The 270,001-nt window shown below is 49.5% G+C and overlaps 2 protein-coding genes across 4 annotated transcripts; both read right to left on the bottom strand.

Annotated features, from left to right (window-relative positions):
• Positions 1-29,561: 29,561 nt before the first annotated feature.
• Positions 29,562-247,858, bottom strand: EXOC6B (exocyst complex component 6B). Of its 3 annotated transcripts, none has more exons than XM_035103719.2 (22): positions 247,653-247,858; positions 218,883-219,048; positions 217,397-217,444; positions 216,581-216,671; positions 216,432-216,477; positions 212,220-212,424; positions 146,543-146,740; positions 143,085-143,153; positions 129,031-129,114; positions 128,836-128,882; positions 126,719-126,839; positions 126,304-126,375; positions 125,542-125,639; positions 124,920-125,025; positions 123,354-123,463; positions 120,085-120,196; positions 118,129-118,263; positions 116,683-116,862; positions 92,644-92,785; positions 79,352-79,425; positions 38,695-38,807; positions 29,562-34,089 (listed from the first exon to the last, which is right to left on the bottom strand). In XM_035103719.2, the coding sequence occupies exons 1-22, from the start codon at positions 247,748-247,750 to the stop codon at positions 33,963-33,965; spliced, it is 2,442 nt and encodes an 813-aa protein (XP_034959610.1). In that variant the 5' UTR covers positions 247,751-247,858; the 3' UTR covers positions 29,562-33,962. The 3 variants fall into 3 exon arrangements, with proteins under 3 accessions (XP_034959610.1, XP_034959613.1, XP_060134273.1); XM_035103722.2 differs by having other exon boundaries at positions 146,564-146,740; XM_060278290.1 differs by having other exon boundaries at positions 143,085-143,155; positions 146,569-146,740.
• Positions 247,859-250,297: 2,439 nt separating this feature from the next.
• SPR (sepiapterin reductase) lies at positions 250,298-256,688 on the bottom strand. Its single transcript, XM_035103738.2, has 3 exons — positions 256,069-256,688; positions 254,211-254,501; positions 250,298-254,034 (listed from the first exon to the last, which is right to left on the bottom strand). The coding sequence occupies exons 1-3, from the start codon at positions 256,391-256,393 to the stop codon at positions 253,844-253,846; spliced, it is 807 nt and encodes a 268-aa protein (XP_034959629.1). The 5' UTR covers positions 256,394-256,688; the 3' UTR covers positions 250,298-253,843.
• Between the last annotated feature and the right edge of the window lie 13,313 nt (positions 256,689-270,001).

Here is a 270,001-nt window from a genome sequence, read left to right as displayed (position 1 = left end):
TGCTGAATATGATTCCCCTCCCAGCATCTCATGGAGTGGGTTAACACAAAAACCACCACCACCACGAGCAGCAGCAGCAGCAATTTATTACAGCAGAACCACCTGGTTCTGAAACGTGTTGGCCGAGTTAAAAGCACCATCCATGCATATCTAGTCACCATCAATTCATCGATGTGAATGACACAGGTCCTTAATAACTGATACTTAGAAAGGTGATGAGAGTTCTGTTTTGTTATTTTATTGTTGTTTTAACTTTCTGAAAGTCTTAAATTATTATTAATTTTTCTTATTAATGATTTTACAGTTTTATCTTTTTTGTAAACCACTTTGAGGTTGGTTGGTTTTTTAAAAAAACAACAACAACCAAGTGGCTTTTCTGGAATAGATACGATATGAAATAAGCCTCCTTACAGCTGGGCATTCCATGCACTCGGCTTTAGCTATAGTTTTCTTTTTAAGAAGGGTTTTCTCCTCCGTTCTGACCTACTAAAATGGCCCATCAGGACAAATTCAAGCGCACCAGTCTGGATCTGGTCATTGCACAAAAATGAGGCGTCTCCTCATGACTCCTTGTGGCAGAATGTGCCGTCTTCTGACCCGTGTCCAAATGCAGTAAAGAGATGCAGTAAAGCAGACCCTTACGGGGACAGAGGTGTGATAGGTTTCATACGGATAAAACAAAGGTTAGTAACCAACAGCGACTACTCGCGTGTTCTCATCAGAGGATGGAGTATAATTGGGTTAAAATGCTAGCAGTAGTTTCTGCAAAGAAGGCATTACATATGCCAAGTTATAAATTAATGTGCTATACCACCATAATTGCAACTGAATATCCAATAGGAATTTTAAAGGTTTTTTAAAACTAATTTTAAAGCCCAGGGGACCTTTTTACAAAAAACAAAAGAAAACCTATTTTCAATTGCCACCATTGCATTTTGAAAACTTTAGATTACAGAGCCTGAAGAATGTTGGGATCTGACTGCAGCATGTCGCTGCTGTTCTGGTGTCTTAAGATGGCAACTCTACCCCACTGCCTTGCAAATTTCTTAATATAAAGAATAACAAAATGAATCCAAAGCCCTCGGTCAAAAGAAAAAGGCATGGGGGCAGAGGGAGAGAGAAAGAAAATATATGGAACCGAAACTGCTGATTCCAGATCGAAAAGTCCTAGACCAGGCTGGCATCTCCCAGCGGGAGAGCGATTTCTAAGAGAGGAAAACTTTCAGCTTACCCAAACCCAGCTCTAAGACAGTTGCAAGCTGCCTTGTCCAACAGATTTCTCTGACTCCTCTTCTACATGCTCAGCCTCCAGCGGAGATAACTCAAGGAGGACCTTTTATAGGATAAATGGAGGTTCGATGTCAAGTCCAAAGAGAATTCAGAGGCCTTTAAGAGTCATGACAATGGACGGCAAGCCTTGCCTGCGCTCACCCCCACCGGCTGTGGCTCCCAATGAATTTACACATTGCGGATTACAGACATTACTTTTTCCACTGCTCCCCCCACCCCACCCCAACACACCACTTTTTTTTTTTAGATGTTCAATTGAGCATCTCAAATATCTCACCCCCTTTTCTCCTTCCCCCATCCATAACAGTTTTTGAAAAGAATCGGAAACCGGTGTGTTTTTGCAAAGAGTTTATCAAATTACATTTGGTGACAAAGAGCTAGAGTGCATTTTCTTGAAGGCTCGACAATTGGGGATCCATCAAGGAAAGGAAAAGAATGGCAGAAAACCAGGGGCTTTTGTCAAGCGCAGAGAGAGCAAACTCACTCCCCCACCCCACTCCACCCGCCCCGTGCACCGAAAAGCTCTTTTAGGAGCGCTCAGTTTATTTCTTGCTTTGGAGAAGGCCTGTTTTTATTTACCTCTCTCTCTCTGCCTTTTGAAGTTTGAGCAGCAGATGAGGCCAGGTTGGTGATGGGGATGTCGAGAGAGAGGGTGCGGGCGGGTTTTAGTGGGTTTTTTTTTTAATTAAAAAGAGAAAGAGAGCAAAATCTGACAATCTCACTCGGAACAAGATGTCAGTGTCTAAAGAAGCTCTTTAGAAACGAGAGGCTTTTGGGGATAATGACCCCGATCTTTCCAAGATTGCATGGGAACAGGTGAGCCTCTTCCCTTTTCCTTCCCCCCTCTTTGTTTCAGAGGGATACTAAAGAGAGAAAGGAGTCAGATCATCCTGATATTCTCCTTTGTGCCGGCATTGTGGTTTTGCTTGAGAAAATTGCTTCTTGGTCAGCGTCCAGACTTTATTAGAGGCAATGGCTGGGGGAACACAAAGAACCTCCGCGTCGCCTCCCGGTTTGCCTTCGGCCCCTGCCTAAAAAGTAGGCCTCCTCCCCTTTTCTTTCTCAAGGCTTAAATGCAGCAACTTCAGGGGCGCTTGGGAGAGGTGGCAGAGGGCAGAGGCTCCTTCCGGGACCGGGGAGCCAGTTCCACGGCAGCATGGACTGCGCACCGTTGTTCTGGTCGCCTCAGCTCAAAAAGGATATGGAAAAGGTTGGGGGAAGTGCAGCCAAATGATCGACTCCCTCTATGAAGACAGGTTGTGACGATTGGGGAGGTGACATGATAGCGGTTTATAAAATTAAGCCTGGCATGGAGGAAGTGGACAGAGCAAACCTTTTCTCCGTCTCTCATGACAGTGGAACTCATTGAATGAAGCCGAATGTTGGAAGGTTCAAGGCAGAAAAAAGGAAAGTCCTCCTTCACACAGCGCAGAGTTCAGGCTCTTCCTGTGTTCTTGCATGGGAGCATCTTGACATGCAAAGGAAGGCTGTCCATGGCTGACTGCCATTGAGACCACAGAGGTTCACTAGCACTGGGGGAGACCTCCTGGCTGCCCCATAGCAATTGCTCACACGGCTTATGCAGCTGGGCAAAACCCTATCAAAACTGGACCCAACAGCCCGTTTACCTGACCGCCCTCTTGATCAACAGGGCCTGGACTGATGTTCCCAAGGTCTTGGGCCAGCAATGGTGACCCGAGGCCATCTGCCTCAGCCACTGTGGCTCGGGGGTCACGATTCCTATGAATTAGCTCATTCTGGCCTTTTCCACTCCTGCACAATGTTAATGGAAAGTTAATCAGTAATATGCCTGTTGTCTTTGTCCATGGAGTTTTCTTGGCAGGGATACTGGAGTGGCTTGCCAGTTCCTTCTCCAGGTGGATCACATTTAGTCAAAACTCTCCACTATGACCTGTCCATCTTGGGTGGCCCTGCGATAGCTCATAGCTTCTCTGAGTTATTCAAGCCCCTTCGCCATGACAAGGCATTGATCCATGAAGGGGATCACTGGAAGGACAGATCCTGAAGCTGAGGCTCCAATACTTTGGCCACCTCATGAGAAGAGAAGAATCCTTGGAAAAGACCCTGATGTTGGGAAAGATTGAGGGCACTAGGAGAAGGGGACGACAGAGGACGAATGGTTGGACAGTGTTCTTGAAGCTACGAACATGAGATTGACCAAACTGCGGGAGGCAGTGGAAGACAGGAGTGCCTGGTGTGCTATGGTCCATGGGGTCACGAAGAGTCGGACACGACTAAACGACTAAACAACAACAACAATCAGTAATATTAAAACATACACAGTAAACATGAATTTCCATGCCCATTTAAGCAGCAGCAGCAGCAGTAGATATCCAGCCCCATGTGTTCTTCACTCTTCTTCAAAATCCTGTGCAAAGTGGCGATGAAAACTCCCAATGCCTCAGAGCAGAGGTCATGCCAAAAGTGTTGTGGGGTCAGCACCAAGGGTCCCGCTGCCACAGATCTCACAGAGCATTTTTGCCACTAACAGGGCACCCCTCTCCCCAGGTCTTGGCCCTTGGGTAGATCAATAGGGGACCTCCCCCCACCAACTCCTGGCCCTTTTTAAAATTGCCAAGCCATGTATCCCCTATTTACAACCCTCCCTCTCAAAAGCACTGCTCACAAAGGCATCAATAATTCTGCTAATTATTACTGCGCGTAAGGAATGTGTTTTTGTTGGGAAACGAATTGTTTGCATGACTAGGTTCAAATATTAAAGCTTTGCGCCGTGTGAATAAGCCAGCCAATCTCCCCCAGCCCGGGGAAGGTATGCGTGTGCATATCGAGGGAATTCTCTTATTGTAGAAAGCGGAATGCCAGGGGCGGGTAAGGGGTTTGTGAGAGGGAGAAAGTCCTTCCCGGAACAGAGAGGAGCAGAGAGGCTCAGGGGCACAGAGGCAGCGGAGAAGAGACAGGAGGAGAGCTGGAGAGAAAGAGGAGGCAGGTCGTGAAGGGGGAGGTAAGTCAACAGAGGGTCAAGAAATGAACCCGTTGGCATGGGTGCTTGAGCAGGAGAGGGTGCTGCTACCCCATCTCAAGCAATGCCACCCCACATCTTTGTCAAAGCTGCCCACCACCCTGATACACGACACCCCAGTATTTTCAGAAGGAGCACAGTTTAGGATGGGGCCACCACAATAGGGGCCTCCCCCATTTGCAGAATGGGGGCGTGGGCTGTTCCCCATAGCTCAGCCTGAACCGACTACGGTTGTTTCGTGTCCCCTTGCACTGAGGCAAGCGAGGGGCACAAAACATCACTTGCTCCAGGGCCAGTGACAGACAGGCCAACCTGGGCTAAGGGAACCAGAGCAAATGTTGCTTAAACTCAGCACCAATTTCTGGCATTTCCCGGAAGAAATCGATTTGGCAGAAAACAACATTTTGCTCAGGATTTTCCTCGCCGGCTGTAAAGTGCAGACGTTCTGCGCATTGCAGTCGCCTTCTTGGTTAACTGAGAACCTTCTGTGGGGACAGAAGTGGAAAATGCAGAGAGCAACTTGATTTTCTCACTGGGATAACGGAGGATAAAACAGCAAGAACCATGTGCTGTTATTAATAGTATGCTGTTCTTTTTTCTGACTTCAGAATATGTGCGCTGTTTTCAGCTTTTCAGCTTTGCTGTGGCATTTCTGGCTTCAAATTTATTTCTTCGTTAAAAGAAAGAAAAACCCATTTAAGCACCCCCCCCAATAAAACATAAAGGCAATTGTACGATTACCTTCATGCAAAAAAAAAAAAAGGATTCTCTTTCTTGTCCTTTCTGATTAGGCCATGTGGATGTTCGTAGCATCAAAGCAAAACTCCTTTCTGTTTGACTCCCTTTTACCTAAATACTGAGCTGCTTAGGTCATTTAATCACCCGGTTTTCCTCTTCTACAAATACAATTACATGCAATTCTTAACTATTTACATATAAGCAAATTCAAATTAAAGTTGCCGGGAAATATCTCCAGCTTCTTCAGATCCGATGTGTATCTTTTAATTCACTTCTGAAGTTTCATTGTTTCGGATCTTCATCACTTATTTTTTTTTAGAGAGAGTTCTTTAACAATTAAAACTTTCTGGTTGTTATTATTATTTATAAACAAAGTAAAATAAATTTGTGAAAGTGATGCGCTTTTGACAAAAGAAAAAAGCGGTTTCTCTGCAGGGAGAGAGGAATTTTCATTCAACTGATTTCGTTGGAACCTTCTCCCCCCCCCCCCAATTAATACAAAGTCATTGGGATACCTCAAATAACAGGATCCCACATAGAGGAGACCCAGACCCAACTACTTTGCAGATTTCAGAGGGCTGTTTGGAATTTTCTGTCCCCCCCCCCCCACTTCTCCTCTCCCTCTTTTAAGGATTTTTGCATCGCTGCAAGAATACAGCCTCTATTATTCTGCACAAGAGGCGGTCTTTGATGAAATTAAAAAGGCATAACGAGAAACATCTTATGCAGCTAATGAGGGAAAATAACTCAGCTGAATTTCCCTGTGCGTTCCACATGCCAGCGTAACCCGAGACAAGAACAGCCAGTGAGTTAGGGGAAAACATATCCTCATTACATATATATTTTAGATCGATGGAGGTTCACTAATGCTGCTCTTAGGGGGGGGGGAGAAAGAAATCCAGATTGATTAGCATTTCTTTTGCTTTCGCAGACGTTGGGTGACTGAGCAATCTGAGGAGTTTTAAAATTTGCTCCTCGAATAGCTCCCAAGTTCTGCTAAGTGGAAATGAATATTGCAGGGCAATTCAGTTAACAGATCCTGAGGTCAAGGAGGGGGCCGGACTCTTTAGACTGCCCACCTGAAAGGGGGAAAAGCCAGACCCATAGAGCTTCCTTTGTTAATTCTTTTGACACTTGAACCATATCCTGGAGGAAAAAGCACCTTGTCTGATTACAAAACAATGAAGGCAAGTCAGCCATTGATCAGTCCCTGCTCCGGCCCACAGACTTTTCTGGTGGGAAACTGAGGCAAGTTTGAAATATCTGGGCCAAATCCTGCTAAGTCTGCAAGACAAGCCATACCAACTGATTTAACGCAAATCCCATTTTTTATTTGGTTTCTTTCTCTTTTTTTTTGAGTTCACACACCATCTTTAAAAAAAACAATTTTGGGGGAAGAAGCAGCGTTAGACCAAAAGATCTGTGGTCTTCCATCTGTGCTTTGCAAATGATGAAGGCTCGATATTCAGCATGTCCCTTTTCGTCCCTGCTGTACGTCTCCCCCAACTTGCTGTTGACTGTCAAAAAGAAAGAAAAGCCTCAATATAGAGAGAACTCTGCAGCCATATTTTTAAAATCCATTGCTCAAAACAGCTTCAGCATCTTCTCCTGACCCTCTTTCTTAATCTACACTCAGATATTCATTCTAGTTTAATTCATTCACTATCCTTTGTTTGCAAAGAATCGTGGAAGATTCACTGCCGGGGACGGAGTTGAGCAGCATTCAACCCTAGAATGCACAGTAAGGCCAGGTCGCATCCAGAAGGGGACTTGGCCTCAAGGAATAATCCGCTGTGCAGATATGAAAGGCTGCAGCTCTGCTGATATTTCTCCCACATACAGCTCACACCAGCACCCAGCCAGAGGGTTTGCCTGCACAAAATGGTCTCTCAAGGGTCTCTGGAGTCCCCTTGCCTTAAAAAATAAATAAATCTGTTTTTTCTAGACAAAAGGAAGATGGCAAGAGTAAGTCAGTGCAGAGAGAGAGGGTCTTGAGATGGAATTATTCAGCATTTCAGATGGTGAATCTGTGCTTCTTGAATGTGGCACAGGGCGGGTAGAGACTGCAAATAGTTGCCCTACTATTTACCAACACCATCAATTCCCTTATCTCATCCATCCAAAATACTACGGCTAGAGGTTTTCCCCCCACTAAATGTGTACAGGTTATCAAATTTTGACCTCTCCTGTGCAACCATCTCTCTCTCTCTCCCTCTCCCTCTCTCTTCTCCCCCCCCCTCCGATTCCCACAATTAATGCAGTTCCAACCCACAGCACAGAGATTATTTCCACGGCTGCTGAGACTAAAAGGAGTCAGGCCAGGAACAGAAATAAACCCTACAAATAGAAACAGAAGCAGGGAAAGAAAGAAAGAAAGAAAGAAAGAAAGAAAGAAAGAAAGAAAGAAAGAAAGAAAGAAAGAAAGAAAGAAAGAAAGAAAGGATTTCCTGACTACCTCCCCTAAAAAAACCTTTAAAAAAAACCCAGAGGTCCTAATGGTCTTTTAAAAAGAAAGAACGGACTATTTAAAGCTTTTGCAAATTATTAAAACCCTTAAACACTTTAAAACACTTAGTGAACTATTCCTATCAACGACTTAATAATGAAGTTATTGCTTTCTGAAGAAGTGTGCATGCACACGAAAGTTTATATCCAGAACAAACTTAGTTGGTCTCTAAGGTGCTACTGGACAATTTAATTTTTTTTAAATAATGAAGTGCAATCAGTTTGATGGAGACAAATAAATGGAGCCATTATAAGTGTTTAAATGGAAGTTAAACAATTTGGAAGGGGTGTTTTGTGTTGCACAGCAGCCACATACTGGACTCACGCAGTTCACGTATCCTAATTCCATCATTCAGAATTAAGTCTTCTCTTGGCTGCAAATCTGCAACAACCCAGCCCTGCAAATTTTCTCCACTCCTACCGATGGGGTGCAGCGATAAAAAACTCAAGGTAAGCGTGCACATCCAAAGCTTTATATTATTTCAAAATTATGCATTGCTAAAATAGGCCCCCAGAGCACACTCACTCTCACATGTCAGGATCATTTTTTTTTATTGCCGAAGTTCTCTTTTTATGAACACCTCCAAACAATTAGTTTTGAGACATGCCAGGGCTATAATCAACTGCCATTCAAGTACCTTTCCCTGCCAGCAACCAAACATTCCACGGCAAGTAGTTGTTACTTAAAACTTTTATTTCAAAACAAAAACAGCTGCAATGAAAAGTCCAGCCTTTCTTGAACCAGCAGTTTTGCTGGTCAGTGGTCATTTTGTAAAAAACAAAACAAAACAAAAACAACTCCTTTAAACCAAAAAGCTAATTTCATTCTGGCACCTAAATTAACAAATGAACAACAGGCTTTGTATTCCAAATGTTGGTGAGGCCCTTTAAATTTCCTGCAGGGAAGACTTCTAAAAATATCCACATTGATCTAAAAATTTCCAGATTTTGTGAACATCAAATTCAACATTTTATGTCAAAAAAGGGCAAGCATTTTATGTTTTCCTTTCCTTCTTCTGAAGGCTTTTATTATATAAAAGATAGAGATTGTGTCATTCTACGCCATGCATGCAACAAAGTTTTTATGTTTTTTGTTGGCATTTTCAGCAATGGGGCAATTCTTTTAATTGATTGTTAACTGCAGAAGGCTTTCGGGATGCGTGGGGTTGCAAATCCTTTTTAAAAGAAAAGCCAAATGTGACCAAATATTATCAGGAAAAGGAGCATCAATTGCTCCACTGCAGACACACACACACACATAACAATAAAATCATGAATTGCCCTGAAGTTCAAGCGGGAAGTTCAAGAGAAGAGAAGCAATGTGTGCAAATTGCTGGCTTTAATCATTTGTGAGTTTACAGATATTTTAATGTTTAGGGGTTTTTTTTAAAAAAAAATATACTGGGATATTTGGAGGAGTGCTGCTGGCCACTCCAAGCCCTCTGAATGCCTTAATTCAAAATTTTCTGCCTTCCTGTTGGAGTTACTGCCTTGGGGGGCTGAATTGATTGCCTCTGATTAAATGCTTCCTATCCGATGAGGTCCCTTTTGCAAGCCATAAATGCTTTAGGGGTGGGGAAGAGCAGCAGATCCCGAGGAAATCTTCCATTGCTGTTGATTTAACTTTAAACTTTTTTGGGGGGGGGAGTGTTCAATGCTGTCCCTTTCTAGATAATTTAAACCTTTTTGATATTATGGTGGTTGATTCCATTTATTAAACAATATTCTCTGGCCAACACACAACGATAATGTAATCACAAGATGAGGATTCAACACAACGATTCAGCAATTCAAATTCAAAGCAAAACATTGTTGAGTTTGTACAAACTAAAATAAATGATGTTAAATAATGATTTTAAAAAGTCTTAAAGACATTAAAAGGCCTTAATGTAAAAAAAAAAGCCTGGTGCCAAGGAGACAGTAAAGTACGTGCCCAGGGAGCAGAGTGGAAACTGGGGAGCAGGATCACTCCATCGCCTCAGCTGAGATTTCCATTCCAAGTCCTGTGTAACTCTAAGAATTGACAAGGTTTGTTTTCCTCTCCCCTCCACATCTTTTTCCTTTTCTGCCTTATCTTTTTGACTGCAAGCATGTAGGCAGAGGCTGTCTTGTTGTTAATTGATCTTATGTAATCCGCTCTGGGAATCTGTTCGGCTGAAAAGTGGGGAGGCAGCAGAGCGGAGTGTTCTTAAATAAATCAAAAAATTGCTGCTTCTTAGGGCATGGCCAGTTATATTCCACCCAAAAGGAGGAGGAGGCATATTTTCGCAAAGACATTTGCATGCATGGGCCGATCTATATGTATAGGTGCAAAATTAGACAGGGCAACTGTAAATTAAATGGAAACCCAAATATATCTCACAATAGCTTGGAAGAGGATGCTGCATGTTCCTGCTCAACACACCTGCGGACCAGGTGAGAACAGTGGGTCCCATTCCAAAACTTCTCCCTTTCCTGGGGCCATTTTACTCTCGGACTGGACTGTAGAGGAGGACACACACTGTCACCCTTCTGGAAATTTTGGCAGAGAGGTAGTGGGGCTTCATCTGCCCCCCCCCCCGGAGTACAGGTGGCTGGCCCTTCGTGGCTCACCTGTGGAGCTCTTGGTGCTTCTGCCCAGAGAGCAACAGCATCTCCCCCTGCACCCCACCCCCCGCAAGTCTGAATCCCAGCCAGTGCTCTGCTGTTTTTTTTTGGGGGGGGGGAGCCTCAGGCAAGCCCAGGCAGGTGGGTGAGTGGGTGGGCCTGGAAGCTGTTGCAAAGGAATGCGCTGCACCCAGTGGGGGTCCCTGGTTTGCACTGGTTTAGGGGTTCTTTCCCAGTGCTCATTTTCCACCTCCCTTGGCTAGAAGCTTCTCATTAAGCACTTCCTGAGGCCCCCCCCGCCCTTCCACCACACAAATGCACAAAGGCCCATCACCCACCCAAGGGAATCAATCTGGATTTGATTTCTTGGCCTTTTGCTGCTTTTATTTTTATTTAAATCGCTTTCATGGGCATCCTCCCTTTCCTAGGACAGGGTGAAATTCCTGCCTTTGTTCTCCATCATTCCAACCCCCTGAATTATTGAACAATTGTCTCCCTTTAATTTTCCTTTCAGCTCTTTTGCAACATCGAGAGGTTTTGCTAATTTGTTCCAATTCGCCCCGTCTCTGCAAAGGGTCAGAGAGTGACCCAATTTGATCCAGGGCGCAGGCCTGGAATGTGCAAACTGACAGGAAAGTGTTGCCTCGGGTCATGTGCAGAGTGCCTTTCCTTCGCAAAGGAGGGGGCACCGCCCCATATTGAGATAAAATGGGCAGCCTCTACGGCAGGAGTATGGCATCTGAGCACAAGTCGCCACCATTCTTTGCTTTTCCTAAATTCAGTCTCAGAGGTTCTCCTGCTTGGCCCCCCCCCTCTTTTTTTTTTTTTTGCAATTTAACTCTGGTTTAACTCAGTTTCTGTCCCAAGGCTCAGCTCCAGAATGTGGGATGCTCAAATAAGGAAAAGTCCCTCACTGCAAGTCACTTCCCAGGTAGATAATGAGTTTAGGGACTGCAGAGAGACTTGCAAGAGATTTGGAGCATGAAGACCAGAAGCAGGGTGCCCTTGTTAGTTGTGCCAGATCTCCCCAGGTGCGTAGCAAGGGAGGGGCGGGGGCGGGCCGCCCCTGGCTCCAGTCTGGTGGGGGCAGCACGCGGGGCAGCGCCGCCAGCCCCTGGCCCGCCCCTCACCTTCTCTGACAGAGCGTGCCACCACCCTCGCCGCAGCCGCCCTCGCGGAGCGTGCCCGCTGTCCCCGCCCTCGTGGAGCATGCCGGCCGCCGCCACCTGAGCAGAGCACGGCCACTGCCGCCCAACCGGAGCTGCCGCAGATGGACTGCACATGTGTGGACATGCACAGTCCGCCCTGGCGTGTGCGTCATGAAATCACGTCACCACGCACGTGCCAGGGCGGACTGCGTATGTACCGCCCTGGGCGGCCAAGCAGCACTGTTCGCCACTGGATCTCCCAGTGACTTTCTCGACTATAAACCATGCTGATCTGGGTTGCCAGGCAGGTATGGGTCTTAGATGAATTGTGCCATAGCGGGTCTGGTCCTTCCTGGCACTGAGGAACTCCTGATACATTGAACTGTAGAGTCCCATACGCTACAGTGAGACCCCCAAGGGTCATCTAGCCCAACCCCCTGCAGTGCAGGAATCTCAGCTAAAGGATCCAAGGCAGAGGGCCATCCAACCTCTGCTTATAAACCACCAAGAAAGGAGAGGCCACAACCTCCCGAGGGAGTCCATTTCACTGTCAAACAGCATTTGCTGTCAGAAAGTTATTCCTAATGTTTAATAATAATAATAATAATAATAATAATAATAATAATTTATTTATACCCCGCCCATCAGGCCGGGTTCCCCCAGCCACTCTGGGCGGCTTCCAACAAAACACTAAAATACAGAAATCCATCAAACATTAAAAGCTTCCCTAAACAGGGCTGCCTTGAGATGCCTTCTAAAGGTCTGGTAATTGTTGTTCTCTTTGACCTCTGGTGGGAGGGCATTCCACAGGGTGGGTGCCACTACTGAGAAGGCCCTCTGCCTGGTTCCCTGTAACTTGGCTTCTCGTAGCGAGGGAACCGCCAGAAGGCCCTCGGAGCTGGACCTCAGTGTCCGGGCAGAACGATGGGGGTGGAGACGCTCCTTCAGGTATACCAGACCAAGGACGTTTAGGGCTTTAAAGGTCAACACCAACACTTTGAATTGTGCTCGGAAACATACTTTCCTTCCTTGTAACTTGAATCAATTGGTTTGGGTCCTGTCCTCCAGAGCAGGAAAAACCAAGCTTGCTCCATCTTCTGCGTGACAGCCCTTTAGATATTTGAAGATGACGATCCTCTCTTCTCTCTGCCTCCTCCTCTTCAGGCTAAACACACCCAGCTCCTTCAACCGTTCCTCAGCAGGCTTGTTTTTCCAGACCCTTGGCCATCTTGGTCGCCCTCCTGTGCTCTGTAGAAGAAGAAGAAGAGTTTGGATTTGATATCCCGCTTTATCACTACCCGAAGGAGTCTCAAAGCGGCTAACATTCTCCTTTCCCTTCCTCCCCCACAACAAACACTCTGTGAGGTGGGTGGGGCTGAGAGACTTCAGAGAAGAGCAGCAGCTGCATGTGGAGGAGCAGAGATGCGAACCCGGTTCCCCAGATTACAAGTCTACCGCTCTTAACCACTACACCACACTGGCTGTACTGTTTCGTTGCTGCTGCCGCTGCTGGTGGTTGAGCCTGGGTTTGGAGAGGGGCCCCCCTTGATGGCTTTTTGATACACAGGCGTCAAGGAGGCAGACAGGAGCCCCTTTCCTATGGGAATGTTAGGGATGTGGATTAGGATATATTATTAGATAGATCCTATCCAAGCTTGTGTTAGCAAGCTTCCAATATTAGCAGAGTGACATTCCCCTTTTGTGCGCAGCAAAGCATGTGCGTTAGATTCGCTAGAATCTCTATAACAATATTACACTTTATAGTTCAATATTACACTTCCTGGCAAAGGTCCCCTTTGTCCCTCTTAAAAGAAATACACAACACAGTGTTTATAAAATAAGATAGAGTTTACTTACAGTTTCATCCTGAGTTACAGCATAATCTCAGAAAGGCAGGCTTGCTTAGAAAAGTTACAAGTATATATACATCTAGAGACTACTTAGTAAAGTAAGACTCCATTTGGTCTCACTCTTGGCTGCAGGCCTAGAGTGAGAACCATGCTAACTAGAGATTCTCTGGAGATGTGTCCTCATCGAGGGAGGAAGTAGCTAAGAGAGAGAGTGATTGCAGGCTAGGGCTTTTGTCTAATCCAACTCATTTGCATGTCTGAGGGAACAGGAACTGACCTGTAGTCAGGTGTCCCTCCAGGTGAGTTCCTGTTAGTGGACACTCTAGGAACTGTTGTGACTTGTCTGCCCCAGTGTTCCATCCCACAAACCCCTTCTCAGGCAATTCACAACATTCATTACATACAAAACAAAACATAAGCAACTTTATTCAACCACCCAAGAGTCCCAGCTTGACACGCAGGTTCTGGAAACTCTGTCTTGGCAGGGGTTTTGTTAGGATGTCTGCTGTCATCTCCGATGTGCAGCAGTACGACAGTTCGACAAGTCCATCTTGTATCATCTGGCGAACGTAGTGGTACCTGACCCCAATGTGTTTTGAGCGTGCTAGGAACTTCTCATTCTGCGCCAGCTTTAGACAGCTTTGGTTGTCCTCCAGCAGGCTTATAGGTTCCTTTCTCTCCACGCCAAAGTCTGTTAGGAGTTGGTCCAGCCAGGAAATCTCTCTGCACGCTTCTGTAGCCGCAACATATTCCGATTCTGTAGACGATAAAGCTATACATTTCTGTTTATAACTGCCCCATGTAATAGCTCCGCCCCCATACATAAAGACATGCCCGCTTGTGGATTTATAATCAGAATTATCACCCGCCCAGTCAGCATCAGTGTACCCAATGAGTTTAGGGTCACTGACAGCTGGTAACTTTAATTTACAATCCATTGTACCCTTAAGATATCGAACCACCCTCTTCACACCAACCCAATCATGCTCAGTGGGACTACTCACTTTCCTGCTGAGAATCCCTACTGCATTGGCTAAATCAGGTCTGCATGTGGTAACTAAATACAAAAGTTTACCAATCGCTGAACGATACTCGGTGTTGTTTGGCAGCAGCTTCGAATCCCCTTGGTTCTTTAAGAAGTCTGTAGCCATCGGGGTGTCGACGGGTTTTGCATCCTGCAATTGCATACTCTCCAACAGTTCAATTATCTTTTGCTTCTGATTAAGTAGAAATGAACCATCCTGTTCTCTTTCCACTTGAATCCCGAGGTAATACTCAACTGGTCCTAATTCCTTCACTTGCACTTCCTTGTTGAGGTGCTGGACTACATTTTTATAATCCCTGTCATTTGACGTTGCGATTAAAAGGTCGTCAACGAAGGCAAGAATATAAGAAAATTGTCCATTACTCTGCTTAGTGTACAAACACTTGTCAGCTTCACCTTGCTTGTACCCAAGTTTCACCAGCATTCCATGCAATTTCAAGTTCCAGGCTCTGGCTGCTTGTTTTAAACCATACAGTCCCTTTTGAAGCTTGCAAACCAAATGTGCCTCATTTGGCTTTATAAAACCTTTAGGCTGCTTCATGTAAATTTCTTCAGAAATTTCCCCATGCAAAAACGCAGTAGCTATATCGATGTGTTTCACCTCCATCCCTTTAGATGCTGCGATGCTTAAAAGTAATCTTACGCTACTGTATCTCACTGTCGGTGCAAAGACTTGGTCATAGTCGTGGCCATATTGCTGTGAAAAACCTTGTGCCACTAGTCTTGCTTTGTAACGTTGCACCTCCCCTTCTGAACCCCTTTTAACCTTGAACACCCATTTGCTCCCAATTGCTTTCTTACCAGCAGGTAATTCTGTGAGTGTCCAGGTCTTGTTCTTGTGCAGTGCGTCAATCTCCTCCTGCGCGGCTTTCCTCCAGAGACTGGCTTCGGTGGCTGGCATCTGCTCTACCTCTTCCCAAGTGGAAGGTTCTGGTGGAGACGCCGACCCTGCAAAGTAGGACAGTCGTAGTGGCGGAACGCCCTTGTTGGTTCTGGATGAGCATCTGACCTCTGGTTGTGCAACCGCATCAGCATCCTCATCCTCCTCCAACGCTGGCATGTCCACGTACAGCTCCTCCTCTTCGTCTCTGGTGCCGCCAGGGGTCTGGACCTCTGCGTCTTCTGGGGTGTCGCCTGTAGGGGGTGTTGTGACACTAGAAGGTATATTAGTTCCTTGTGCTAAAGGAAAACTTATAAACTCTTCATCTGGTGACTCTCTAGAACAGTCAATAACAGTGTTCTTTGTATCAAACTTTCCTAGTTCATCAAAATGAACCACATGGTATGGGTCTACTCTGCCACTCTTTGGATCTAGAACTCTATATCCCTTTCCTCCAGGAGCATATCCAACCAGGATACCTGCTTTTGCTCTGGAGTCAAGCTTGTGTCTGCGCTCTTTGGGCACGTGGTAATAACAGACACTTCCAAACACACGTATGTGCTGCAGACTTGGGACTCTCCCGTGCCAAAGTTCAAATGGTGTGCGTTCTGCACCCTTTGTAGGCAATCTGTTTTGCAAATAAATCGCCGTATTCGCCGCTTCACCCCATAGCTTCTGTGACAAGTTGGCCTCTTTTAACATGCACCTTGTCATCTCCATAATAGACCTAAACTTTCTCTCAGCAATGGAGTTCTGTTGAGGCGTGTAAGCAACTGTAGTTACATGTGCTATGCCTTCTTGTGCCATGATGGCCTTCATCTGCCGTGAGCAAAACTCTCCACCATTATCCGAAATTAAGGTGGAAGGAGCTCTCTGGAATTTGTTCTTCATCATGTTTAAGTACAGTTTGAACAATTCCGGTGTCTGACTCTTTTCTTCTAGAAAATATCCAACACAATATCTTGAGAAGTCATCTATAAATATCAGAATGTACTTATTGTTTCCTAGGGAAGGTACATTCAGCGGACCACATAGGTCAGTATGAACAGTGTCCATGACTTTTGTGCTTCTCTTCTCTGTACAACGTGGGAAGGAAGGCTTGACTGCCTTTTCAGTTATGCAAGTTGTACAGTTTGGCATTGGTGTACTGCAATTCTTTACCTGTAGACCTTTTACCAGATTTTCTTTCTGCATTTTCAGGATAAGGTTGGTATCCCTGTGTCCAAGCCTTTTGTGCCAGAGTTCCAGATCTGGTTGATCCTTTCTGCTGGGTTGTGCAACCCTTGCAGACTCATTCTCTGAAATATCAATCTCATACACATCATTGATTAGTTTGGCTTGAATAAACACTTCACCATCTTTTATCACATTGCATTGTCCATTTTTAAATATAATTTCAAAACCTTTCTTGTCCAAGCTAGACACACTTATTAGATTACAGTTCAGCTTTGGTGCATACTTAACATTACTCACTGTAGTATCAAAAGACTCATTGTTCACTTTGAAATTCAAGTTCAAAGATCCTGCACCTATTGACTTTATAACATTTCCATCAGCAATTTCAATCTCAGACTGTTTATTATTGTCTATTTCATTGAAATATTCCCTTTTATAACAGAAATGGCTGCTTGCTGCACTGTCCAGAAGCCACTTATTGCGCTTTCCTTCACAGCTCTGGAAAGCTACATTTCTTTCTTGCAATATCGTTGCACGCCCACGACCCCCCTTCTTTTCGCCTTTTGGTGGAAAGGGGCGGGATTTATTCCTAGGTGCCCGGCATTCCTTCGCCATGTGCCCTTTTAAATTGCAGTTAAAGCAAATTATTTCCTTTGGCGTTTGTCTGGACCTTTGGAAATGCTTGGAAGCATAATTAGTGTCCTTTCTCCCTGTATTCCTTTCTGAAGAATCAAGGTAATCTCTGCATTCCTCTCTCAAATGATCAATCAGTTCTTCAAAAGTCAGGTCCCTTTTGTGATCCATGCAACTCTTGAATGAACTGAAGCTTGGTCCTAGAGATGCTATCAAAAATGAAACCTTTGTTTCTTCATCAAGGGCTTTAGGAGTAAGATCAATCCTCTGAACAATTTCACTAAATTTGCTGATATGGTCAGTGAATTCTTCTCTTGAATTCATCCTCAGCGCAGTTAATTTGCTCATCAAATTCCTGTAGGAGTTCTTAGTAGATGCTCCATACCTGCGCTCAATATCTTTTAAGATTTTAGCTGCATCATCTTTGCTATTAACTGATGTTAGATGCCTGTTGCGAAGTCCACTCAAAATTATGTATCTGGCCTCGCTGTTCATGCGTTTCCAAGTTGCTATCTTGGCTAAATCCTCTTCTGTTTCACCAGTAGGCATAGGATTTTCAATGGCATCCAAAACATTCCTTGCATCTAAAAATGCTATCAGGCGTTGTTTCCAAAATACGTAATTGTGGTCATCTAAAGCCATTAATCCTAGGTTAACTCCACTATCAAAATCTGCAAAAGCCATCTTGGAATCTCAAAATTCTAAAAATTTCTCAAAATTCAAAAATTTGCCAAAAATTCCAAAATCAAAATCTCTAAAAATATCTCAAAATGCAAAATAATCTTCACTGCCTCTGAGTTCTCAGTGCTGTAAACTCTGAGGGAGGGGAGGGGTAGCTAATCCCCTAGGCACACTGGAGAACAATAGACCATGTGCTCACCAGGAAGTTCTAACTGAAAAAATCCTACTCAGTTCAAAATCACAATCCAAAGCAATCCTTCAAAAATACACAAAAATACGCAGTCCTGGGCCGTAATAACCCTTTATGGGAATGTTAGGGATGTGGATTAGGATATATTATTAGATAGATCCTATCCAAGCTTGTGTTAGCAAGCTTCCAATATTAGCAGAGTGACATTCCCCTTTTGTGCGCAGCAAAGCATGTGCGTTAGATTCGCTAGAATCTCTATAACAATATTACACTTTATAGTTCAATATTACACTTCCTGGCAAAGGTCCCCTTTGTCCCTCTTAAAAGAAATACACAACACAGTGTTTATAAAATAAGATAGAGTTTACTTACAGTTTCATCCTGAGTTACAGCATAATCTCAGAAAGGCAGGCTTGCTTAGAAAAGTTACAAGTATATATACATCTAGAGACTACTTAGTAAAGTAAGACTCCATTTGGTCTCACTCTTGGCTGCAGGCCTAGAGTGAGAACCATGCTAACTAGAGATTCTCTGGAGATGTGTCCTCATCGAGGGAGGAAGTAGCTAAGAGAGAGAGTGATTGCAGGCTAGGGCTTTTGTCTAATCCAACTCATTTGCATGTCTGAGGGAACAGGAACTGACCTGTAGTCAGGTGTCCCTCCAGGTGAGTTCCTGTTAGTGGACACTCTAGGAACTGTTGTGACTTGTCTGCCCCAGTGTTCCATCCCACATTTCCGAGACGGATGGTGCTCAAACAGCCCCTTCTCCATTACAGCCCGAGTCTTAACAGGAGCCCCCAGCATTCATCTGCATTTGCAAAGGCCTCTTGGGAGTGATGGATGGCGAAAGGCAGGCTGGCAGTCCATCTCCACAACAAGCCGGGCTCTCTTACATCTCCCCCTCCTGGCGGCATCCTCCTCCGCAGGCATTGTGCTCCCGGCCTTTCACCCCTCAGCCCATCAATAAGAACGGGGAGGATCTGAGGAAGGAGAGGGACACGGGCCATCCGTCTTCATTAGGGGCTTTTCAGCTGCTCCCGTGTCCAAGTTTGGCTGGGAATGGGGAGGGCAAGGAGGGCGGCTGGGCGGCTCTTTCGGCTCTGCCAAGCGGGCTGTCGAAATGCACCGGAAGAGCCGGTCCCCTGCTTTGCATGATGTGCTGCACACCTTGCACGCAGCAGGAAGAAGTCTTCTCTTCCCATGGCCACCTGCCAGGATGTCGATAGGCTCTGCCTCCACAGCAGCAGTGCTCCCAAACAGCAATTGCTGGAAACCACAGGAAGGGAGAGCATTGGTCTTGAGTTCAAATCCTGATTGCGGGTTTCCCACAATGGGCATCTGGGTGGCCGCTGAGAGAACAGGGTGCTGGACTAGGTGGGCCCCTGGTCTGATCCAGCAGACTTTCCTTATGTTCTTACATTCTCGAAGCTAAACATACTCAGTTCCCTGCCTTATGAGGAGCAGTCGCATCCACAAAAGACAGTTTCGTACCTGTTTGGTCTGACTTCATTTCATTTGCAAGCAAGGAGGAACATGGCTGAGGACCCACACCCAACCCCCAAAATCGACTCACAAGTGAATATGGCCAATACAGTGACTCAGAGCATTGGAATACTTTATTTACGTTCCCCCTTGGTATAAAAATAGGGTCCATGTTTTGTAACCTCGTCTTGTTTAACCATTACATCTGTGCTATAAATAGTGACAGTTGCTACCTTCCATGGATTCACATACCTGTGGTTTATTTATTTGGGGTTCATTTTATGCCTGTATGTGTTCCACAGTGATTTACAGTATAATTGCATATGGACTATTGCAAATTGCTATCAGAGCCTACTTGTCTTTTGCATAATCTTGCATAACCCTTTCTTACAAAATTAATGTTGACAAGCTGGAAAGTGTGTAGAGGAGGCGGACAAAGATTATCAAGGGTCTGGAAACCAAGCCTGATGAGGAACGGTCGAAGGAGCTGGGTTTGTTTAGCCTGGAAAAGAGGAGACTAAAGGGTTGTCATATGGAATCATAGAATCATAGAGTTGGAAGAGACCACAAGGGCCATCCAGTCCAACCCCCTGCCGACCAGGAAACACCATCAAAGGATTCCTGACAGATGGCTGTCAAGCCTCTGCTTAAAGACCTCCAAAGAAGGAGACTCCACCACACTCCTTGGCAGCAAATTCCACTGCCAAACAGCTCTTACTGTCAGAAAGTTCTTCCTAATGTTTAGGTGGAATCTTCTTTCTTGTAGCTTGAATCCATTGCTCCGTGTCCGCTTCTCTGGAGCAGAAGATGGAGCAAGTTTGTTTTCTGCTTTTCCGGAAGGTCAGGACCCAAACCAACAGAAGATAAGAACATAAGAACCTGCTGGATGAGGCCAAAGAGGGCCTATCTAGTCCAGCAGCCTGTTCTCACACTAGCCAGCCAGAGGTTTGTGAGAAACCACCAGCAAGCAGGATCTGAGCACCAGAGCAACACTCTCCTCTCCTGCAGTTCTCAGTAGCTGGCATTCAGGAGCATTTCTGCCTCTTGACTGGGCATGGCAGAGACATCTTTCCCAGGGCCTTGCAAGGAGGATGAACCACTTTGCAGGAATGAGTAGCCTTGGGAGATTTCCCAGCAATCCCCCCTCCCCCTGAGCTAATAAGTGTTTCCTGGCACCCAGGAGATCAATCCTTTGTTACTTTCCTTCCTTGTTTGCCAGAAAGCCTTATCTGTGAGCGCCCAGCCTTTGGTCTTAAACATGACTTTAAGAAATCAGAGCATGGAGGGTGGGAAAGCCAGAAGTTGATTGAGCTAAGGTGCAAAGGTCCATCGATGTCACTCAGGGTTTTTTTCCTAAGTGGGTCACTAGCCAATCCAGGCATCTGACTGAGCAGGGTTGCCCTATAGCAGGCGTGGGGATCGTTTGGCAAAAGTTCCCTCCACCTGCCTTGTTCTGTTTGCAAGCCCTGACAATCAGCTGCTCAGGGTAACTTCCCAAGGGCGATGCTTAGCCCTTTGCAAAGCCTGGCGGTCAGCTGACGCACAGGACTTCTGTGCACAAAAGGGGTCACCTGTTCCCCAGGCCATCAAACCATCCAGCAACACTTCAACACAGTAGCCAATAAATCCTGAGTTCTAGGATATGGTAGGAGTATATTTATTTATTTGTTTCGTTTATTTCATAAAACATACACTGTTTGTTTGTAAGAAAAACCTCAAAGTGGTTTACAAAAAGATTGTTGTTTAGTCGTTTAGCCGTGTCCGACTCTTCGTGACCCCATGGACCAGAGCACGCCAGGCACTCCTGTCTTGCACTGCCGCCCGCAGTTTGTTCAAACTCAACTTCGTAGCTTCGAGAACAATGTCCAGCCATCTCGTCCTCTGTCGTCCCCTTCTCCTTGTGCCCTCCATCTTTCCCAACATCAGGGTCTTTTCCAAGGATTCTTCTCTTCTCATGAGGTGGCCAAAAGTATTGGAGTCTCAGCTTCATGATCTTTCCTTCCAGTGAGCACTCAGGGCTGATTTTGTCCATGGAGTTTTCTTGGCAGGGATACTGGAGTGGCTTGCCAGTTCCTTCTCCAGGTGGATCACGTTTAGTCAAAACTCTCCCCTATGACCTGTCCATCTTGGGTGGCCCTGCATGGCATAGCTCATAGCTTCTCTGAGTTATTCAAGCCCCTTCGCCACGACAAGGCATTGATCCATGAAGGGGTTACAAAAAGATAAAGCAATTAAATAATAAGCAAAAATTTACAACAATAGATGAAAACATACCAAAAAAAGTTAAAACATTAAAGAAAAGGTTAAATTCACACCACCTTTCCAAGCCTCTGGTCTAAACAAAGAACTTTTTTAGCAGGCACCAAAAAGAGGACAACGAAGGCGCTTGCTTGATATCGAAGAGGCAGGGAGTTCGAAAGTGCAGGTGCTGCCACACAGAACAACCAAGTTTATACAAATGCAGAACAAATATTATGAGGCACCTGATGGGCGGGGTATAAATAAATAAATAATAATAATAATAATAATAATTATTATTATTATTATTATTATAATTCTGCCGATGGAAGAGGTCAGTTGGGCGAATGTGAGGCAAAGCGATCTTGTAGGTAAAGTGGTCCCAAGTTGTCAAGGACTTTCTATAGAACAGAAATAGAAATATTTCATTGTCACTGTACCACTTGTTTACAGTGAGATTAAACGAGCCCCCCCCTTCCCCCCACAATCTCTCAGTCCTTGTTACACTCTGTGTGCTGTCATACGACCCCCAACCCCGAACATCAGCTGCAATGTTGCTGTGCAGGGCCATCTCAGTGCGTAGTGCCCTCCTGCCAGCCCGGCCCCCTGGAGCCCTGCGCTACCGAGACTACCCCTAGAGCCGGGCCTGTTGTTGTCTTCCATTCAGCAGCCTCACAGCCCATGGGTGAAAACTGCTCTTTAACCCAGGGGTTCCCAACAAAATTTTCTCGAGGACCCCTCATCGAGCCGCTATTGTGACAAGGACCCCCATTAATTCCTAATCCTAAAATTAAAAAGTGGGAGCCAAATTAAGAGTCTTTTTATATTTTATATTTATACGTTTTTTACAGTTCTTCCTCTTCATCTGTAGGCCTTTGTCGTTTTAACGAACCACTTTTTAACCAACGGTCCATTTTTAACTACGCGAACTGTAGCTTCCGCGAAAAACAACGCTTTGTTTACAAACACTACTGTTTTGCAAAGAGGCAGCGCGCGCCAGGGAGGAGGGAGGGGAATGGAGAAGACAGGGTACCTGCGCAGTAGCACACAAATGAAGCCGACGCGCGCAAAGCATCTTGGGGAGGTGAGCGTTAGTAGAATGCGCGCGCTGCCTCTTTGCAAAACAGTAGTGTTTGTAAAGCGCCACCTAACGGCATACAGCAGAACTACTGCCTCTATCTAATTCTAGTTTTGCGCTAGACTCTGCTCATGCAGGAAGCGGCCAAAACAAAAAATCTGTTATCATACGAAATATATTTAATATATTTTTTATTCTAATAGCATCTTGCGGACCCCTCTGGCATAGCTCGCGGACCCCTGGGGGTCCCCGGACCACCTGTTGGGAACCACTGCTTTAACCTGTTGGTGCGACTTATCATGCTTCAAAAAGATGCTGGCCAGGGTGTGAGTCATCCCTGAGAATGTTCCTCGCTCTTCTGAGGCAACGGTCTCCCGCGATAACATCTAGCAGACTCAGGGGACAGCCCACGATATCCTGTGCTGTCTTCACCACCCTCCGTAGGGACTCTCTGTCCGTGGCTGTCAAACCAGCATACCACACCGTAATGCAGTATGAGAGAACACTTTTGATCCCAGAACTCGGGTGACGCATGAAAAGGAGCAGGAAGAGGTTCAGGTGTTAGGACCAGGCTCTCAATTTAATCGCCTGATAATGTTTAAGGATTTGGGAAACTGGAACGCTGTGAAGATATCAGGATGGCAGACTGATGATTATAAACCAAGGTGGTTTTATTTCATCCCCAAAGGGCTTGTTCTGCTCCCCGACCCATAAGGTTTAACATCTGTGAAACTGTGGGCAGAGGTTGTCTGAGAATAATTCTGGGGTATGTTGTCCTCTGTCGGCCGGCAATAGACAACTCTCCTTCCTTGCCAGGTAAGGATACCAGACCATTATTGAATGTATTCATTCGTGGGTTGCAATTTTTGCCCTGGAATCAGTAACTGTGAATAACGCATCCTAAATAAGTGCAAGCCATGTAGATGTGTTACAGTGGTACCTCTGGTTCAGTACTTAATTCATTCCGGAGGTCCATTCTTAACCTGAAACTGTTCTTAACTTGAAGTACCACTTTAGCTAATGGGGCCTCCTGCTGCCGCTGTGCCGCCGGAGCACAATTTCTGTTCTCATCCTGAAGCAAACCCAAGGTACTATTTCTGGGTTAGCAGAGTCTGTAACCTGAAGCGTTTGTAACCCGAGGTACCACTGTATATATATTGCTTGGCAATAGTGTCAAAGTGGGCTAAGATAATTCCCTTAAATAGCTTTTTGAGATTTAAATACAGTACATCAAACTCGAGGTTAATTTCGAAGGCAGAGAGCTTTCTCCGTAGTGGCACCCTCCCTGTGGAACGCTCTCCCTTCAGATGTCAAGGAGATAAAGAACTATACAATTTTGAGAAGACATTTGAAAGCAGGCCTGTATTGGGAGGTTTTCAATGTTTGATGTTTTATTATTCTTTGATATATGCTGTAAGCTGCCAGAGTGGCTGGGGAAACCCAGCCAGATGGGCAGGGTATAAATAATAAAATTAGTAGTAGTAGTAGCAGCAGCAGCAGCAGTTTTTATTACTGGTATTATTATTAACAACAACAAGCAAAATATTAATAGGGCTGATGTTTGGAGCATTAAAAATGTATTAAGCAGTGTAATATTTAAATGATAATAAATAAACATGAAATTAAAAAAAAATGTATTTCATGTGCACAGAAAGTCGACAAATGTAAACTCTTTATTTTGCAATGTGAAAATTACTGTTTGTTGCATATGAAAAGGGATATTTCATACAGTTGTAAGCTTACACTCTTTTAACAGAGTCAACGGAGAAGCTCAGGCCAGTCTGGATTCCCTGCATTACAGGGGGTTGGACTAGATGACCCTTGGGGGACCTTCCAACTCTGCAATTCTATGATTCGACGAGTCTGGCTTAGATGTCCCCCTTCAAGACCCCCCAACTGCTCTTCAACCTTCTGCTCTACAGAAGAGCAGGATTCTGACTATCTCTGCAGCCTCCAGCGACAAGATATATATGAGCCCCAGAAATCACATCAAGGTGTGCGGCTCAGAGCTCCATCGCTCTCTTCTCAGGTCTGTGGAGCTTTGGAAGCACAGGTGAATAATTGGTTCGGGGGCTTCATGAGCAGCCGAGGCTGCAAGGGAGAAAGGCATATTGCTAACTCCTCCTTTATTTCTCATGGGGAAGCCGTCATCCTTGCAGCAAAGGCCACCAAAAGTTTTGCAAGCCCCACACGGGAAAGTTAAGACAGGGTTCCCATATTTCAGCGAACTTTTCCAGACGTACGGCAACGCTGACTTGAGATTCCCCCTGGAAGTGGAAGCGCAGCCCAAACATTCCGGGAAAAGCAGCGGCAGCCCTAATGGAAACAAATGGGGCTGAGTTGTCCCTCTGTGGGGCCATTAACACTTCCCTTTGTCACGGCGACGTTGAGCAATAACGCCGCCCGGTCCCATCCATGGGAAGATCCAATAACCTTGTCCCGTCGGTAGAGAGACAGATGAGCCCCTAAGAGGGGATGGCGGGACGACAATTTGTCATCCCTGGTGCGGCTTCACCTTGGGCGGGGGAAATGTGATCAGAGCCTGGCGGCCCCTGCCACCGTCCGCTGCGGCCCCCGTGGCACAACGGGGAGAGTGGCGGTGATTTACAGCCCCGTCGCCCTAATTGCCTCCTGCCCGGCAGGGTAATGGATGGCCTTGGCGTGCTGATGGATGGCTCTGGCAGAGCTTCATTCAGTTAGGGGGCCTAATAAGTGTGGCTCCTTGAGGAGGGGAGGGAAGATGGAGAGCGTGTCAAAAAGGAGGGGACCTGTCTAGACCAGGCGGGGGCAGGGTGAGAAGTTAGGAGGAGGTCCAGAGGTTGGCCACAGGACGTGACGGGGAAGCTGCTGGGGGCTAGGAGATGGGCAACTCTGAAAGCAGGTGCTCAAGAGGGTTTGATGGTTTGGACCCTCAAGTCAAACGGCATGGGGCTCTTCACTTGGCAGGGCTCCCCAGAGCTCACCTGGAGGTCTTGCCACTGGAGACTGAAACCAGAGCAAGTTTCTGCATGAAAAGCAGGTGATCTGCCCATAAGCCAGGGTCCCAGATCTTCCATTCCTGGGGGGGGGAGGGGGTGAAGGTGGAGGTACACATCTTCTTGACTAGACCTCTTCTTCATGAAAGCCCATCACTCTTTGGAGAAGCTCAAGACACCCCTTGACGCACAATTAAAACCATGCTCAAGGCAGAGGGCAACGTATCAAAGATTGCCTAACTACAAACATAAAAATAGTGGTCACAAACAATAAACAAAGTATCAAAAAGGACACGGCTGAATTAAACTTTGACGTTCGTGTTAAATGGTGTGAGGCAGGCAAGCCAACACCAGGAAGAAGGGCCTTGTCTGCAGTGGCCCCTGCTCCATGGAGGGAACATCTGTCAACTAGGTGGCCATTTCGGTATCAAGTGATGCCCTTTTTCTCCCCCCCCCAGGCCTTCCAAATAACCCAGATGCTCTGGGCCTTGGCTTCTTACACAGAGGAAGCCACAGGTTCTGGTTTGTTGCATTTCTGTAGGCTTGTCATTCCCCTGCATTCTAATGGTTTTGTTTCACTTCCTACTCGTATTCGGTTTTTTATTGCAATAAGTAAATGACAGCTACGGTACTAGCTATGACGGTCATGTTCCCCCTCTTACTCTGAATACCTGCTGCTGGGAATCACAGGGGGGCAGAGGGCTGCTTGGCTCACCCCGCCCCCCCCCTCGAAGCAGCTGGCTGGCTACCAGGAGATCAGGAGGCTGGCGTCTTAACCCCTCTGCAGCGCCACAAATCCAACTCAGTAGTGTAACGTTGGAAAATGTCGATCACTTCTCCTACCTGGGCAGTTATCTTTCCACAAGGGCCAACATTGATGCTGAAATCCAGCATCGCCTGAGCTCTGCAAGTAAGTCTTTCTCCCGGTTGAAGTGCAGAGTGCTTGAGGACCGGGACATTCGCAGGGAAACCAAAATGCTCGTTTACAAAGCAATTGTACTACCAACCTTACTGTATGCTTGTGAAACAGGGATCACTTATAAAGGCCATCTCCAACTCCTCGAAGGATTCCATCAACAGTGTCTCCGAAAATTTTTGCACATCCCTTGGGAAGACAAGTGAACTAATGCCAGTGTACTGGAAGAAGCAAAGATCACCAGTGTTGAAGCAATGATTCTTCAACATCAACTTCGTTGGACTGGTCATGTTGTGCGGATGCCTAATGATCGTCTTCCAAAGCACCTACTATATTCCAAACTTAAAAATGCAAAGCGTAATGCTGGTGGTCAACAAAAGAGGTTTAAAGACTGTCTCAAGGCAAATCTTTAAAATGTAGCATAAACACCAACAACTGGGAAACACTGGCCTGTGAGCGCAAACCAGTTGGAGAACAGCCTTGACCAAAGGTGTCCTGGGTGTAGAAGTAACAGGAGTTGGGAGGCAAGTGAGCTGTGCAGGACCAAGCTGATTGCTAGCTTAGCAGAGACTCTTTTTATTCGCAAGATATGCAAAACCAGCAAGATACATTCAGGGCTTTGCCCTGTACACTTCTCCAATCCCGAGCCCCCTGGGTGTTGCCTAGTTATCTACGCAACTTGCTCCCCCACGTCATGTTCCCATTACAGGGGGAAATGAGCAATACCTTTGCAAAGGTGGTAAAGGTCAGGACACGGAACACTGCTGAGGAGACAAAAGGTCAAGGAGTGGGCATGGCGGCTAGACAGCTGTGGCTTGTCTTATGCTGCGGGGGAGGGTGTGCCCTCACCCAGCGACGCCATCCCTACAATGGGCTTTGAAGATACTCGAACTCAGGACGCAAGGGAGAAACGTGCTAAGAGGAAGGCACGCTTGGCAAACCCTCACCGGGATCAACTCCCACCCGGGAGCCAATGTCCCCACTGTAGAAGGACGTGTGGTTCCAGAATTGGCCTCCACAGTCACTTACGGAGTCATTTTTAAAACCGTGTTTATGGAAGACAATCTTATGTGGCTATGAGGGATTGCCATAGAAAGACTGTTGTAGATACTATATATTTTTGGCATCTTTATTTTTAGACCTTATGATTTATGTGAAAATTGTTCGACTTTGCTGTGTACCTCTGGATGTGCTTTATTTATTGTTTACGACTACTTTTGTAATTATGCAAATCTTTCCACGCTGTGAGCTGCCCTGAGCAAGGTCTTAACTATGGAAAGGCAGCATAAAAATAAAATGATGATGAAGACAACTTGGATGGGCCTCCTTTGGCCTGATCCAGCAGAGCTTGTCCTATGTTCTTCTATTTCCCAGAGAACTTCGTGGCATGGGGTAGCAGAGGAATAGAAAGAAACATTTCAGATCTCTTTTGAAATCCATGAAATCCGTAAGTGGCTTATTCATTTAGTTAAGTACTGTCCTATAATACAAATCCCCTTGGTCACTTTACAGCAAGCAAACTCAACCCTTTCCCATCTTGTTAGATTTTGGTGGAAAGTCTCTGTATGAACTGATCTGCTATCTCACCCCATTTAAAACCAAGCTCTCTTTCCCTGTGGATCATTGTTCTCCGGCCATCACCTGCTTTCTGGTCAGTGTGGCTTCCAAAGCCCTACTGGTGAATTTCCTTAGAGCTCAGCTGAACCGAGTTTCCTACAGCAACGTGAAAAAAGAGTTTAGCAGCGCCCCCACCAAGTGTGTGAACCTCGGTTCGCTCGCACGACACAGAAGAGAGCAGATAGCTCAGATCTAAGGTCTTGCAAGCAGGTCTGGTTGCTGAGTCTCCTCTTTTGCGAAAAAGGAGAGTAAGAAAACAAAATGCACAGAGAAGAATCACATTTCATTCTGCACCTAGTTTTAAAGGGTGGCAACCATTTTGTCATTGCATCAACTGTTTAGAAATATGATTGAAAATACATTTTATGTTGTAGTCTTCTTTGCTTCCAGTTATGGGTGAAGTGGTGAGGACATGAGAGGGAAGCCCTGAACCCAGGACTCTACTCAGCTCGGATCTAGAGAGGCTGGCAAGGATGTGCAAGGGAGAGGGTCTCCCCATCACCTCTTGTTGTTAAGATGTTTGCTCACAACTCAGCAAAGGACAGGCAATGTGCTGGAATACTGTCTCCTACCGGAATGACTGTGATGCATTTTGTACAGGGAACGTTGATGATCTGCAAGTAATTGATTACTGTATATGTGGGTTGTTCTTTTGTATCTGCAGCATCTCTTATTTTCGCCTCTGAATGACAGGTATTCAAAATATGTGCTATCAGTTCGATTGATTCAGAATTCATATACCAGAGGCGTTTGCTGGGATTATCAAACTACTCTCTGCCTGGATCTTCACCCATTTTAAGTGAGCTGTTTTTGTTGGTGCCCATCGGTTCCACTGGCAGACGCTTGGCCAGGTGGGGTATCTGGAAAGGGGAAGATGGTGAGGCGAACTTTTTGCCTTCATGTTCTTACCTTTTAAAACACCAACTAATTTGGTTTTCACACGAAGGTACAAATTATTATTCAATAAAACAAGTGGAGGGGGTGGGAATAGTTTTTTTAAGAAAGCCACAAGATTTCTCCTTACTGTAAAGGCCAGATCCAAGTTGTTATGTACGTACTGAGCTGAATCCTAGAACAATAGGATTCAGAATCAGCAGTCTGATTGGTCCGCAGGAGCTACCCAATCCAACTCCAGGTGGAAGTGAATCCGCAGCCTAATTGGCCTGCAGTAGCAGCCAATCAGGCGGTTGGCAGAAGTGAATCTGCAACCTGATTGGCCTGTAGGAGCAGCCAATCAGGCTGCAGGCAGAAGTCAATCCACAACCTGATTGGCCCACAGGTGTAGCCCTGAAGTAGCCAATCACACAAGGCCCATTGTGTAAATAATGTATATAAGCAGATGGTTTTGGGAAAAGAGCCATTCCTCTCTTCTTCTCCTTGATGACTATGAGCTGAATAAAGAGCATGAAATTCACTCTCGACTCCGAGTATATTTCACAAGTGCAGGGAGAGAGCGAGGTGGATTTTGTGAGTGAGAGAGACTTGCAGGCAACCCAGTGAGAGGTGCTCAGACAAAAGCACACACTCACACTCTTGGATGACATGGTTTTTAATAAAAATTACGACAGAATAATAAATGTACAGTTCAAATCAACATGCTAAAATATCTAATGCCATTCAGACAGCAGTCCCATGCAGCCCCCGTTTCCCCTCTTCTTAAGATCAGTAGCTGTTCTAGCCCTCTCCGATAGAAATCCCTTTAAAGTTAAAACTTAAAATGTACTAAACATTTCACCCTTTTTGTGCAATGACTTGTGCAAAAAAGCTGTTTTCACCACATTAGTTTACAAAATACTCCCCTCAAAATAAAAAAACAGAAGACACCCAGAAAATAAAAAAGCACACAGATAAATGAGCAATTAATAAACGTACTACAGAGAAGCTTGTGTGTTGGGTGTGGTTGTGGTAGTTTAGGGGCCCCGAAGTGGTCTTCTGACTGCTTCTAAGATGTGCTATGTGGTTGAGACCCAACACTTGGTTCAAGCCTCTTTTCAAAGGATTTCCGGGTTTGTGGTGAATTATGCCGTCGCGGTTGCAGCGCTCAGAAGACGGCTCCACCAAAAATGGGCCCGTCCACCCAAAAAATGAGAGCTGGCTCTTGCAATGGTCTGTGTGTCAAGCCAAAAGGACGGGCACTATTTGCTTCCAGAGGCCCCATCAAAACCAGAAGGCCCCAGGAGAAAAGAGGCCAAACCATTTGCCTACTCTTGACCGCCTGCCCTGGACGGCCAGTGGCACTAAAGCATTTGCTTCGAGATCCACCAGCAGGCTTCCTTACAACCACCCCAGTACGATCACATTTGCAAGCCCTTAATGGAAACGGTTTCTGCAGGAACAAAGAGCCTGGCTTTGAAAAAAATAGTAACAATTAAAAAATACCTACATACAAAATGAATATTTAAAAACAAAAACAAAAACACGAACAGCAACAATACAATGGAGAGGGGTTTTCTTTTTTCCCTTGTGAGTTTGAAAAGTGGGGTCAGATTTAACCCAAGTGCAAAAACAGCAAAGAACTTTTGCTTTGATCTCCAGCAAAGTGTCGACAGGAAGGATGTGGGCAGGAGAGGTCCCTGCGAAGGAGGGGGCTGCGGAGGAAAGCCCCCCCCTCTAGAGCAGCTACAAACCCCTGCAGGCGGGCCAGGGCGCTTGCATACGGGGGCCCAAGAGCATTTAGCCAGTCCTGCCGCTCTCAAGTCTTAAAGGGAGGAGGAAGGAGCAGCCTGGACCAAGCCGGCTTTGCCACCCGGAGGGGCTGCCCCAAGACCCCGCCTGCAATTCTGCAGGGAATGCTTGGGTACCACCCTCTAAGCCCCCTCTGGCAGGTTTCTGCTCCGATTGCCTGGGTGGCCAAAGGCTGGTGGCTGTTCTTCACACACACACACACACACTTATTCTCCTATTAATAATGATACTTCTCACCCGCCCCGTCTCTCGGTATCAAACAATGAACTGTGGAGGAGGCAATTCATTCATGGGGATTTCTTTCTTTAAAAAAAAAAACCAGAAAACGTCCTCCCGTTTTGCTTTTCTAAAGGAAGCCAACCACTCTCTCTCACTCACTCTGCCGCAATGATTAATTCCCTTTTGAAGGGATGGGACTGTACTGCTTGGCACAAAACGCTAACTGGGAGCAGAGCACCAAAATTCCATTTCTCATCCCCATTATGTGATGGGCGGCTTGGAGCTGGACCCTCCTGAAATCGGACACTCAGAACAAATATCTCCTTTAGCTCCCCCCCCCCCTTCATGCCAACCAGCCCTTTCTCCAGATCAGGGCCAGGAGGGGTTCAGTTTGGGCTGCTGTGCGGATAAGTCGGTCCCAGCCAGATCCAGCAACCCTCTTTCCACCGAGTACCGTAGAGGCTGGAAGGAGGTCCTGATCGGAGGTTGCGGGATGTTCGAGGCTGGCTGGGGTCCCCAGCGGGGTCTCCCTTCTGGCTTTTGCTCAGGAAAGCCAAAGGAATGGGTTGGCCTCACCTGGAAGTAGCCACCTTGGGAACTGCAAAGCCTTCGAAGTACAGGCCTGCCTGCTGTCCGGCTTCCCCCCTTTTCAGTGCTGTAACTACTCCCAGCACAGGAGCCCCCCCCCAGGTGACCTAGTGTCACCCCCCTTGCTCCTCTCATCCCCTGTGACCGGCTTCACACACACACACACACACACACACACACACACACACACACACACACACACCATGCCAAAGAATTTCACAATGGAACGGAACAAAGAGTCCCCAGTGGAGGGACAAATCCAGCTGCACCAGCTTCTCGCCGAGATGACCCCCTTTTTCCCTTTCGTGCCCCCAAATGTAAGAGGGCGTGGAACACCTGCGGCGGCTGCTGCTTCCAAAAGGAACTTGAGCCGGAAATGGCCATCCAATTCTCCCCCGCAGGTGATGTGGCTGGAGGAGGGGGGAGATTCTGGGGGACGCGGGAGGAACACCCAAATCAAAAACATTGGACGGACCCAAAGCCACCCCCCCTCCAATCTCTTCTGCCTTTGGCAGTGGGAAGAGCACCCCCGCTGGACGGGCCGCCTCATAGGGACAGTGGCGGACAAGGCAAAATGGTGAGGGGAATTCATGTGGTTGGTCCTCTAGCCAGGGAGTCGCCAACCACCTCCACACCGTCTACAGACATCGTCTCGTGGCACACGCACAAATGCCTGCTTCTGTTGGCCTTTTGTCTTCCATTGGAGTCCTGACTGACTCCGAAGCCTGCAAGGATCGTGCAGAAATTTGGGACCACCAGATCTTTCACTTCAGGAGGCCCAGTAAGAAGCCCCCCCACCCCTTTGAGGGCTCAAGGGAGCTCAGGGCAGGAAGCAACCCTCCCCCCCAAGCCACTAGGAACATTTCCTGCACAGGCGTAACTGGATAGGACAGAAATGGTGCCCTGTAATGGGGAGCAGCCCCCCTTCCATTTTTTTCCAACGGCCGATGCCCACCTGTGCCACCCAGGGCTGGACAAGCTGCCCATTGGCACTCGGCTGGCAACCCGCCTTTCCTAGCCTGATGTAAGCAGAGCTGCCCAGTGGCTCACGCCCCCAAATTTCCCACCGTGGCCACAAGCTTGGCACAAGTGAGCCACCCCCTTTCCCGAGCAGGCAAAGAGGGGGCTCAGGGGACTGGGAAGGGCCCCTCCTTCTGGCTGTGAGATTCTGCTAAGGTAAGGTTTTATTTTAAAGGAAGATTCTTCCACCTCATTCCCACAAGCCTCATGGCTGCCCCACCGTAGCTGCAGGCAGCATGGAAGGAAAATGTAGTTTCAAGGCAGACCTGCTTACAAAGTGGGGGTCAGGCCCCCCTAATGCAGACAGACCCTTAAAAATGCACCCCTGAGGGACGCTGCTGAACTCACAGGCAAATAAACATTGAAAAATAGTGTCAGGAGAGCAAAGCGGAAAGGGCCAGGAAAAGCCATTGCCCCAGGTAGGGTGGGCAAGGCAGTGGAAGGGAAAAAAAACACACACACCCCAATCTGTAGGCCAGTCTGACCCACAAAAGCTTCCTCTCCCGGGGCAGCCATATGGGGCTGATCTCAGCAGATCCCCTTTCCTGCCCTAGTGGATAAACAGAAGCTGCACCGAAATTACACTGCTCAAATATCTCCGTTCCCCATTCTTAATGAACTGACTGTAGGCCTGCGATGAGAAGAGAATTGATTTCGATTTGCAAACAGCCAGAGTTGAAAGGGTGTGTGTGTTTGTGTGTGTGTGTGTGTGTGTGTGTGCGCGCAAAGGTGTGCGTCTCTCTGCTCTCCCCGGAAAGGTAAGGGCCAATTTGCTCAGCTGTTTCCCCCTGGAGAAGTAACCGCCCCCCTCAGCTGTCGGTTGCGATGTCACAAAGGGATGCTCTCAACATCACAATGCGCTGCTTTTTGGAAAATACAAAGCAAGGTGTTGGGGGCACAGGTGATGCCCAGCTGCCTTGCCAAGATGCCCAGCAATGGAGGCTTCGCGCTGCAAACATACCCTATCACCACCAACCAGCCATGGGAAAGGACCCATAGCCAATCCTCCTGCTACAGCCACGCCCCGAACAACCAATTCCACATTGCAGGCAAATAAAATGTCTCTTTGCTGAACCACGTTTGGAACCCCAACCCTTTTTAAAAAATAATAACAAACCCCGACGCTGTCAGCAAACACCAGGCCGATGGACCCACTGACATTTGGCTTCTGGAAGGAGTTGACGGGGCTTTGGGCTCCTGGATCATGTCCCAGTCTTGACGAAGAGGCCTCAAATCCTGGAAAGAGGACGGAGGAGGAGGAACAGTTGGTGCCTCCCCTTGCTTCTCCTTCCCCTCCAGCAGCCACGTTTGTCCACGAGGAAGGGCTCCATGAGGAGGGTGGGCCGGTGCCAGGACAAGCCTCCTCTCCTCTGTGTGCCGCTGGACCCCCAGGCATCCATGTGGCCCTGCCCGACCCCCACCTCACGAGTGGTGGGTGTTGATGAGGCCTCGCAGCTGCTTGGCCACCGCGTCAATCAGCTTCTGCTTGTCCCGTTCGTTCTTCCGAAACTGCGCAAAGACGTTGTTCTTGCGGCTCGTGTCCTTCATCCTGCGCAGGGAGGGAAAGCAAGAGCATCAATGCCTCGCAGGCAGAAAGGCTGGGGAAGGGGCAGGTGAGAGAGAGAGACAGAGCCCCCTTCACACAGGAAGAGAACGTCCAGGTGCCAAAGGGGCCCTTTTCGTCTCCCTCCCTCCAAACGTGGAGCCCTTGCCACCCATAAAGCTACAGGATTGCCTTTCGCAAAACTGGCTCTGTCCAGGTGCCACAAATACCCGTTCTGCATTTGTAAGAACTCTGTGTTTTAGTGGAACTTTGGAACTCCCTACCTGTGGACACCAGGCAGGTACCTTCACTGTGGGATGTGATACATAAGTAGCAGTCAAAGACAACATTCCTTGTTTTCCTAGAGTGGACATGCAAGGGGATGTTTGGTCTAGTCAGTCGAAAACTTCCTGTTTCCTCCTGGACTGGGACATAGTTCCTCTTGCATGTGACTAGAGGTGGGCGTGACCTTACCTGTGCAGGTAACAAAAGCACAAGGTACACAGCCCCTTCCCTCTTTTCCATCTTCCTTTCGTCATGTGAATAGCAGTGACTGCCAGTCTGCAGTCTCTGGGATTAACCCCTCCCATATGGGGTAGATCCACATGTATATACTTTGTAACTAAGTCTGCCTTCTGGGATCCAACTGTGAACAGAATGTGAGTAAACTACTTTTATATACTTTACACAAGATTGTGGTGTGTTTATTCTTTTAAGAGGGATATAAGGGAATTTATTTCTTCTTGTTCTGCTGTCTTCATAAGTTCATCAGGTTGAGTTGAATAAGACTAAAGCTTTGCAGATGAGATGAGCTTTTGGAAGGTAAAGGTAAAGGGACTCCTGACCATTAGGTCCAGTCGTGACCGACTCTGGGGTTGTGGCGCTCATCTTGCTTTACTGGCCGAGGGAGCCGACGTACAGCTTCCAGGTCATGTGGCCAGCATGACAAAGCTGCTTCTGGCGAACCAGAACAGCACACGAAAACAGCACATGGAAACGCCGGAGCAGTACCTGTTTATCTACTTGCACTTTTGGGCATGCTTTCGAACTGCTAGGTTGGCAGGAGCTGGGACTGAGCTTGCCCTGTCGCGGGAATTCAAACCGCCGACCTTCTGATTGGCAAGCCCTAGGCTCTGTGGTTTAACCCACAGCGCCACCCGCGTCCCACATAAGGGAACTTACCAAGTCACTAATATTGAGAGACTTAAACAAGCCTGCAACCAGCTATCCGCTGTGCCTTTAAAGGGGAATGTAAAACTCTGCTAAGTTATGGAACTTGCTAGCGCAAGTTAGGAAGGATATTAATAAATAATATATCCTCTCCTGCCTCCCTGAACATTCCCACATTCACTGTACTCTTTCTGGCACCTGCTAAAAGCCTTCCCATTTGAAAAAAGCCTCCCCAGATGTTTAGAAAGCTGGTGCGAATATTAATCTGTTTTTAGTGAATCGTTATTCTAAATTCCTGAAAGTTTTAAATTATTGTTGATTTTCCTTAGGGATAATGCTACTGCTTTACATCTTCTGTAAACTGCGGTGAGTTTTTTGCTTTTTTAATCAAATGCTGTATAAGTTTTATGAAATAATCATGATAGCACTTCTAATGGGCAAAGCAAATTGGGGTCTGCCCCTGCTTCCAGAGGGGGCTACCCCTGCCCCTGAGGATCCAGCCCTCAGCTCTCTGCATTGCCCAGGGTGGGCGGGTGATTTGTGAGGACCTGAGGGTGCAACACACGACAGAGCTTTGGCAACTGGGTTGTGATGACTCTCTGGGCTATTAGAGGGAATTGATACCACATACCAGACCCGCTGCCCTCCAGATCCCATGAATTCAGGAGGACACCCAAATGACGAAAGGTGCACAAGACAGATTTCTGAAGGCATGAAGTGGGCTTCCTTAGAGAAGGGAGAGGCCCCAGGAAAACCTCTTAGGCCAGTGGTTTTCAGCCAGTGTGCTGTGGCACCCTGGGGTGCCTTGAACGCTGGTCAGGGGTGCCCCGGGCAACACTAGCCTCTGTCCCTCTTTCCTTCCCTCCCTCCTCTGGTGCCCTCTCGCAGCTCTGCCTCCCAAAGGCTTGCATGGCTGTTTGCTGTGGCAGCCCTGGCTACAAGTGAATGGTGCCTCTGGGGCTGGCCAGGGGGTGCTTCTCGGGACCCTGTGGGGCAGTGTGAGGAGGCACCTCTCTGTGGGGGCAGCTCAGAAACCAGGGCAGCAGCAGCAGCAGCTGCCCAGATGGTTCACAAGGAGAGGAGGCTGAGGGAATGCTCCACAAGGGAGGGTATTCAAAGAGATGAGAGGCTGCTAGCTCTGCAGGCAAGGGGTGACATAACAGCTCCTGAGCCTCACAGGGGTGCCACAGAAAGAATATAGTTGGTCAAGGGAGTCATGGACCCCAAAAAGGTTGAAAACTTCTTCCCTTACTTTTGGTCTCCAGTTACTCAGCAGCTACAGTCCCCAGAAAAAGGGACCGACCTTCTCTTGAACATATCCATCTCTTATATTTGGGTGTGGATTTTCTGACATTAAGTAGTGTGGTCCTGGCTGCCTACTGACTCTCATTTTAAACTTCTGAGTAGGGAAACTGCCTTCACACATGGGGCGGGAAAGGCCAAGGGGTGGGGGGCTACGGCAGCCTAGCCCAGCCCAGCACCTTCCAGGCGTTTTGGTCAAGCTGACTGGGAGTCATGGGAGTGACTGGGCTAGGCTGCTCCACGCCAGGCAACCCACCACCAGCACATCAGGAATAAATTATGGGATTTGTGGGGGACACCCGAGTGTATGCTTGAAGCCTGACGAAAGGGTCTTGGGGCCCGGATGGGTCTCCCTGTGGGGCTATTGGGCTACAAAGAACAGCACAGGTAGGAGGAAATTAATGGCCAGGCGTCTTTGCCAAACCCTCATCAAAACGCCCTGTGTTTTGTTGGAAGCTCATCTCTAAATACACAGCAGCCCTGGTTGAAATTGCCATCCCGCTTGAAACAGCAATTAGCGGATTGGAGATGACAAAGTTACCAGGAGGGGCTGTTTCCAGAAGGACTAGGTGCCTTTCAGCCACTGAGTGCTCCACTTAAATTGCACAATAAAAGGACTCACAGGGAAGGAAACTAAAGGAGCCCCCACATACTTACTCTCGTGATATCCTGTGGAAGTGAAGAAGGAGAAAGAGAGAGAGAGGGAGAGAAACCGAGAGAGGAGTTAAGAAGTGGCTTCTCTGGCCATTGGCCCCCTGGGCAAATCTACTCCAGTGACCCTGCAAGCCATTCTGGTCCGGAGGGAGGGAGGGAGGATGACCGAGCAGCAAGGATCCGCCACCAGCAGCCAAGCCAGGACTTCGACACACAGAGCAGCTAAGCAAGAGGGGAATGCGGCAAAGGGTCCCTGGGGAGAAGCATGGCGCCATTTTGCCCAGGGCGGCTCCTCTGCCCAAGCCAGGAAGCATCACCCAGGTGGGCTGGCAAAAGGATGAGCAGCACAAAGGAAGGAAGTCGGAGCAGGCTGTCAGGCTCTTGGGAAATGCTGCGCTTTGGCAGGCGTCCATGTGATGACTTCTGGGGACTGACCCAGGTCTTGCCCACCTGCCAAAGTTGACCGGTGGGAGGTGGGGGGGGGAGATAAAGACGTGGTCCACTGGGCCAAAAGGATCCCCACCCCTGTTGTACTGGCGCCACTGCAAAGTACCCAACATCCTCCCCAAAATTGATTGGCTGCTGCCCAATCGAAGAGAGAAGGGCAGGGATACCGGTCCTCAACATCCAGCTGTGTGGAATTGAGAACCACTTTCCAAATGCAGCGTGCCAAGCCACCAGGGAAGGTAAAGAAGCACCTCCTGGTGGCACCGGCAGGGGCGAGTGCGAATTCAGCAGGGAACCTGCATCAGCATTGACAATTGCCTTCATTCCCGGGGGGGGGGGGAGGGAGACATTAAATGGTGCCATGAAGAGGGACTTTGTATGCTTGGTCAATCTGCACCCTCTCCAAGAAGAACTGGGCATCTCACAGACAAGGACAATGTCAGTCAGGTTGCCTAGCCAATGAAGTGTATCAGTTCTATATACCTGTTTCTAAATTTCCTGATTTCATTTGTATGTTGGATTCTTCAATCAGTCAATTCAAGCATTCTTATAATTAAATGAATATGAACTGGAAGCAAAAGCTATGAAGTTTTAATGGGGCGATGTGGGAGAGGTCTGCATTCGATTCTCACTGTCCAACATGCTCTAGCAATGCTCCAATGTCCAGAGCGGTCTCTTTGCGCACACCTCTGTGTGGAGCCCTGGTGATTTCTGCACACTTCTGCCAGCCAGCTCACTCTGACCGCCCCATGCGCACACACAAAGTGAAGACGACCGGGGGCGGCAGGGAAATCGCCCCTGCGCAAGACACACAGAACAGCACAAACATGTCGTGGCAAGAGGCTCCGGGGCAGATGGCAAGGGGCGCAGCAGCCTCAGAGCAAGCAGGAGCAGCAGCAGCCACCCTCCTCCCTCCTAGAAGCACAGGCCAGGCAGCAGAGGCGATGGAAGGAGCCACCAGAGGGAACGCGGCTGCTTGTCAAAGCAAGCGCAGGAGCCAGGAAACCATCGGAAGAATGTCTCGGTTGAGGCACTCACTTTTCCAGCAAGATCAGCGCCGTTGTGGGATTCACGCGAAGGTATTTGCAGGTCGGCTGCCCGTAGTCGGCCAGGTATGTAGACCAATCCCACTGGAGAAAGAGATCTAAGAGCTGAAACACACAGAGAGAAACAGGTCACAACTAAGAGCAACATGGGAGGGGACACGTTCGGAGATGAAACACGGCCTCCGGGGGGGGGGCTGCTGATGCCCTTGGCTCTGGGCTTAACGCCCTGCTTTGCCTTACCTGTAAAATGGGAATGCCAGCATCCCACCACACAGGGCTGTTAGGAGGGCCACTGGCAAGGATGCTTTGAGAACTGGGATATTCTTTTCAGGGAAGGGGGCTGAGCAGGGTCAGCAAGGGTGAGTGTGTTCCCCACCCCCAAATCTTTAATTCCCCCCCCCCGACCCAAGGCAGTCTGCACTCACAAAGCAGCAGGGAGGCAAAAGGAAAGGAGGATCTGGATCTGGTTCAGAGTGCAAGCAGCTGGTCAGGCCTGGGCTGTGGGGTTGGGGCAGTGGTAGGGAAAGGTGACTGGCACAGGAAATCAGGGCAGGGCAGAGTTGGGCTGAGCAGGAGGAAGAAAGGACCAAGAATCCAGGGGAGCCAAGGGGCAGAGAAGGCTGTGCCAACCGTGCCCTGGCTCCCTGAAAAGCCAAGCGGCACAGAGGGGGTGTTCCCCTATCCAGAGGCAGCCTTGTACCGGGAGAGGAACAGAAACTCTGCATCCTAAAGGAAATACACGTCCCTTGGTCTGATGACTTTGGGGGTAACGGCATAGATGAGCAAAGGTGTGCCTAATTCTCACTTAGATTCTCACTTTATTTGTGTTTTCAAAGGTTAACTGTTACACCACAAACTGGAAATCTCTACACATGAGCCTTGGGCTCCTCAGGAAAACACCTTTCCCTCTGGGCTAGGACCCCAAAGAAGATAAATCAAGCTGACAATGGCCAGAGCTGTGCCAATGCCATTTGAGGCAGTGCCCTGCCCTTCCTTGTTGCGGTAAAACAGCTTCTGCCAACCTGGTGCCTGCCAGGTTGTTTCGTACTACAACTCGGTAAGGGCCGATGGGACCTGTAGTTTAACAGGGGGCACCAGGCTTAGGAATGTGGCATTGGAGTTTCTTATGGCACAGTGCGCAGGAGGAGGGTGGCAGAAAGGGGCGGTGGCACTGCCGTGGGCGAAGCCACCTGCGACTGTGCAGGGCTGGCACAAAGCGTGCAGAAGCCCAAAGGATGGGGCGACATCCTCCAGCCTCCAGCCTCCGGGTAAGAACTAAGCAGAGTCTAGACATTGCAAGCCGTGCATTTTGGACACCCTCAGATCCGGCTGCAGCCTTGGACCCGCGGGCAGAGGAGCCAGGGTCAGGCCAATTTGTCCTCTGGTGATTGTGGTGTCCCCCGCTCTGCATCCCCCTCAGGACAGGAGCAGAGAGCGGCTTCCTCCTGGGGCACGAAGGGGAGAGGGAAGCATTGACGGATGGCCTGTGTGTTTTACAGCCCTTGAGCCCTATCCATCTTGTGGACACGCGGCCTCTGGCTTGCGATGCCTCCGAGGGCTCCCTCCTTCCTCCTTCCCTCGCAGAGCAACCAGAGGGGCGGGAAGTTCTTTCGGCAGGAACTCTGACAATGCAAGACGATTTATCTGTCACATAAATGTGGTTTTATTGGTTTTACTGTTTAAACTTTTCACCTCCGCAACTAAATCGGGGGCAGCGGAGGGGGCGGGGGGGGGGCGTAGAGGAGAGAAGAGCCTTTTGCACAAGGGCATCCCTGAAGCCCAGGCTCCTCCACGCATCCTGGCAGCCGCCTTCTGGGGCAGATTCCAAAATAAAAATATGCAAATACCATTAATTCTTCAAACCAGAGAGTCGGCGGTGCGGCTCCATAAATCAAACTTGACAGCCCAGAGCGCACCGGGGGTGGGGGAGCCGCAGTTTGCAAGTTCAGGGGGGGGGGGCTGTGTGGCTCAAGCGCTGCGGCTGCCGGTGTTTCTGCATGCCGTGAGCGCCGCCAGAGAGACGTGCAGGAGGGACGGCAGTGACCGCAAACCTGGTGCATGTCAGGGAGACAAGGCGGCTGGCTTGGGGCGGGGGGGGGGGGAGACCTGAGATGGGGGGGGAGAGGGAGGGAGAGGTCCCGGAGAGTTCAAGGTGTTTTCATTGCCAGATCGTCCTTCAGAAGCTCTTCCAAGACCTGGGATTGCACTCTCAGGATCAGGGGGGGGGGGGAAGGCCTTCAATCACGACCTTCCATTTCACCCCAAGATGCTGCGTGCAGCAGACCCCGTCCCTCAAACTGCCTGACACCCCCAACTTTATCCTCCAACTGGGATGTCTTTAATAGAGGATTGGGTCCATTCATGAAGGAGACGGCCACCACTGATGGTGGTGCTTTGCCTCCACAGTCTCCAGCTGGTTTTTAAAGCACAGGAGGGAAGAGGGCTCCTGTGCTCAGATCCTGGCTTGCATCTGGCTAGCCACTGCGAGAACAGGATGCTGGACTCCACGGGCCACTGGCCTGATCCCGCAAGGCTCTTCTTCATTGTGCTACAGTCAGAAAACCAGAGCCATCTCTCAGGGGCCAGGCAGCGCAAGTCCTTGGGAAGGGAGACCCAAGTCTCCTTATGAGGAGGGGCAAGGGTGTGCCTGGGCCCAATCCCTTGAAAAGCAGCCTCGGCACTCGTGGCCCTGAAACACTCCTTCCTCCTGGTCACAGCACACCAACCTCCCTTCCAAAGCCCCCAGCCTTTGCCATCACTGGAAGCAAGAGCTGATGGCAGCAGCCGGCGCAGAAGCCAAAGGGCGGCTTCCCAGAGTCACACGAACATTTGAAAAAGGGGGGAGGGAAGGAGGTTTGCACGCAAGCCTGTCCCAACGAGTAACAAAGTGCAAGAATCCCATTGAGCACAATGCCAATTAGCTTGCATCGAATACATCCATCTCTCTGCCAGCTCAACACTGGCACATCTTAAAACAGTACCAGCCACAATTAAAAGCTCTCCAGCCCAGAGACATCCCAGGTGGATCTAGAAGGCTGCTGCTTCTGACACATGACCTTCCCATCACAGAGCTACTCCCTGCCACGCCATCCCCATCCAGGAGACCACCCACAGCCACGGAGACACGTTCTTGCCAAATCCAGGACTCTAAATCAAGCGTTGTTTCAGCCAGAACTGTAACAAGAAACTGACCTGATCCCAGACAGGCAGTCCTTGGAGGGTGAGCCAGCTACCCCACAGCTTGGGGAGCAGACAGGGCTCCTCAGAACCAGTGCTGAGGACCCTTGGGAGGTCCTGTCCAGAGAACGTGGTGGAGTCACACTCCAAGCATGAACACCGGCACCAAAAGTTCTGGCCCCAACCAAAGAACAAAGCCACAGCATGTGTCCACAGGCCCAGGGTTGATGTGCGAGGCTCCCAAATTAAGGGCCTCATCATGAGTAAGTGACGCCCTTAAACACCTTCCCCACCACCAGTTGTGGATTGGGGCACAGTCTAAGAAGCCAGAGGATAGGAGGCCTTGCTCTTGAACCTTCTCAGGAAGCAACGTGAGTCCTGAGCTCCTTGCTCCCGAGGCCACTTTCATCTCCTTCGACCCCAGGCTGTGGCCTGACCTTGACCCTGGCTGATGAGTTGGACTGAGGCCAGTTCTCAGTGCTTGACCTCAGCTTGCCTGGACCGCAGAGCACACCCTGCCCTTGTTGGTGATGATTTTGGGAAGAGGCTTAATCTTCTGGGAACTGGGATCCAGTGGGGGGCCCCCCATGACAGCACCCGACTAGCTACGGACACCCTAAAACTCTGGCAATGCCTCCCCACCCCCACCCACCGGTTGTACACTTAATCCGTAGTCAGTCCCAAGGTCTTTACAATTAAAGGCCAGTTTGCACATCACACATTTTAGGTGTGCACACTTAAGACAAATGCAATGTGTGAATGAAACAAGCAAATGCCTGGGAGCACATGAATTGCACAGGGATGCTCATCAGAGGCTGGAACAGTGGACCAAGCTCCAGAAACGCCCTCCTTGGCTATTATGTGATGAACATAGCATGCCATCTTGGCCTTGGTAGAGTTCATTCCAGCCAGGGGGCCAACCTCAATAAAATATGGGAGGGGGAGTAAGCCCCACCCCACACAATTGATCACATGATGCAGCACACACACACCATTTGAATAGCAATGCTCATCAATTTTTTGGGGGGCAGCCCCCTCAAATATTTTATTGGGGGGGGGGCGGAGAGACCTTGGTCCCTAGGAGTTGTCTCCTATGATGCCAGCACTTCATAACCTTGTGTTGTGCTGAGAGGGGGCTGGACATGGAGTGGGGGGGGGGTCTCATCGACAGGGCCCAGGTTTGAACCAAGAGCTCGCTGGGCCCCCTCCGCAGCCTCCCCAGGGGTGACTGAGAAGTTCCATGGCCAGGAGATATATGTGAGAGAGGGGAGGCAGGCTGGCAGGTGTCCTTGGTGAACCAGAAAGGGTAGCTGTTGAGGCGTCAGATGACAGCTCCCCGAATTACTGCCTGCTGGTTTTCAAGAGGCCGGATTGTGGCCAAGGACATCTGTTTATATCCTCAGACAATCCTCGAAAGGCTCCAAGGAGAAGCCTGGAAGGATTCAAGTCGGGGGAAGGAGAGAGAGAGAGAGACTGAGTTTAACAGCACGAAACCCTCCGTCCAGTCACACCCGTACCTCTCTCTCCCCCCACACCATCTCGATTATTTTTGGATGTTCTCTGCCTGTTTTTAGGCTCCTGTCTTTATTAAATTAGGGTTCCAGTGGATGGAGTCCAGAAACCTTCACATCTGCACTTGCTGCCGACGAGCTCTGCCATTTTTCCATCTGTAAATGCTCATAAATTTATTCCCAGGAATAGCGCTCTGTTTCCAGTAATTCCAAAGTGTTATTGTGAGAAGGCAACCGGAGAGTCTCTTCTGACCACTCTCGTTTTCAGGCCTTGGTGTTGAAACGACTCTGAAGGAGGAGAGGCCCGCAAGCTCCTTTGTTCTGCTGGCTTACAGAGCAGGCTGGTCCAGCTCCCAGACATGCCAGCTTTCTTCGTCCGCGGCTCCTGTCCTTGCAGAGTGAAGTTTGGGACTTGCCACTGTGCCGTTGCCTGTTTGCCCCTCCAAAGAGTTGCAGGGCTCTGCGACTACCAGTTGCTGGAAGCCACAGGTGGGGAGAGTGGCTCTTGTGCTCAGATCCTGCTCTGGAGCTTCCCATTGGGGCAACTGCTCAGCCACCGGGAGAACAGGATGCTGGATGTTTTAATTTGCTTTTATTTATTAGATCTATTTACTGCCCTTCATCCAAAGATCTCAGGGGAGTTCACAAGATGGGTGCACAACGACTCCATGGGCCGGATCCATCAGGCTCTTCCTATGCGCTTATGAAGGGCCCACAGCTCAGTGGCAGGGGGGGGGAGGAAGGGAAGAAGGGTTCCATCCTTGGCATCTCCGGCCAAAAGAAATGCTCGGGGAACAGGCGCTGGCAATGATTGCCCAACCTGGCTCCCCCTCTCCCCTCACAGAGCTCCAATTCCCAGCACCCCTAAGGAACTACGGTTCCCAGGATCCTTTGCAAGAGAGGGAAGTCATGTGCTTTAAATGTTTGGGGTGTTTCCCTGCCCAGGATGCTGGAGAGGCACTACCAGCCAGGATTTGATGGTGGGCTGGGTGGGTGGGGGAATGCAGGAGGCCCCCTGCCCCTCACCTTAACCCCCTGGAGCCCCAAATCCCTGACCAGTTCTTAGCTGGAAGCAGAGTGCCTGGCCTGAAGGGGGGGACCCTGAGCAGAGGCTCTAGCCAATGGCACCAAAGGCTGAGAAGTGCCACCCCTAAGGGCAATCCCAAGGAAGGTGCTCAGGGCCAGGAGTGGGGGAACTCCCTGGAGAGGGGCTTTCTCTCTGGCTCTCATACTTTGCATTTTTCTCTCCAGACTTCAGGAGCCAAGGAGTTCTCTGGCTCTGTCGCCAGACTCTGCAGCAGCTCAGCACCTGCAGCTGACAGCCGGCAGCCACATTCCACGGGGAGGGTCCCGGGCTCAGCTGCTCCCTCCTGCAGTGGGCCCGCTCCGGAGGGAGGGAGGGAGGGAGGCAGTGTCAGTGAGGACGGAGAACCACATGGAAAGAAGGAGGAGAGCAAATCTCCCTGCTACCCTTCAGAATGCCCCTGCCGCTGGTTCAGGGGACTGGATATGCCCTCACTCCCTATAGATCACAGAACTGACCCCTGGCTTTTTCTTGGGTTCCTCCCTCTCCCATGCCTGCTCCCTGCCCAAATTCACTCTCTTGCAAAGCCACAGATCAGTTGAGCATCACCTCTCTGCCTGCCAACACCCCCAAGAGATGATGGACAGCACCCTATTACCCCTGAATGTTGGAAGATTCAGGACAGATCAAAGAAATTCCTTCTTCACGCAGTTAATAGTGAAACTAGGAAACTGGTTCCCACAGGAGGCAAGGATGGTCACCAACTTGGATGGCTTCAAAAGAGGACTGGACAAATTCATGGAGGAGGCAAGGCCCAGGGAAGGATCCTAGCCAGGATGGCTCTGCTCGGCCTCCACAGTTGGGGCAGCAATTCTTCTGAATCCCAGTTGCTGGAAGCCACAAGAGGGGAGAGCCACTCTTGCGCTCGAATCCCGCCTGCAGGTTTCTCTTTGGGGCACCTGGTTGGCCCCTTTGAGAAGAGGATGCTGAATGACTAAATGGGCCACTGGCCTGATCCAGCAGGCTCTTCTCATGCCCTCTCTGTGTGATGTATCAATGGAATGAACCCCGAGGCCGCTGCCTTTCCTCTCCACATAATCTCATCTGCCATCAAAATCGAGGCTCCTCCCTTGTCACAAGGCCCAGTTTGCCGCGATGTCGTTCTCTGCACTATCGGGCCGACTGATAGTGCTGTTTAGACCAGTGTTGTTGCCATAATTGAGAACCATGAGACCGTGGCACCCCCCAATTTCTGGATCTGCCACGTCCCCCACGCTGCCCAGGCAAAGGACCCCAGCGTGGTCGGCAACTATTCCCAGCTCCTGTTTGGCGTGTGCCAAGTTCTCCGTGAACTGCGGGTTCCTTTTGTTTACCCGGCGAGGGTGGGGCAGGAGAGGAAGAGGTGACCTCTCCGTCACCCCCTCCTGTCTGTATGGGACTGACGCTGCTGTCACCTCCCAGTGAACTTTCAGATTATCTCAGAAGAGCTTCACCTTGCCTTGAACTTGTTCGCTGCTCCCCAGCGCAGTCACGTAGCATTGCTTAAACACTCCAGCGCCACGCAGCCAGCGGCTCCGCCAGCTTTAAAGTGGGGGGGCGGGGAGGGGAGGGGAGGGAAGACTCGCTTGTCCCCATCGCCATTCCCCAAGCACAACGCTGTGATTTGCGCCGGGGAAGCCAGAGGGGAGGGGCACCCTGGCACATCCCGGAGTTGGGTGGCACCAAGAGTTGGCCACGGAGGGAGGGGACCCCGGAGCAGGAGCTGGCAATGCAGGAGGCAGTGAGATGGAGAGGGCACCCTGGCTGCCAAACCAGGCCATGCCCAGAGAGACGAGGGCAGCCCACTTGCCCGCTGGAACCCAGCTCACACCAGACGTGGGGGGGGGGGTAGAAGGGGCGGTTTCAGAGCAAAAGAGGGGCGGTCCCCAAAGTCTCTTTGGGGTAGCTGCTGATTCCCTCATCCCACCCCTCTCCAAGCTCACTTCTGGACTAGAACTTGGCCTTGGAGAAAAGCACGGGGGCAGGGGGTGGGAATGGGGGATGCAACAGAATGGAGATAACAGCAGCCGGCAGGACCAAATCCGCCCCCCAACTTCTCCATCCCTGTTATTAAAAAAGAAAAAAGAAAAATCCAGACCCCAGAGCCCCCATTTTATGCAAGGTTCAGGGAGATCTGAGTTCAAATAAGGCACTCAGCTGGTGCTACCTTCATAGTTTGGCTGCCATTGACCAAAAGTCTTTTGTTTCCATATAACAATAATAATAATAATAATAATAATAATAATAATAATAATAATAATTGCAAAGGTGAACTGAAGCTTCCCACTCTATATACTTTTCAGTATGTAAACTAACCCAGCACAGATCCCTTTTGAATCCATTCCTAGTTCCTTGGGGGGGGGTAGCTGGTGACGGGCGGGGGGATGCTGAGATCCCATTACCTTAAGGTTCTGTATTAATGAATCCACCAGAACTGCCAGCAACTGTCCTCCCCATGCGAAGGACACCTCCCCCCCCACTGCCAAATGAAAGGCTGGGGATCCGTCCTTGAGCAACGGCACCATGCTTGCAATCACGGCAGCCGACGAGAAGCCCGGGCAGAGGCCTAAAACAAGGAGCGCTGGCACACGGAGCGGTGGACCTCATAGCACAAACCTCATTGTACAAACAGCTCCAGGGACATCCTCAAGTTGCACATCAAAGGGCACCAAAAGAGAGAGAGAGAGAGAGAGAAGGATCCTGGGCACAGGCTGGGGGAGGTGCTGGCCTACGTACGGTTCCTCGCCTGCAGCGCACGCAGCCGCCTGTGCCGCCAGCATCCGGCTGCCAGAAGCCGCCCTCAGGTAAGCTGTCAGTGTGTGTCAAAGTGAGTGGCAGAGGGCAGCAGGGTGGGAAGGGAACGCCAAGCGGGGAAGGCAGCCCTGGGCCTTGCCTGACGTGTTTGCAGCCTCAATGCAAACAAGCTGTGAACTCAAGAGGGCAAGGAGGAGCCCTGCCTGGTGTGAATAAGGCCTGTCACCAGCGGCAGCCCTGGCCAAACACAGGCGCGGAGAGCATCGCCATTTGCAAATGGGGAAGGCTAATGCTTAAAAGCACCCAGGAATGTTTCCCCGAAACCTGGGATATTTGGCAGCATTTTATCATCACTGCCAACCCTGGAGACATCCTTTGGGAATCAGAATTAATATGCAAAGTTGCCTTGCTCTGCTGTCACTAAAAGGAAAAGTCAAGAAGCAAGCTGAAAAGACAAATGGTTTCTTTAGCTTCTGCAACAAAACTGGCTATTCCCCCAGGACCAGCTTTGCACGCCAGTCACAAGAACACAGGAGCATAGGAGGCTGCCTTATATATAGCAAGTGAGACCATTGGTTCATCTTGCTCAGTGCTGCCCACACTGACTGGCAGCAGCTCTCCAGGATTCAAGGCATGACTCCCGCCCAACCCTGCCTGGAGATTTCTTTGGAGATTGAACCCAGGACCTCATAGAATCATAGAGTTGGAAGAGACCACAAGGGCCATCCAGTCCAACCCCCTGCCAAGCAGGAAACACCATCAAAGCATTCTTGACATATGCCTGTCAAGCCTTTGCTTAAAGACCCCCAAAGAAGGAGACTCCACCACACTCCTTGGTAGCAAATTCCACTGCCGAACAGCTCTTACTGTCAGGAAGTTCTTCCTAATGTTTAGGTGGAATCTTCTTTCTTGTAGTTTGAATCCATTGCTCAGTGTCCGCTTCTCTGGAGCAGCAGAAAACAACCTTTCTCCCTCCTCTATATGACATCCTTTTATATATTTGAACATGGCTATCATATCACCCCTTAACCTTCTCTTCTCCAGGCTAAACATACCCAGCTCCCTAAGCCGTTCCTCATAGGGCATCGTTTCCAAGCCTTTGACCTAGATGACCCTGGGGGTCCCTTCAAACTCTTAAGAGTCTGTGATTCCAGACACAGAATTCTGCCTGCTTCCAAGGCAGATGCTCTCCCACGGAGCCTTTTCTAATGTCTTGAGGGGAGTGAGAGAGAATATTGGGTTGTTTTTGTTTTCATTCTGTATTTTGTGTTTTCATATTGTGTTTTTATGTTGCAACCACCCTGCAACAACCACTATACCTGTGGGTAGAGGATGGAATACAAATTTAATAAAAGTCATCATCATCATCAACAACAAACAACAAAATTATTATTATTATTATTATTATTATTATTATTATTATTATTATTATTATTATTATTATTATTTAGCGCTTCCTGCCAGCCTGATCACTCTAGGCCAGTGGTGTCCAAACTTTTTTCAAAGAAGGCCAGATATGATGAAGTGAAGGGCCGTGAGGGCCAACCAAAGTGGTTGACCTTTTTTTAGGATTGAAGTTGTTGAGCCTTTTTTATGATTTTACCCCAAAGTTGTTGACTTCTGGTCCTCAGAACCCACTCCCTCTCTTCAAATTGTTCTATCAGAAACTGCCTGGAGCTGAAACAGTGCAGACCCCACTGCAAAGCCCACTGGAAGGGATTGGCGTGAGCTGGACCTAATCAGGCCTCAGATCTCGCAGGGGGAGACAGCTCCACACCTCCAGCACCCAGGGTGAGTTTCAGCTGGAGCCATGCGAGCAAACGGCAAAGCGTATAATCCAGATATTGCGTCCGCCGAGGCTTGTTGCAGCAACAGCATTGCCTTTGGCACCGAGAGGAATAACAGGATTTATGGCTGTTTGCTGCAGATTAAGGATACATCTGAAACCGAAGCAGGAACCTGGACTGAAGCAAGAGGCTGTGTCGCCCTGACCCCTGGATGGCCCTGCTGCTGAAACGCCGTTCCAAACTCTCGGAGGCAGAAGAAGCAGCAACGGGAGGAGGCGGCAGCGGCTGCAGAGGCTGCCAAGTGTCCCACTTTGACCAAGCTGCAAAACACTCACTCCAGTGTGGCTGCCTGAGATGAAACCTTCCTGCTTGGCGACTGCAGGTGACCAACAAGGAGATTTATGTTGTGCGCACACCGGCTCGTTTGCTTGGGATGAAACAGAGTTACAACCCAAGCGATGATTATAAGGATAGCCCCAATGGTTAGAGCGTGGTGCTAATAATAATAATAATAATAATAATAATAATAATAATAATAATAATATTTATACCCCGCCCATCTGGCTGGGTTTCCCCAGCCACTCTGGGTGGCTTCCAACAAAATATTAAAATACAATAACGCCAAGGCTGCAGGGTTGATTCCTGTAGGGGACAGCCACATATTCCTGCACTGCAGGAAGTTGGACTAGAGATTATCCTAAGGGTCCCTTCCAACTCTATGATGGAACGAAGGTCCCTTCCAACTTTACGATTCTATGATTCTAAGGTCGGGTTTGAAAGAAGTGGCATCGGCAAGGCTTAACACCAAAGCAATCTCAGCCAGGCAAAATGGCATTAGCGGCCAATGAGCCCAGTTTTTCCCACACTCCTGGGCATGTAGCTCAACTTCCCAAACTCCAGACACTTCCTCCTTCCCCGTTATTACATTGTGGTGGCACAAAAAAAAAGCCTACAAACCAACCCACTGACAATCTGCAAAAAAACAATGCCAGGATGGATAGATGACTCAAGGGAACAGGCAAACGGCATCCTGGCTTTCCAGGAAGCTCAGAGGAGAACCAGTTCTAGTCTGTCTGGGGACAGCCCTCCACCCTTCTTCCAAGAAAGTTGGGGGAATCCCAAGGTGGAGCTCTGCCTCCTCAGTCATCTATGCAATAAACATGTTTGCCACACCTTAGAGAAGGTGCCTGCTTTGGGCTGTTCTCCAAGGTGGCAACAGAGCACAGCAGGGGCATTGGTTGTACTTAAAGGACTGGGCGAAGGGAGCTCACAGGCCCACAGCACAAATTTGTGTAAGCTAATCAGTTCATGTACAAATGGGCAGACTTTCAGAGGGGGGGGGGGGAATGGTATTTTCGCACATGCGGCCCTTATGAAACTCTGCAACATGTAGGAAAGCATCGCCCCTCTGGATCCACCAGTGTGCCTGAATTAGATCCAGTTTTGCCCAGAGACAAACACAACTTACTCCAGTGGACGCTCGGTTTGCGAACGTTATCTGTGCAGGTGGCACGTTTGCAACCCGCAGCGTTCGCAACCCGCAGCGCTGCGTCTGCACATGCGTGGCTCGCGATTTGGCGCTTCGGCGCATAGTGCGATTTAGTGCTTCTGCGCAAGCGCCAAAACCTGAAAGTAACCCGTTCCGGTACTTCCGGGTTCGGCACGGCGCGCAACCCAAAAACATGCAGCCTGAAGCGTCTGTAACCCGAGGTATGACTGTACAGTCTTTGGGAGTTAGATGTGTGCAACTTATTGCAACATTGCCTGGTAACATTTGTAAACCACTTTGATAAGTATTGCAAAAAGTAATGGAGAAATACCAGCAATTATCGACAACATATCTGTAGTCTGCAAATGTAAAAAACAAAAAACAAAAGTGTTCCTTTTAGTGGATATGGAATAGGGCGTTTAACAGGGAAGTTCTTTTAGGAAAATAAACCAGCCCTTCAGACAACTAGGAAGCCAACCCAAAAGCAATTTGGTCCTCACAGCTTCAAGTGTCCAAGAGGGAATGATAGGACAGTTGACCAGCATGGAATATTAGAGATATGTGTTTAATGCAGACAAAATCGAGTTCCAACTTGCAGATTCCCAAAGAGGGGATCTGCCGCAGGAGCAAAGGTAAAGTTTGACGGTGGAAGGGTCTCCCTGGGGAGGCTGTGGACCCTCCTTCCTTGGAGGTTTCTAAGCAGAGGTTGGATGGCCATCTGTCATGGATGCTTGAGCTGAGATTCCTGCATTGCAGGGGGTTGGACTGGATGACCCTCGGGTCCCTTCCAACTCTACAATTCCATGGTTCTATCTGTAGAGTCCATCAGAGAGAGGGAAAGAGAGAAGAAGCTGTCAAGGCAGTTCACAGGCTTGTCCAAAATGAACCTTCGCAACGTAACTAAGTTCAGTTCAGGTGTTTGTTAAGGTTCAAACTGTGCAGCAAATACCCGAGCACACACATGCCCAAGCGCCCCCATTCTCTGTCAATGTTTTGGGCTGCCTCTCGGTGTTTCCCGGTGCCCTGATGGTTTCCTCCACACCTTCATAAAGCCCTGCTTTGCTCCTGCGGCTGTGAGCTGGATTCTGGGCCTGCTGAATTTCAGGAGCTACCACAGCAGGCTCTGCTTTGATCTTGGATGTGCAAAAGAAAACAGCAGCAGAGGAATGGGAGTTGGACCAGTCAGTGGCGAGGAGGAGGAAGAGGACCAACGGGGGGGGGGGGGGAGGCAAGGAGAAAAGAGGGCTGCTTCTCCTTTTCTTGCCTACCTAGGAAGAGAGAGAGAGAGAAGAGAATATACAGAGGCTGTGCTGCTGGAGAACTGTGGCAAACTCTAGACTGCAGAGGAGAAGAGTTTGCCACTGCGCTGTGCCAGGGCCGTTTCCTGCAGCTGAGCAGAGGTGTTGCACAGAAGAGGTGTGCATGCCACATGGTTTACTCACAGTCTTGAAAACCTTTCTCTTTATTATTGTTTCTCTCACAGAGCCGGCTCCTCCACCGCCACCTTGCAGGCAGGAGAGGGGCGGGCGGGCGTGGGTGTGCGGTTGTAGAACCTGGCACATTTCTTCTGCCATCTGACGGTGTCAACCCTTTCGGAGGTCATGAACTTTTTAAAACAAACAGCGCTGAGGTCATTGTGAGTGGGAAACAAGACAAAATGTGAGCCGCTAGAGGAGAGGAAGGGGAGCCAAACGTGGTGGAACAATGAGAGCTCTTAAAAGCTAATGAAATGCCTCGTTAATCATGGGGATGAAGGGACTTGGAAATGGGGGAAACAACAAACTGTGCCGATCCAGCTTGCACCTATCAAACCCCTCATTTCCACCCAACCACTTGGGAAATCAGCACCGAGGACAGGATTCTACACTTGGACAAAGACCGGGTTTTTGAAGTTAAGAGCACCAGATGTGGAACCCCTCGGAGCACTCAGGGCTCTCCTTTCAAGCACAGCAAGGTCAGCCTCACGCTTTGAGGTCAAACGGGCAACTGGGATCGACTCCTGGGTAGATGCACAGAATCGAAGGAGAGCTTGCCAAAGACAGAGGCGGATTTGGAGCAGAGCGACCGGTTCTGCTGCGCAGGGCGCCAAGCTAAGGGGGTGCCGCAACTATGATGTAATGAACGGAGTGGAATGGAAGTCAAGGCGGCGGGGGGGGGGGGGTTGGCACAGGGCGCCGCTGAAATCTGAAAGACCAAAGTCTGCCCTTGCCAAAGATGCCTCCTACTCCTCAAGGCCACAGAGCTATCATGTGAAGTTTGAGAATCATGGGGAGAATCTGCCCCTTCCCACCCTCTGCACTGCAGCCAGGAGCAATGAGACACAAGGGGCCTCTCTGGTAAAACAACTGGGTGCAGGCAGCACGCTTAAACGAAGCCCCCTTTTATGGGCTGAAGACACGTTTATCCCATCCCCTTAGTAGTTCTATACCAAAAACTTAATAACGTATTCTGCAAATGGAGCAACACATCTTGGCTGAAGTTCTTTGATTGCTCATTCATGCTCACATTTGTAATTACAGCTGATACGGCAAACCCACTGGGGAGTCCAAAACCTGTTTACATCAATGTGGCCATGGGATTCTTCCCATCAGTAATGGTACAAAACACTGGTTACAGGTAGGTAGCCGTGTTGGTCTGGATCGAAGTAAAATAAAAAAATTCCTTCAGTAGCACCTTAAAGACCAACTAAGTTTTTATTTTGGTATGAGCTTTCGTGTGCATGCACACTTCTTCAGATACAGTGAAATGGAAGTTTCCAGGCACTTATGTAGAGAAGGGGTGGGGAGGGGTGGGGATGGGGAGGGGGGATCACTCAGAAGGGTGGTGGAAATGGGTGATTGACTGACTGATAGCTGTTGATGACCGCAAACGACTGCAAATGGTTTTGCATGAAAAAGCAAGGGTTGAGATGGCTGAAGATCGCTTATCATGTATAATGAGATAAGAACCCGATATCTCTGTTCAAACCAGGTCCCTCCATGGTTTTGAGCTTGGTGATAAGTTGCAATTCAGCAACTTCTCTTTCCAGTCTATTTCTGAAATTCTTTTGTAGTAAGACAGCTACTTTGAGATCTTGTATAGAATGTCCTGGGAGATTGAAGTGTTCTCCTACTGGTTTTTCTGTCTTCTGGTTCCTGATGTCAGATTTATGTCCATTTATCCTTTGGCGTAGGGTTTGGCCTGTTTGTCCAATATAGAGAGCTGAAGGGCACTGTTGGCATTTGATGGCATACACAATGTTAGAGGATGAGCAATTAAATAGTCCTGAGATGGTATGTTGGATGTTGTTGGGGCCAGTAATGGTGTTGTCTGGGTGTATGTGGCAGCAAAGTTGGCATCTGGGTTTATTGCAGGCTCTGGTACCAGTGTCCATGTTAAGTCTGGTGGTTGTATTATTGTGGGTGAGGAGTTGTTTAAGATTGGGTGGCTGTCTGTAGGCAATGAAAGGTCTTCCTCCCAGAGCTTGAGAAAGGGAGCGGTCATTGTCCAGGAGAGGCTGTAGATCTCTGATGATGCGTTGTACTGTTTTAGCTTGGGAGCTGTATGTGATGACTAGTGGTGTTCTGCCTGCAATAAACCCAGATGCCAACTTTGCTGCCACATACACCCAGACAACACCATTACTGGCCCCAACAACATCCAACATACCATCTCAGGACTATTTAATTGCTCATCCTCTAACATTGTGTATGCCATCAAATGCCAACAGTGCCCTTCAGCTCTCTATATTGGACAAACAGGCCAAACCCTACGCCAAAGGATAAATGGACATAAATCTGACATCAGGAACCAGAAGACAGAAAAACCAGTAGGAGAACACTTCAATCTCCCAGGACATTCTATACAAGATCTCAAAGTAGCTGTCTTACTACAAAAGAATTTCAGAAATAGACTGGAAAGAGAAGTTGCTGAATTGCAACTTATCACCAAGCTCAAAACCATGGAGGGACCTGGTTTGAACAGAGATATCGGGTTCTTATCTCATTATACATGATAAGCGATCTTCAGCCATCTCAACCCTTGCTTTTTCATGCAAAACCATTTGCAGTCGTTTGCGGTCATCAACAGCTATCAGTCAGTCAATCACCCATTTCCACCACCCTTCTGAGTGATCCCCCCTCCCCATCCCCACCCCTCCCCACCCCTTCTCTACATAAGTGCCTGGAAACTTCCATTTCACTGTATCTGAAGAAGTGTGCATGCACACGAAAGCTCATACCAAAATAAAAACTTAGTTGGTCTTTAAGGTGCTACTGAAGGAATTTTTTTGGTACAAAACACTGGGGCAGCTTTTGGGGAAGGCAAGTAAATGTTCTCGCCATTTGGGACGTGCAGATTGCACTGCTTATTTAGCGAGACGTTTCAGTGTTCAGTCCAGACCCATACATACAACTTTCTGTGTACGGGGAAGTCTGAACAGAGGCTTGAATCCTGCTGTGCACTGAGGACCAAATCAGTACAGAGCATCCATCTGCTTGAAGGTAGAAGAAAAATCCAAAAACAACAGTGTGAGTAAGAACTTTTCTCTGGGATAGATTCAGCTCTGTCCCAGAAGTCAAGCAGGTGAGAGCACCAGAGAAGACAGACACCAAATGGGAGGCAGTCGATCAACTGGGATTGAGATGCATAAAATTCTGGGATGGGACCTTACTCTCAAGAAAAGGGCAGCAAAAAGGAGCACGAGGCTGAAGCAACTCCCCTGCGATTAAAGGTTGTAACATTTGCTGTTGTTGTTTTCTTTTGGGAAAATGGCGAGTAAGGAGGAGTCATGCTAAAGGCGCATGAAAGGGAGCTTTTGCCTCCCTCTCTCACCACACTGGGACTCAGTGCGGCCATCCAACAAAAGTGGAAGACCAAGCCCCATCTCCAGTATGGGAGGCAGGATGGCCCATCATATCCGTTGCTGAGATTTCGGTTGCAGTCGCCTTCCTATTTGATTGGCCACTGCGAGAACAAGATCCTGGGCTACATGGGCGTTTGGTCTGACCTAGCAGCCACGTTCTTCTTACGCCCCTTAACACTCTTTGAAAAACACTGCAGGAGAGAGAGATTTGTTTTTCCAGCAGAAACTCGCAGGGGTATTTGGCTACACAAAGGCCAAGCCAGCGATGTGGAACTGTCCAGGCTGAGCCAGCGAAAGAGGGAGAGGGTGGAAAAGGGAATGTTTGCCTTCTGTGAGCTGTCAAAATCCCAGGAGGAGAGAGGATGGGGGGCAGCTGAGCATCCTGTTCCTGCCTGGTATTGCAGCCTCAGAGATGGCCAGGCAGACTCGCCTCAACCCATCCTTATTATGCAATCGCTCTTATCCATCAGGGATAGAATTACTTGCACACTTCCCCGAAGGCACCAATGTGCAAGGTTCCATTTCAAACTACCAATGATACTACAATTTCCACTCAACAGGATTGCTCTCACCCCTTGGTGAACCTGCTCAGAATTTTTTGGGAGAAAAAAACCGCCAGGCAGGGAAGGGAGACGGATTTGTCCTGCACGCCATCCGCTGCCTTTTTAGGAAAGCTGGTGCGCTCTGCTTACGCCGTATTGGGCATCCAGGGGTAAGAGGACTGCACTCCCAGTGGGAAAGTTCGCTTCAGTTTAAGTACTCCGCGGACCCGTCTGGAACAGATTAATCCACTTTCCATTACTTTCAATGGGAAAGTTCGCTTCAGTTTATGAACGCTTCAGTTTATGAACAGACTTCCGGAACCAATTGTGTTCATAAACCGAGGTACCACTGTATAATAATTCTCCTATGCAATTTGAGAGTGAGACCACACTTGGTGAGCCGATGTGAGAAACAGAAACTGGGCGAGATGGTAGACGATTTTGTCTAACTGGGCTCCACCAAAACCAGCAACTTCTCCATCGATGCCGAGCTGAACAAGCACATTGACAGGGCATAGAATCATAGAATCATAGAGTTGGAAGAGACCACAAGGGCCATCCAGTCCAACCCCCTGCCAAGCAGGAAACACCACCAAAGCATTCCTAACAGATGGCTGTCAAGCCTCCGCTTAAAGACCTCCAAAGAAGGAGACTCCACCACACTCCTTGGCAGCAAATTCCACTGTCGAACAGCTCTTACTGTCAGGAAGTTCAGTTCAGTTTCTGGGAGAAGGTGGTGCTAATGTCCAATGCCAAGATGAAGGTCCACCAGGCTTGTGTGCCGAGTATGCTGCTTTATGGAAGTGAGTTGTGGGCAATTTACAACCACCAGGAATGACGCTTCAATGCCTTCCATGTGCGCAGCAACAGGAAGGTTTTCGGCATCACATGGCAAACAGTTTCAAACAAAGATGTGCTCTTCCAAGCACACATTCCCAGCATGTTCGTGCTCCTGCTTCAGTGATGTCTACCCTGACTTGATCATGTCCACAGAATGGAGGATGGCAGGATCCCCAAAGACATGATCTACAGCAGGCATGGGCAAACTCAGCCCTCCAGATGTTTTGGGACTACAATTCCCATCACCCCTGACCACTGGTCCTGTTAGCTAGGGATGATGGGGTTTGTAGTCCCAAAACAACTGGAGGGCCAAGTTTGTCCATGCTTGATCTGCAGGCACCAGGCAACATTGGAAGACCAGCTCTGCATTGCGAAGATGTCTGCAAATGTGATATGAAGGTTGGCAACATCAACCCTTGGGGCCACCCTGTGCCTTCCATCCTGCAGAGGGTCTGCTCATGCTTTTCGAGGTAGGACCGAGTGCATCAGGATGAGATTGTCTCCAAATAGGGAGGCGGCGCGCAGAGTGTCCTCAAAAGGTCTCTGGCTACGTGAACGGGGAGGACACGAACCTGCGCCGGACTGCGCAAGCCGCCTGATGAACCAAGCCTGAATCGGAGTTGCTTTCCTTAGGAATTTTTCGGTAAGGAAATGAAAACACATGGGGTTCTCTCCCTCTCCGCCAAATACCACGTTAATTCCGAAAAGGCCTTTTTCATTAGATGATCTATACACAAGGGCTACAGATTACAAAAGCAGAAAATTAAATTGTAAACTGTACATTGATGCCTCGAAGAGAGAGAAGCGGAGTAACCAGAGACGCCAATTCCTCCTCCTCCTGCCCTTCGCGTGGAATGAGCGCCAGGGAAGGCTACAGGGTTTCATAATCTATAAACCGCCGCGGATGGGTTAGATCCTTATCGCCTTTAAACTGTAACTCAGCCCTAACTGAAGTTCCCAGAGTTCAGTTCATTTCAGAGGATGGAAGGGCTTAATGTGAATTAAGGGTTTTGATTCTCCTTCTCTCCCCACCCTCCCAGTTGTATTTTCCATAGACATTTTTCTGCAGCTCCAAGTGAGCACACCCAGGTTAATAAAAGAATGTCTGTCGGGCTCCAGCATCTCACAAGCAAAAAAAAACCCGTTGTTGCAAAGAAGTTCATTCCCCACCATGAGCTTGTGGAGAAGACCTGGCCACCACACTCACAAGGGTTGCCCACTCTTGGTCTGCACCCCCCACTGACTTCTGTTTATTGCTGCTTAAAGTATAGCTGTGCTGCTACGGTCTCATCCAGACTCAGTGGGTCTCTGTCTTGGGTGGACGGGACCATCCCTCCTCCTTCACAACATTCATCCCCCCTCCCCTGGCTTCACCTTCACTTAGCTCTCCCTAGATGCCCTGCAATATCCACATCCAGAACAGGCCCTTTTGCACCGCATTGGACAAGCACTGCACCCACAAACAGAAGACTACTCCCAGTGCAATTCCCTTCACGTGGACTCGGAGGTTAAGCCGGATGGCTTCCTCTCAAGGGAAGCATGCTCAAAACGGCTGCCCTGGCTAGCCAAAGGAAGGATTAGCTTTTCGCAAGCCACCCTGGGAACCTGCTGAAGGGCAGGTATGCATAAAATAAATTCATTAGGGATATTTTGCCCCGGGCGGAAGTTGCCGAATGCTGCAAGACTTCAAAGCGAGCTATTTGCAAATGCGTGGCCCTTCTCCACCTCTTTGCAAGATTGAGAAAGTGCTCAGTGAAAGTGCTCTGCTGATTCACCTACTGAACAGAAGCACCTTGCATGCCGCCCTGTTCTTCTTGGGTCCTGTGAAAGGTTTCTGATTTGGGCACAGCAGGCAGTTGCCTCCAGCGATGTTTGCCATGAGCTTTATTCCCTTGAGACTGCCCTGCAGGAGGCTGGGCTCTGCGGAGCTGCCAGGGGCAGAGAGAACATGGCATACTGCTGGCATTCATCTGTCTCCAGAGACAATGGAGTGTTTCTAGTTAAGTCATGCTACAGTGGATTTCATTCTTTTCTATTAGGGGCCTTTTGAGAATTAATCTTTTAACATTCTTCTCTTCAGACGACAGGGATAATGTAAACTGTGCAGAGTTTGCAGGAATTAATAATAATTAATAAAATGTAAAAATATTATCCTATGGCCTTCTAAAAAAAATTCGGGTCACTTTTTGGATTCTTTTCATATGATTCTTGCTGCGGGCGTTAATGTCTCCTTACTTGGGAGCAGGGACAGAGGACGGATCTATTTTAAACAGATTTATACATGCGTTCTGAGTTTTGGGCAGAGGTGACCCAATCAAGCCTTGCCCACAACATAGTGTCTCTTGCATCAAGCGCCTATTAGGCTGGAGACGCTCACAGGAGGGTTTTTTAAATAAAAAAATAAATCCTGTGACTAACTATATGCAAAAACCTTACATATAATATATGCATAATAGATATGTGAGCCAAGTCCTAGGTAGTACGGTACTATATGTTTGCAGCATAATTTTATACATATAATTACACTTTTGTTTTTATTTATTTATTGCTTTTCTGTCCCACCTTTTCCCCAAGAAGCCCAACGTGGCACACATAGTTCTCTGCCCTGTGAGGTAAGGGAAGCTGAGAGTGGGCAACTGGCTGGGGGGGGGGGATTTGAGCTCAGTGTTGCATGTGCCAGTGGCTATAGGAAACCTGGAGGGTAGATGCATATGCTATTATATGAATATTAATGCATATAACATATGAAAATTGTTCTTATTTTTAGTGGAGTTGAAAAGCAACAACACTCTTTTCTAACTGAGACCAAGGAGCAAGAAGGGAATCTGAAAAAAGGTCTGGCATTCATATTTGTAGAGGATCCCATTCCAACTGGGAGCACACATAATGTGGAATATGAGCAGGAGCCGGGCCGTTAAAATGTGCAGTGTGTTGGGAGCCAGGTTCAAATCCAGCAGAGAAGCCCCTTGGGTGGCCTCCTAGGCCACATTAGGCTGCAAAGATAAGGCAAGGAAACCAATGAGCAAGTCCGGGTAGGCAGAGTTGGGCTTCTTCCAGTATCAAATTCCAGCTTTCCAGGAGCAGGATTGCTCCAATCTCTCAGCCTCATTTACAGTTCATGCTTGCAATAGCTGTCGAGCCTGAAAGATATGAGTTTTGGTGACGGTTGCAGCAAAAGCTTGCAATGCCAACCAGAGCTATTCCTCAACATGGCCTCTCCGCAGCTTTGCAGCCAAACCTCACCCACTCTTTGAACCTGTGACGGTGTGGAGCCTGTATGTACACAACTGCCTGCCCCGGCAGCGCAAGAGGAGCTAAAAGTTCAAACACCCCCAGAGCGCTGGGAGAGCGGAGCATGGAAAACTAATCTTATTTTAACGGTCTCATAATATACCAAGCAAATTTCTCCGCTGTCCCAGGCTCAATCATTCTGGCCTTAAAGATGTCTGAGCATTTCTCCCTATCATATTTATTGATCCTATCACACTGATAGGGCCGGGGCAAACAGATAACTAAGGCAATTAACCCAGAGGTGAACTCTGGAGCCCAGAAGAATCTGCATGCGAGGCTGAGAGCCGATTGGGTGGGAGATTTCCTGGAGAGAGGCAGCCCAGAGAGGCATGCGGGGCAGAGAAACAGCAGCACCAGCAGCAGCCTCCGAATGGACCAGGATCCTCCAGGAAAACAGCCGGGATCCTGCTGCCAGGACGCCAAGCCACAGACCACCACCCCCTCCTCCCTCCTTCTGTGCCATTTCTGAACTGTTGCCTTCATGTCTGCTTCATGCCACATGTCCCAAAGTTTTCACTTTGTTCCATAAACAGTGTTTATTATTTGTTATTGCCTATTAGGAGAATATTAGGAGAACCACCTAGCAGTTGAAAGGCACGTCAAAGTGCAAGTAGATAAAGGCGAGAAGGTAAACGGCGTTTACATGCGCTGCTCTGGTTTTGCCAAAAGCGACTTAGTCATGCTGGCCACATGACCCGAAAGCTGTCTGCAGACAAATGCCAGCTCCCTCGGCCTATAGAGCGAGATGAATGCACAACCCCAGAGTCGTCCATGACTGGACCTAACGGTCAGGGGTACCTTTACCTTTATGAGGAGAAAGAACCTACAAAACTGCCTAAAACTGAGCCAGGACCAGTGGGTTATGCTCATGCTCAGCACTGCCCACATTGACTGGCAGAGGCTCCCCTGGATTTCGGCCAGGAACTAGCTCCTGGGTCTACCTGGAGACCCCAGGGCTTGAACCTGGGACTTTCCTGATTGGTTGGTTGGTTGCCCGTCCTGCACCCTCAGTTCCCAGGTTGTGTTACAGCATTAAAACATTTTTAGAAACTTTAAACACCTTCCAGCCCTCTGCACAAAGAATATTAGCCTGCAAGGGCTGAGTGGTTAAATTAAGCCAGAGTACGTCAAAGTGCAAGTAGATAAACAGGTACCGCTCCAGCGGGAAGGTAAACGGCGTTTCCGTGTGCTGCTCTGGTTTGCCAGAAGCGGCTTTGTCATGCTGGCCACATGACCTGGAAGCTGTACGCCGGCTCCCTCGGCCAATAATGCGAGATGAGCGCCGCAACCCCAGAGTCGGTCATGGCTGGACCTAATGGTCAGGGGTCCCTTTACCTTTACCTTCCAAAAGCTCATCTCATCTGCAAAGCTTTAGTCTTATTCAACTCAACCTGATGAACTTATGAAGACAGCAGAACAAGAAGAAATGATTCTCAGCATCTCTCCTGTGTTTTCAAAGGTCTGGAGGTTTAATGCTACTCTTTTCCTTATCTGTCCAATATCCGCACTGGGCATGCCCCACTGGAAGGCCAACTTAGAATCCCAGAACCGGCATTGTGGAGTTGGGACTCCGGGGGTCATCTAGCCCAACCCCCTGCAATGCAGCTATCAAAGCAAAAGGATCCCTGATTGATGCCTATCCAACCTCTGTTTAGAAACCTCCAAGGAAGGGGGACCCACCACCTTTCAACTGCTGGACAGCTCTTGCTGTCGGAAAGCTCTTCCTAAGGTTTAGCTGGGGTCTTCTTTTTTGCCGTTTGAATCCATTGGAGGTCCAGCTAGAAGGAGAGCTAGTGGCAGAACCGGGGGGGGGGGGGCTATGGCAGGAGCAGGCAATGGGAGTACGAGGAAGGGACCCGAAGGGAGAGGGAGAAGGGAGAGGCAAAGAGCAAGAATCCTAAAAGCGAGACAGAAACAGAGCCCAGAGTGGAAAGGCAACGGCTGGGGCAGGGAAGAAGGGAGGAGAGAGGAGCTTTAATGGCCTCGAATAAACTTGTTCTGAAAAGGAACACAAAGTGAAGATCAATTTACAGCAATAACAGCAGCAGCAAATCAATAGCCTGGCCCACTTTCAGCTTATCGAGGGCAAACGTCGAGACTTTGCAAGACAGACGGGGAGAAGAGCATTAGGCCAACAAGGGCAGCCCCTCTGACCAGAGAAGCCTCTTGCTCCACTGACAGGGCTTCTGCGAAAGCTGCTGGGGAAACCACAAGCAATGGAGCTTCCCATTTCTGAGGGTGGGCTTCCCAGGAGAGGAGCTAAATGGCCTCCAGCAAAAGCTCCTCTGGAATCATGGACATCCAATGAAGCTGAATGTTGGAAGACTCAGGAAATTGTTAAACTACGGAACTCCCTCCCGCAGGAGGCAGGGATGGCCACCAACCTGGGTGGCTCTAAAAGATGATGAGACAAAGACATAGAGGAGGAGAGGACTCTCAAAGGCCACCAGCCAGGATAGCTCTGCTTGGCCTCCACAATCGGAGACCGCAATGTTTCTGAAGACCACAGAGGGGAAGGGAACCTTGTGCCAGTATCCCATAATGGGCATCTGTTTGGCCACTGTGAGAAGAGGATTCTGGATGGACCACTGGCCAGACCCAGCCAGTTATGGTCTTATGATCCTGTTTGAGCAGCTCCTCTGTCGGGGGGGGGGGGGATGACCTCTCAACACATGGCAGGAAGCTTCCTCTATCTCCCCACAGCTTTAGCTTCAAGATAAGGGTCAGCAAACTTTTTCAGCAGGGGGCCGGTCCCCGGTCCCTCAGACCTTGTGGGGGGCTGGACCATATTTTGGAGGGGGGGAAATGAACGAATTCCTATGCCCCACAAATCACCCAGAGATGGATTTTAAATAAAAGCACACATTCTGCTCATGTAAAAACATGCTGATTCCCGGACTGGATTGAGATGGTGATTGGGCTGCACCCGGGCCATAGTTTGCCTGCCCATGTTCAAGAGCTATCAAGACATAAAGATGCAGGTGCAGCCTGGATGAGATGAGGTCTTGAGAAGGGAGCAGGGACTCAGCAGGGCCTTCAACCTGAAGGAGAACTCTTTCCAGATGAGGTGTCCATGCTTTGAAGGCCCCCTGCTTTTGGTGACTCCAGGTAAGAGAACAGGAGCCCCTCTGTTGTGTTAATCTTGTGAACCACTTGGAGGATATAAGACAAGAAGCAGGACCCACATGCCGTGGGGTTGCCTGGCAGCTCTCTCTGGGCACAAAGGGGAACGACTCAGGCCTCAGCACCCACCTTCTGAGAAGGAGCGGACTAGGGTTGTCAGGCTGGTTCAAATCCCCACTCGGCCACAAAGCCCATGGGGGTGACCTTGGACCAGTCCCTGCCTCTCAGCCTAAACTCCCTCACAGGGTTGTTGTGGGAACCAGATGAGGAGCTGGGGGAGAACCATGTGGACCACCTTGAGCTCTGGGAGAAAAAGGTGGGATTGAAATGCAGTAAGTCAGTCATAAATAATGCTGCAGCTGCTGATTTCTAGGGACAGGGAGAAATGAGGGGACTTTTCTTGCGCTACACCTGGCCTGCTCAGTACTGGGGAACCCAGGAGAACCTGGTGCCCTAGATGTTTCAGGCAACAACTGGGTGGGGCTGGCAGGAATTGTCACCCAAAACATCTGAAGGGTGCCAGGATGGGGCTTGGCTGGGGCAGGGCTTTAGGCAGAAGCATAACCCCAGAGACCAGAGAAAGTGGGCTGAGACCAGAGGAAGACGCTCTCCCTGTGGCCCTGCCTTCTTGGGCAGAACACGGAATTCTGCCTGAGGCCAAGTTTCCAAAAAATCATTCCAGGGCAGGAATCCAAGCTAGGCGGCTCAGAAACCAAAACGTTTAGAAATGGCATTCCTAGCTTGCCTGGCTAAGACACCACCTGACAGCGGAACGGACCCCTCCGGAAGTTGGTGGACTCTCTTCCCTTGGAGGTTTTTATGCAGAGGTTGGATGGCCATCTGTTTAGGATGCTTTAGTTGAGATTCCTGAATTGCAGGGGGTTGGACTAGATGACCCTTGGGTCCCTTCCAGCTCTACAACTCTCTAATTCTACGACCCCAGCAAAGGAGGGCCAGGCTGTGTTCCAGGAGGTGTTGGGAGGAGAGAGGTGTCCTCTGAGAGAGGGAATCCCATTGTCCCCCAAAGGACTGACCCAACCACCAATACTTGATTCAGCTTCAATTTTCTTGACAGAGGCAGAAGCACGCCTTTAAGTCCATTGAACAACAAGCCCAAAACAAGAAATTGTCCATGGGAGGGAGGCATGCATCCCATTCCTTTGGCCACAGGCTTCAGGTTGGGATTCCATGGCAGGAAGGTGACATTTAGGCTCTGGTTCCAAATCCCGCTCCCTCCCCTGGCAGCCCAGAGCGACTGGCTTTCCCGTCCGCTCTGGGGTTCAAGGCCGAGACAGCTTTCCTCCAGGCTGACGACGAAGGGGGAGCTTGTGGCCTGGCCCCTTGGCACTCTGTGCAGGGGCTCTCCTCTTTGGGGCCCCTACCCGCTGCACCCTTGTGCACACACGGAGCGAGATAGAGCCACACACCGAAGCCTGCAGTCCTGTTATCAGGGCCTTTTCTTTCTGTTTTATCGCCAGCCGCAGCCGAGTTCAGGGAGAGCAGGAAAGGAGGGGGGTCAGGTGCAGGTCAGGGTGTGGTTTTGCCCCTGCTCCCTTATCAGCAGCTGAAGAAAGTGAATCCACCTGGTTTGTTTCTGGCTGTTAAGTGCGGCAGGGTCAGCCAGCATAGCAGCGGGTCGCCCAGAGTTCACCCTTCCTCCGGCCGCCTCGGTTATCGGCGGCGGCAGCGCTCAGCTCATCAACTTTCTCCACCTTGCAAGCAGCAATTTCCTGGTCCTCCACGGCTCGCCCCTCCCTGTAATCTAAACAGACAGGGCTCCGCACTTGGTGGCAGCCTTGCGCACTAATGCGCCAGCCACTCCTCCCCACCCCACCCCCCCACCCCGTCCCAGTGCTAATGGGATGACAGCCCGTGTTAGCCAAGCTCCACTTGCTCTCCTCTGCTGCTCTGATAGTCCCCCCCCCCCCGGGGCAAGGCGTGTCCCCGGAGGAAAGGGCGTTCCCCAGCTAGAGCTGCACCAGAAACTCAACCGGTCGGGTCTTAGGCAAAGGGTCTGATTTGCTGTGGCTCAGAGGGAGGCCTTTGGATTCAGGAGCAATGCAAGTAGCACCGTGGCCCCAAGACTGGTGTCCTGGGGTGAGATGAACCAACATACTGAGAGAAGAGCAAATATAAACCTGGGAAGAAGTTCTTTCCCTGGAGAGAATTGGACCTCTATTGTTTCAGGTGGTCTCAGAGGTGTGGGGTGTGCATTGTTGCTGCTGCTGCTGCTTCTGCTGTTGACCCTGTGGCTGGCCAGAAGTCATAGCTATTTGAGATTCCTACTGTTCTACTGCACTCTAAGGTCCCCAGCAGTCAAAAGAACATTGCTATTGCCAGTGGGCGAGGCAGGGAGATTTGCCACTAGCTGAAAGGTACCCTATACAGGCCAGAAAACAACTCAAAGGGGCTTCTCTCTATTAATCAGGGATCCCAACATTATAGAGGCAAGTTCAGGTTTATGCCTAGACCAAGAAAACTTTATTCCTATGCACCCTGTTCCACTTACAGACTTGCACCATCCCACAGGGATAGTGGATTTAAGGGGATGCTCCGTGGATTCAGTACAAAGGCCAAGACAGCACAGCAGGCAGAATTCTGTGTCTGGAATTACAGACTCTTAAGAGTTTGAAGGGAACCCCAGGGTCATCTAGTCCAACCCCCCGCAATGCAGGAATCTAAACGGAAGCATCCATGACCGGTGGCCATCCAACCTCTAGACACGCCGGACAGAAGTTCAGACATGATACTTTTGCTAGGTGGAATGGGCTCCCTTGGAAGCTGGCGGACTCTCCTTCCTTGGAGGTTTTTAAGCCGAGCTTGGATGGACCTCTGGATCCTGGATGACGCCCGGGACCTCTTCCAGCTCTGCCATTCTATGATTCTAGAATAGGTGTCTGCGGTAGGGAGCTTATTTTGCTGAGCCAATTTTAGCTCATAGGGCTGCTGTTAACGATCACGTTGGAGGAACCTGTTCTGAACCCTTGAGGAAGGCATCCTGTCCCTTCACCTTCAGAGCTTCCACTTGTGCAAGTCTGACCTTGCGCTGCATCTCTCAAATCACTGGTTGTCTGTCAAACGGAAAAGCCAACTGGTACAGGATGCAGCTCTGCCGGCTGCCAAGGCCGTGCCAGCAGCAGCAGCAAAGGGCTCTGCCTGGTCCCCGTAAGGATCACACACGACATGGCGGCACCTGGCTCTCTCTGGCACCTGGAGAGCGGATGAGAAACCATCTTGGCTGTGAGCCCCGGAAGACCTGCTCCCTGCCTTGCTGGCCTGAGAGGCCCTGACTGACTCCAGCTACAAAAGCTGAGGCTGCAGAAATAAAGACTCTTGGGCTGGGTCTTGCTTAGAGGGGCTTGTCGCTGTTTTTTATATTAATTCTTTGTATCTTTATTTTAGTTCTTGTTATGATTTATGAGGAAATTGTTTGATGCCGTGTTTATTGTTCAGGACTACTCTTGTAAGCTGCCTTGAGCGTGGCTGGAACAACGGAAAGGCGGCATACAAATAAAATGACTCACGGTGCATGTGTGAGGCTAGCCAAGGGAACCAAAGGCACGGGCTGGGCTGCCTTCCCATGGAGCCTGCAGCACAACGGAGGGCTGCTGGTGTGTAATTCTCCTATCATGCACAGCTGCTTCAGGGGAGCATCTAAAAACAGTGCCGTTCCAAGAAACTTTGTGAGATGATGGAAACCTAGAATGGGGAAGCTATCAGCGGCTGAATGTGGGTCTGAAGGCAAATCCAAATGGCAATAATGAAGAAGGAACCAACCACAGCAACTTACAGCGCAGATGCCTGGCCATTTAGAGCAGGCATCCCCAAACTTCGGCCCTCCAGATGTTTAGGACTACAATTCCCATCTTCCCTGACCACTGGTCCTGTTAGCTAGGGATCATGGGAATTGTAGGCCAAAACATCTGGAGGGCCGTAGTTTGGAGAGGCCTGATTTAGAGGAAGGGCACAAGTTCACTGGCAGAGTGCGTGGTTTGCATGCAGATAGTCCCAAGTTTGGTTAAGCTGAAGAACCGCTGCTGCCAGTCAGTGTAGGCGATACTGAGCTAAATGGAATAGTGGTCTTACTCGGTAGAAGGTGGAACGCCTGACATTTCCATGTTCCTTTGCTCCCGATGGGCAGGGCAGCTGGTGATACGTGACTGGACTGGGTTGAGAAAGTATTGGCCCAGTTCCTTTGGCAACAGGGACCTGCTCCTGCTCCCCCCCTCCCCCCTCATGAACGTTCCCCATACCTTTTACAAGGAGCCATTTTTAAAAAAAGAGGGGCGCTTTTTAGTAGGGGTAGAGTGTTGCACACTGAACCCCACCCGTGATGCCCTTGCAAACCCATTTCTCAGCTGTTGCCTAGCTCAGTTCCACCAAGAGGGATTTCACCGAGATGCAGGAAGTGTGGAGTTCAGGCAATACCTCACAGCCCTCATGGAGTAATTACAGCTGCATCCAAACCACAGGGAGATTAAGTGCTATTTTCAGCTCTCCATAATCTTATTGGGCCACCGCAAGAACCTCGCCTCGCCTCGCCTCCTCTTCCCCCCCCCCACCAGTGCCGACGTTGGAAATCAATTCCGCAACTGGTCAAGGGGAGTAATTTTCTCTGCGGCTTTTAACAAATTGCTGTGCCTCGTATCGCTGGATGGCACGAGCCAAAGGCCACTTTGTATTTGCCGATTAGCACTGCTCAATTAAATTCCTCTTCTCGCTGGCACGGAGAGCTAATCTGCTCTAAGCAGCCAGTAAGCTCCTTTCTCCGTGTGAAATTGGTCCCAGATTTCAGCCTCTGATTTCCACCTGTTTGGGGTCGTGCCACGCTCAGGAGAGGCAGGTTCAGCCAGAGTGCCAAGGGACCAGGCAGGGTTCAGGCTAACACTTCCACTACCAGTGGGTTAATTATAACTTCATTCTCAAACACACACACAAGCGGCTTGCTTCAACTCCCAGTGACCTTACCTACTTAATTTTTTTTACATCTGCGGAGTAAATTTCTGTCAACAAAACTGAAAGGCCAAGCAGAGTTCAAAGTAACAATTCACGTTAAAAAAACAAAGGTTGCCCAGAACTAAATCACAGCCTTAAACAGCGAACCTCCCATAAAACACACAGGAGCTTTTAAGGTGAGCAGAGACGTTTCCCTGGAACTGCAAAGCACCCACCTGACAAATGGCTCTCTCCAAAGCAGCCTGCGGAAGGAGCCACCAGAGCCCACGCCGGCCTCTGGAAATTTACATGCTGCTGATTCCCGCGTAAAACCCGCCTTGTCAGGCTCTCCTTACGAGGAGGAATTCGTGGCAGCATAAACTCAGCCCAAGGCATCTCCAGAGCGTGGCTTTCTGTGACCTGCTGCTCAGCACTCCTATGCTAAACCAGAAGAATGGCAAAGGACACAAAGTGGGCACCTTGTCACTGGGTGGGCGTGGGCAGAGGGTGGGCGCCTGTTTGCCCGCGACAAGTGGACCCAGGTGCCCCTTGCAGTGGAGATCAGCACAAGGTGAATTCAAAGGGGCTCCCATGGTGAGGGCAGAAGAGCTGCTTGGTCAGGATCAGGCCTGAGAGCCCACCTTCAAAGCCAACATCTGGTACCCCCACTGCGGCAAGCCAGAGACCTTTGGAAGCTCAAAGGCAGCACACGCAGGCAGCGGCTTTTGCCCGCCTGGACTTGTGCATGTGGGCGCCCATGCAAGTGTGATGGTGCCAAGCCCCAAGGAATGGGAAAACTGCATCATGCCATGGGGCAGCTGAGCAGCTGAGCGAGGCATCCAGCAAAGAAAGAAAGAAAAATCAGATCCAGGAGAAAGCTGGTGAGGGGGTTTGCTGGAGACCCTTTGAATGCCCACACGCTTTGTGTAGGTAGCTTTCTTTGGGACTCAGTTGAATGGCACCATTTTCCAGAACATGTAAGCGGCAGCATTGCAGGGAAGGGAAGAGACCCGTGGTCCGGTCTTCAAGCACTATGTCAATCTTCCTCTAAGGATTTGGCTCAGAGGACAAAATAATGACAGCCATACCACCCCGTCTGATATAGGGCACCAACATGCAAGGCCATGGCCGGGAGGACGCACCATTTTAGGGAGCAAAACTTAATTTTCACATATATCTTCAGTGAGGGGCTTCCAAAGGGGAGAGGGCAGCAGCTGAGTTGCAAATCACGGGCCAATTGCTAGGGCTCCACTCAAGGTTGCTTTGGGCTTTTCTGCAACTGCAGACAAGGGTCCTATTCCGGCAAAGCTGACCAGGCTTTGTTGCTTTCCCCTGTACAGCGGTATCTCGAGTTACAGACGCTTCAGGTTACGAACTCCGCTAACCTGGAAGAGTTACCTCGGGATGAGAACTTGGCCCCGGGATGAGAACCGGAAATCGATTGCCGACGGTGCAGTGGCAGCAAGAGGTCCCATTAGCAAAAGCACACCTCTAGTTAAGAACAGTTTCAGGTTAAGAACGGACCTCCAGAAGGAGTTAAGTTTGTAACTAGAGGTACCACTGTATTCCCCTTCCACACTGCCCATGGGCAGAGATGCAGGCTTGCCACGAGTGAGGAGCCCTCTGTAAGCAGACGGAAACATTGGCAGGACGCTGATTCCACTTGTAGTGCAACAAATACCATGGGCAATATGGATTGATATAAAAGTTAGAGTATGGAAGAATATGCAGTTGTAAATGTTCAAAATGGGACCCCACGGAGGGGGTGGGGGAAGTCCTGGGATTTGGAGGAATCTCTGTACAGTGGTACCTCAGTTTATTAACACAATTGGTTCCGGAAGTCTGTTCATAAACTGAAGCGTTCATAAACTGAAGTGAACTTTCCCATTGAAAGTAATGGAAAGTGGATTAATCTGTTCCAGATGGTCCGCGGAGTACTTAAACTGAAGCGTTCATAAACTGAAGCGAAAGTGAATTAATCCGTTCCAGATGGGTCTGCAGCGTTCGTAAACCGAAAATTCGTAAACCGAGGTGTTCATAAACCGAGGTTCCACTGTATATGGATATATTATTGGGTCATTATAACTTTGTATTTGTAAAACCCGTGGGGTTTTTTTCTAAAAAAATGTTTAGGGGTACTCTCATTTTCCTACTCATATTGAAATTGTTGTTGTTGTTGAGTTGTTTAGTCGTGTCCGACTCTTCGTGACCCCATGGACCAGAGCACTCCAGGCACTCCTGTCTTGCACTGCCTCCCGCAGTTTGGTCAGACTCATGTTGGTAGCTTCAAGAACACTGTCCATATTGAAATACTTCCCCCAATGAGTCCAAACTTAGATTCACAAAATGTTTAGGGGTATACATACCCCTGCACACACACACCCCAGGAAAAAGCATCGTGTAAAACCAAATAAAAATGATTTCTTAAAAAAAGAAAGAGCGAGGCTCCGTGACAGCAATTGCATCCGACAGCAGAGCACACCCCTCACTGGGCAAGGCAGCTTCTGGGGGGATTGTGTTTCTCCTGCATCTGTTCGCCCCTGGTTTTTACATGAGTCAGCACATCAGATTCCGGGGGAGAGATCAGGGAGCTTAAGGTTTTGAGAGTGGCTTGGCAGGACCAGCCCAAGATGCTTTGCTGCCTGAGGCAAAGGACAGGATTTGCTCCCCCCCCCAAGAATCCCATGCGCATGGGCAGGAGCTGGGCAGCCTGGCGGCTGAGCTCCCTCTGCTGCTGGTTGTGGGGCCGAGGGCAGCGAGGTTGCCGAGGGGACGCGAGGCAGGTTGCTCAGCGCACACAGGACTGTCCCCCAACGCCTGCTTCCTACAGACACACACGGCCTCACTCTGTCTAACAGCAGGGCCGGCCCCATGGCTTAGGGTGTTTCACAGGACCACACGAGACGAGCCAGTGCAGCCAAGCTGCTGCGTCTGCCCAATTCACATGCAATCCAGCAGTGGGGAGGCCTATTCTTTCCCCAATTATAATGATTTAGGAAGAAAAGAAAAAGTATGCCAAAAAGAAATGCAAAAAGAAACGTCTCTCCAGCCTTCTATGCTGGCCTTACTAATTTCAGTAAAAAATAAAACAAGACCATTCATTATCAAGGCAACATTCATTATCTGATGAAATCTGGGACTTCTATGAATTGCATCAGTTGATTCGTTCATTTCTGCTAAATAAAGACATTTAAATAGCCAGGAAAGGGGAGATCTCCAGAATTTTTTGTTTTTGTTTTGCAGAATTCATTACATCCTCCAGGAGGGAAAACATAAAATGTTAGGCACGCCATCTTCCAATACACTGGACCGTGCCTTTAACAAAACCCAATTGAAGCCTGCCCCTCCCCTGCGCCCAAAGCGGCCGCACCCCGGGATCTCCTGAAGCATCACAAAGGAAGATGGGGTGCAATGATCCAACAGGAAGTCCTCCTGCAAGAGATCTGCTGAGCAAATGGGAGCAGGAGAAGACCCAGAGCGCTAACCCAACTGATGCTCAAAAAAGGAGCAACCGGGAAGATTGGGGACGGGGGGGGGGGGCAACAATATGGCAAAGGCATGAGATTTCTTTGCCCGGTCCCACAGACCAAAGGTTCTCAGGGGTCCCTGGCAGGAGCGCGGAGGGACTACTAAACTTGTTGAAGCCTGGAGTGTGGACCTCAAGGGGTCTTAGAGAAGGCTCCTTTGCTTGTTGGTGGTCTCTAGGGTGGCCAGAAGAGATTTGGGAGATGCACATCAACCTGGCCTCTCGCCTCTTTGTGAGCAGGGGATGCCCTTTTTATTCTCTTTCTTTCTTCACTAGCTCTTCCTGAGCCATAACAGCCTGTGGCTCATAAGCCACATCAATTGGGGCCAGGTCAATCCTTGTGCTCCAGCAGGGCCTTCAAAATGCCACAATCTTATGCACCTTCTCAGACTGAAGTGGGTTGGGCGGCTCCTGCCCTTCAAGGTTTCCTGAGCCATTAGCCAATGGGGCGGGGGAGATCCCTCAGCAACGGGTGCTGACCAGTCGCATCAGATGGATGGAAAGAGAGCAACTGGATTCAGCGCCTTGGCACCGTGACTTGGCTCCAATCCTAACCATCGGAGGTACTTCCGAAGCAGAACTTCTTGTTCTGATCAGGAATCTTTCAACTTTCCTCTCTGCTGCCTGAACATGTCCCACTTGGCAGGGCCCCGTGGCTTTCGGATCCCATTGATGTCTAACCCCAAAAGGCTTTGAAGTTCTCTTTTGGCTTCCCACCCCTAACGGTTAAGCAAGGCATCCGAAGGCAGAGAGAGGGAGAGGCGGAGCAGCTCAGAGGACCTTCCGGCAAGGACTCCTCCAGGCTGCTGGGAAGACAAGGCAGAGCCAAGAGGGCACGGAAAAGAGCTCATGTGAAAACAGTGTGCATCAGCCCCAAGGATCGAGGGCCAGCCTCTTCCTTTCCTTCCTGACTCCTGAACATTAATATTTGAAATATTAAGTGGCCTACTCTTCAAAAGTCCTGCCAATGCAGGAAACCCTTTGCCTCTCCAGGATCATGGCCATGCAGTCTCTGCTTAAAAATGCCCAACGAAGGAGAGCCCGGCATCTTACAAAGCAGCCTGCTCCATGGTCAAAAGGCCAGCGAAGCCAGGAAGTTCTTCCTACGTAAGGCTCAAAATGCCCTCCAAATTGCTTCTTTCCCAGGCTGAACACCCTCCTTCAGTCTTTCCTACGCAACTCCCCACCTCTCATGCACACACAAGCTCATGAGATCTGCCCTAGAGTGAACATATAGATTCCTCCAGATCTCTATTTACCAGGCTTTGAAATCGGAAAAAGGCACAACCAAGGAGCAAAGTTCACAATTGGCAATTAGAGGGCTGGAAGCTGGTGGAAGTGTTGCTATCTCCTGGCTTGCAGAGCCCTTCCGGGTCCAGTGTTGATGGAAACCAAGCGCTGAGCATTCATTACAAGTGCAATCCTGTCCCAACACATTCTCCCTGATCAAGGGAGGAGCTGCAGTGCAGGTGAGGAGTGGAAATGGAAAGGATGGCACCTGTCTTGCCTGTTTGCTCCTTCTCACTTCATGGAAAACACCACAATAGTTCAGCTGACACCAAGGAGACACATGCTGACTGTCCTTACAAGAGCCTAAAGCAATGCTTGCCAAACTTCTCATGCCCCCGTCCTGGCCTTGGTTCCAGGAACTCACCCCCAGTGCCCCCTACGCGACCCTACGAAAAGCGCTGTTCAGAAAAATGGTTTGCACAATTCACTAAGGTAGATAGTTGTAAGACAAATTCAACAGGGTAACAACCAACTGTACATACATTAGAAACTCAGTTAAAACTATTTAGTTGAATTAATTCTACAAAATTCACAAACTTGATCCAGCGATAGCAGCTTTTCAAAGTTACGCTGCCAGCACCACGTTGCCACCCCCTCGTCTCCTAGTGCCACCACACCCAGGTGTGTCATCCCACTGCCCACTTGGGGAACCCCTGGCCCAGGGGGTCCCAGGAAGACTTTCCTACACAACTCCCCACCTCTCATGCACACACAAGCTTATGAGATCTGCCCTAGAGTGAAAATATAGATTCCTCCAGATCTCCATTTACCAGGCTTTGAAATCGGAAAAAGGCACAACCATGGAGCAAAATTCACAATTGGCGATTGTGGGTGGGGAGGGTGGGTAGCCTTGTCTTCAGCATGGGGCTCCACAGTTCAACACAACGCTTCCAAGGACGGCTGCAAGGGTGACAAAAGATGTAAGGAAGGAAAGCCAGCAAGGAAAAGGAAAGAGGAAGTCAAGAGAAAGGAGGCGAGGAATGTGGTGTTTTCAAATTCAGGTGGAACAAGATCCCTTCCACCTCGACAATTCCATGATGACGCCTCTTCTTCGGGTTTTTTTGGGCCCCTACACACACACATGTCGTGGGCCACAACCTGTGCCTCTTGCATGTCTTTCCAAAAGGATTCCTCCTCCGTACCTGGCAGCAGCATCCCTAAGAGCCAGGTGACACATTCGAGACACACACGCCCCTTCTTGAGTAACAGACACCACCTCCTCTCCTTGATAGGACCTGATGAAAAATTCACCATGGCTCCGGCTGCAGCGCCAGGGAAGGAGCTGGCAGGCCGGGTCTCTTTTTACCTTCCTCGGGTTACAGCTCTGACCCAAGAGCATCGCACGGCTGTCAGGATGTGGTGCTGCACATTCTCAAGAGCAGCACCATTTATGAGGGAGCCCAGACCCGCTGAAAGGGAGCCCTTGGCACTCTCTCACAGCACCAGGGCTGGGAGGGCTCCTGGGTTTCAGCTCCAGGGTCCGCCTGTTTTGATGCTGATGCTGCTCCTGCCCCCCTCCCCCCAAAAAAAATTGCTCAAGATGAGGCAGAGGGCTACAACTGGGTCGCTTCTCCACAAGTCAGGTGTGCTTGCAACAGTAAGAGATGTGATGAAGCAGGCTCTGAGCCAGAAGATACATTTTTTAAATAAAAAAACCCAAATTCTGAACCAAGGAAATCCAAATCAGCAGTCAGAATAACTGCATGTAAATTAAACACATCTGGATCCGTTTCGCATAATGAGACTTGCTTCCAAGATTTTGGGGTTGTTTTTTTTCTGGTTAAAAGGAGAAATGAAAGTGGCTGCAAGACTCGGCACCGGGTAAAGCGACCCAAGCAGGGCAGAGAAATTTTATCCAGAACTTCCTGACCTGGGCCTCCTTTGCCCACCTGACTCACCTGACTCCACTCCATCCCCACTCCTGAACCATGAGGACGACTCTTATGAGCTATGGACGGGGCAGGGGCACAATTCTGTGCAAGGCCCCCCCCCCCCCATTCCAGATTCCTCCTCCAGATTCACCTTGTGTTGTACAGTACTTCAGAAAAGAGAGAGATTAACACCAACTTCTTTCCCATTACATTCTAGTGTCCTCAGCTCCTATTGTTTGTGATTTGTTGTTTTCAGTGATATCTTTTGTTTTGTTTAAATTTGCTGGTTGCTCAGAGACCCCGCTTTGGGGTGGGAAAATGGGATATAGGTGGATCCATGAATATATCAATCAAGGGTTTGTACATGATCTGCTGCAGGACCTCCTGCAACGACCACCTGAACAGGAGGATGCAGGAACAGGGTCTTTTGTGTGGTGGCACCTCCTGCCCCTTGGACCTCCTGCTCTTCTCTTGCACATCAGTCAGGCACCATTATCAGAGTCTCTTCAGATCCCACTGAGGACCTGCCTTTTAAGTGGAGGTTTGTGCCTGAACTGGATTTGAAATGGCTTCTCTATGTATGCTCCAGTTGTTAAAACGCTTCAAAATGTCTCATGGGAAGCGAGTCCTCCCCATATCCATTAAATCTGAATTAATTAAAAGTCCATAGAATCATAGAATCATAGAGTTGGAAGAGACCCCAAGGGCCATCCAGTCCAACCCCCTGCCAAGCAGGAAACACCATCAAAGCATTCTTGACATATGGCTGTCAAGCCTCTGCTTAAAGACCTCCAAAGAAGGAGACTCCACCACACTCCTTGGTAGCAAATTCCACTGCCGAACAGCTCTTACTGTCAGGAAGTTCTTCCTAATGTTTAGGTGGAATCTTCTTTCTTGAAGTTTGAATCCATTGCTCCGTGTCCGGTTCTCTGGAGCAGCAGAAAACAACCTTTCTCCCTCCTCCATATGACATCCTTTCATATATTTGAACATGGCTATCATATCACCCCTTAACCTTCTCTTCTCCAGGCTAAACATACCCAGCTCCCTAAGCCGTTGCTCATAAGGCATCATTTCCAGGCCTTTGACCATTTTGGTTGCCCTCTTCTGGACACGTTCCAGCTTGTCCGTATCCTTCTTGAATTCATCAGTCCTTCCATTCACCAGTCCTCTTGGAAATGGCCAAGCCATTGGCAAAAGCCACCGCTTCTCCAAAGTGGAGGGACCCCAAATACAACACACACACACACAAACAAGACCACTTCTTGGCCATTTCCATCTGGTCTGCTGAGGGAGGATGCCAACTGGGTTTCTCAACTGAGAGCTTTGCTCCTGCTGCTGCTTGGTGTCCTTTCCTGGGACAGGAGAAAACTAGACACCTGCCTGTGCCACGCTCTTCTCTTCTCTTCTCTTCTCTTCTCTTCTCTTCTCTTCTCTTCTCTTCTCTCTCTCTCTCTCTCTCTCTCTCTCTCTCTCACACACACACACACACACAGATACATACACCAAGGCTCATCGGCTCGGCAAACAGATATAGGTTTCCTGGGGTTGCCTGCTGAGCCATTTGCCAAGTGTTGAAATGTTCCTATGGCTGTGGATCCGATTGTGCAAATACTTTGCACACATCCCTCAATATAAGCAAATCCACAGCTCTGACAGTTTCAATTCAAAACCTGCACTTGGTATTAAGAAAGGGAGGGGGATTTTTCAGAACTGGAACTTGAGCCCCTTTGGCTGGGAGGCCAAGTTGGACCAGCGGCAGGTCGCATACCCTCTTCCTTGCAAAAAAAGAGGGGGGGGGCTGCTGCTGGTTGATACTCCCACAGCACCCCCTACTGGCTGAAGGCCTGGGAAGGGAACCAACTGCACCTGGGCAAATGTTCTGGAGCAGAAGCAACGGGGGAAGACTCGCCCTCCCCGTGGGGAAAGCACAGCCCACATGCTGAAAAAAGAAGTTGCAGCTCTGAAGCTAAATCGTCTTAATGCAGCAGAAGCTCTCGCAGGATCCAGCCGACTTACTCAAAGGCTGGAATTTGACACTGTATTAAAACTGGCTGGGATTGACTCGAGTATTAAATAATCGTAGCCTGGGCAAATGCAGCCATACCAGTAAATGTAACTGCAGTTTCTTTCCTGGCTGTGCCAAAATATTTCAGCCATCATCCTCGCTGCGGCCCCTTTTGCAGAACAAAGATGGTACAGAATATATGCAGACAGCATCTCAAAAGCGACCTCTAGAGACCCCGTCCCATCCCTGGGTGACCCTTGGGGCAACAGAGGGGCTGGCAAGCCCACTGTGGGGAATGGGGATGGCCTGCTACTTTTCATCCCCTCCCTGCAAAACCACATTTAACAGGGCTCTAATACCTGCAAGACATCAAAATCTCTTAAGTGGTTTTCAAAACACTGCTATCGCCAATTAAACTTATATCCTGCCTTCCTCCCAATCGTTGTGGACTCCCATTCCTAGCAGCCCTAGGAACTATTTTCCAAAGCATCTGGACTTGAAATATGTCGCTGTGAATATACTTTAAGCGGGGTGTAGTGGGAAGGAGGGGGAAAGCAACACTTATGTGATACGTATCTTGACCTCCTTTTTGAATAAGCAAAGCAACTCCTTGGCATTTTGGACCACCCAGCATCACCTCCGATTCTAGGCTGCTGTCCTCTGGGGATGCTATTCAGAAGCCTGTAGTTTTCTACCTCTTTTCTTTTTTGCGACGGCTGCCTTGCCACCGTGCTTAGGGCAGGGGGCTGCAGGACAGGGCGTCCTGCTGCTCAAAGTATGGCTGGGTCAGACTCTTTGGAGAGCAAGGAGAATGGTTTGTATAGAACGGGAGGGCCTCTCCTGAGCAAGGATGGAGCAAGCACGCCAAGGCCACGAGGAGGGGTCCTGAGAACCAAACTATTGAAATCCTGACTGCAGGTGCCCCTTTGTGAGCAGCGTTCCCAAAAGGGTTACACACATAGACAGGTAATCGGTCTAATGGTGGTTTAGTCTGAGAATGAAACTGCATTGTTCCAAGGCAGTGGGCTGACTATGATCCCAGTGGAACATCCCAGGAGTCTGCCCTGCCCTGCTTAGAACCTTCCTTGAAGCACCTCACTGCTCAGTCACGGCCCAAGCTCAGAGCAGTCATCGAATCATAGAATTGGAAGGTAGTTCCAAGGGTCACCTTGTCCCAACCGCTGGAATGCAGGAATCCCAGCCCAAGAATCTCTTGACAGACGGCCATTCAGCCTCTGCTTAAAAACCTCCAAGGAAGGAGAGTCCACCACCTTTACAGTCAGAAAGTACTTCCTGACATTGTCATGACCTCCTTTCCTGCCATTTGAAGATTCAGACTAAACATTAGGAAGAACTTTCTGGTCAAAGTCACCAGAGCAATCTCAGCTCTTACGTTCTACCTCAAATCTGGGGTCTTCTCTTTCTTCCACAGCATTTGGGATCATTTTGTGGAAAGTCTGCAAACGAGGCAAAACAGCAACTTCCGACGGGGAAATGAGTCCGCACCACGGCACATCCCAGGACAGAAGCTGTTCTGGGATGGCCTGATCCCTCGGGGTGTAGAGAGGCTGAAAGCCGACTTGGCAGGGAATGGGATTGTGGGGAGGGAAGGAAGGAGGGAGGGTTGGGAAGAGAGCAAAGCTGATCAATCCAAGAGAGCCGATGGGGGCTACAGAAAGACCCCCATGGCCAAGAGAATGCCATTGCGAATGGAAGCCCATGTCGGCCTCGGAAACAAACGGCACTGCATCATCGTGGCAGCTGAGACAAAGCGGGGTGTCTTTTAATGGACAAAGATTGTTTTGATGAAAAAAGGGCATCCGTCATTGCATCTCACTTCATTCAGACTTTCTCCTCTACCACCATCCATCTTCACTGCCAACAGATGACAGAAGCGAGGCCGCTGCCACCACCCCACACGCCCCCCCCCCCACAGACCGGGGTGTCACCCCCGCTCCATAACAAATGACTTTGCTGGAAAATGGCCCCTTTCCTCCGTATCTGCGCTTGCCAAAGCCCAGGGGCACCCTATGGCCCACCACAATCAACGAGGCTGCCATAATGAGGTCCCACTAATGGGTGGAGCCTCTCGCCACCGATGGAAGCGGGAACAGAAGCGGCACAGTTTGGGGCTGGAGGCAGCGCCTGTGAGAAAGAACATTCGCCTCCCCCAGGACGCACCAATGAAACGCATGCGCACACAAACACCCCATCCTTGCGCATAGCGGAATGCAAAGCCTTCCAGCCAGGCATTATGTGCAAACAAAAAAGTCATGCCAGCAGGAGCGGCCCCAGCAGCCCAGGCCAAGCCACCTTTCCTCCACTTGGATAGGGTCCAGCCGAACCCAACCCACCCGTGGCCCCAAGGGCTATCAAGGGCCACCACCTCTCTCCCGCTGCTTCCATAGGCAACTCCACGAAACCGGTGGCCACGTCCATGAGGGTTGACGTTGGCGATGGCGGCGAGGAAGGAGAGGTCTCCGGCCCGGCTCGCCAACCCCGCCCCCTCCTCCCTTCCCCTTCTCCTTCCCTTAAGACCTGATGGTCTTCAGTCACACATCTTAAAAGGAGCACAAAACACCAGAACACAAAGACGTACTTGTCTCAAGTCGATGAAGGCCAACTGCAGTGTGTCCCCTTGGAACCCAGGCACTGGGCCGGATCTGGCAAACTCTGTGGGAAAGAAGAGAGGATAAAAAGCGCTTTTAACTAACCATGGACAGGGAGATTGGCAGACGGATGACAGCGGAGACAACAGCGGCTGGGGGAGAGGAGGACCGCACTTCTAAGGAGCAAGGTCTCCCTCCCTTCCAGCTTTTTGTTCACCCTTCAAAATTTGTGTCATCAAAACACCATTAATTCCACCATCCTGACAGCAAGGAAACTGTACTAATTCGACCTGAAATTTATTCCCATGAGCTTCACTGGGCTCCAGAGTATTTGTTTTGTGAATGGACAAACAATTTGCAAAGAAGAAAAGCATTGGGGGGAATGGAGGGAGAGGACCGGGGGGGGGGGGTCAATGGAAAAAGTTTTCCTCCCAACACAATAAAATCTTCAGCTGTGAAACCCTTTTCAGTTCCGAATGCTATTTATATTTGGGGGCACTGAAGGAATTTTCTAATTTCATGCCTGTCACAGTGATCTATGCACATTTGTCAAAAATAAATAAGCCAGGCTACTCCATTAATTACGTTGGAACAGAATAACATCTCCAACTGATATATCATATCATTGCACAAGGGCCAGAAAGTGGGGGAGAACCCCACCCACCGCTGCCATTGCACGAAACAGCCATTTATTCTGAAGGCGGCCATTGGACGAGCAGCTCGTGGCAACAAGGGTCAAGGGAAAGATCCTCAGGTCCTTCTCTCTTCTGTGTCACCTGGATTCAAAGTTTCGGGTCTAAATCCATTATGTGGTACAGAATTGTTTAAACACCACATCACAAACAACACAGTATGAATGCTGGAGACCTGTTTGCTGCCTTGCGAAGTTCACATACGGAAGGTAAAGCAAGGCTATCCCACCTCCTCTTGCCTACCTTGAGTAAACTAGAAGCATCACCCTCCTAGGAAACTCAGGGCCCTGAGCATCACAAGAGGAGACTCACATTTCATCTCCCTAAATTGTTCACCTCACAACCCAAGATGCTGGAGAAACACACAAGGTTGGTCCAGGGACTTGGGTCCCCTCAGGCAGCTGCTCTACACAAGACGTTGTGTAGCAGCGACGTTGCAGGGGTGCATCTCTCCAATGGTGTTTTGCTTTACGGGTGCCCCAAGTGAACACTGGATGGTCAGCAATGCAGCACGCCACTCCGCACCCTCTAGGAAGGCCAGGAAGAATGCTGGGCACCAGTGACTCATTGCAGGGTGTCACTCAAGAGGCAACATCTTCTAGGCCCTCTCAAAATTGAGCATGGGCAGGTTACTGGAAAATGATGGCAGAACCCCTACCCAGGTCGAGGAGTTCGTGATCGATCAAGATGCACATTGAAAATTAATTAACGGACGTCTTTCCCATGCTGGAATTTTATTACTTGTTAAGATTTATTTGTCGTCGAGACAAAATCTAAGGTAGGAATGAAAAATGAAGTCTTGGGAAGCTGGGTGTGTGACAGAGCGGGAGGCTTGTTCTTAGACTTTTATTCAAAACACAGCATAAAGCACAGCCCCAACTTTTGCACAAAACACACATTTTGGTGTTGTCCGTGGCAACTAGCTGAACCCACCTGACCACTCGTCTAGAGCAGTAGTGTCCAAACTCTTTTCAAAGAGGGCCAGATTTGATGAAGTGAAGGGCCATGAGGGCCAACCAAAGTTGTCGAGCTTTTTATAGAGTTGAAATTCTTGAGCTTTTTAAAGGATTTTACCCCAGGAAATAAACTGCCACAGGGGCTGGATTAAACCGACCGGAGGGCCAGATTAGCCCCCCAAAAGGACTTTGGACATGCCTGGTCTAGAGCCTTTGTAGATAATTTGGTTGTTCGTAGCAAATACCAAAGCAGACCCATTAGCTCAGCAACACTTTCCTGCACAGATAGTGTTTTGAAAATATTATAGTGGGCTTTGGGATATGTTTCATGTAGCTTTGTTAAGTGTGACTTCTGAATATGCTCTGGTCCTGAAAGAGATGCATGTGCCAGAGTCTTGGGGTGAAGCATGCAGCTATGTTCAGATTGCGCTGTGTCCTTGAAAACTGGAGGTCATCCCCTGTTGACCTGTGCACTGCAAGGGTAGGGACCCTGCTGAACTACAACTCCTGTCATCCTTGACCTCTGGCCATGGTTTGGTTGCCATGCAGTGTGGCATCAGGAATGGCCAGCCTGAGGGGAGCTGATGCCACACTGCATGGCATCCAAACCAGAGCACCCTCCGAAGCCCTCGCCCTATTAACTAGGCTCTCTGTGAGCATTTATACCTTCCGCCTTCAAATACCTGCCATCTCCACAGCAACTGGGAGCTTTCCCTTTGGGAGGATGATGTAACCTGGCTCAAGTTCTGATCATTCATGGGGCTGTGATGCGGTAATGATGCCACTTTTCGTGGCTCCGGCTCCTCCGAGTCAGGTCACGGCTAGGTAGGAATTCGTCCAGGACAGGCTGAAGTCCTGATTTTGCAGGCTTCTCAAGCCCTGCTGATGCTTTTGGGTCCTCCTGCCACCTGCACTCTAAACTGCCATGCAGCCAGGATGGTGCATAGGGATGTGAAGAGGCTGCGTTAGGTCCTAAGCCAGACTCATTGTGCACTGGGCCCAGGAGACTCTATTCCAGCCTTTCCCAGCCTGGAGCTTTCCAGATGTTGCTGTATACCCCTTCCTGCCACTTGGGCTGCCCACCTGAGCTTGCTCATCCTCCTGGGGCTGCCACTTCTGCCTCATCCTGTGTTTGTTCTTAGCCTTCCCTCCTGGAGCTGACCGATCAGTCTCTGCCCCTCCACTCTTCCAGATCACTTCTCTGCCTAGATCTCAAGCCTCAGCCCTTCAACCATGAACCAACGGAGGCAGCGGCTGCAGGCTAGCCTTGGAGAAGGGCGCAAGCTCTGGGGTAGAGCACCTGAGCTATGGCAATGTCCTTGAGCACCTGCTTCCCACACAGAAGGTGCCAGGTTAAATCCTTGCCACCTCCAGGCACAGCTGGCAAAGCCCCAACCTTGAGACCCTGGTGAGTGACTGCCAGCTAGTGCTTGTAATACTGAGCTAGATGGACCAAGGTTCTGACCCAGTGCCAGGTAGATTCCTTCGCTCACCTGCAGTCTGAATGGACGTCATGGGCAATGGTTGATTTACAACTCCATAGGTAAAGGTAAAGGTACCCCTGACCATTAGGTCCAGTCGTGACCGACTCTGGGGTTGCGCGCTCATCTCGCATTATTGGCCGAGTGAGCCGGCGTACAGCTTCCAGGTCATGTGGCCAGCATGACAAAGCCACTTCTGGCGGACCAGAGCAGCGCACGGAAACGCCGTTTACCTTCCCGCTGTAGCGGTCCCTATTTATCTACTTGCATTTTGATGTACTTTTGAACTGCTAGGTTGGCAGGAGCTGGGACCGAGCAACGGGAGCTCACCCCGTCACAGGGATTCGAACCGCCGACCTTCTGATCAGCAAGCCCTAGGCTCAGTGGTTTAACCACAGCGCCACCTGGGTCCCAACAACTCCATACATGGCATCATATGGCCATCAAGCTACCAGCCTCAAGATGACACAAACTGATGAGATGGTTTTCTTAAGATGCACAAGGTGTCTATTATTATTATTATTATTATTATTATTATTATTATTATTATTATGAATCACATGCCGCACAGAGTTCTCCAACTTGAACAGCCAGAGAGGTCATATTCTGAGCACAGCTTGCCAGTTGGATGTCAGAGCGCAAGTGTGCAAAACCTGCTGTTTAATTCCAGCCACCCCCCAGCCCAGGAGGGCACAGCCAGTTCTTCCATTGAGCCTCCTCAGTCAGGTGTCAGGACAATTAGCACAGAGCAGCCCAACGGCCCAGCGGGAGATTGCCCAGGAAACCATCGGATCCCTGTGCCGTGTCAGCAAGGCGAGAGGGGGTGGGGGGTGGGAGCAAGCGGGAGCGAGAGAGCAAGCCCCCTACACCATGGCCCCCTCGAGCAGAACATGGACCGAGAATGGAGCTGGCCCCGGTACAAAGGCCTGGCGCAGCCGAGAGGGTTGGGAGACCTGTGTTCAGGCCAAGGAAGTGATGCCTCCGCAAGGCCTGCAAGCAGGGGCCACCCACCCGAGGCGGGTTACAGGGGGACTCTAACCTCTTTCCCAAAGGCAGCGGGACAGAGGAATAGGAACCGCTAAGCCTTGGACAAAGGAGAAGAACTAAAGAGAGCCCAAGACAACTGAAGAGTTGGGGTGGGAGAAGGGGAGAGAAGGAGAAAGACCCACATGGGTTGATTATATGCAATGGACGTTTTTTCCTTTCGTTGGCTGTACAACAGAAACAAGACATATACAGAGAGGTCCCTGTACTTTACACACTGAAAAGGGGGGAAATATACCCCCTGCAAATTCCCATTCTTCCAGAAGCACAGAGGGCAGCCTTAATCCATCTGGGATACTGCCACCTCCTGGGTGGGTTCATCTTCCGACTGCCCCCACCATGACTGGAAGAGCAGGAGAACTCGCCCTCCCTCGCTCAACCTTATCAACGGGAACAAAGAGGTCAGTCACTTAGAAGAGCAAAGGACCGTGTGCCTTGCAAGCGCCCGCTAGACCCGGAAGAACCAGCCCAAGCCCATTCTGGGAGCCTTTCACCATTGCTCACTCCCTGGTCCTTCCCAGCCCATTTTTGGGAGGACTTTCCAAAAGCACACTGCCACACCTGCATGTAAACTGCATGACTTTTGTGCACACTCTTCCCACAAAATCCACATTTTTCCCCAATGTGCCTTTTCTCTCAATTGTACGTTTTATATGCATTTTTACATAAAATTTGTTATTTTGTGTGTGTGCACTTTTGTGGACCGAAACTGCATTACAAAAACCAAAGGAGTGCGTAGCCTGGCTACTGCTTGCAGCTCGGAAAGCAACTAAGTTTGGGAACGTCCAACTCTCTGTGTCTCTCTCTGCCTCCCTCCCTCCCTCCCTCACCCACCCAGTTTGAGCAAGCGGCAGTTGAGCCCTCCTGCCTGCCAGCTTCGGAGCAGAGGTGAGAGGTACCTCTGGCCAGCCATGGAAAAGGAAGGGGCCTGGCAGGCTCAGCCGCCCCGTCACCTCGCCTGACCTTCAAGAGCAACACTTGGACTCTGTGCGCCTTCCCCAAACTCCTGCCAAGACTTTCCAAGCAGGGCGGCTGCCTGCACTTTACTCAACAGCTGCAGGTAATCACGGGGAGGGGAAACGAAAGCGTTTGGAGCAGATCTGGAGGAGGAGGAGGAGGACATTGTTGCACAGAAGAAAGGGGCCATTATGGAAACGCCTTGGCTAGGGTGGCTGCTCTTCAGGTTTGGAGGGATGAGGAGGCTCCCCTCCTTCCACGGCTACGTTCAGACAGGACACGGAAATTGCTCCGCAAATCCCCAAGGAAGGAATGCAGAGACGGGGCCTCCGAGCACACTCCAATCTGCGCTAATGTCTCCCCACAAAGTACCGCAATTTATTCTGAATGGGCTTTTCATCCATGAAGGTGGCTCTCTGTTAGCACCTGCGGAGAGACGCCTAGGAAATGAAGAGCAGTGGCTAGGGAGCTGGGCCTGACCAGTGGGCCTCTCTCCCTGTCTCCTTCTGATGGCCAAGACTTGAAGCAAGCTGTGTACTGGGGCTTTGCAAGCACCCAGCTCCCCCAGGGCAAAACAAGCCTCCCTTCTTCTCCCTCTTTTCGTAATCAATATTCGCTTAAAGTTTTCCACATGAGATACAATAAAAACCACACTAATCTAAGAAAGAAAAATAGGGTTTTTTTTGGGGGGGGGAGATGAGGAAAGGAAGAAAGGGAGGTGGTAATTTGTTGTTTTTCATTTGTTCCCCTTTAGGGAAACAAACCTTGCTGGAATGAATGGGGGAGACTTTCCAGTATACTGGGCCCCAGATCACCCAGCACTCACCGCTCCCCATTTTTATTCTTCCACAAGTGTCTAATCTGTTAGGAGGGAAGTGAGGGAAGTGAGTAGCAAAGGCTCGGCAAGTGTGAGATGAGCTATGGATCATAGAAAGTCCTTCCCGCTCATGGAAATCAGCAGCGACCCTCGGGAGGAGACTTATCAGTCATGCCGTCAGCAAAGATCACCAGGAAATGAAGGGGGTTTGCGGGCCAGTGGGCCTGCAAAGCCTTTTGCCAGCATTTGCTTCTCTCAGAGAGTCTGAAGCTGACAGGCAGGAAGGAGAGAGCAGGGGCATTTCGGGCCTGGAGGGAGAGGCTCAGCTGCCCTGACCACGCAGGAGGGACAGCTCAAGGCCTTAGATCCACTCATCTAGCTTGGCATTGCCCACCCACTGGCCGGGAGCAGTTCCCCAGGGGTCCAGGCAGGGATCTCCCCCAGCTCCAGCAGGAGGTGCAGCTGGGGGTGCAACCTGGAGCCTCAAAGAAGCAAAGCAACCAATTTGTTAATATTCTACAGATTGCAGCTGCTTTGTTAATTGTATGATTGATGCTGTACTTGTGATGTTCTGTTCTGTTCTGGTTATTTATTGTTTGTAAGCTGCTTCCTTTGAATGGAAAGTGGTGTAGAAACACCCCTATCAGTCCAGTGCGCGGGGGGTCCCTTGCTCCCTTTGCAGAACAGACTTCAGGCGGACTGTTTGGTCTCACCATTTCTGCAGGCTGGAGACCTGGGAATTTGAATAGCAGGCTTCTTAGGTATCTGCTTGCATTTCACTGCAGGCGACTGAGACCCCACAGAAAAATGCAAGATGCTTGTGAGGGACAGGGGATATCGCGAAGTCCCTCCCCTCCTGAGTTCAAGCCCATCCCCGAGCACAGGGGAAAGCAGAGAGAGTTCCGATGCCAGTGGGGAAGCAGGAAGTCGGGGCCGAGGCTCAGGCAAGGTAGAGGAGCCAGGGTCCCAGGTGGGACAGGAAGGGGCGAATAAGGGGGGGAGACCCATCCCCCCAACTCCGGAATTACGCAGAAAGAGGAGGGGAAAGAGGATGGGTCTGCCAAAGCTTTTGTGTTGGAGAAAGACGCGCCAAAAGCCATTCGGAGGTTCTGAAACCGACTGACCACATCACTCCGTGTAAATAGCAATGACTTCAGCACTGTAAATACGCAGCACCAATAAAAGAATAAAATGCAGAGCTGCGTAGCGTCGTTACTCTGAAGTAGCCCACTCCGGCCACTGTGACAGCAACCTCCGAATCCTTTTTTGGGCTACTTTGGAGTTGCCGGGATGAGCGTGTCAGAGGCGGAGAGATGGCGGCAGATCGCGGAGCAAGCCCAGCAAGAACTGCAGCAGCTGTCGCTGCAGGCGCAGGGGGAATTGAAGGCAGCTAAAGAAGAGACTAAGAAGGTCCAGGACGACCGGCTACAACTTGCGGAACAGGTGAGAGCGCTACAGGAAAGAGAGCAGGAATTAAGGGCGGTGGCGGTAGACCTCCAAAACAAGCTGGATGCAGAGAAAAACAAGGCGGGAGGGGCACCCCAAGTCCAAGTGCTGCCAGGAAGGAGAGCCGGGACCCTAGTAAGCAAGTTCAATGGAGACCCGAGGGAATATCAGGGCTTTGAGACTGAGATTGTGTATGCTCTTGAGCTGCACCACGATGAGTTCCCTGATGATGAGCACCGGGTAGCGTTTATTGTGGAGCACCTTACCGGGGCAGCCAGGGAGTGGCTAAGACCGTTAATCGCAACAAAGAATCCTTGCATGAAGAATGTCAAACTATTTCTAGAAGGTTTGAAAACGATGTATTCGTCCGATAGTCATATGGACCAGACTAAGGAGGAACTTCATAATTTACGCCAAGGAAATATGACAGTTCGCGCGTATTGGGCGAAATTCACCATGCTGGTGCACAGATTGGGGTGGGAATTAGAGTCACCCCCAATGCAAGCGGCGTTCTACTTGGGGTTGCATGAGGAGGTGAAGGATGAGCTCTCAAGAGGTCCAAAGCCCAGTAATATGGATCAGCTGAGCAAAGCGGCTCTGGCGGTGGGGGTGAGACAGGAATCCCGGTGGAGCGACAAGCAAGCAACGCGCGCAAAGCGGGCTTGGTTCCCACGGTCGCAGGAGAAGCCACTCCCCCAACAACCCTTTCAAGCCACGCCTGGGGCCAGCCAGGACCAGGAACCCATGCAGATTGATAGCGCGCGCGCGCGGGCTTTTCAAACCCCAGCGGCGCCAAGACGCAAGGAGGGAAGGGGCGGGAATTGCTTTCTCTGCAACTCCCCCCAGCATCTCGTCAGAGACTGCCCACATCGCAGGGAGTGGCAAGGAAAGGCGGGAACGGTTGTGCCCTCCCCCACTGACGCAGTACCACAGCAGGGAAACGGGAAAGCCTGGCTGCAGGAGACAAGGGGCAGCAGCCAGGCACAGTCAGCAGACAACAGCCCCAGCCCACCCACCCGCACAGAGAGGAGCAGAGCCAGCCCACCCCTCCCAGAGCAGGAGTGGTTCTAGAAGTGACGCTCATGCGCCCAAATGGCTATCCCCTGACGGTCCTCGCCCTAATTGACAGTGGTGCCTCAGCCAACTTCTTCTTGAGAAACTTTGCAGAAGAGCACCAGATCCAGCTTCTGCAGCTGGATTTTCCTCTGCACGTGGCAACCATTGACGGCAGAGAGCTGCTGGGAGGGGCCATCACTCATCAAACCCCCCCCATGAGAATGACGGTGGGAAGGCACTCAGAGACACTGGCATTCAACGTCACCACCATCTCAGACCCCCCCATCGTCTTGGGCATGAGCTGGCTGGCGCGCCACGACCCCTCCATCAGTTGGCACCAGAGATGCATCACGTTTGGGTCGGACTTTTGTCTGGAACATTGCATGCAGCACCAACCAGGGGAGGGGCCTCCAATAGCCACGGTGGCCACCATGCACGTCAAAGGGGGTGAGGCGATACCCAAGCCGTACTGGGACCTGCAGGAGGTCTTCAGCGAAGTGGAGTCCGACCACCTACCCCCGCACAGGCCTTTTGACTGCCAGATCAACCTGGTGCCAGGGGCAACTATACCCCCAGCCAAGCTGTACGCCATGTCGGACCAGGAACTGGAGGATCTGCGCGCTTTCATCGACAAGAACCTCAAGCGGGGGTTCATCAGAGAAAGCAAGGCAGCAGGGGGCAGCCCGGTCTTCTGGGTGGACAAGAAAGACACGCAACAGCGCCGTCTTGTGGTGGATTTTAGACGGCTGAATTCAGTGACAGAGCCAGTGGCGTTCCCCATGCCCAGGGTGGATGATCTCCTGACAGCGGCACGCAGGGGCAAGATTTTCACCAAGCTAGACCTGAGGGGGGCGTACAATTTGATCAGGATCCGGGAAGGCGATGAATGGAAAACCACGATGTTCACGCCTCTGGGCTCTTTTGAATATCTGGTGATGCCCTTCGGGTTGCAAGGGGGCTCAGCATGCTTCCAGGCCTTCATGCACCACGTCCTGGGGTCCCTCCTCTTCAGGAAATGCTTGGTCTTCCTGGATGACATCCTTATCTATTCCGATGACCCAGTGCAGCATGTGAAAGATGTCAGGGAGGTGTTGCAGCGCCTGAAGGAGAACCACCTGTATGTGAAGCTGGAGAAGTGCAAGTTTCACACCAAGGAGGTGGACTTCCTGGGCTACAAGCTGTCAGACAAGGGGCTGGCGATGGACAAGGACAAGGTGCAGGCCATCCTGGACTGGCACAGCCCCAGGACGCGCAAAGATGCCCAACGCCTACTAGGCTTCGCCAACTTCTACAGGAAGTTCATCAAGAACTTCTCTCGCGTTACGGCTCCCATCACTGACTGCCTGAGAGGCAAGCAGAAGTTCAGGTGGACACCAGAGGCGCAAGCAGCGTTCGAAAGCCTCAAGAGGGTGTTCGCCTCAGACCAGAACCTGTTCCACGTGGTTCAGGACGCGCCCCTACGCGTGGAGACAGATGCTTCTGATAAAGCTGTGGGCGCCATTTTGTTGCAACTGGACGCCAACAGAGAGTGGAGACCCTGTGCCTTCTTCTCCAGGAAGTTGACCCAGCCAGAGCGAAACTACATGGTGTTTGATCGGGAACTTCTTGCGATCCACGCTGCGTTCCAGCACTGGAGACACTTCCTGGTGGGCGCCAAGCACCCCATCCAGGTGTGCACGGACCACAAAAACCTGGAGTTCTGGAGAACTGCCAGGGTGCTCAACCAGCGGCAGATACGGTGGGCAGAGTTCTTCGCGAACTTCAACTTCTCCATACACTACATCCCGGGAGAGCAGAATGTCAGGGCGGATGCCCTCTCCCGCAAGCCAGAGTACATGGAGGAGGAGGCGCCACCGGCACCCAGGCACATTTTCCCCCCGTCAGCATGGTCCTGCGGAGCAGCAGTGGTGAGCGAGGCAGAACTCACAGCACTGACGGCAGCGGATGAATTTGCCAACCGCATCTTCAGAGAACTGAGAGGGGGGGGGAGCAGGCAAAAGACTTTGCAGCACGCAGGGGGCTGCTTTTCTACAAGGGTGCACTGTACCTGCCCACCACCCAGCTTAGACGTACGGTCCTCAAGCAGATGCACGACAACCCAACGGCGGGTCATTTTGGGAGGGACAAAACCGCTCACCTAGTCATGAGACACTTCTGGTGGCCAGGGGTGCGGGAAGATGTTCGAGACTATGTACGGGGCTGTGACACCTGCCAGCGGGCAAAGGTGGTCAGAGCAGCGCCAGCAGGATTGCTGGAGCCCTTAGCCACACCACACAGGCCGTGGGAAGTGGTGTCCATGGACTTCATCACAGATCTGCCTTCTTCCAGGGGCAAGACCGCAGTGTTGGTGGTGGTGGACCTCATGTCCAAAATGTGCCACTTTATACCGTGTGCCAGGGCGGTCTCTGCAGAAGAGACAGCCAAACTGTTTGTTGACCACGTATTCCGACTGCATGGATTACCTTTAAGGGTTATTTCGGATCGTGGCCGCCAATTTGTTTCCAGGTTCTGGCGGCGGCTCATGAACCTCCTGCAGGTGGAGGTCAGCTTGTCGACGGCCAGACACCCGCAGACCAATGGACAGGCGGAGAGGGTCAACGCCATTCTGCAGCAGTACCTGAGATGCTACGTCAGCCAGCGGCAAACGGACTGGGTGGATCGCCTGCCACTGGCAGAATTTGCCTACAACAATGCGGTGCACGTCTCCACAGGGGTGTCGCCCTTTAAGGCCAATTACGGGCGCGACCTCAGATCTTTCCCAGAGAGGGAGGGGGAGGAGGAGGAGGAGGGCCCACAGGCTGAGGATTGGGCAGAGGAACTGGAGACGGTGCACCAGCAGCTCAGAGAACACTTGGAGAGAGCCAAGGAAGCGTACAAGAAGGGGGCAGATCGCCACAGGCGACCGGGGGAGGTCATTAGGGTGGGGGACAAAGTTTGGTTGTCCTCGGAGGGCCTTCCCATCAGAGGGAGGTGCAAAAAGCTGGCGCCCAGAAGGTTGGGCCCCTTCACGGTCACGCAACAGGTCAACCCGGTGGCATACAGGCTGGCACTGCCAGAGGACATGAGGGTGCACCCAGTGTTTCATAGATCGCTGCTGTCGCCGTACAGGGAAAGCAGCAGGCTCCGAGGCAGCGAACAAACCCCTGAGGGAGGGGGGGAGAGGGAAGGCAGGGAGCAACTCAATGAGGCCACGGCCATCCTGGACTCAAGGTGGGGGGTGGGGGGCCTGGAGTACCTCATGGCATGGGAGGATGCTCCACCGTCGCAGAATGAATGGGTCCCAGCCACTCAGATACAGGAGGAATTCCTGGTAGAAGAATTTCACGCCCTCTTTCCCCATAGACCCAAGCCCTGGCACATGGAAAGGGAGGGGGAGGGGGAGGAAGCACGGGAGAGCAGTTCACCATGGCGCTGGGAAGCGGAGTTTGAGGAACCAGAGGATGAGGTATGGGTGTCACCGAGATCCACCCAGTCAGAGGAAGGAGCAGATTGGCAGAACATTTTTACCCCTACCAGCTCTGACGCCACGGACTTTTTGGGATTCCCGTCCTCCCAGGCGGAAGGGGGGGGCTCGCAGGACTGGGGGGAGGTGTTCACACCAACGGGCTCGGAAGGTACTGAGTTCTTAGGCTTCCAGTCGTCACCGACACCTGGGGGGGGGACCTGGGGAGGGGTGAAGGAGAGCTTGGGAGGGGGGTGGATGTGAGGGACAGGGGATATCGCGAAGTCCCTCCCCTCCTGAGTTCAAGCCCATCCCCGAGCACAGGGGAAAGCAGAGAGAGTTCCGATGCCAGTGGGGAAGCAGGAAGTCGTGGCCGAGGCTCAGGCAAGGTAGAGGAGCCAGGGTCCCAGGTGGGACAGGAAGGGGCGAATAAGGGGGGGAGACCCATCCCCCCAACTCCGGAATTACGCAGAAAGAGGAGGGGAAAGAGGATGGGTCTGCCAAAGCTTTTGTGTTGGAGAAAGACGCGCCAAAAGCCATTCGGAGGTTCTGAAACCGACTGACCACATCACTCCGTGTAAATAGCAATGACTTCAGCACTGTAAATACGCAGCACCAATAAAAGAATAAAATGCAGAGCTGCGTAGCGTCGTTACTCTGAAGTAGCCCACTCCGGCCACTGTGACAATGCTAATACAAAACACACCAAAAAAAAGGTTGCAAAGGGGAGAAATTCCCTGCAGAGGTGAATGGAATTCTGTTGCAGCCAAGAGTGAGAACGGCCACCCGAGACAGGATGGGCCAGGTGGAAAAGAAAGGGGCAAGAAAGGGGAAAGAAAGGCTGGGAACCCACTCAGGTCAGCACACAGGAAAGAGCAAGGGAACCTAGGAAGTGGTCTTATACTTCCTGAAGGCATCTGAAGGCAGCCAGCCCTGTTTAGGGAGGCTTTTAATGTTTAATAGATTATTTTATTTCATTTTTCTGTTGGAAGCCACCCAGAGTGGCTGGGGAAACCCAGCCAGATGGGCGAGGTATAAAAAATAAATTATTATTATTATTATTATTATTATTATTATTATTATTATTATTATAGAGTCAGACCATTGGTCCATCTTGCTCAGTGCTGTCAACACTGACTGGCAGCAGCAGGTCATTTTATTGTACAGTATTTTTTAATATTTTGTTGGGAGCTGCCCAGAGTGGCTAGGGAAACCCAGGCAGACAGATGGGGTATAAATAAATAATAATAATAATATATTATTATTATTATTATTATTACCAAACAGCATGGCCTAAGCCTGCCTTGGGCGCGCCTATAGCAAAACCCAGCCCTCCTGTCCATCACCTGGCACCCCTCCCCACCCGGTCGGGCACATGGAAGAAGCCTTACGTTCACACTCCGCCACGTCCAGGTTGAACTGCTGCAAGGCCCCCAGCGAGAGCTGCCGGACTTCGGCTTCCAAGAGCAGCTGGGTCAGCGAAGTGGCCAAGTGCTTGCAGGCAGACATGCAGGCCGTCTGAGCCACCTTGCCCTGGAAAGCAAAACGGGGAAGAACGTCAGAAGGGCTGCCGCAAGAGGGCGAGATCTCCAAACAGGGGAAAGGGGAAATTGGGGGGGGGGAGAGATAAGGAGGAGGCGCACAGAACCACACAAGCCTTTCCCAACCAGTTCTGGGGGAGATTCGCCAGTGGCCTCAGCCCCGAATTGGCCTGGCCTTGATGACCTGCAATCGCTGGCAGATTCAGCCAAGGCAGATTCAGTTCCTTGACACCAGGCAGGGTTAAAACAAGTCACAAAAAGTGTTTTCTCGCCAAGCCTGAGGACACAGGAAGGGTTTCTTTCCTCTCCTGCATAAAATCCTGGCATGATACAGGATAGGAAATGCTTTATCATACGAATAAGATGGTTGTGTAAACCAGCCCAGAGGGCGATGGGATCAAAGTGAGATTCCCAAAGTGGGAATCACTATGAGCCTGTTTAGAATTGCATTAATAGCTCGAACAATTTGCTTTTTCCTTGCTTGATTTAAATGCTACTGTGTTTCTGATATTATCATTATTATAGCAATCACAATGTTTGCTGACTTTTCAATGCAAATGCTGTTATTAGGAGCCATCCTGAGAGCAACATTTGTTACTGGAAAAGCAGAATGAGAATATTAAATCAAAGCCAACTTGCAAATTTCGTCTCAATGTTTAAGGTTTTTTAGGCATGGTTTGTTTGGTTTCTCCACTGCAGACAACATTTCCCACCATGCCGTCACCGTTAACTCTTGTCAGGTAGGAAACTGTGCCCTGCAAATTCCATAACTACTTTGGGCTTTCATCAATATAGAAAGGACACCTCCCATTCCAAGCAGGAAAGGGAGCCCAATAGGAAGCTTTAAGAAACATTTAAAATTGCTGAAAATTTAGAGAGAAATGGAGCAAAAGCATGGAAAGTCTGCTGCCTTAAAAAGAAAAGAAAAGAAACCAAGATGGAATAGCTAGCGCTTACGTTTGGGCCTGCAAGATTTACTGCTCCATTCCACTTCCAGTACATTCTAGTAAGACCTGCCACTGAAGCCAGCTAGTCCCCCGAGTTGATAGCAATAGAATCATAGAATCATAGAGCTGGAAGAGACCACAAGGGCCATCCAGTCCATCCCCCTACCAAGCAGGAAACACCATCAAAGCATTCCTGACAGATGGCTGTCAAGCCTCTGCTTAAAGACCTCAAAAGAAGGAGACTCCATCACACTCCTTGGCAGCAAGGTCCACTGCCGAACAGCTCTTACTGTCAGGAAGTTCTTCCTAATGTTTAGGTGGAATCTTCTTTCTTGTAGTTTGAATCCATTGCTCCGTGTCCGCTTCTCTGGAGCAGCAAAAAACAACCTTTCTCCCTCCTCTATATGACATCCTTTTATATATTTGAACATGGCTATCATATCACCCCTTAACCTTCTCTTCTCCAGGCTAAACATACCCAGCTCCCTAAGCCGTTCCTCATAAGGCATCGTTTCCAGGCCTTTGACCATTTTGGTTGCCCTCTTCTGGACACGTTCCAGCTTGTCAGTATCCTTCTTGAACTGTGCTGCCCAGAACTGGACACAGTAGTCCAGGTGAGGTCTGACCAGAGCAGAATACAGTGGTACTATTACTTCCCTTGATCTAGATGCTATACTCCTATTGATGCAGCCCAGAATTGCATTGGCTTTTTTAGCTGCTGCATCACACTGCTGACTCATGTCAAGTTTGTGGTCTACCAAGACTCCTAGATCCTTTTCACATGTGCTGCTCTCAAGCCAGGTGTCACCCATCCTGTATTTGAGGAGAAGGCCCTTCCCTTTGGTCCTATCTGCCCCCCCCCCGAGTTGTGATAGCAATATTTGGGCAGCTACCCACCAAGTGGCTTGGGAGGCGCTGGGCACCCTCTACTTGCGAGTGTCTGAATTCTCCCTGCCCTATCCATCAATCCTCTAAGCCATGGGTAATTCATTAACTGTGAAGCCTTAAGGGAAATAACACGAAGGGAGAGGCAATTATCCCCTTCGAAAGCCATGCAAAGAGAGAGAGATGCTGGAGGGAAAATACCCAACGCAAGATGTGCAAAGCTGGGGAGGCTGCTCACATGGGCTGCGTTTTCAGGAGCAGCAGATTACATGGAACCTGCAGCTAGAGTCTGAAGGAGAAAAGAGGCACCCTGACCTCCACACACACACACACACACACACACACACACACACACACACACCGCTGAGCATGAGACAGGCTGCCACATTCCTGAGATGAGATGCCTTTTGGGAACCTCCAAGAAAGGAAGAGCACACAGCCTTCCTGAGTTTCTGGTCCCTGCCTGGAAGGACCCTGAGATTTCTCAGCTTTCCCTTCACTCTGCAAGGGAGCAGCACAAGAGGCCTTCGTTCTCTTTATTATTAAATAAGGGAAACATCCCCCTCCTCTGGGTGGACACTTCAGATCAGAGAAAGCCAGAGAAAGTTTTAATCGCTGCTGCACACTCTATTACTGCATCTCAGTGAGTTTAAAAAACAAAGCAGAACACATTTATCTGTCCCTGTTGGACATACCAGGAGGATGAAAGTGGTGTCTCTCACCCTTTCAACCTCTGGTTTTCAGTGGTGGAAGCTCCAGCCCCCCTCCCCCAATGCAACTATCCACGGGTGGTGGTGTCAATCGTTGCTTAGCCTGGGTTAAGGAAGCAAAGGCTCCAGAGGTGCCTGGCAGCAAGATGCTGGAGAGATCCATCAACCAGAACGGCTGCTTGCTGTTTCCTGAAACATTAGAAATAACCCTCAAATGAAGGGGATGCAGACAGGAGCAGGAGCAGATTTGTGCCCACTGTGAAGCTGGCTTGTCCATATCAGATAAGTAGGTTGCAAAGTACACACAGCCTGGCACATTTACAACCCCTGAGATGGTTATCCTTGAAAGAAGCAGGCATCTCCGGCATCTGATGGGCGAGGCTTGGAGGCCACAATATGGCAGCTAGCCTCTCAAAAGGGCCACAAAACTCTTCTGATCTTGTTGCTACAGAATGCCAGAATCCAACGCTTTGAAGTTTATTCTTAATGCTAATGATGCCTTGCGGGAAGAGAACAACCACCTTTAATTATCCTTGCTACTTACGACGATGGCGTTTTGGAGGAACACCCCTTCCCCCGCCTCTTTGCCAGGTAAAATGAACAGTTTATTCTGAAGACGCATAATACGCTCTCATCCCAGAAAGCCAGAGAACGGTATGAAGCGAGTTGTTTGGAAAGCAAAGAAGGAAAACGACTCTTTATTCTCTGCCAGTGAAAGGAGACTGAACGTGAACCGAGTAATCCTGAAAGTCCCCTGCCGTTCTGATTCAGAACAGGACCGGACAGGCTCGGAGATCAACATGGGAAAAGAAATCTTTTGGGGGAGGGCAGGAGTTCCATGTCAGACCCAGGCCAATAAGAGACACGCTAAGAGGGACGGCTGTGGGGTGGCTGGGCTCCAATTCTCACCACATGGGCCCTGCTAGGTGAGGCTGGAGGGAGCGGAGTCCAGTCTGGAGGTCACCACAATAGCCACCCCTGACTTCTTATGAGCTTTGGGATCTTTGAAAAGGGGGAGGAATCTGGTGATCCCGCAACTCATGTCACCACCCTGGCTTATTCTCTCCTGTGCTTCAAATCTGTTCACAGACTCCATTTTCCTTATCAAACGCTTTCTCCCTGACCACAACACTTAATGAATCCCAGAATTATGGAGTTCAGAGGGACCCCAAGGGCCATCCAGCCCACCCCCTGCAACAAAGGAGCTGACGCTAAATAACTATTGACTAGGAGCAATACTATTTTTGCTGTGTGCGGAGGCAGGAGTCTGGCAGAAGGGAGGACAGTGCTTCTGGAGACAAGAAAGGGCACTGGGGGATGGAATGGAGACTGCGGAAGAGCCAAGGAATGGGCAGCCTTTGTGATTAACAGAGGAAAATAAATGCTGGCGGAGAAAATGGCAGGGCCCACCGAAACCCTGTTTTCTGGTAGCGTATCTGAAGAAATGCATCAAAGGCTGATGTTTTACGACAAATTACAGAAGCCACCAGGTTACTGGGGCTTGATGGCATTGGCCCAAGAACTTTAAAAGAATATCCCATGTGAATCTGATGCACTATTAACTTATATCAGCCTCATGGTGACCAGATGATCTAAGTGATATTTTTTACCTCGTAATTGTAATTTTATAATATTTATAGGGATAGGATTTTTATGAATGGAATTGATTTTGTTTACTTTTGTTTTGTTTTGTTCTGTTGTACGATGTACATTGTTTTGTGTTGATATCTTGATATGGGCCTATGGCCGTAATAAAGTACTGTATCAGCCTCATTAGTATATGCCTCATTAGCAGAGGACTGGGAGGTAGCTGGCATGGGCATCATTGGAACAAGAATACATATATGTTTAGAAGAATCTAGGTTAGAGTGGGAGTCAGGAAATTCCAATCTTATCACCCTACATTCTTAAAGGCTAGACTTGTCAAACTGATTGGCAGGACAGGCAAATGAAAGGTCTTCACAAAGCGTGCAGTAAATTCACGGAATCTGCTGCCACAGGACGTGGTGGCGGCTGCTCTAATCCATGGAGGAGAAGGCTCTGAACAACTACAGGGGTTATGGTCGCCATCAACAACTTCCAGGTTCAGAGGCTGCATCCTACCCACCCCCACCCCTGCCCAAAGGTGGATATGGGAACACCCCAAGGCTGTATCCCTGCCCTCATGGGAAGTAAGACAGGGGAGTCTTTTGTTGTCCTCTTATGCATCTCAATAGCTGTGCAACCGGTGCCTTGAAAGAAGCAGCACATTTCTTCTGACACTGAGAAGGAGGTGGGGGGACGTTGACAGAAGGATGACATACCCGCCCCAGTTGTGGTTTCTGGCACCCTGAGCACAAATCACTGTGAAAGAGCAGGCTGGTGGGCCAGCATTTCTTGCTGTGAGTGGAGTGTTTTATTAGCTTCTGCGTTTGGGACCTTGCTTAGCTTTCTGGCAGGCTCCACAGCTGGCCAAATGTTCCATCATGTCTCTGCTTTCTATGCTTTGCAAACATCCACGTGGGCCTATTACTCACCTCGAAGCTTTGGAAGCACAGCGCCCTTGGGCTCAGCGGGGAGGGGGGGGAGAGGAAGACCCACGAAGAAGAGGCACCACCTCATCCATCACTTGGGCCCTTATTCCAACAGGCTCCGTTCCTCAAAGCGCAGGCAAAGAGAAGCGAGAAGGGCAAAGCTATTTCACAGAGTGACAGGATAACGTTCCTGGCTGGTTGCTCTGGGCCTGCTCCAGTGCTCCTGCACCAACTCCCATTTCCAGGGCCAGAATAAGGAGGGCAGGCAACAAGCAGCCTGTCCGAGGAGGCGCAAAGGAGATTGAGCTGTGCAGTCGCAGGGTCGAGCGTGGTCGAGGGGGACCACTGTGAAGCCCCAGGGGTGAACGATCCAAGCAGAAGCCGTGGCTCAAACTTGCAGCAACAGTTTCCCTTCTCCATTCACAATCCTACTTTTCATTCTCCATTGACAACTGAGTTACTCACTGCCTTTGTGGGGACTCATAGAATCACAGAATTGCCGAGATGGAAGGGACCCAAAGGGTCATCCAGTCCAACCCCCCGGAATGCAGAAAGCTAAGGACTCCCTCCTGAGACCACCAGGCACTGGACAGTGTTTCATTTTCCCCGACCTCCAGCTCATTTGCATGGCTGGAAAGTCACTCTAAGCCAGGGATTCCCAAACTTTGTTCAAGCCACTGCAATGTTGGTCCCATAAATTCACCCCCTAACCTACCCTTTAGAAAGCAAATAGCAGTTTGCACGACCCACAAAGGGAGACAATTCAAAATTCAAAACAGTCACAATTAATTGCACATTTGTTCAAAATCCAATGAAAACTATTTGATTAATTCAACAAAACTTGATCCAGTGACAGCATTTTTTCAAAGCCTGATTGCCATTGAGCCCTTCAGTGCCCCCCTAAGGAATCCCACTGCCCTCCCCAGGAGGCGGTACCACCCACTTATGGACCTTTCCGGTCAATAAGCCTTCTGAAGCTCAAGAACCGCTCGCCATTTCACAAGGCATTGGCCATCCAAAAAACAAACATGGCGCACTCTGACACCTTGCTTTGGCCAATGTGCCCAAGGATTACCGCAGCAGCAACTGGAAGAGCAAAACTTCTGTATTCAAGGAAGCTCCCTGGAAAACCTTCAGGCGGCATCAACTGTTTATCCAGGTTTTTTGAAAACAACACAGAAAACCTAACTAGCTGGACCAGGTCGAAAAATGGCAGCAAGGGCTTAGGAGATGCTGCATTGCCAACACCTTAGAGTCTGTGGGCGGCATTCTCTGGCTTCAGCCTGGTTCAGAGCCAAATGAAGCCAAACACCTCGGTGGCACCGGACTTTGCTGGGAAAACGGGACAAGCGTTTAATAGAGGAAGTTGAAAGATGGTGCGTTTTCAGGCACTTTGCCCACCCAGTCTAACAATTTCCCACTCTGAGTGGCAGTGGTTTTGCAGAGGGGTGTCAGGCAGAGAGGCCGTTCCCTTCCCATCTCCTGATGCTACCCCCCTTTTTTTAAACTGGGGGTGCTGCCAGGGATTGAACCAGGAACCTCCTCCCTGCAAACCAGGGGCGTCTGCAACTGACCCAGGACCTCTCTGAAGGTGATCTCTCACCTGCCAATGACCAGGTGCCTTTTACTAGGGTGACCCCCAGGAAGTCCTTTGCAGCTGCCGCTCCTCCTTTGCATGGGCCATTTATTCAAGGGGGGGGGGCGGAATCACAACCCTTGAAAGTGCATCTCCTAACTGTTGCTGCCTGCAGCCAAGTAGTGATTTCTCTTGCGGATTTTCCAGAAGAGGCACCTGGCCAGCCACTGTGAGAACAGGATGTTAGACCAGACTGGTCATTGGCCTGATCCAGCAGGCTCTTATTAGGTTCCTACATCCCACCTGTTGTCTTTGTCCATGGAGTTTTCTTGGCAGGAATACTGGAGTGGCTTGCCAGTTCCTTCTCCAGGTGGATCACATTTAGTCAAAACTCTCCACTATGACCTGTCCATCTTGGGTGGCCCTGCATGGCATAGCTTATAGCTTCTCTGAGTTATTCAAGCCCCTTCACCACGACAAGGCATTGATCCATGAAGGGGCACCTCATGAGAAGAGAAGACTCCCTGGAAAAGACCCTGATGTTGGGAAAGATGGAGGGCACAAGGAGAAGGGGACGACAGAGGACGAGATGGTTGGACAGTGTTCTCGAAGCTACGAACATGAGCTTGACCAAACTGCGGGAGGCAGTGGAAGACAGGAGTGCCTGGCGTGCTCTGGTCCATGGGGTCACGAAGAGTCGGACACGACTAAACGACTAAACAACAACAACATCCCACCTCTCCTCCACAGAACTCTGGATTCCCAGGTTGTCTCCCATCTGGGCACTGACTGGATGCAGAACAGCTCAGCTTCAGCGAGGCTGCTACTTTAGAAATCTGGTGCTGTGCATGAAATAGCCACTGCCCAAAGGAGGGTGAAAAGGGATGGGCAAGACTGGGAAGCCTGGCATGCCTGCGGGTGGGCAGGGCAAACGCAGAGGGCCGGGAGGGCAGAGATGTCTCTCTTCTGAGGCCGAAGTCAAGCCAGGCTGCTTGGATGGCTGCAGAGCACGTGCTCTGGGAGGACTCGCATCTGCTTCAGAAAACTAGGCATGAAATCACCTAATTCCACTTGTGTTTCAGGCCCTGGGCAATGGAGCGAACCCTCGGGGTCCCAGAGGAGGAGTAATCACCTCTGCAAAGAAGGCCAGAGCTGAAAGCCCTGAAAGCCGGCCATCCCCGCAACACATTTTTTGGGTGGTGACAAGAAAACACACTCAAATCAAGGAAATGTGTTAACAATTAGAGGATTAGGGGCAGAGCTGAAAGGCTGCCTTGTTAATTAGAGAACCTCGCTATCAAAGGCCTCATTAGGAGCTACTGAAACTCAAAGGCTGTTAAAACAAACATCCATTAATTCTAGTCCACAATCAGGGTCACACTGGCTGCTACCTACCTCACTGCAAGAGGGAGGGAAGGAGCGGAGAACCTCCAGGCAGGCAACCACATCTGGCTGTTCTGCAAGGAGAAAGCAGGACCCTTCCTTGCAGACATGTGGCAAGAGGGGTGGAGCCTGGGGCTGGGGGAGGGGCACTCTTTCAACGTGGGGAAGCTGCAGCCTGGGCCACTCAAGGAAAAGTAGCCCATGGATCTGTGCTAGTTAGCAGGTGAGGAGAAGCAGGGCTGAGGGCAGTCCAAAACATTGGGGGGGGGCACCAGGTTGGGAAAGGCAGGAGTAGGCTCCCAAGTGTGCCCCCCTCCCCCCACCAAAAGCACTCCAAGCAAAGATCATGTGGCCTCATTCTGTAGCTTGGGTTGAATAGGCAACGAAACTGCAAGTAAGGTTCAAAAAGTAAGTTTAAGGTGATGGATGTTGGGGAAAACACTTGAACTCGTTCAAGTGATCTAAACCAGGCATCCCCAAACTCGGCCCTCCAGATGCTTTGGGACTACAATTCCCATCATCCCTGACCACTGGTCCTGTTAGCTAAGGATGATGGGAGTTGTAGTCCGAAAACATCTGGAAGGCCAAGTTTGGGGATGCCTGATCTAAACTAACGGATTGCTAATCGCGAAAGAACTTGTGCTCATGCTAAATGGAAAGGAAGAAAAACGTGTTCTGTCTTGGGGATTCCAAGGAAAGGGATTCAAAACAAACAGACCAGCTATCATAGCATTGCTAAGCTGTGGAGGCCCTGCACGTGTTACTGGACTGCAAATCTCATCATTCATTGATCACAGAATCATGGAATTGTAGAGTTGGAAGGGACCCCAAGGGACCCCAAGGGCCATCTCATCCAAGCCCCTGCAATGCAGGGATCCCATTGCAGGGGGTTGGAGTGGATAACCCTAGATTATTACTGGACATGCTACCTGGGGCTGATAGGATCTGGAGCCCACCAACATCTACAGGGCTCCCACAAGTTAGTCACTCCTGGTGCAGGTGGAGAAGAAAAACAATAGTGGTTTTTTAAAATATGGAGAAGAAAGAACGAAGAAAGGTTTGTTTGTTCCCTACTTCTCTCCTTCGGGAACTCAGGATCCCCCAGTGCAGCTGACTGGTGCTAGGTTCAGGGCAGACAGAGTGTGGAATTAATCTATGGAATTCTCTGCCACAAGATGTCCTGTTGGAGAAAAGACTTTCCCCAAGGAGTGCCTACTAAGGTGTTGAATGGAACCTACATGGCTTTTAAAGGCCCCTGGCACAGCATCATGTCCCTGGTCCCTGGTTCTCGGGGTTGGTAGGGGCTCTTAATCCAGTGTCCAAATGCTGGCCGTGGCAGAACCTTGAGTCCCTCAAAAAGGGCAGGAACCCCCAACCCCCAGACTGCCCAGCTACCCCAATGCCCAGCACAGTGGTCATTCCTGAATTCTCCCTTCCTTGGAGGTCACATCCACTTAGGATAGAAGGCAGCTGACCTTTGCAGGCTATTTCACTTGAATTTGTCCCCAAAATTTTATTTACATTGTGATGGGGGTGGGAAGGGAAAAGGTGAGCTGCTTTTTGAGCAAGAGCTGGTGTCTCCTTGCACTAGACGTGGCAAGCGTGGGATTTCAAAGAAGCTAGTGACTTCACAAAGTCAACTGGAAATTAATAGGTTCTTTTCGATTGGAGACTGTGCCCAACTCGGCATTTGATCTGGCTCCATGGGAAACAATCGCAAGTGGCCAACACTGAGGCCAGTGTGTGGAGAGGACTTGGACACGGGAAGAGACGGACGGCAGGCGCTAAACTATACAGACAGAGTTTGCTTGGGTTTGGAATTCACTGAGAGGAAGAGGATGACGTTTTCTGCCAGTAAATTGGAGTCCTTGTTTACACAGCACACGGCTCACCACAAGGGAGTCACTGCGGTCAGAAACAGAAGCTGCCATTTTGCTGGGACCTCCACAGCCCCCTCAGTCTAGGGCTTCTTCTGTGCAAGACCCACTGCGTGCAGGAGAAGGAGATCCCACTGGACTGGGCTCTTATCGGAACCATGCTTAGAACAGGGCACCTTTCCAATTCCCACATGCAGCAACTGAATGAAGACAATCATTGCCTTCTGTGCCCAAAAATGCCTAATGAGAAGCAAGTGACAAGAATCTCCTGTTAGCACAGCTCAATTCCAAAGCCCCACAGCACTCAGCACCCAAGGCAATGCCCGGCACATGGATGATGCTGGCTACACATGCATTCTGAAGGGCAGAATCTTCACAGCTCAAGGTGCATCGCTGCCACTGTGGATTCCTGAAGTCTGCATTTTAAAGAATTCTCTGTACCCTTAAGTCGGAAGGAGAGGAACCTCCTGAGTGTCCCTGGGGCTGGTCCCTGGAAGGTAAGAGCTGCTTGACAGTGGAACAGAGTCCCTCAGGTGGCGCCCTCTTCTTCCCTGGAGGTTTTAAAGCAGAAGTTGGGTGGCCACCTGCCGAGGATTCTTCAGCTGTGATTCATGCAGAGCAGGGGGTTGGACTAAACGACCCTTGGGGCACCTCCCAACTCTGCAATTCTCTGATTCTATAAAACTGTCCCCAAAATTCCTGCTGCCACCTGACTACTTTGTGGCCGATCACTCCATGACCCAATCTCTCTCCCTCCGAAGGAGATTCCTCCCTGCAGAAACCATCACACCAGGAAATCCATTCTGCAGAAACCGCAGGCAGGAATAAGCCTTTCGGCATGGGAGCACCGGCCCTCTGGAAAGGCCTCCTGTTGCACAGCAGGCAGGCACCATCCTTCCAACACCAAGACCTGCCTTTTAAGTGGAGATTCTTATTCCAGGCTGCATCTGCGCTGGATTGGAAATTGTTGCTATATTGTCTCTGTTGTTGATGTTTGTAGAGCATTGCTAAATCACTTTGGAGAAATGACTCAAAAATGAAGTATGGAAATAATTAAGAGTAGCTGTAACTTCATTGGAGAAACAGCAATTAGTAGCATTATAGCAGCAGACAGGAAATTCTGACTGAACATTGGGAAGAACTTTCTGACAGCAAGAGCTGTCTTCTTCGGGAGGTGGTGGCTTCTCCTTCCTTGGAGGTTTTTAAGCCTAGGTGGGATGGTCACCTGTGATGGCGCTTCAGCTGAGATTCCTGCATTGAAGGGGTTTGGACTAAATGACTCTTGGGCTCCCTTCCAACTCTACAATTCCGTGCTTCTATATTTCCAGGGGGAGGTGTGCCACCCTGAGTGCCTTCAGAGAGGGGGCAGGGTACAAATAAATGTAGTAAATAAACCAGATAGCCGAGTGCTAGTATCTCTAATGGCTATTGAAATGGGAGAAATGCCCAACACTGCCGCCCCATACTGAGGAGGGGGCTCTTCCACATACCACCACATCTGCTGTCATGAAGAGTCAACAGGCTCATTGGGTGGCCACTCCAGCTCAGTGATGTCCCTATTATATGGGCTTCTTTGTGCTAAGAGATTGCCCACATCTCTACTGGAGAGGCTTCAAGCATAAAACAGAGAACAGCAGGCCAGGCGCTGTTAGCTTAGTCTAAGATGATGATGGTGATGATATTTATATGCCCCCCCCATCTGATTGGGTTGCCCCAGCCACTCTCCCAACAAAATGTTGTTGTTGTTGTTGTTTAGTCGTTAAGTCATGTCCGACTCTTTGTGACCCCATGGACCAGAGCCTGCCAGGCACTCCTGTCTTCCACTGCCTCCCGCAGTTTGGTCATAGCTTCGAGAACACTGTCCAACCATCTCGTCCTCTGTTGTCCCCTTCTCCTGGTGCCCTCGATCCTTCCCAAAATATTAAGAAGCACAACACAACACCAACCATTAAAAACTTCTCTGAACCGGGCTGCCTTCAGAGGCTCAGCACAGCTATGTAAGAGAAGCCCAAGGAGAGGCCTTTTGTCTAGCCAGGGAAAAGGTGGGCAACGCCTTGGTCTGCCGGGGATCCCAGCCGCAGCCTCACTGCTACTCTTGAAGCATGACTCAGGAGCATATAAATATGTGGTTACGCACGAGCTCTCCTCAGAAGAGCCAAGGGCAACTTTTCTGCCAGGCGGGTGCCAAAAACGCTGCTCAGGCAAACATGCCGTGTTTGGCTCCTGGAGGCGTGTGGCCAGGAGAGCAATCTAGCAACAGCCAACCAAGTCACCTAGAAGAGGGACGGGGCGGAGGAAGCAGGTGCCTTAGACCAGGGGTCAGGAAACTTTTTCAGCAGGGGGCCGGTCTACTGTCCCTCAGACCTTGTGGAGGGGCCGGACTATATTTTGAAAAAAAATATGAACGAATTTCTATGCCCCACAAATAACCCAGAGATGCATTTTAAATAAAACGACACATTCTACTCATGTAAAAACATGCCGATTCCTGGACCATCCACGGGCCGGATTTAGAAGGCGATTGGGCCACATCTGGCCCCCGGGCCTTAGTTTGGGGAACCCTGCCTTAGACCCAGTCAAAGTCTGCTGCCGCCACTGATTGGCAACAAGGGCTCTCCAGGGTCATTTGGGCAGGAAGGGGTCTCCCTCATCCCTACCTGGGGAAGCTGCCAGGCACCAAACCTGGGGTGCTCTGCCCACAGAGCAGCAGCTCTCAGGGTGAAGGAGTGAGACCCAGTTGTGACCCTCAAGCAATTAATCAGCAAGATGAAGCCACTGGGAACCTTTCAGTCAACCCAACGATGCTTGTTTCTCAATGCCTATAGAAACCCTGGGGAGGGCAACCATCTTTTTAAATTATCCTTTAAAGGAATCTTTAGTAAAGCCACCTGTGGAAGGCACCAACTCAAAACAGAGGAAGAATGCTTTCTTCTGATGGAGCTTTAATCAGCTGATTAAAACTCATATAATTCCTTGGCTAAGATTTCTGCAATTGGGTGGTTGTTCTAGGTAAGCCTAAGGACAACTTGTCTTTGCCAGGAACCCTTCACGGGGGCAAAATGCTTAGTTGAGGTCAGCAACCTTTTTCAGCCGCGGGACGGTCCATCGTCCCTCAGACCATGTGGTGGACTGGACTATTTTTTTGGGGGGGGGGATGAACAAATTTCTATGCCCCACAAATAACCCAGAGATGCATTTTAAATAAAACTACACATTCAACTCATGTAAAAACATGCTGATTCCCGGACCGTCCGCGGGACGGATTAAGAAGGCAATTGGGCCACATCTCCATCGGTGTCTTGCTGCAGGAGGGCCACTCCACAGGCCAGGCCCATGACCATTGAGTCCATTGAAAAAGTCACGGCATGTTCATTCTGACACATGCAGCTCAGTGGACTAACTGCAAGATAGAGCCTCTGTTTTCTACTAGGCATAAAGGCAGTTTGCTGAGGGTGAGTTCTCAGAAGGGTTGAGGCAGCCCAGTGCAGAGCTGTCTGTGTGTCAATTAATGACTTCCTTACCTTGTGAAAACCAGGTTTTTGGCCTTTTCTTTACAAGCCTTTTATTCATGAGTCTGCCTGGTCCTCACTTTGAGGAGCCTTCTAAGCCTTTGGCTTCTGTTCGGCTTGTAGCAGGAGAGCCACAGGTCAAACATGTGCTGTGCCGAAACCAAGCATTTCCGTTTGTCTGCTTTAAATTTGCTGCCTCTCATTCCTGATGAATGTCCCACGCTCGCCCTTTGTGCTCGGAGAAGGGGACCGGCTGCTCATTTGCGTCCCATCACTGGATCCTGCCTGCTACGCCCTACTGGAAAAGCCTGAGAGCTTCTCCAGAAACAGTTTCTGCAGAGATGATGAAACCACTGAACTGGGTAAACTCAGCCCAATATATTTATTCCCATCATGGAATCTGCATTCCAGATTAAGATGGGAGCATCTATCCAATGAACTTGAGGTTTGAAGACATACATTCGTCTTCTAGCAATATTGGATACTCAATTTTAAAATGAGTTTTTAGCAAAACATTTTGGGGGGCTGGGGGGGGGGAGGTAAGAACACAAGAAGAGCCTTTGGATCAGGCCCATGACCCGTCTAGTCCAGCATCCTGTTCTCACAGAGAGCAACCAGATGTTCCAACGGGAAGCCTGCAAGCAGGTCCTGAGTTCAAGAGCAACTCTCCCCTCCTGTGGCTTCCAGTGAAACGAACTCCCTTGGAGTTGGGGGAACTCTGCTTCCTTGGAGGCATTTAAGCAGAGGTTGGGTGGACACCTGTCAGAGATGACTTAGCTGAGATTCCTGCCTCGCAGGGGGTTGGACTAGATGGCCCCTGGGGGGGCTCCCCTTCCATCTCAACCATCCTATGGTTCTATGCTGCCTCCAGCTGTGGGTCTTCTCCCTCTGGACTTCCTGCATCCAAAAAGGAGTTGGGCTGCAACTTTGAGTTGCTTGCATGACGTCGTGATGCCTCAGTGCGAAGAAGTCTATTCAAGGGGTAGGCTTGAAAATTGAAGGCAAATTTCCTCATGCCAAGGCTTGTATTTCACCAAACTTTCTACAAAGCTTCCATAAAAAGCTGGCTGTCCCCTATGAACTTGGAAAGAGGAAAACCTCCCAGGGTGCAAGTGTGCGGTGACGAGGGCGGGGGATGTACTCCGAAGACAGACGTCAAGCGCCACCCAGGGAGAACCCAGGCTCCCTGGCCATGGCAGGCGCAGCATGACAACATCTTCTCAGGCAGCTCTTGTGTGGCTTTTCCTTTCTCTGGGACTTGTTTTCGAAACAACATTCTTTCCGTTGGGCAGATTTTCCATGAAATACAAAGCAGCTGCCATCTTGGTAGGAGGAGGCTGATTCAACACAGATAGCGATCTCTCTCTCTCTCTCACACACACACACACACACTCAATGGCCTGGAACTTCCGTTTTGTTAGCTGCCTCTTCCCGACACGCCGTGTTGCCTACAGAGGCCATAGAGTTGCAGCTGGTTCCCCTGCCCACGCACAGTGCGTGCGCAAGCAGCACAAAGGATGCGCGCGAACGTGTGAAATCGCAGGGGATCCCAACCAGACGCGGTTGGCAGAAGCCCTCTCTGCACAAGACGTCCATCCTTCCTGAAGCAGCTGCACAAGATTCGCTGCTTGGCTCTGAAATGAGATGACCCTCGTGAGCCTTGAGGTTGGCGCTGCATCCTGCAACAACCTGGGTGAGGCGAGACAGAGTGAAGGCACAGTGAGCTATGCCACAGGAGTCGGGTAGCCGGCCTGGTCCAAACTGGAATGCCTCCTGCCAGCGGACTGTCTCAACGGAGTGGTGCATGCTCCAATTATCTCCCGCTTGGACTACTGCAATGCGCTCTACGTGGGGCTCCCTTTGAAGGTGACCGGGAAACTGCAACTAATCCAGAATGCGGCAGCTAGACTGGTGACTGGGAGCGGCCGCCGAGACCATATAACACCAGTCCTGAAAGACCTACATTGGCTCCCAGTACGTTTCTGAGCACAATTCAAAGTATTGGTGCTGACCTTGAAAGCCCTAAACGGCCTGTATACCTGAAGGAGCGTCTCCCCCCCCCCCTGTCCAGCCCGGACACTGAGATCCAGCGCTGAGGGCCTTCTGGCGGTTCCCTCACTGCGGGAAGCAAAGCTACAGGGAACCAGGCAGAGGGCCTTCTCGGTGGTGGCGCCCACCCTGTGGAATGCCCTCCCATCAGATGTCAAAGAAATAAACAACTATCCGACATTTAGAACACATCTGAAGGCAGCCCTGTTTAGGGAAGTTTTTAATGACTGATGCTTTAATGTATTTTAAAACTTTTGTTGGAAGCCGCCCAGAGTGGCTGGGGAAACCTAGCCAGATGGGCGGGGTATAAACAATAAATTATTAATATTAGTATAATCCTCCAAGTCACAGTAAAGATCCCTGCTTCAAGCAAGCAACAGTGTTTCAAGGACCTGGGTTCAAATCCCCCCTTAGCTATGAAGCTCACTGGGTGTGACCTTTGGGGCAGTCGCTGCCTCTCAGCCTAACCTACCTCGCAGGGTTGTTGTGGGGTTTAAATGAGGAGGGGAGAGAACCACGTATGTCACCGTGAGCTTCTTGGAAGAAAACATGGAATGCAAATGCAGCTAATAATAATAATCCTCAACTTACAGCTGATGGGCGTGCACACACACACACACACACACACACAAGCAGCCTGGTAGAGGCTGCTGCAAACACATCTCACATAATGACCAATCCATACCCCAAACTGCCTGAGCACCACGACTTGTTTGCATGCAGCAAAGTTCACTCATCTCCACGCAAGGGGCCACTGGCTGGCTGCACATCCTGGGACATCCTTGTGCGCTTCCTTGTCTTTGGCTGTTTCTCATGATGCAACAGTGGCAGCCACAGACCCTGGCAAGATGAATCTTCACTTGGCTGGAGGGCCTGTTCTTTCACGATTGGATGCTTTTGTTGTTGTTTAGTCGTTTAGTCGTGTCCGACTCTTCGTGACCCCATGGACCATAGCACGCCAGGCACTTCTGTCTTGCACTGCCTCCCGCAGTTTGGTCAAACTCATGTTCGTAGCTTCGAGAACACTGTCCAACCATCTCGTCCTCTGTCGTCCCCTTCTCCTAGTACCCTCAATCTTTCCCAACATCAGGGTCTTTTCCAAGGATTCTTCTCTTCTCGTGAGGTGGCCAAAGTATTGGAGCCTCAGCTTCACGATCTGTCCTTCCAGGGAGCACTCAGGGCTAATTTCCTTAAGAATGGATAGGTTTGATCTTCTTGCAGTCCATGGGACTCTCAAGAGTCTCCTCCAGCACCATAATTCAAAAATTGGATTGGATGCTTGTGCACTGCAAAACTCACAGCACCCAATTTTCATAAATGAAGAACAAACACTTAACTTTCTACCAGCTCATTTCTGAGAGAAGGGCAATTTAGTGAGGCAAATGAACCAAGTTGCCTGGGAAACTCTACAGCAATTCTGCTGCTCCAGAGGGTAGGACTCAAACCCATGGATTCAGCAGGAAAGGAGATTCTGACTAAACCTTAAGAAGAACTTTCTGATGGGGAGAGCTGTTTAATAATGGAATGATCTCCCTTGGAAGGTGCTGGACTCTCCCGCACTGGAGGTTTTTAAGCAAAGGTTGGGTGGCCATCTGACCTGGATGCTTTAGCTGAGATCCCTGCATTGCAGGGGGTTGGATTGGATGACCCTTAGGGTCCCTTCCAGCTCTACAATTCTCTGTTTCTATGAAGTCCTCCAGCTTCTTGTAGGCAGAGCCCAAGAACGAACCCTTCTGACCTGTCCATATGTAATTCACCACCCAGTCAAAGACATATGGAGGAAGGGAGATAGCCAAGCCCCTTGCATCTGAGGAAGGAATTTGGATGGTGCTGCAGGAGATCATTGGTACTATCCTGTAGCCTAGGGGAATCCCTACCTCTCCACAAAAGTGATAGAGGCATACTACGGATCCTAAAATCTTCTGCCAAATGCAGTCTTTGGGGCAGGCATCGAGGGAACTTGATTTGGAACCATCTTGGGTAGCAGAATGTGGAATGGACAAAGGGTGCACTCTAATTTTTCTAACATGCCAACTGGATTAGTGCCCGGCTTGCTCAGTTAGTAGAAACTAACTAGAGAATACAACGTGAGACTATTTACGTTTTTAAAACGGTGGTAGTTAAGACACGCAGCTGAATGGGAAAGCCGAGTCCCTTTCAGACGTAGGGTGATGTCACGTCCAGCGGAAGGAGCCCTCCACCCCTGGGCACCCACCCACCTCTGCAGGCTCCACTGCCGCCGCCCGGCTCTTCATCTGGATTCAGTGGCCACAGGGCACACAGCCTTCCCCGCCATCCACACTGGCTGCAAACAGCTGCTTATCCTGAACAAGAGCCAGGAGACTGGGGGAAAAGTGTGGAGAGCTCCTTCCCGGATGCTGCCCAGCCCCCTCCTCCAGTCCTTCAAGAAGCCTGTGGGGCACCAGGAATTAACCCCGCCTGCTGACACCGGACCACCTTCCTTGGGTGACCCAAGTGGAGCTACCCTGATGTGGGTGGCAGAGACTGCGGCTGCTTAAAGCCCCAAAGGACTTCAGGCAGAGCTCCCTGGGACACGAGTCAACCGGTGGAAAAAAGGCTTCTCTGTGTCCATCCCTGCATGCCAGAGACTCAAATGGTAAAGCAGCTACGCCTCTAGCGGTGAAGCACACGTGGGGTTAATGCGCCTTTTGGAAGGGGGGGGAACAGTCAGGACAGACTTGGATGTGCTTCTCTACCAGAGGGGAACCAAGCAGGGATGGAAGCTGTTAGAAGCGTTCATTGAACCAGAAGGCTGCATTTCTGCCTTTCACTGAGGTGGGGGCAGCAGCCCCAAAACAGACCCAGGGGGGAGGAGAGAAGGGAGTCAGGGTCAGGGCCGGCCCTAAGGCAAGGCTGGGTGGCGCAAGGCGCCAGGGCGTCGGGCCGCCAGGGGGGCGCCGCGCTGCTCCGCCCGCGTGGCAGCTGCACTCGGAAACGGGGGGGGGGGTGCCGGAGGGATAGTTCGCACCACGGCGCCAGCTATGCTCAAGACGGCCCTGGTCAGGGTTCTTCCTGCAAGATTCCCGGGGAGCTCAGGCACATTCCCTGCAGATTCCACAGGGGCTTGTAGAGGAAGACCCACTCCCCGCTGGATCATGCAGCGGTTGTGTGGCCACCCGTCATCTGCGTTGAGATTCCTGCATTGCAGGGGGCTGGACTGGCAAACCCTTGGAGCCCCTTCCAACTCTCCGATACTCTGATTCTATGCCAGAGGAGAAACTGACCTCCATACAAGTCCTCTGACCTGTGAGGAGAGGACAGGGAGCAAAGCTTAAGGTGGTCCGGGGCTGAATCTTACAGGGAAAATTCCCACTTGGGGGCAGTCCAAGGACTGCAAGAGGTGAGCTTTGAAAGGCGAGAAGTGTCCTTCCTCAAAGGATTTCAAGGTGAGGCTGGAGAAGACACTTTGGGCCCAGGACAGCTCAACAGTGCCCTGTGGAAGAGCCTGCCTTCTGCTCCCGCATCCTCCAAGGATGGCCTTTGCCCTGCTGATCTCTCACCTTGACTTTTGGGCAGAGGAACTGGGAATGGACAAACTGGGGGATGGAGCCTCAGAACACGTCTGAACTCGAGTGCCACCCTCTGGCCAAAGGAGGGCACCGCAGGGACAATGGGTGCTTTGGGAACCACCTGCACCCCCCACCCACCTGCCTTGGGCCATGTCTGGACCATGAAACAGTTATGACCCTTTTAAACAGCGCCTGTAGCAGCTTATGAATTGCTGCCTTGCTCCGGAGGGATCTGGCACCTGGAGCTGTGCTTCTTTTGCTCTCAGGATAAAGGCCCCACACCCTGCCGCCTCCTGGGCCCGCAGGCCCCGGCTGGTTCAAGGAACCTTCTAACAGACAAGGGGCAAGCAGGGCGGCATGGAACGCGGGCAGCGCACTGGGCATACTCACCGGCATGGCTGAGTGGGCATAGGAATCCCCCTACAGAGGGAAGGTCAAGACAGGAAGCTTCAGAAGACACAGACCCACCCAGCTGGCAGGCAGGCAGGCAGCAAGAGGGGGCAATGGCAGCCAAAGGAGGCAGGGGGGGGCAGGCTGGCTCCACGCAGCAGCAGCTGGCACTGTCCTCCTCCGCAGGGAGGAAGGGAAGCATTGCCTAGGGAGTCACAGACCGGCTTCTCTTCCACAGACAGCCTGGCCAAGGACAAGGGAAGCAATCTGGGGGACAGGTGGATCCTGGCCCTGAGGTCAGAGCCTCCAGGGAGCGGTTGCAGAGGAGGGGAAGGGGGCCAGCCTTGCTTGCGAGAATTCAGAGGCGCCTGTGGAACTCTCTGCCAACAGAAATCCCGCAGGTGCCTTCTGCATCTACAGTACGTCTCAAGGCCTACTGAAAAGTTGTCTGTTCCACCAAGGCGAGGCAAACAATTAAGAATGCCTCTTTCCACAACAGTTAACTGATGTCTGCCTTGAGCCTTTTCTAGATGGCTTTTATTGCATAGCGTTATGTTTTTATTGCTGCAAATCACTTTGATTGGGGGGCGGGGCGGGTTATGACACAGTGGTATACAAATATTTCTAGAAATACTTTGTGGGTGTTCATCCTGTAAACTGCCCTGTGATCTTCGGCTGAAGAGTGATATATGAATTTAACAACTAATAAGAATAAAATCTGGGTGAGGAGGGAGGGAGGGAGGGAGGGGGAACTGCCACTGGGAACAGGTCACTGGGCCAGACGGAGGACTGCTGTTCATGTCTGGAGGGGGGAGGGGGGTTCACAAACTGAGGGGCATCACCAGCCAGGGGTCTCTCTGGGGATTTTGCTGCTGGGCTCACTAGCTATACCAATGCTGGGGTTTCCTCCATAGTTTAACTCTGCGCTGTGTGAGGAAGGGCTTTATATCTGTCCCGAATCTTTCAACATTCAGTTCCTCGAATGTCCACAAGTTCTATGGTTATCAGAGAGGGAAGAAAACTTTCCTCTACCCACTTTCTCCATGCCGTGCATAATTTTATAAACTTCTGCCATGATGCCTCTCACTCGCCTTTTCTGACAGCAATCTTGCCCGCGTCTTGCAGATGGGGAAAGGGTCTGCAGCTGAGTGAGCCTGGCTTGCTCAAGAGAGCTCATGGTCAAGGCAAGATCCTGGCCAAGGGCTCTGTGGGTCCCAGCTTAGCCTCGCCCCCTCCCCCACCAGCTCCTAGGTTAGGATGTGGCTTTTGGACCCAAACCGAAAGGTGCCGTTTCCCTCACATTTCAGATACGTGAGCAGCTGCATTACGGATGTGCTGACAAGCCCATCCAAAGAGGCAAATTTCTTTCATGGGGAAATAAACTTTGCAAAGCTGTCCACCCCCCAGGGGCAAGCAAAGGCTTTCTGTGCAAGGACGGCGACGGCCATGAAGGAGGGCCTGGACCCAAGCAAGACTTTTAAAGATTTTGCACGGTTCCATCTGAAATCTGCGCTCACCATCTGGCCAAAAGTAAACAGCGGAGGAGGGGGGGGAAGCGAGAGAGAGGCTGAGGGAGGGAGAGCGAACACCAGGCTCCCCTTGCACAGAGTTCAGGCTGAACTGCTGGAGCCGATTATGGCCGGGAGGATTGCTGAAAGATTACTTCCCCTTCCCAGGTCGCCGTAACCTCCTGACCTTCCCCGATTACCCCGCACAAGAAGGTTATCAAGATACAAGCCTCCGAGGATTAAAGGAAACTTAAAAATCAAAACAGAAAAACACTCCTTTCCCCAACAAATAAAAAACTTCCTTGCTTTGTTAAGCTGACAGCCCCGCCATAGGTGTTGACATAACCTTCCATCTGCAAAAGGCTTAGAGTCAACAAATCCGCACGCTTGGCGCAGATCTGTCCGGGCGATTTACTCTGACTTGTCTGACATGAAATTAAAATAACAGGCAGCCACCAGAGACAAAGGGGCTCTCTCTCTCTCTCTCTCTCTCTGCCACGATAGCCATCTCCTGCTACTAGCTTGTATTATTTTAGATTTGGGAGAGAGGGAGCAGGGGGTGCAAGGGTTTGCCCCCCATTCCTTCATGGCAAAACACTACCACCTTGCTCGACTAATGGGGTGGGGGTCCCTGCCCCAGGGTTTCATCCCTGAGCACGTTCCGCTCTTTCAAGGCCATCTGAAAACGGTTACTCCAAACCACCACGGAAGTTCTCTGCGTGGCGGCCATCGCAGGCCGGAGGGCCCCACCCTCATGCGCAAACTCTTCACCTTGGGCTTGAGCATTTGAGAGTGCAAGGCAAGCGGGTCCCGGGTCCCATTTGCTGCCCTCTTCTCAGGCCAGCACCCAGTGAGGAAGCAGCAGGACAGAGAAGCACCCGTCAGGACCAGAGGGGTTGTGCCACCCTCTTTGGGGGAGCAGGTCCTGTCCAGACTCTCCGACAGAGCAGCCACCAGACCACTTCTGGCCATGAGAACAGAAGCGCCCACCGGAAAGTCTCCGCTTGGTCTCTCCCAGCCCTACTTTGAGAATGTCCTGATCAATCTGGGAGAACATCATTAATGGTTTAAGGAAGATTAATCACTCCAGACCCATCCCATAAATCATCGCGGAGACGTCCTGCATTCCCGCACATCTCCACGTTAGGGATGCTTCATGCTCCGGTGGAAAAGCGTCCCCCGCAGAGCTGAGCTGCTAAAGGAGGTCACCAACTGGATAAGCCAGACCTCGACTGAGGAGTGGGGCTCTCCCCAACCCTGTCCCAGGGAAAGCGGGGCGGGGCGGGCGAGACACGTCCCCTTCAACATCATGTCATACAATGACCAAAACTAAATAGTGTGCGCAAGATCCGCAAGAGGGATTGTGCATGCTCACATTTCACTGAAATGTAGCCACTGACAATGGATACTCATTTCACCCTCTTGTACGTTGCTCACTTCTTCTCCCATTTGCCACTAATGTGAAAGGAGCATTCAAATTACGTGGGTGAGAAAACCTCACACACAAACCCCACCTCTCTCACACAGAGATCTGAACTCTCTTTTTGCACCATCTTCTATTTCTCTCCCCACTTTATTCTGAGGCCTGGATTTGGCCGGGGTGGGGTGGGGGGCTCTGGCTAGAAGGAAAATGCACAACAGAGATCCGGAACCCTTGAGATTTGCCAAATACTTCCTAAGCCTGGACTCAAATGAAGGATGGATAACTTCACCACTGCAGTCTCCCCAATCCAAAAAGTATATACAAAACGACGACAAAAGCTCAAGTCGTTGAGTGGCAGCCAATGGAAACGACTGTGGGTGAAAGCCCCACCAATGAGATCAGGCTGGTCCCGAACCAAGGACAGACTGGGGGTGGGGCAAGGCCAGCAGGTGCAATCCTGCTCTCTCCCTACTCCATGCACGGTTTAACCTCGGAAAAATCGTCTGCAGAGAGCTAAGAGCATCTTCAGAATGGCCACAATCTGCTTCTCCAATGGAATATGCCACACCACTAGAATATGGAAAGCTACCCTCAGGCAGTTTCACCTTCCTCCGCCCAGCGTTTCAGAGACATATCAACCATTGAACTGGACCCTTATTTGGTGGCATGATTGCCACTCCCTCCTATGATTCAGACAGGCTTGCCTGCCTTTGAGAAATGTCTTGTGGTTGTGTTATATATATATATATAATACAGCACTTATGCTCAGTGTTACCAATTCGTTTAAAACAAACAGTTTCTTTAAAGTTGACAAACTGCTGAGGGGCGTGCAAGACGAGAGGTGCTAGCCAGCCTGATTCTGCTGCAAACAGGGAGATCTGGTCTTTCAGAGTTTAACCCTAGAGAGGAAACTGTTCCTGTGAATGACACATGGCCAGCAGGACTCAGCAGGACAGAGAGAGAAGCCAGGGCTGGAGGAAGGGGGGGGGGTCAGAGGCAGCAGGGTTTTCCCAAGTGGCTTTTGGCACTGAAAAGCTTGTGGAAAGACCCATCAAGCACAATGTGAAGAAGAGGCTTGGATGTCATCCTCCCCCTTCAGCAAAAGCAGTTTCTGAGCAGCTCCAGGAGGAGGAGACTTTTGTCCACAGCTAGGGAACAGCTCTGGCCCTTGGGTTTTGCCTTAACCACCTCTGGGGAAGAAGAAGAAGAAGAGTTTGGATTTGATATCCTGCTTTATCACTACCTGAAGGAGTCTCAAAGCGGCTAACATTCTCCTTTCCCTTCCTCCCCCACAACAAACACTCTGTGAGGTGAGTGGGGCTGAGAGACTTCAGAGAAGTGTGACTAGCCCAAGGTCACCCAGCAGCCGCATGTGGAGGAGCGGAGACATGAACCCGGTTCCCCAGATTACGAGTCTACCGCTCTTAACCACTACACCACACTGGCTCTCTAACATCATCCTCTCCTGCCAGCTGCATCTGTGGTAGCTCAGGACACGTGCAACTGGATCAGAAGCTCCCCAAAAGAAGAAGAAGAGAAAGAAGTGGGAGAGGGAGAAGAACCGCCTTCCTGTTCCGAGGCATACTTACAGGAAGGTGTGTGAAGACCGCGAAGGTGCTCCGCAGGAAGGCAATGAGGTCCACTAGATAGTCGCTGGCCTTTGAACCTGCCTCGACGGCCATCCAGTCATAATCTGCAAGCTGCAAGAACTGATCAATCTTCTGGTTCAAGTTCGTGTAGATCTCCTCCTCTGCAGCATGGCGAGCGTCCTGAGGAAGAAAAGCAGGCTCAGCAGGAAACGAAGCATCGCAACTGGAGTTCTTTGAGTGAGGTGGACCATCCATGACTGCCTCCAGGATCCTTCAGGAGGATGTAACCTCCCTGGGGCCTTTTGTGAAGGGCAGGTACTAAATGTAGCTTATATAATAAATAAATATGCAAGTAAAAGAAAACCCTTTGACAATGGCGGCGAGCTTTAATGGCCCTAAACCATTTGCTATCATCAGCAAACTTGGCAACTTCTCTGCTAGGCTCTTACTCTAGATCATTTATGCACAAGTTAAAAAGCTCAGGTCCAAATGGCAATCATTCTTGGAAGTCCAAGGATAAGGTTCTGCTCTTAGGCAGGAAGAGAACCAGATGCACAAATATAGAATGGGGGACACCTGACTTACCAGCAGTACAGGTGAAAAAGATCTAGAGGTCTTGGTGAACTACAAGCTTAACGTGAGTCAACAGTGTGAGGCAGCAGCAAAAAAAGCTAATGCTATTCAGGGCTGTATCAACAGACGTCTAGGGTCCAGATCAAGGGAAGTCATAGTCCCACTCTATCCTGCCTTGGTCAGACCACACCTGGAAAACTGTATCTAATTCTGGGCACCACAATTTAAGAAGGATGTCAAACCGGAACATGTGCAGAGGAGGGCAACCAAGATGATCCAGGGTCTGGAAACGAAGCCTTATGAAGAACAGTTAAGGGGATTATACCCAATTTAACCCCATAAAGAGGAGACTGGGAAGAGATACGACAGCCATCTTCAAATACCTAAAGGGCTGTCACATGGAAGATGGAGCAAGCTTGTTTTCTCCCGCTCTGGAGGGTAGGACCGGAACCAATGGCTTCAAGTTACAAGGAAGGAGATTCCGACTAAACACCAGGAAGAACTTTCTAAAAGTAAGAGCTGCTCAACAGTGGAACAGTCTCCCTCAGGAGGTGGGGGACTCTCCTTCATTGGAGGTATTTAAGCAGTAGTTGGACAGCCATCTGTCATGGATGCTTTAGTTGAGATTCCTGCGTTGCAGGGGGTTTGGACTAAATGACGCTACAATTCTATGATTCCATGGCTCTACGTTAACCAGCTCACCTTCATCTACATGCCTGCTGACATTCTCAAAGAACTCTAATAGGTTCATGGCACAGGGTTTGGCTTTGCAGAAGCCATGCTGGCTCTGCTTCAGCATTGCTCGTTCTTCAATATGCTTGGTTATTGTACTTTTAACAGAGCTTCCCACCAGCCGCACAGCACCAGCCTCACCTTAAAGGTGGTCGTTCCATATAGCTTCGTTGTGTGGACAGTTTCTGGCAGGACGTTGGTGATGTTGGTTATGAATTCCTCCAGGAACCTGCAGGACTTTTCCAAGTGTGTAGTGTTGATAATAATCTGGACCAGCTGGAAAAGGAGCAGGCACACATTTTTACACTTTGGTTTTTCAACAACCGACAGCCGTACGGATAAAACCAAGGCGACCCACAATGGGCACCTGCGGTCATTCAGACACAGCCTCTGGCAGAACACAAGAGACTTGGACAAAGAGTCAGAAAAACGGGTCTCTTTTCCCCAACAGGTGATGTTTCTAAGCCATTCACGGCTCTCTGGGAAGGAATTTCCCAAGGATTTCTGCTAGAGGCAGAAGAAAAACTCTAATGAATTTTCTAAATTCAGCTCGTCTCCAATCCCATTAAAAGGCAATCTGGCTACAGAAAAAAAAAAGCAAGACAGTAGATCTGAAGCCCTTTGCCAATAAGTCTTAAGTGACGGGAGGCTGAGTGACAGCTCCTCCCTCCCTCCCCCCAGCTCAGACAAGGCTCTTTAGGAAAACCTGCAGGCACTCTGAGGGGCAATTTGGTTGTCTCAGGATTTGAGGGTTTGTGACTGCTGCAAAACATGCCCTGTTATTTATTTTTTTCTTGGGCTGGGGGGGAGGGGGAGATAAAAATGCTCTTGCGCCTGACATTAGAGGTGTCTCCAGGTATTTCTAAGGAGGAGCAATACAACAAAAGAAAACCAGAACCTCTTCTTCTCGTCTTGCCTACCCCACCCCACCCCACCCCACCCCACCCCACCCCACCCCACCCCACCCCTGTGTGCTGGGGATTTTACACTTTATAGATCAGGAATAGCCAATGTGGTGCCTTCCAGAGGTTGATGGACTAATGCTCTCCTCAGGCCCAGCTGTCAACCATATCTAAAGGGCACGTTGTTGGTTATAAGCCTGCAATGGAGAGTTTCATTCTTTCTCTTTATGATACTCACATGCTGGTCATGGGCTAAAGAAGGGGGATTCACATCAGTTGTGGGGCTCCCTCTTACCTCCGGAGCCATCTCAGCTACTTTTGATCATCTTTCTGTTTTTTTGAAACCAACTTGCCCCACTCCTGCCAGGCTTCTTACAAACGCAGTGGAACCTTGGTTCCCAAACATAGTCTGTTTGATTCCAGAAACAGTTCGGGAACCAAGGCGCGGCTTCTGATTGGCTGCAGCAGCTTCCTGGGCGTTCGGCTTCCAAAGAACGTTCGAAAACCAGAACAATTACTTCCGGTTCTCATTCATCCGGGAGCTGGAACGTTCGGCTCCCAAGGCGTTCAGGAGCCGAGGTTCCACTGTATCTAACTACCCCTTTTGCCACCACCTTATTAAGTCAAGAAGGTTGGCTGTTTGCGGGTTAGTAAGATGAGGTGAGGCTGGGTGGAGGGTGCAGCACATGGGTGCAAGATCTCTTGAGGGTCTACTTACGCTGGGGGTAGCCAGCCCCACACCACCCCATTCAACTTTTAGTCACATGTGTTCCATGCAGGTTCTCCCAGACCCCACGTCCCCATTGATCAGTGGGGCCCCATCTTATTTGGCAGGTGCCTCACGGAGCGCTCCTTCAAGGAATTGCTAAGAGGATACTTGGACCTTCGGTTTCAGCAGGCTTGAGAAGCTACCACCACCGCTCCAAGAAACGTCTGTGTTGTGGAGCAGCACAAGAAATGGCCTTAATGGGGAGGGTGGAAATGATGGGATTTGAGAGATCTTGTGTCCACGGCAAGGAAGTAGGTGGGAGGCAGGAGAAGAGATAAATCAAGTGTGTAGAGAGGTGTCTTTCTACTGCTGGAAATTGCTCTTCCTTTCAGACGAGGCACAGAATTCATGCTCCCATATCGGAAGTAACTACGAAGGAAGGGGTGAACACCCCACCACCACCACATCCGAAGGCAGAGCACTCGCCTCTGTCAGGCCGACGTTCCTCCTCTTGATGACGTTTTGCAAGCAGTTGCTCAGCGTTCGAGTCAGCAGCAAGTTGGTGGATTTCCGAATCATGTCATCCACTTCGGTGGAGCTGAAAGGCAGAGAGAGACATGAAGGAGAGAAATTGCTTAAAGGGGCAGTGAATCAAGCATTGCTTTGGAACCGGGTGATCCTAGAGGGTCAAGTGGCCCTTTCAAAAACCCAGCATCAAAGGCAACATGGTTGCCATCCAGGCAGACCGAGGACCTGAGGGAATTGTGATTTCAGCAAATGGCAATTCTGAATTTTCAGGACGGCGGAACAGAATGAGTCAGATGAGTCCTGATGGCGAGCAATGGTTTGCACCCCGAGTGTGCGCATGTTGTGTGGTCGAGGATGGAGATATCAGCCTCTCATCACAAAGGAAGTGACATCCCGGCAGAAGCTGAGCTGAGCCCCTAAAGATGAAGACCCAAATTGGGGAGGAAGAGAAGGTGAGGAGGAACAGGCACCTGTGATTCACTCTCTTTTTGTTTTATGTTATACTACTATAAATGGAAGGGACGCGGGTGGCACTGTGGGTTAAACCACAGAGCCTAGGGCTTGCCGATCAGAAGGTCGGCTGTTTGAATCCCCATGACGGGTGAGCTCCCGTTGCTTGGTCCCAGCTCCTGCCAACCTAGCAGTTCGAAAGCACGGTCAAAGTGCAAGTAGATAAATAGGGACTGCTCCGGCGGGAAGGTAAACGGCGTTTCCATGAGCTGCTCTGGTTCGCCAGAAGCGGCTTTGTCATGCTGGCCACATGACCTGGAAGCTGTACGCCGGCTCCCTCGGCCAATAAATCGTGGTGAGCGCCGCAACCCCAGAGTCCGTCACGACTGGACCTAATGGTCAGGGGTCCCTTTACTTTTACCTTTTACTATAAATGGAACCATGTTGAATTTCTGAAAACTGTCATTGATTGTTTCATATAAACCGCCATGATCAAATTCCAGAACAAATAGCATGTATTTCATACATCCAGGAATGGTCTGAAAGCATGGGGGAATAAAGGAAGATGTAGCAAGGGGAGACCTCAACATGTGTTAATGTACGGCAGCTGCAATCCAGTGGAAGAGTCCACAGCATCCCAAATGGCGCCCAGAGTGAGGCCCAAGTCATGTTCCCAGAAACAGGAATCAACAGGTGTGTGTTTCCTGGCATGCGCCTCTCTGAGTCTGGGTGAGGGCAGCACCCAAAGGGATCCACAAAGGGGCCAATGAGGGCACTAGCCCAATTCTCCAGACTCGGAAGGGTGCCCCGTGCCAGACCCCGTGGCCAAAGGTTTTCTTTTGTGAGACCAGAGTGACAAGGAGTCTGTCAATATAAGGAAAGAGAGTAGGAAGGGAAGGACAAGCCACCAAGGAAGCGGAAGGCTGGGAGATTCAGGTCAGGTCAAAGCCCTTCTTCATACTATGGAACTCCCTGCCACAGGAAGCAGGGATGGCCACCAACCTGGATGGTTGTAAATGGGAATTAGACACAATCATGGAGGAGGAGACGGCGATCTGTGGCTACTAGCGCTGCAATATCGCAGTTGCTGGAAAGGGCAGGAGGGAAGAGGGCTCTTGTGCTCGGATCCTGCTTGCGGGTTTCTCACTGAGGCATCTGCTTCACCCCTGTGAGAACAGGGCGCTGGACTAGGTGGAGCATGGGCCTGACCCAGCAGGCTCCTTGGAGGTTCTTATCTCAAGGGCAGCATGACAGACAAACCAGGGAGCAACTCTAAACTCTCCTAGTTTGCTACTCTCCCTCCTCTGCTACTCCACCCCCCCCCACTCCTTGTACACATTCCTTGCCCCCCCCCCACTACTCCCCAAGGGGAGGCATTTGTTGCTTGGAATCCTAATTAACAAAAATCACACCCTGCCTTCTTTGCTGCAGGGTCTGCTCTTTGCGGGGCAGGGAGGTGGGGAGCTATTGAGTGTGCCGAAAGAAAGACATCTGTGACAGTGACGGCTGGCGGCCCCCGAGTTCCTGCCACAGCAGCCGTGACCTTCGTGGCGGCTGTGATGGACAGCCTGACCCCAATCACTCCGGGGCGCACCATAAATGACAGGGGAGAAGAGAAAGGCAGAAAGAAAAAAGCCGCGGTCGCCTTTGCAGGCAAACGTCCTAATAAAAACTAATACAGGCTGTCAAGCTGAAGGGAAAAGTCAACAGTAGCAGGAGGAGGAGGAGCCTGTTTTTCTCAGCTCCCTTGTTGCTCTTGCTGGAAAAAAAGGGCCCTGCTCAGCCAAGGCTGGAAATAATAACATTAAAGGCACTTATTTCTAATGAAGGACCAAGGTGGCCTCCAGGCAACAGGAGTGTCCTCTGCTGGTCCTGCTCAAGGGAATCGCAGAAAGGAAAGCTCTGAACTCCCAGGAATGTCCCTTGGGAGAGAACTCCACCCTCTATCCAAACCAAAGGTGGACATTTTCTGCAAGCATTTGCCCTTAACATATGGGCGCATGTGGTGTGACACACACTGTTTTTTAAAAAGAAGGGAATCCAGGGGAGAGAGGAGTAGAAGAACCACACTCAACCAGAAGGAATCAGAGGCGCAATCCTGAAAATACCTCAAGGCATCCATCTGTGACAAACATCACTGCAATCGTGGCTCTTTGTACCCTGTACCAAAGGTCAAAAAAACCCCCTCAAATTCTAGATTTGGTGGCCTGAACGAGTGATGCGTTCCACAAGTGTTCATATTTAATAAAAATAAAAAGTCGGCTTATGTTCGCAGAAACTCTTCTTCTTCTTCTGACATGGAAAGGGAAGGGGTCACCTAGTTCTGTTCAAGGTTGAAGCTCCTCCCTTGAAAGCTGATGCTACAAACAGCTGGGGAAGGCAGCCTTCCCCAACCTGGTGCCCTCCAGATGTTTTGGCTTACAACTCCCACCTGCTTCAGCATCACACACCTTTCTGGGTGGGGCTGATATAGTCCAAACCATCTGAAGGCTGCCTGGTTGGGGTAGGGTACTTTGAAGGGTAGCTGTCTTCTTCAGCCAAATTACACATATGTTGATGACTAATATTATTCGCAGATCCTATTATATGACAGCATTTTTAATATGATAACAGGCCCAACAGACAATGCTCATTGTCACCACCTGGCGAGAGGAAGAGGGGGTGCCCAAGCAGAAAGGCAGTCAAAGGGAGAATGGGTTTTATGCCCCAAAATGCCCTGGGAAAAGGCACTGGTTTTTATCAAGTCAAGAGGAGTTAGTAGTATCTGGTTGTCATACCTGAGATGAAGGTCTTCAGAGAACTTCAGGCAAGCATAGATAAATTCCTTGATCTGGCTGTAAACTCTAGGCACAAACTCGGAAAAGGGGAACTTCTTGGGGAACGGTTGCTGAAAAAGGGAGAGGAGAGTGAGAGACCCCCCAAGGCAGATCCTAGGGCCAAGGTACATGCAAAGGAGCAGGTGCAATTGTTGTTGTTGTTGTTATTGTTGTTGTTATTTCCACAGGTAAGACCGTAGCCCCTTTGCTCCCCCTCCCCCGACTCCCCTTTCAGGAGTCCTTCTTGGACAAAGCCTTTCCCCACACAGAGCAGCCTGGCTTCTCTTTCACTGGCCCTTCTAGTCCTAGAATCGATCCCACACAATGTTGATTTGGGGCAGCTGGCAAGCAGGCCAGCATGTTTTGTTCGGCAGCACAGGCCTCCTGTAGGAACAAGCCAAGGGAGGCTGAAAGAGGCTTGCCAGCAAGCTCCCCCTGGCACCTCAACCCACGTGGGTGGCACCAGGCACAGAATTCCTTTGAAGTCAGTTTGATTCTAGCCTTGAAGCTGTGGCCTTCAGGAACCAACGCCCCGTTCCTCAGCGACGTTCCTCTGCCTATCTCTACACCACCAGCCTTGGACAAGCTGGTGCTATCCAGCTGTTTTGCAATGGCCACCAACTTGGACGGCTTTAAAAGAGGATTGGACAAATTCATGGATGACAAGGCCATCGATGGGCTACTAGTCAGGGTGGTTCTGCAGTGAATGCTTACTGTACTGTTTTTAACATTCGGTTGGAAGCCGCCCAGAGTGGCTGGGGAAAACCAGCCAGATGGGTGGGGTATAAATAATAAATTATTATTATTATTATTATTATTTATTATTATTATTCCAAAAACCAGCTGCTGGAAACCACAGGAAGGGAGAGTTGCTCCTGGGCTCAGACAGGCACCAGGCTGGCCACTGCAAGAACAGGAAGCTGGACTACATGGGCCTTTGGCCTGATCCAGCAGGCCATTCTTATGTCCTCAGGCCCCACCAGGACAGCTCAAGCTTATGGAAGTTGTAGTCCAAAGCATCTGATTGGTGAAGACTCCGCTGCACCAACCTTCTCATGTTCGCCAGGAACAAAAGTTTATTTCTCTAAAGTCTGGCAAAGTTGGAGAGCTTTCTAGCCTTCACCCCAGGCCCTTTCCCTCTTGCCTCTGTACGGAGAGGTTCTTCTGAGCTCTTCTTCTGAGGCAGAACATTCTCAGTTTAAAGGATAGATGCCTGCCCAGCTTTTTCTTGAAAAGTATCTAAGGGGGAGCAAATGGAAGCTCTGACTTAGCACCTCAATCAATCAATCATTTTATTTGCATGCCGTCTTTCCAACGTCAAAACCATGTTCAAGGCAGATCAAAACCTACAAAAATTATGTAACTACACGCATAACTAAAGTAGTCATAAGCAATAACATCAAAAATACACCACCAAAGTGGACAATTTCCACATAAATCATTCACTCCAAAATAAAGATACAAAAAACCAACAACATAAAAACCCCACCAGACCCCCAACCCCCACTTACCTGCCCCCCCACTTACCTTTTCCAGCTCCGGATCATGGAAGGGAAACTGACCGACCATTTTCTGATACTGCTCTTCGTTGGCCACCGGGATGGGACTGTAGTTATCCGAATCCAAAATGTTTCTGTGAAATGCCGCAACGACAATAATGGAGGACGGTAAGAAAGATGGACCTCGCTCTGCTTCAGGTAGGAGGAGAAAGGCCTTGGCCTCCCAGGAAGCCCCCACAGGAGCGTTTGCAAGAAATAAAATAAAATAAAATAAAGCAGTAGAGTGATTCTGACACTGGAGGCAGAACATCGCCAGGATCCACTGAGGATTCAGGAATTGTACTGTGGTCAGGTGGGCACCATCCTGCTTCTCCTGCAGCACATACAGTCAAGTGTGTGGAAAGCAGAGAGGGAACAGATGCCACCATTGGACCAAATCACAGCAGCCCCTTGCACAGGCAGCCTCCCCCAGCCCACAAAAACTTCCCTGGAGTGTTTTCTGGAGTCAAGTGAGACCCAGCCCTGCAGCAGGTATAACCCAGGCATCTTGCCAGGGGAAGAGAAAAGGAGGCAGCTGGCACCTCTGAGGTCTCTGCCCCCCCCCCAAACGCTTGAGGCCAGCACCCAGGGGCTTCTGAAATTAGCCTCACCTGAAAGCTCCTGCCCACTTCTTCAGCAGAGTCTCACTGTACTGATCCCGGATTTCCAGGAGCAAGTCAAAGAGGTGGTTGACGGGAAAGCCGTATCCCTGGGTAGAGACACACAAACACTCAAGAACACGGAAGGCACAAAGGGCCAGCCTTCACACATTACGCAGAGCGGCAAATCCAGGGAGAGAGACATTTTGCATCCTGAAGGGTCATGCGGAAAGCAGCTTTGGTGCTTTGCCCCTTGGTGCTCCTGGGGCTTTGAGCAGGGCCCCGGGGAAGCTGCACTTCTAGGGGGGAGCACAAGAAATCGCAGCAGAGAACATTTTGGGCAGCCCCTCCCCACAGAATCCTAGAATCGTAGAGTTGGAAGAGACCCCAAGGGTCCTCGAGTTGCAGGGGATGGATCACAGCTAAGAAAACCGTTCCTCTATGAAGCCCAGAAAACCGTGGATGGAATTTCAGAATACGAAGGGAAGAGGCAAGTCTCGCAGGAGCAGAAAAGCAGGGGAACCTCTCAGGGGAACCTTGGCAGCAAGCTACAGCCACTCGAGCAATGGGAAGAGTCAGGTAAGGCCCAGTGTTGGACAGATTCAGGGGGTCACCAGCTGCTGCAAGTGGCAAATCGTAGGGCAGCCCCCCCCTTTGAGCAAGACAAGGGTTGGGGGGCAGAGAGAAGGGGCCCAGGCTCAGAAGGCTGGCTGAGGAGGTCCTGGGCACATGGCAGAAAGCTGGCAGACCTATGGGGCAGAGGGAGCAACACACCTGGAGCGTATCAGCGAAAAGCACAATGAGATTCTTCAAGTCCAAAATCAGGTTGGGGTCAGAGCAGTAGGACTGTAAGAGAGGGAAAGGGGTTATTTTTTGGCGTGCTACTGTTCCACCCCCACCTTCTTTCCAGAAGGGTCAGAACAGGGAGCACACCGGGAGGGTGTGTGAAAAAGAAACAAGAAATGTTCTCTTTTAACTTCGCCTCCCCCCCCCCAAAAAAAATAGCCTTCAGATGCTATGAAAAACAATAGTAACCAAGGCCCTGCCTTAAAAAGTGAGGAATACAGTGAATGGCTTTCATTGCAGAGAGGGTACCACTGGAAGGGAATCCAAAGACCCCCACCCACCCAACTTCTGCAAGGCTGCCTGCCCACCTACGACCACTTCAGACTAAAGGACTGATGCTCACAGAATGTGTCCGGAGAGCAGCAATCGTCTTTGACAGCGCCATCTCCCAGAGCTCATCGATGTAGACTCTGTCCACCAAACCCTGGCTTGTGTGCAGGACGTGGTCCTCAATGACGAAGAAACTGCCAAAAGGGAAAAGAAGGGGAGGCTGTCAGGAGCCGAGCTCAGGTGTCCTTGAGTCTCCATGGAATCCGACAGAACCCACAAGGTGGGTGGGCTCCTGCAAATCCATCTGGCAAGCCTACAATTTGCGGGGAAGCCCCATCAGCAGCCTTGGTGCAGAGCTCTGGGTCGGCTGCACCCTTGGGAGTTCCTGGGTCTCCTCCATTCGCTCCAAGGCAGGGAAAAGCCTCACCTTGGGAAGCCACAGACAAGAGCTGGAAAGCTTAAAGAGGGTCTAAAAGAATTCAAAGAGAATAAGGCTACCATTGGCTGCAAGCCGTGATGCTGTGGGATTTCTCTGGCTGCCAGTCGATGGGAATCACCAAGGGAGAACGCTTCTGCACCCAGGTCCCATTAGGGCATCTGCCTGAAGCAAAGGCCACCCGTGTCAAAGCAATGATTCTTCAACATCAACTTCATTGGACTGGCCGTGTTGTTTGGGTGCCTGATTCTTGTCTTCCAAAGCAACTATTCTATTCTGAACTTAAAAATGGGAAGCGTAATGCTGGTGCTCAGCGAAAGAGGTTTAAAGACTGTCTCAAGGCAAATCTTTAAAAATGTAGTATAAACACCAACAACTGGGAAACACTGGCCTGCGAGCACTCCAGTTGGAGAACAACCTTTACCAAAGGTGTCATGGGCTTTGAAGACACTTGAACTCAGGACGAAAGAGAGAAACATGCTAAGCGGAAGGCATGCTTGGCAAACCCTCACCAGGATCAACTCCCGTCCGGAAACCTATGTCCCCACTGTGGAAGGACGTGTGGATCCAGAACTGGCCTCCACAGTCACTTACGGACTCACTGTTAAAACTGTGTTTATGGAACACAATCTTACTCGGCTCTGAGGGATCGCAGAAGAAGAAGAAGAAGAAGAAGAAGAAGAAGAAGAAGAAGAAGAAGAAGAAGAAGAAGAAGAAGAAGAAGAAGAAGAAGAGGAGGAGGAGGAGGAGGAGGAGGAGGAGGAGGAGGAGGAGGAGGAGGAGGAGGAGGAGAAGGAGAAGGAGAAGGAGAAGGAGAAGGAGAAGGAGAAGGAGAAGGAGAAGGAGAAGGAGAAGGAGAAGGAGAAGGAGAAGGAGAAGGAGAAGGAGAAGGAGAAGGAGAAGAAAGATCTGCTTGACCACAGTGAATACAGGATGCTGGGCTAGGTGGCGTGATCCAGCTGCAGGGCTCATATTATGTTCTTAGGATCATCTTTCCAGGCAATTTCCTCTAAATATGCACCTCTACTTAACATTGCACTTGCAACTGGGCTTCAGGCTCAAGTGTGTGCATCTGTGTCTGTGTCTGTGTGTGTGTGTGTGTGTGTGTGTGTGTGTGGTGTCCCTCGAGTCACACACTCGGCTCCTTTGCTCACATCCCCCAGAATTATTTGCTCTGCAGGCCTATTTCCACCGGTGACCTGGGAAATCCTGGTGAATGCACACTTCTCTGGCGTTTGAGAGCTATGCCTCTCCTGATGCTGTGACTTCTGTTAAACCTCAGCTCCATTCTGCTCCACAGCCGGGCCAAGGAATCCTTTGCACCTGCTCCTGCAGGAGCACTGGCTCAGCACGGCAGCAGAAAGATCCCAAGAACCAGGAAAACCTCTGTGCTCTCATCATTCAGGGTGTGGGAAGTCACGCCGGAGGCATCTTGAACCCCAGGACTCCCTGACAGTCTTCTTCTCGAAAACCTCCAAAAAAGAGGTTCTGCAGCCCCCCCCCCCCCTTCCCATGGCGGCTGAATACCCAATTCACTGCACACAAAATCCCTTTATTCTCCAGCCTGCAAAATGTGCAAGATCTCTCTGCCCTCGCATGCATTGTGCAAGGTTTGGGGCATTCGGACTCACTTAGGAAACACTTGGTTCTTTTGCTTCAGACCCCTCCAGGTAGGACTCAGAAAACACCTTTCTAAAAGGAGGAGTGTTTGCAGCATCTAAGCAGATGAACAGAAATAACAATACAGTACCTACCCTACAATCTGATTGAAGTATTTCCGGTAGCCGCCCAATGTCTCATGCTGGAGGGGGAGAGAAATGGATCAAGATTAAAATGTGCTGAAAAGAGAAGAGAACCACCTCAGGTATCCAGAGGTAGGGGGGGGGGGAGAAACCCTCCAGCCCAGCCCAGCTCTGAACCGGAAACCTATTTAAGGGAGCCCCACCTACCATGTTGGAGGGGGGCTGCAGCACCAGCCGGGCCTGCTTTCTCCTCTGCTTCCGGTAGTAGCTCTCAAAGGAATCTCGGGCACCCTGAGAAGAGGAGACCTCTAGTCAAGCTCTAGTCCTGAACGCCACCACCTCCTGCCCAGAGAAAGCAGCTGCTCCCCAAAGGTGAAGAACTGAGACAAATCCATTTTGAACATGGCCTGAGTCTCTTGGACCCTAGAAGCCTAGAATCCAGGAGATGGAAGGGACTCTGAGGGTCATCTATGCTGAATGGTTTAAATATTAAGGTTCATTATCGTTTCACAAGATGTGTATCTCTTTAAAGGCCAGATCATGACCTAGTTTTACAGCTGTGAAGCAGTATAGCAGGTGCTGTTTAGTTGTGTTAATTAAGCTGTGTCAGCAATTGGGTAGACAGTGGTACCTTGCAAAACGAATGCCTCGCGCAACGAAAAACTCGCAAGACGAAAGCGTTTCGCAATCTTTTTGTTGACTCGCAAGATGGATTTTTTTTGCTTTGATTTGTTTAAATTGGAAAACCGCAAGACGAAATTTTCACAATGCAAAACGACTCACGGAACAAATTAATTTCGCCTTGCGAGGCATCACTGTAGTATATAAAGAGCAGCGTGTCCCTCTCTCAGGACAGTACTCTGGTGAATGGGTCGGTGGATGGGTCAAACTTATAGATTTAATGTAAGAGGAGTTTTTGTTTTTGTAATTAAAGCCAAACAAAATATATTTTTGCGTTTCTTCATTGTTTCCTGAACGTGTGGTCTCCCCAGCATGCTTTCTGCAGTGCAATTAATCTGCTAAATATGCAACAGTCTAGTCCAACCCTCTGCAATGAAGGAATCTCATCAAACGCATCATAGAATCACAGAGTATATCCCAGGCTGACCATCCCCAAGCCTGGTTTCAGCAGGCAGTCCTGGGAAATGGGCTTCCAGGCTCTCCTTCCTGGTCAGTTACCACCAAGTCTGCCCCCATGAGTGTATATGTGAAATTCATATTTTTTTTTGCCCTGACATGCATCACTTTACACTTGCTTATATTGAGCTGTATTTGCCATTTTACCACTTTGCCACCTCACTGCTCATCCCTAACTCTAGATTGTTTATGAACAAGTTAAAAAAAACACCGGTCCCAATACTCCTCTTTGGTGGACTCGGCTTTCTACAACTTTCCATTCGGAGAATTGCCCCTTTCAATTGATTCCAACTCTCTCTTTCCTGCAATTTAACTAATTCCTAATCCACAAAACGACCTCTCCTCTTATCCCTTGACTATCAAACTTACTCAAGAGTTCTTTGGAGAGGTACTTTGCCAAAAGCTTTTTGAAAGTCCACGTGCACTATGCCGAGTGGACCGCCTCTATCCATCTGCACGTTGACGCTCCTTAAAAACTCCAAAAGGTTCATGAGACAGGACATGCCTTTGTAGAAGCCATGCTGGCTCTGCTTCAGCAAGGCTTCTTCTTCTATATGCTTGGTCATTTTATCTTCAACAATACTTTCCAACAGTTTTCCCAAGACAGATGTTAAGTTAAGTGGCCTTCAATTTTCAATATCCCCCCTGGATTCCTTTTTTAAACTGCCGTTACGTTGGCTACATTCCAGTCCTCAGATATGAAGGCTGATTTGAGAGACAAGTTACACATTTTTGTAAGAAGATCTGCAATTTCGCTTTTGAGTTCCTTGGGAACTGCTGGATGGCATATAGACATGGCGATTTGCACATTGTCGTTTGTTCATCTCTCTCCATCCCCACTATCTGCCTCAGTCCCTCGGACTCCCTTCCTGCAAAAGGAAGTTCAGGCCCTGTGATCTGCCCTGTATCTTCCGCCATGAAGGCAGCCCCCAAACTTGGAAGCCCTTCCCTGCAGACCCCCCTCAGCCCAGCCCTGTAGCCACCAGAAAGGCAGTCTGGGGTGGGGTGGGGGATTTTCCTGCCTCATCCACTGGGAACAGCAGCTCCATGTTTTCCTAATCAACCCGACTCCAAGGAACTAAAGGCCTATTTTCCATTTAAATCTCCCTCTCCCTCCCTCTTTGTGGGTAAGAGAGCAGCGAGAAAGTTCCTTAAAGCCTTTCATTTCCCCTGTCTGGCTGCAGCTGGAGTTCCCCTTTTAACTGCCTGGCCAGGGGAAGTGAAGACAGTTTTATATAGGGGGGAACTCTAAGGGCTGCTTTAATATGTTTGCATGTGAAGAGGGGAGCCCTTTTCATACGGCTCACTAATGAGGGTCAGCGGGGTATCACACTTCGCCATCTGGCTCATTTGCACAGCGGGGCAGAGGCTGGCCCTACCCTTGCGCAAGGCTAAAAGGGTGGTCAAGAGATGCCCCCTACTGGCCACATCCTGCAACAGCCACCATCCCGGCATCAGTACAGGACAGAAGGGTCCCCTGCACCACCTGATGCCATGGCTGGAAGGGAGATGGATACGGAGGGGAGACTGTGGTGAGCATCTGTGCCATGGAAAGAAAGGAAGTCATTGAATCATAGAATTGTAGAGTTGGAAGGGACCCACAGGGGTCATCTATTCCAACCCGCAGCAATGCAGGAATCTCGACTAAAGCATCCTGGCCAGGTGGCCACCCAACCTCTGCTTAAAAACCTCCAGGACCACCTCCTGAGGGAGTCCATCAAGCAGTTCTTACCATCAGAAACAGCACATGGATAAGCTATGGAACTCCCTGCCACAGGAGCAGTGATGTTCACCAACAGGGGTGGCTTTGAAAGAGGATTAGACAAATACACGGAGGAGGAGAGGGCTATCGATGGGTTTACTAGCCACAGTGGTTCTACTCTGCCCTCCAGAGTTGGAGGCAACCATGTTTCTGAATCGCAGTTCCTGGAAACCGCAGGAGGGGAGAGGGCTCTTGGGATTGGATCCTGCTTGCAGATTTCCCATTAGGGCATCCTTCTGTGAGGACAGGATGAGGGACTATGTGGGTGAATGGCCTGATCCAGTAGCCTCTTCTGATATTCTTATGTAAGAAAGCAAAGCAGCCACACTCAAGTGCCCTTCTGCACTCCCCCTTTGGATTGCTGCTGTTCCTCTCCCACCTTGCCTGTTCCCTGGACTCCTCCCCACACATTTCCCACCAGGGTGCTGGGCCAGGACAGCCCCTCCCTCCAGAGTCCTCAACCCACCTCCCCCTCCAAGCTCCCCTTTTCAAGGCCCCACTTTTGAGCAGATGACCCAGACACCGAGGCCTTGGGTGAGTTCATAGAATCATAGAATCATAGAATCATAGAGTTGGAAGAGACCACAAGGGCCATCCAGTCCAACCCCCTGCCAAGCAGGAAACACCACACGGGGCTGCTACACGTTGTTGGTCTGGACAGAGGGAGTAAGGAGCTCAAGAGGGATGGCTGCTCTGGCCAACATCTCTAGGCGTCCGCTGTGCAGTTGTGGGCCCTTGGGCTTCCTTAAACACCTCCCTCGGCCTCCAAAAAACCAAGGTGAGATTCCTGCATTGGCCAGGGGTTGGAGTGGATGACCCTTGGTAGTCTCTCCCAACTCTACAATTCTATGAAGTCCTGGGAGAGGCCCTTCCCTGCTCAAGGCCGGCAGTCTGGGCCTCTCTGCCCCTCTGTAACAAAGAGCCTTCCCCACTGCTCATTCCGCTAGCGGAGCAGCCCCTTAGAGCAGCCTGGGTTTATCTTGGCAAGCCCCAGGTCTGACACCCAGGGGGGCTTCTCCTCAGAGGGCTTGACAGCAGCCAGCAAAGAGGAGGCTGAAGGAGCCTGGGCTTTCGAAGCAGCCAAACGCCGTTCGTAATGGGTCTAGCCCCTGTTCACAGGTGCCCTCCCTCCTCTCTAATGTATAAAATCTATTTAAAAGCCCTCCTTGATGGTCAGGTCAGTCCTTGTGCAGTGATGATGATGATAATAATAATAATAATAATAATAATAATAATAATAATAATAATAATAATAATTTATTATTTATACCCCGCCCATCTGGCTGGGTTTCCCCAGCCACTCTGGGCAGCTTCCAACCAAATATTAAAACAGTACAGCATTAAACATTAAAAACTTCCCTAAACAGGGCCGCCTTCAGTTGTCTTCTAAAAGTAAAATAGTTACTTATTGCCTTGACATCTGCTGGGAGGGCGTTCCACAGGACGGGTGCCACTACCGAGAAGGCCCTTTGGAAGTGACTCCTTCCAAAGCACTGCTAGCTCTGCCAAGGGTGGATTGAACTGATCGCCACTTTCCATAAACTTTGACGCAGGATTTTAAACAGGCAGGCCACATAAGACCATGGGGGAGCAAAAGGGGAAAGGTACAGAAACAGTGTATTCTACAACCCAATATGATAACATTTTCTAACATATATGAGGATTATTTGCACATTTAGAAAAACACATTTCGCACACGCTCTTCGTAAACACACACCTTGGCACTGATCTGGAGTGGACAAGTGAGGAGGAGCTGAAGGCATTTGTCTGAGACAGACATCAGCTCTCAAAAGGTGCACTAGACACATTGCACAGAAAGCCCAGGCTCTGGGATCTGTTGCTCCTGGGCGCTGGCAGAAGGCAGCAGGAGATTTCCTCGCTTCTGAAGACAACTAGTTGCCATGCGTAATAGACACTGGAATAAAAGTCTATTTTCTGAGCTTTAAGGTCACTTCCAGGTGACCTTTTTATTGAGCCTTCATCCTGATTAGTATGCACAGAGTTTGCAAGGAGGTGAGACCCCACGTCGGTTGTTTACTGAACATTCATTTCCTTGTATCCACATCATCTTCCCCCGGACAAGATGAATCTGGTATTTAAGTCAAGGGTATTACATGCGCTGGAAGGGCGTGGGGGGAGGAGAGAAGTCTGGGAACTTTTGTTCTCTTGCCAGAACCTCTGGCGACCCAAGGAACACATTTTATGATTTAAGAGATCATTATGACATGCAAACGACGTGCAGGGCAACTCCAATTTCACATGGCAAGCAGGCTGTCCTTTTCCTGTGCAGCCCAAACTCCAGAGCTCAAAGCCCAAGAGCTAATGCAGGAGGTGCGTTTTCCTGCCTCCTGGAGGTCATTTGTTTCGCCCTAAGTCACAGAAATCAGGAGAGTCCCACCACCCCCACACCCCCACTGTGTGCCCACTTCAATTACAAATCACTGCAGGGAAATGGGGGGGCGGGGAGGTTAATCTTCCTTCACAAACCTACCCAGGACAACTGAATTCAAAAGAAGGCAACATTTTGAAAGCTGCTCTTGAGAGGGGCTGCGAACAAGGCCCCTTTCACCCCATGATAGGCAGGGTGCCAGCCCCGTCTGCCCTTTCCTTCTTCATTAACGCTCCTCCAATGAAGTGACTAGGGACAGATGCCAATTCAAGTGCCCTGGGAGACCCAGAGCCTTAAAGCCAAGCCCATTCTCATCCTCAAAGGACAGCAGCTGAAGCTGGACCCTGAAGGTCTCTCCTGCTTCTCTCCTCCAGCCAGAGATCAGAACGCAAAAAGATAAATAAGAGCCGCTCAGTGGCCCACGGGGTCCAGCATCCTGTTCTGACAGTGGCCAACCAGATGCCTCCTGTGGGAAACCCGCAAGCAGGACCCGAGTGCAAGAGCAACTCTCCCCTCCTGAGATTCAGAAGCACCGCCGCCTCCCAATTGTGAAGGCACAGCATACCCCCCCCCATTGCTAGTGGCCATGGCTGACCCTCTCCTCCATGAATTTGTCTAAACCTCTTGTAAAGCCATCCTGGTTGGTGGCCATTACTGCTTCTTTGGGGAGGAACTTCCAGAGTTTACTCTGCAACATGTGAAGGACTTTGTTTTATCTTTGCTCGATCTTCCAACATGCAACTTTGCTTGATCTTCCAACATGCAACTTCATTGAATGTCCACCAATCAAGGCCCACGGCTCAAATGTACTCCTCTCCCTCTCATGCTGCTGCCTGCTGTTTCAAGAGTCAGTGGGCCATCATTGCCGCGTGGCCTTTCCTCTGCTCATCATCTCTGGAGATACGAATAGCAACTTAGTCCATTAATCCATTAATTCTAGGCGTTACAAGGGAATCTGCAACTGGTCCTGCTCCCCAGCGCCTGCTTCAGTGGTTTGAAGCAGAAGGGGGCTACGTGCTGAAGGGTGCCCTAACTTGCAAAGTCAGGATCCAGAAAAGGGATTTGCCCAGCTCAGTTAGGTTTTCATCACACAGAGGGAAGGAAATCCACAGGCAGAAGTGGGGAACATGTGTGTTTCAGAAGCCATGCAACTAAAACAACAGGGGTTCCCCAGCGGGCACTGGGGCTTATCTTCCCCACTTTTGCCCATCTTCAGGCAAGTGACCTCACCTCTGTGACTGCTTCTCTCCGAAGCGCTTGGCAAAGCCAGGAGACAAAGCAGCCAAGCTCCATCCCAGCCTCAACACGGAGGGATGAGGCTCACATGAGTCAGGCCAATGGGCTGCAGCTATCAGATTCCTGGAAGGCCAGAGCCCAGCCAAATGCACTTTGCTGAGCACGCTGCGAAATGCGGATAATATCTGGCACATATCAGATCAGGAGAGGGACTGCAGTCAAAAGTGTCGGGCATTTTTCAGTTGCTTTGAGTTGGCTGTTAAGAAGCACAACCACAGAAAGCTCTGTGCCAGACGGGACCCCTCCAGATGTTGTCAAACTACAACTCCCGCCAGCCCCAGCAAGCATGGCCAAGAGCCAGGGGTTATGGGAGTTGTGGTTCAGTGACATCTGGAGGGCCAGGGGTTCCCCACACCTGAAATCACTGTTGACTCTTCTCTCCCCGTTGCTGAGATAGAACTGCTGTCTATCCAGATGTGTCCACTGTTAGCTGGATGCGCACATCCAAAATCAAGGGCCCTGGAAGAGGGCGCATGTGTCAGAAGCAGGCCCCAAGCATTGCTCACCCTCTGCTTGTGAACAGCCGTGAAAAGCAGCACTGGATACCAATCATTTCTCTGTATTTAAAGAGACACGGGTGCATCCTGGAGGAAGAACAACCAGCAACTCTCCAAATCACTGAAACCCAGGAAAGCTGGTTGCAGAAGAGCAGCAATGCACAGCCCCCAAAGCATAGACACAGGGAAGGAAGGAAGGAAGGAAGGAAGGAAGGAAGGAAGGAAGGAAGGAAGGAAGGAAGGAAGGAAGGAAGGAAGTGCAGGACACAGAAAGGGCTGAGAACCAGCGAATTAACAGAGAGGAAGAGGCCTTGGGATGAACTTGTCTTTTCTCAAGTCAGAGTACTGACCCGTCCAACTCCTGGCTGTCCAGGCTGAGGGGCAGTTGCTCCCAGGGGTCTCAGACAGGGCTCTTTGCAGCCCATCTTGGGAAATGCTGCCATCCATATGATGCATGTGCCCCCCCCCCCAATGAGCTACAGCCCTTGGTCATTGGTTCCTTCTCTCCCTCTTGCCCCGCCCAGCCTGGCCAATCCCACACCTATTTCTTTTGTACTTGAAGCAAAGGAAGAGAAGCCTCCATCAGAATATCAAGTCATTCTCTGGACACCCCCTCACTCAGGTCATCCTCTCTAACCTCCTGAGATTCGCTCCTTCTGCTCCCTTCCACCCACCAAGATCCCACCCGGGGAGGGCCTTGGAAACAGGGTGCCCTATGCAAGGCCAACATTTGACACACACTCCAGGCCTTGTGGTGCCTTCCCAAAGCCGGGGAGGAGAGGCGCTGGGCGCTGGGCTTTGGGAAGGAGGTGCAAGGCTCTGGAGCCCTCCAGCCTCCCTCCCTAAGCTTTAAAAGCCCTAACTTGGCTCCCGCGCCCTGGGTGGGGGAAGCAGTCGCACGGCCCTAAATCTGCCTCTGGCAGGGAGCCTCGCTAGGGCAGGGGGAGAAACCTGTTCAGGTCAACTCAAATCCTTATTTCCAAACTCTTTCCCTGACTGTGCCAAGGGGTTGCTGGTGTTTGGACAGCAGCTGCAGGAGCTGCGGAGCTCTTTTCCCTTTTCCCTTCTGCCTGCTCTCCCTTTTCAGTCCCGGGAGACTCACGGGCTGCTTGTGAACCAGTCTGCAAGGAGGATTTGCAGCCGGCTGTGATGGAAGCGATGTTACACCCCTGTGAAAAACCAAGCCGCCGGGTTTTGTGAGCAACAGGGCAGGGGCAAACTGGGGGCAGTGGGGGTGGAGAGAGAAATAAAGCTCTGGCGGCGGCTGCTGCTCCCCAGATTCCATTAGCCCCCAGCCCAAAGCGGTTATCGCAGGTCACTGACACTTGTTCATTCTAATGGCTTTTCCTGTGCCCTTATCAATGCAGCGCACAAAGCATCTCCCTTCAGCCATTCCCTATGATCTCAGCCCCGTGTTTACAGCTATCTAACTCCACCAGGCACCGCTAGGTCAGCCAAGTCAGGACAGGAGGCTCAGAGACAGGCCAGGGCAGGCTGATGGGGCGCCTGAGATGAAGGAGGGGGGTGGAGAGAGACAGAGAGACAGATGGAGACAGAGAAGGAGGAGAACATAGGGAGAAGAAGCTCTGCTTTCTAGTTTTGCCACTCCCGGGACATAGCTGTAAACAGCCACAATGTCCATAGAACCCTTGAGTTGCAGAGTTGGAAGGGGCCCAACCTTAGAAATGCAGGAAGGAGTGGGGTGGGCAAGGGCTGGGCCCCCACAAAAGGACTTCATGGGCGGACAGAGAAGGGGTCTTGAGGCATGGCTGGTAAGACCCTCCAAGTAGGTCTATCATAGGAACAGGCGGAGGGTGGAAGGAAGAGCGTTACAGATGCTGATCAGGAACTGGCTGCCATCTTTCATGCGCAAGGCACCCTCCATCAATCGCGTGCCTTTGGCATCATCACACAGGGCTGCTGCCTTCCTGTTCCATGCCACCCCTACAATACGGGGGGGGGGGAGTATTGGCCCCTTTTGCACACAAGGGGTACCCCACATGCAACACACGACCATTCCCCAAATGGTACCTACACGTCTGACCCAAACCAACAGATTGCCACTTAAGAACACAAAAAGAGCCTGTTGGATCAGGCCTGTGGCCCATCTAATCCAGCATCCTGTTCTCACAGAGCCCAGCAGATGCCTCAATGGGAAACCAGCAAGCCGGACCTGAGCACAGGGGCAGGACTCTCCCCTCCTGTGGTTTCCAGCAACTGAGATTCAGAAGCATTTCTGCCTCCAACCGTGGAGACAGAGCAGAGCTATCCTAGCTAGGAGCCATCCACAGCCCATGACTTACAAAAACATGAGGAAGTCTGATCCTCTGGCTTTGACCCGAGCATCCTCATGTCACCTGTTTTGTCGGAGAAAGCAGCCCCCCTGCTCTGAGGCTCACAAGAGACAAAACTTGCTTGCTGGGACCCTGAAAAGTGTGTGGTAGAGGCAGCGGTCCAGAAGGGGGGGGCAACGATTTATGGGGTTTGCACCACCCACAAGATAGGAACCAGGGCAGGGGGAGGAGGAAGGGTCAGGGCAGTCCGGGATGGAGGCAGGCGTGCAAGAAGAGACTGGGCAAGTGAGGGATGGTCCAATAGACCCTCCACCATTCCCCACCCCCACCATCTTCCAGAACCAGGAAGGGCTTGAAGACCAACAATTGAATGGGGTGGAGCCTCAGGCTGTGCATGTGTGCCCCATCAGATGAGGGTCCATAAGCTGCATAGAGCTGTGGACAGCTGCCTGGAGGCTAGAAGCCTGTGTGCACCGTGGAAGCTGCTGCGAGCGAGTTCTTGGCTGGGGGTGCCCAGCACCCTGCCGCTCACTCGGCTTGTAAGTATTGATAAGGCACATTAGTTGATTTGATTCCCTACGGCCGAGAAGATCCTGAGCAAAGATTCTGCACGCACACACCCCGAGCAGAAGAGAAAGTGGGAGTCCTCGCTGGAGTCTGCTGTCCCCAGTCATGTGAGAGAGAGTCCACTCTCTGTTCACCACAGCCTGACCCTGGTTTGCTTCTGCCCCCCCCCCGCCCCCGCCCCCGCCTGCCCTTCCTGCCAAAGTTCAGCACTTCCTGAAAAGTCTCCATGCCTGTTTGATATTGTACGTTGCCTCCGCTGGTGAAGGAAGAAGGATTTACAGGTGCCTGGCCCTGCCTCCAAGACCATGACCGAGCGCTGACCTTGTGTTACAATATGTGAACTCCTACCCTGCTGATAAGGAGGACTGGCAGATAGAAGCAGGATTTTCTTTTTCTTTTTCAAATAATCCTTTGGGAACTTACAAGCTGCTCAGCCATAAAAGTGAGGTGACAGGAAGGTCGGGTTCACTAAAAATAATAAATATCGCAGTATTTATTCAAAGTGGGCCTTTTCAACTGCAGGCTAAGCACTTAGATAACGCTATTGTAAATGACAAATATTTGCATTTCTTAGAACTGTTACGTTATGATCCTTCCGGCCAGAGCCGATGTGAACATTTTCTCTGGTGCCTGCCTGGCCGCTGACACCACACACTCCCCGAGAGCACAGCCTCCAAAGCTGTTCAGGAATGAGCCACAGGTCAAGGGAAGTGGACAGCTGCCCTCCCAGGTCATTCTCAGGCCAGGCTCAATTGCTGTGCGACACACGCCGTGGGAAGGACCCCTTTGGTTCTCTGCCTTTTGGCCGAAAGCAGATTCGTGCATTCTGGACACCCATTATTTAGAGGCTGTGTCCCAAGGGAGCACCCCAAAACAGGGAGATGTACCCGTTAGTCCGTCTCTAGAAACACATGCAGAAAAACCTCTGTGGTCCTGTATTCCACAGTGGGCAAGTTACCAGGGAACTTGGATTGACTGCAGCTCAGAGTTCCACCTCTGGCCCAGGGCTTAAGGCTTCAGGACATTATCAGAGATGCCCAGGAACTTTGGCACCTGCGAGACACACCTTCACCTGCTCAAATGGCAAGAGTAACACAGTCTTACTGTGGTCCAAACCACTGAGCCACTTGGACTTGCCAATCAGAAAGTTGGCGGTTCGAATCCCTGTGGCGGAGTGAGCTCCCATTGCTCTGTCCCACCTCCTGCCAACCTAGCAGTTCAAAAGCACGGCAGTGCAAGTAGATATATAGGTAAACGGAATTTCCGTGCGCTCTGGCTTCTGTCATGGTGTCCCTTTGCCCCAGAAGCAGTTTAGTCATGCGGGTCACATGACCCAGAAAGCTGCCTGTGGACAAACGCCAGCTACCTCGGCCTGAAAAGCAAGATGAGTGCCACAACCCTATAGTCACCTTTGACTGGACTTAACCATCCAGGGGTCCTTAAAGGTAAAGGGACCCCTGACCATTAGGTCCAGTCGTGACCGACTCTGGGGTTGTGACACTCATCTTGCTTTATTGGCCGAGGGAGCCGGCGTACAGCTTCCAGGTCATGTGGCCAGCATGACTAAGCTGCTTCTGGCAAACCAGAACAGCACACGGAAACGCCGTTTACCTTCCCGCCGGAGTGGTACCTATTTATCTACTTGCACTTTGATGTGCTTTCGAACTGCTAGGTTGGCAGGAGCTGGGACGGAGCAACGGGAGCTCACCCCGTTGCGGGGATTCGAACCGCTGACCTTCTGATCAATAAGCCCTAGGCTCTGTGGTTTAACCCACAGCGCCACCCACATCCCTTTATCTTACACAGAATTAAAAGGTGAGCCCACGAGCAGAAGGTCAGAAAAGTCCCTAGGAGCAGCAACATTAGCACCCTGGAGGAAAAATGCACCGCACCACAATCTTAACAGAAACACAATACCCCAAGGAGGAAAGCCATGGCCCATGAGTGTCATTCCTGAACAGGCACAGCATCCTGTGTTGGGGGGGGGGGGCGTCCCTCTGGCCAGTCAAGGGTCTTCAGGTGCCACTTGGTAAAGGAGAATCCACCCAGACCCCCCATCCCTTATACAGCAAGACTATTTCGAACGTTACCATTTACCCCCTGTACAATTCCTGTCATTTCCCTGTTGCGATAGCTGCTGCTTGGGGATGGGGCACAACAGCAACTGACTTGAACCCGGGTTCCACCCCCTCTCCCACCTCACAAGCACAGGCTTTAAAACTCCAGAGCTACTCTGCAGTCTTGCCGTAAAAGTTTCAATGGGCCTTGAGAGGCTGTTTGGCCTAAATTGTGCCGGGTGAGTCAGACTTGCCTTTGAAGAATGTGTCAGACGCAGGGATGTCTGCCTCCCGGCAGGAATGCAGGACGATAATCAGCATGTTTGCTATAACACAGCAGGGACTTTATGACAGGAGGTGAAAAGGCAATGGCTACTTCTCCTAGAAGCATGACTCTGAGAAAGGGGGGGCAATCCCTCGGATGGGACCCATTCCCCAGAGGACAAGCAGCCATGCTCTCGTGCAGAGGACACTTGGAGGGGTCCCGGCGGTGGGTGATTTTTAGGCGGGTAAGATAGTGGGGTGTGGGGCACAGAGGCCGCAGGGTGAATTTGCTGCCTAGCGGGAAGACTGTGGGTGTTGCTCATTGCCTAGATAGCCTGGTAGATACTGCTGTGCAGAAGACAGTGGTCCTGGCGCACATTGCTCCCAATGTACTCTAGAGTTCCTGGAAGCCAAATTGAGGTTGCCGGGTAGGATGCTGAAAGCCGGGGGGCTCCAAGATAGCTTTCTCTGAAACGCTACTGGGTCTGTGTGCAGAGCCAGGCAGACAGGGGCAGCTATGGAGTCTCAAGGCATGGATAAGACGATGGCGTCAGGAGGGGAGGGGGCGGGTCTGGATTTGTTTCTGGGGCAAGCCAGGCCTGTGCATAAGGGGCAGGCTCCACCTAAACCAGGATGGAACCAGACTGTTGGCGCTTAAAATCCAAAAGGTGGCTTTTAGACTTTATTGTGGGGGGTGGAGGGGATAAGAGCTGTGGAGGGTCAAGATCAGAAGAAATCTTGGGATGGAATTGAAAAAATCTGAAAATTTGAATGGGGGAGTTGTAGAAGTAGGCACTGGGAGTGCAGGGGCCCTGGAGAGCAGTAATGCGGCTCTGCAAATCTATGGTGCGGCTGCATTTGGAATGGTGTGTATAGTTCTGGCTGCATCTCTTCAAGAGGATTTGGTGGACCTGGAGAAGGTTCAGAAAAGGGGGACCAAAATGGTCAATGGGGTGGAGAACCTCCCCTGTGAAGAAAGGTTATAGCATTTGGGACTTCTCTCTAAACTAAGGTCCCAAGAGATAGCTCAACCAGTAGAACATGAGACTCTTAATCCCAAGGTTGTGGGTTCAAACCCCACATTCGCTGAAAAGATTCTGCATTGCCGGGAGTTGGACTAGATGACCCTCGTGGTGCCCTCTAAAACTGTAATTCTATATCCATGATAAAAAAAGTCATGTCAGGGGAGACATGATAAGAGTGTACAAAATGATGCGTGCCATGGACGCATGGACATCCGAGAAAGTTGAACGTTGGAAGATTCAGGACACACCAAAAAAGAAAAGACTTCCCCCCACACACACACACACACACACAGATCATAGTTAATCTATGGAACTGGCTCCCACAGGAGGCAGTGATGGCCTCTAACCTGGATGGATTTAAAAGAGGATTACACTAATTCCATGTTTTGTTTTGTTTATTTTTTCGTTAATGCAATTATTTTGTTTTTTGTGAAAATTAATAAAAATATTATACAAAAAATAAAAGAGGATTACACAAATTCCTGGAGAGGGCTATCGAGGGCTCCTAGCCAGGGTGGCTCTGCTCTGCCTCCACGGTCAGAAGCAGCAATACTTCTGAATCCCAGTTGCTGGAAACCACAGGTGGAGGGGAGAGTTGCTCTGGTTCCCAAATTTCCCACTGCGGCTGCTGATTGGCCACTGTGAGAAGAGGACACCAGACTAGGTGGGCCATTGACCTCATGCAGCCTAATCTTCCTCTGTTCTTATGTGATCCCAGAAAACAGAGCGAACCAAAGGTGATTTGGCTTTACCAAATCTAAAACGAAAAATGCAGAAAAAACACCCTCCCCCATACCTTCCAAATCACCCTTTTGTCAGGAAAAAAATGATGTCTTATGCAAAACACACCCAAAAAATTTGCAAGAGAGAGGGGGGGCTGGTACGGTAATCATCTAACAACTTCTCAAAGATTCCAGACCATCTTTTGACATTTTTCCTGTAACAGGTGGAGGGGAGATGGCAGCTCACTTACCAATACGGAATAGATGTGCAGACAGCGGTAGACGGGGGAGAAGTCCACCAAATCCTGGGCACCGGGCACCTAAGACGATATGAGCAGCAGCAGACAGGTCAGCTGAAACATGGATACATTTCTGGTGACATGGACTAGGCTGAGAGGTGGGGAGAAAGAGAAGGGGAGAAGCTGCGGTGGAAGTCAGGAGGGAGGCAGAGGGGTCACAGATCAAGTCCTCCAGAAATGCCTCTATCAGGGGGCAGGTAGGTAGCCGTGTTGGTCTGCCGTAGTCAAAACAAAATAATAATAAAATCCTCCTAGTAGCACCTTAGAGACCAACTAAGTTTGTTACTGGTATGAGCTTTTGTATCTGAAGAAGTGTGCATGCACACGAAAGCTCTTACCAATAACAAACTTAGTTGATCTCTAAGGTGCTACTGGAAGGAGTTTTTATTATTATTATTTTGTTCTATCTGGGGGGTATAGGAAGTCCACCCCACGGCTGGTTACATGATCACCTATCCGGAAAGAAACCTGTGTGTCAAAAGCCCCACAGATTGTCAGGGATTGTCAAACTTCTCACCGCTCACCTCAACCTCCAGTTTGGAGAGGGACAGGACAGGCAGCGGAAACCAGGAGGCAAAGCAAGCTCAGGGGATGTCATTCCACAAGGACTGATCCCCTGAGAAATTAAATGCCAGCAAAAGCAAAGCTGAAGGAGCATCTCCACCCCCATCGTCCAGCCCAGACACTGAGGTCCTGCACCGAGGGCCTTCTGGTGGTTCCTTCACTGTGAGAAGTGAAGTTACAGGGAACCAGGCAGAGGGCCTTCTCGGTAGGACTGAAGCTGGGCAGGTGGTCTACCAATGGGCTACGGCCCTTCCCCATTGGCACAACACTTCCCAAACTTAATTCTGACAGGCAGGAAGAAAGGCTCCTGCTCCCCAAAGAACTTCCTCCCTTGCTGATGCCCCCTTTCGGCACCCCCTGCTCCAACGTCAGTTTCATCACCAAGGACAGCACCCACTGCCGGTTCCTGACTGTAGTCTCCCCTTTGCACAACTCGGTCCTTCTCAGGTCCTTCTTAAGAGCCCTCTTGCAAGCACCCTCCTCTCACATGAGGGAAGGCGGTCAGAGATCAGGAGCAGCACCCACTCCGCCACTGCCCCAGCTCTGTGGGAAACTCCCCGCCCCTAAGCCCTGGCCTAAGGCACAGGATGAGGCCACCCCCTCTCTAGGCCTGGTCAATGCCTGAAGGGAAGAAGAGTTTGGAAGAAGAGTTTGGATTTGATATCCCGCTTTATCACTCCCCTTCAGGAGTCTCAAAGCGGCTAACATTCTCCTTTCCCTTCCTCCCCCACAACAAACACTCTGTGAGGTGAGTGGGGCTGAGAGACTTCAGAGAAGTGTGACTAGCCCACGGTCACCCAGCAGCTGCATGTGGAGGAGCGGAGACGCAAACCCGGTTCCCCAGCTTATGAGTCTACCACTCTTAACCACTACACCACAGGGACACTGCCACGGGGGCACTGCCATGGATTCGTGATGGGAAGAAAGGTGGAGTGCCAATTTTAAAAAACTCAGTGAAGTCAATAGCAAAGGTCATCTGCTCATGAAGGTGGCTGGAGAAAGGGGGAAATGGAGCTTGCCTCTGACGCTGCTGCTGCTGAAACAATTACAGCTTTGGAGTTTGCCTTTTATGGCATTGCATTATTTTAAACTCACGTTGCGAACCCCCTTTGATGGCTGAACTCTTTGGGGAAGGGATGTGGCTCAGCAGAAGAGAGAGTGTGTGTTGCATACATATATTCCTGCCCCCTCCGATTTCAAAAGGGTCAGGGAGCACACAATGCAAAAGGCTTTTCTCCACCTGAGACCCCAGAAAGCCACAGCCAACCTCAAAGGGTGCAGCTCAGTGGCTGCCTGCAGAAGGTCCCAAGCCCAATCTCAGGATCTCCGGGGGGGGGGGGCAGCAAAAGGACTCCTCTCCACCTAAGGCCCCAGGCAGCTATGCCAGTTGAGCTAGACCAGCCTTTGCAACCTGCTGCCTTCCACACACAGCTCCCGGAATCTGAAACATCAGCTGAGGTCGACTGGCGGGGGGATGTAGCCAAAAGCACCCGGCTGGCACCAGGCTAGCTTGGTATAAGGCAGCTCCCCAGTGCTTGAGAGCTGCAGGCAGGCATTCAACCACCTCCTTCACAGGTGGCACTCTGAGACAATGCCCAGAAGCAGCTTTTCCCTTTTGGGTCATAAAACAGAATCATGGAATTGTAGAGTTGGAAAGGGCCCAAAGGGTCATCTAGTTCAACCCCCTGAAATGTCTCCTGCAGTGGGTCAAGTAGTGGTTCTTCTGACTAATGGCTTCCCAGTGCCCACATGGCTCTGCCTTCCTCAAATGCAAACCCACACATTTCCACTGCTGTCCAATCTCAGTCAGACCTTTCTCCACCTGGCAATTGATTCCCTCTAGATTTGCTGCCCCACGGCCAATCCGTCCCTAGGCCTCTCTTCTTCTTCCTCCTCCTCCTCCTCCTTCCCCCTGCTGGAGGAAATGCTTTGAATCCCAACCACTTTTCTGATGAGGGGAGGAGAAACTGTCCCATTTCCAGGAGCACTTTCCCCTCAGCAGACCATCCAGCGGGTGGCGGGCGAGGCTCCCTATAGCATTACAACAACCCTCTTTGAAGGCACCAATCAGCTGGCTGGTACAGAAAGTGCATCTTCAAATGAGGCTGCTGTATAATCAGCTGTCTGTGAGACTTCCTCTGAATTATGGCAGGTGCCAATCACTTGGTGCCTCTGTGACATCAGGGGACTGACCTCTGGGGGTTCCCATCGGAGAAGGGAAAGGAGTTGCCCTGCAAGGGGTGGGGAAGGGAAGGATCTGACCCACCAGCCAGACCTAGGTCTCCACCCTGCCGTGGGGGCCCATCCTGACCTGTACAGGGCTCTGGGCGAGGCACCTCAGCTCTGCAGCAACCTGGAAAGTGAGGCTTGGTACACAGAAGGGATTTTAAAAAGCAAGGTGATTTTACAGAGACTTAAGTTTTCCATTCTGGACAATGTGCATAGATCCCTTGGTTTTCCATTAATTTTCTTCAAAAATTACCAGCGAGTGGTTGACTCTGGAAAGTGAAGGGTCTTCCTTTGCCCTGGAAGGTGAGTCTCCCCAGCCATCTTCTGGCTGTCTGAGAGAATTGCGCCTGTCAGGTTGCAATAGGAACAGGGAGCAACTGAAATGGGGGGTGGGGGTGGGCAGGAAGAGAGGGAAGGCGCTACTTCCCTCTTGGAATCAAAGTGCTCACCGGTAAACCTTGAATGTCCAGGGGGCACAAAGGGCCAGTTTAGGGTCAGCCTGGCACTGACAGCCATCCAAGGCGCACCCAGGGGGCCCACACACCCCAAGTCCAAGGGGGTTGCTTCTCTCCTCCCCAGAGGGCTGGCACACCAGGCGAGCCACGTGCCAAGCCCACCTCCGCTTGGCAGGCACTTGCCTCCTCCTCCTCCTCCTCTTCTTCTTCGACATCCAAGATCCCAGAATCCTGCTCGGACGTTGGGCTTGTGCTTTTGACCTCTGGCTCTGATCCTGCAGAAGCATCCTTCTTGAACCGCCGACCGCCAGCTTTTGAGGGCTGAGACACAACATTGCCCAGGTTCCTTTGCTGCTGAGCCTACAAAACACAAACGTTGGGGAAATTAAGTCCTGCCGCCATCTTATTTTGGAACGGATGCTTGTGCCCCGAACACCACACAACCGAGTCAACTCCTGCTTTTACCTTCTTCCATTTCTACCCCGCCCGGGAGGCTGTGCTGCTGCATCAATGGCGCCTCCTTTCACAAATCATCTTTGCCAGACTGATCGGTTTACGGCCAGCTGCCTTGAGGATGGCCCGGCAGCCATGTGGCAGCTGTCACCGGATGCATTAAGGACCAAGAGTTACTTTGCTTTTGGATGTGTTCCCCTTTTCATCCCATGTCAGTAAAAGCCTCCCACATCTGGACCCCAGAGATCCATGGAAGCATTCTTCCCACAGCACCCTGGGAAATCTGAATCGCGCACAGTTGATTGACGCCGTCTGCAAAATGTATTCCGCCAAGATGCTCAGATCAGGATTACCCCAAAGGCTCAGTTTGACGGGGAGGGAGGGCGGGCCACCCCCCTCCAGTTTCCCCAAATTAGTTCGTAATCCTAATGTTTTAATCTGTAGGAAGCACAAGACAAGGGGGTGTTGGGGAAGGACAAGCCTGCAAGGAGCTGGGGGGGGGGAAGCTTCATGTCTTTCCTTCTTTCTTTTTTCAATGGAGGAGAAACATGCCATTGAGCTCTGCAGCTCAACTGACAGCTTGAAAGGGAGCAGGGATTTTCTCGTTAGATAACACCATATCCATGACAGAAGGGAAAATCCACCAGCCTCAAATGTGCATGTGTGCACTGACAGAGTCTATATAGATGTGACTGGAAGGGGATTAGGAGGCAGAGACAGTCTTCAAAAGCCCAGCTTGGAGGGAACCGAAGGGGGCAAGCAAGCCCCACTCTTCACTCACATCTGAAACAGCTGGCTGCAGCGAAGCACTTTAGGATGCTTCACAGGGAGAGTCTGGCGGGGGAAGGGAGAGACTTCAAACTGTGCCCGCAGGAATCCAATGGTTGCAAGGGGCCTCAAGGATCCGGGACCCCATAGCTGACCACCCCATCCCACACAGGGCCCTCCCTCCCTCCCTGATGCCCTGGTCTCCAAAATGGGAACTGGCTGGGCATGACCACAAGCAAGGAGGGCCAGCTGCAATCCCAGCAGCCCTTCCAGAGCAAGGGAGCAAAGGATTCCCCGTGCAAAGGGAGCAGGTGTCATTCAGCCACAGCCGGAGGAGATGGCTCAGCTTGGAGGCAAGAAGACCAAGCAGTCTCTTGTGACCACACAGCATAAAATCCACAAGGGGTCAGTGGCAGGAGCAAAGTGCTGCCCCTGGAACAGGGCAGGTTGAATAAAGTGAGCATCTTTGAACAGACAAGAAGTTTTGCAGGCCTTGGAACCCCACTGATGCCTTCATCACACCTGGATTGTCACAGTAAAATATTCTCATATGGAGAGACTGGAGCAGCTTTTGATAATATGTGGGTGGGTGCAAGCGGGTTCATGCAAACCCACAGAAATAACCAACAGACACAAGATCAGGGTGAAATCACCCAGGGTGCCGGGGGGGGGGGATGGGGGCATGAGAGCTTTCACTGCAAGGTACTCATGGAGACAAATCTTTAGCTGCTCCACCCGCTGGAGTCCCACTGAAGTCCAAGAGGACTTCAACATTCCCAAACTCCGCCTGGAAGTCTGCCCCAAATCTAAGGCATTCTCAGAGGTCAAAGTCAGTGCGAAAACACCTCCAGTCCCGATGGAGAGACCATGCAGGACCCTGGGCAGCCAAGTCCCTTGTGCCACAGCACAGCCCTGACCTCTAGTGGCAAAACACAGCAGGCTCTCCTGCAACCCATTCCCCTTTATGCAACACACACACACACACACACACACACACACACACACACACACACACACACACGTCCACAAAGACAGGGGTCCTTCTCCCCTGCCCTTGCCCCTGGAGCTCTGAGCAGCCTCTCTCCATCTTACCTTCTTGGCCCCACTGCCTCCTGCATCCCTCGATTCTGTCACCATCAGCCCCCCAAGCCCCTCCTGCTCTCAAGCGCATCTCTCGGTTCTCCTTCACTGCCCCTCCATGTTGCCCTCTCTCCCGGACCGCCCGCATTGCAGCAGTGCCACAAGGCTCTGCCCTGGCTGACTGCACATCCCCAGGCCCACATCAGGGAGAGGACTGGGGTGCTCAGAGCCCTGAGCAAATTGTGACCCAGGTACCCGCCTGACCCTGGGCTCACATCTGCAGGGGAGGCCCTTCTTCTGGCCCTGCCAAAGGGGCAAGCACACTGTGCCCTGGGCAGGGGCGGGGTCTTTGCTGTGGTGCCACTCCAGCTGCAGACATCCTTCCTCTCCCTCTCCCAATATATGGCAAGCATCGGGGTTGCTGAAGGCGCCCCTGTTCACCCAGGCCTTTGTAGGGGTCTACGCTGAAGAGAACATCTACGGAGCAATGTCTGGTCTTACGCATTGTAATACTGGTTTTGATGGTTTTTATTGTATAAGTGGTAGAATGTGTCCTTTTATTTAAAATGCACCTCTGGGTTATTTGTGGGGCATAGGAATTTGTTCTTTTTCTTTTCTTTTCCAAAATATAGTCCAGCCCCCCACAAGGTACTGTATGAGAGACAGTGGACCAGCCGCCTGCTGAAAGTTTGCTGACCCCCCTGGTCTTTGGTATCTACAGATTCCTCTTGAGGAATCCTATTAGGAGCCCCTTGTGAAGCCCTCTGATTACACCCCTCCAACAGAGAAGGGAACCAGCTCCTTCCTCTGAGACTCAAGCGACTCGGGCAAACCTCTGTCTAAGTGCAGCATTCACAACGTGCACCTCAGCTCACAGTTTCATTAGCCCCAATGATATTTCAGTTTTCCAAAAGTCGGAAGCACTCGGGGAAAGTTCGCTGCCCGTGCACAGCAGGTCAGAGCAGCCAAAGCGAGTTGCGCACTATCCTCCTCGCAGGGTTGGGCAGGTCAGTTCTGCATACACACCTCTCTTCCTTTATGTTTCCATATCCTTCTGCCATTATTTTTCCTGCTTAGGTACACATTGCAGATCAAAATGCTTTGGAGTTAAAGTGTTAGAGTTAGACTATATAGATGGGCAACTGTAACTTTATTGCTCTTAAGAGATTTCAAAACTGCAATTAAAAAAAATAATCCAAGATAATTCAAATTATCTTTAAAGATATTTTAAATTCAGTTATTTATTTATTTTTAAAAAAATTCTTATAGTTCTTTATTGCCAAACCAATACAAGATTACATGAAACTCAGATATAAAATGCACAATGAAATGTTTGATGCCTTCTTAAAATGTTTTTTTTTTGTTCAGGGCAGCCTACATAAGCATGTAATTTTATTATGTAAGTTTATTTTTTAAAACCCGTGAGTTTATCAACATTTTGATAATTTTATTATTTCTGTTTTTAAGGTCTGTTTTTATTGCTATTTTAATGAATATTTTCTACTATTCTATGTAAACTGCTTAGAGCTTTTTATTGTGTACTTATTGCTGTTATTTTATTTAGCAAGATTTTTATACCACAATAAAACTATAATGCTGCAAAATATGTATTTTATATGCATTTTGCTACCTTTTTCAGCGCCAAGGACTGTTTTTGCAAAATTCAGAGAAGAACTTTGGTCAGTCCAGAAAAGACAAATCAAGTTGGTTCAGTTAAAAATGCAGAGCAAAAAGGCCTAGGAATCGTTTTTCACCAAGTTCTGTCTTCTACATGATTTTCCCCCATTCAGACATTGGAAAGCACAGGTCTAAACTTATTAGTTTCCATACCTTCCTTCAGCCTACGATCACAGGGTGGTTTAAAGAGAAAAGCACAATAATATGCAACATAAGAACAAGCAATAATCCCGTCACACACAGTTTAAAAGGTCATAGATTGCTTTAGCCAAAGGCATGGGAGAAGAGGAAAAGTTTGTGTGGTATTTAAAGATATGCAAGGAAGATGCCACAAATGGGGAGCCACCACAGGAAAGGCCTGTTCTCCTGTTGCCACCCTTTGGACTTCTCATGGAGGAGGCCAAATGGGCTCCATGAGGCAGGAAGAACTTGCTGACAGTAAGAGCTGTTCGGCAGTGGAATTTGCTGCCAAGGAATGTGGTGGAGTCTCCTTCTTTGGAGGTCTTTAAGCAGAGGCTTGACAGGCATATGTCAAGAATGCTTTGATGGTGTTTCCTGCTTGGCAGGGGGTTGGACTGGATGGCCCTTGTGGTCTCTTCCAACTCTATGATTCTATGATTCATGTTCCCTCAATCTGACGTTCAGAGGGTTATTTTCTTCCACTTGCATCCTGCCTTTCTGCCATCCTGGAACCCAAGTGGCAAAGTCAGCCAGGCACTGACCGGACACAGTCCTGCTAAGCTTCAGCAAGGGGGTGGCCTCATGGGCCTTTGGACCACACCATGGAGTGAGAACACATCATACCTCCCTAGGGTTTGTCCCACAGAAGGTGAGCGCCCCACAGGGAGTTACATGACTAACCTCTCCAGCCCCCCATGACGAAGCCCCAGGCGCCAAGCAGCCCACCATCTCATCCCCCTCCAAAGAGAAGACTCATGGCTTGTGCCCTCCTAACTGAGACCAGGGACAGACCTAGAGCCATTTATGGAACCCTAGAGCCATTTATGGAAAAAACGCTCCATGGGAGGAGATTCCAGAGCCCCAGCTAAGTGGATGGAACTGCACAGAACAACCCAGTCTCTAAGCAAAGGCGGGCGGGCAGGCGGGCGGGCGGGCAGGCGGGCGCTCTTAGCTCCTCCAATTTGGATGGAATTACCAGGGGTTCGGTTTCCCCTCCTGCAAGATCTCAGCCCAGAAGGAAAAGGCTAGAGGACGTGGGCCGCTCAGCCATGAAGGACCCGCACCTTTCCCCCCCCCACACACACCCAATCCCTTTACCGTTATGGATTTGGGAAGGAAGCTCTCTGCACTGTAATTGACACTGCACATAAAGAAAGAAAAATGACCTGCCCGGCCGGCACATTTCGATTCTCCGCGTTCTGTTTCGCATAAAGGCATCTGCCAGGCGCCCAATGGAGAGGCACACTTGGAAGCCACATCAAAGCCCGGCGATGCTCCACCCGCCCTCAGAAATCAGAGGAACCTCGGGAGGGAGGGAGGACCAGAAAACCTTTACCTTTTGGTGTGGTTTACATGAAAGGCAGCCCTTTTCCTTTTCCTTTTCAACTATTGGGCAAAAGCAGCCATCTCACAGAGGGGCAATCAATCTGGAGCAACCCCCCCACCCCCACCCCTTTTATTGTCCTCTGCAAGCGGAGGGTGTCGAGAGAGCCCTGTCTGGTTCCAGCACCTTGAGCAATAACACCAAAAGGTGCCTGGACCACGTACCTCCCATCCCCTCCCTTTATGGCTCTTTTCATTCCTAGTCTGGGAACATAAGCCACAGCACTGAGGGGGTGGGGGGGGTTGCCATTCACATGGCTTGCAGGCATCAGGCCCCAGGGTTGAGCCCCCAACAAGGTGAGCTAAAGCCCTCCAACGGCCCAAAGCACTCCTGGGCATGACTTCCTAAAGGGCATCTTCAGGGCTGGCAGCACAAACGTGAGCAGTGTGGTGTTCAGAGGAAGCTCCCAGTGCTCTCAAAAGAAGAGGGCGAAAGCAGGAGCTTTAGACTCGGGTTTAGGGGTAAATAAAAAAAATGCCTGTTGTCTTTGTCCATTGAGTTTTGTCCATTGGTGCTTTTGAATTATGGTGCTGGAGGAGACTCTTGAGAGTCCCATGGACTGCAAGAAGATCAAACCTATCCATTCTGAAGGAAATCAGTCCTGAGTGCTCCCTGGAAGGACAGATCGTGAAGCTGAGGCTCCAATACTTTGGCCACCTCATGAGAAGAGAAGACTCCCTGGAAAAGATGGAGGGCACAAGGAGAAGGGGACGACAGAGGACGAGATGGTTGGATAGTGTTCTCGAAGCTACGAAAATGAGTTTGACCAAATTGAGGGAGGCAGTGGAAGACAGGAGTGCCTGGCATGCTATGGTCCATGGGGTCACGAAGAGTCAGACACGACTAAACAACTAAACAACAACAACAACAACAATAATAGGGGTATGTTGCTGAAACCCCCCACCCTGCCTCTTGCTGTGGTGCCCCAAACCAGCTGAGCAGGATGCAAATATCTGAAGCCCATTGGGTGAAGCAGGCAGGATGGGCAGTGCTGAAACCAGGCCATGAAAGTGTGAGGTGAAGGGGTCTTGGGGACAAAACGTTCCACTCCCTGAACCGTTCTGCTGCAAGTCACCTGTTGGTAGATGATTGCCTCCGGATGGTTTAACACTGCCTGTTTTACCATGCATGAGCTGCGCCGGGTCTTGCAATGTGCGCTGCTGCTGCTGCTGCTGCTGCCGCCACCAACCTCTCCCTGCCACGCTTGGCTGCTGGGCTCCCAACTGGACTCCCTGATCAAAAGCTGCCACCAGCTCCTTCCGTTATTCTCTTTTTCTGATCTCTCACCAGAAGAAACGGCCTTAACAAGCCGAGCCGGAAGGACTCCTGGTTTATTGCAGCGCTGAGTGCAAGCAAATGTCTCCGCTCTCCTGTCACTTCCACACGCCCGCCAGCACACACAGAGAGAGTTTACTCTCAATCTGGGCAGCTAATTGGCCCTTTCCTGATGAGCCCAGAGATAAGGCACGGCAGCACTGGAGGACAAGGGAGATTTATTAGGGCTGAAGGCTCTCCGTAGCTCTCATCGGTGGTTTTGATTAGTTCCTGAGAGTCTGCCGCTGCCACAATTGTTTTATAGAGCCCTCTAATGGACTGAGACGCAGAACTTTAAAATACCGTTTCACAATATCCCTCTCGCAATGGAATACATATTCCTTAAAACAATATTACGGAAAGCAGGCTGGCTGCAGAGGAGAGAGGAGAAAGTTAATAAAAAACGACAGTGCTGTTGGGCCTCTGCCAGAGACGCATTTGAAAGCTATAAAATCCTCCCAAGATCAGATAAGAGGGGTATTATGAAGGCAAGGTGTAAACTCAGCACACTGACATGGCTCCTGGCTCAAGTTCTAACTAAAATCCAGCCCCACATCTGGACTATCAGGGACTATTAGCTGGTGATCAAGGAAGGCAATTTGGGAGGGGGGTTTGATGCTCCCATTCCATAATGCCGTTGTACTTAAAATATGTTTTTCCATTGAAAAGTGGCTCCTGGAGTGGTTGGTAAATATAAATAGAACAGTCTCTGCCCTCAAGCTTACGGTCTAAGAGGCATGACACAAGAGGAAAAGGGGCTTGGAAAGGAGGAGGGGAAAGGATGCCACTCGTTCTTTGCTACAGAACTAATCACCAGGTGGAGTAGAAGGTGCTCCCGGAGAGGAGGAGCCAGAAGATGCTGGTCCCTCAGCACAGATGATGGAGAGCCTGTCTTGCAGTCCTGCCTCTGCTATGGCCGGGTGGAATAGATGAGGCTTAGATTGTTTGGGGTTCATGTGTGGCGGAGGGTGTCTCTCATGTCTGTTGGGGGAATGGATCCAGAGACACCATATTTTTCCGTCTATAAGACGCCCCCATGTATAACTCCGCCCCCCTATTTTTGCAGACTCAATTTTAAGAAAATGAGGGGAGATGGCCCAAAGTTGTTGAGCTTCTCCCCCCCCACGCAGCTAGATCTATATTTATTTTCTCAAAGAGTTGCACTCCTGCCAACCGGCTGGCTGGCGGGCGCGCCATGCCACTCTCCGTGTACTGGACGACCCCAGATTTTTGACACAATTTCTGAGTCAAAAAAACTCATCTAATACACAGAAAAATACGGTACATTTCATTATAAGACAAAGCGGGAGGGCATGGGCAGGACTTGAGGAAGTCTCTCCCCACCTGGCCACAACAGCCCCAGATATTGCGTCTCTTCCAAGAAAAAGTGGGGGGAGAGGTGCGCGCACTGTTTAAACACTCTATTAAGAAGAGGAAAAAGCCAGTGGCTCTAGAGATAAAGCTGCAGTTAATTTCAGGACTATAATAAGCAAAACAGGCAAAGAATACCCATCCCTGTTCAATGTGCTTTTCTAGTAAAGCACAGTGCCCCTTCGTTAATCCTTGCATAATTTGCAAGCTTTGATGGAACTGCATAAACAAACTGGACCTTTTTGTCAAGGTCAGAATATTATTCATTCCCTCCCAACTCTTGCCACCATTATCATGTATGCCAACAATTGTTACTGATTGCATAGTGTGCTATTTTTATGTAGCTGCTCACAGGAAGGTGAGAGGTTAAAGTTTCATATTTAATTCTGTGGTTCTATTTAGAACCAGAGCAAAAAATTAAAAAATAAAATCGTTCCCTCTCAGGGGCTTCCCCACCATGTGTCCAATAAGGTCTCCAGGATGCCCAGGCCACTGGCAGCATTTGAAATTCTACTTGGTTTGCTAAATACATTCCCCGGGAAATTGATCTGCTAAGTGTCAGGCGCTACTTAAGTCACATGAAAGGAAAGCACACAATGATCTTTAAAAAAAAAAGGATTCTACTCTTGTGGAAGACCCGTGCCATGGGATGGAGGGGCAGTCCTTGGATGGCACCCCCTTCACAGTGCAATTCCTCACGCTGGACTGCATTTGCCATTTTAATGCCCCCCCCCTGCCAGTCCGCAAAAATTCTTCTGGAGCTCCTCACAATCCCTTTTCGTTCTTGCCCCCCCCTGCACAGTTTGATGTCATCTGCTCATTCCTAACTCCGGATCATATATGAACAAGTTAAAAAGCACAGGCCCCACTGAAAATGCTTGGGACATGAGATAAACAGCCACATAGAACCAACATGCTTTAGTTGCAAAGAGCACGTGCCCCAAACCTGGATCTTGGCCCACAGGAATTCTCCGTTTTTGTACACCTAGATTGTTCCTTGCCACCAACATGGGATTCCCAGCTTCTTACATCCCTCCATTATGAGAATTTCCTACTCTTTGTTTAAACCAGTTACTAAGAAGAGAGGCCCGTGGCTTATCCCATGACGTCCCCTTCTCCTCCAATGCCTCCTGTCTCCTCCTGTCTTGTGTTTTAGACGAAGCGTTAGCAGGCAGGAGCTTGTGGTTTGCTTTTTATTTTGCACAGTGTCTAGTATGTATTAGGCACTTTTATAAATAATAAATTTTGTTGATGGATGATGATGACTGCTAAGTTTACTCAGGAGCCTTTGGTGAGGATCTCTGTCCAAATGCATTTGGAAGTCTGAGTACATAATGGCTACCAGATCACCCTGCCCACATGTCTATTGACACTCTCAAAGAACTCTCAAAGAAAGGCTTGAGGAAGCAGAGCTTCTTTTTGCAAAAGTCACCCTTAATCTCTGCAGCTGTGCTGTCCATCTGGCCCAATATTGTGTCCTCGGAATTTGGACCTCAAGCATTTTCCTACCCCTGTGACCAAAGATCCAAGGAGCCTATGCATTAACAGCAGGGACAGGGAACCTCTGGGGGCCTCCACAAATTGCTGGACTACAACTCCCATCATTCCTGACCCTGGACCACACTGGCTGGGGCTGAGGGAAGCTGAAGTCCAACACCACCTGGAGAGTCTCCACAGGTTCCTCATCTCTGGCTGACAGTGCATGCCCTACCACTGAGCCACACGGAGCCCTCAAACCCTGCACTTAACGCTAAGTGCCACTTGCCCATGCTCTGCCCATCTGTCCTCTAGGCTGGGGAAACTTCCTCTTTGCCAGGCATCCCACCTGCCACCTCTTCAGGAGACCGAGTGATTGAGTGAATTACTGTGCTGAGAGCCTTGTGCTCATGGGCACATTTTTATGCCTGGCTGTGAGATGCTTCCTTCCCCTTCTCTCTGCCGTGGGAAACCCATGAGAGAAAATCTAGTGTTCTGCAAAAAGACAAAAGCAAAAACCGCACACTCGTTTCAAGAATGGGTGTACAGTTCTATCATGCACAATCATCTCATACCAGACGGCAATATCAAAAACACTCCACATTCTCCATTCAGTAGATAGGGTGCCACAGAAAGACAAAGGGAACTTATACGTACAGTTAATTAGGCTGAACTGTGAGCAGCTAACATGGAACATCTTGTTTCAAGTTAGCTTCATTAGTATTATTATGAGAATCTTTTCCATGTACAGCATGCTTAACGACGCTTATTGAAAGTGGCTCCAGGCAGTTTACAGCCTTTTCTCCTAGGTTTTTAGGTATTTATTGCCATTTCTAAATTCTTTTACAAAAGAGAAAATAAAACATATGGTTAGACATAATCAGAAAGCTTGTGTTTCCAAAACATTGTGAAGACAGTGTTGCAAAATACTCCTGCTATTCAGTCTTTATCAAGCTTTAAACAGGTCTACTAATGAGCTCCTCCTTGCTCTTATTTTAAGGCTGCCTCAGCACACTGACTCTAAGGAACTAGGAAGATGAAGAAAGCCAGAGCGATGGGGAACCAGGACAAGATCCCTGGGAAAACATTATGCCCCCACAACCAGAGTGACTCTCGCTCTCTATACAAAGCACACAGTTCCGGAATATACAGGTGCCTTCCTCCTTGCCAAGGTGTGCCCTTAATTCACCCTTCCTAAAGGTAAAGGTAAAGGTAAAGGGCCCCCTGACCGTTAGGTCCAGTCGCGGATGACTCTGGGGTTGCGGCACTCATCTCGCTTTACTGGCCGAGGGAGCCGGCGTACAGCTTCCGGGTCATGTGGCCAGCATGACTAAGCTGCTTCTGGCGAACCAGAGCAGCACATGGTAACGCCGTTTACCTTCCTGCCAGAGCGGTACCTATTGAACCTTAACAGCATCATCTTTTAAAATTTTAAATAGTTCAGCTGGAATATCATCACTTCCACTGGCCTTGTTATTAGCAGTGCTTTCTAAGGCCCATTTGACTTCACTCTCCAAGATGTCTGGCTCAAGGTCAGCAACCACACTACCTGGGGTGTACGAGACCTCCATATCTTTCTGGTATAATTCCTCTGTGTATTTTTGCCACCTCTTCTTGATGTCTTCTGCTTCTGTTAGGTCCTTTCCACTTTTGTCCTTTATTATGGTAATCTTTGTACAAAATATTTCTTTCATATCTCCAATTTTCTTGAACACATCTCTGGTTTTTCCCATTCTGTTGTTTTCCTTTGCATTGCTCGTTTAAGAAGGCCCTCTTGTCTCTCCTTGCTTTTTTTTTTTGAAATCTGCATTATTTCCTGTATGTTTCACTATCTCCCTCGCATTTTGCCTGCCGTCTCTCCCCCACTATTTGTAAGGCCTCGTTGGACAGCCACTTTGCTTTCTTGCATTTCCTTTTCCTTGGGATGGTTTTCGTTGCTGCCTCCTGTATAATGTTACGAGCCTCCATCCATAGTTCTTCAGGCACTCTGTCCACCAAATCTAAATTCTTAAACCTGGTTCCTCACTTTCACTGTGTTTTCATAAGGGATTTGATTTACTGGCCCAGTGGTTTTTCCTACTTTCTTCAGTTTAAGCTGGAATTTTGCTATAAGAAGCTGATGATCTGAGCCACAGTCAGCTCCAGGTCTTGTTTTGGCTGACTGTATAGAGTAGGCATCCCCAAACTTCGGCCCTCCAGATGTTTTGGACTACAATCCCCATCATCCCTGACCACTGGTCCTGTTAGCTAGGGATCATGGGAGTTGTAGGCCAAAACATCTGGAGGGCCGCAGTTTGGGAATGCCTGGTATAGAGCTTCTCCATCTTTGGCTGCAGAGAATATAATCAATCTGATTTCGATGTTGCCCTTTTCAGAAGCAGGCTAGGTGACTCTCAGGGTTCCAATTCCCTAAACCATAAATGGGGAATAACCCCATTCCACACATCCCTATATAGCGTAGAGGCCTTTTGTCTGAATGCCTCTTTTTTCTTCCAAGGAGCAGGTTCATAGCCTATGAGTGTTCCTGGATCCATCTCTGTTGCCAGGGGCCCAGATGACTGCAGTGGCAAGAAGAGTCTTTTGCCAGCTTTGGCTTGGAAGACAGCTACCGGCACAGCCATTTCTGGACCAAGACAACCTGACCACTGTCGCCAATGCACTGGTAACCTCCCGGATGGAATGATTAGTGCAATGCACTTCACATGGGGCTGCTCTTGAGGCTGGCCTGGAAGCTGCAGCTGGTGCAAAATGTGGCAGCTCAACTGCTCCCTGGGGCAGAATATTGCCATCGTATTACCTCTCACCCCTTATAAACCCAACCGAACGCTGTACTGCAGGAAAAGGCACCCTGCAGACACCATCTCATCAGAAGGTCCATTCCACACAAGGTCAGAACGGGGCCTACAGTGTGGTGGCATCTCCCCTTAGGATCTCCCTTCCCATTACATGTCAGGCAGGAACCATCTCCATGGTCTGCTCCCTGCCTGCTGCAAGGCTTCTCTTCTAGCAAGTTATCCAAGCGGGTACTTCTTCCCCCCTTGGTATGTGTGTTAGATTTGAAATTGTCTTTATATGTTATATTGCTTTAGCTTTTTATATATACATGCACTTGTTTTATTTATGTTCTTACTGTATTGCGAAATCACTTTGAGATGCTTCATAGGAAGCAATCCAGAAATGCAATAATTATAAATAAAAATCAATATCCAGTTTGCAACATGGCATCCCATGTTTCACGGAACTCTTTACAATGCCAACCGCTTCATGAACTACCAAAAAAAACCACCCCACCCAGCAGAACTTGTTTCCATTCTGACAGACCAATACATTCCAGGATTTCAAGGAGCTTAGCAAAGGTACGTTTGACCTCTCTCACTTTCAAACTCAAAGCATCCAGGTGTTAACTTGCATTTAAAGACTGCAGAACTCTCAACTACATACAAAATGCCAAAACAAACATCTCCTTCAGAAATTGCCGTTTGAAAATTAGCCCTGCTACTTCTGTCTAGTAAAACTTTTATAACCATCTTACATGTGGCTCTCAGCTATAAAACACGATTGGAAGAGCAACACCACAGACTATATTTCATCACGTGGAGTTTTCAGCCGGCTTTGCCTGGTTCCTATTATTCTCTTTCTTTCTCTCTCTCCTTCTCCCTCTTTTCAATTTAAGTTTACTGGCTAATTTTATGGAAACAAATAAAGAGACCTACACATTATAGATGTAATAAGGACAAAAGCATAACTCTGAAAGTACCACAAGTCAAGCCCCTCGCTTTTCCAATTTTAATTTATGAGCCATAAACCTCCCATGTGCTGGCGGTTCTTGCCTTTTTGGATTCCCTCCAGTGAATGGCACAAATGGCGGCCAGGTGTGCGTCTCAAAGGCAGGTGCTGAACTCAACTACGCTGGGCGGCTAAGCAGAGGCACAGGAGGGGAAAGCTTCGCCCGTAGCCAGAACAAATACCTGCTGATGATCAACTGGAGAAGGTTTGTCAGGCTTCTCAAGCTGGAGCTCATGGGGAGAGGAGAAACTTTCCACCTTGGCGCAGAGTTTGCAGCAGTGGCCGTAACCCAGAATGTCTGCCACACTGAAGGCACCATCCAACTCACAGGTAAGTGGGTGCACACGGTGTCCACATGCAGTTCATGCTCATCGCTTGCATTACATCGTATTATTTGACACATACGCGCAGCCTCCCAGCAGGCCCTGATGGAGCTGTGGATCTTGCCTGCAGAAATAACGACATGGTGGAGCCTGCTAGAGGTCTCCAGCTTCATAGCCTCACTCATAGCAATGCCTACACAGGGCTTGACCTTCCCTTCCGGATCACAGCCACAAAGCCACCAAAAATTATATGTACAAATCTCTTCCCAAAATCTTGATTTTTTAATGTTTAGCTGTCCTATACAGTAGTAACTCTAGTTACAGATTTAATTTTTTTTGGAGTGCCGCACGCACTCCGAAAAATCCATAACTAGAGGCACCACTTCTGCGCATGCGCGAGCGGCGAAACCCAGAAGTATACACTTCTGGGTTTGCCATGGCCGTAACCTGAAGATTCCGTAACCTGGAGGTTACGCAACACAAGGTACCACTGTAAGTACTTTCATCCCACTATTGCCCAGACCTCCAGTTTCCAGAAGCTTAACTCTATCTATCTATCTATCTATCTATCTATCTATCTATCTATCATCATCTATCTACGGGAGTTTCCTTCCCTCTCCCTCCTTCCCTTTCTCATTTCTCTGTCCTTTGCTTAGCCTGTTCCTCAACTCATATGCTGAGCCATTTTTACACGATGGCCTATTCAATACCCTAGGTTTGTACAATGTCAGGCAGTGAGATAAATATAATAAATAATTTTTATTTCCAGGCGCATGCGCTCACACACCCATCTTGAACCCACTGCCTGCTTGAAAGAATTTGGATTGCTGAGAATTAGTTCTCCCATCATTCTCTGTCTCTCTCAAGGAGCAAGACAACCTGTTGAAACACCATATTTAGCCTAGGTGGACTTAACAGGAGTTTGTGGAAGCGTATCAGAGAAAAACATCACCTCTTCTATATTTATTTTCTCAAAGATGGTTCTCAAGCATTCCCGGCCAGCATGGCAGACTGGAGCAGCTTCCATAGCGATCTTTGTCTTCTTCCAGAAAAACAAGGCCTCTGGTTCACCCCCAGAACATTCCGTTAGCCAAGGCTTACAAGCCACGCCAGGCTCCACGCCTCTGCCCTCCATGGCATTCCAGAAAAACATCCCTCCTCTTGAGATAATCTGGCCCACATATGGGATCTTCATGAAAGGGGAAAACATTGGCTGTTGCGTAAGGATGGAAACATATTCATTCATCTGAAAACGGCACGGGCGGAAGGATACTGTCCATGTCAGCCGTGGGATGGGAGTCAAAACAAAACAATGTGGTCAAAATGTTCTCCTTTCTTCCACATGCTCGTCGTTTAGAGTCCTGGGGCTGCTAACAATCTGCTCTTGAACGACTGTGACCTCTTCCCGTTCCCACTCATTTTCCTCCAAGTCGTGCCGGGAATTATTTCCATGAGGCATACTTGTCAACCCCGGCAGGTGCGCCATCTGGCACAAAGGTCTTCTGCGCATGCCCTTCCCATGCGCTTGCACGCCTCCCGCTTGGGAAGGCCATTGTTGCTCACTGACAGAGCATCTGCTTGGCAGGGGAGCCCTGCCTGGAGAGCTGATAGCAAGTGTAGACGATACAGAGCTGGCTACATCATGTTCTTTCCTGGCCATGATACCTTGGGCCATATGGTGCGTAATGTCCATTCAACAGAGAGGTCCCGTGAATGTTCCCTAGCTTTGTGGGGTCACTTTTCCACGAGTAGCGCCTGGCAAGCTGGACTGCTCTTTCAAATGACCCATGTAGGCAGAGGCTGGTTCTGCACATGTTGACTAGGCAACGGGCAGGTCACTTGGAAGAAAAGCAGCAGCTCCTTGCACGACATGGAAAAAGTGGAGAGAGAGATGGTTTCCTCCTTGGCTCACAACACCAGCAGCTGTGGACATCCAGGGAAGCTGAATGTCAGGAGGTTCGGGACAGGTCAAAGGAAGTCCTTCATGCAGTGCAGTTAATCTAGGGAAATCTCTCTGGGAGGAGGCAAGAATGGCCACCAACCTGGACGTCTCTAAAAGAGGATTAGAGAAAACCATGGAAGAGGAGAGGGCTCTCGATGGCTCCTAGCCAGGATGGCTCTGCCCTGCTTCCACAGCTGAAGGCAGCAATGCTTCTGAAGACCAGTTGCTGGAAACCAGAAGGGTGGGGGAGGGCCCTCGTGCTTGGATCCTGCTGGTGGGTTTTGCGCAAGAGTCTGGTTGGCCACTGGGAGAGCAGGATGGGCCATTCGCCTGATCCAGTAGAGCTCTTCTTATGTTCCTATGTTGCTCAGAAAATCTCTGTGAGCAGGAATTGGAATGGAATTATCCTGCTCAAGGGTCTTTTTTTTTGGAGTGGGAGCCCAAATGGAGGAGCAACTGCAATCTGTGGAGGAAAATATTCTATTGGGAGTCGCTTGCCAGTCAACTGGCTGTGTCTATGCCGGAACTCAAAGGGCGTTGGGAGGACTGGGCAGCACTTTCCCCCATTCCCCCCTCAAATTAATGGGGGCTAGTTCCTCAAAAAGAGGAGAGCACATTACACTTTCAGCTCCAATTGGCCAACACATTATTATATTTTGTTTTGTAAAATCCACCTTTCCGCTCACATGGAAGTTACAGGGAGGGCACTACAAATCAAGAGCAAAGACTGAAACACAAGAGAGTAGAATCGTCCCTCCACACAAAGATGATACAAGGCTTTACCGAGAGCAAGTCGTGTGTGTGCGTGCGTGCGTGTGTGTGTGTGTGTGCATGTGCGCACTGGAGACCTTTGGCAGAAGCACCTGGGTGCCTTTGGAGCAGCCCATTTGGCCTTCTCAAAACAAACACACACACTTTTAAAGGTAGGCTACGGACTAGACTAGCAGGTGGGAGAGGTAAGGCAGCAGTCCCCAAGGCTGTCCTGGGATTCTCAAGCCACAGAGCTACAGCCTATCGCTTTCAATTTCAATTTCTTATTTATACCCCGCCCATCTGGCCAGGTCTCCCCTGCCACTCTGGGAGGCCTTCGAGTTCCCTGCAAGAAAGAGGCTTGCTCCAGAAGCCAAAGCCCCCTCTCAGTTCATTTGGGCACCTAAGACAAGTCATGCCCTCAACTACGGCACGAGAATATGCGCACCACATTCCCCATGCATGCGCTCTGAATTGAGGCACAAGCATGCGTAGAAAGAGTTGAAATGTGCACCCACCACGCTGGCCTCTCCCCTTGCGCTGCCTTCCCAACAGGGGACTGAGACAAATAAAAAACAGAAGTGCTCATGATAAATTGTAATGCAGAAGAATTCAGACACTCCTGCAAAGATACTCTTGCCCTCATACACACAGTAGGTTTTAATTATATTGTAATAAAGAGCTAAATGCATGTACATTTTTCTGATTTACTAGATCAGGGTGTGTGTTTTTCAAAAAAATATATAAGCCAAGATGTGTATTCTGAATTTCTTTCTCCTTCAAACCATGTAAATACACACACACCACTGTGGCAAAGCATTTGGAAAAATCTTCACCGTCAATTGTTTATTGGGGCTCCAACCGATTTTAATGAAAAATATGGTTACAATTTGGGGGGGGGGGGAACCAGAGTTCTTTTATGTTTTGCACAATGAAAAGTCTCTACTATGCAACCTTCAGGGCACTTTTCTTTCTGGAAAAGTCCCAGTGTGGGCACCGGGCTCTCCGACCAGGAACCCTAATCGAAAGCCCAAAGATGTGGGTTGCAAAGTATGCCAAATATCCACAACAAGTGAAATTGGATGTAGAAAAATATGTTCTCAACATTTACTTCTGTTTAGGATGAAACCAAATCCAGATGCCCTCTGACAATGCATTGTGTGAACTTGTAATTAACCATCTGCAGATGGGAGAAAAAGCTCATCCTGACATGTTCAGAGATGATCATTTCCACCCAGATCCAAAGGTCAGCCAGTGGGCAAGGGGGTACCTACCTAGGAGCCCAACCCCCCTCTGAAGACCGAACACCAACTGCAAATGGACGGGTGATGGAATGGCTCCATGTGGAGCCAGAGGAACCCTCGCCAGAGAAGGTACATGGCCCACACTGACATCTTGCACCATGGTCCCTCCGGCCCCTCCAGTCGGTTTCATGGCCAACTGTTCTAGAGCACAGTCATCTAGCGCATCTAGAAATTTTAATTTTGCCCTGCCGGCGACCCACTTATGTTCTGAATAATTCACAGAAGCACACCATCACCATAAGAATGTATCTTAAGTCAATGTGTGACCTGGTATAACCACACCTTTGAGTTCTTTGCCTGGTTCTCTGAAGCCCTCTGCCAGAAACATGAGGATGTAAATCAGGGGTCCCCAAACTAAGGCCTGGGGGCACCGGATGCGGCTCAATCACCTTCTCAATCACCTTCTCAGACGGTCCAGGAACCAGCGTGTTTTTACATGAGTAGAATGTGTCCTTTTCTTAAAAATGCATCTCTGGGTTATTTGTGGGGCATAGGAATTCGTTCATATTTTTCCCCAAAATATAGTCCGGCCCCACACAAGGTCTGAGGGACAGTGGACCGGCCCCCTGCTGAAAAAGTTTGCTGACCCCTGATGTAAACCCTGCATGGACGTCCATTAAGGCAAGGTGGGCAGACGGGAGCCATGGAGAGAAACATGAACAGGAGGACAGCTTGCATTCCACAAGCAACCTAACCAAGGTTCCAAGCCTGAAAGCTTGTCTTTCAAGCAGCCACGAGTGGAAATCCGGCTGCTTCATCAAGGACCAGGGCAAATCCTTTAGTCTGCAGCACATTTAGGGACTGTGCCAAATTAACCTGCAGCCGTAAGATAAGACCCCATGAGAAGAAGAAAGCAACTGACGAATCATGAAACGAAACAGCTCCTTTAACTATTCAGGCTCCTTGCTTGATCTCAGTAAAATTACTTCTGTTGATTAAATAATAATAATTGCAGACCATCCTGGAATCCATTTTTGGATGAAAGATGGTTTAACATTTGTTCTAATAAATACTGTAAATAAATGGATACCGCTCTTGTGTCCGCTTGCATTTCTTAAGTTTATAGCCCAGGCACAGAGGAAAGCGAAGATTTCTAAAAAAAACCAAGTGGCTGAAAGAATATTGCCTTGTACTTGTACAAAAAGCTGCATCTTCTTTGTGATTGTTGTCCGTTGAAGTCAAAGACTTCATAACACAAGCCTTTTATTAAACTAAAGGAAGAGCAGAAGATAAACATGAGAACAATGAAAGGGGACAAACGTGGGCCAAAAGCATCCCTGGGCAAACTTCTGCAGCCACCAAAGTTGAGTGAATTCAGTTTTCTCCTGCCTTTGAATCAAGAGTCCTGCTCAAACGAGTCAGGCCTTAGTTCATTTTCTTTCAAGCACAGCACGTTTTAATAACATAGGAATGTTCTAGTGTCATCAAAATTCAAACATGCTTCATTGTATCCAGAAGAAAACTGAAATTGCCATGGGAAAATACCACAGCAATGGCCGCCATTCAAGAAAAATCCATTACTGGATCTGGAACATCCCCCCCTCGCCATGAACAACGGCATCTCTAATGCAAACAAGCAGATCTGAGTCCAGGGTGCACTTGACGCAGCTCCGCTTTAAAATGGTTCTCGGAATATTTACGGTGTGGCTTACCTGGCCCAGTGGTTCGGCTTGTGTTCTGCGCGTGGCCAAAGCCAAGAATAAGCACCCCTCTGCGATCATCTCAAGACCACACAACAAGCTTCATCAGAGCCAGAAGCACAATCCTGGAATTCCTTACTGCCTCACTTGCACTGGAACATCATCCCATGGATTCCTCCAAATAAATAAATTCCACCCCTATTCCCTGCCAAATGAACACTGCAGTCCATGCACAGCTTTCTCTTGCAGGGCCAGGTCAGGGCACGACTCGCAAATACAGGCCACCTTGACATCGCCAAGGATAGGAATGAGGGCATTTTGTCAGAGATACTCCTTCCGTCTTTGGCACATTTCAAGCAGAGGGCTGGTCTGTTCTTGCAGACTGCTCAAATTTTACACCGAAAAGAGATTTCTCACAGGCATGTGCTCCTCATATAGGATGCCCTGTGCATGTATTTTGTAGTCTGGCATTGACAGGTGGTCTACAAATAATCCCCATGATGTTCTCCCGCTGTTTGTTTTAACTAGCTTGGAAGTCCCTAATTCCTTAAGCCTTTTCTTCATCAGGCAGTTGCACCAACCCCAGAAAAACTTCTGTTGCCCCTTTTCTGCACCATCTCCACTAGGTCCCTTTTAAAGCCAAACAACCTGAATTCTACACAACTTTACAGAGACAATTCATTGTCTCTATCTTTTCTTTCCTTTTTTCTGCTAAATAAAAAAAAGCTCTACATTATTTTCTGGTTTTTGTTTTTCAATTCCCTATCTTGCCACAGCGAAAGAAACAAATCAGCATTTGGGGCTTTTTAGTTTATAGAACAAGCAGGTAAGAGGTGACCTGAGAAAAGTTTATAAAACTATGCCAGGCCAAGAAGAGAAAGTAGGTAAAGTTTTTCTCCTTCCCATAACGCTGGACTTCATGGTCATCCAAGGAAGCTGAATGTGGGAGATGCAGGAGAGATGAAAGCACAGAGATGAACAGTGGTGGCAACCAAAGGTTTAGACGAATTCATGGCAGATGAGGCTATCTGGGGCTACTCCATGGTTGGAGGCATAAATGCTTCTGGAAACCACAAGAGGGGAGAGGGCTGCTCTTTTGCTCAGATCCTGCTTGCCGGCTTCCCAGTTGGCCATCGCCCTGATCCAGCAGCCTCTTTTGTTCTTATGCTATAAACAGGATTAGGACACACTTTTTGTCCCAGCGTGCAACCCTGAATCTCATCTACCATTCTCTTGCCTGGTCACCCAGCTTGCAGAGGTTACCTTCACAGCCTGGGGAACTTTATTACACTGAATAACATGCTGTCCTCTGCAAAACTCCTCCCGACTCTGAACTCAATGCAGAATGTTGCATTTGTCTCATTTGGGTTTCCTTTCGTTAGTTTCAAGTGACTTTTCCATTCTGTCAAAGCCATCTGCAAATTCGATGGAGGGGTGGAAGACGTCACAGCTGCAGATGAAAAAGCCGAAGGGTGCCAACCCACTCAAGTCCTCCCTCCGATTCTATGGTGAGCACCCAAGCATCCTTTCCCCATTTAGCGAAGCCACTAGCCAAATGTCGCAAGGAACTCTGCCCAATGCTCTGCTCGGTTTAAGCTAAATTGCATCAGCAGCCGTCCTCACATCAATCACTGAGAACCCTGGCATGCGAGGCTTAAGGATGCCACAGTAACTGCAGCAACGCACCAATAACTCTTCAGCTGTCATGGGCAGGCAGAAGGCAGCAGCAGGAGGGCAGAGCTGCAGCAGAAATCTGTGGGCCCGTCTTGCAGGTCTCCAGAGAACTAGGAAGAAGAACTGCCTCTCCGGGGACAGGCGTACACTACACTTCTTTCAACTTTTATGGATGGGCAGATTCCATCTTAATTTATTAGCGTCCTAAGTCCCTCCATACCTGCAACCACAAAGCAGAATAGTTTCCAGAAACACGACTGCAGTGATTGTGAGTTCAAAGCTTCAATCAACTCTTTTACATAATTGTCTGTATACAAAGTGCCTCCTCGGGCAGCTCACAAATGAACATCAGCTTTTATTTCCCTCCCTGCCCCGCCACCCCAATTATTGTCCCAGCCAGATATCCAGTTCAAGGAACACTCCTAGCTTCACACAGTCACCGCTCAGCGCAACATCTGGAACGAGGATCTCTCCCCAAGCCTAAGCCGGAGCCAAACAAGCAGCAGCCTCTGCTACCTCCACATTCTGGAGACCCGGAATGCCATTCATGGGGCCACGTGGACAGGGTGGCAGGGCCATCGGAGCCGGTGCTGCTGCCCAGGTAGTGCCCTTGCCAGACACAACAGCCTGACCCACAGCTCACCTTTGCTCACCCTTCCCAATAAGGAATCACTTCCAATGGGTTTCGTTGTGGTTTATGCCGGAGCTATAATTTTCCACGTCTTCAAAAGAAACTCTCTCTGAATTTTGGACACCCTTCAAAGTTTTACTAAACCCTTTCCGATTCTCCAGGAGCCCCCCTTTCTTACCATGCCAGCCCCCATGCAACAACTAAATAACAGTTTCCGCTGCCAATTTTATCCTGGAGGTGGGATTAGAACCATGACACAAACCCCAAAATATACATTCCTTATCATTAAAGGGGGATCAGAGAAAGAAAGGAGAAAGGAGAGTGTTAGGTAAGACTGCCTAGCAAAATCTGTTGCGTGACATCACAATCCAAGGTCTCCCAGCCTCCATCTCAGGAACATTTTGCAAGATGAGCATTTCGACTGCCGGTCAAGCATAGCCAACAGCTTGCCGCCCCCCCCCCCCGCCGCACATTTAACAGGGTGTTTTCAGACAAACAAAAGCCTTGAAATGTTACAGGAAAAGATAAGACCATTACTCGGTAGAAACATGGGGTTGTAGCCAATGCCAGCCCTACACAGATTAGACCCACTGAAGTTAGCAGGTGTGGCTATTCATTAATTTCAATGGGTCTACTCTGTGTATGGGGTGTTAGGGAAGGGGCAGTGCCTTTGGTGGGGACAGATCTTGCTCCTTCTGGGGTAGTTTGTCCACCTTTGGTCCCCACCCAGCACTCAGCTCTCCCCAGTGGCACCAACATTTTAGGAGCCCCTAAAGTTTCAGGATGTGATGTGGCTTTCTTCTCCAGCAGCCGCTGGCTCCCAGAAACCTGTCCTGCGGAAGAGACAGGGACTCTCACTGACCCTTCCACCCACCCACAGTGGAAGGCTCTGCAATGACATGATAGATCCCACATGAGCTATCATCCTTGCCTTCTTGCATGTGAGAAGCTGGTCGAAGGGGGGAAATGGGCTAGTAGCATTTGCATTTGTGTTGTGTTTACCTACAGCTTTAGAGAGGCTTAGCACTTCTCTTGGAGGGGAACGGAAAAATGAGCCTGACAGAAGCCAGAGGGAGTTTTGCCCAAGGCCATGCTGTAGAGCTGGCTCCTTCTGCTGTAGCCCTTCAAGCAAAACAAAATCACAATCCATTGCTTTCAAAAGACAGGAAAGAGAAAGAGATGCTTCTTAACCATGTGTGTGATCCCCACTCCCCACCTCGCCAAGATCTGTTGGCCCCTTCCTCCTCCTCTGCCGCCTTCCTGGGGTCTGCACAACTTCATCGGGATTGAACACTAAAATCCTCGACATCTGACTTGTTGCAGAATCCGGCAGCGGTTCTCGGCGGGTGTGGAGTAAGGTCAACAAAGGCATTCTTGGCTCGTACCGGTGGTGGCTGAGTTGTTGCAGTAGCTACCACAGGTACAAGCCAAGAATGCCTTTGCTGAGCTTATTCCATGCGGGTTAAGTTTGCATGTAACTTCTCTCTGGGAGAAAGTAGCTTGGGGGGGGGGGGTTGTTCACCTGCAATGGAAAGGTAGTGTGACTGACATCTTCCGGAGAGCCGCTGCCAGTCAGAGTAGAGAACATGAGGCTCTGGTGGACAAACAGCCTGACCTGGTGGAATACAGGAACCTCCCATGTGTCGGGGTGGAGACTCCTGGATGGACTGCTCAATTATAGTAGAAGACAGCGGAAGGGGAAACCTCTCTTAGAAATGTTGGACTGGAAGCTCCAAAAAAACTATGCTCTCCACATATGCCATGCAGTGGGGAAAGGGGGTGGCAGAATCAGAGGCCACTTGACCCCTCTTTTACACACACACAGTGGAAACCAGGATGAGAGAAAGGGCACGGAAGGAGAGGTGGCGGGGCAGGGCGTTCACGAGATCAAGAGGCTGCTTGGGAGGGACCAACGCCCATGGCACCCTGCAGTCAGGGAGGGCAGACCTGTGCCTCTCCAGATAAGGATGGTCCAGACCCCCACCAGCACCAGCCACAATGGCCAATGGTCAGGGAGTGATGGGAGCTGGAGTCCAGAAACACCAAGAGCAACTGGTTAGTCACCCTTAAGATAAAGGGACAAAGGGCCTTGTGTGGCAGGAGAAGGAGCTGGGTCCTGCTGCCTTCTATGTGTGCAGAAGATGGCAGAACCTGACTTGAAAAGGCCAAACAAATCCTAAGAGGACTCTTGAACGTACATTTCAGGCTTGCTTAATGGTTTCATGAATATACAAATAAGGGTTTTGCATGAAGGGATTTCGAAAGAAAGAAAGACCGCAAGACCGCAGTTTCCTGATGGTCTGTAGACTTCAGAATTGTTTCTAAGGAGAAGGAAAATATTAGCAAGTATTAAACACTGTCCCCTGCAATACCTCAATTCTAAGCACAGTTAAAGTCCCATATTAAACCCAGAGGAAAATAATAAAAAGAACTTTGCCCTCATTTCACAACCTAAATGGAACGTTTTGTACTTTCCATTCTTCGTTATTTGAACCAGACCAGACACACTTCCTGCTTGAGAAAAGGGGAGGAGCTCCTGATCCGCAAGTCCGCTCGGAAGGTCACAGGCAATGCCAACTGGAGAGAGTCTGCAGGGCACACAGGATGGTGCCCAACACGATTCATGCTTTGTGTTCCAATTCTAGCCATTAACATTCTCTGAGCTAACTTAAAAAGCATGCTTTGGAACAAGGACAGCAATTAATATACCATGGAGATGGAAGGAAGCAGTGTCGCTCAACGGGCGGGATGGAACATTGCCCACCTCCAGCCACCCTGCTTCCTTATGCCACGGCACACGAATGTGCATCTTTTTTTAAAAAAAAATATATTTTATTAATTTTCCAATTAAAACCAATTATATCACATTCATTATTTCAAATTATACACATATATATATCAATCAAACCGAATGTTATGCCAAATCGTCTAAAGAATTTTTTATTTGGGTTCCCATGCTTCAAGAAATTGGGGATTCCTCGCAACCGTCCACTGCCGTCTTTTTTCTAAAGTTCAAATCGTCCTCCAAGTTCATAATAATCCAGATCTTCCCCTTACAGTCACATAGATGTTTTCCACTTTCAACCGATTGTTTCCCAGCTGCTGAGATAAATATCAAACGAGGTTTCACAAATGTTCTTTCTCCTGTGTGGGTTAATCAGTCCAGCCTCCCCATAAATCTTCTTAGTCTGGAGCTCCCTGTTGCGTCGAAGCAGCGCCATCTTAAAAAGCTCAAATCACTTTCGTTTTCTCTCATAGCCATGAAGATTAACGATCTTTATAAAATTTACAGCTTTTCCAGGCAGAAGACCCAAACATCAAACCATAAACTCTTGGTAAATTAATGGATCTCCTTGCCCTATAGCTGAACTTAGCTTCAGGTCGCTGCTCCAATTCAAAGTGCGTCACAGCTCATAAATCCTCCGAACGCGTCCAGGACTCCTTCCGTCCGACTGGGGGGGGGGGCTTTTCTCATCGGCAACTCCACATCTTTAAAAATTATGCTCAGTAACAACAGTTTATAAAGTTCAACTCACACAGTCTTTTGCTTCTCTTTCACTCCAAACAAGCCAGGACATCGCGTCTGGGAAGGTACGAAGTAACTCATATGAAGAAAAATAAAACTCCATTCCCTTATCGCTCCGTCCCCATCAATCCTTCTTCCAGATGATATACAGCCTTTAACTCCTCTCCCTCAGCAGCATAGATTTCTCAGCAGTAAACAGCGCTTCTTCCCCTCCTTCTGAAGTATGTCCATAGATTTAAGCCTAATTATCTTCTTTAACCATGGAAATCCCCGCCATGCAGATTAGCGTCCGGGAGTCCTGGCCCTCGTAAGTGCTTTTCAGCCCAAGCTCCCCCCACTCCATAAACAGTCGGAGTGGGTCTGGGGGCATCGCGGGCCAGCGGCCCCTCTCCGTAACCCCCGGAGAGGGTAGGGGGTTGCCATTTACTCCCCTAGCAACCGCCAAATTCCTTACGAAGGTCAGAGGGATGGAAAACAGGTCCGCCATTCCTGCCGAATGTGCATCAGAGGGACCGTGCTGGGTTTGCCCTTGAAGGTAGAAACTACATCTGCTGGTGCAAGATGCAGCAACCCAACTATTGGCTCAGGATCTCAATATTGCCTTCATTTTGGGAAGAAAAATATATATTCACTGGCTGCCTGTTATTTCTGTGGAGGTCACCCAATCCCTGATTCATCAGCAAAGTCTTGGGCAATGCAGAGAGTTTGGTGTACATTGATTAAAACATTGCCCAAGCATGGGAACCCAAAGGATCCCATAGGGCTACAGTATCTTCTAAGGGCAGTGCCATCCAGATCCATCGCTGGAGCCCTCAACTCTGATCACTAATCTGACCAACCAGACTCCCTCAAAACATGAACTTGGGGCAGCCCTAAGGCAAGATTTCTCACTGTGTGTTTCACCTGTTTCATAAGAGTTTGAAATGCCCACCATGTTTGAGGTTACCCACCAGGGCAGCCTTCAAGGGTTCCTGGGCTTTGGACATCCGAGTGACCCAGTGAAGACAGGAATTCAAGGTGGCCAAGCAAGCCCTACATGAGCCATCCCAGGAAGGCAGGTCGTGAACCCTCCTCCCAGGTGAACCCAGGTTCTTCTCCTAGCCAGCTCCTGCCACGTAAGCAGGGAAAGTGCTGTGGCCGGAAGTAAGAAGAGGTCTGATGGGGCAGCAAGGAAGGAAGCAGGAAGGAGAGGGGCCCCTTTGTGGCTCAGAAAAAAAGCAGGGGGCTTGATCAGGAAGCTCTTAGCAAAGGGGGCATCCCTTCTGGCTGATGGGAATGGGCTGGGGGAGCCTTGCAGGACTATCAGGTCCTCTGGAAACTCCCCCTTTGGCCAGCCTTTGTGGCAATGCATGTAGATTGACTTCCCTGCCAGACGTGTTTGAGGTCCCAGGCTTAAGACCTGCTCCAGGCTTCAGAGTCCGGTCAAGACTTTGATGTGAACCACAACTTCTAGTTGAACCTTCTCTGCAAAAGCTGGTCATCGTTGGTGGCAGGAAGCACACACCTCTGAAAAGACTCGTTGCCCATGTCTTTTAAAAAGGCCTGTTTTCCATTTGAGTGTACACACACACCTGCACACATGAGTATTGTGGGGTTCTGTATTCCAAGGTGGTAGCCATAAAGACGCTTTAGAGAGCCCCAAGAATTCCCCAAGATGGGCAGCCGCAGCCCCAGTCCCCAGCCTGTTCCGAGGCAAACAACCAAGCAGCTCCGCTTACTCGTAAGTAGCCTCAGCCGCGTGGGGAGAGCCAAGCCCTTACAAAATGGTTTGCATTTACATCTGGCTACCATGCAAGGTCTGGGAAAATGTTATTGTTCACATTGAATTTGATTTACTTGTCAAGCTAATTGTTCCAGTATTAATTAAACATGCCTCACTGCAGCTGTAGAGACCCACCGTCCCAGGCTGCCCCTCCAAAGGTCAAGGGCCGCAACTCCCACCAGGGGCCTTTCATAAATATTCATTTAAAAACGCCTAAGCATTTGCTACCACCTTAAGTGACTGCGGGGAGCATGTTCAGACACAAAATGCACCCTGGGAAACAAAAGAACTGTCTGGGAAGAGAAGCATCTTGCAAACGGAAAGTTGACCCACGTCAGCACCACATGCCTTGCCCTGTTGCAGGCAGGCAGGGAGAGAGAGAGATTGTGAGCATGCCTGAGCAGATTTTGATCAAGGGAAGTAATAGTACCACTGCAATCTACTATGGTCAGACCTCACCTGGAGTACTGTGTCCAGTTCTGGGCACCACAGTTCAAGAAGGATACTGACAAGCTGGAACGTGTCCAGAAGAGGGCAACCAAAATGGTCAAAGACCTGGAAACAATGCCTTATGAGGAACGGCTTAGGGAGCTGGGTATGTTTAGCCTGGAGAAGAGAAGGTTAAGGGGTGATATGATAGCCATGTTCAAATATATAAAAGGATGTCATATAGAGGAGGGAGAAAGGTTGTTTTCTGCTGCTCCAGAGAAGCGGACACGGAGCAATGGATTCAAACTTCAAGAAAGAAGATTCCACCTCAACATTAGGAAGAACTTCCTGACAGTAAGAGCTGTTCGGCAGTGGAATTTGCTGCCAAGGAGTGTGGTGGAGTCTCCTTCTTTGGAGGTCTTTAAGCAGAGACTTGACAGGCATATGTCAAGAATGCTTTGATGGTGTTTCCTGCTTGGCAGGGGGTTGGACTGGATGGCCCTTGTGATCTCTTCCAACTCTACGATTCTATGATTCTATGACCCCAAGCAACCAACTAAGCTTTACTCAGAGTAGATCCACCGAAATTAAGGAACCTAAGGTAGTCACGCTCATGCCACAAGGCTCAAGCTGTGTACAGGTGGGGTCGCGGCAAATCCCAGCAGAAGACATACCGTAACTGTTGGAAATGGGCAGTTCCTCTGACAGGAGAGAGTCACAGGCAAGCTCATTCCTTTGGCCGGTTTTGCTGTGCTGCAGAATGAGAACATCAACAATTCCCCCATTTTTCTCTGCATGCAGTTTGAAGTCCTTCTGGGGCAGGAACAGAGAAGTGCTTGTTCAGGGCAAGACACCCAGCAAGACCAGCGGCTAGTTAGCTGCCAAGTCCGACACTTCACTGCAAACCTTCTAAATGAGAGGCAACCACTGACGGCACAGCTTGAAATCTGAAGCCTCAGATCTTCCGTGGACCCAGCGAGAGCCAACCATCGGGGCAGGGGAGGAATAGCCACGTCCTTTCCTCCCATGCAGGCTCTACAGAGCTGGGAAAGTCTTAATTTAGGCATCAAAAAAGTTCTGGAATAAGGTGCATGTTCTCACAGCCACATGGTTCCCAAAAGGGTAATACCACCAGCATGTCTGGCAGGGAATGGAACTTGGTGGGAGAGTTGAGGGTCCTTTGGAAAGCGGGAAACAATAGCAAATACCACCCAGAGTCTGATACTTACTGTTATTAAGTAAGTTAATAAGCCACATGGATGTCCCTCCAGCCTTAAGTGGGGTCAAGTCTTCCAGAGTCTCAGCAGGGGGCTCAACTTTCCCAATGACTTCATTGCTTTTCAACCACCTTCAAGAACATACAACCGCCATCTTTCAAACACAAGAGAAACTACTCAACTCAATATCCCTTTAAGATAAAGGGACCCCTGACCATTAGGTCCAGCCGTGACCGACTCTAGGGTTGCGGCGCTCATCTCGCGTTATTGGCCGAGGAAGCCGGCATACAACTTCCAGGTCATGTGGCCAGCATGACTAAGCCGCTTCTGGCGAAACCAAAGCAGCACACAGAAACGCGATTTAGCTTCCCGCCGGAGCAGTACCGGTACCTATTTATCTACTTGCACTTTGACGTGCTTTCGAACTGCTAGGTTGGCAGGAGCTGGGACCGAGCAACGGGAGCTCACCCCATCGTGGGAATTCGAACTGCTGACCTTCTGATTGGCAAGCCCTAGGCTCTGTGGTTTAACCCACAGCACCACCCGCGTCCCTTCGATATCCCTTTAGGCACAATTGGACACATTCTCTTCTCTTCCTTGGGGCAAGGGGCCACGGTAATGAGGAGGAGCCCCAATGTATGTGCCCCTCCACCTGAAGCTCAAATGAGAGACAGGGCCGTTTTTGTAGCGGCTTCCAAGCTGTAAAATGCTCTCCCCTAGGGAAGCCCACCTAGTGCTCACAACTGCTGCTTTTCCTGCTCTCACAGGCCTTTCAAGGTCCAGTTCTGAGTCCTTTGGTGCAGCCAGTGAGTGGAGCTAATGTACGTACCTGTGGGGTGCTTTGTTTTGTATATAGCATTTGATTGTGCTAATTTTATACAGCGGTACCTTGGTTTAAGAACAGCTTAGTTTATAAACAACTTGGATTAAGACCGCTGAACTTTGCCTTGGAATAAGAACATGTTTCGCTTCCTGCTGAGTGTATTCCATTTGTAAACTGAATCACCCGCTGCTATGGGAAAGCACGCCTTGGTTTAAGAACGCTTTGGTTTAAGAACGGACTTCCGGAATGGATTAAGGTCATAAACCAAGGTACCACTATATTTGGGTATTTGTGCTCTTGAGCTTACTTTGCTTTTATTGCTTCATTTTTATTCTCTTTTTATTTGCATGCCATCAGGAGGATTTATTTTATGAGACATCTCATAAATAAAATAAATAATTGAGGTCAGTCAGGCTTCAAGGGTATCACGCTGCTGGCCGGTAAACACAAGAGAGCAAAGCAAGTTCTCTTCCAGGATAATCGGCAAAAGATGCCACAGTTCTCAGACAAGGTGTTGGAAAAAGCCCTGGTTTTCCTTCTCCGGAGTCCCTATTGAGTCTCTTGAGTCTGAAATCGTGAGATTCCAAGGAGCCCAATGTTTGAGGGTGAGAGCCCTTCTTGCTATTTTCATCTCTGCCTTTCATCCACAACTGTTGCATGCAATTGGGGAGGGGGGGGTGTTTACTGAGGAAGAGCAAGCGCTGATCTTGAACAGAGCTGATGAAAGCTGTCTGCAAGGCCTAAGACACAGGTTTGAATTATCATGGAAAGACTGTTTAACTTTTGGCTCCCCAAATGCTTGTAACAATCAAAGCCACAAAAGGATATCTCCATTGACAGCTTCACTAATCGTGATGGTTCTGAAGCCAGTCCTTACGCATGGTTTAGATAAGAGCTCCACTTTACGTAGGAATGCCCCAAGATGCTTTTGATTTGGGCTTCAGAGGAATGAGCGGCTGCTTGTCTGTCCAGCTGCTCCCCCCCACCCCACCCTCCGCTTAAAATCGGAGGTATATTGTGAAAGGGATTCACACTGTAGCATTTTGTTAGCACTCAACCCAAATTGCGCATTGGCCCTGTTGAGCCTGCTAGGGCAAAGACCAGAGCAGAAAGAGATGGTTCCTGCACACAACCAAACCAGCTGGGGGCTGGTCTTCAACTGCCAAGCTTCTAAAGTGGTGCCCTACCAAGTGCTTTGAACTACAAGTCCCACCCAACACCCTGCACCCTGACCAGTAGCCAAGGTTGATGGGAGTTGCAGTCCAAAACACCTGGGAGGGCACCATGTTGGCTACCCCTGTTCCAAGAGTCCAGTGTGGTGCAGCAGCAGTTAAAGTGTTAAACTAGGACCTCAGGGACCTCGATTTAAATCCCCACTCAGCACTGGAGCTTACTGGGTGGCTTTTAACCAGTCGCCATCTCCTAGCCTAGCCTACCTCACTAGGCTGTTAAGGGTGCAATGGAGGAGAAAAGAAGGGGTCTCCTTTTTCAGCAGGAGGCCGGTCCCCTGTCCCTCAGACCTTGGGGGGGGGGGGTTAGGACTATATTTTGGAAGGAAAAAAATGAACAAATTCCTACGCCCCACAAATAACCCAGAGATGCATTTTAAAGAAAAGGACACATTCTACTCATGTAAAAACACGCTGATTCCCGGACTGTCCGCAGGCAGGATTGAGAAGGAGATTGGGCCGCATCTGGCCCCTAGGCCTTAGTTTGCCTCCCCATGCCTTCGGGGGTACCCCATGGCTCAGGTGCACAGCTTGCATCTACCAGAAGCCAGGCATTCGGTATTTATTGTGGGCCCTCCCCATCTCAGAATTGGAATTAGACACCCCCCCCCCTCTTCAGGCAATTGATGACGACCTCTCTGCTTTATTTTAACGCAGGCTCGTGCTTTTAGGATTCATTTGATTTTATCTATCGTACGCTTTGGGTAATCTTCATGGAAACCCCCGTGATGGCGGAGGCATGAAAATCAGTGAGATAAATAAGTAAATAAATAAACTGGAAATAATAGCCAGAGCTTTGAACCGGGTGCATGAAGCTGTTGTATGTCATAGCCAGCCTCTTGCTACATTTTCAGCCCAATGTGCCTGCTGAGACTGGCGTCTTCCTGAGGTCTTGGGCAGAGCCTTCCCCAGCCCTGCTAGCCAAGAGCCTTTCTAAGCAGAGCTTCCCCAGGCACTGGAGCTGGGCCCTTCTCCCACACTCCTTTGTTAAGGAGAAGTAGGAAGACCCCAGAGCACCTAGAGTCATTCCAGGAACTCCCAGCTCAAGACATCAAGGGGGCTACAAGCATCATTTTCTACGCAGGGAAGTAACTTGGCAGCCTGGGCTAAGCACATGTGTGTTTTTGATAAGCGCCAAGATGGCAAGGAGGACAAAGCCAGGCCCCACAGCACAGCAGCCACATCCACCCCCAACCCTCCCTCCCTCCCTTAGATTCAAGCTCAGCTTTCGCCCCCTCTTCCCCACCGCAGCCAGAGGTCAGAGAGAAACTCCCCGAGATGAATCCTCTCTCAGCTGCATCCCATTCGAGACCCTCCCCGCTCCAACTCCCATCAGGTCCTTTATCTTGTTATTCTAACGCAAGCCGACTTCTGAAACTTCTTTCACATCCAAAGTTTTACCACGGCAATAACCACAATCCTGGCAGGCTCTCTCTGGACCTGGAAAGGGAGCAAACTTTCAAACTGTTTAGAAATAACCATTTAGGCTTTTCTGCTTTCATCCCCACGAAAAGCAGAAACTTTGCACAGGACCACAAGCTGTCAACTTCCCAGCAACCCCAAAATCCCACTTAGCTCTCTAGTGTAAACAGAGTAGTAGCAAGCTACCACATCAAGGCGCCCGGTCCTTGAAGGAATTATTCTGGAGTTCAATTCACATTTGTTCTGCACATGCCACTGAATGCAAGGTATTCTCCTTGTGAAACTCCTAAACCCTCCGCTTTCAAAGGGGCCACAAAAATCAGAAGGGGGAAGGAGAAGCAATAGATCTCTCCCAAAGAACCAGCTCTTTGGGGAAATGGCACAATTCGAGGAGAGCAGGGCATCGCCACAGAGACAAGCAGACAGGTCACAGAGGCTTTTCAGGAAGTAGAGTTACACACACCTTGATTTTTGGCACACAGGAAGAAGACATTGCCCATAAAATAAACTCAACAACAGTTCTGCGGGGTTATTCCCCAAGTCCCCATTGCCCTTCGCAAGTGCACTCTGTTGTTACTGAACGCTGCCCATGCCCCAGGACTACAGCCTGGCTTCACTCTGCGCACGGAGTGTGGTGCCATTACAGAGACAGCAATATCAGCTTCATTTAATGACCTCCCGAGGCAAGGGACTGTGTGTTGGTGACAACACATATGCCAAAGCCTAATTAGTCCCCAGAACTTTTCCACCCCTAATGTGAGCGTGTGCCTCTGTTTGGCTATTAATTAGGCCTGGCTAGAAGGCTTCCATCCAGCAAGCATCTTCCACTGGTAATGAGATTGAGTCTCGATTTGCATCTCCTAGGAAAACGCCACTGCCTTTGCCCACCAGGGAGACCCCAAGGGCTCTTGTTCCTGAGGGGCCACCATCCCTCACGGCCACCTTGCAACGGAGAACTTGCAGCAATCTGCCAGGTAGCGACAGCCCTTGAGGCAATTAGCACTTGATGTTCTTTCTGTCCAGCCCTGTTCCTAAGATCATCACTTTTTGATGATGGCTATGATTATTACAGTTGTGATCATAGGCTATTTTAATCCTGCTCTGCTCCCAAAGCAGCTTGCAAATATCTAGGAAAAGACAGGCTATGAACCTTTGGGCAAGGTCTAAGAGACATGACACAGGTGGAATCGACACACACATAAAAACCGTTCCGAAAAACCCTTTTTTAAAGCATTTAAAAAATTAATTGAATTTCCCATAAGGCTCACCATCGCCATCTAGTGTCAAATTGCATATTCCACTTAAAACACACTTAGAATGTTTTATTTGCAGCTGTCTAGCTGAGTCCTTAAAAGGGAAAGAGACCAGGAAGGAGGAGGGAGAAAACCACTTCCAGCATTAATTATTCCTTACAACAGGTTTGTAGTGAACAACAGGAATGGAAAAACTTGGAGGGCATCCCAAAGTTGCAGCCCCACAGAAGACCCTGCAGTCCTTTCCCCCCTGAACCTCTCTTGCTGCCTAAGGGAGTATGGCTCACTGCCCATCAAGAATCCCCTTTCCTGTAAGCGGGCACCCTGCAGATCCACAAATTGCTGAGCTTTTTGGATACACAGGGGTCTGATCCATGCCCCCCCTCTTCTTCAGGCCTGATCCACCCTGTTGATGCCTACAGAACCAGGCCTCTCTTCAACTTAGCTAGACCCCTTATCTTGCCTTGTCTCCTTGCCTCTCAGCAGTTTGTTATTCGGACCCTTGCAGTAAGTGGTCAATTTTTCATTTTTCTTTTTTGAAAATAATTTTTATTCACTTTTCCAAGTAAACAAAACATAAAACACACATACACACAAACATACACAAAAATAAAACTTATTAATTACATCATATATTCTTCATCTAGTCTCTTCTTGCTCTGCCGAGCTGTGACCTCCCTCCCTCCCTTCAAACGGCTTTATTATTTCACTCCTATCTCGCAGTTCCTTTTCCAAACTCAGTCCAATTTCGCCGGATTTATTTCAGTCCTGCAAGTGTCTTTAAACTTGTACAGTTTTTCTCCATACATACAGTCAATGAATTTACTCCACTCTCTCTGGAACTTTGTCTCTCCCTGGTTTCAGATCCCACAGGTCAACTTTGCCAGTTCAGCATAGTCCATCATTTTTGTCGGCCACTCCTCAATAGTTGGTACTTCCTGCATTTTCCACTTTGGGGCTAGTAAAGTTATCGCCGCGGTTGTAGCATACATAAACAGTCTCTGATCCCCCTTAACAATCTCATCATCCATTAGTCCTAATAAGGATGGTAAGCGGTCGATTTTTCAACCAGATCAGAGTTGCTACTGGACTTTGGCTCAAGGGCCACCTTAAGTCAGCCCCCTGCCCACCAATGCATGAACCTTGTGGTCCCTTGAACCACCCAAGAACTCCTGTGTTAGTCTCTGCTGAACCAGGAGGACACACTAAAATGCTTGGGAAAGGTAATTACAGGCAACTTGCAACTTACATTGGGGTCATGTTCCAGGGATAGTGTCTAATGCCCAAATCATGTTCAAAATCAGGCTCAGTGGTGGGTGGGATTGCCAAAGTCTTTTCCCCCAGATACCTGCCCCCTTCCATCGCTTTTGATTTTTTATTTTTTAAACTGCCAAGTGTATAAAGCTGAATATACACAAGTTACATGCGCTTAAGTTGCGAGTTGCCTGCATTGACACTTCATCTCTCCCTCTGATCTCTACCTTCCCAAGTCCCACTGTCTTTCTACCTGCACGTTATCCAAACCCGTCATTGGCACTTGAAAATCCCCCTCTGGTGTGCCAAGGCTTCTGCTGCATGGCCTCTTCTGCAATAGCCACTCTGGCACAAAATTCTACTTCTGCAAATACGTGTTCACGTGTAAATAGTAGCATCGGCCATCCTACTGGACTTGATGGGCCAATGCGTCAACAGGAAAGCAAGGGAAGTCGTGCTGCAGAGTTCAGACCATTGCAGAGCCAACCTCTGAGCTGAAGGAGAGACTGGGGCTGTGCTTCTGTCCAGGGAAACCTGGGGGTGAGACACCATCAAGCTTCTGGGTTAGGAACATGTGGGAAAGGGAATCCTACAGCTAAAAACTAACCTTTTACTTAGGCATGATTTGGAACTGGAAGTCCGGCACAGACAGACATTGTAAGCAGAAGGCATGCATTTGTCTTGCATTTACCCATTAAAAACGTTATGTACTAATCACTCAGGAACAGATCTCACTAGAATCACATAAAAACTGATATAAAAACTGATTATTGCAGAATGTGCCTTTGATCTTAGGGAAAGAGCTGCATATCAGTGATTACTTGCAGGTAAACCGAAACGTCTGACATTCTCACATTGAGAGCACCTAGCAGATACAACTTCTGAATTAGTCCTGAGAGGGACGGGGTTTTCTTTAAAAAATAATTATTATTATTATTCTGTACTGGAGTCTGAAGCCAAATGACAGGAAGGGGGAAGATTGTTTTTGGTGTGGGCAGAAATCTGTGCCAAGAAGCCAAGAGCAGACCTAACTAATGGTGTGTTTAGATTAGAGCACTAATTTCTTATATTCCTGGAGTTCTGACCCATGGAAAAACAAACGAATGAAACTTTCTCTCCCCTCAAATTAGAAACATTCACTTCTCAAGAGGAAAAAAAATAACCATTGAACTAAAAGACAAGATGACTGTGTTTATTCTCTTGAACTTCCACACGGGCAGCTGCTTAAACAATCCCTTCAGTTGCCTGATTCTCTGGGGAATTCTGGGGCGCTTCAAACAAGACACAACCCACTTGGGCTTCAACCTAGCCATGTCTCTTCTGCCGGGCTTTGCTACTCAGGAGCTTCTGCAGAAGGGTGGACCCCGGGTAGGAGGAAAGACAGAATGCCCTTAGGGGGGAAAAAGACATTCCTGGGCCGTTCGTCCTTTTCTCAAACCCCGAATTCAAAACCCACAACTCCAATTGTTTTGAGTCAATCAGAAATGGTGATGGAAATGGTGACGATTCAAGGTGCAGCTTTTGGGGCCGCACAGCTATAACCCTTTCGCCCCCCCCCCTCTTTCACTCCCAGTGGGATCCAGGAGTCAAACACAAACAGCCTGCAGTCCAGATCACAGCCCATGACCATTCAAGAATCCTACCAGGGTGAAGCAAGTTCTCATTTGGGTCAGCACACGGATATGTTTAAGATGAAATTTGGCAGTGTACATATGTTCCACCTTTTCGGAAATGTCTATACGGTGGGTGGGCGAGTATTCTGGTGGCGAGGGCCTTCTGGCGGTTCCCTCACTGCGAGAAGCCGAGTTACAGGAAACCAGGCAGAGGGCCTTCTCGGTAGCGACACCTTCCCAGTGGCACATCCTCCCATCAGATGTCAAAGAGATAAACAACTATCTGACATTAAGAAGACATCTGAAGGCAGCCCTGTTTAGGGAAGTTTTTAATAACTGATGTTTTAATGTTTTTTAATCTTTGTTGGAAGCTGCCCAGAGTGGCTGGGAAAACCCAGACAGATGGGGGTTTATAAACAATAAATTTATTATTATTATTATTAATATTATTATTCATTGAAGCCACGCTGATGCTTGGTGCAATTAACACAGATGAGCAGAAGAAAGCCAAGGCCTCTCCAAGCTGAAATCTTGTTAAACTGATGGTGTGAGGGATTGAGGACAGAAACTGCCCCCTTCCCAAGTAAAAAATAAATGTTCTCCATAGCTTTGCAAACGCCAATTAAAATTATCCAGTGTTATGTCTAGATCGCCTACACTTACAATTCCATCATAAAAAAACACATGACTTACTCCTAAGTAGAATGAGTACTTTTGAAGGATCTGTACCGCTCGCGACAATCAAAACATTGCTGTGAACCACCCTGAGATCTGTGGATGAAGGGCAGCATGCAAATTAATAACTAAATAAATAACTTTAGAGCAGATTTGACTGTAGAAAGCTGTCCGAGGGTAGAAATTGTTCGAACTCTGATACATTATGCCATTAATGGTGCTTTGCTTTCTGATGCACAAAACATGCATTTCTAACACACATGTACAGGCATTCTCGGTGGTCAGAAGATGTTTTATTTTGATTGCGTTTAAAATTCTAGCAGCAGAAAAGTAGCCGAGCAGTGGAAGAAAAAGCAATGGGGGGCGCGTTGTGTTCCCTTATCAGCTGCTCTCTCTCATCACAGACACTTCAAGGATAATTGGGAAAGGTGAAGACACTCCACACTCAGACACATGTGGGGAAGAGCAAGCAAAGGAGGGGAGGAAGGCTTGCTGGAGAAGGCAAGATTTACACTGGGAGGAAGGAGGGTTTGGAACATCAGGCGCCCCAAGGGCGGGGGTGGAAATGGAGGTCATTTGGTATTCGCTTCATATATGGCTTTAAAGAAAAACTGGAGAGCCACCAAAAACGTGTGGTAAGAAAAACACCATTAATTTTTAGCATGTTACAACCCATTCCGATATTCTAAAGTCCCGTCTGGCATCTGAACTTTGAATGCACCTTTTAGCCAGACATTAAAAGAATTGCTCCAGCACTACAAAGCACTTCCTTTCGTGAAATGCACTTTAAATACCTCTCCAAGTGCTCCCCGCTGGATCGAAATGTCAGCAAGACATTCAAAGCACGACCCCGCTGCATACCAAAGAACCATTTCAACCCTCTCCGCACACTTGGATCGGGCAGCACTCGGCTCTGTTGTCTGGCAAAGCCATTTTTCAAACCAGAGGCTTCAATCCTTTATCCCTCAGCACCACACAGCAGAGAACAATCTTTCATGCACAAGGCCTGGACACAATAGGCTTTGTCTTGTTAAATAAAAGAACATGGGCTTCTCTTCAAATCGCTTCCAGCTGCTGGCGCATGGCTTCACGGGGTCCCACAGCCACCCAACAACGCAGGCAGAGAAAAACCCTGAAGGGTCTGTGGTCATTAAGCGGTGGGCGGCCTGGCTGAGCTGGCCACTGGGCAAGGTCTCCGAGGGCTGCTCAAGAGTCTGCGTGACGCCTCCTAGGCAATCTTTCTCCGCAGGGTGATAGGAGCTTGTGCAAGGGCAGGCTCCCTCTCGCCCGCCATCTGCGAACCCACAGCCCTGGCACCAAGAGAACAAAGCAGCTTCCCTGTCTGCCCTATAGACAGATTCCAAATAAGTGGGGTGCTCAGACCCCAGTGAGGGTTCGCATTACGCTTGCACAGAGGCAGGGGTGTTGAAAGCTCTGCAGAAGTCGAAACTGAAGTGCGGAGGCCTGCACTGCGGTACTTAGACATCTTTCTTTGATGCAAAAGTCACAAACTGTTTTTCGAAGGAAAAAGCTCGAAAGCCTAGACAGCTCTCCCCTGTCCGTGATCATCCCCGAGATCACCACCGTCCAAGGGGTCTCTGTGCAACAGCAACCCCCTCGTGCAAAACCAGCAAGCCCCCCCCCTCTGTGAAAACAGAGGAACTGGGACCGGTCCCCCCAGTAAAGAAAGGGGGGAACTCCAGAAGCCGAGGGGATGCCAGCAAGCAACTAGCAAGTTGAATGAGTGGAGTAACAATCCAGTTGTCTTTATCACTTTCAGACCTGGAGCTTCTGTTTAGGGAGGCAGAGCTTCAGTTGCCGTACGTTTGGGTGTGACAACAGTGCTGCTGCTGCTCCAACCCAGGGAGGCTGAGGCTGTGGGATGTGTGGCCCTCCAGAGGTAAGGAATGGGGAACCTGTGGCCCCTCCAGGCCATGCTGGACTGCAGCTCCCGTCACCCCTGAGCCCTGGCCAAGCCGGCTGCTGAGAGCTGGCTGCAAGTTCCCTGTCCCTGCAGTCATGGATGGAGACTAAACGGAGGATAGCATTTAAACACTGGGCGAGGGGGAGAGAGTATGAGCTTTTAAAAGCCAAAGTCCCCAAGAGCAATCTCTCGGAAGCCAAAGACAAGCGCCCGTGGCCCGGTGGCTCCTCCGCAGCTTCCCAAGCTGGATGTCTCGAATCCTCAAGTCGGGACAGATTCACCTCGAGGGGCAGAAGCCCACACATCTGCCAGCGTTTTAGTCAGGCTTTTTCCTGTTAAGGGTAATGAGAAGCATCGAACATTGCCCAACTGTGTTGTCCTACTTCAGGAGATTTATGGAATATGGAAACTATTAAAATACTCACTTTCGCTCTTTAAAGAAAGAACGTAGACCCATAAACAAGGCCTTGGGGGCCTTTCGGCAGCTTAATCCGCACAGGGAATGTTTTGTTGTTTAAGTCAATCAGAAACGGTTGGGCCCAGGAAGCCGTGAGTGACAAGAACTTGGCTAGGGTGGCAAAAGCCCAGGTTTTATTGTGCGGTTTCTAAGATGCAAATCACACCGTGCTTACGGAAAGCCTTGTCTGCGGTACAGCTCAGCTGTACACAAGCTGTCCTGCTGAGCTGCAAGGAACAGAGGCTGCCCTGTCAGGGGCATCGGGCAGAGGCTGCTCCCCTCACATACACAACTGGCATCGGGAAACTGCCAGTCCTCAGGATCTGTGCGCAGCCACAGGAGTCCCCGCAGGGACAGAGGTGTGGGCAGAAGAAGAGGAACAAAACAAGGCCAATGCAGGCATTCCCTCCTGAAGTCAAAGGGATGCCTGTCCCCTTATTGCCGTATTTACTCGAGCCTAACGCACCATCAAATCTAAGGCGCGCTTCGGTTTTTAGAACCTTGAAACCCCCCCCAAAAAAGTATTTGCTGGCAAATGTAAATGCGCCATCAAATCTAATGTGAACCTTAATTTTCGCAACGTTGTTTGGCCAAATAAGGTGAGCACTAGATTCAAGTGAATACGGTAAGCTGCTCCCCTGTGCTGTACCTTAAGGAGGTGTAGGGGTGGTTTGATCAAACACACTCGACAGGGAAAGAGCTGGTAGTGTGCTGGTTTTATTATAATTATCTGAATGTTTTTAATAGATTTTCTAGACGTAGATGTCGATATATAGATATAGATAGCTTTAACTCTAGCAATGTTTAATTGTTTCTTAATGATTGATTTTTCCTGCTCTTATTTTTATCTGTGAGCCGCCTTGAGTCCCTATCAGGGAAAAAGGTCAGGTATAAATAAATACATTCATCATCGTCATCTCCTGGCTGCTGAAAGTCACTCGGGAAAGCAAAACTTTCCCACAAAATTGAGATCCCGGCATTATGCTCTGGGGACCTTTCCAACTCTACAATTCTGCCAATTGTCCCAGGTATGTGCCACACAACCCTCCACGTTCAGGGGCAGCTTGCTAAATGCAGCTGGGGTGGGGGCAAGGGCAGCAAGGATGGTCTGTCACTTCCATGCCTGGCTTCACGTGGGCTTCCCCTCTCTGGCCGCTGTTGGAAATGGGGCCTTCGGTCTGATCCTGCAGACGATGGAAGGACCACTTAAACAGCATTCTCTGCTCCCTCTTTTTCTCTTCTGAAGTGTCGGGTTTATAGGGCCAGAAATCCTGGCTTAAAATAAAACACACGCAGGTGGCTAATAAAAACTGGGCTTTGACCGACTGCCGCGTCTCGTGCAAACCCAGTTTGCAGCCTTTCGACTGTAAGTCAGGAATGGTTTGCTCCCCAGGGCTCGCCCAGTTCTTCCATGACCTCTGCCAGAACCTTCTAGAAATTACGTCCTTGGCACTCACTCAACACCCTCCGCCACCCGAGGGGTTAAACCCAACCCCCGAGAGCCTACCAAGAGGGTTATTCACTCTGAGGCAATGCCACCAACCCTGAAATAAGATGAAACAGAAAACAATTGTGTTTGCCAACTTGGCTAGGAACAAGAAGGGTTATTAGAAACATATTCCTATTTGCTGCTAATAGAAACAGGGCAGAAGAAAAACATTTTAAAAACTCCTTTTCGCTTGTTAATATATAAAATTTATAATATACAACAAATTTATTTGATCCGGAGACGCCAAATTCCCTTTTTCTGACAAATCTACTCATTAATGTTTTCAGCACCCCACGGTTACACCCTGCCGTCAGCCAAGAAGGAGCGAGACAACCAAACCCATCCCGGCTTCTTTTGCTCTCGCCGTCGATTCTGGATGGTCCCAAGAGCAGCCGGGGCAGCAGAAGCCTGGCCTGCCACACAGAGAGATCACTCGTCATCCAGAGATCGCAGAGAGCTTCAAAACACCAATTAATGGTGGCTCCACAGCACTCCCAGGAGCTGGGTGGTAAGGGCAGAGTCACGAAAGTCACGCAGAGAAGCAAAGGCAAAGCTGAGAGCAGGAAGCTGAGCCCAGGCAACTCTAAGGCCAGGCCCACCAGCTCCACCTGGCGAGGAAGGACCTGCAGCTTCAGACCAAGCAACCGTCCCTGGTGCCCAGGCAACCTCAAGGGGCAGCTGAAATGGGGCTGGTCGTGGGCACTGGCTGAGGCAGAAGACCAGGGCTGACTTCGTGTTGGGTGGGATGATGGGAAGGTGCAACCGCAATCTCCGCGAGGACCTCCAATCTTCTCTTCCAGGCCTTTCGACATCTCAGGGGTGAGCTTTACGCACCACACGCAAACACGTGGAAGAAGCCCCGGGGGCCTTTTCAAGAAAGAAGAGCAGCTTTGGGAGGCTGCAAGTGGGAACGAAGAAGCAGTGTGCAGGGAGGGGTGCTGTTTTTCTACCAGAAATCACTCACGTCCACACACAGATGCTTCTCTCCCTCCCCAAGCAAACGTGGCTTCGGGGAAAGGGAGGGGAAGGGCATCCCATGCTGCGACCATAAGTGCTTTTTGTTCAAGGAGATGGCCACTGACGCTTTCTTCTGCACCAAGCAGCCTCACCACCTGCATTCCTGGCCCAAGGATTCAAAGAAACACTATGCTAAATATCACAATCCAAGATAATGGCTTCCCCCTGCTGGATACCCCACTCTTCATTCATTAAGAAGAACAAAGAGTGCAAACTATGACGTGAATTAGGCATTCAAGAGATCGGAGAACATTAACTCTGCTTCCTTGTTTCCTTCACCATGAAAAATAGTGACTGAAAATATCAATAGCATACAGAAAACCAGTTGTTGCATCGCAAGCACAACTCTGATTTTGCACTCAGCATCTTACTGGCTTGTGAGGTGCTCAGGTTTGTTTATCTCGCAACGATGTGGCTTCAGTATTTCTGCTCCGGTTTTTCTAAATTTAACCTGAACAAACCGTAGAAGGAAGGAGTGAGTGGCCACACAGAAAGCGACAAGAGAGTCCGTGGTGGAGAGCTTCTCTCCATGGAAGGCACACAAGAGCCACGTGTTGGGCAGGAGATTCTGGCAGACAACAACAGTGTGTGGAAACAGAGGTTCTTTTGAATCTGCATTGTGATTCTTGTGAGGGGGTGGGAACACATGGAGCCCGTAGAAGGCTTGTGGAGAAGCAAGCCATTGCGTAGGGAGTGCTCTGACCCAGTGATAGTTTAAAAGCATCTCAAAGCAACATGGCATTGAACTATCAGCTGCCACAAATGCCGCCAGCGCTGTCCAGCCCTCAGCATCTCCACTGCTTCTGGGCTGCCCTCTCGACTCGGGTTCCCTTGCACAACGTAGAAACAGCCAAGGGATTCAGAGCCGCCCTTGCAGCTGCCCTTCCTTCAGGTGTCCAGTAGAATTTGAGGCTTGCCATTGTCAGGAAGCAAGGCCTCTCGTGGTCAAGACATTGGGGGTGGGGGGAGATCAGGCCAGGATCCCACCAGCGTTTTCTTATGAATGTTTGGAGCATGCTTTTATTAATCTGTTTGGAACTCACGCACCCCACCTTTCAGGCTGAACAATGAACCACCCAAGGTGGCCAACACAATAAACTCAAAACACCACAATGACTGAAACAGAAAGTGGCACACAAAAAATGGAAGGATAAAAATGGAGAGCAAAAAGGAGGCGGCAATAAGGAAACTGTGGCTTGTTTGAACTTTAGCTCTTCCCTATTTATTGTGGTTTGTCTTTCTCACAATAAAACATCAGAAACCTTCCCTAAGTATTAAGAAGTCAACCACGTTAGAGACCTAAAACCATTGTTGTTTACGACTGGTTGAGGTTTTTAATACAATCAAGCAGCATATAAGTTTTCAGAAATAACCAAATAAACAAAATAATTTAACTTTATCCATAAGACCAAAGCAAGCACAACGTGGAGACTGTCTAAAGTAGCATTTCCTTGCCCCTCTTCTGCCAGTCTCTGCATTTGGGCTCATCCAAAAGGGTCACATTTCACCCACAGAAGGAGAAATAAGCAGATCTCAAGATGCTTCGATGTCTTCCTCCAAAAATAATTAAGAGGACAAATAGAAGCCACGGTTCAACTCTGGCTCGCCTTCTTCAGAACTATGAAGAACTGCATTGTAGGCAGCAAATTTCAGCATCACCACACAGGAATTAGCAGAAGAAGCCCCAGGGTCCTGTCCCCCGCCCACCTCTTGAAGGATTTGAGATGATTTCAAATGCTTCAGAGGATGTTGGTTCTTGGACCACCAGCACTGATGGGGCGGCAAACAGAGCTTGAGTGACACAGGAGGACTTGGAGGGAGAACCCAGCCATGTGAAAGCCAACTGCTCTGATGGTCCACAAGGACCACAAGACTTTTTCACCAGTCCATCCGCAGGGTACTGGGGAGGGCTCCTGGTTGAGGAGTATCCGAGGCACCGTGTAAATTGTATTTTGATGAAATGGTATGAGGCAAGCCTACTTTTCATTTTAACCATAGGCCAAACCTTGGTCACAGAAAAATTCAAAACATACGCAACGCCAAAATTCAACGAGAGACCAACTGAAGGAAAGTCACCAGGGTTCTGTGCTCCAGGATGAGGCAAGAATCACAAACAAAAGGAACACCAGGAGGAAATCGTGGCAGGAAAGAGCAGGGGGCTCACAGCTGCCCAACAGGACATCAGTGCTGGGTGCCAAAGGTTCCAAGGCCAGCCCCTGGCAGAATCCCCAGTTCAGAAACAGTGATGGGAAGAGTCTCTCTTTGTGCCCGAGACCATCCTGGAGAGCCACTCACACCAGTAACACCCCCACAAGCACATCCCTGGGTAGACAGGCTGCTCAAACGTCACCTGAACCCTACACAGGTCTTAAGAGAAACTGTGCTCATTTAAAGTCCTCCTTTTTTTTTTACATCTGCCAAACTGAAAGGCAGAGCAAGTAGTACACGATAAAAGGCTCACTATTACTACCATATGGGCTTGCAAAATAAATGGCGCTAAATTAAAAGACCATATGAGCAGAGGGCTCACCCAGGCCCATGCAGAATGCCTGTGTGGGCACAGCACGCATCAAGATGCCTTGGACTGGGTGTCCTCCCCACCCTCCGACCCCCATTTCATCGCTCAGCGCAGCTGAGACGAGCCTTTCAGCCCCTCTCAGCTGCAGCAAGACATTTCCTTGCATGTCGTTTGGCAGATGTGGCTGCAGGGCTGTGCGCCAATTCGCCCCCCAGCCCTCCGTTTTAATCAGTATCGCATAAAGTTTAACACATGCTTTGAAATGCGCACCAGATTCAAAGCGCAGCCTCGAGGGGGTCTTGCAGAGTAACACAGACCATCCCAGCCACTGCTCCTCCTCCAGCTAAGCCGCTCTCAACTTTGGCTGAACCACCCGGACTGTCAACGCCAGCGTGCTGCCAACCGGAGGAAAGGTTGCGGGGTCAGAGCCGAAAACAAGCCTCCGAGAGGCTGGAGCGTGCTCAGGACAGGACAGGGTGTTTGTTTATACTGCTGTCTGCTCAGGCAGGAGAGCTCTCGGGAGGCCTGTTTCAGGGCCAGCTCACCTACCAGGAGCACAAAAAGGTGAGCCAGGCAAAGCCACATCAAATGCCCACAGAGCCACAGGAGGCTGGGAGGCAAAGCGCCAGGGGGTGCTCCCATGTCAGAAGCGGTGGCTCTCCCAAAAAACTGAAGACACAAAGCAGAGCCCCTAGAGGCAAGCTAGATCGTGCACCACTTGATACAAGACTCTTTAGCTCCCCTCCTGAGACTGGCAAGGTCACTTTTACTCTCTGGCCGGGCTGGGCAGGGGTGGTGGGGAGAGGATGGTCAAAGGCCACAGAAACGAGGGGGGGGGGAAGCCTGGGCTCCTGCTGGGTGTTGCAGGCTGCTCTAGGCCTCCAAATCCCCATGGTGGGGAAGAAGCGGGCATCAGACACAGAGAAAAGGGAGGTCCAATGGTGACTCGCCCAGGCAAGGGGGCACCTCTCACCTTCTGCTACCTCCGTGGCTGAGCTGGATGCCCAGTGCGGACGGCACGTTGCAAAAGTTGGCTTTGTGGCAGCTGCTCCAGACGCTCTGCAGCTCCTGTCCTGGGTCAGGAGCTAAATGAGCGGCAGGAAGCACAAGGCAGGAATGCTATTAATTCCTTTATCATTATTTGCTAAAATCATAGACTGCCCTTCATCCGAAGATGCTGGTGATGATATGTGTACTCCTATGGATTTATATACCCGGCCCTTTTCCCTGACAGGAGCCAAGGCAGCTTACAGATAAAAATAATACCTGCTAAAAACACAGAAAAGCCTATCATTAAAATAAAGGTTGATACATACAAATTGAACTATATACATCTAGATAATCTGTTTAAAACATACAAATAATTACAATAAAAGCAGCATGGCACCAACCCTTTCGTTAGAAGCAATCAGTTCTGAGAGGCCTGTTGGAACAAGGAAGTCTTCACCTGCTGACGGAAAAACAGCAAGGAGGGAGCCAGTCTGGCTTCTCTAGGGAGGGAGTTGTCTGGGAGGAGCCACCACAGAGAAGGCCCTCTCCCATGTCCCCACCAAGTGTGTCTGTGAGGGTAGCAGGACCGAGAGAAGGGCCTCCCCCAAAGATCTCAAAACGTGGGCAGATTCAGACAAGGGAATATGGTCTTTCAGATAGCTTGGACCAAAGCCATGTAGGGCCTTATAGGTCATAACCAGCACTTTGAATTGTGCCCAGAAACAGGCCATTAGAAAGTTGTCTGCTCCCTGTAACCAGCACCAGTCAACACTCTGGCTGCAGCTCTTTGGGACAATTGAAGATTCTGAGCCCTTTTCAAAGGCAGCCCCATGTAGAACGCATGACAGTAGTCCAGACGAGGTGAAACTCAGGCGTGAATCACTGTGGCTTCAACTCACCCTTTTTAGCTTCACTGGAGCAAATCTGGCAACTTGGAGCTTTCCGTGGTGCTCCAACTACTGGCCTGCCTTGCCCCAATCAGGACACAACAGCCCCTGAATGACCGTGGGAATAAGATGGCACCCCGGCCACTTCCCAGGGGTACCAAGAAGGTTCACCAGGCATGCCCTGATTTCCAAAGAGCTCTAGCACTCGCGTTATCGGGATCAAGGCTGCATGGGGATTTGGGCTCCACTGAATTCGAGGTGAGAGAAGGGGCAGCCTCTCTCTCCATTCTGTGCAAAATGCAAGATATTCACCAGCTCAGAATATGTTATGCTGGAGGCGGGGGGGGGGGCCCTTAGTTACATACTGGCCCTTCTGCTGAGGAGTTTCAGCTGGGGTCGGGCACAGCTGAGCAGCACAAGGTAGGCCGTGTTCACGCGCATGGCTCCAATTATAACCCTTGGTGCCAAAGGCATCACTCTCGTGCGCCTTTGCAGAGGCCTTGATTTCCACAGAAGAGGCCACGGCCTACATAATACGATTTATGAAAGTGGCCAGCTCCTAAGCCCATCCACGTCCACAGTAAACCACACTCAAGGCTTGCAGTCGTGGGGTGACTCTCTAATTCAAACACATCCAACTACAGCCGTGAAGAGGGCGTTCCTCCCCAGGCTACAAACCCCACTTTCCTTGGAGAATCGAGAGGAGGGGGGAAGGGGAGGGAGGAACAGAGACATAGCAGGAACTCCTGAAGAAAATCTACTCTAATTTCCCCTTATCTGTGCCATTAAACCATCAAGCTACAAGGCTTTCCCAAGTCTTCATGTTTCATCTGAATGCTACAAAATCTGAATTTTCCAACAAACTACAAGGTTTTGGCTCACTGCAGTGTTTTGCCACACGGCAATCATCCTGGCACACGCTGGCAGAGTCAGGCCACACAAATGCTAAGAGATGCTCTGAAAAGGGCACGCTTTTCAGTCCTTTTGGAAGCTGTGCAGCAGGTCAATTCATTTTGGATGCTCCCACATTTCTCAAGTTGCAAGCCGTCCAGTGAAGAGATGACTCCTCAAGCCACATGTGAGACAGAGAGGGGTCCCAAAGAGAACCGGTGAGCTATGTATGTAGGGAGGGGGGAGCAGAGGCTGAGCACCTGTCAAGAAGACTCCTGCTCAGTCCCAGCTGGCATTGCTGTAAGGGGGCAGGTGCTATGAATGCGGCGTCAGAGACAGGTGAGTCTCAGCGATATCCACACATTGGCATGTTTTTCTGGGAAGTTGGCTGAAATACCCTGGGAGCCGGAAAAAGGTGATATGTGGCTGGGGGTGGAAAGAGCTCCCCTAAAACCAAAAGCAGAGCTGTGGCCATCTTGTGTTTTCTGTTACAAAAGCAGCAATAGTTTGGCCCTTTCTGGCTGGAACAACAACAGGTCATTTGGGGTGGGGTGGGGGTTTTTGCAGCACCTGGACCTGCCCAGTTTGGTTCACTAATCATTAAGGGCGGGCATAGGCAAACTCAGCCCTCCAGATGTTTTGGGACTACAACTCCCATGATCCCTGACCACTGGTCCTGTTAGCTAGGGATGATGGGGGTTGTAGTCCCAACACATCTGGAGGGCCGAGGTTGCCTATGCCTGATCAAGGGCCTCATTCCAAGGAGGCTTCACTTTTTATCCCCATGTGCTCCCCATGGGTCAGGGTGTCCCAAAGTGGTTGAGAGTGACAACCTCCCCACACAAAGGTTGACGAGACCCTGCAGGGAATGAATAAAGGCTTAGGGGTGAGAAAGCGCCTGGGGTGGGAATGAACTTTGGGAGGAATGGTGTGAGGAATGTCATTAGGAACCATGAGCTTCAGAAATCAAGGGCCTTGGCCATGTACAGAGTGGAGCTCCCTCGCCAGTGAGAAACATCTGTACTAAATCAGATGATTCCACAATACAACAATTTTTCACATTTTATTATTCCTGGTAATGGTAATTGATGATTAACAAATGTTGGTTATATATTGATATTCCTTTTATATACGTAAGGATCTGGGTTGGAGGAGGTGACAACTTTATAAGCTCACTGAGGGGTCAATGAACTCAGAAACATGGGAAACCCTGTGTAAGGCCAGCGCTGGGGACCAGCCCCAGAAGGAAGCTTCAGGGGACTCTGAACAAGGGGACTTCCCAGGAGGGTTTCTCGTGGCGAGAGGGGAGGGGAGCAGCCCTACAACCAGATTCTGAACCCAGAAGTGAAACTATTCCAGAATTCATCATGTGAAAGTCTGGACTGGATGAATCCCAAGCCGGAATTAAGATTGCTGGAAGAAATATCAACAACCTCAGATATGCAGATGACACAACTTTGATGGCAGAAAGTGAGGAGGAATTAAAGAACCTCTTAATGAGTGTCAAAGAGGAGAGCGCAAAATATGGTCTGAAGTTCAACATCAAAAAAACCAAGATCATGGCCACTGGTCCCATCACCTCCTGGAAAATAGAAGGGGAAGAAATGGAGGCAGTGAGAGATTTTACTTTCTTGGGCTCCTTGATCACTGCAGATGGTGGCAGCAGTCACGAAATTAAAAGACGCCTGCTTCTTGGGAGAAAAGCAATGACAAACCTAGACAGCATCTTAAAAAGCAGAGACATCACCTTGCCGACAAAGGTCCGTATAGTTCAAGCTATGGTTTTCCCAGTAGTGATGTATGGAAGTGAGAGCTGGACCATAAAGAAGGCTGATCGCCGAAGAATTGATGCTTTTGAATTATGGTGCTGGAGGAGACTCTTGAGAGTCCCATGGACCGCAAGAAGATCAAACCTATCCATTCTGAAGGAAATCAGCCCTGAGTGCTCACTGGAAGGACAGATCGTGAAGCTGAGGCTCCAATACTTTGGCCACCTCATGAGAAGAGAAGACTCCCTGGAAAAGACGGGCTCTGGTCCATGGGGTCACAAAGAGTCGGACACAACTAAAGGACTAAACAACAACAACAAAGGGACGCACACATGGAACCACAGCCTTGAACCGGTGGCTCTGCCATTTGGGAACGTAAGAAAAAGAGCCTGCTGGATCAGGCCAGGGGCCATCTAGCCCAGCCTTCTGTTCTCGCAGTGGCCAGCCAGATGCCTGTGGGAAAGCAGCAATCAGGATTCAAACTCAAGAGCAGCACTCTCCCCTCCTGTGGTTTCCAGTATTCAGAACAATCACAGCCTCTGATCGTTGTCCTCTGCCCATCCCTGCTTTCCACAATATGGGGCCCTTTGGAGCAGATGACTTCTCTGAAGGAGGCCGCCTGCCATGGATGCTTTAGCTGCGATTCCTGCTTTGCAGGGGGTTGGACTAGATGACCCTCGGGTTCCCTTCCAGCTCCACGAGTCTAGAAAGAGAAGCCCACTAGAGCTCGGCCACTAGTCACAGGCCACTCCTGCCACCAGGGAGCCAGATGCTTGCTGCCCGGGGCTGAGGGTCCCCCCGCAACGTGCCTTCTGCCCGAGCCCATGTGGACAGCAGGGGCGTGTGGGTGAGATCAATGGGAGCCTGAGGGTTTTGCAGTTTCTTTTCTGAGGTCATAAAAACAATACGGAGGAGTACCTGTTAATACATTTCTATAAATTATAAGAGTGTTATAAACACAGACTTAAAGGAATAGAATTCCCGTTAAGCAAACATGTGAGGTTTTCCGCAGAAAGCCAAGTAGTGTTCAAATAAAGAGCCTTTATGATAATAAGCACATTTGTGCTCTGATCCTGTGATGTGGAGTGAAATGGAACCGGAGGGAAAACAGAGAAGCACGAAACCCTCCAGCAGCACTGCGTGCCCAGAGATCGGGAACATGTTTGCGTCTGCAAATCTGACGATCACCACCACCTCCCCAGCATCCACCAACACACTCACACACCCGGTCCCCTGACACTCAGCTTCCTCTCCTTTCCAGGAATTTCTACCCAGATCCTTCATCATCTGCTTCCATTTGTAGAGATGGAACTCACGCGGCCCCAAGAAGCTGCCCTTCCCGCAAGCCAGACTTTGGCCCACCTGGCCGAGGGTTGCTTGGTCCACCCAGAGACTTCAAGAGAAGGCCTTTCCAAGCGCCGTTCTCCTAAACCTCTCAAACCCAAGTTCAACCCAGGGACTGTGGTCTTCTGCATGCAAATGCCATTTGTTTTGCCACCAGGCAATGCCAAGACCGCCCCCCGCCCATGTACGAGGATAGGATGGCTTGTGCAAAACAACCTGCCCTGGCCCAGAGGCACTTGCTAGCTAAGAACCTGCCTAGCTAAGGGGAGAGATCCAAGGTCAGGCAGCTTCAAATCCAGCACTGAAGCTGGGCTTAGAGGGCTCTCTGGTCCAAGGCCCATCCACAGGCAGGGGCATAGGAAGAGGGGTGTGTAGGGGGCGCTCCGCCCTGGGCAGTGCGATCCCGAGGGCGCCATCGCGGCTGCCCCCCACCCGCGCTGGACATCCTGCCCCCGCGGGCGGCGCATGTAAGCGTGTACACGCGTGTAAGCGGCTGCTGCTTCTTTCTGTGCAGGGAGAAGGGACGCACAGGGGCTGCTGTGCCTCCCTCCCCCCTTCTCCCCTGCATGGAAAGGTTTGTTGCGGGGGTGTCCATAGCGCACATGCGTCATGATGTCATGCATCACGACGCATGCGCGCTGTGGACAACCCCGCCCCCCGGGGGTGCCTTCGGGTTTGCTGCTCCGGGTGGCCAAGCAGCTCCGTTTGCCACTGTCCACAGGGAAGGGGCAAGGGCTGCAGGCTCTGGTCTAGCTCCCTCATTAACTGACAGCAAGCGGCAAAGCCCTCTTATAAGACCAAGCCAGGCTCTGCTCCTTGCCTATGGCCTGGTGGACCCACCCTCCCTCCAGGTATATGAGGGACTCACAGAAGCCAAGACACGTCCAGATCTGAAACACTGAGCTGGGAGACCAGATGCAGCCCCTTCGACTCTTCCATGCTTGGGTCTGAGGGGCAAGGCAACGGCTTCCTGCTTCTTTACAGCATGTTATTCAGCAAAGCTCAGACGATTCTGTTCTTATCACCAGTCGCTGCTGGTGTGAACGGCCACTGCACCAAGTGAATTGTCACAAATGGCATCACTTGCTTCCCAACACTTTTTAACTACAACTTTTACCTTCTCCCCCCCCCCCCCGTTACATTCATTTGTATATATGCATCTGATGCCCTGTGCATCTGAGGATCAGGGCTGTTCAGGGACCATGAGACTCTGCTCTGATGCAACAGGCTCCCACTGGCGATCATCCCACGCTGTGGCCATGCACACCTGGTGGGAGGGTGTGCCTGTTCATCCCCCAGGTGGGGTGCTGACCTACATTTAGGAATGGTGGGGAATGGGGCCACCCAGAAATAAGCGAGGAGTTTCCGCATAGTCAGGGGTCTTCTCAGGCACACAGGAGAGAGAGATTGTAAATGTAAAAGGGCAAAGTCTTAAAAAGCATTAAAACCCCAACCTGACCAGGATCTGTGGGCTTTTGAGACTAATGGAATGCCGAGGTATTTGGTGAACTGGAGGATGGAGAGAAAAGGGGGTCAGCCTGTTCAAGCGGGGTCAGGGATGGGGAGGGGGGTGCATTCCACAAAGTTACAGAACACACAACAGACAGTAACTCACAGAAAGGTTCAGGGCGAAAGGGAGGCATGGCATGTTTTCCCTCTCCAACTGATTGGACACCTTCCCCCCCCCCCCAATATAACCACAAAGTGCTCAGGTCTGGGGTGAGAAGCCCTATAGCACAAGATGTTCTTCCTTCCCCTTCCCCAGGCCCACAAGGCTTGAGGAGCAGGACCCGGCCCCTGTCCCAAGCTGTCAGGAGCTCTCCGGAGGAAGCCTCTCCTTAGGGGACAGGAACACACTGAAACGAAAAGCACAGGTATGTTCCTGGCTGCCCCCAGAAAACCAGCCTCCTTATCTCACCAAAGCAAGGCAAGTTCAGCCCGTAGACACACTTCACCCGCATCCTATTGGATGAGTGGCGTGGCTTGGCTTACTTTGGGATGTTGCTACTAGGAGGGAAGATTCATACCCCACCTTCTGAACCAAAGAGGCCAACATGTTTTCCATATAATTCTTGCCTGTACTGGACTGCTTGTGCACCAAAGTTCAACTCTGTTTGGAGAATTTCTTCAGTCACTTCAAACGTGAGCTCCCAGTGATCGAAAACTACATTGATCTACATTGGCTCCCAGTATGTTTCTGAGCACAGTTCAAAGTGTTGGTGCTGACCTTTAAAGCCCTAAACGGCCTCAGTCCAGTATACCTGAAGGAGCATCTCCACCCCCATCGTTCAGCCCGGACACTGAGGTCCAGCAACCGAGGGCCTTCTGGCGGTTCCCTCATTGTGAAAAGCCAAGTTGCAGGGAACTAGGCAGAGGGCCTTCTCTTTTTTTTCCCCATCACCAAACCTGAACATTGTTCTTCATGCTTGTATACATATACATATACATACATATACATATACATTTATGTTTGTTTGTTACAATTTTTCGTATCATATTTCTAATCCTCCTTTCCCAGAGAAAAAAAAGGGAAAGGAGGGGGGGGGAGAAAAAAACACACACACTGCGACAAAAAGAGGAGAGTATGCTGATGGAGATAACAGGAAGGCAGAGGGCCTTCTCAGTGGTGGCGCCCTCCCATCAGATGTCAAAGAGAAAAACAGCTACCAGATTTTTAGAAGACATCTGAAGGCAGCCCTGTTTAGGGAGGCTTTCAATGTTTAATAATTATTTTATTTCATTTTTCTGTTGGAAACCGCCAAGAGCGGCTGGGGAAACACAGCCAGATGGGCGGGGTATAAATATATTATTATTATTATTATTATTATTATTATTATTATTATTATTATTATTATTATTATTCTACATCATCACTTCTGCTCCCAAGCAGCTCCCGTTCCTCTCCAAAGAGGGTTGCATGGGAGGCATGACTGTGCTGCAGACCTCAGCACCTTCTTAGCCTCAGGGCATCCATTCACCAGGACTCTACGAGAACGCGGACCCCCATCTCACAGTCGGCAGCACCATGCAACTCAGGGGGCTGGCAGACTCCCAGCTGCAAAGAGGCAAGCAAAGCGGGTGAAGGAGCCGCCATGGCCTGCCATTGCCATGGCTGCTGCCGCTGCCAAAAGCCTGACAAGCAGTTAAGACAAGGATGTCGCCTGCAAGAACAGTTAAATCTGATTTTCTACAAAGTATACACAGAAAAGGGGGGGAGCCCCAACAACTTCCATCTGCATTGCAGGAGATTACACAAGGTCTGAAAATCTTCAGCTTGCAGATAATTAGAAACACCGCCCAAGCGGCCCTTTTAAACATTGTTCCGGGCCACTGAGAGGCCAGCCATCAGCATCTGGAATGCGAGTAGCGCTCAGCGAACATGTCATTCCATCCACCACATTCTCAAGCGAGAGGGGGGGTGGGATGGCGCACCAGTGGCGCTGGGGAGGAAGAGCACAACTGGCCTGGAAACAGAGCTCAAATGGAGCCCAGGACGAGCAACGTGCCACTTGCCAGGGCAGCAGCTGTGGCGACAGCCGGGATTTCAACACACAAGCAGCTGAGGAAAACTTCATTAGCCTCTCCTCAGACACAGGGAAGCCACGGCCAGCAGGCAACTGCACTTCCCCACTGAACATCACGGGAACGAGGGGCACAGAGGCATCACCTGGGCACACCTCCCTTGGGCACGAGGGATTGCAATCAGCAGGCAGTCACCCATCCAGGGACAGGGTGTTGCTGAGCACCCTCCTGGAAGAAAAATAACCCAGGAAGCTGTTCTCAACTGCAGAGGTGGGGAGGAAGAGGAGGCAAGCTGTCCGGGGGAAAGGCACAGAGATGGTGAGGGGCCAAGAGACCCCGTGGGGAAAGGCGGCAGGTATTGGGCATGTTTAGAATAGAGGAGAGGCCATTTATTTACTCTTTATTTAAAATATATCCCATTCCATAGCCCCAGGAGGTTCCCAAAGCGGCTTACAGAAAGATTCTCCAAATAAAACCACACTAAAATCTAGTACAGGAAAACAGAAACGACGCAGTGCCCGTAGGTAGCCCGGGACTTCCCAGGCAGCATTCCCTGGTCCTTCCCGGGTGTGATGCCCAGCAGCAGTTCCCACCACAATCCTTGGTGGCCAGGGAGTGGGGCTGAGCACCTGGACTCCAGGCTGAAAGCAGCCTCGTCCGGCAGGAAGCTGGCACTTGGCAGGGACGTTCCCCCTCCCTCCGTGGGACAAGGGCGTGGGGCTGAGCAGCTGGATTAGGAGGCAACGTGATGGCTTTCTTCAAGTATCTGAAGATGGTGGTGCAAAGTTTTCCTCTGCTGCTCTGGAAGGTAGGACCAAAACCAAAGGGTTTCGAATTAACAAGAAAGGGGCTTTCAACTCAACGTTAGAAAGAACTTCCTGGCAGCAAGGGCTGCTCCACAGAGGAAATGGTGGCCTCAGAAAGTGGCTGACTCTGCTTCGTTGCGGGTAAGAGCGTAAGAAGAGCCTGGCTGCTGGATCAGGCCTAAGGGGGCCTCTCCAGTCCATCATCCTGTTCGGAAGCCCCAAAGCTGGACTTGAGAGCAACAGCTTCCTCTTCACTCGCATTCCCCAGGAAATGACACCCAGAGGCAGGCTGATCATAGCTGGCAGCCCTTGCTAGCCTCCTCCTCTTCCTCCTTGGATGTTTCCAATGCTCTTTTAAAAGCCACCCAAGCTGATGAGCATCACTATGTCTTCGTGGTTTAGGATTTCCATAAGAGAAAACAGGGTTCTTGTGCCTTTAACAGCTGCGCCTCCACAATCGTTCCACCCGGACACTGAGATCCAGTGCTGAGGGCCTTCTGACGGTTCCCTCCCTGCGAGAAGCCAAGTTACAGGGAACCAGGCAGAGGGCCTTCTCAGCGGTGGCACCCGCCCTGTGGAACGCCCTCCCACCAGATGTCAAAGAGAAAAACATCTACCAGACTTTTAGAAGACATCTGAAGGCAGCCCTGTTTAGAGAAGCTTTTAATGTTCAACAGACCATTGCATTTTAATATTTTATTGGAAGCCGCCCAGAGTGGCTGGGAAAATCCAGCCAGATGGGCGGGGTATAAATAATATATTATTATTATCATCATCATCACGACTGGCAGGATACAGCTGACTTCCCAGAGTAAGCATGTGATTGTCTAGGAAGCAGAGGCTATTATTGTTTTCCTTCTACTTTTGCCATGTCCCTCTCAAAATTCAAAGTGTGCCCACTGGTCCAAAGAGGTTGGCAGCCCCTGACCTACAGGAAAGAATTCCACTGCGCAGTCAACAATGTCCAAAGGTGGGTTACAAACCAAGCCAGGAGAAAGAGGCACAAGAGGCAAAGTTGCATATTCAGATCAAGGAGACACCAATGAAGCCTTAGATCAGGGGTCAGCAACCTAAGACCCATTGGCCACAAGTGGCCCACAGGGGTCGTTTAACTGGCCCCCAAGCCGCCCCCGAAATGAGCCGCCCGCTCAACGAGTCCCCGTGAGCTGTGCTAAACTGGCACAGCGCAGCACGGGGACTCGCTTCCAGATGCCGAAAATCACGTCTGCAGAGACGTAGGCGCAGACGCCGAAAACCGTGGGCGGGCGCGCTCACACGCGATCCAGCCCACAGAGAGATCTCCGCTGGAGTGAACTGGCCCAGGCGAGGTAAACCTTGCCAACCCCTGCCTTAGATCATATGAGCCCTGTGGGGATTGAGAGCTAATGGAAAATTAGCTAAGGCCTGAATAAACACTGAAACCTATCACCATTCTTAAGACACAGATCTTAATATATGAACTTAATTCATTCCGGAGGTCTCTTCTTAACCCGAAACCGTTCTTAACATGAGGCGGGCTTTCGCTAATGGGGCCTCCTGCTGGTGCCGCGCCACCGGCGCATGGCTTCCGCTGGCATCCCAGAGCAAAGTTCGCAACAAGGAGCATCTACTTCCGGGTTAGCGGAGCTCGTTACCTGAAGGATGGTACGTAACCCAAGGTCCCACTGTATAGAGATAGAATATCGTGGGGGGGTCCTGTTTTTGTTTGTTGCTATGGCATGAATTTTGTATTTTTATATTGTAAATTGCCCTGTGATCCTCAGATGAAGGGCAGTATAGAAATTTAACATATAACAGTAATATCTGTGAAGATGTGACTGCAAACACAGGACGGCCTTGGGCTAGGCTTCCAGTTCCAGGCTCATGGCTACCTGAGTAATGCACACAAAGGCAGCTGCAGGCTTCTAAGTGACCCGGCGGAATTCCACCCTGGAAAACGTTTGCCTCTGAGGCTTCCACCGAAAATTATACCAAATGCCTTGCTTTGAGAAAACGCTTTACCCACCAACCTTACAGGGGGAGGAAGGAGATCCTTCTTTTCATCATATACAGGTGAAACTCGGAAAATTAGAGTATCGTCGAAAAGTGCATTTATTTCAGTAACGCAACTTAAAAGGTGAAACCAATATATGAGATAGATGCATGACATGCAAAGCAAGATATGTCAAGCTTTTATTTGTTGTAACTGTAATTATTTGTCGTTAGGCGGGTCAATTATAAATGGAATGTAATTAATGAAATGCAATAGCGATGTTTATTTTTTCTTATTTTTGTATTATTGTAACTATTTGTTTTATTACTGTGGAATTTCCAAAAGAAAGCATTTGTAAAAATTAAAAGAAAAATAAAAAATAGTAAGTTGCATTACTGAAATAAATGCACTCTTCGACGATATTCTAATTTTCCGAGTTTCACCTGTAACTGCAGTGCAGCTAGGCGAAGGAGTGAACAAGATCTTGTCGCAGTGCATTTTAAGAGGGCTTAGAAAGCAGCAGGGGAGCGCTTTGGTGCAATCCTCATTCATTTCCACGGAGACTGAGCAGGGGATGCTCCCAGTCGACCTCAGCGTCAGTAAACAACAGGAGTCAGCGGTGGATCGAAAAGTGCAAGCGACCCAGAGAGCTCAGAGGGAGGCAGCGCTCACTCCCATCCGCCTGGCTGAAGAGGCAGAGCGGACACTTTTGGCCGCGGAAACTAACTTTATCCGATAATGACTTCTGGAGTGGTTATTCTTGGCCTCTGATGCCGGAGCCTTCCTGGAGTCTCATGCTGGATGCTCAGAGGCAGCACTGTTTGGAGCGACCCGTTCACATGCCTGGCATACCTCAGCTGCTACGCTGTATAATAAAAATACATACCGGATACCATCAAGTGTTAAAGAGATGTAACTCACTCCCAACAGCCCTCTCCCAGGCCAGATCTAAGAAACCCAAGGAGGGCAAGGAGGTCAGAGTCCAGGGCAAGTTCAGGACACTCAGGTAAGGCATGTGACTAGGCGGCATAGAACGAAAAGGCATATGCATAGTCACAAACAAAAACCTGCACAAACATGCAGAGAGAGAGAGAGAGAGAGAGAGAGAGAGAGAGAGAGAGAGAGAGAGAGAGAGTTTAAAAGGCTATAGATTAAATACCCAAAGGCCTGGGAGAAGAGGAATGCTTTCGCCTGCTTTCGCCTGTCGTGTAACAAAGGTGCCAGGCAAGCCTCCCTGGCGAGAGCACCCCACAAGTGGGGAGCCACCACAGAAAAGGCCCTGTAAAAGACAAGCACATTTACCGATAATTCCAGCACTGTTGACAATTGTAAATATTGCCTTGCCCCACCCCTTTAAAAATATTTGTCCTTACTCAATGTTCAAGAAATTAAAAGATGCCTGCTTCTTGGGAGAAAAGCAATGACAAACCTAGACAACATGAGTGCTCACTGGAAGGACAGATCGTGAAGCTGAGGCTCCAATACTTTGGCCACCTGATGAGAAGAGAAGACTCCCTGGAAAAGACCCTGATGTTGGGAAAGATTGAGGTCCTTAGGAGAAGGGGACAACAGAGGACGAAATGGTTGGACAGTGTTCTCGAAGCTACGAACATGAGTTTGACCAAACTGCGGGAGGCAGTGCAAGACAGGAGTGCCTGGCATGCTATGGTCCATGGGGTCACGAAGAGTCGGAAACGACTAAACGACTGAACAACAACACAATGTTCAAGTCAATGTCACGGTTTTTTTGGGGGGGGGAAACCACACACAATTTTAATTGGTTATAAAACTGCTCTAGTAATTGGGAGGAGATGGAAGAGATGGGATTGTGGCTTCATGGCCACTGGCCAATAAGCCCTGTGCACCATGGTCTTCTGCTGCAATTTGGCACAACCAGTTTTCCCTGAGCTCGACCCTAGAGAGGAACAGATGCGCTTAAGCATAGCAGATGCCTGTAACTTCCAGAGTGCAGCAAGTGCCATTTGAATCTGTGTTTATTTACACATAGCCGTAAGGAACAGTTTTCATCCAGCGAAGGAAGCAACTCTTTTTTATGGGGCAAAGGAAAACCTTCCAATATTCCACAGCACAATTTATCCCACAAGTTGCTACCGGCTTCCATCTCCCAAACACACAAACACACAAACAATGTCCTGAATGAACACTTGCCCAACACCGCTGAAAGCTGTCCAGAAATGGTGCAACATGTAGCACTCGGATCACCACAAAACAATCCTTTCAAGTGGCATCAGGGTTCGTGTTAACCAACATTGGCTGCCTTGGCCTTTTTGAAGAAATCCAGCACAATCCATGTGGTGCGAGCCGAGATGTGTTGAGCGTTCTCTCCACCACAACAGCCAGCATCTGCCAACAGCTGCTTATCGGTGCCAGAAGCTAATTTCAGGGGAAGATGCAAACGTCCAAAGGAGAGAGCTGCCAGCTGTTGATGACCAAAGGAAGCCTCCGCCTCGCCATAATTGCATTGCATGTAAGGAACTGTTCCTTTGTCCGGTGCCATCAATGGAAGAAATGTGTCCCTATGGAGCTCTAAAAACATTTCTCCGCAAACGGTTCCAGTCCACGACAGGCAAACCTTCCCTTTGCCTCAATTCAACTGGACTTAATGCTTTTGCCGTATTACTCCAGTTCTTGTGGAGCACCTGTGAAATGTCACCTTCAAGTAGCTTTTTGCCCCAGACAGGTTTCCTTCCATGGATTCTTAAGCTAAAGGTTCGGATTGCCTGGATTGGAAAAGCAGAATCCCTACAGTTCGGGCATCAAGCCTGCTGTGCTCGTCACAACTGTATATGTCGCATTTCTCAGTTCAATTCTGCACCGTGGAACGAGGGGCTACGATGATTCACAAACAGAGCTGGAAAGGGGGACCAGGAGCTTGTGCAATTTGCCTTGAAGCAACAATGCAATACAGCATACGTTTCTGGGCACAATTCAAAGTGTTGGTGCTGACCTTGAAAGCCCGAAATGACCTTGGCCCAGCAGAACTGAAGGAGCGTCTCCACCCCCATTGCTCAGCCCAGACACTGAGGTCCGGTGCCGAGGGCCTTCTGGTGGTTCCCTCACTGCGAGAAGCCAAGTTACAGGGAACCAGGCAGAGGGCCTTCTCGGTAGTGGCGCCTGCCCTGTGGAACGCCCTTCCATCAGATGTCAAGGAAATAAGTAGCTATCCTAATTTTAAAGGACATCTGAAGGCAGCCCTGTTTAGGGAAGCTTTTAATCCCTGGACCCCTGGAAGGCCTGCTGTGACATGTTTGCCCAGCACTTTGAGGATAAAGTCACTCGCCTTTGAAACACTTGATGCTATGGATAAGGCAGTTCCTAGAGAGGTATCCAATCTTAATCTTGCCCTGTTGGAAAGGACCAGTTTCACTTCATGTGGACTGCAATTAGCAAGCCCAACTCAATGTCCTCTAGATTCCTGGCCCTTATGGCTAATTAAATCTAGCCATCACAGCAAGAAAGGTTGGATTCAATGTGTGGGGAAGGGTCTATTCCTATTCCTATTTATTTGTTTGTTTGTTTGTTTGTTTGTTTGTTTGTTTGTTTGTTTGTGCCTTCTACAAAACCATCTCAAGGCAAGGCACAATTCTAACAGCAAAAAACAAAAATAAATTCCTGTAATACCATCAGGTTCTCGAAGCTACAAACATGAGTTTGACCAAACTGCGGGAGGCAGTGCAAGACAGGAGTGCCTGGCGTGCTCTGGTCCATGGGGTCACAAAGAGTCGGACATGACTAAACGACTAAACAACAACAACAAATACCACCAGGTTAACCTATTGCTGATCTTAAGCTGGCCACTGTGGAACACAGGAACGTCAACAGAAACATCTACTGTGAAGCTATCAAATTGCAACTTAATAAAAATGGAAATTCTATTCATTTGTATCTGGAGAGAGAGAATAGTTTTCTGTGGCGCTACAGGTGCTGATATATTCAGCAATTTTAAGATGACTTTGTTATCAATTATTGCTGTTGCGAAGAGTTGATTTGCACACATTTAAACTCCCACTGAATTGCCACAGGTTGCACCCTTTTCCTTTATGCCCAAGTCAACTGAGGATCACACTCCATGCATCTAATAGCCTGCAAAAGATTGTGCCATAATAAAACTGGCTGGTCTTCTAAGGTCTTGCAAAGCTCTTCTTAGAGGGAAAAGCCATCTATCACATTGCATGTTATTGCAACGTGATCAACCAGCAGCTGCCTTTGACAATAGTTGAAGACCTTCAACTGAAGAGTGGCTAGCTAACAATTTGAATACATGAACAGAGTCCAGCTCGTGGTGTGGTTCTCCAACAGGAAGCAAAAAGAGGCTGAATTCAAGGCTTTTTTTGCCTTGATCAACCTGAGCCAAGAAGGGAAACCAAGAGATTTTTAGGGGGCTTGCTCACCCACTGATGAAAAAGCCACCAGAAGATACAAGCAAACAATACAATGGCAAAACTTCTCGGTTCCTGGGAAACAGCTTCAGCTGGACAGGGATTGCCTTTGTGGATTCATTCCCCGCCAGTCGGGCACCAAAAGACAAATGAAAGCTATTAGTACTTTCCATGAGCCCAACACAGAGCGACTTTTCCAGAAACATGGTTGCATTCGTGGCCAAACATTAAATATTTCCATAAACAATCAAGCTTCTAACTGTTTGCATCAGGTAAACCCGGGTCATTTTAATAAGACCAATTTAAATTCCAAGAGACAAAAGGCACTTCCTAGATCTTTAATACCTGCAACAGTTTATGGGCTTTCACGGGCTTGAAAGGATCGCCATGGCCTGTCTTTGATAGAGAAAGCCATTCTGGGCTGGTCCATCAAAAGAGACTATGCAGAACACCTGGGTTATTAATGCACAATGGAAGAATCTATGGGTATGGGTTGTATTCAACTAAGTGCTACTCAGAGGAGACCCATGGAAATTAAGGAGCCTACGTTAGTCATGTCCATGAATTGATTATGAGTAGGACCAGCATTTGGGATGCAGGTGGCGCTGTGGTTTAAACCACTGAGCCTCTTGGGCTTGCCGATCAGAAGGTCAGCGGTTCGAATCCCCACGACGGGGTGAGTTCCCATTGCTCGGTCCCAGCTCCTGCCAACCTAGCAGTTCAAAAGCACATCGAAGTGCAAGTAGATAAATAGGTACCACTCCGGCGGGAAGGTAAATGGTGTTTCTGTGCGCTGCTCTGGTTTCGCCAGAAGCAGCTCAGTCCTGCTGGCCACATAACCCGGAAAAACTGTCTGCGGACAAACGCCTGCTCCCTCAGCCTGTAAAGCGAGATGAGCGCCGCAACCCCAGAGTCGTCTGTGACTGGACTTAACTGTCAGGGGTCCTTTACCTTTTTTTAGGACCAGCATTGACCACCACCCTGTGAGGGAAATAGGTGCTCCTTTCTTTGTACAGTCATGTGTGGGGTTGGGCAAGATGCATGATCAAAGCAATGAAGCCACTTGACTTTGGCCATTACAAGGCACCATCAAATGAGAATGGCCAACAGAATCTGAAAGGGAGCCAACTCTACTCGGGATCTGAAGCTGGCACCATCCTGAATTACTTTGTTCATGTTTACTTATTTAAAATCACTGACGTACTGCTTAATATTTCAAAAATTGTCTAAGCAGTGATCATGTGGGTAAGAGGATCGTATGGACTAAAATTCAAAACTCTGTGAGAAGGGCCTGCCACTTGCCCAGAGAAACAAAAGCATGGCTCTGCCAAAGGTTCTCAATCCTGGAAGTATAAAGTCTGGCATTTAAACCTTCCAGGGCTAGTTCTGAGGAAAATGGATTGGGGGAAACATCTTTAAAGTCTATAGAAGCTATATACGTATACTGAATGACGAGCAAATATTATTGTAAATAGCATTATCTCTGAGGGGTGCAAAGTTATGAAAGGAACCCGGCAAGGGTGCCCCTTGTCCCCATTGCCGTTAATTTTAATTTTGGATGTACTGACACAAAATAAAAGGAATAATGACAAAAAGGGGTATAAAAGTGGGCCAACAAAATTGTAAGTTAAAAGAACATGCAGATGAAGTTGTTTTGACATTGGAAAACCCACTAGAAAGTTCACCAGCAGTTTTGGAAGAAATAAAGGAGTTTGGTAACTTCACAGGTTTTTAACTAAAAACAACGCTAATCAAAAATATGGATGCTCAACTCATGAAAGATTTGGAAAAAAATGGTGGTATAAAGAGTGAAAATAAAGTAAAATACCTGTGGATATGGTTAACCACAATATCTTTAGTTATAATTACGCAAGGGTTTGGAAAGAAATTAGGAAAGATTTGCAAATTTGGAGTAAAATGCAATTGTCACTGTTGGGTAAAATTTCTGCTATAAAAATGAATATACTCCCATAGATGCTACTTCTATTTCAAACAGTACCTATAATTAGTGATATTCAAAATTTTAAGGACTGGCAGAAAGAAAACTGATTTTTTGTCGATTCTTTGAAATCTTTGAAAGAAAATATTTTTCTTTGTTGTATCATTTTTGTTCATGTTTTGTTGATGTGGAATGTTATCAGAAAAGCAAATAAATAAAAACATTTTTAAAAAACAACCTTCCAGAGCTAACACATTGGAGGCAGCCTGAGAAAAGGGCCTTTGCTATGGTATATTACTATTCACCGGTGAGACTAAAACCTAGGACTACCCCAAAGAAAATTCATACCATGCAAAACCTTACAGGAACCAGTCCAAGAATACTTCCGGGGGGGGGGGGGAGAGGGACCAGTACCAATGGTTCTGATATAGGCAAAAATCTGCCCTTATTCCCTTATTGGGTTCTCCATCGGTTGGAGAATATAACAGAGGCCAACCAGAGAAGTTTGAGAAGCAAAGCCTTTATTTTCGCTGTTGCAACAGGGTCCTTCCCCTCACGCAGGAGAACAAGGAAGGAACCCCAAACAAAGGTGTCCTGCCCTTAAAAAGAAATTTGAAATTGGTTTCAGCCCACCCCCCAGAAGCATCACCCATACGTCACAGAAGGGGTGTAGCCCAAGACCGCCCTCCCTAGATTCATCATAGGTACATCATGAAAGGGGAGGTCTGGTGGCAGTAATCTGAGCAGTCTGGACCCTGCCCCCTGCCCCCAAAACCTAATCAACAAAAGAGAGAGATATTTACATTTCCCTGTTTCCCAGCCAAGTTAATCACACCCTTTTGTCTGGCACTCAGGTATCAGGATGCCAGAGATTATCACTTTAATTCCTGAGACAATGAGAAGTTTCCCCCCACCCCCCTTCTTCCTTGCAGAGGAACACCTGGTCAGAGAGAGAGTCAAAATGGTGTCAGAAAGGCCTGTCTTCCTGTGCTGCTTCAGACATGTGCCTGTACTGTACATTCATGTACATGTTTTATGAACAATTATTATAATATATATATATGTGTGTGTGTGTGTGTGTGTGTGTGTGTATGACCTCAAAATTCTTATAACAGTTCCTGTTATAAGAGTTCCTGGGAAAGGAGTACGACAAGGTTGTATATTGTCTCCCTGCTTATTTAACTTATATGCAGAATTCATCATGCGAAAGGCTGGACTAGATGAATCCCAAGCCGGAATTAAGATTGCTGGAAGAAATATCAACAACCTCAGATATGCAGATGACACAACCTTGATGGCAGAAAGCGAGGAGGAATTAAAGAACCTTTTAATGAGGGTGAAAGAGGAGAGCGCAAAATATGGTCTGAAGCTCAACATCAAAAAAACCAAGATCATGGCCACCGGTCCCATCACCTCCTGGCAAATAGAAGGGGAAGAAATGGAGGCAGTGAGAGATTTTACTTTCTTGGGCTCCTTGATCACTGCAGATGGTGACAGCAGTCACGAAATTAAAAGACGCCTGCTTCTTGGGAGAAAAGCAATGACAAACCTAGACAGCATCTTAAAAAGCAGAGACATCACCTTGCCGACAAAGGTCCGTATAGTTAAAGCTATGGTTTTCCCAGTAGTGATGTATGGAAGTGAGAGCTGGACCATAAAGAAGGCTGATCGCCGAAGAATTGATGCTTTTGAATTATGGTGCTGGAGGAAACTCTTGAGAGTCCCATGGACTGCAAGAAGATCAAACCTATCCATTCTTAAGGAAATCAGCCCTGAGTGCTCCCTGGAAGGACAGATCGTGAAGCTGAGGCTCCAATACTTTGGCCACCTCATGAGAAGAGAAGAATCCTTGGAAAAGACCCTGATGTTGGGAAAGATGGAGGGCACTAGGAGAAGGGGACGTCAGAGGACAAGATGGTTGGACAGTGTTCTCGAAGCTACGAACATGAGTTTGACCAAACTGCGGGAGGCAGTGGAAGACAGGAGTGCCTGGCGTGCTCTGGTCCATGGGGTCACGAAGAGTCGGACACGACTAAACGACTAAACAACAACAACAAGCCATCGTGGTCATGATTCTCCCTCCATGGTTCAGAGGGCCAAAGGATGAGAATTGCAAATGAACTTCAAGGGAGGGAATACGTGAGGAGCTCCTGTATTCTCATGCAGACTAAGGCCACCACCTCAAGAGGTTCAGGGCCACTGCTAAGGAAGTGGGATCCTGGCTTTTGTCCTCCAAAAGACTTGCCCAATTTAACTCTTCTCATGCAAATGGCTAAGTGGTCTGAACTGGTGGGTGTCTCTGTTCTAACTGAAGTTCAGAACCATTAAGAAGGTGGAACCATCCCCTTAGTAAATGTTTGACTGTAATAAATGAAGCCCCTTCATGGATCACTGCCTTGTCGTGGTGAAGGGGCTTGAATAACTCCCAAGAAGCTATGAGCTATGCCATGCAGGGCCACCCAAGATGGGCAGGTCATGGCCGAGAGTTTAGACTAAATGCGATCCACCTGGAGAAGGAACTGGCAAACCACTCCAGTATTTTGCCAAGAAAACTCCATGGACATTAAAAGGAGAAGCTTTGGGAAGAAAGTGAGTTTCCAAGGCATGCTCTGGTTCATGGGGTCACGGAGAGTCGAACATGACTAAGACGACTAAACAAAAATAAATGAAGAGCCAGTTATTTATTCCCTGTCTCAGAATACTTGCATCAGAAATGTAGCTTCTTTGGCCACTGGTTCACACCCCACTCCATCTAAGGAAGAAGGCTGGATTATGTTGACCTCTGATGCCTAGGGGCAGTCAAAAGCAACGGAGGGAACACAAAAGTAGCCTCTGCTAACCTTGAACTCCACAGTGGCATCTCTGGCCATCTGCAAACCACAGATGCTTCAAACCTTGAAAGGAGACCACTCACTCCTCTGGACATGGCACCCGCCTCGTGCTCACGGTTCAGCTCACCTGCTTCATTGCCGTCTCGCCAATTTTGTCCGAGTGCTTACGGATGCTCTCCAGGAAATCTTTGAGGTCGGACATGGAAACTTCCTTGATCTCCTCATGCAGTTTTGGGATGTTGTCCACCATGGCCTTGCAGAAGCGATAATGGCTCACTTGAGGCAAATGCAGGTGCTCCAGGTGCTCCAGAGTCTTCAGGGCAGGGTAGTGTCTGGAGGGGAAGACCAACGCTCATCAGAAGCAGGAAAGATCGCGCAATTCAGCAGCTTCCCAGAAGATGGTGTTCAACTGGCAAAACATTGGCCTTCTAAAACAAGAAACACCCGGGTCCTGTTCAGCTTCTAGAGTTCAGCTGACACCCAATCCTACTCACCCCACCCCTGTGTCTATCAGCCTACAAGTGGGAAGGCAAACTGTGTAGGTGCCCACAGCTCCTTCTTGGGAAAAGGCTCTGGTTAGCATAGAGCCCACTTTGCCAGTGAAGAAGGGCCTGTCACCCACCACCGTGATGGAACAAGAACTGTACAAAGTTAGGCAGAGTGGCAGAGGAGCCGAGAGAGAAATGAAAGTTGCAAGTTAGAGAGAAGGAGCAAAGGCACTGGCATCCTGGACCAGAAAGAGAGGAGAGGGTTTCTGGGCATAGAAAGGGGGAGGCAAGTCAGTGGAAGGATTCAAGGAGACACAAAAGGTGAACCTAGCAGCAGGCAGGCAGGACAATGATTCTAGCCAACACATTTTGAGTCAAAGTGAAGCATATCATGATTGGGCAAAGAATAATTGCATCCAGGGGACACAATCCAAGAGGACTCTCTTACACAAACTTCCCTTATAACATGAGCACTGCACAAGCCCATTTATGATCCATTCTTTTTTGAATAGATTTCCTCCGAAAGCAACCCTTTCTCAGTTCTACTGCTGGGCCAAGGCATGCAACAGTTCCTTGCTTGCTAGTCCTGACAATCGGTGCACACAGGTGCACGCAGGTGGGTGGACTAGGAGATTTTAGAGAGCCGGAAAACAGCTTGCATTTATTTAAGAGGCAAGAAAAGAGATACCACTTCTTAGCAAACTTTTCAAACCCAGGGGTGAAATCAGTGGAGTTTCTGGGGGTCCTGAGAAAAGGTTTCAGCAGGAATGTAGCACATGCCAAAGATGTTTGGTCAGGACACTCTGGTGTTCACACCCCCTACCACTAAAAATGTGTCTAGTCAGAAAGTGTGCATGCCAGTTGAAAAATGCACACACAGAACTACTCCGATGTCCTTGTCTCCAAACAATGTTTGCATAATGTCCAACTGGAGGAAAGGGAAGTTGTTTTAACTGAAAATTGTAGAGGCCATCGAGAGCAAAAGTCAGTGTGCTGTTTACTCCAGGAATCCAGGCTCTGTTTATGTTGCCATGAGGTTTAGGTAAAGCTATTTCCAATAAAATGCAGCTCCTCTGGAGAGAAAGCAAAGGTTACACGAGTAGCCAGACGTTAGGCCAGCAGAACAGACGCAGGCCAGGCTTGCTTCATTTCAAGACACTGTTGTTTGAAGGATGACCAAAGGGACCTGTGGAGTTTGGCTACACTTGCCACCCAGGCCCCCCCCCCCGACAGCCTGCCAGAGCAGCAAATGTTCTTCCCATTGACAGACATCTCAAGCCAGTGAGGTCATGTGGACCCAAACATGCCCCTGTCACCCGCCCACCCGCCACCCCTCACAGCGCAGCTCCCAAGCCAGGCCTCCCAACTGTGCCCTGCTCAGCCTCTCAACAGCCGTGGCGCCTCGGCTCCTCGGTTCATTAGAGGAGCCTGGAGGCCAACTCGACGTGGTGCCACCTCTCACCCCAAGGGACCTCCGGGACACCGTCCAGAGATGGATTAACGGCAGCAAAAAAGCCTGAAAGACTAACAAAGGCTAAAGATGCTTCGTTTATGCTGCATCAGTCCAAAATGGCTCTCCCCTTTGGAAGGCAGGGATGAGGCCTGTTGACACAAACCAGCTGCAAGGACAGGAGGAACAGGAAGGAGAGTCCAGGGCATCTTTCAAACTAATTACCTGACCCCCATCGGGCTGAGCATAGGAGAAAAGAGGTTTCAATCTCACTGACAACCAAGCAAGTCAGACAGGAGTAAAATATTTTCCAGCCAAAGCAGCTTTTCTGGAAAACTATTTTTTGGGGGGGGGTGTATTTCCCCTTGCAGCTTGCTTCACAGTTTTGAGGAGAATGGAGCTGGTACATCAACAGGGGAACTGATTAAGATCTAAATTATCACACGCGCTCTGCCTCTGTAGAAAGAAGGCAAAATAAGACCATGAAAAAGAGACTTAAAATGGGGAAGATGAATGGCAGAATTATTAGAAGAAACCCTCAAATCCATCTCTACTTGATCATTTAGACATGAGGAGGAAGAGAATGATGATGATTATAATTTATAAATTATACGCTGCCTGCAGCCACTCTGGCAGGCTTCCAACATAATATTAAAAAACACAACAAAACACCGGACATTAAAAGCTGCCGATGCAATGATTTTATGCAAGACCCTTGCCATGGGTACCATATATACCGGCGTAAAAGGCGACTGGGCGTATAAGACGACCCCCTACTTTTCCAGTCAAAATATAGAGTTTGGGATATACTCGCCTTAACGAGTATATCCCAAACTTCCAATGCACACTACGAAAATCTTCTTTCCAGTCCAAAGATTTAAATGAATGAAACCCAAAGATTTAAATGAATAAAATGTCAACAATGAGAAACATTGTCAACTGTCATGGAGGTTTTCCCAAAGGTTTTGGTTAGTACCGTATATTTCTGTATCTCTTCCAGGCACCAAGGCGAATGGGGGGGGGGGAGAGAGAGAGAGAGAGAGAGGAGAGAGAGAGAGAGAGAGAGAGAGAGAGAGAGAGAGAGAGAGAGAGAGAGAGAGAGAGAGTTAGCGGCTGCCGCTTTCTTTCCATGCAGGGAGGAGGGGAGGGAGGAAAGCCCCACATATCCCCTCTTCCTGCAAGGAAAGAAAGCGGCAGCCGTTTACACGGTCGCCGCATATGGCGGGGATGCGGCTGCGGCCGTTTTTGAGCTCCCCCCACCGTATGCGGCGACCGCAGATCTTATACCCGGCGTATAAGACAACCCCCAACTTTTGAAGAGATTTTGCTGGGTTCAAAAGTCATCTTATACGCCGGAATATACGGTACATTTAGAACGTGATTTGTGAGGATCATTGTCAAAATAGGTTAGGAGTGGGGCGTAACCCCTTTCTGCATTGTAGTGGCTGAAGGAGAAGAAAAGACAGATCATGGAAATATGAAACTTGAGTCAGGAGCTCAACTCCAGAAATCACTGCACTGCACAGGAATATGTGAGAAGCAGCATGGCAAGAAAACCTCAGGAGGTGCTGGATGCCCTCTAGGAACACGAGGCCACAAAGAAGGGCTCTTGCTAGTGAGGCACAGGAGGAGGGCATGTCTAGAAAACGCAAATGCTTTTTCCTGCTGCCTGACCCCTTGCCTAGCGAAGTCCTCCCAGGCCCTTCTTAACCTTGTCATCAAGGACCCCTGGTGGGATAAGACTGCTGCTCAAAAGCACCATCACCACTGGCAGAAACACTGGCAAGCATTACTTAAGATTAGGACAGCTCCCCACCTGACTAAGCGTGGCAAAACACTTAGATCCAAGTGGTGTCTCCAAACCTAGAGGCACTCCCAGCACTCTAAATTCTTCTCCTTTGTTCTAGGTAAGCCCCCTTCCCTCTAGGTAGCCTCGTCTTTAAGAATTCTCCCATTCAACTCCACCCCCACCTCAGACTCAGTTTTCTTGACGTCTCTCCTGGGATTGCTCCAACCCTCATCAGTTTAGGGTGGGGGAAAAGAGCCAGATGGAAGATTTTTTTTAAAAAAAGATCCAAGTGGAAGATGCTCTGTCCTCTTTGCTTGGGGGCACTTGGAGCAGGAGAAGCAGTGGTATACAGTCGTACCTTGGAAGTCAAACGGAATCTGTTCCATTCGACTTCCAAAGGAAGTTCCCACAGCCAATCAGAAGCTGCGGAAGCCCCGGGTTGCAGGAAGGGAGCAGCATTTGGGTTTCCGGCCTCAGAGACCAAAATGCCTTGCGCCGGCTGTGCCATGTGCTGTTCCGTTCTTGGGGTGTCCGCCCGTTTCTTTCAGTGAAGCTAAGACCTCCAGACAGACGCTGTCACATTTGTCACGCCGGCCCCCATTATGAGCTTACCTTTTAGATTTCATTTGCTCTCTTAATTTGCGATCCATTTCCAGAACTAGAGCAGAGGAGACATAAGGATACAGAAGTCAGTAAGAGAAGTACTGGGGCCCTATCTAGAGCCATGCAGACATTCTTTGCTTCCATGTCAAGTCTCTCACCAGGAAGGCACTGCGTGAGCTTATCCACTGTGGCGGAAATATTGCGCTGCTGCAGCCGGCACTGTTTCAGCTCCTCCATCGCTCCCACCAGCTGTAAGAGAAACCTCTGTTTAACCACTAGCACTGCGTCCCCAGTCAACTTCGCCCTGCGGACAGCAAAGCTTGCTGCATACCAAAGGCTCAAAGGCCGCAGGACCATTTTCTGTTCCATCCAACCATCCATTCAGAATCAAGGAATGATGAGGAAAATGGATCAGTGTATTTCTGGCCTATGTGAACTGTAGCTGTTGCTAGCAAGCATGGCCTACATGAGAAGTCGTTTCAAACATACAGGGCAGCAAAGGAGGAAAGGCAGAGGGAGCAGGGAAGGCACTTAAGGCAGCTGCAGGCGGCAGAGGGAAGGCCACCAGCAAGGAACACCAGCAAGGAGATGAGAGCAGAGAGGGGAGAGGGGGGCTGGGCCATGGAGCTTCACTCTGGGCTAACCCTTCCCTGTAAGGCCTCCCATAGAGGAGCTCTCTTGCACTCACATTTCCCACGCTCCACAGTCTGAAATCTGGACGTTGGGCATTCTTCTAGAATACAGATCTCGCCAAGGAGGCACAGAAAATGCACGCAAGGGAATATGCATCTTCCAGGTGGGAGAAATGGCAGGCAGGCAAGGAAATCACAGCACACAGTGACCTTCCACCTCGGAGTCACACTGTTTCCCCGCACAAAAGCCCAACATGTCTGGCACCAATACAATGGCCACAACTGATGCTTCGCTACACACACACACACACAAACACACACACACAAGAGCTCTGGGCTTACTTTTTTGCTTTCCATTTGCAGTTTTCTGTTTGTGTCCGTGACTTGATTCTGCAAAGAGAAAATCGTTGTTTCAATTAGCACCTAGTTGAAAGTCTTTAGCATCTGGCTGGAAAAGGAGGCTGCATGAACTGGAAGATGCTCCTTGGCTTAACGAGCCCACATGAAATCTTGTCATGCAAACTGATCCCAGATACTGGGGAAAGTGAGTGCGGTTATGAAATGTCACCAAGGATTGGGAGATGTTTTAACAAAAGCAAGAGCATTTGTGACAACACACCGACAACACACCTCTTTGCTGGGCACCAGGGTCACAGAAGGCGGCCTTAGATGCTCTTCAGCCTCCCCATGCTTCAGAGAATACACACAAGGCAACCTAGAGGTCAAAAGCAACACAAATGCATCCTACCAAGACATGCACAGGCCAGTTGAAATCCATAGGTTTAGTGTGAAAAACGGATGGAAGAATGCCAATGAAATAGGCCTCTGAAGCAGCCCCATTGAGCCCAGAAGTGGGGCTCCAACTGGAAGCCACCAGCCCAGACCCAGCACTGCAACAGACTATAGGCCACGGGTGGTAGCTTCTAGCATGCCAATCCCAACAGAGTTGCCAATTCATCAGCCAACTCAAAGGGAGAACTAACTCTTATACTTCCCACAATCTGAAGAGGTAAAGGGAGGACCGAGTTTTTCCGACTACACACAGGAGCTGCTCAACCTGCTACAATATTGAACAATGGTTCTGGTAGCCAAAGGAAAAATCTGGAAGGAAATAACTTTTCGGTCTCAGAAGTATGCATGGCTGCAAGGGGAGAGGCTTCAGCAGTCACATTATGTACATCAGCCTTGAAGCCGGGCATCTTATGATTAGACTGAATGGGAAGATACAAGTTGGTCCCCTGACAGCTGCCACCAAACTCTAGCAAGCCTCTCTAAGGAACCTACTATTTCCTTGGGCAGGGCATGAATTCACAGACCTCACTGGCATAGAATTTGTACCAAGCAACATTTTAAGCAGGCTGACATAGTGGAGCTTCAAAGCCCAGCCACTCACTGGCTCTCCCTGGATCAATGAGCTTTGATGCTCTGCTGTATCTGGGCCTGGGAGACACAATTTGCAAATCAACCAAAACACCCAGTCAAGCTTTCAGCTCAAGGGTTTTCTACCCTGAGCCAAACAACTGCACCTCCTTGCTCTTGTAGCATAAATTTCAAAACACTTTGGGCACCAAACACACCAGAGATCAGTGTTATTTGCAAAACAAAGTTCTACTTGAAGGCAGCTACGGCTATTACTCAAGAGTAAATATCAAGCAGCAATCCTGCATACCAGCATCCAACCCAAGACTGTGGAGCCTTCTCTGCTGTTCCAACATAGGTCTGCAGTGAGCCTACAGTGAGATTGGCGGTTCTCCTTCAGACCAGCCCACGGAGGTTGCTGCCTCCTCCAAGGAGCTCATTGCCCACAGTGATTGATCCCATTCCTTACCTTGAGCTTCTGGGCTTCTGCCCTGACTTTCAAGAATTCCGTGATGGCATCCACAAAGCCCTGGTAATGGAAGTTGCACATCTTTTCGATTTCACGGTCGTGATTCCGGATGCGAGCATCGAGTTTCTCCATGAAGCGCCCATGCTGCTCGCCGTCATAGACAGACCTGGATGAAACGCAAGGGGATTGGGCAGAAAGACATCTTCAAAATCCACTCTCAGTCACTGAACTTCGCTAAAGGAATCTGAAGGAGAGCTGAGGGTGGAAAGGAAGGGGGGGAAGCATGCACTGCAACACCTGCCGATTTCACTGCAAGAGAAAGAGTATGATTTCCCACCACAACAAGATCTGCTGTTCGGGGGTTTTCCCGCCCCTCGTCACAGAAGGGCAAGGAATTACTCAAGATATAGGAGCGATGTGACCTCAGATATTTAGAAGAAAATACGAATTAGTTAAACAACATCTGCAGCAATTTATTTGGTCTTTAAAAGTTTTATATCCTGGCTTTTAATCTAACGGTGCTCAAGGTGGATTAGAACAGAGTGAAATACACGCAGGGAGATAGGACTAAGGCCATCACACGGCGATTCACAAATAATCTTTCCATCTGCTATGGACAGCAACCATTCAGAAAAGAGAAGCTGCCAGAGGACCGTTTAGGAAGCGAGAGTCGACACGGCATCTGCAAGGCTGACTTTGCCACCTGCTTGCTCAGCCACAGAATGCTGAATTTGGGAGGGCATGGAAGGGAGGGGTGGGGAGCCAAAGCATGAGAGGAGAACAGTCCAAGGATCTAGAACACAACATCCAGAGCCAGCAATGCCATGAGAGAAGAAGCTGGTAGGTGGACAAGAACATCCTTGGTGCAAAGCTGGACTGAAAGGTCTCAGCATCCAGAAGAGAGCACATTGAAATGCAGCACCTGATGAGCAGACGCAGAAAAAGCAAGCAGCCACTCAAGCAACAGGTGTTCTACTCCTTCTCCTTCCCCCGTAACTCCATATGCACCCCCAAATCCTAGGGGACTCCTTGGAGCAGATGGGGGGCATGCAGAGGGCTGGAGGGCAGAGAAAAGAAACTGGAAATCCCATTGCACAATTGCCCTGAGACCTCCGGGTATAGGGCAGTATATAAATTCAATAAAACAACAACAACAACAACAACAACAACAACAGGGCAAACACCTCTGGATGCCCTAGTGTGAGGCCACAGAAGAAATGTGCTCTCTTCTTGAATTCTGATTTATTATCTTATACTCCAACATTTCGGTTTAGGATTGGCTAAAGACAGTGCTTAAGCTTTCTCTGCAGTTTGGAATGCAGCTGCTCCTCTGCCTCCCCTCACAACCAGTACAAATCCCATGCGCACTTACCTGGGAGCAAGTCCCACTGAACATAATAGCATTACCCTCTGAAAAGACATGTATTGGAGTGCCCTGACAGAGACCCCTCTTCATTACAATACACCCTAAACATGGCGTTTACAGTGGTACCTTGGTTTACGAACTTAATCCGTTCCGGAAGTCCGTTCTTAAACCAAGGCGTGCTTTCCCATAGCAGCGGGGGACTCAATTTACAAATGGAGCACACTCAAGAGGAAGCGAAACGTGTTCTTATTCCAAGGCAAAGTTCACAAACCAAAACACCTACTTCCGGGTTTGCAGCGTTCTTAATCCAAGTTGTTCATAAACTAAGCTGTTCTTAAACCAAGGTACCACTGTACTGGGGACTTGTCCCATTATCACTCTATCTTACATCTCCCAGCACTAAATGCAACTCTGAATGGCATGATGCAAAGCCAGAAACCACTAGCTGAGGTATATCACAGGACATCTGCGGTAGATCACTGGTAGATCATTGGCTCCCCCAAAAGAAGCTGAACAACTGTGGCTCCCCTAAAAAAAGCTAAACTCAACAACTTTGACCCCACCCCCACCCCCAAAAATGGGCCTTCCTCCTTCCTAAAAAAGCTCAACAACTTTGACCTGAACCCCAAAAAAGGGGGTAGATCACTGCCAGTTTTTAACTCTGCGAGTAGATCCCAGTCTCTTGGGAGTTGGCCACCCCTGCACCAGCTGATCCCCAAGCAGCTTCCTGACTAAAGATGTAAGATTTAACAGAAATACAGTGGTACCTCTGGTTACAAACTTAATTTGTTCCGGAGGTCCATTCTTAAGCTGAAACTGTTCTTATCCTGAACCGTGCTTTCGCTAATGGGGCCTGCCTCTGGCGTGCGATTTCCGTTTGCAACCAGGAGCAGCTACTTCTCGGTTAGCGGAGTTCGTAACCTGAAGCGTTCATAACCAGAGGTGCCACTGTAGTAAAGCCATAAAAATGGCACCCCCATTTCCCATCCCCCCCCCACAAAAGGTTTGGGGGAAATTAAAATATATGCATAGCTTGTTTTATCATCATCTACCATAAAACATTTCTGCTGCAAGGACATGAACAATTCTTGCGGCACCCTAAAGTTTCATTGTGGAACAAGCTTTCGTGGGTTATAACGCGCCAGAGCCTACGTCTGGGCTCCAGTGGACGGCAGCTTATGCCTCAATAAAATTTGTTAGTCTGTAAAGTGCTGTAAGCCTCTTTGTTGCTTTTGCTAATATTCTTAGCTTTCACCAGTTAGGAAAATATGGGATGGGATGGAGCGTGGGGATAAAACAAGAAGATGAAAACGGAAACCGTCAACATTGTAGTAAAGTTTTATCATCTGGTCTTAGAAACAGTTTGTAGACCTCAGCATTTCCATGCACAAAGGGAGGAAACTTGTTTTTTTATACAGGGGGGAAACTAAAAACAAGCACTCTTGTAATTAATGAAAGGTGATAAATCTGGATATTAGTGTATCTTCATTGAACACAGGGTGCAGCCTGGTACATTACAACTCTTATCTGAAACTAGCAATGTGCCTTTTTTTAAGAATGGAGAGCCTGCCATCTAGCGACTGCTTGGGTTAGTCCTAATACACAGCTCTCTTCTGGGGTGAGGCGGGCTAAGGGAGAGGAAGCCAATGAAGAGAGGGCATATCCCTCACATTTGTGAAAAGCTGCCACATAGCTCAGCCACAGCACAAGCCCAAAAGAATTCTTAAAGCTGGTCCACGCACTCTCTCTGGAGATGCCTTAGGATCTGAACCCTGGAAATAAAGGGATTCCACATTTGCATTGTCTTATTGCATTCGGCTCATTGCCGAAGAATTGATGCTTTTGAATTATGGTGCTGGAGGAGACTCTTGAGAGTCCCATGGACTGCAAGAAGATCAAACCTATCCATTCTTAAGGAAATCAGCCCTGAGTGCTCACTGGAAGGACAGATCGTGAAGCTGAGGTTCCAATACTTTGGCCACCTCATGAGAAGAGAAGAATCCTTGGAAAAGACCCTGATGTTGGGAAAGATTGAGGGCACAAGGAGAAGGGGACGACAGAGGACGAGATGGTTGGACAGTGTTCTCGAAGCTACGAACATGAGTTTGACCAAACTGCGGGAGGCAGTGGAAGACAGGAGTGCCTGGCGGGCTCTGGTCCATGGGGTCACGAAGAGTCGGACACGACTAAACAACAACAAATTGCATTTACATGGCCACCAACCAGGAGGCAAAAGCAGTTCTGACATGTTCCCCCCTGAGCACCCTGCTCACGGCATGCTGGGGTCCCAACCGCAGGTCAGAGGCCGGGGCCACACAAAGCTGTGGACCAGCATGATTAACAGATTAAACTCAGCTCTGCTGACCTGTGAGCTGACAAGTCACCCAATGAAGCAGCAGCACGCCATTTCGAGGAACCACTCCCATGCAAGGAGTAGCCCAAGGAGCAAGCCAGGGCATGGCAGCATGAGCCACAAACACAGGAGCCCTGTGCAGGATCAGACCAACTCCCCCTGCCCCCGGGTGGTCGTATGGATGACACCTAATTCTCTTCTAGAGTCTACTTAAAGCCCCTTGGAAGACGTGCAGAATGCAAATGGACTTTTTGGTCACCAGAAAGTGTGATGAGCATGCGCTGCACCCACTCTGCCTAAGCCGGAGGGTCCGGTGACAGGTGCAGGTCCAAATGTGACCCCTTTGCTTGTTAGCCGCTTTGCTGGCCCTAAATGAGGAGCTCCCAACTGAAATCCATTTAGGCAGGAGGAGCCGGCAACAGGGAAAACACGAGGACCCCAGGAATTTGCATGCCGGGACAGCCTGATCACTTTCTGGGGCACGGAAACATCTCACTTTTTGGTTTCAATTAATAAATGGAACAAAAGCCTGGACTTCAATTTAAAAAGGCAAAGTATGCCATGATGGTTTTTCTTCTCATTAAGCAACATAAAAGCATTAGCATTTTGTTTATTAGAAGTTAAAAATAAAGTGGAACAAAAAGCGAGCTGCTTGCTTAATGCACAAGTATGCAAACAGTCACAGCGTGGGTTGGGAGAGGTCAGCAAGAGTTTGGATGCCCCAAACCTGCCCCCCCCCCAAGCACGAAGAGCAGGAAGGAAAACACTCCGTTCTTCATAGAGCAGAGAGCACTGGCAACCAAAGATGAAACAGGCCACACTATTGATCTACAGAGCTCCATCCATGAGGACAGGAGATGTGGGAGGCAGTTCCCAGCCAAGAGGGCAACAAATACAGAGTCTAGAGAGAGCTGGAAACCTTCAGACAGCTGCAGGCGGTAGAGTTGGAGGATCGCTGAAGGAGACATATCAGAAGGAAAGAGCAGATCAGGCATGGAGGGCTTTAGAAGTACGGAAGAGGTGTTTCAGCTGGGTCCTGAGGTGTACAGGAAACCAATGCAGCAATTTAAAGAAGCACATGGCAAGCCACCCCCAGGAGAATTTGGGAGGGCCTGTTATTACAGCCACTGCTAAGCCAGTTGGCCGCACTGAAATGTTCTAAGGTGCAAGAAGAGAAAAGACGCTTCTACGCAGCACAGCTCAGTGATCAGAGTGAAGGGTTCAAAGACCCTGGCCTCAGGGAGCAGGATGAGGAGGTTGTGGCCTTGGTTGGGGCTTCATGGGGCAAAGCCAGGAAGTGGGCGGTTGGTGGAGGATAGCGAGGAATGGACAAGACCGCCTGCCAATAGCATCATCTTCTGGTTTTAACTGACCACCGTGACCCCAAGCCCCTGCTTTTGCTAACCTCAAAGGGGAAAAGAATATATACACTCTTCGCACTCACTTTCTTGGGTCATCCCGGCTGCGTGCAACTGAAACCAGTTCTTTACCTGCAGCCACAACTAGTGACAGACAATCTGAATTGCATATGCTTTGGGACTTTGCTGCCGGTCTTCCTTCTTGGGTTTTCTTAGCATATTGTTAAAGAATGGAAGTAGAAAAAAGGGCTCCCATCACTCGCTTGACATCTCTCACCTTATACTACTACTACTACTAATAATATATTATTTATACCCCACCCATCTGGCTGCGTTTCCCCAGCCACTCTGGGCGGCTTCCAACAAAAAATTAAAACACAATGGTCTGTTAAACATTAAAAGCTTCCCTAAACCTTCACCTTACTACTGGCCATTATCAAAACCAATACCCAACTGGTTATTATGGGAACCCACAATCCACCAGGGGCTCAGGAGGGCCAAGAAGGCCAGGTCTCAACATTCATGCACGGAATACAAACCAGTTTCAGCTGCAGCAAACACATTCTGCCTGTATAAATGGACAAGCTAGCAAGCAGACACAAGCAAAGAGCAATTGGCATGAGCCCACGTTAGAAACTCAGATATATAAGCTAGGTGCCGAATGGCTCTTTAAACCAGGGTTAGTCACCAAAATGGAATGTCTTCTTCTTCTTCTTTGGCGATCACTCGTAGCCGACTAAGATTGTCTTCCATAAACACAGTTTTGACAATGGGTCCATAAGTGACTGTGGAGGCCAATTCTGGATCCACACGTCCTTCCACAGTGGCGACATTGGTTTCCATGCAGGAGTTGATCACGGTGTGGATTTACCAAGCATGCCTTCCTCTTAGCACGTTTCTCCCTTGCGTCCTGAGATCGAGTTTCTTCAAAGCCCAGGACACCTTTGGTAAAGGCTGTTCTCCAACTGGAGCGCTCACAGGCCAGTGTTTCCCAGTTGTCAGTGTTTATACGTACTACATTTTTTAAGATTTGCCATGAGACAGTCTTTAAATCTCTTTTGTTGACCACCAGCATTACGCTTTGCATTTTAAAGTTTGGAATAGAGTAGTTGCTTTGGAAGACAATCATCAGGCATCCGCACAACATGACCAGTCCAACGAAGTTGATGTTGAAGAATCATTGCTTCTTTATTAGTTCGCCTGTCTTCCCAAGTGATGTGTAAAAATTTCCGGAGACACCGTTGATGGAATCTTTCAAGGAGTTAGAGATGGCGTTTATAAGTGGTCCATGTTTCACAACCAAATAGTAAGGTTGGTAGTACTACCAACCTTACCATTCCCTGCAAATGTCTAGTTGCCATTTGGGGGCCAGACAGTTTGAAAGTCGCATTTTTCAATATGACTTTTTGGTTCCTAACGGATAGAATGGCATGCATGCACCTCCAGATGGTGGAGATGTCAGGCACCATTCTGGCGCCCAAGTATCTTCACCTGGTTGCAAGTGGCCAATAGCCAGGTACAAAATGCACCAGGCCAATTTCGAACACCACCAATGAGCCACTTTCTGAGCATGTGTGTGAATAATAGCATTGTTTAAGATGCAAACTTCATCTAAACACTCAAGGAAAATCCACAGGATGTGTGGGTTTCAGCCAGTGCACCCCAAGAGGACCATCTCGGCTGCTAACATTTTCCATTCCATATATGCCCAGAGGCTTTGAGCCTGGACCCCTGGCTGACCAGGGAAGAGAAACTGTGAAGCCTCTGCTAAAGACCAAGCCAATTAGAAGGAATAAGCTCAGCCACCCTGGAGCTGCCAAGTGCCAGCAGATGCAGACACAGCTCCGTCAGAAAGGAAATAAAGAACAATGACTCCAATTTAAGCTACAGGAGAGCATTTTTGGTTACAGCATTATTAGGGAACATGCCTTTTGTCATACGAGAGAAAGATGATTGGGGGGGGGGCTCACATATGGCCTCAGCGAGTGCCAGGAAATGCAAGGAGCAACCCAGAAGGCAGGAGAGCCAGCCCTGCTCCAGCCAGCACAGATCCCCCCAACTGAGAAATATGGAGAGGGAACTGGCCACAAGCGACACTTTTCGCTTCCCTCCTTGTCGAGGACACAATGGAAACAATTCCCCCCAGAACAAAAGCGGTGCGTCAGCAAGCGAGCCCGCCTCTCCCAGGCCCTTTCAAGTTGGAAGGACAGTTGATTCGCACCATGTGTAGGGTTGATGGGAACAAGCCCTACACCCAGGCGAGATAGATTTTAGCCCCTCCAAGCTGGTTGATATTAAGGGAGGGAGTGAATCATCTTTATGATGCGCTGTAAACAAAACACACTGGCCGTCACAACGGGAGGCATCCAGCAGTGCGCCGCAGCGGGGCTCTGAGCCGCTTGAAAGTGTTCGTGCCGTGTGGGCCATCGCTGGGGAAAGTGTTGCGCTCTAATGAGAGGCAGGCTCAGATGGAGGCGGCTGGGGTGTCCTTCACTCATTTCCGCTTTCCCTTGCCTGGTGTTCCAGCGCGGCCAAGCCTTCAGGAGGAACAGCGCAGGTGGCCCAAGAACCACTGCCCACAACACAGGCTCCCCAGACCCGTGGGGCAGCCAGCCGGGAAAAAGCTGGCCTGCATGAGCTAGAAGCAGCCAGAACCATGTGGGATCTGGCCCACCCACCTACCCATTTAGGTGAAAGGATCCGCATTTAATCCCCTCTCTGTCTCTCTATGTAATCCAAACCAGGAGGCATCACAAATGGAGTAGTAGCAATTCATGTTCCACTACCCTAAGGTGCCTGCGAAACAAATCTCTCCATATGACTCAAGGAAGCCATGCAAAGAATGTCTTACCAGTAGCCCCCAAGTTCTGTGGCCGTTGAACCCAGAGCCTAAAGCAGGACCCATCAGCAAAGCCTCCCCAAAAGCAATTTTGGGCAGGTGCAATTTCCACGTGGCAATCTAATCCCGGGGGGGGGGAGTGGGCCCGGGGACCAAATCATCAGGTGAAGAAAATTCCCTTCTGATCCATCCTTATGTGTTTGAACTGGAGCACCGGAGGAAGAGAGAGTTTGCCACAGGTCAGATTGGGAAACAGTGGGGAAGAGGGGCAAGCAAGGTTGGGAAGCATGCTTGAACTTCCCACCGCCTGCTACTAAGAAGGGTGGAGCCCTTCAGTCACCAGCCCTCCAGGTGTCAACTCACACAAAACAGAGCGGTTTTTTTGCTACTGTCGCTGACAAGTGAAAGTCTGCCTTGCACTCAGTTCTGCAGCACTCATTGCATTTTTTTCCAGGAATCACCACCCACATCTCATCAGCCCAGGTTTTCTAAGAGCTAAAGGGCTGAAACTTCCAGGGTTTGGCTCTTTTGAAATGTGGCCATTTCTCCCCGGGTACCCGTGAAGGCTGCAGCCTAAGTGGCCTTTGTTGCACGCTGCCCATGAACTATTCATAAGGTTACCCTGAGCTTGGCCTACATAAGCCACAAACCACAGAACTGTCTGTAACAGCCATTATTAAAACATTTAAGACTTCGTTAATTACTCGAATTAACTTTAGCCGAAAAATCCACAACTAGAAAAATCCACAACAAGAAAAAGTTACTAATGAGCCCTAATTATCCTCTTGCCCTTCAATTTACAGCCCCAGCAAGACACGCAGACTGAAGTAGCCCAGAAGCAAACTGGCACACATCCATGTTTAAAACAGTCACTCAGCCCTTCCCTTCAGAAGCCTGGTTAAGGCATATTGAGGTTGAATCCTGACAAGACTGAAGTACTGTTTCTGGGGGACAGGAGGCGGGCAGGTGTGGAGGACTCCCTGGTCCTCAGTGGGGTCACTGTGCCCCTGAAGGACCAGGTGCGCAGCCTGGGAGTCATTTTGGACTCACAGCTGTCCACGGAGGCGCAGGTTAATCCTGTGTCCAGGGCGGCTGTCTACCAGCTCCATCTGGTACGCAGACTGAGACCCTCCCTGTCTGCAGACTGTCTTGCCAGAGTGGTGCATGCTCTGGTTATCTCTCACTTGGACTACTCCAATGCGCTCTACGTGGGGCTACCTTTGAAGGTGACCTGGAAACTGCAATTAATCCAGAATGCGGCAGCCAGACTGGTGACTGGGAGCGGCCGCCGGGACCACATAACATCGGTCCTGAGAGATCTACATTGATTCCCAGTACGTTTCTGAGCACAATTCAAAGTGTTGGTGCTTACCTTTAAAGCCCTAAACGGCCTCGGTCCTGTATACCTGAAGGAGCGTCTCCACCCCCATCGTTCTGCCCGGACACTGAGGTTCAGCGCCAAGGGCCTTCTGGCGGTTCCCTCACTGTGAGAAGCAAAGCTACAGGGAACCAGGCAGAGAGCCTTCTCGGTAGTGGCACCCGCCCTGTAGAATGCCCTTCCATCAGATGTCAAGGAAATAAGCAGCTATCCCAATTTTAAAAGACATCTGAAGGCAGCCCTGTTTAGGGAAGCTTTTAAAATTTAATGCTGTATTGTTTTAATATTCAATTGGGAGCCGCCCAGAGTGGCTGGGGAGACTCAGCCAGATGGGCGGGGTATAAAAAATAAATGCCCAGATTGGAAGGGAAACAGTTTCTGCAGACCAGAGTGCTCTGTTCTTCTGCTCAATAGGGACTGCATCCTTCGGAGCCGGCCGGCCATTTGCAAAAACACTATACTATTGATTAATGATACAGTATCACCGGTACGGAGGGCGGGAGGGAAGAGTATATAAATCTTCCAAATTAATTTAAGCAAGTTAGCAGAACAGTGGAACTGCCAGCAATGAGGAATGCAAGAGAGAGGGCCACCAAATCCCAGGCAAGTACATAACCTTCCTGCCAGAGAACATATGGAGGATGTAAGAAGAGACCTATGAGATAAAAGGCATTAAAGGCAGTGCTTTTTAGCAAGGCACTATTGGATTCTTTTTTCTTCTTTGTTTTGAATCCTTTATTGCCTGCGTGTCTGTGAAAAGAACACATACAAGGGGGAAGTGAGCGCAGGTCCCCCAAGAGGAGAGATCTAAGCAAGCCTGTCCAAGACAATGAACACAGCATTGCAGGTGAGTTTAGGTCAAAGTACAGCACTGTTGCTCAAGTAATGTGGAAGGGCACCAGGGCACCGCTGCCAGGAATAACCGTTCTCTAGGCCAGCGTTTCTCAACCGCCATTCCGCGGCACAGTACTGTGCCGCGAGACGCTGGCTGGTGTGCCGCGTCGTGCGGCGGTGAGAAGGGCGATTTTGCAGCTGCAAACTCCACCTCCCTGGGCGTCCTATTTCTTCGCCCCTTCTAGTTTCCACAGACCAATCAGCTTTCATTATTTCCATTTTCCCCATGCCTCACGTGACAGGATCATCCCAGAATCAGCCAAGATGGCAGCCCCCAGCAGCTAATAGTGCCGCACGTGTGTCTCTTTTTTGGAAAATCGAGCGTACTTCAAGTAGCTACTTTTAAAATATTCAATCTCCATCATTCAAAAGGTAGTTTGTTGCTAATTCACGGAGGCATGAAGACCAAATCGTCCTCTCACAAGTCCGAGAACACGCACAGGGTAAGATACGGGACGGCGGGGTCGGGTGGGGTGGATGAGAAACCCGGATCTTTTAAGAACTCGGCAGCGCTGACCCGCCGGAAAGCAATATTTGGCAAGTGTTTCGTACAGTCATAATTATAATATAGGGCGGCAAAGAGTTAATTTTTTTAACTTTTTTAATGGTGGTGTGCCTCGTGATTTTTTTCACGGAACAAGTGTGCCGTGGCCCAAAAAAGGTTGAGAAACACTGCTCTAGGCAAGGTACAAGGAGCTACAAAAGGGACATTCTGAAATTACATTGCCATCTAGTGCTGCAAAGAATAAATTACTTCCATTTTAAGCCCACCCACCCACCCAATACTGCGGCCACCAACATTTTGCTAGGGTTTCTAAAGGGACCTGGAAGGCCTCACCCTGACCCGAGCACAAAGAAACGGAAGCCAAGCCCGTTTGTCAGGGGCAGATCCAGGTCATAACTGTGCACAGATTTCAGGGCAAGCACAGACCCACAAGGAGGGCAGCTTGAATGATAGCACATTTCCTCATGAAGTGGAGAGAGGCTTCTGAGCTGCAGAAGCACCATTAAAGCACCAAGAAGTGGGACAAGAGGCAGCAGCTGGACGTTTTAACTGTAATAAAAGCATTTGATGTGCCCAAAGGCGAGCTGTGTTCACCCTGAAAGACCTAAAGACTGCAAAGTGTGTGGATTCAAGCAGCATTTTTAACAGAAGCAGAGCATTGAACATGTGCCTGGCCTGCTTTGCCATCACAGCAGACCCTCAAGGCAACACTTCTGCCACCAGACACAGCTTCAGCTACGTGCCCCAGGGTGGGGATACCTGCAATTTAAGGCATCCCTCAGCTGCTTGAAACTTTCCAGTTTTAAATTCCCAGATTTTAAACTCATTGCTTCCAACCTTATCCATGGCAAGTAGTCTAAGCAGGCTGCTCCCTTTGCAAAGGCCTTTTCAATACGTATTTGCAGTTGATTCACATGCTTATACTCTGCTACTCTGTAGATTGTTTAGGTTTAGGCTTTAAAAATAAAATTAAAAAATCAGTTTAGGAAAGGCTACAGCTGCTGTACCGCCCTAAAATGGTAAAAAGCACTTTGGGGCACTGCTGGGACAATCCAGGAGGAGCAACAGATCAAAGAGCACATCCATGCAGCGCTCCTTCGTCTCCAAGGAAATGCAATGCCATCCAAAACTAGTTGGATCCCTACCCTGAAATCAATGACGTTTCCAGCCAGCAGTACTCCTGCCTTGCCTGAATTAAGCTTCCAAACAGCCACTGCCTGTCTAGGATCAGATGTGGGAAGAGTGTGCGCTCAGCGTACACGAATGATACCAGTCAACCTCACCTAACCGCTTCGCACGGATATTAAGAATATACGATGGACCCTTGGGGTAACCCACAAGGCAACAGCCACAAGTTGCTACAGCAGTCACCCCACACAATAATTATTATTATTATAATTATTTATTATTTGAACCCCACCCATCTGGCTAGGTTTCCCCAGCCACTCTGGGTGGCTTCCAACAAAGATTAAAAATACATTAAAATGTCACACATTAAAAACTTCCCTAAACACACAACACTCTGGCCTGCAAAACACGCACACACACATAACCTTTGCAGAACAGGAAGGCATGGCAGAAGAGTATCACAAGAGATGCAGAGAGAGTGAGGATAACCAACCAGGGATGCTTTTCAGCACCTACTCCTAGCAGACCTTGCCTAAATCCAACTAGGATAACACATGAACAAAGTGAGGAAGGAGGCTTTACAGCAGAACATCACTCTTCAATCACACATTCGGGGCAAGCAATAGGAGGCATAAAACCCTAAGCTGGAGAAGCTAATAGATCAGCTGCCCCCAGCCTGGTGCCCACATCATTCCCTAACTATGGATCATGCTGGGCTGGGCCTGAGAAAAAATGGAGTTCAAGACAACAGGGGAACACCAGGGTCAGGGAAAGCTAGAAGCGACTGCTAAGGACCAGCCAATGCTCCAGTTTGGCAACATGTGCCTCTTAAGCCTAGCAAGCAGTTACTGGAACACCCCTTCATATTCCGTTTATTCCAGTTTATGCTCTTCCTCAGCCACTGATTAAATTCAAGGGAACTGGCAAACGAAAAGCTTCACAGCAAATGCATCCATTGGCCTTTAGATGGCAGCAAAGCCACAGTTTTCTTCTGAACTCCAGCATTCCTATACCAAATGCTCCAAGCCTTTCCTCTGTGCTTTCTCTTTCAAAATACTCTTCATAGTAGGCTGAATATAATTATATTATTATATAATAATAATAATTTATTATTTATACCCCACCCATCTGGCCGGGTCTCCCCCGCCACTCTGAGCGGCTTCCAACATACATCAAAATACATTAAAATATCACAGACTAAAAACTTCCTTCCTTTAGGTATTTTCTAAATGTCAGGTAGTTGTTTTTCTATTTGACATCTGGTGGTAGGGCATTCCACAGGGCGGGTGCCACTACCGAGAAGGCTCTCTGCCTGGTTCCCTGTAGCTTTGCTTCTCGCAGTGAGGGAACCTCCAGAAGGCCCTCAGTACTGGACCTCAGTGTCCGGGCAGAACGATGGGGATGGAGATGCTCGTTCAGGTATACAGGACCGAGGCCGTTTAGGGCTTTAAAGGCCAGCACCAACACTTTGAATTGTGCTCGGAAACGTACTGGGAATCAATGTAGATCTCTCAGGACCAGTGTTATGTGGTCCCGGCAGCCGCTCCCAGTCACCAGTCTGGCTGCCGCATTCTGGATTAATTGCAGTTTCCAGGTCACCTTCAAAGGTAGCCCCACGTAGAGAGCATTGCAGTAGTCCAAGCAGGAGATAACCAGAGCATGCACCACTCTGGTGAGACAGTCTGCAGGCAGGTAGGGTCTCAGCCTGCGTACCAGATGGAGCTGGTAGACAGCCGCCCTGGACACAGAATTAACCCGCGCCTCCATGGACAGCTGAGAGTCCAAAATGACTCCCAGGCTGTGCACCTGGTCCCTCAGGGGCACACTTATCCCATTCAGGACCAGGGAGTCCCCCACACCCGCCCGCCCCCTGTCCCCCAGAAACAGTACTTCTGTCTTGTCAGGATTCAACCTCAACCCCTGTGACTCTCCGCCTGTCGCTGAATGCCAGATATTGGCATTCAACTACACACTTCCCGCTGTATGACTGTATGCATACTGTTCATATTCTTCTCTTGGGGGGGGGGTGTCATCTTTTGAACACTGACGGTTACGCCTGGCCATGTTAGGTTGCAACATACATGTTAGGAAAGGCATTCCTTTCTAAGGTTCTGCAAATAAGTGGAAAAACTATTTAAAAAGTGTTAAGAGCTTGCTATTGCACATTCAGTGGTTGTGAATATTAATCTGTTCAAAGGATGGTGGGCCCATGTGGAAAAAGAAGTTTGGGAGCTCTGGGCTGTGCAGAAATTGGTGAATTACTCACAACAGCCATGGGTTCCCATGTACATTTTAAGCCTGCTGTACTTAAAAGAAAAAAATGGACACCCTGTGAGATTGTCAGGGGATAGAAACCCAATTCCTCAGCCTCTTTCCTGATGCATTCATCTTGGAATTCCCAAAAATATAACCTTCAGCAAAATGAATAGTGTCCAGGTGGGCAGCAATTAGATAACCCCCAAGCTATGGAGATCAAGGTGTAATTATGAGCATCCTTAGAACAAAAATTAAAAAATGGAAAGGATAGAGGCTTCTTCCTGTATAGGGAGCATACCAGGCTGAGGGGGGGGGGAGAGAGACACACAGCAGCCCATTCAGCCAATTAAAACACAGGCTGTATAACAATTTCTGATCAGACCAGAAATGCAAATAGGAGCGAGCCCCACCTTCTCTCTGACGGCAGCCCCGTCTCCATCCTTGCCTGCCCCCTTCCTGCACATCTCCTTTTCTGGGAACAGAACCTTCCTTGCATCGGGTAATAAAACCTCAGTGATTCCCCACAAAGCACCGTCTTTTATTCAGGGAAATCAATGACCATGCAGTTTCATCCTCCACCACCTGAGGCGGCTGATGGGCTCCATGGCAGCTTCCGTCCTTTGTTCCCGGTTCCCCTCCTCCCTCAAGGAAAGAGATGGGGGGGGGGAGAGACACTTTTAACCTGAAGGGAATCCAGCAATTGACTCCAATGCTTCATAGAAAAAGACCATATGTATTCTGACTGTTCCAGGAATACATGCAAGAACATCGTCTTGATGGAAGACAAGCTCCTAAACCCCAGGGCAGATCCACTTGGTTAACATTTAATTCTGATCCCGAGCAGTAAGCGAAATGAACCTGTTCAGAGTATCACCTGTCCTGGATTGCTTTTCTTTCTTTTTTCGTTCCACCTCTCATCTAGCAGCCAGCAATGCTACGGACATAACATTGTGACAGGCCAGTAAATTTTAGGGCAATTCACTTAAAGATCTTCAATTGCTTTTACCTGCCAGCTCTCTTCTTGTTTAAATTTTTATTATTATTATTGCAGCTTACGGTTTTCATATTGGCCACCTTGGACTACAAAAGGGGTCCACCTAGTCCAGCGTCCTGTTTCCTACAGTGGACAACAAGATGCCCCAAAGGGAGGCCCACAACACTAAGGAACACCCTTTTAATATCTTCACAGACTTTCCAGGGTGTATTTTCACATTATTCCAGCAATTGCTTTTAAGTGGTGTCAACTGCCTTGTTGATGACTGCCGTTTTATGGCCTATTGTAAACCATCCTGGAAATTTTCTATTATTATTATTATTATCATCATCATCAACAACAACAACAACTACTACAACATCCCACCTTTTCCCCTAATAGGGACCCAAGGCAGCTCACCGTTGAAGGTGGTATTAAAATATTTAAGAAATATGCAAACCTGCTAGCTTGCCTTGGTCCTGGTAGTGGTAGGATCAGAAGCACGCCTCCCGTAACTTAAGAGGGGCAAGGAGCCTTAGGAGCTCACCCCCTCAGAGGCTGCCCACCTTGGCACAAACAAGAAAGGTCTTGCCTGGCAGCCCTAGCCAAAGGTATGACACAACCCTCTTCCACTCCTACAGCTGGCGGCTAGGAATGCAATGGAGCAAAATCAGAGAAAGGCACCTGACTGCCAGACAAAGCAAATTGCAGGATGAGACAGGAGATTTAAATAGATTTAAATGACCCCTGAGGCCTCATAGAAAATCAGTTCATGCCCTTAACGTAGATGCAATTGAGCACCAATGTGTTCACCTCAGGAAACCAAAGGGACCAGCAAGAAGGGCAAGTCTTGCTGCGTCCCTATGCTGTTACTCCATGTCAAACATTTCTATACATATTTTTACATTTCCAAACATTTCTTTAAAAACCAGCATTGCCTCTGCAAATTCAAATGCCAACACCTGTTTGTCATTTGATGCATTTACGGCTCAACTTCTTTCTGCCAAGGGAGTTTACAATTTTAAAAGATTAAAGTGACCAATGCTGCAAAATACAGAGCGGGAGGGTTCTCTCAGGCTGACAGATCATCCCTTCCGGAGCCAGTGGAAGAAGCACTCTAGCCTGAGCTTTTCACCCCTTCTTGTTTCCTTCCACGTAATGTCTGAAACATGCCTCCTGCAAAAAAACTATTTCTTCTACAAGGCTGTTTTGTTTTGTTTTGTTTTGCTGGGGGCCAGACAAGCTCTGAAATCGCGCCGGTGACTCTGCACCCGAAAGGCTCCCTTGTGCAAAGAGTCGGTGCAAAACAGCGAGGAGCACGCCCTCAGGGTTTCTTACATGTTTAAAATATATATATAGGAAGCAACCTAGTCAAAGCCAGCATACTGCAATGGAGCAAGTGTTTCCATAATTACACATTTCAGAACCTATTTATAGGAAAGAGAAACCTTGCCCAGTTTTTACAAAGTTGTTAAGCAACCCCACAACCAACCAGTGCTCATTCTCTGCCATAGCTCAACCCAGAACTGGGTTTCAACACGAGGGTTTAAGCCGCAAACGTACAGAATGGGTTTTTTTTATAAAAGAGCACATACTTTTGAGCCTTTACCTCCCACATGAAACCGCCCCAACCGGGTCTTGAAGATCTAGAATTCACCTCCCAAGATAGAAGTCATCGTGTCATGACAAGCTTGGCACTTCTTGTTTGGAAATTACTGTATGGACTAGGTTTTTTCCCCCTAAAGAATAATGTAAAAAATTAGGGGGTGTCTTATACACTTATACTTATACACGGATACTGCCAAGGGTGGACTGGTGATTGGTTGTGGCCGCAAAAATAGGGGGTGTCTTATACATGGGGGCGTCTTATCAACAGAAAAATACGGTAACCACTGCAAGCCACAAAAGTGAAGGATACCCAGTCTAGTCCTGTCTGCACACAAAGCAGGAGACTGTCGAGCTCAGGGAAGAAAAAGACAAAAGTAGCACCGCCATTTAACTCTGCAGTTTCACAGCCAAGTAAAAAAGGAGTCCGTCTCCTGCATGCCATTAGGCTACAGCCACCAAAAGCAATACAGGAGTAAAAGTGGTAGAGTTTTCCTGAACAGGTATGGCACGGTTTTTAAAGGGAAATGTTGTATAAATCCCCCCAAAGCTCAAAAGGAGCTGGTTTAACTGTCAGGGGGGGGGCCACAAGCTCAGACGCATGCACTACTTTTAAATAAAACAGCATTTCTTTTTCTTTTTTTTGAGGCAGGCCTCTTTGCCGCTGACAGGTAAACATGGAATCAAGGCCTGCAAGGGGCATGTCCAGCAGGGTGGGCGGGTGGGGGACAAATAATAATAATAATAATAATAATAATAATAATAATAATAATAATAACAATAATAATAAATGTATTATTTATATGCCACCCATTGACTGGGTTACTCCAGCCATTCTGGGTGGCTTCCAGCAAAGTATAAAAAGGCAATAAAACATCTCAAACATTGAAAACTTTCCTATAGAGGGCTGCCTTTTAAAAGGCAGGTGTCTTCTAAAAGTCAGCTAGTTGTTCATTTCCTTGACATCGGAAGGGAGGGCGTTCCACAGGGCAGGCGCCACTACCAAGAAGGCCCTCTGCCTGGTTCCCTGTGACCTCACTTCTCGCAGGGAGGGAACTGCCGAAAGACCCTTGGAGCTGCTGGACCTCAGTGTCTGGGCAGAATGATGGGGGTGGAGGCGTTCCCAATCAACCCTAATAAGAATGCTAAGCCATTAATGGAGAGTGAGGCCTTCAGACATGACATTCCACTACCAGATGAGAGAACTCCCTGTCACCAACCCAGCTGTCCTACCACAAGGGTGGTCCGACTCCAGTCGCACAGGGTCCCATGATGTGCTTGAAATCTACTGAGCAAGAATGCATTCTCAGGACCAATGAACCCCGTTAGGAATAACCCCACTCTGTAAGGATCTCTGAAGGATCAAGGTGTGGGATGTGCTAACAAGACCCACAGCCAAGGCCTGCATGTTCCTGCCCTTCCACAGGGAATGTTTTGCCCTCTATTCAAGCAGCGCCTGCATTATTTCATCAAGGAGACTCATTTCTCTGAGATTCCCTGTAGGAATAACTAACCTAATTAGAGCTTGCTCATTTCCACTTCTAAGTTGCATCTTGTTTTTGCGCCCAACTCCTCTGCTAAAGCTTAACGCATCAGCCAAGGGAAACGGAAGGAGAGGCCTTTATAGAGGAGAGCCATGGCTGCCATTTATGTAAAGGTAAAGGGACCCCTGACCGTTAAGTCCAGTCACGGGCGACTCTGGGGTTGCGGCGCTCATCTCACTTTACTGGCCGAGGGAGCCGGCGTACAGCTTCCGGGTCATGTGGCCAGCATGACAAAGCCGCTTCTGGCGAACCAGAGCAGCGCATGGAAATGCCATTTATCTTCCCGCCGGAGCGGTACCTATTTATCTACTTGCACTTTGACATGCTTTCGAACTGCTAGGTTAGCAAGAGCAGCGACCGAGCAACAGGAGCTCACCCTGTTGCGGGGATTCGAACCGCCGACCTTCTGATCGGCAAGCCCTAGGCTCTGTGGTTTAGACCACAGCGCCACCTGCATCCATTTATTTATATACCACTTAATACCAAGACTATGGTATTATCAGTAAGCAGTTTACAAAAATATGAGAGAGAGAGAGAGAGAGAGAGAGAGAGAGAGAGAGAGAGAGAGAGAGAGAGAGAGAGAGCCACTGCACAAGTGACCTGTTAAGGGGAAGCAGACATTGCAGGGGGCTGGACTAGATGACCCTTGAAGTCACTTCTCACTTCCACGAGCACATGCAGTTGGGCCACTCCATATCAAGTGATCCAATTTTTTCCCTTAGTTTTGATAATTCAACACGTGTACAAAATATAAAGAAAACTGGATGACGTGGGGTAAAAAAGTGGGATCACTTGATACGGAATGACCTAGTTGCAGAAATCTTCCAGCACCTGAGCCCAGCCCTTTGCATTCAACTGTTAAAAAAATGCTAACGCACAACACAATCTGAATTGCGCCTAGAGGTTATGGCAGCCGGCCACACCTAGGAAGGCAAGGGACATCCAACATGCAGAACCTGCCACCCAGCCACACAAAGAAGGTTTAAAGTCAAATGCTTAAACTTTTTCCAGACTGTGAAGTTTTTATATATTTAAATAAATATATATATACTGCTATTTACTTGTTGTTGTTTTTTAAATCATACATAAACCCATTTTTAATAATTTAAAAACCAGAGATCAACTAACTATTGCAGAAGGATGTTTTCTTAATTGCCAGCGTAAACTTGGCAGCCTAGAAAGGTTTTCAGCCAGCGCTTGAAGGTTAGAGCAGAAGGCGCCTGCTGAATCTCTCTTGGCAGAGCAGGCTTGGATTCTTGTTGCTGCCAAATGATCCTTGCCTATTCAGGGGGTGGCCAGCAACGCTGCTGCGGATGATCCCAGGGAGGGAGCTGTTGGGGTATAAGGGTCCAGGTGGTCTCTGAGGTGCCCTGGGCCCAAGTTGTTCAGGACCTCTTACATTAATACAACGCCCTTGACACAAGGCCCTTTTTAGTGCTTAGCTTCCAGGTCAGTTTATGAGGACAAAATGCTGTGCTAACTCCATTCCCCCATCTCCTGAGTAAAGCAGTCATAGCCAAAGCAGAAAAGACCCCTTTGCCCCACACTGATGAACAAACCAGGCCCCCAAGAACTTCTGCAGAAGCTCAGAGGCCTCTAATGAGCCTTATTGGTTTACAGGGGGAAAGCCAAGGAAGGAGTAAGCCTGCCTGCTATAGCATCTGCATTTTGCCTCCCCCGGCAGAAGGGCTAATTCCCCTCCAGTTCCATTGGGTCAGCGGCCGGCAACTCCCCGGCTAAAGAAGCCCTTGTCCAAAAACATTTGCACAAACATTTGCTCTCCTCCGGAGCGCACACAGAATGGCACTGTCTGGACGCCAAGGTACGTAATCTGAGCTCCCTCAAAGACCAGCTCCTGCCTTCCGTTTAGTCATTGTCTGCAGACCTCCATCCAGTCCTGTCGCTCAGCAGCCTGGGCAGGGCTTGTGTGTCAGAGGCATTTATGAAGACGGCTCCTATTCCTCAAGCAAAGCCTGATGTGCTGCTAGAGGATTCACCCTTCCCACACCAAGTGAGTCACTGCGAGCGAGCCTATGGGTTCTTCTGATGTCACCCTCCCGTTGGCTGCATTTCCCAACACGGCCCATTTTCTGCAGCTTCAGCTCCAAGTCTCTGAGAAGCGCTGCCATTGGCCACAGCAAGCCACCGTTTTTGGTATCCGTGGTGCACTCTTCTTCTGCATGAAAGAACATCCACGCACAATGTCTTTGGGGTTTTAAGCCCTACGTCTTTGGGACTTCCAGTGCTGCTCTCTGACTAGATTAGGAGGCTTCAGAAGCAACTTATTTAACTTATGCAAGATCTGCTTCATCAGTTTGCTTGACAGGTGGTTCTTAAGAATGTCGCAGCTCGACTCCTCATCGACACCACCTCCTGAAAGGTTAATCGTGGCCTTTCATCTGCAAAGAGTACATCTGAAAACTTTCAACAAAATGTCAAGCAGCTGTGTTGCTGCTACCTACTATGGCCCCTAAACACAGGTGACAAAGGTTTCCTTTACCCACAAAGTAGTACTGTACAGTGGTATCTCTACTTACGATTAACTCTACTTACGAATGTTTCTACTTACGAACGGAGCTCCGTCTGCCATCTTGGATGCGGTTTAGATAGGATTTTTTCTACTTACAAATTTTTAGATAGGGTTGCTTCTACTTACAAATTTTTTCTCTCAATGCATTCCTATGGGATTCGACTTACAATTTTTTTCGACTTACGAATGTGCGTTCGGAACGCATTAAATTCGTAAGTAGAGGTACCACTGTATCTTCTAATAGCACTTGATGTTTCACAGAGCTTGACTCATTCATCCTCACAGGAGTTTCCAGTCACTGGTATTCCCACTTTACAGACGCAGGCCAAGTAGTGACAGACACACAAGTTTAATAATAATAATAATAAAATATTTTGTTATTCATACCCCGCCCATCTGGCTCGGTTTCCCCAGCCACTCTGGGAGGCCTCCTGTATATATAAAAACACAATAAAATGTCAGACATTAGAAACTACCCAATACAGGGCTGCTTTCAGATGTCTGACGGGAGGGCGTTCCACGGGGAGGTTCCATTACCAAGAAGGCCCTCTGCCTGGTTCCCTGTAACCCAGGCATCCCCAAACTTCGGCCCTCCAGATGTTTTGGCCTACAACTCCCATGATCCCTAGCTAACAGGACCAGTGGCTGGGGAAGATGGGAACTGTAGTCCAAAACATATGGAGGGCCGAAGTTTGGGGATGCCTGCTGTAACCTCACTTCTCGCAGTGAGGGAACCACCAGAAGACCCTCGGAGGCTGAACACATTTAAGGCCATGAACAACTATTCCCTGTACCCACTCACTCTCAGCCACAGAGCCTGGACAAACATAGTCAATTGCCCTCCCGATAATTTTGGACTACAACTCCCATCGGCCCCAGCCAGCATGGCCAATAGTCAAGGATGATGTAGTCCAAAATGCATGGAGACCACTCGGATTCAGATGGCTGAACTAATGTTTATAAGAACTGAAGTAATTATTTACAGCTTTTGACAAAAACAGAACGATTATGAACTCCATATAGCATAATATGCGAACTTTCTGTAACTCCTCACAAGTCATTACAGCCCTGTAGGGTAGACCAATCAGTAACTTCTCCCTGTCTTTCTAAATACAAAACTAAGACACCACTTTTCTCAATGCCATACAGGTGAATAGGAAAATGACCCCAAGTACAAGCCCAACAGAACCACATACAGTGGTATCTCTGGTTACGAACTTAATTCATTCCAGAGGTCCATTCTTAACCTGAAACCGTTCTTATCCTGAGGTACCACTTTAGTTAATGGGGCCTCCCACTGCCGCCGCCGCCACGCGATTTCTGTTCTCATCCTGGGGCAAAGTTCTTAACCCGAGGTACTACTTCCGGGCTAGCGGAGTCTGTAACCCGAAGCGTTTGTAACCAGAGGTCCCACTGTACAACTGTAACTGAAATCCCATCCATGCTGACCCAGAGGTAAGAGCCACTTTGCCTAACCAGACTTACTCCTAGATAAGTGTGCACAGGAATTCAGCCTTCATTCATAATAAGTCTGCAATTTACTCTTGAAGGGAACAGGCAGGTGTGAAATCCAACAGGGCAAGTCCTTCTGGTTTTTCGAAGAGCCCAGACGGAAAAGGAGGCCTTCCCTCCTATCCCACCAAAGAGGTAAACAGTTGCAATCCAGAATCAAACCGCCCCGGCAGCCTTGAGGCTCAAATTGTAATCGCCAAAGAAGAAGCCACGTCTGAAGACAGGAAGATGCCTCCTACCAAGTCAGACCCATCTAGCAGGGGCAGCTGTTCTCCAGAGGCCTTTGCCACTCCCTTCCCTGGGTGCCAGCACTTGCAAAGATTTCCACCCTTGGGACACTCACCACGTTCCCTTGTGGTCATCTGAGAAACCCCAAGGGAACACCCAGAAAAAGGACCATGTCCCCCACCCCACCCCCTGGAAGAAGCTGCCTCTTCGCTAAGAACAGCTGGTGAGCCCATCTGCAAGAGTCACCTTGCCCAAACCCGCCTGCAGGCAGATCCCTCCTAGGGAAGAGCCAGATGGCGGAGCGTCTGACCTCCTGGTCTCCTCCACTACCCTACAATTCTCCAGTTCCATTCAGAAAGGGAAGGGGGAGCTCTGGCATTGTCTCTCAGGAGCAGTGCTTTGAGAGCAGGAGGAGGCAACTGGGAGACAGAAGCCAATGAACACACTCCACGGTGTTTTTGCTCCACACCATTGCTCGGTGGGGCCCAGTTTGAGTCATGTAGGGACAATCATGCAAAAAATATATGGCACAGGCAAAAAGCTTGAAGTGAGCAGGTGAGTCAATTTTGTCCCAACCCGACTGAATTCCCACCCACCCACAATAACTGGCAGAGACGGGTCTAATTGAGTTTTGCTGAAAGGGAACCCAGAAAGCTCCCCAAATCAGGTCATCCTCCTTGGGCACGACTGAAGGTCCCAAGCAGTGCAGCAGAAGCAATAGCATCAGCTGTCTTCCCCAGCTGTGGTTTTGTTTGCATCTTGGAAGAGGAGAGAGGAGCTGGCAGCTGCACTCCCTAGGCAGAGAAGGGAAGCATCACAAGAACCACAGGGAAATGTCTGCGAGAACAAAGAACAGAAGCACTGGCTGATCCCACCACACAGCAGCGTAACTGGACCCGCGAACTCTGGCCTCGAAATTAGCTCTGAGGGTGCTTGAAATTCTGCATCACAAAAAACGGCTCCAAGAGCAACCTCTAGATTCTAGAATCCACTCTAGAAAGATTTGCAAGGAGTGCCTGGCACTTGATCTCCCAGCGCTGTGTTTGCCCGTTATCAAAGAACAGCAGCACATTATATAAATACTTTGGAAGGAGTTGCAACAAGCAGGCTTAAGTAGTGGGCACTTAAAAATAAAACAGTCTGACACAAGATAACCTCTCAGAAATGAGATGGGAATGCGCATGCCGGGGCCTGAAATATGACAGCCAAACTATACGGGTACAAACACCTAAAGCACATGGGAGGTGGGAGGAGGCAACCGACCCCAGCTCAGTGTTGCAGCGCTCTTGGCAGATCCCTGGGTCACTTCTCTGTCTCCCTTCTCCAGATCAGTGACAACAACTGGGATGGCTGCATCTTGAAATCATTATTTACTTTTATTTATTTAGTATACTTTTACACCATTCTTCTTCTTCTTCTGCGATCACTTGTATCCGACTAAGATTGTCTTCCATGAACACGGTTTTAACAATGGGTCCGTAAGTGACTGTGGAGGCCAATTCTGGATCTACACGTCCTTCCACAGTGGGGACGTTGGTTTCCAGGTGGGAGTTGATCATGGTGTGGATTTTCCAAGCGCGCCTTCCTCTTAGCATGTTTCTCCCTTGCGTACTGAGATCGAGTGTCTTCAAAGCCCATGACACCTTTGGTAAAGGCTGTTCTCCAACTGGAGCGCTCGCAGGCCAGTGTTTCCCAGTTGTCAGTGTTTATACTACATTTTTAAAGATTTGCCTTGAGACAGTCTTTAAACCTCTTTTGCTGACCACCAGCATTACGCTTTGCATTTTAAAGTTGGGAATAGAGTAGTTGCTTTGGAAGACGATCATCAGGCATCCGCACAACATGACCATTTATTTACTGTACTTTTACACCATTCTTCATCTTATGATCTCAGGGCAGATTACAAAATAAAAAAAAATACAACAACAGAGCAGGTAAAAATATACTGAACATCAACCAAAGATCAATCCTAAAACACTTTATAGAGCCAACACAACTCCTTACAGCTAGAGAAACGAATGCTAGCAACCTGAAAAAGCCAAGACAGGCAGGTCTCAGGCAGGGGCCAAAACGTCCGTGCCGGGTGCACTTCCCAGGGGAGGGCATTCTCTAACTGGGGTGCCACCACAGATAAGTCCCTCTCCTCCTGCATCACCTCCAGGTGTTCCTCAAAAAGGACCACTCCGGTTCTAAGGGAGCGGGCAGGATGGTCTAGGAAGAACCAGCGTTCCTTCAGATGCTGGGGAAGGGACTCCGATACTAGCAGAGGGGAAAGCGCAATGACTGCCCAAAGCCATGAACAGTCCAAAACCTGTATTTCAGCAGCTCAAAGGAAAAGTTGAAAAGGGGGTGAACAAGGTCTGTGGGGTGGGGTGGGGTGGGGGTTAATGCTTTGAGGGTGCAAACAAGGAATTGGAAACTGATTTTCTCCCTCCGCCATCTCCCTCTAGACCAAGGCATTTAAGACCCGTTTGCATTTTTCTGCTACAGTTTCTGCCTGCCATCTACTGCCTCATGCCTTCATCCTCACTCCTCCTCCTCCCTTGAAGCCCTGAAGGAAGCCTCAGGCACCCACCCAGCCTTGTTACGCTACAAAGAAAGTCAGGAATCCAGCCCTGTATAGTTTAATGCAGGAGGGGGGGCCAAACTTTTTTTTCAAAGAGGGCCAGATCTGATGAGGTGAACATGTGTGAGGGCCGACCAAAGTTGCTGAGCTTTTTTTTAGGATTTTATCCCAGGACATATACTGTACTGCCACGGGTCAGATTGAATCAACCAGCCGGCTAAATTAGGCCCCCGGAACAGACTTTGGAACTTTAGTCCCTGTGGAAGTATCTCCAGGAGGCATCAGCTGAATCTCCTGGCCTCCTCTCTGGGGTCCACACGCTGCTGGAGTGTGGGGCCGATTTTGACGCGCATGAACACCAGGATGCGTACACTAGGACAGCCTCCCTCTCCTCAGCCGCTCTATGTAGGTCAGCTGAGAAGGGAGACATTATTGCCCCCTCTGCACTCATCAAATGAATTATTATTATTATTATTATGGTCCATCTGATGATCGGGGGGGGGCAATTTGCATCCCCATCAGGCACAAGACAGAAGTGTTTAAACCTCCCTGCCTATTCGAGCACCATGTCAATTTTAAATAAACATTTGGGGGGGGGCTGCCTGGTGCAAGAGCAGAAGCATTTGCTGGCGAGAGGAGTGCTCATCAGGCCCCTGGGCATTAGCTACCTCTGCGTTACACAGATATACACTGTGATGTAAAATGTCACTTTCCCATCTGGGAGTCTCACATTGCCTCTGCCACTCCAGGGGGGGGGGGGCTTTCTGTTTCTTGGGCAAGAGAAACCAAGAAGGAGACATTCTTGTGTGAAAAAGAGCTCAGGGGCCAAAGAACAACTCAGCTGTACAGAAGCACCTCCTGGCATCACTTAGTGCTTGGTGAGGCATCTTACATAAAGCCGAAAGGCAGCCAAATAGCCAGAAAGCAATAGGTTTAGACAGAAAGGATAATCAAGTTATGATTTCATATTTACACGCTTAAATTAGAATAATAAAATGTTTCACAGTCACTGTCTCAAAAACCCTTTTAAGATGCTGGGAGGGAAGGTAACCAGCAAATTAATGGCTGCACAGAGCTTTGAGGAGGCGACTTACAAATTCAGATTGCGTTCTTCACCATACCATACCAGCTGCCTGTCACTACACAGAAAAAGACACCATTCCAAATGAATTAAGAGAAAATTTGGAAACACAACACCAATCAATATACCATTATCAGATGCTATGACCAAGTAAAATGTGAAGTAATTACTTCCGTGACTGAGCATGACAGAAGATGAGTGTGGTTCTTGTCCAAGTCTGAGTCTTCCAAGGACAACAGAGATCCCTTGTTCCGGACAAGAGCGACTCCTTGGAATTGATTCACTAGGCAACTAGTGGGGTCCTCAAGGAACGGAGGCAGCCTGGGACTTGCTCCTAAGTCCATCCACTGCTGCAACTACAGGATTAAGACAAACTGTGCAGGGGGGGGGCAGGGACTACTGACTACTGTGAGGAAAGCATCAATGGAGTGACCAGGGAGGACAGAGACTCACACCGGACATCTTCCTTTGGTTGTGGAGCCATAGAAAGTGAAGGAAGGCAGGTGAAAAGATTAAAGGGCAGGGCAAAAGTGAGAGCATTCGGAACACACCCAGATTTTAACACCTTCCTCTTCCATACAGTCATCTCCAGGACTCTGCTGACATTTGAATCTATTGGCATTTACTTCCTCTCATAAATCGAGCCAGCCAGGAACAAAAACGCAGGCAGACACACCCTCCAGCGCAGCGGAAGAGAAGCCAACGGAAAGCCAACTTCAAAGCTAAACCTTTGCTATGCGATAAGCTCCTTCACGAAGCACAATTTACATACAGGTTTCCGCACTCTCACCTACAGTATGCTGAAGGGCCTTCTGGAAAGAAAACAGGACACCTGAGGCAGCCCAAAGACTCTCCACACAGGTAAGATCCACAGGACAAAGTACAAAGCACCGTGTCCCTCTTCCTGCTAGAGATCAAAACAATTACACAGAGGGTATTTCAGAGCTAAACTCATCTAAAACATGTCACTGACTAAGTCCAACAGTCTGAAGTTTTCTTTAAAAGCACAGGCACTTGGAAAGTTTGGAAAAATTAACACGCAGCACATGGGCTCTCAAAACCCCCAGCAAGCAATGAAAAGCACAAATGGAAACCATTTTAGAGCCATAAGAAGAGACCAGACGAAAGGCCAGCAACCTGTTAGACCACAGTGGCGACCAAGCAGACGTCTTTGGGAAGTCCACCAGTAAGACACAAATGCCCTCTCCTGGTGTCCTGGAGGCAGAAGGTGACCATCCTGAAAAGCAGCCTTATCCTCCTCTATGAATTTCTCTAGACCCTTTTAAGAACATCCAAGTCAGCGCCCATCACTGCCTCCTCTGGGAGCAAATTCCAGTTTTAAAATTCTCCCCACTCCAGAGGTTGCTGCAAGCAAAGGCACAAGCACAATGGGCAGGGGGAAAGAAGCAGGTGCACAGCTCTTTTGCCCCATAGTTGTGGGGTAAAAGGGAATGGCAGTGTCTAGATATCCCATCTCAGATCATCGGTCCCAGGGTATGGGGTGGAGCTAAGCAGATCCGGCTCCAATCAGGGCCTGGATGGAAAACTGCCTGGGAGCCCCACGTAAGCATTAGAACTGGGGTATAAACATAATAAACTCTGTAATGTGGAGAAGTCGGGGCGGCACCAGGAAGAAAGGAACAGCACTGCCTGGACACCCATCATGGTCAGAGGACAAAGAGAGGGCCGTGACACCTCCTCCCCCTGGCCCTGAAAAAGACTGCAGGATTCCAGTGGTTAGGGTCTTGGCTACTCCGTGGGGGCCCCCTGGATGCTGATGGGCTCCAACTCCCATCATCCCTGACAACAAGCCATGCAGACTGAGGCTGAAGGCGGTTGGGAGTCCAACAACACGCCTGGTGAGGAACGGTTGAGGGAGTTGGGGACATTTAGCCTGGGAAAGAAGAGACTGAACGGTGACATGAGAGGCATCTTCAAGTATCTGCCAACGATATCTCCATGTGACTTGCTACAAAGTTATGGAGGGGGCATGGAAAGGCAACAGAGAATCACAGAAGTTCCATATGGCTGGAAGGGATCCCAAGGGTCATCTAGCCCAACCCGCTGCAATGCGGGGGTCAGGGCAGGAGTGGTTTGAAGGATGCCTCCGAACCCCCTCTTGCTCCCAGCTCCCCCTTGGGTCTTCCTGTCCCAGGCACCCAGGCTGGCACCCGCCAGGAGAAGAGGGGGAGGGCCGAAAGGAGGGCTTTGGGCCTGATCCAGCAGTCCGGTTCTTTTCTGGAGGAGAACTCCCTCTGATGTCAGAGGGGGCCCAGGGGGAGGGAGGGAGAGGGAGAGAGAGGGAGAGAGAGGGAGAGAGAGAGAGAGAGAGAGAGAAGCACCTACACGGCAACCCCCAAAAGAGGGAGACCCCAGAAGCCCCTTCCTCCCCGACCCCCTCCTTCTCCAAGCCCTGCCCGGGCGGGAAAGAGGGCTGGCTCACGGGGGGGGCGGGGTGACCCCCTGTCCACCCGAAGACCCCTTAGGGAATGAAGATGAGGATGATGGGGGCAGGGGGGACAAGGGGGCCCCCCGGAATCCCACCTCCCACCCCACCCCCGCGGGGGGAGGGGGTCCCGGGGGCGAGGAGGGGGGTCTGGTCCGGGGAGGGGGCTGGAGAGGTTGCCAAGGCGACCGAGCCCCTCCCCCCTCACCTGAGGGTGGGTCCGAGGCAGGCCGTGTCGGTGCTGTCCACCTCGCGCAGGATCCGCTCGTGCTCGGACGCCGTCTCGTGGCTCTCCGGCTCCGCCATCCCGGCAGCCGCCGCCCGCCGCTCCCTCAGCCCAGCCCAGCCCAGCCGGACACAGGCAGGCAGCAGGCAGCCCGCCTAGGCCGCGCCCCCCTCCTAGCCGTAGCAATGGCAACGGCGCCGCAAGACACGCCCATCGGCCCTCCCCGACGCCGACGCGAGGCCCGCCGGGAAGTGTAGTCCTGAAGGGAGGCGGAGCCGGCAGAGCGACGCGCTGGGCTTCCGCGGGACGTCGCCGACCGCTCTAGGCCTAGGGGTCTCTGAAGCATTAGCGCCGCCTGCTGGGAGGTCCGGAGGGGACTGGCCAGGAGACGCCGCTCGCCTTTTGCTCTCTCGGTGGCTCAGCTGGAGGCGCGCGCAGGGCGGACGGCGAGTGGCAAAAGCGGGTTTGGTGGCGGCTGCTCCGGGTAGAGAGGATAGGAGCTGGATGGATGAGTGGCAGGCAGCCCAGGGCAGAAATAATAATTAAATTAAATTTATTTAATTTTCCCCAGGAAATGTTGATCCAATTTTATAAAAGTATCATTGAAACTGTTATCAGTAATTCTCTTACTACCTGGTGTGGCACAGCCTCCAAGATGGACAAGAACTTGGCCAATATATTATTATTATTATTATTATTATTATTATTATTATTAAATGCCCTTCATTCATTTATTATGATTCATGATTTATAAACCACCCTTCACCCAAAGATGATGATGACTATCTGTTCCTATGCCCCCCTTCTTCCCTGACTGGCTCACTGATAAAAGCAAGAACCGCCACAAACACAGGGGAGAAACCCAGAAAAAAGAAAATCATTAAAATACAATTAAACATGATAGAATGGAAATGGTGTACATAAATCTGTTGAAATCCTACGCTGAAAACACACATAGAAATGCATAGCTTCAGGTAGGTAGCCGTGTTGGTCTGACGCAGTCGAAACAAAAATTTAAAAATTTCAGAAAATGTCCAGTAGCACCCTATAGATAGACCAACTAAGTTTGTTCTGGTATAAGGTATCTGAAGAAGCGTGCATGCACACGAAAACTTATACCAGAACAAACTTAGTTGGTCAATAACAGGCATAGGCAAACTTTGCCCTCCAGATGTTTTGCGACTACAATTCCCATCATTCCTGACCACTGGTCCCACTAGCTAGGGATCATGGGAGTTGTAGGCCATAAAACATCTGGAGGACTGAGTTTGCCTATGCCTATAAGGACAATTGTGTGTGTGTGTGTGTGTGTGTGTGTGTGTGTGTGTGTAGATATGTAAACAAACCACTGAGCCTCTTGGGCTTGCTGATCAGGTCGGCGGTTCAAATCCCCGCAACAGAGTGAGCTCCCGTTGCTCGGTCCCAGCTCCTGTCAACCTAGCAGTTCGAAAGCACGTCAAAGTGCAAGTAGATAAATAGATACCGCTCCGGCAGGAAAGTAAACAGTGTTTCCATGCGCTGCTATGGCTTCGCTGTTCTGTGTGCCAGAAGTGGGTTAGTCCTGCTGGCCACATGACCCGGAAAAACTGTGTGGACAAACGCCGGTTCCCTCAGCCTGTAAAGCGAGATGAGTGCCGCAACCCGAATGGCCTGCAACTGGACTTAATGGTCAGGGATGCTTTACCTTTTAGAAATGTGTAATAAAGGCTGGACATGCACCTGCTTATAGCAGCTGGGATGAACACCAGCGTTTGAGGGGGGGGAACTCCGCAGCCCCATAGGAGAGCTGCACCCCAGCAGAGTCTCTGAGCAGGGCGAGATTTCAGGGGTTCCAGGCATTCTCGCAGGGTTCATGTTCCCTTTGGAAATGAGGCAGAGCAGAGGCTGCGGTGTCTTTAGGATATATAGTTTATGTACACGTATATCACTCACCTGAGCATAGATCAAACACTGTTGGCATCGCAGCAGAGTCCCTTGCCTTACCGTGATAGCATCAGATGGATTCCATAACTTTGGGGGGGGGGGTTGGACATCTGCCGGTCTTTTTTTTCAAATAATTTTTATTCATTTTCCAATATTCACCAAAATAAAATCACCAAAGTCATAAAACAAAAAGAAAACATGAAAAAGAAAAACATAACAGTTCTTACATTTTTTACTTAACATTGTTGACGTCCTCAATTCCCCCCACACTGGGTCCATTTTGGAACCTCAATTAAGCAATTTTCATTTTATATCTTAAATCATTCTAACACATTTAATCATTATCATCAACTATTCTATTCTATAAAACCTCCACTTACCTCCACCAATAATTAATCAATTACTCCAAATCAAAAATTATTTTCCCATCCTCTATCTTTTATTTCTCCCCTTAGCCTAAAATTTATTACCAAAAACTTTCCATGAATTCATTTTTTCCCCCTAGCATAATAACATTTAATCAATTAAAACTAAATCAGCCCCCCTTTCCCTGGATTCAGGGTCTCCCAGATTTTTCAGCGAGTTCAACAGGTCATTCCAGTTTCGGACCATCTAAAGCAATCAAAAAGTCACATCCATTATTGCTCCTCCTCCCACTCCCACCCTGTCCCATCCTATCCACCCTTCTTCCTTGGTTATCCCCTGGTGCCACTCCAATTCTTTAAATGTTACAAAACACCATCCAACTGCTTTTCCACTTTTTAGCCCTTTCACAATTTTCCTTTCCCTTAAACTCTGGACCCAGTATGGATTCTGCCCTCCCTCTCTCACTGGGAGGGCATTATTCCAACTGGTTCTTCTTTAAAAGCTCTTGGAATCTTGTATTGTGTTCTGATACACGTCACATCTTAAGTCTTCAATAAGTTCCAGAAGTTCTTTTTCAAAGTCCAAGTCAGATGATGTTGTGTCTACTGACATCCTGTTCGTCTCAAATTATCTGAGAAAGCAGAGATTACTAACAGTAGAGAGGAAATGGCATAGTTCTTATTTCCAAAGTTCAAAAACAAAAGTCATGTCTGATCTGGTTACAAACTCTCATTTTTAATTCTTCATATCTTAAAAATCTTGTGTCCATTTATGAAGAGAGCATTGTCCAACTTCATGTACACAGCCTTATGTTTTGTGCTCTCTTCACTGCTGACAGTTTCCAGCCTCAAAGAGGCAGACAGATACCTTTCTGTTATGATGTCATAATGGCGGCTCGCTGATCCCTCCAAGGACCCAACTCCAGCTTTCAGGGGGAGTTTCCCCAATCCAAAATAAAGATCTTTACAGGGATTTTGCTAAATTCAATCCTTCTCCCCTTTACCCTGCCTTAGGGGGAAGGTTTTAGCTCCAATTTTTGATAATTAAATGCTTCCTGTCAGTCTTTCCAGTTTCAGGCAAATTAACTGCATCTCGATACACTCAATGGGGGAGATCGACTTCCTCTTAAAATCTCCTCCCGTATCTAATTAAAAATTGTTTCAAAGTCTTTTTCCAACTAATTTAGACGAATCCACCGCTCCAGGCTGCTGGCATGGAGCTTCGCGATGCGAGGGTAGCAATTTAACTCGAGGCACCCCGTCTCCACTCCGCTTGCTCTCAGTGCCCTTATTAGGGCTACCGGGGGCGGAGGAGACCGAAAACGGTGCAGCCAAGTCCCCAGAACGCTCGATCTGGGGCTCTTTGGGGGGTCCGCGTCGCTCTCACAGCTCCCCCCTCCCTCGCAATGCTAGGGAATCCCGGAGCTCGGGATTCTCTCGCCAGTCACCAATGGCGGCAGACCAGAAGTCTTCTTGGCCCCTCTGCTGCTGGCCTAGCTGAAAGACAGCCGAGTTGGAGCTGCAGTTGGGGAGAACATTGCTGCTGTTGCACCCAGGGCCTGCTTGGGGTCTTCCTTTCGGGGCACCTAGCTGGCCGCTCGGCTAGACAAGCCATTGGCAAGGTAGGTCATGTTCTTATGATCTGAAGTTAGGAAGAAGCAAGCTTGCTGATGGTACTAAATTATTGAGGGTCATTAAAACAGAGAGAGAACGGGAAGAGCTCAAAAAGGACTTCTGTTGGCTGCTGTGGACGAGATGGGCCTCCTTTGGCCTCATACAACTGCAGGACTCTTCTTACGACAGGGCTTCCCAGGGTCTCCAGCTCTTTTTGGACTACAATTTCTATCATCCCTAGCTAGCAGGGCCAGTGGTCAGGGCTGATGGGAACTGTAGTTCAAAAACAGCTGGAGAGCCAAGTTTGGGAAACCCTGAGTTAAGTTATTGCCTACATGGCAAAGTCAATAAGTAGACAACCCGCCACAATTTCAACACACCAGTTTATAGTAAGCCAAGTGATGATTTTATTAAGGAAGATGGGATGAGAAGATAGAAGGAATGACTGTGTTACATGACCAAGAAGACAGAAAGACATTTAGAAAATGTAGCATCTATCTTGACAGCTAGTAGTATCTTGCCAACCGACTGAGCTCAGAAGAGTCTCACCTGTGACAATGAACCTTAACGTCCGGCACTGCTCTGGACATGTGGCTTCTGTCCTGACCGCTCTCTCTGAGGCAAGGGAGGCCCTTTTCGGTTACTCGTGACTACAAGGCAGAGTAAGAAAGGTAGTGACGACTGCTTATTTCCTTGGCATAAACAACTATCTGACTGTGTTTGCTAGTCAAAGAACTCTTTGACCAGCAAACACAGACAGGCATCCCTCTTAAAGCATTAAACAGCTAATTTGCACGGCTAACGTGGTGAGCCAGAAATGCAACATCTTTCTCAGGAAAAGGCCAAATAAGCATTTCGGGCTGGCTGAAGCATGCGTGAAATCGGTAGCAATACTGAACCAATGAATGCTGAATGCAAAACGAAGTCGTGTGGGGTCAAACGCCATCGTCGCCCATGCCGCACAGGTCGTTCTCTCAGTAATGTGGACAAGCTGCCCCTGGGATCTACAGGAGCCAATGCTCTTCTACGCATGCGCCCTCCCTGTGGAACACCCTCCCTTCAGAGCGCAAGGATATAAACAAGTATCTGACTTCTAGAAGACAGCTGAAGGCCGCCCTGTATCGGGAAGATTTTAATGTTTGATGTTTTAGTATGTTCTGATATATGCCATGAGTCGCCCAGAGTGGCTGGGGAAGCCGAGTCAGATGGGTAGGGTATAAATAATAAAATTATTATTATTACCACTACTTCTACACAAGCCATGTAGAAAAGTCCCAGAGAAGCCAGCTTGCTATCTCCCCACTGAGCTGGCCATGCCTTTATCCTTGTAACTGAGGCCCCCTTCCTTGTTGGGCCCAGGAGAGCCACCACTAGGCAGCACCACCACCCCCACTTGCTTTTTTCTACCAAAGCCCCCCATGCTTCATTCCCCTGCAAGGCTGCAGTGGCCACGCTCCGTCTCCACGGTCAGCGGCAGCCATGCTTCCAAGGACCCACTCCTGGGAACCACTAGTAGGGAGAGGGGTGTTACACATCTCTGAGAGCAGGTGGGTCCCCTTTGGCCTCATCCAGCAGGGCTTGGCTTCGTCCATCTCACAACGGTCTCAACCTTTCATCAGAAAGGTCTCAGGAGGACCACAAATGGGCTTCCGCTTCCAAGGAGGAATCCTACACGACCCCACGCTGCTACTTCTCTGCAAAGGTGGCAGAACCCCAGCAGATGGCCTGGGCAGTGGGAAGCTCACGGAATGGCTCAAGTCGACTGACCAGAGACATCCCTAAAGAGCAGGAAATAGAAACAAGAGTGCAGCCCAAGAGCAGCCCTGCGCAGAATGAGTGCCTTTCATTGCAACCCTCGGCGCTCGCCCAAGCTGCAGAACCATTTCCTCAGCTAGACTTTCTTTCCTTCCAGATCACAGCCCAACTGGTGACCTTGGGGAAGGACTATGTTCCCTGACGCTTGCGACACCAAGGTCACAGGGAAACCTTCCCATCCCTACCTCCCTGTTTGTGAAGCGCAAACTCTTCCCAGGTGTTCCTCCCATCCTCCCCTCTTCCTGAGCTGGGATCCCTCCTCTCCTTCCACACAGCCCAGGCTCAGAACTTGGCCGGTGCTTCCACAATAGGCAAGGCTCTGAGTGGCAGGCCGTGGCCGCTGCGCCAAGAGAGAAAGCAGAACACAAGTCCTACAGAGGCGTCTCTGTACAGAGCAGCAAAAGCCAAGGTGGTGCCAGGAGGAGGAGGAGAAGAAGAAAGGTTGACACTCTTTTTTCAGATATCGTAGAAGTCAACATGAGCCCCCGATTCAAAGGTGTTTGCGAGAAGAAGATCCAACAGCTTCTGGGAGGAGATGTCGCAATCCAGCAGCTGCCCGTGTTCCTTCATGTGCAGGAACCTCTTCCGCAGCTCCAGGTTTCCCGATCTGGTGCGAGCCTCTTCCTGCATATCCGTGTCCAGGGGACCTGGAAGAGAAGGCAAGAGGGGATTCCTGCATTGCAAAGGGTTGGGCATATATAGTTCTATAGTTTTATGATTCATGGGGAGGGGAGCGCAGGGCCCATCAGCGGACTGGCAGCAAGAGATGATGGAACGGCTGGAGAAGCCGGAAGACAGACCAGCTGGCAGACCCCAGACTCACCTGGCGCATAGCTGAGCACCCTGACACCCAGCTCTTCTGCTGCTAGGACCTGGAACATCATGTCCCGGGCAGCTTTCCCAGTGCAGTAGAGGGTCCAGCTCTGGAAGGGTTTCAGAGCGCAGAGCGAGGAGACATTGACCACCGTTCGGCACAAGCCAGGCTGAGCAGGGAAGGCCTTCAGGAGGGAGGAGGTGAGGCACAGCGCAGAGGTGATGTTGAAGGCCAGGTAGGCGTTGACTTCGCCAGGGCTGGTGAAGTCCAAGAAGGATTTGGAAACATCGCCTAGAGAAGCTAGAAGAGAAAGAAGACCCCTGTTTGTTTATCCATAAGTGCTCCTTCAGACCCCAGAAGACCTAGACCAGTGGTTCCCGAAGCAGACATTGGGATTCTCTAGGGGGGCATAAGAAGAGGAATGCTTTGATGGCTTTTCCTGCTTGGCAGAGGGTTGGACTGGATGGCCCTTGTGGTCTCTTCCAACTCTATGATTCTATGATTCTAAGGCAATGCGTGACAGGGTGGGGGCGTTGGAGGTGTAAATGTATATCAGACTCTGAAAAGCTGTCACCACAGGATCAAGTTCATCCAGCTGGTTGAATTAAATCAACAAAATAGTTTCAACTGAGATTTGAATAAATATGCAATTGTCACTGTTTGAAATTTAATTGGGTTATCTGTCCTAGTGAGCCATGCAAAGCGCTATTCTGACTGATGCTTTTTATAGGATAGGGTAAGGAGGAACTGGGGGTGAGTTTGTGGAACCAGGGGGGGGCAGTGGCCCAAAATAGTTTGGAAACACAGAACTGGAGGATGGGAACAGCCTCACAGGCAGAAGCTCCCCATTCTGGGATAAGCCAAGCGGCTCAAAAGCAGAGCTTTTCAGATCATGCTGTGAGTGAGGAAGGCATAAATTGGGGATCAGAACAGAGAGGGAGGGAGGGAGAGCACATTAGGGGCACCACCCCAAACAGGATCACACAGAAATCTCATCCCTTTATACAGTACGTGCTATGGAGCTGTGAGACCTGTGGCTGGGAGATTAGGGTTCTCAAAGGTGAAGTGCGAGCCAACTGCTCAGGGCAAGGCAAGGCAAGGCCTGAAACTATTCTGAACATGGAGGAAGACCTGGCTGAGAAGGACTAACCATTGCACGACACCACTCCTACTTTGGAGCCACCATTTTGCAAAAGCAAAAGGATGTTTTAGCACACACATACAAACACCATGTTTATGGGTGAAATTGGAGAGGGTGGCTGTTTTTGTCTCCAAGGGGGCTTTCCTTGCATGTCTACACAGCCAGTTGTGGTATACCCCAGCACAAAGGGGCCGCCGAGATGATCCGCAGAAGACGGCGGAGTCTGACACAAGCAACTACTGTAGGTGGCAAAGGCGCCCAGCGATCCCCCTGGCTTGGAAGTTCCCAAGCGCTACACTTCCTCGCTTTTCTTCCCAGGAGCTGCAAAAAGTGGGGGCGCTTGAATCCGCGCGCTTCTCATCTCCGCTGCATTCCCACAGCAACAATCCCAAAGTCATGTTTGCTGCGGACCTCAAAACTAATCCACAAGGCAACGGAATATGCGTTCACCGCCTTCTCTTCCGCCCTCGGTGTCCCCCTGGCGCTTTAGGAAGCAGAAAAGCCCGCTGCCACCAGGAACTTACAATCTCCCTTCCACGCGAAGGAAGAAAAAGAGGGAGGGGATGCAGAAATAAACAAGGAAGGGGGGAAGCAAGGACACCCGTTTAGTTTGCGTTACGGCAGCGCCCGTGGATTTGGGGTCTTTGCCAAAGACGGCCACCGCTTAGCCCTTTCCCCGGGAACTGGCCTTTCTAAGGAGGAGGAACGCGCTCTGCACGCGCTCACCGGCGTTGTTGACGAGCAGCAGCCGCTCCATCGGCCCGTCCCCGCGGAGCTCCCGGGCGGCGTGCACCACGCGCTGCAGCCCGTCATCCGAGGCCAGGTTGGCAGGCAGGCCGCGCACGCGGAGCGTCGGGCAGGCGGCGCGCAGCTCGCCCTCCAGCTGCTCCAGCGCGGCCGCAGAGCGCGCCACCAGCAGCAGCGCCGAGCCGGGCGCCAGGCGCGGGGCCAGCAGGCGCGCCAAGCTCCGGCCGAAGCCTCGCGAGGCGCCCGTCACGATGACCACGCCGCGGCCCAGACCCGCTGCCCGCTCGCCGGCCTCTCCGTCCATGGCCGCTCGCTAAGCCGGGCGCGCCACTCGTGCGCTTTTACGCAGCGGCGCTCCGAGGCGGGACCTCAGCGCCCCGAGGGGGCGGCGCGGCCGCTGCAGAGACCCCGCCCGGCGAAAGGAGGAGACACGGGCCGGGTGTTTGTACGGTATGCCCACCGCCTAGAAATGCGCGTAATTAAGCTGTGTAGCAAATAAATAAACGTCCCATTGAGCTCTGGCCAGGTCAGAATGTGTTTAATCTCCTTGGCATCCTAAAGTGAAACGAAGGGTGGCTGGCGGGCGATGGGTCCTCCGTGCCCTGGTGCAAATCCCTGCCCTGGCTTCTCCTCTTTCTTCCTGGCTTTGGCCTCGATTCAGAGCAATCAGGAATGAGATGTGGAAATGGGCTGAAAGTGCAGAATTAGCTAATGATTAATGGGAAGACATAGAATGGCACCGCAGACAAATAGGATGCCTGCTTAGTGGGAGGTTGTTGCTGTTATTTATATAATTATTTTTTATATATATTTTAGATCTTATGATTTATGTGGAAATAGTTCAATTTCATTGTGTATTTTTATGTTTTTTAAAAATAAAAAATTGTCCCATACCACCTTATAGACCAACTAAGTTTGTTCTGGTATAAACCTTTGTGTGCATGCACAATTCTTCAGATACCAGAACAAACTTAGTTTGTTCAGCTTATACCAGAACAAACTTAATTGGTCTATAAGGTGCTACTGGACAATTTTTATTTTTATTTCGACTGCATCAGACCAAGGAGTGTGGTGGAGTCTCCTTCTTTGGAGGTCTTTAAGCAGAGGCTTGACAGCCATCTGTCAGGAATGCTTTGGTGGTGTTTCCTGCTTGGCAGGGGGTTGGACTGGATGGCCCTTGTGGTCTCTTCCAACTCTATGATTCTATGAAATCCTTCCCACCCCCTTGACTCCCCTCCACCACACCTTGACTTCCTTATATTTTAAATTCAATGCTATCATTGCAATCCTTAAATTTTAGATTCTGATCTCTTTATCACATTCCTAATTAATGTTGTCTTTCCCACTTTACTCCTTTAGTCTAAGCATATCAACATACTCTTTTTTGAACAGTGTTTATCCATGTATTCTTCGAAACATTGCCACCCTAGTCTAAGCTTTTGGTTTGTCTGTTTACTGTTCATGGCTACTTTTGTTGTTTGTAATTATGTATTCATATTGTAACCTGCCTTGAGCATGGTTTGAACTAGGGAAAGGCGGCATACCAATAAAATGATGTATGTATGTATGCTCAAATGCTCCTTGTTGCATAAACGCCCCGCAAAAAACCCCGAAAGGAGTGCTCCGTAAAGAAGGCCATAGTCAAACCTCCATGTAGGATTTGAGCAAACCAATCAGGATGGAGAAAGCTGACCATCTGATGTGGCCCCTTGCAAGCCATGTGGGTCAGGGGGTGGGGATGCGATGCGATGGGATTGCATTGTATGCATGTTGCTGGCGTCCGCTGAAATCTCCACGAGACAAAGGAGGAGGGCTCCTTCGGGGGTGAAGTCAAACTGCTGGGGGGTTGCAGCGCCCGCTGTGGCTGCAGAGACCGATGTGGGAGAGACATGTGTTGTTGCAGCCGGGGCAGGTGAAGGTGCTCGGTTGTGCTGCTGCAGATGCTTGGTGTTACCAGCCGCCATGTCTCGCTCGTAGACATTTTTGTAACGCAGAAGGAGCCTGCCAATAGGCCAGGTGCCTGAAGCCAGCAGGCACTTCTACCCGACTTTTCTGATTCAAAGAGTGACCTGAGCTCAGGTTGACAAACAGAGCAGATGAGGCCAAAGCAAGCAGAGCTGGTGCATAGAAGGTCAAGGTCACATGGGAGGCCTGGGGAGCCAGCCGTCACCCGTGCAACGGTGCTGCCACCTTGTGGGCGTTTCAAGACAGTTGATGTCTTCCGAGTGGGATTCTGTGGCATCCCAGCAAATTCAGGTTGTGCAATTAGAGTTGATTGGGAGGTCTTGCACAACAAACCCACTTCCCCAAAACATCCTGAAAGACCTACATTGGCTCCCAGTAAGTACACTTCCAAGCACAATTCAAAGTGTTGGTGCTGACCTTTAAAGCCCTAAATGGCCTTGGCCCAGTAGACCCGAAGGAGCGTCTCCACCTCCATCGTTCAACCCAGACACGGAGGTCCGGCTCTGAGGGCCTTCTGGCAATTCCCTTGCTATGAAAACTGAAGTTCCAGGGAACCAGGCAGAGGGCCTTCTTGGTGGTGGCGCCCACCCTGTGAAACACCCTCCCATCAGATGTCCAGGAAATAAACAACTATCTTACTTTAGAAGACATCTGAAGGCAGCCCTGTTTAGGGAAGTTATTACTGTTTGAGGTTCTATTGTGCTTTTAATTCTGTTGGGAGCCACCCAGAGTGGCCGGGAAAACCCAGCCAGATGGGCTGGGTATAAATAATAAAATTATTATTATTATTAGGCTTTTTTTTTAAAAAAAAAAGAAATTGATATGAGCATTTAATGTGGAAATGCCATGGGCCACCTGAATGCAGCTTGTGGACCAATGGTGGCCCTTAGACCACAGTTTAGAAACCCCTCCTCCAATTGCACGCAGCCTATTTAGTTCACTAAGCATCCCCAGAAAATTAAGAATGGTATATTTTCCTGGTAGGTGTGGGACTCCCACACCCTTCTCTTTTTTTGACAATACATATTTTATTCTCTTTATAATTACATTTATAACCCACCTTTCCTTCAAGGAGCTTGAGGTGGTTCTCTCCATCCTCAGTTTACCCTCACAACAACCCTGTGAGGTAGGCTTAGGGTGAAAGAAGGATGGTACCTAGTGAGCTTCACAGCTGAGTGGAGAAGTTGAGCTCTGGTCTCCCAGGTCTATTCTGTCCCTCTAACCATCATACATGCTGCATGAGAGAACACCAGCGATGTGGATCGTTGTTTTATCGGGCATTTAAATGTTTCTGCCTTCTTCTTTTAAATGTACTCCAGCGCCCGGCCCCTGACAAGCACTGATCAAATAAATAAATAACCAAGGGAGAAGCACGGCCACGCGGTTCTTAATGCCACGTGTGGAAAGAAAAGCCCCTGAGCAATGACTTGGCAGGGGGTTGGACTGGATGGCCCTTGTGGTCTCTTCCAACTCTATGATTCTATGACATCCCACCTCCGCTTTCTCTTGCGTGCTACACGATGATTCCGAAGGGTGCAGAGAGGAATGCAGATTCTGGTAGAGAAAAAGAAAAGTGAAATAAACATGCAGCTTTTGCAACCAGACCCGGAGGATGGAGTACCCAGTTAGTTGCGGAACCTCCCTCCTTCCCTCCCTCCCTCTTAATAGGCTTTTAAAATAAGGGAAGTGACAAGAAAATGTACTGGAAAGTGTGGGACAATAACTCTTGCAGCGGCCGGCACACCTTTGGCTCTCGCCACAAGCAAATCTGGATGAATGCTCATTAAACAGATTGCATGGAAGTGATGGAAGAAACCCAACATCTCCTGAAAGGCAGAGGGGAAGCGGTGTGGATGCGTCCACGACAGGAGGCAGCAAGGCTTCTGAATGCCAGTGGCTGGAATCCTGCTTGTAGATTTCCCCTTGGGGCATCTGGTGGGCCATTGTGAGAACAGGATGGGCCACTGGCCTCATCCTGCAGGCCTCTTCTCATGATCCAGCACTGAGCTGAGTGGACCAGTTGTCTGATCCAGTATAAGGCATCTTCCTATGAATGGCAGGGAGAATCACATGTTGAAATCTCAAGGAGACCGGAATGTGCTTCGTTTTAGTGAAACATACCATATGCCATTGCAACATACTAAAAGAACGAGGCATGGTGTGGCCTGGTATATAGAATGAATTAAGCTACTGTATTCCAAATGCCCCAACTATTTCCAGATGATGGAAATCATTTTTATCTCCCTCATGTAGCCAACAGAGGGCGCTGAGAGACCAGCCAAGTTCTTCTTGAAGCAGATGCCTGTTTCTGGCTCCAGCTTGTTTTCAGGCTTGCTAAGGCCTGCCTGGGACAGAGAGGAGGAATTGGCCACCCCTAGTAACCTCCAGACTGGACTACTTCAGCGTGCTCTTTGTGGGGCTGTGCTTGACCCAGAAACTTTGTTGTCTGTTTAATATTCTAGCCTTCCTCCCATCGGAGCCCAGGGTGGCGCCAAAGGAATGAGATTAAATATTATTGATTAAATGTGATTTTAAAAAATCTTTTTAAATCCAAAGGAAAGTGTTGTGATCTGCTGATTAAGATGCAGCCTCCCTCTTTGCAAACTAGGGGGACAGGCAGGCAAAGAGTCTTTAGCAGTGCGCAAAGGGGCAAGATCAGTTGGGAAAGAGCTCTCCTACTATCCACAACATTCTCACAATGTTGTGTGTGATTCTCTGCAGCTGCTTTTGGCTTACTCGTGCAAGCGGAGTGTGCTTTCAGCTGGGCTAGTCCAGTTGCTGACCAAGGGGGCAGGGAGAGTGAGGGTTCCAGTCCTCACTCAGCCATGAAAGTCCTTGGGTGACCTCAGGCCAGCCAAGCTCTCTTAGCTGGATTTCCCTCACAGGGTTGTTCTGAGGATAACATGGAGGGAGGGGGTGGGAGAGACCATGTGCACCACGCAGGGGTGGGGATATAAATAAATATCTTCTTTGGTGATCCATCGTAGCCGAGTAAGATTGTCTTCCATAAACACAGTTTTAACAGTGAGTCCGTAAGTGACTGTGGAGGCCAATTCTGGATCCACACGTCCTTCCACAGTGGGGCCATTGGTTTCCGGGTGGGAGTTGATCCTGGTGAGGGTTTGCCAAGCATGCCTTCAGCACGTTCCTCCCTTGCGTCCTGAGTTTGAGTGTCTTCAAAGCCCATGACACCTTTGGTCAAGGCTGTTCTCCAACTGGAGCACTCACAGGCAAGTGTTTCCCAGTTGTTGGTGTTTATACTACATTTTAAAGATTTGCCTTGAGAGAGTCTTTAAACCTCTCTTGTTGACCACCAGCATTACGCTTTCTATTTGTAAGTTCGGAATAGAGTAGTTGCTTTGGAAGACGATCATCAGGCATCTGAACAACATGACCAGACCAACAAAGTTGATGTCGAAGAATCATTGCTTCAACACTGGTGATCTTTGCTTCTTCCATTACACTGGCATTAGTTCACCTATCTTCCCAGGTGATGTGTAAAATCTTTCGAGGAGTTGGAGATGGCTTTTGTAAGTGCTGCTGTTCCCCCTCTCAGCACCAGAGGGTGATCTTGCCTCACAGCTGCCCTTGTCTTCCGACACCTGCAAAAGCAGCCAGGTGACCAGAAATTGGGGGGAGGGGCTGGAATGGCTTTCTCATGACCCATCTTCATGACTCCCATGCCCCATTGGTGAGGCCTGCCCTCTTCCCACCCTTTGGGGATCCGTGAGTGCTTGAGAGAAGAGCAGCTGCTTGCAGCTGTTTGAAGAAGCTCTTATCCAATATAATGTGGGGAAGAGATTTATCTTCCTTGGGGGAGCGAAAAGAACAAGGGGTCTGGGGTGTCTGGGGTGGCTGCCTCTGGTGGGAATGGCAGTGCATGTCCCCCGCCCCGGCCAGTCTTTGATCTACCCACCCTGCCTCATCTCTGTTTAATCAATCATTTGTTTCTCAGCATCAGCCAAGCTGGTTTAGCTTGAAGAACAGAAGAAGATCCTGGTAGATCAGGCAAGTGGCCCACCTAGTCCAGTGTCCTGGACTGGTTGGAGGCAGAGGAATGGAGGCACCAGCTGGGGAACCACCAAGGGAAGAAGGCTCGGAGCCTGGGGATTGGTGGTGGGGCAACGATGAGTGGTCAGAGGGAGAAGAGAGGGAAGACTGGGAAGAGGAGGTATCAGAAGCTGAAGGGATAACAGGGCTTCTGTGAGCAGGGAGAGTCTGTGGCAGAGAGAAGTCCAGAAGCAGAGGCAGAAGCAGAAACCAGAAAGGAGATTCTGACTAAACACCAGGAGAAACTTTCTGATGCTGCTTGACAGTGGAAGGGTCCCCCTTGGGAGGTGGTGGACTCTCTCCTTCCTTAGAGTCCTTTAAGCAGAGGTTGGCTGTCCGTCTGTCCTGGATGCTTGAGCTGAGATTCCTGCATGGCAGAGGGTTGGACTAGAAAACCTATGAAGGTCCCTTCCAACTCTATAATTCTATGATTCCATGTAGAAGCAAAGTTTGTGATCTTCAGGCATCAGGTCAGATCACTAGGTACCAGGCTGAAACTATTTCCAGAAAGGCAGCTGTGTTAGTTGGGCACAAGAAAAAAACAATGCAGAGTCTGACAGTCCCTTAAAGACTGAAAACTGACTATGCCATAAGTTTTCATGGCCTTATCCTCTTTTTATCCAAGGCAGCTGTCTACCAGTTCCATCTGGTACGCCAGCTGAAACCCTACCTGCCCGTAGACTGTCTCGCCAGAGTGGTGCATGCTCTGGTTATCTCCCACTTGAACTACTGCAATGTGCTCTACGTGGGGCTACCTTTGAAGGTGACCCGGAAACTGCAATTAATCCAGAATGCGGCAGCTAGACTAGTGACTGGGAGCAGCCACCGAGACCACATAACACCGGTCCTGAAAGACCTGCATTGGTTCCCAGTACGTTTCCGAGCACAATTCAAAGTGTTGGTGCTGACCTTTAAAGCCCTAAACGGCCTCGGTCCAGTATACCTGAAGGAGCGTCTCCACCCCCATCGTTCTGCCCGAACACTGAGGTCCAGCGCCGATGGCCTTCTGGCGGTTCCCTCGTTGCGAGAAGCCAAGTTACAGGGAACCAGGCAGAGGGCCTTCTCGGTAGTGGCACCCACCCTGTGGAATGCCCTCCCACCAGAGGTCAAAGAGAACAACAATTACCAGACCTTTAGAAGGCATCTCAAGGCAGCCCTGTTTAGGGAAGCTTTTAATGTCTGATGGATTTCTGTATTTTAATATTTTGTTGGAAGCTGCCCAGAGTGGCTGGGGGAACCCGGCCAGATGGGTGGGGTATAAATAATAATATATTATTATTATTATTATTATTATTATTATTATTATTATTATTATTATTATTATGTAAAGGTAAAGGGGCCCCTGACCATCAGGTCCAGTCGTGTCCGACTCTGGGGTTGCGGCGCTCATCTCGCTCTATAGGCCGAGGGAGCCAGCGTTTGTCCGCAGACAGTTTTTCCGGGTCATGTGGCCAGCATGACAAAGCTGCTTCTGGCGAACCAGAGCAGCGCACGGAAACGCTGTTTACCTTCCCGCCGGAGCGGTCCCTATTTATCTACTTGCACTTTGATGTGCTTTCGAACTGCTAGGTGGGCAGGAGCTGGGACCGAGCAACGGGAGCTCACCCTGTTGCAGGGATTCGAACCGCCGACCTTCTGATCAGCAAGCCCTAGACTCTGTGGTTTAACCTACAGCGCCACCTGGGTCCCTATTATTATTATTATTATTATTATTATTATTCAGATGCATGAAGCGTTTTGCTGTGTTGCAGGTACATTTCTACATTGTTGTGGGGAAGGAATTGTCAAAAGTGGTCTCTACAAAGGGACATGAGTTGCAGAAAAGTACAGGTAGTCCTTGCATGCTTAACAGAAGTAACTTGTGTAACATAACAGCCCGCCCCCCGCCCCAGTTGAAAACTGCCTTTTTATTGCATGGTCTCATCGGTGCAGTGAGTCCGTGTTCTTGCTGTGCACCAGGGGTGCTCCTGCTATGGAGCCACCTTATCCAAGGTGTTGAGGACACCTGTTGCCTCAGTGCCCCTTTTGTGAGATTCCAGAGTCATTTGGCCGGCCACTGGGGAGGTTTTGCATCCTGGGCTGGAAAAGCCATGCCTCTGATCCATCTGGAGGTCTACAAACCCTTCGCGCCCTCTGCTGGTGAAGGAAGGCGCTGCAGTAGCCAAATACTGGGGCGCCGTGGCTGCCCACCCCCAAGACACACACACCGCCCCGTGATGGACAGAGCGTGCCCTCTGTGATTTTTTTTTGGGGGGGGGGGTGCATGTGGCCAGCCTACAATGGTCTCCTTTTTTAGCCCCTTTCCTTAAGACCCTTTTAATTTGCTGGAAGGGGGAGCGCCATGACCTGAGGTCAGGCTGGGTCAGGTGCTGGATTTGGAAAGTCGCTTCGGAGCTCTCTTTTTAATTTGGAAAGCTTTGCGTGGCTGCGCTGGGGATTTTGAGCCTTGTCAGCAAATTGGCAAAGGGCACCCAGGCTCCCGAGAGCAGCAAGGAGCTCAGGCTCCTCGGAAACAGACGCCCCGGGCTGATACCCTGCAGGGATGGCAGGCAGGGCGCTGGGGGTGGAGGTGGAGGGGGCAGAAAGAGTTGCTCCAACTCCAAGATGCATGGAAAGGGTGCCCGAGTCAGTGGCTGCTGCTGCCTGATGGTCCCCTAAGTCCAGGTCTGAAAGAAGCCCCGGCGGCCGTAGAAAGCGCCATAAAGAATCACTCATTAGGATAGCATTCTCAGCAGTGGCCGCCCAGATCTTCCTTGCGTTGGGTCCAGAAGAGTCCCTTGTGTCAGGCAGGCACCCCACTCTTGGAAATGGCTGCGTGGAAAGGAGCCCTTCCCCCTCCCCCCTCCTCCCGAGCCAAGGAAGGAGAAGAGAGAGACCCAGGAGGAAAAGTGCAGCCATCCTGGGAGTTGGGGGGCATGTCAAATATTTACCCTGTGGCTGGTCAGCAAAGCGGGGAGAAGGAACTGATTAACCAGCTCCGCTGCCAAGGGGCACCGAGATGGCTGGTAAACTGTCCTGTCCCCCGGGGCTCCAAGTGCCTTTTAATGAGTGATTATTTAGGCGGCTCAATGGAGGTTAATGGAGGCTCCGATCAAATATGTTCTGTTATTAATTAAGCTGTCGCAAGGCCAATGGCTCTGGAGCTGCTCTCCTATGAGACATTATTCCTAGGGGGGGGGGGAGAGAGAACAAATGCAGCCGAATCAAAGGCTTGCCCTCCCCCTCCATTCCCCTTATGGGGCAGCGCGGGGCTGGGGTGATGGGAAAAGGTGGGTCTCGTTTCTCATTAATGCAGCCCCCTCGGTGGGCCTGAGAGAGTGCAAGGGGAGAGAATCCCAGTCTCAGGACGGGGGGGGGGGGAGAGGCGCCAGCCCACCTCTGCCACCTACCTGGACATTGTCTCAGTTCTCCCAAAGGACATTTCTGCATGAATGTTATATCTACCCTGCTTTCTGGTCCATACTTCTGGTACACAATTTGAAAAACAGCCAGATTAATATTCTCAAAGGAAAGCCAATGAAGACACCATAGCACAATAGACAGATCAGCCTTTGCCAACCTGGTGCCCTCCCTATGTTTTTGGAGTGCCATTTCCATCAGCACCAGCCGTCACTGCCCTTAGGGGTCCCTCCAGGCAACCTGTTTATTGAGCGTTCATCCTGAGCTGCTTGCAGAAAGCTTATGCGGAGGTTAGATCATATCTGGTCTTTATTGAGGATGGTTTCTGATTGCTTTATGGGGCGGTTATAAGACAACGAGCCTTAGTCCTGCATTCATCTTGATTTGCTTGTGGGCTGTTTACAAACCTTCCCGTTTCTCATTCTTCCACACCCAACTTTCCAAACTGCAAAAATCCTGGTTCCTTTTTAAAGTGGGTTTGCTGTGCTGGAACGACCAAGCCTTCTGCACCACTTGGAATTCACAAACATAGAGTTCCAGCGGGTACTTGAATCCTTTCTGACATTCTAGAGGCACCCTAAGAAATGTAGGCAGAACAGCCGGCCCTGAGGAGGATTAAAGTGCTGGGGTGGGGGGCAGGGGGAGCAGGGAGCTTTCTAGTTGCCCAGCCAGACAAGCTCTTTGAAGGGCTTGGCTAGTCTTCTGGATGCTGACCAAAGCCAAGAGTTCAAAGAAGGACCCAACTCCCTGGTGCTTCCCACACCTCCCGCCGACCTCCACCTGCTTGACTTGACGTTAGCCCATCACTATGTAACCAACAGGACAATGAGCAAAGGAGAGAAATAATTACAGATCTGGGGCCCTGCAGGGAACAGGACAGAGAAGGGTCAGTGACTTGGCCAACCTGCAACGGGCATCAATATGTACGCAGCCCTCCCTTGGACTTTCCACTCTCCCTGCAACCTGTTAATGAGAACCCCACATTACAAACTCTGGAGTTAATTGCTGGAGGCCCCCCTCCCTCCCTCCCTCCCTGATCAAGCAGCCAGATCCTTGCTTGGTGCCTGGATGTGTGTGCATTTTCAAAGGCTTCTTGGAAACAAGCTCAGGAAGATTTCCCCTGCCACCCCTTGACACCTGAGGTGCACCATAGATAGCAGCCTTGTGTTGCTGCTCCCTTAAAGCCCAAAGCCCAGCGTGCATTGTGCCCAGATCCCCAGCTGGGCAGGATCAGAAAACCAGGGGCTCACCTACTCAGGTATAAACATTTGGAAGATAAACTGAGGAGGGCCTGGATGCTGATGCTGCTGCATCAGACTGAAAGGAGCCAATCTAGACCAATGTTTGGTTCTTCCAGTGAGCACCCAGATGCTCAAACAGCTGAGCATGGGCACACCATCACACTGTCAAGACAGGAGGAGGCAGGTGGGCTTATTGTGCTCCCACGGTGCCCCCCCCAACAGACCTCTGCTGCAACTCTTTGGGGTTTCTTGTGGTTTGATATAAGGCCCACCCCATGAGTGCTCTGAGTCAGTATGGGGGGTGGGCAGTTGGGAGAGCTCCCCTAGACCTGGGTGCCAAAGGCAGGATCAAGTACGCAATGCACTTGCTAGTCTGGACAGCTGCAGGGTCCTCGCTCCAGGTGAAGTGTTTGCTGAAGGAGTGCCCATTTGCTTCCACTCTCGGCCTGCTTGTATATTTTGTAAATTAATAGATATTACAGAGACGCCACAATTTTCCAGTGCTCCCAGAACATGGAAATTGTGTGTGTGTGTCTTCACCCCACTTCACAGCTGGATGAGTCATTCCAGGGGTGCAGCAGCTGTTTCCTGGGCTTCAAGGCAGTCACTGGAGGCTTGTGGCTGTGCACAAATGTGAAGGTTGGTCCTGGGCAGAGGAGCACCTTAAGCATTCCAACCAAGAGCCATCTCCACTGCCCCACATCACCCTCAGACCCCAAGAGGCCTGCCTCCCTCTCCCTCTGTGCCCACTCATCAATTGCACTCTACCCTCTTCATTTCCTCGTCTCAGGTAGACCTATTCAGCTTAGTTAGTTTAATTTATAAACCTGGCCTTCTTCATCATCCTAATCCCAGGGAGAGCTACAACAATATACTAACACCAATATATATTAAAAAAAACATATCCGTACCTAAAACATGTTTCCTCCTTGCTTTTCCCCTCTTCCTTTTTCTCTTCTGCATACCACTGTCTTTTCCTCACTGCTTATGATTTTCTGTTTATTAGTGTATAAATATGCTCTCCATCAACACCCACCAGGGTTTCTCTTTATTTTTAATAACTTCTAGGGTTTATCTTTTTAGAATGTCTATTCTATATATTCTTTTCTAAGAACATTGCTTCCAATGCATGCAAATCAAGATGTTTCGTTACTGTCTTTGCCCTTCAAAAATTAATTAAAAGGGTATTTACCCCCCCCCCCAAAAAACCCACACAGTTCAGTACCAGGCATGTTAAAAACCTATGTCGCCTAGATTCATCTGGATTGCGGGGAGGCAATCTGCTTTTGCCCCATTCAGAAAACTTCAGAAGATGTCTAACAATTAGTTCCCATGGAAACACAACTCTGGAATATCCCAAGTTATTAGCACTTTCTTTGTCAAGTCCAAGGCTCTCCCGCCAGGTATTGCCTCGAGGAAAACCACAATTATAGTCCCATCCACAGAAATCTGATAGGAAACCCAGACTTCCTTCCTGTTGGGGGAAAACCTCAGCCGAGGACTTCCTGCTGCCTCCTGGCTGACCGTCTGCCTCACAGGACACTTTCGCTTCCCTTCCAGCTAACCAGAGCAGTTTCTCTGTGTGGCTAATGTCGCCCGTGGCCAGTCCTGTGGGGGACCCCTGCCAGTGGTGGGGTGTGTGGCCATTCTCTGGCCATACAGAGGACACACAGCTAATCTGTGCAGGTCACCCACCCACTTAGCTGTGATTCCAGCATTGCAGGGGGTCCCCCTTTGGGGCCCTTCCAACTCTACAATCCTATGATTCTCCACTCTTCAAATGACCTTTCTGGTGATGCCCGTCAGGCTGAAATTGGGGGCTCTGCCCATCCCAGCACTCAGACTGTTGGATTCTTTTCTTAATCACCCCCATTGTTCTGCCCGGACACTGAGGTCCAGCTCCGAGGGCCTTCTGGCAGTTCCCTCATTGCGAGAAGCCAAGTTACAGGGAACCAAGCAGAGGGCCTTCTCGGTAGTGGCATCAGCCCTGTGGAACGCCCTCCCACCAGATGTCAAAGAGAAAAACAACTACCAGACTTTTAGAGGACATCTGAAGGCAGCCCTGTTTAGGGAAGCTTTTAATGTTTAATTAGATTATTGTGTTTTAATACTTCTGTTGGAAGCTGCCCAGAGTGGCTGGGGAAACCCAGCCAGATGGGCGGGGTATAAATAATAAATTATCATCATCATCATCATCATCACCACTACTACCACTAGGGGATATTAGGCGAGGGGTAGTAGCTATGGATGAAGGCATGTTGTGCTCCTTTTAGGGTAGTTTCTCCACCAGTGGTCCATCCCTCCCCCCCCATCAGCTCTCACCTGTGACTCAAACCATCTGTCAGCATGCAACAGAGGCCACATTCCAGGAATGGCTTCACCAGGTGGGCTAAACACCGTGAGGGGAGCCAAGGGGTCTCCAACCCCTGATGAGCCAGGGACTTCACCTCCAGCGGACGGAGTAAAGGAAGCCAAGAGTGGATCCAATGGTCAAGAAGGCAGTTTCTGCAGGTGCTGTAAAGGGAAGTGAGGGGCGGGTGGGGCTCATCCACCTGGGAAGGGAGTTAGGAGAAAGAAAAGTCTGTTCCTAAACCTCTGCTGCCTTGAATGACATATTTGGGAGAAGAAAAGTCTCGGGAGCAATCCCTGCACAAATCCAGACCAGAGTGGAGTCCCTAAGAACAGGGGTTAGCAAACTTTTTCAGCCGGGGGCCGGTCCACTGTCCTTCAGACCTTATGGGGGGCCGGACTATATTTTCAAGGAGGGGGAGAACGAATTCCTATGCCCCACAAATAACCCAGAGATGCATTTTAAATAAAAGGACACATTCTACTCATGTAAAAGCACGTTGATTCCCGGACCATCCGCAGACTGGATGTAGAAGGCGATTTGGCTGTATCCGGCCCCCGGGTCTTAGTTTGCCTACCCTTGCCTAAGACGTTTGGATGGAGCCTTGTACGCCTCCTTCCACCAGCTCCTGCCGCCAAGCTGGTGCCAAAGGTCTTGCTCTGCTTTTCTTCGGCTGAGCCTCATCTGGGGTCTTGTCATCTGGTACACACCGCTGGATTGTAGGGAAAAACCTCAAAGCTATTTACCAAAAAAAGATAGAACGATAAAATTATCACTTTAAAAAAATTACAGGAGTAATTTAAAACATACAAAAAGTTGAGGCAACAACAGACAGAAGCAAATTAAAACTCACATCAACTTTGTAAAATTGGGTGCGGGCTACGATCCGGCAGAAAAGGCAGTCTCG

Source organism: Zootoca vivipara, chromosome 9, assembly GCF_963506605.1.
Source record: "Zootoca vivipara chromosome 9, rZooViv1.1, whole genome shotgun sequence".
In the NCBI taxonomy this organism is placed as follows: domain Eukaryota; kingdom Metazoa; phylum Chordata; class Lepidosauria; order Squamata; family Lacertidae; genus Zootoca; species Zootoca vivipara.
The sequence above is the reverse complement of the archived record's forward strand: the minus strand, read 5'-3'. Positions and strand labels throughout refer to the sequence as shown.

What these genes read in the sequence shown, in the direction of transcription:
- EXOC6B (XM_035103719.2), bottom strand. Translation starts at nt 247,750, where the DNA reads ATGGCGGAGCCGGAGAGCCACGAGACGGCGTCCGAGCACGAGCGGATC. An exon ending in ATGATCCGGAGCTGGAAAAG is followed by an intron (nt 123,464 to 124,919) that starts GTAAGTGGGGGG and finishes TCCCTTTTTCAG; the next exon opens with CAACCGTTCCCCAAGAAGTT. An exon ending in GGAACGTCGGCCTGACAGAG is followed by an intron (nt 118,264 to 120,084) that starts GCGAGTGCTCTG and finishes CTCCTTTTCCAG; the next exon opens with CTGGTCCAGATTATTATCAA.
- SPR (XM_035103738.2), bottom strand. Translation starts at nt 256,393, where the DNA reads ATGGACGGAGAGGCCGGCGAGCGGGCAGCGGGTCTGGGCCGCGGCGTG. An exon ending in GCTGCTCGTCAACAACGCCG is followed by an intron (nt 254,502 to 256,068) that starts GTGAGCGCGTGC and finishes TTTCTCTTCTAG; the next exon opens with CTTCTCTAGGCGATGTTTCC. An exon ending in GGTGCTCAGCTATGCGCCAG is followed by an intron (nt 254,035 to 254,210) that starts GTGAGTCTGGGG and finishes CTTCTCTTCCAG; the next exon opens with GTCCCCTGGACACGGATATG.